Raw genomic sequence first — 288,358 nt, 5'->3', positions numbered from 1 at the left:
ACCTTCACATTGACGATGAAACACAGAAACTACTTCGCGGTTGAGTACTACAGGCACCTTGGCAACATATTTGAAGGAGAGTAACATATGAAGCACTCACAGCTTTGCACCTTTCCTGGGAGCCCAGTAACAATATCCGACGCACAGTGGCAGTTTTATTGCATCCCTTGGACCTTCACATTGAGGATGATACTTAGAAACTACTTCGCGATTGAGTACTACAGGCACCTTGGCGACATATTTGAAGGAGAGTAACATATGAAGCAGTCACTGCTTTGCATCTTTCCTGGGAGCCCAGTAACAATATCCGGCACACAGGGGCAGTTTTATTGCATCCCTTGGACCTTCACATTGACCATGAAACAGAGAAACTACTTCGCGGTTGAGTACTACAGGCACCATGGCGACATATTTCAGGGAGAGTAACATATTAAACAGTCAATGCTTTGCACCTTTCCTGGGAGCCCAGTAACAATATCCGGCGCACAGTGGCAGTCTTATTGCATCCCTTGGACCTTCACATTGAGGATGAAACTTAGAAACTACTTCGCGATTGAGTACTATTGGTACCTAGGCGACATATTTGCAGGAGAGTAACATATGAAGCAGTCACTGCTTTGCTCCTTTCCTGGGAGCCCAGTAACAATATCCGGCGCACAGTGGCAGTTTTATTGCATCCGTCGGACCTTCACATTGACAATGGAACACAGAAACTACTTCGCGGTTGAGTACTACAGGCACCTTGGCGACATATTTCAAGGAGAGTAACATATTAAACAGTCACTGCTTTGCACCTTTCCTGGGAGCCCAGTAACAATATCCGGCGCACAGTGGCAGTTTTATTCCATCCCTTGGAACTTCACATTGAGGATGAAACTTAGAAACTACTTCGCGATTGAGTACTACAGGCACCTTGGCGACATATATCAAGGAGAGTAACATATTAAACAGTCACTGCTTTGCACCTTTCCTGGGAGCCCAGTAACAGTATCCGGCGCACAGTGGCTGATTTATTCCATCCCTTGGACCTTCGCATTGACGATGAAACACAGAAACTACTTCTCGGTTGAGTACTACAGGCACCTTGGCGACATATTTCAAGGAGAGTAACATATTAAACAGTCACTGCTTTGCACCTTTCCTGGGAGCCCAGTAACAATATCCGGCGCACAGTTGCAGTTTTATTGCATCCCTTGGACCTTCACATTGACGATGAAACACAGAAACTACTTCGCGGTTGAGTACTACAGGCACTTTGGCGACATATTTCAAGGAGAGTAACATATTAAACAGTCACTGCTTTGCACCTTTCCTGGGAGCCCAGTAACAATATCCGGCGCACAGTGGCAGTTTTATTACATCCCTTGGACCTTCACATTGACGATGAAACACAGAAACTACTTCGCGGTTGAGTACTACAGGCACCTTGGCGACATGTTTGAAGGAGAGTAACATATGAAGCAGTCACTGCATTGCACCTTTCCTGGGAGCCCAGTAACAATATCCGGCGCACAGTGGCAGTTTTATTGCATCCCTTGGACCTTCACATTGACGATGAAACACAGAAACTACTTTGCGGTTGAATACTACAGGCACCTTGGCGACATATCTCAAGGAGAGTAACATATTAAACAGTCACTGCTTTGCACCTTTCCTGGGAGCCCAGTAACAATATCCGGCGCACAGGGGCAGTTTTATTGCATCCCTTGGACCTTCACATTGACGATGAAACAGAGAAACTACTCCGCGGTTGAGTACTACAGGCACCTTTGCGACATATTTCAAGGAGAGTAACATATTAAACAGTCACTGGTTTGCACCTTTCCTGGGAGCCCAGTAACAATATCCGGCGCACAGTGGCAGTTTTATTGCATCCCTTGGACCTTCACATTGAGGATGAAACTTAGAAACTACTTCGCGATTGAGTACTATAGGTACCTTGGCGACATATTTCAAGGAGAGTAACATATTAAACAGTCACTGCTTTGCACCTTTCCTGGGAGCCCAGTAACAATATCCGGCGCACAGTGGCAGTTTTATTGCATCCCTCGGACCTTCACATTGACGATGGAACACAGAAACTACTTTGCGGTTGAGTACTACAGGCACCTTGGCGACATATTTCAAGGAGAGTAACATATTAAACAGTCACTGATTTGCACCTTTCCTGGGAGCCCAGTAACAATATCCGGCGCACAGTGGCAGTTTTATTCCATCCCTTGGAACTTCACATTGAGGATGAAACTTAGAAACTACTTCGCGATTGAGTACTACAGGCACCTTGGCGGCATATTTCAAGGAGAGTAACATATTAAACAGTCACTGCTTTGCACCTTTCCTGGGAGCCCAGTAACAATATCCGGCGCACAGTGGCAGTTTTATTGCATCCCTTGGACCTTCACATTGACGATGAAACACAGAAACTACTTCGCGGTTGAATACTACAGGCATCTTGGCGACATATTTCAAGGAGAGTAACATATTACACAGTCACTGCTTTGCACCTTTCCTGGGAGCCCAGTAACAATATCCGGCGCACAGTGGCAGTTTTATTCCATCCCTTGGAACTTCACATTGAGGATGAAACTTAGAAACTACTTCGCGATTGAGTACTACAGGCACCTTGGCGACATATTTCAAGGAAAGTAACATATTAAACAGTCACTGATTTGCACCTTTCCTGGGAGCCCAGTAACAATATCCGGCGCACAGTGGCAGTTTTATTGCATCCCTTGGACCTTCACATTGACGATGCAACACAGAAACTAATTCGCGGTTGAGTACTACAGGCACCTTGGCGATATATTTCAAGGAGAGCAACATATTAAACAGTCACTGCTTTGCACCTTTCCTGGGAGCCCAGTAACAATATCCGGCGCACAGTGGCAGTTTTATTGCATCCCTTGGACCTTCACATTGAGGATGAAACACAGAAACTACTTTGCGGTTGAGTACTACAGGCACCTTGGCGACATATTTCAAGGAGAGTAACATATTAAACAGTCACTGATTTGCACCTTTCCTGGGAGCCCAGTAACAATATCCGGCGCACAGTGGCAGTTTTATTGCATCCCTTGGACCTTCACATTGACGATGCAACACAGAAACTAATTCGCGGTTGAGTACTACAGGCACCTTGGCGATATATTTCAAGGAAAGCAACATATTAAACAGTCACTGCTTTGCACCTTTCCTGGGAGCCCAGTAACAATATCCGGCGCACAGTGGCAGTTTTATTGCATCCCTTGGACCTTCACATTGAGGATGAAACACAGAAACTACTTCGCGATTGAGTACTACAGGAACATTGGCGACATATTTGAAGGAGAGTAACATATGAAGCAGTCACTGCTTTGCACCTTTCCTGGGATCCAAGTAACAATACCCGGCGCACAGTGGCAGTTTTATTGCATCCCTTGGACCTTCACATTGACGATGAAACACAGAAACTACTTCGCGATTGAGTACTACAGGCACCTTGGCGACATATTTCAAGGAGAGTAACATATTAAACAGTCACTGCTTTGCACCTTTCCTGGGAGCCCAGTAACAATATCCGGCGCACAGTGGCAGTTTTATTGCATCCCTCGGACCTTCACATTGAGGATGATACTTGGAAACTACTTCGCGGTTGAGTACTACAGGCACCCTGACGACATATTTCAAGGAGAGTAACATATTAAACAGTCACTGCTTTGCACCTTTCCTGGGAGCCCAGTAACCACATCCGGCGCACAGTGGCAGTTTTATTGCATCCCTTGGACCTTCACATTGACGATGAAACACAGAAACTACTTCGCGGTTGAGTACTACAGGCACTTTGGCGACATATTTCAAGGAGAGTAACATATTAAACAGTCACTGCTTTGCACCTTTCCTGGGAGCCCAGTAACAATATCCAGCGCACAGTGGCAGTTTTATTGCATCCCTTGGACCTTCACATTGACGATGAAACACAGAAACTAATTCGCGGTTGAGTACTACAGGCACCTTGGCGACATATTTGAAGGAGAGTAACATATGAAGCAGTCACTGCTTTGCACCTTTCCTGGGAGCCCAGTAACAATATCCGACGCACAGTTGCAGTTTTATTGCATCCCTTGGACCTTCACATTGAGGATGAAACTTAGAAACTACTTCGCGATTGAGTACTACAGGCACCTTGGCGACATATTTGAAGGAGAGTAACATATGAAGCAGTCACTGCTTTGCACCTTTCCTGGGAGCCCAGTAACAATATCCGACGCACAGTGGGAGTTTTATTGCATCCCTCGGACCTTCACATTGAGGATGATACTTAGAAACTACTTCGCGATTGAGTACTACAGGCACCTTGGCGACATATTTGAAGGAGAGTAACATATGAAGCAGTCACTGCTTTGCACCTTTCCTGGGAGCCCAGTAACAATATCCGGCGCACAGTGGCAGTTTTATTGCATCCCTTGGACCTTCACATTGACGATGAAACACAGAAACTACTTTGCGGTTGAGTACTACAGGCACCTTGGCGACATATTTCAAGGAGAGTAACATATTAAACAGTCACTGCTTTGCACCTTTCCTGGGAGCCCAGTAACAATATCCGGCGCACAGGGGCAGTTTTATTGCATCCCTTGGACCTTCACATTGACGATGAAACAGAGAAACTACTTCGCGGTTGAGTACTACAGGCACCTTGGCGACATATTTCAAGGAGAGTAACATATTAAACAGTCACTGCTTTGCACCTTTCCTGGGAGCCCAGGAACAATATCCGGCGCACAGTGGCAGTTTTATTGCATCCCTCGGACCTTCACATTGAGGATGATACCTAGAAACTACTTCGCGGTTGAGTACTACAGGCACCTTGGCGACATATTTCAAGGAGAGTAACATATTAAACAGTCACTGCTTTGATCCTTTCCTGGGAGCCCAGTAACAATATCCGGCGCACAGTGGCAGTTTTATTGCATCCCTTGGACCTTCACATTGACGATGAAACACAGAAACTACTTCGCGGTTGAGTACTACAGGCACCTTGGCGACATATTTCAAGGAGAGTAACGTATTAAACAGTCACTGCTTTGCACCTTTCCTGGGAGCCCAGTAACAACATCCGGCGCACAGTGGCAGTTTTATTGCATCCCTTGGACCTTCACATTGACGATGAAACACAGAAACTACTTCGCGGTTGAGTACTAGAGACCCCTTGGCGACATATTTCAAGGAGAGTAACATATTAAACAGTCACTGCTTTGCACCTTTCCTGGGAGCCCAGTAACAATATCCGGCGCACAGTGGCAGTTTTATTGCATCCCTTGGACCTTCACATTGACGATGAAACACACAAACTACTTCGCGGTTGACTACTACAGGCACTTTGGCGACATATTTCAAGGAGAGTAACATATTAAACAGTCACTGCTTTGCACCTTTCCTGGGAGCCCAGTAACAATATCCGGCGCACAGTGGCAGTTTTATTGCATTCCTTGGACCTTCACATTGACGATGAAACACAGAAACTACTTCGCGGTTGAGTACTACAGGCACCTTGGCGACATATTTGAAGGAGAGTAACATATGAAGCAGTCACTGCTTTGCACCTTTCCTGGGAGCCCAGTGACAATATCCGACGCACAGTGGCAGTTTTATCGCATCCCTTGGACCTTCACATTGAGGATGATACTTAGAAACCACATCGCAATTGAGTACTACAGGCACCTTGGCGACATATTTGAAGGAGAGTAACATATGAAGCAGTCACTGCTTTGCACCTTTCCTGGGAGCCCAGTAACAATATCCGGCGCACAGTGGCAGTTTTATTGCATCCCTTGGACCTTCACATTGACGATGAAACAGAGAAACTACTTTGCGGTTGAGTACTACAGGCACCTTGGCGACATATCTCAAGGAGAGTAACATATTAAACAGTCACTGCTTTGCACCTTTCCTGGGAGGCCAATAACAATATCCGGCGCACAGTGGCAGCTTTATTGCATCCCTTGGACCTTCACATTGAGGATGAAACTTAGAAACTACTTCGCGATTGAGTACTATAGGTACCTTGGCGACATATTTGCAGGAGAGTAACATATGAAGCAGTCACTGCTTTGCACCTTTCCTGGGAGCCCAGTAACAATATCCGGCGCACAGTGGCAGTTTTATTGCATCCCTCGGACCTTCACATTGACGATGGAACACAGAAACTACTTCGCGGTTGAGTACTACAGGCACCTTGGCGACATATTTCAAGGAGAGTAACATATTACACAGTCACTGCTTTGCACCTTTCCTGGGAGCCCAGTAACAATATCCGGCGCACAGTGGCAGTTTTATTCCATCCCTTGGAACTTCACATTGAGGATGAAACTTAGAAACTACTTCGCGATTGAGTACTACAGGCACCTTGGCGACATATTTCAAGGAAAGTAACATATTAAACAGTCACTGCTTTGCACCTTTCCTGGGAGCCCAGTAACAATATCCGGCGCACAGTGGCAGTTTTATTGCATCCCTTGGACCTTCACATTGAGGATGAAACACAGAAACTACTTCGCGATTGAGTACTACAGGCACATTGGCGACATATTTGAAGGAGAGTAACAAATGAAGCAGTCACTGATTTGCACCTTTCCTGGGAGGCAAGTTACAATACCCGGCGCACAGTGGCAGTTTTATTGCATCCCTTGGACCTTCACATTGACGATCAAACACAGAAACTACTTCGCGATTGAGTACTACAGGCACCTTGGCGACATATTTCAAGGAGAGTAACATATTAGACAGTCACTGCTTTGCACCTTTCCTGGGAGCCCTGTAACAATATCCGGCGCACAGTGGCAGTTTTATTGCATCCCTCGGACCTTCACATTGAGGATGATACTTAGAAACTACTTCGCGGTTGAGTACTACAGGCACCTTGGCGACATATTTCAAGGAGAGTAACACATTAAATAGTCACTGCTTTGCACCTTTCCTGGGAGCCCAGTAACAATATCCGGCGCACAGTGGCAGTTTTATTGCATCCCTTGGACCTTCACATTGACGATGAAACACAGAAACTACTTCGCGGTTGAATACTACAGGCACTTTGGCGACGTATTTCAAGGAGAGTAACATATTAAACAGTCACTGCTTTGCACCTTTCCTGGGAGCCCAGTAACAATATCCGGCGCACAGTGGCAGTTTTATTGCATCCCTTGGACCTTCACATTGACGATGAAACACAGAAACTACTTCGCGGTTGAGTACTACAGGCACCTTGGCGACATATTTGAAGGAGAGTAACATATGAAGCAGTCACTGCTTTGCACCTTTCCTGGGAGCCCAGTAACAATATCCGACGCACAGTGGCAGTTTTATTGCATCCCTTGGACCTTTACATTGAGGATGAAACTTAGAAACTACTTCGCGATTGAGTACTACAGGCACCTTGGCGACATATTTGAAGGAGTGTAACATATGAAGCAGTCACTGCTTTGCACCTTTCCTGGGAGCTTAGTAACAATATCCGACGCACAGTGGGAGTTTTATTGCATCCCTTGGACCTTCACATTGAGGATGATACTTAGAAACTACTTCGCGATTGAGTACTAAAGGCACCTTGGCGACATATTTGAAGGAGAGTAACATATGAAGCTGTCACTGCTTTGCACCTTTCCTGCGAGCCCAGTAACAATATCCGGCGCACAGTGGCAGTTTTATTGCATCCCTTGGACCTTCACATTGACGATGAAACACAGAAACTACATTGCGGTTGAGTGCTACAGGCACCTTGGCGACATATTTCAAGGAGAGTAACATATTAAACAGTCACTGCTTTGCACCTTTCCTGGGAGCCCAGTAACAATATCCGGCGCACAGGGGCAGTTTTATTGCATCCCTTGGACCTTCACATTGACGATGAAACAGAGAAACTACTTCGCAGTTGAGTACTACAGGCACCTTGGCGACATATTTCAAGGAGAGTAACATATTAAAGTCACTGCTTTGCACCTTTCCTGGGAGCCCAGTAACAATATCCGGCGCACAGTGGCAGTTTTATTGCATCCCTCGGACCTTCACATTGAGGATGATACTTAGAAACTACTTCGCTGTTGAGTACTACAGGCACCTTGGCGACATATTTCAAGGTGAGTAACATATTAAACAGTCACTGCTTTGCACCTTTCCTGGGAGCCCAGTAACAATATCCGGCGCACAGTGGCAGTTTTATTGCATCCCTTGGACCTTCACATTGACGATGAAACACAGAAACTACTTCGCGGTTGAATACTACAGGCATCTTGGCGACATATTTCAAGGAGAGTAACATATTACACAGTCACTGCTTTGCACCTTTCCTGGGAGCCCAGTAACAATATCCGGCGCACAGTGGCAGTTTTATTCCATCCCTTGGAACTTCACATTGAGGATGAAACTTAGAAACTACTTCGCGATTGAGTACTACAGGCACCTTGGCGACATATTTCAAGGAAAGTAACATATTAAACAGTCACTGCTTTGCACCTTTCCTGGGAGCCCAGTAACAATATCCGGCGCACAGTGGCAGTTTTATTGCATCCCTTGGACCTTCACATTGAGGATGAAACACAGAAACTACTTCGCGATTGAGTACTACAGGCACATTGGCGACATATTTGAAGGAGAGTAACAAATGAAGCAGTCACTGATTTGCACCTTTCCTGGGAGGCAAGTTACAATACCCGGCGCACAGTGGCAGTTTTATTGCATCCCTTGGACCTTCACATTGACGATCAAACACAGAAACTACTTCGCGATTGAGTACTACAGGCACCTTGGCGACATATTTCAAGGAGAGTAACATATTAGACAGTCACTGCTTTGCACCTTTCCTGGGAGCCCTGTAACAATATCCGGCGCACAGTGGCAGTTTTATTGCATCCCTCGGACCTTCACATTGAGGATGATACTTAGAAACTACTTCGCGGTTGAGTACTACAGGCACCTTGGCGACATATTTCAAGGAGAGTAACACATTAAATAGTCACTGCTTTGCACCTTTCCTGGGAGCCCAGTAACAATATCCGGCGCACAGTGGCAGTTTTATTGCATCCCTTGGACCTTCACATTGACGATGAAACACAGAAACTACTTCGCGGTTGAATACTACAGGCACTTTGGCGACGTATTTCAAGGAGAGTAACATATTAAACAGTCACTGCTTTGCATCTTTCCTGGGAGCCCAGTAACAATATCCGGCGCACAGTTGCAGTTTTATTGCATCCCTTGGACCTTCACATTGACGATGAAACACAGAAACTACTTCGCGGTTGAGTACTACAGGCACCTTGGCGACATATTTGAAGGAGAGTAACATATGAAGCAGTCACTGCTTTGCACCTTTCCTGGGAGCCCAGTAACAATATCCGACGCACAGTGGCAGTTTTATTGCATCCCTTGGACCTTTACATTGAGGATGAAACTTAGAAACTACTTCGCGATTGAGTACTACAGGCACCTTGGCGACATATTTGAAGGAGTGTAACATATGAAGCAGTCACTGCTTTGCACCTTTCCTGGGAGCTTAGTAACAATATCCGACGCACAGTGGGAGTTTTATTGCATCCCTTGGACCTTCACATTGAGGATGATACTTAGAAACTACTTCGCGATTGGGTACTAAAGGCACCTTGGCGACATATTTGAAGGAGAGTAACATATGAAGCTGTCACTGCTTTGCACCTTTCCTGCGAGCCCAGTAACAATATCCGGCGCACAGTGGCAGTTTTATTGCATCCCTTGGACCTTCACATTGACGATGAAACACAGAAACTACATTGCGGTTGAGTGCTACAGGCACCTTGGCGACATATTTCAAGGAGAGTAACATATTAAACAGTCACTGCTTTGCACCTTTCCTGGGAGCCCAGTAACAATATCCGGCGCACAGGGGCAGTTTTATTGCATCCCTTGGACCTTCACATTGACGATGAAACAGAGAAACTACTTCGCAGTTGAGTACTACAGGCACCTTGGCGACATATTTCAAGGAGAGTAACATATTAAACAGTCACTGCTTTGCACCTTTCCTGGGAGCCCAGTAACAATATCCGGCGCACAGTGGCAGTTTTATTGCATCCCTCGGACCTTCACATTGAGGATGATACTTAGAAACTTCTTCGCTGTTGAGTACTACAGGCACCTTGGCGACATATTTCAAGGTGAGTAACATATTAAACAGTCACTGCTTTGCACCTTTCCTGGGAGCCCAGTAACAATATCCGGCGCACAGTGCCAGTTTTATTGCATCCCTTGGACCTTCACATTGACGATGAAACAGAGAAACTACTTCGCAGTTGAGTACTACAGGCACCTTGGCGACATATTTCAAGGAGAGTAACATATTAAACAGTCACTGCTTTGCACCTTTCCTGGGAGCCCAGTAACAATATCCGGCGCACAGTGGCAGTTTTATTGCATCCCTTGGACCTTCACATTGACGATGAAACACAGAAACTACTTCGCGGTTGACTACTACAGGCACCTTGGCGACATATTTCAAGGAGAGTAACATATTAAACAGTCACTGCTTTGCACCTTTCCTGGGAGCCCAGTAACAATATCCGGCGCACATTGGCAGTTTTATTGCATCCCTTGGACCTTCACATTGACGATGAAACACAGAAACTACATTGCGGTTGAGTGCTACAGGCACCTTGGCGACATATTTCAAGGAGAGTAACATATTAAACAGTCACTGCTTTGCACCTTTCCTGGGAGCCCAGTAACAATATCCGGCGCACAGGGGCAGTTTTATTGCATCCCTTGGACCTTCACATTGACGATGAAACAGAGAAACTACTTCGCAGTTGAGTACTACAGGCACCTTGGCGACATATTTCAAGGAGAGTAACATATTAAACAGTCACTGCTTTGCACCTTTCCTGGGAGCCCAGTAACAATATCCGGCGCACAGGGGCAGTTTTATTGCATCCCTTGGACCTTCACATTGACGATGAAACAGAGAAACTACATTGCGGTTGACTACTACAGGCACCTTGGCGACATATTTCAAGGAGAGTAACATATTAAACAGTCACTGCTTTGCACCTTTCCTGGGAGCCCAGTAACAATATCCGGCGCACAGTGGCAGTTTTATTGCATCCCTCGGACCTTCACATTGAGGATGATACTTAGAAACTTCTTCGCTGTTGAGTACTACAGGCACCTTGGCGACATATTTCAAGGTGAGTAACATATTAAACAGTCACTGCTTTGCACCTTTCCTGGGAGCCCAGTAACAATATCCGGCGCACAGTGCCAGTTTTATTGCATCCCTTGGACCTTCACATTGACGATGAAACACAGAAACTACATTGCGGTTGAGTGCTACAGGCACCTTGGCGACATATTTCAAGGAGAGTAACATATTAAACAGTCACTGCTTTGCACCTTTCCTGGGAGCCCAGTAACAATATCCGGCGCACAGGGGCAGTTTTATTGCATCCCTTGGACCTTCACATTGACGATGAAACAGAGAAACTACTTCGCAGTTGAGTACTACAGGCACCTTGGCGACATATTTCAAGGAGAGTAACATATTAAACAGTCACTGCTTTGCACCTTTCCTGGGAGCCCAGTAACAATATCCGGCGCACAGTGGCAGTTTTATTGCATCCCTCGGACCTTCACATTGAGGATGATACTTAGAAACTTCTTCGCTGTTGAGTACTACAGGCACCTTGGCGACATATTTCAAGGTGAGTAACATATTAAACAGTCACTGCTTTGCACCTTTCCTGGGAGCCCAGTAACAATATCCGGCGCACAGTGCCAGTTTTATTGCATCCCTTGGACCTTCACATTGACGATGAAACAGAGAAACTACTTCGCAGTTGAGTACTACAGGCACCTTGGCGACATATTTCAAGGAGAGTAACATATTAAACAGTCACTGCTTTGCACCTTTCCTGGGAGCCCAGTAACAATATCCGGCGCACAGTGGCAGTTTTATTGCATCCCTTGGACCTTCACATTGACGATGAAACACAGAAACTACTTCGCGGTTGACTACTACAGGCACCTTGGCGACATATTTCAAGGAGAGTAACATATTAAACAGTCACTGCTTTGCACCTTTCCTGGGAGCCCAGTAACAATATCCGGCGCACATTGGCAGTTTTATTGCATCCCTTGGACCTTCACATTGACGATGAAACACAGAAACTACATTGCGGTTGAGTGCTACAGGCACCTTGGCGACATATTTCAAGGAGAGTAACATATTAAACAGTCACTGCTTTGCACCTTTCCTGGGAGCCCAGTAACAATATCCGGCGCACAGGGGCAGTTTTATTGCATCCCTTGGACCTTCACATTGACGATGAAACAGAGAAACTACTTCGCGATTGAGTACTACAGGCACCTTGGCGACATATTTCAAGGAGAGTAACATATTAGACAGTCACTGCTTTGCACCTTTCCTGGGAGCCCTGTAACAATATCCGGCGCACAGTGGCAGTTTTATTGCATCCCTCGGACCTTCACATTGAGGATGATACTTAGAAACTACTTCGCGGTTGAGTACTACAGGCACCTTGGCGACATATTTCAAGGAGAGTAACACATTAAATAGTCACTGCTTTGCACCTTTCCTGGGAGCCCAGTAACAATATCCGGCGCACAGTGGCAGTTTTATTGCATCCCTTGGACCTTCACATTGACGATGAAACACAGAAACTACTTCGCGGTTGAATACTACAGGCACTTTGGCGACGTATTTCAAGGAGAGTAACATATTAAACAGTCACTGCTTTGCATCTTTCCTGGGAGCCCAGTAACAATATCCGGCGCACAGTTGCAGTTTTATTGCATCCCTTGGACCTTCACATTGACGATGAAACACAGAAACTACTTCGCGGTTGAGTACTACAGGCACCTTGGCGACATATTTGAAGGAGAGTAACATATGAAGCAGTCACTGCTTTGCACCTTTCCTGGGAGCCCAGTAACAATATCCGACGCACAGTGGCAGTTTTATTGCATCCCTTGGACCTTTACATTGAGGATGAAACTTAGAAACTACTTCGCGATTGAGTACTACAGGCACCTTGGCGACATATTTGAAGGAGTGTAACATATGAAGCAGTCACTGCTTTGCACCTTTCCTGGGAGCTTAGTAACAATATCCGACGCACAGTGGGAGTTTTATTGCATCCCTTGGACCTTCACATTGAGGATGATACTTAGAAACTACTTCGCGATTGGGTACTAAAGGCACCTTGGCGACATATTTGAAGGAGAGTAACATATGAAGCTGTCACTGCTTTGCACCTTTCCTGCGAGCCCAGTAACAATATCCGGCGCACAGTGGCAGTTTTATTGCATCCCTTGGACCTTCACATTGACGATGAAACACAGAAACTACATTGCGGTTGAGTGCTACAGGCACCTTGGCGACATATTTCAAGGAGAGTAACATATTAAACAGTCACTGCTTTGCACCTTTCCTGGGAGCCCAGTAACAATATCCGGCGCACAGGGGCAGTTTTATTGCATCCCTTGGACCTTCACATTGACGATGAAACAGAGAAACTACTTCGCAGTTGAGTACTACAGGCACCTTGGCGACATATTTCAAGGAGAGTAACATATTAAACAGTCACTGCTTTGCACCTTTCCTGGGAGCCCAGTAACAATATCCGGCGCACAGTGGCAGTTTTATTGCATCCCTCGGACCTTCACATTGAGGATGATACTTAGAAACTTCTTCGCTGTTGAGTACTACAGGCACCTTGGCGACATATTTCAAGGTGAGTAACATATTAAACAGTCACTGCTTTGCACCTTTCCTGGGAGCCCAGTAACAATATCCGGCGCACAGTGCCAGTTTTATTGCATCCCTTGGACCTTCACATTGACGATGAAACAGAGAAACTACTTCGCAGTTGAGTACTACAGGCACCTTGGCGACATATTTCAAGGAGAGTAACATATTAAACAGTCACTGCTTTGCACCTTTCCTGGGAGCCCAGTAACAATATCCGGCGCACAGTGGCAGTTTTATTGCATCCCTTGGACCTTCACATTGACGATGAAACACAGAAACTACTTCGCGGTTGACTACTACAGGCACCTTGGCGACATATTTCAAGGAGAGTAACATATTAAACAGTCACTGCTTTGCACCTTTCCTGGGAGCCCAGTAACAATATCCGGCGCACATTGGCAGTTTTATTGCATCCCTTGGACCTTCACATTGACGATGAAACACAGAAACTACATTGCGGTTGAGTGCTACAGGCACCTTGGCGACATATTTCAAGGAGAGTAACATATTAAACAGTCACTGCTTTGCACCTTTCCTGGGAGCCCAGTAACAATATCCGGCGCACAGGGGCAGTTTTATTGCATCCCTTGGACCTTCACATTGACGATGAAACAGAGAAACTACTTCGCAGTTGAGTACTACAGGCACCTTGGCGACATATTTCAAGGAGAGTAACATATTAAACAGTCACTGCTTTGCACCTTTCCTGGGAGCCCAGTAACAATATCCGGCGCACAGGGGCAGTTTTATTGCATCCCTTGGACCTTCACATTGACGATGAAACAGAGAAACTACATTGCGGTTGACTACTACAGGCACCTTGGCGACATATTTCAAGGAGAGTAACATATTAAACAGTCACTGCTTTGCACCTTTCCTGGGAGCCCAGTAACAATATCCGGCGCACAGTGGCAGTTTTATTGCATCCCTCGGACCTTCACATTGAGGATGATACTTAGAAACTTCTTCGCTGTTGAGTACTACAGGCACCTTGGCGACATATTTCAAGGTGAGTAACATATTAAACAGTCACTGCTTTGCACCTTTCCTGGGAGCCCAGTAACAATATCCGGCGCACAGTGGCAGTTTTATTGCATCCCTTGGACCTTCACATTGACGATGAAACAGAGAAACTACTTCGCAGTTGAGTACTACAGGCACCTTGGCGACATATTTCAAGGAGAGTAACATATTAAACAGTCACTGCTTTGCACCTTTCCTGGGAGCCCAGTAACAATATCCGGCGCACAGTGGCAGTTTTATTGCATCCCTTGGACCTTCACATTGACGATGAAACACAGAAACTACTTCGCGGTTGACTACTACAGGCACCTTGGCGACATATTTCAAGGAGAGTAACATATTAAACAGTCACTGCTTTGCACCTTTCCTGGGAGCCCAGTAACAATATCCGGCGCACATTGGCAGTTTTATTGCATCCCTTGGACCTTCACATTGACGATGAAACACAGAAACTACATTGCGGTTGAGTGCTACAGGCACCTTGGCGACATATTTCAAGGAGAGTAACATATTAAACAGTCACTGCTTTGCACCTTTCCTGGGAGCCCAGTAACAATATCCGGCGCACAGGGGCAGTTTTATTGCATCCCTTGGACCTTCACATTGACGATGAAACAGAGAAACTACTTCGCAGTTGAGTACTACAGGCACCTTGGCGACATATTTCAAGGAGAGTAACATATTAAACAGTCACTGCTTTGCACCTTTCGTGGGAGCCCAGTAACAATATCCGGCGCACAGTGGCAGTTTTATTGCATCCCTTGGACCTTCACATTGACGATGAAACACAGAAACTACTTCGCGGTTGACTACTACAGGCACCTTGGCGACATATTTCAAGGAGAGTAACATATTAAACAGTCACTGCTTTGCACCTTTCCTGGGAGCCCAGTAACAATATCCGGCGCACATTGGCAGTTTTATTGCATCCCTTGGACCTTCACATTGACGATGAAACACAGAAACTACATTGCGGTTGAGTGCTACAGGCACCTTGGCGACATATTTCAAGGAGAGTAACATATTAAACAGTCACTGCTTTGCATCTTTCCTGGGAGCCCAGTAACAATATCCGGCGCACAGGGGCAGTTTTATTGCATCCCTTGGACCTTCACATTGACGATGAAACAGAGAAACTACTTCGCAGTTGAGTACTACAGGCACCTTGGCGACATATTTCAAGGAGAGTAACATATTAAACAGTCACTGCTTTGCACCTTTCCTGGGAGCCCAGTAACAATATCCGGCGCACAGTGGCAGTTTTATTGCATCCCTTGGACCTTCACATTGACGATGAAACACAGAAACTACTTCGCGGTTGACTACTACAGGCACCTTGGCGACATATTTCAAGGAGAGTAACATATTAAACAGTCACTGCTTTGCACCTTTCCTGGGAGCCCAGTAACAATATCCGGCGCACATTGGCAGTTTTATTGCATCCCTTGGACCTTCACATTGACGATGAAACACAGAAACTACATTGCGGTTGAGTGCTACAGGCACCTTGGCGACATATTTCAAGGAGAGTAACATATTAAACAGTCACTGCTTTGCACCTTTCCTGGGAGCCCAGTAACAATATCCGGCGCACAGGGGCAGTTTTATTGCATCCCTTGGACCTTCACATTGACGATGAAACAGAGAAACTACTTCGCAGTTGAGTACTACAGGCACCTTGGCGACATATTTCAAGGAGAGTAACATATTAAACAGTCACTGCTTTGCACCTTTCCTGGGAGCCCAGTAACAATATCCGGCGCACAGGGGCAGTTTTATTGCATCCCTTGGACCTTCACATTGACGATGAAACAGAGAAACTACATTGCGGTTGAGTGCTACAGGCACCTTGGCGACATATTTCAAGGAGAGTAACATATTAAACAGTCACTGCTTTGCACCTTTCCTGGGAGCCCAGTAACAATATCCGGCGCACAGTGGCAGTTTTATTGCATCCCTCGGACCTTCACATTGAGGATGATACTTAGAAACTTCTTCGCTGTTGAGTACTACAGGCACCTTGGCGACATATTTCAAGGTGAGTAACATATTAAACAGTCACTGCTTTGCACCTTTCCTGGGAGCCCAGTAACAATATCCGGCGCACAGTGGCAGTTTTATTGCATCCCTTGGACCTTCACATTGACGATGAAACACAGAAACTACTTCGCGGTTGAATACTACAGGCATCTTGGCGACATATTTCAAGGAGAGTAACATATTAAACAGTCACTGCTTTGCACCTTTCCTGGGAGCCCAGTAACAATATCCGGCGCACAGTGGCAGTTTTATTGCATCCCTTGGACCTTCACATTGACGATGAAACACAGAAACTACTTCGCGGTTGACTACTACAGGCACCTTGGCGACATATTTCAAGGAGAGTAACATATTAAACAGTCACTGCTTTGCACCTTTCCTGGGAGCCCAGTAACAATATCCGGCGCACATTGGCAGTTTTATTGCATCCCTTGGACCTTCACATTGACGATGAAACACAGAAACTACTTCGCGGTTGAGTACTACAGGCACTTTGGCGACATATTTCAAGGAGAGTAACATATTAAACAGTCACTGCTTTGCACCTTTCCTGGGAGCCCAGTAACAATATCCGGCGCACAGTGGCAGTTTTATTGCATCCCTCGGACCTTCACATTGACGATGAAACACAGAAACTACTTCGCGGTTCAGTACTACAGGCACCTTGGCGACATATTTCAAGGAGAGTAACATATGAAGGAGTCACTGCTTTGCACCTTTCCTGGGAGCCCAGTAACAATATCCGACGCACAGTGGCAGTTTTATTGCATCCCTTGGACCTTCACATTGAGGATGATACTTAGAAACTACTTCGCGATTGAGTACTACAGGCACCTTGGCGACATATTTGAAGGAGAGTAACATATGAAGCAGTCACCGCTTTGCACCTTTCCTGGGAGCCCAGTAACAATATCCGGCGCACAGTGGCAGTTTTATTGCATCCCTTGGACCTTCACATTGACGATGAAACACAGAAATAACTTTGCGGTTGAGTACTACAGGCACCTTGGCGACATATCTCAAGGAGAGTAACATATTAAACAGTCACTGCTTTGCACCTTTCCTGGGAGCCTAGTAACAATATCCGGCGCACAGGGGCAGTTTTATTGCATCCCTTGGACCTTCACATTGACGATGAAACAGAGAAACTACTTCTCGGTTGAGTACTACAGGCACCTTGGCGACATATTTCAAGGATAGTAACATATTAAACAGTCACTGCTTTGCACCTTTCCTGGGAGCCCAGTAACAATATCCGGCGCACAGTGGCAGTTTTATTGCATCCCTTGGATCTTCACATTGAGGATGAAACTTAGAAACTACTTCGCGATTGAGTACTATAGGTACCTTGGCGACATATTTGCAGGAGAGTAACATATGAAGCAGTCACTGCTTTGCACCTTTCCTGGGAGAACAGTAACAATATCCGGCGCACAGTGGCAGTTTTATCGCATCCCTCGGACCTTCACATTGACGATGGAACACAGAAACTACTTCGCGGTTGAGTACTACAGGCACCTTGGCGACATATTTCAAGGAGAGTAACATATTAAACAGTCACTGCTTTCCATCTTTCCTGGGAGCCCAGTAACAATATCCAGCGCACAGTGGCAGTTTTATTCCATCCCTTGGAACTTCACATTGAGGATGAAACTTAGAAACTACTTCGCGATTGAGTACTACAGGCACCTTGGCGACATATTTCAAGGAGAGTAACATATTAAACAGTCACTGCTTTGCACCTTTCCTGGGAGCCCAGTAACAATATCCGGCGCACAGTGGCAGATTTATTCCATCCCTTGGACCTTCGCATTGACGATGAAACACAGAAACTATTTCTCGGTTGAGTACTACAGGCACCTTGGCGACATATTTCAAGGAGAGTAACATATTAAACAGTCACTGCTTTGCACCTTTCCTGGGAGCCCAGTAACAATATCCGGCGCACAGTGGCAGTTTTATTGCATCCCTTGGACCTTCACATTGACGATGAAACACAGAAACTACTTTGCGGTTGAGTACTACATGCACCTTGGCGACATATCTCAAGGAGAGTAACATATTAAACAATCACTGCTCTGCACCTTTCCTGGGAGCCCAGTAACAATATCCGACGCACAGTGGCAGTTTTATTGCATCCCTTGGACCTTCACATTGAGGATGATACGTAGAAACTACTTCGCGATTGAGTACTACAGGCAACTTGGCGACATATTTGAAGGAGAGTAACATATGAAGCAGTCACTGCTTTGCACCTTTCCTGGGAGCCCAGTAACAATATCCGGCGCACAGTGGCAGTTTTATTGCATCCCTTGGACCTTCACATTGACGATGAAACACAGAAACTACTTTGCGGTTGAGTACTACAGGCACCTTGGCGTCATATCTCAAGGAGAGTAACATATTAAACAGTCACTGCTTTGCACCTTTCCTGGGAGCCCAGTAACAATATCCGGCGCACAGTGGCAGTTTTATTGCATCCCTTGGAACTTCACATTGACGATGAAACAGAGTAACTACTTCGCGGTTGAGTACTACAGGCACCTTGGCGACATATTTCAAGGAGAGTAACATATTAAACAGTCACTGCTTTGCACCTTTCCTGGGAGCCCAGTAACAATATCCGGCGCACAGTGGCAGTTTTATTGCATCCCTTGGACCTTCACATTGACGATGAAACACAGAAACTACTTTGCGGTTGAGTACTACAGGCACCTTGGCGACATATCTCAAGGAGAGTAACATATTAAACAATCACTGCTTTGCACCATTCCTGGGAGCCCAGTAACGATATCCGACGCACAGTGGCAGTTTTATTGCAAACCTTGGACCTTCACATTGAGGATGATACGTAGAAACTACTTCGCGATTGAGTACTACAGGCACCTTGGCGACATATTTGAAGGAGAGTGACATATGAAGCAGTCACTGCTTTGCACCTTTCCTGGGAGCCCAGTAACAATATCCGGCGCACAGTGGCAGTTTTATTGCATCCCTTGGACCTTCACATTGACGATGAAACACAGAAACTACTTTGCGGTTGAGTACTACAGGCACCTTGGCGACATATCTCAAGGAGAGTAACATATTAAACAGTCACTGCTTTGCACCTTTCCTGGGAGCCCAGTAACAATATCCGGCGCACAGTGGCAGTTTTATTGCATCCCTTGGACCTTCACATTGACGATGAAACACAGAAACTATTTCTCGGTTGAGTACTACAGGCACCTTGGCGACATATTTCAAGGAGAGTAACATATTAAACAGTCACTGCTTTGCACCTTTCCTGGGAGCCCAGTAACAATATCCGGCGCACAGTGGCAGTTTTATTGCATCCCTTGGACCTTCACATTGACGATGAAACACAGAAACTACTTTGCGGTTGAGTACTACATGCACCTTGGCGACATATCTCAAGGAGAGTAACATATTAAACAATCACTGCTCTGCACCTTTCCTGGGAGCCCAGTAACAATATCCGACGCACAGTGGCAGTTTTATTGCATCCCTTGGACCTTCACATTGAGGATGATACGTAGAAACTACTTCGCGATTGAGTACTACAGGCAACTTGGCGACATATTTGAAGGAGAGTAACATATGAAGCAGTCACTGCTTTGCACCTTTCCTGGGAGCCCAGTAACAATATCCGGCGCACAGTGGCAGTTTTATTGCATCCCTTGGACCTTCACATTGACGATGAAACACAGAAACTACTTTGCGGTTGAGTACTACAGGCACCTTGGCGTCATATCTCAAGGAGAGTAACATATTAAACAGTCACTGCTTTGCACCTTTCCTGGGAGCCCAGTAACAATATCCGGCGCACAGTGGCAGTTTTATTGCATCCCTTGGAACTTCACATTGACGATGAAACAGAGTAACTACTTCGCGGTTGAGTACTACAGGCACCTTGGCGACATATTTCAAGGAGAGTAACATATTAAACAGTCACTGCTTTGCACCTTTCCTGGGAGCCCAGTAACAATATCCGGCGCACAGTGGCAGTTTTATTGCATCCCTTGGACCTTCACATTGACGATGAAACACAGAAACTACTTTGCGGTTGAGTACTACAGGCACCTTGGCGACATATCTCAAGGAGAGTAACATATTAAACAATCACTGCTTTGCACCATTCCTGGGAGCCCAGTAACAATATCCGACGCACAGTGGCAGTATTATTGCAAACCTTGGACCTTCACATTGAGGATGATACGTAGAAACTACTTCGCGATTGAGTACTACAGGCACCTTGGCGACATATTTCAAGGAGAGTAACATATGAAGCAGTCACTGCTTTGCACCTTTCCTGGGAGCCCAGTAACAATATCCGGCGCACAGTGGCAGTTTTATTGCATCCCTTGGACCTTCACATTGACGATGAAACACAGAAACTACTTTGCGGTTGAGTACTACAGGCACCTTGGCGACATATCTCAAGGAGAGTAACATATTAAACAGTCACTGCTTTGCACCTTTCCTGGGAGCCCAGTAACAATATCCGGCGCACAGTGGCAGTTTTATTGCATCCCTTGGAACTTCACATTGACGATGAAACAGAGAAACTATTTCGCGGTTGAGTACTACAGGCACCTTGGCGACATATTTCAAGGAGAGTAACATATTAAACAGTCACTGCTTTGCACCTTTCCTGGGAGCCCAGTAACAATATCCGGCGCACAGTGGCAGTTTTATTGCATCCCTTGGACCTTCACATTGAGGATGAAACTTAGAAACTACTTCGCGATTGAGTACTATAGGTACCTTGGCGACATATTTGCAGGAGAGTAACATATGAAGCAGTCACTGCTTTGCACCTTTCCTGGGAACCCAGTAACAATATCCGGCGCACAGTGGCAGTTTTATTGCATCCCTTGGACCTTCACATTGACGATGAAACATAGAATCTACTTCGCGGTTGAGTACTACAGGCACTTTGGCGACATATTTCAAGGAGAGTAACATATTAAACAGTCACTGCTTTGCACCTTTCCTGGGAGCCCAGTAACAATATCCGGCGCACAGTGGCAGTTTTATTGCATCCCTTGGACCTTCACATTGACGATGAAACACAGAAACTACTTCGCGGTTGAGTACTACAGGCTCCTTGGCGACATATTTGAGGGAGAGTAACATATGAAGCAGTTACTGCTTTGCACCTTTCCTGGGAGCCCAGTAACAATATCCGGCGCACAGTGGCAGTTTTATTCCATCCCTTGGAACGTCACATTGAGGATGAAACTTAGAAACTACTTCGCGATTGAGTACTACAGGTACCTTGGCAACATATTTCAAGGAGAGTAACATATTAAACAGTCACTGCTTTGCACCTTTCCTGGGAGCCCAGTAACAGTATCCGGCGCACAGTGGCAGTTTTATTGCATCCCTCGGACCTTCACATTGAGGATGATACTTAGAAACTACTTCGCGGTTGAGTACTACAGGCACCTTGGCGACATATTTCAAGGAGAGTAACATATTAAACAGTCACTGCTTTGCACCTTTCCTGGGAGCCCAGTAACAATATCCGGCGCACAGTGGCAGTTTTATTGCATCCCTTGGACCTGCACATTGACGATGAATTACAGAAACTACTTCACGGTTGAGTACTACAGGCACCTTGGCGACATATTTCAAGGAGAGTAACATATTAAACAGTCACTGCTTTGCACCTTTCCTGGGAGCCCAGTAACAATATCCGGCGCACAGTGGCAGTTTTATTGCATCCCTTGGACCTTCACATTGAGGATGAAACTTAGAAACTACTTCGCGATTGAGTACTATAGGTACCTTGGCGACATATTTGCAGGAGAGTAACATATGAAGCAGTCACTGCTTTGCACCTTTCCTGGGAGCCCAGTAACAATATCCGGCGCACAGTGGCAGTTTTATTGCATCCCTCGGACCTTCACATTGACGATGGAACACAGAAACTACTTCGCGGTTGAGTACTACAGGCACCTTGGCGACATATTTCAAGGAGAGTAACATATTAAACAGTCACTGCTTTGCAACTTTCCTGGGAGCCCAGTAACAGTATCCGGCGCACAGTGGCAGTTTTATTCCATCCCTTGGAACTTCACATTGAGGATGAAACTTAGAAACTACTTCGCGATTGAGTACTACAGGCACCTTGGCGACATATTTCAAGGAGAGTAACATATTAAACAGTCACTGCTTTGCACCTTTCCTGGGAGCCCAGTAACAATATCCGGCGCACAGTGGCAGATTTATTCCATCCCTTGGAGCTTCGCATTGACGATGAAACAATGAACCTACTTCTCGGTTGAGTACTACAGGCACCTCGGCGACATATTTCAAGGAGAGTAACATATTAAACAGTCACTGCTTTGCACCTTTCCTGGGAGCCCAGTAACAATATCCGGCGCACAGTGGCAGTTTTATTGCATCCCTTGGACCTTCACATTGACGATCCAACACAGAAACTAATTCGCGGTTGACTACTACAGGCACCTTGGCGACATATTTCAAGGAGAGCAACATATTAAACAGTCACTGATTTGCACCTTTCCTGGGGGCCCAGTAACAATATCCGGCGCTCAGTGGCAGTTTTATTGCATCCCTTGGACCTTCACATTGAGGATGAAACACAGAAACTACTTCGCGATTGAGTACTACAGGCACATTGGCGACATATTTGAAGGAGAGTAACATATGAAGCAGTCACTGCTTTGCACCTTTCCTGGGAGCCAAGTAACAATACCCGGCGCACAGTGGCAGTTTTATTGCATCCCTTGGAGCTTCACATTGACGATGAAACACAGAAACTACTTCGCGATTGAGTACTACAGGCACCTTGGCGACATATTTCAAGGAGAGTAACATATTAAACAGTCACTGCTTTGCACCTTTCCTGGGAGCCCAGTAACAGTATCCGGCGCACAGTGGCAGTTTTATTGCATCCCTCGGACCTTCACATTGAGGATGATACTTAGAAACTACTTCGCGGTTGAGTACTACAGGCACCTTGGCGACATATTTCAAGGAGAGTAACATATTAAACAGTCACTGCTTTGCACCTTTCCTGGGAGCCCAGTAACAATATCCGGCGCACAGTGGCAGTTTTATTGCATCCCTTGGACCTGCACATTGACGATGAATTACAGAAACTACTTCGCGGTTGAGTACTACAGGCACTTTGGCGACATATTTCAAGGAGAGTAACATATTAAACAGTCACTGCTTTGCACCTTTCCTGGGAGCCCAGTAACAATATCCGACGCACAGTGGCAGCTTTATTGCATCCCTTGGACCTTCACATTGAGGATGAAACTTAGAAACTACTTCGCGATTGAGTACTACAGGCACCTTGGCGACATATTTGAAGGAGAGTAACATATGAAGCAGTCACTGCTTTGCACCTTTCCTGGGAGCCCAGTAACAATATCCGACGCACAGTGGGAGTTTTATTGCATCCCTTGGACCTTCACATTGAGGATGATACTTAGAAACTACTTCGCGATTGAGTACTACAGGCACCTTGGCGACATATTTGAAGGAGAGTAACATATGAAGCAGTCTCTGCTTTGCACCTTTCCTGGGAGCCCACTAACAATATCCGGCGCACAGTGGCAGTTTTATTGCATCCCTTGGACCTTCACATTGACGATGAAACACAGAAACTATTTTGCGGTTGAGTACTACAGGCACCTTGGCGGCATATTTCAAGGAGATAAACATATTAAACAGTCACTGCTTTGCACCTTTCCTGGGAGCCCAGTAACAATATCCGGCGCACAGGGGCAGTTTTATTGCATCCCTTGGACCTTCACATTGACGATGAAACAGAGAAACTACTTCGCGGTTGAGTACTACAGGCACCTTGGCGACATATTTCAAGGAGAGTAACATATTAAACAGTCACTGCTCTGCACCCTTCCTGGGAGCCCAGTAACAATATCCGGCGCACAGCGGCAGTTTTATTGCATACCTCGGACCTTCTCATTGAGGATGATACTTAGAAACTACTTCGCGGATGAGTACTACAGGCACCTTGGCGACATATTTCAAGGAGAGTAACATATTAAACAGTCACTGCTTTGCACCTTCCTGGGAGCCCAGTAACAATATCCGGCGCACAGTGGCAGTTTTATTGCATCCCTTGGACCTTCACATTGACGATGAAACACAGAAACTTCTTCGCGGTTGAGTACTACAGGCACCTTGGCGACATATTTCAAGGAGAGTAACATATTAAACAGTCACTGCTTTGATCCTTTCCTGGGAGCCCAGTATCAATATCCGGCGCACAGTGGCAGTTTTATTGCATCCCTTGGACCTTCACATTGACGATGAAACACAGAAACTACTTCGCGGTTGAGTACTACAGGCACCTTGGCGACATATTTCAAGGAGAGCAACGTATTAAACAGTCACTGCTTTGCACCTTTCCTGGGAGCCCAGTAACAATATCCGGCGCACAGTGGCAGTTTTATAGCATCCCTTGGACCTTCACATTGAGGATGAAACTTAGAAACTACTTCGCGATTGAGTACTACAGGCACCTTGGCGACATATTTGAAGGAGAGTAACATATGAAGCAGTCACCGCTTTGCACCTTTCCTGGGAGCCCAGTAACAATATCCGACGCACAGTGGGAGTTTTATTGCATCCCTTGGACCTTCACATTGAGGATGATACTTAGAAACTACTTCGCGATTGAGTACTACAGGCACCTTGGCGACATATTTGAAGGAGAGTAACATATGAAGCAGTCTCTGCTTTGCACCTTTCCTGGGAGCCCACTAACAATATCCGGCGCACAGTGGCAGTTTTATTGCATCCCTTGGACCTTCACATTGACGATGAAACACAGAAACTATTTTGCGGTTGAGTACTACAGGCATCTTGGCGGCATATTTCAAGGAGATAAACATATTAAACAGTCACTGCTTTGCACCTTTCCTGGGAGCCCAGTAACAATATCCGGCGCACAGGGGCAGTTTTATTGCATCCCTTGGACCTTCACATTGACGATGAAACAGAGAAACTACTTCGCGGTTGAGTACTACAGGCACCTAGGCGACATATTTCAAGGAGAGTAACATATTAAACAGTCACTGCTCTGCACCCTTCCTGGGAGCCCAGTAACAATATCCGGCGCACAGCGGCAGTTTTATTGCATACCTCGGACCTTCACATTGAGGATGATACTTAGAAACTACTTCGCGATTGAGTACTACAGGCACCTTGGCGACATATTTGAAGGAGAGTAACATATGAAGCAGTCTCTGCTTTGCACCTTTCCTGGGAGCCCACTAACAATATCCGGCGCACAGTGGCAGTTTTATTGCATCCCTTGGACCTTCACATTGACGATGAAACACAGAAACTATTTTGCGGTTGAGTACTACAGGCACCTTGGCGGCATATTTCAAGGAGATAAACATATTAAACAGTCACTGCTTTGCACCTTTCCTGGGAGCCCAGTAACAATATCCGGCGCACAGGGGCAGTTTTATTGCATCCCTTGGACCTTCACATTGACGATGAAACAGAGAAACCACTTCGCGGTTGAGTACTACAGGCACCTTGGCGACATATTTCAAGGAGAGTAACATATTAAACAGTCACTGCTCTGCACCCTTCCTGGGAGCCCAGTAACAATATCCGGCGCACAGCGGCAGTTTTATTGCATACCTCGGACCTTCACATTGAGGATGATACTTAGAAACTACTTCGCGGTTGAGTACTACAGGCACCTTGGCGACATATTTCAAGGAGAGTAACATATGAAGCAGTCTCTGCTTTGCACCTTTCCTGGGAGCCCACTAACAATATCCGGCGCACAGTGGCAGTTTTATTGCATCCCTTGGACCTTCACATTGACGATGAAACACAGAAACTATTTTGCGGTTGAGTACTACAGGCACCTTGGCGGCATATTTCAAGGAGATAAACATATTAAACAGTCACTGCTTTGCACCTTTCCTGGGAGCCCAGTAACAATATCCGGCGCACAGGGGCAGTTTTATTGCATCCCTTGGACCTTCACATTGACGATGAAACAGAGAAACCACTTCGCGGTTGAGTACTACAGGCACCTTGGCGACATATTTCAAGGAGAGTAACATATTAAACAGTCACTGCTCTGCACCCTTCCTGGGAGCCCAGTAACAATATCCGGCGCACAGCGGCAGTTTTATTGCATACCTCGGACCTTCACATTGAGGATGATACTTAGAAACTACTTCGCGGTTGAGTACTACAGGCACCTTGGCGACATATTTCAAGGAGAGTAACATATTAAACAGTCACTGCTTTGCACCTTCCTGGGAGCCCAGTAACAATATCCGGCGCACAGTGGCAGTTTTATTGCATCCCTTGGACCTTCACATTGACGATGAAACACAGAAACTACTTCGCGGTTGAGTACTACAGGCACCTTGGCGACATATTTCAAGGAGAGTAACATATTAAACAGTCACTGCTTTGCACCTTTCCTGGGAGCCCAGTAACAGTATCCGGCGCACAGTGGCAGTTTTATTGCATCCCTCGGACCTTCACATTGAGGATGATACTTAGAAACTACTTCGCGGTTGAGTACTACAGGCACCTTGGCGACATATTTCAAGGAAAGTAACATATTAAACAGTCACTGCTTTGCACCTTTCCTGGGAGCCCAGTAACAATATCCGGCGCACAGTGGCAGTTTTATTGCATCCCTTGGACCTTCACATTGAGGATGAAACACAGAAACTACTTCGCGATTGAGAACTACAGGCACATTGGCGACATATTTGTAGGAGAGTAACAAATGAAGCAGTCACTGATTTGCACCTTTCCTGGGAGGCAAGTTACAATACCCGGCGCACAGTGGCAGTTTTATTGCATCCCTTGGACCTTCACATTGACGATCAAACACAGAAACTACTTCGCGATTGAGTACTACAGGCACCTTGGCGACATATTTCAAGGAGAGTAACATATGGAGCAGTCACTGCTTTGCACCTTTCCTGGGAGCCCAGTAACAATATCCGACGCACAGTGGGAGTTTTATTGCATCCCTTGGACCTTCACATTGAGGATGATACTTAGAAACTACTTCGCGATTGAGTACTACAGGCACCTTGGCGACATATTTGAAGGAGAGTAACATATGAAGCAGTCTCTGCTTTGCACCTTTCCTGGGAGCCCACTAACAATATCCGGCGCACAGTGGCAGTTTTATTGCATCCCTTGGACCTTCACATTGACGATGAAACACAGAAACTATTTTGCGGTTGAGTACTACAGGCACCTTGGCGGCATATTTCAAGGAGATAAACATATTAAACAGTCACTGCTTTGCACCTTTCCTGGGAGCCCAGTAACAATATTCGGCGCACAGGGGCAGTTTTATTGCATCCCTTGGACCTTCACATTGACGATGAAACAGAGAAACTACTTCGCGGTTGAGTACTACAGGCACCTTGGCGACATATTTCAAGGAGAGTAACATATTAAACAGTCACTGCTCTGCACCCTTCCTGGGAGCCCAGTAACAATATCCGGCGCACAGCGGCAGTTTTATTGCATACCTCGGACCTTCACATTGAGGATGATACTTAGAAACTACTTCGCGGTTGAGTACTACAGGCACCTTGGCGACATATTTCAAGGAGAGTAACATATTAAACAGTCACTGCTTTGCACCTTCCTGGGAGCCCAGTAACAATATCCGGCGCACAGTGGCAGTTTTATTGCATCCCTTGGTCCTTCACATTGACGATGAAACACAGAAACTACTTCGCGGTTGAATACTACAGGCACCTTGGCGACATAATTTAAGGAGAGTAACATATTAAACAGTCACTGCTTTGCACCTTTCCTGGGAGCCCAGTAACAATATCCGGCGCACAGTGGCAGCTTTATTGCATCCCTTGGACCTTCACATTGACGATGAAACACAGAAACTACTTCGCGTTTGTGTACTACAGGTACCTTGGCGACATATTTCAAGGAGAGTAACATATTAAACAGTCACTGCTTTGATCCTTTCCTGGGAGCCCAGTATCAATATCCGGCGCACAGTGGCAGTTTTATTGCATCCCTTGGACCTTCACATTGACGATGAAACACAGAAACTACTTCGCGGTTGAGTACTACAGGCACCTTGGCGACATATTTCAAGGAGAGCAACGTATTAAACAGTCACTGCTTTGCACCTTTCCTGGGAGCCCAGTAACAATATCCGGCACACAGTGGCAGTTTTATTGCATCCCTTGGACCTTCACATTGACGATGAAACACAGAAACTACTTCGCGGTTGAGTACTACAGTCACCTTGGCGACATATTTCAAGGAGAGTAACATATTAAACAGTCACTGCTTTGCACCTTTCCTGGGAGCCCAGTAACAATATCCGACGCACAGTGGCAGTTTTATTGCATCCCTTGGACCTTCACATTTACGATGAAACACAGAAACTACTTCGCGGTTGAGTACTACAGGCACCTTCGCGACATATTTGAAGGAGAGTAACATATGAAGCAGTCACTGCTTTGCACCGTTCCTGGGAGCCCAGTAACAATATCCGGCGCACAGTGGCAGTTTTATTGCATCCCTTGGACTTTCACATTGAGGATGAAACTTAGAAACTACTTCGCGATTGAGTACTATAGGTACCTTGGCGACATATTTGCAGGAGAGTAACATATGAAGCAGTCACTGCTTTGCACCTTTCCTGGGAACCCAGTAACAATATCCGGCGCACAGTGGCAGTTTTATTGCATCCCTTGGACCTTCACATTGACGATGAAACACAGAAACTACTTCGCGGTTGAGTACTACAGGCACTTTGGCGACATATTTCAAGGAGAGTAACATATTAAACAGTCACTGCTTTGCACCTTTCCTGGGAGCCCAGTAACAATATCCGGCGCACAGTGGCAGTTTTATTGCATCCCTTGGACCTTCACATTGACGATGAAACACAGAAACTACTTCGCGGTTGAGTACTACAGGCTCCTTGGCGACATATTTGAGGGAGAGTAACATATGAAGCAGTCACTGCTTTGCACCTTTCCTGGGAGCCCAGTAACAATATCCGGCGCACAGTGGCAGTTTTATTCCATCCCTTGGAACGTCACATTGAGGATGAAACTTAGAAACTACTTCGCGATTGAGTACTACAGGTACCTTGGCGACATATTTGAAGGAGAGTAACATATGAAGCAGTCACTGCTGTGCACCTTTCCTGGGAGCCCAGTAACAATATCCGGCGCACAGGGGCAGTTTTATTGCATCCCTTGGACCTTCACATTGACGATGAAACAGAGAAACTACTTCACGGTTGAGTACTACAGGCACCTTGGCGACATATCTCAAGGAGAGTAACATATTAAACAGTCACTGCTTTGCACCTTTCCTGGGAGCCCAGTAACAATATCCGGCGCACAGTGGCAGTTTTATTGCATCCCTTGGACCTTCACATTGAGGATGAAACTTAGAAACTACTTCGCGATTGAGTACTATAGGTACCTTGGCGACATATTTGCAGGAGAGTAACATATGAAGCAGTCACTGCTTTGCACCTTTCCTGGGAGCCCAGTAACAATATCCGGCGCACAGTGGCAGTTTTATTGCATCCCTTGGACCTTCACATTGACGATGGAACACAGAAACTACTTCGCGGTTGAGTACTACAGGCACCTTGGCGACATATTTCAAGGAGAGTAACATATTAAACAGTCACTGCTTTGCAACTTTCCTGGGAGCCCAGTAACAATATCCGGCGCACAGTGGCAGTTTTATTCCATCCCTTGGAACTTCACATTGAGGATGAAACTTAGAAACTACTTCGCGATTGAGTACTACAGGCACCTTGGCGACATATTTCAAGGAGAGTAACATATTAAACAGTCACTGCTTTGCACCTTTCCTGGGAGCCCAGTAACAATATCCGGCGCACAGTGGCAGATTTATTCCATCCCTTGGAGCTTCGCATTGACGATGAAACAATGAAACTACTTCTCGGTTGAGTACTACAGGCACCTTGGCGACATATTTCAAGGAGAGTAACATATTAAACAGTCACTGCTTTGCACCTTTCCTGGGAGCCCAGTAACAATATCCGGCGCACAGTGGCAGTTTTATTGCATCCCTTGGACCTTCACATTGTCGATGCAACACAGAAACTAATTCGCGGTTGAGTACTACAGCCACCTTGGCGACATATTTCAAGGAGAGCAACATATTAAACAGTCACTGATTTGCACCTTTCCTGGGGGCCCAGTAACAATATCCGGCGCTCAGTGGCAGTTTTATTGCAGCCCTTGGACCTTCACATTGAGGATGAAACACAGAAACTACTTCGCGATTGAGTACTACAGGCACATTGGCGACATATTTGAAGGAGAGTAACATATGAAGCAGTCACTGCTTTGCACCTTTCCTGGGAGCCAAGTAACAATACCCGGCGCACAGTGGCAGTTTTATTGCATCCCTTGGAGCTTCACATTGACGATGAAACACAGAAACTACTTCGCGATTGAGTACTACAGGCACCTTGGCGACATATTTCAAGGAGAGTAACATATTAAACAGTCACTGCTTTGCACCTTTCCTGGGAGCCCAATAACAGTATCCGGCGCACAGTGGCAGTTTTATTGCATCCCTCGGACCTTCACATTGAGGATGATACTTAGAAACTACTTCGCGGTTGAGTACTACAGGCACCTTGGCGACATATTTCAAGGAGAGTAACATATTAAACAGTCACTGCTTTGCACCTTCCTGGGATCCCAGTAACAATATCCGGCGCACAGTGGCAGTTTTATTGCATCCCTTGGACCTTCACATTGACGATGAAACACAGAAACTACTTCGCGGTTGAATACTACAGGCACCTTGGCGACATAATTCAAGGAGAGTAACATATTAAACAGTCACTGCTTTGCACCTTTCCTGGGAGCCCAGTAACAATATCCGGCGCACAGTGGCAGTTTTATTGCATCCCTTGGACCTTCACATTGACGATGAAACACAGAAACTACTTGGCGGTTGAGTACTACAGGCACCTTGGCGACATATTTCAAGGAGAGTAACATATTAAACAGTCACTGCTTTGATCCTTTCCTGGGAGCCCAGTATCAATATCCAGCGCACAGTGGCAGTTTTATTGCATCCCTTGGACCTTCACATTGACGATGAAACACAGAAACTACTTCGCGGTTGAGTACTACAGGCACCTTGGCGACATATTTCAAGGAGAGCAACGTATTAAACAGTCACTGCTTTGCACCTTTCCTGGGAGCCCAGTAACAATATCCGGCACACAGTGGCAGTTTTATTGCATCCCTTGGACCTTCACATTGACGATGAATCACAGAAACTACTTCGCGGTCTAGTACTACAGTCACCTTGGCGACGTATTTCAGGGAGAGTAACATATTAAACAGTCACTGCTTTGCACCTTTCCTGGGAGCCCAGTAACAATATCCGACGCACAGTGGCAGTTTTATTGCATCCCTTGGACCTTCACATTGACGATGAAACAGAGAAACTACTTCGCGGTTGAGTACTACAGGCACCTTGGCGACATATTTGAAGGAGAGCAACATATGAAGCAGTCACTGCTTTGCACCTTTCCTGGGAGCCCAGTAACAATATCCGGCGCACAGTGGCAGTTTTATTGCATCCCTTGGACCTTCACATTGACGATGAAACACAGAAACTACTTTGCGGTTGAGTACTACAGGCACCTTGGCGACATATTTCAAGGAGAGTAACATATTAAACTGTCACTGCTTTGCACCTTTCCTTTGAGCCAAGTAACAATATCCGGCGCACAGGGGCAGTTTTATTGCATCCCTCGGACCTTCACATTGACGATGAAACAGAGAAACTACTTCGCGTTTGAGTACTACAGGCACCTTGGCGACATATTTCAATTAGAGTAACATATTAAACAGTCACTGCTTTGCACCTTTCCTGGGAGCCCAGTAACAATATCCGGCGCACAGTGGCAGTTTTATTGCATCCCTTGGACCTTCACATCGAGGATGAAACTTAGAAACTACTTCGCGATTGAGTACTATAGGTACCTTGGCGACATATTTGCAGGAGAGTAACATATGAAGCAGTCACTGCTTTGCACCTTTCCTGGGAGCCCAGTAACAATATCCGGCGCACAGTGGCCGATTTATTCCATCCCTTGGACCTTCGCATTGACGATGAAACACAGAAACTACATCTCGGTTGAGTACTACAGGCACCTTGGCGACATATTTCCAAGAGGGTAACATATTAAACAGTCACTGCTTTGCACCTTTCCTGGGAGCCCAGTAACAATATCCGGCGCACAGTGGCAGTTTTATTGCATCCCTTGGACCTTCACATTGACGATGCAACACAGAAACTAATTCGCGGTTGAGTACTACAGGCACCTTGGCGACATATTTCAGGGAGAGCAACATATTAATTAGTCACTGCTTTGCACCTTTCCTGGGAGCCCAGTATTAATATCCGGCGCACAGTGGCAGTTTTATTGCATCCCTTGGACCTTCACATTGAGGATGAAACACAGAAACTACTTCGCGATTGAGTACTACAGGCACATTGGCGACATATTTGAAGGAGAGTAACATATGAAGCAGTCACTGCTTTGCACCTTTCCTGGGAGCCAAGTAACAATACCCGGCGCACAGTGGCAGTTTTATTGCATCCCTTGGACCTTCACATTGACGATGAAACACAGAAACTACTTCGCGATTCAGTACTACAGGCACCTTGGCGACATATTTCAAGGAGAGTAACATATTAAACAGTCACTGCTTTGCACCTTTCCTGGGAGCCCAGTAACAATATCCGGCGCACAGTGGTAGTTTTATTGCATCCCTCGGACCTTCACCTTGAGGATGATACTTAGAAACTACTTCGCGATTGAGTACTATAGGTACCTTGGCGACATATTTGCAGGAGAGTAACACATGAAGCAGTCACTGCTTTGCACCTTTCCTGGGAGCCCAGTAACAATATCCGGCGCACAGTGGCAGTTCTATTGCATCCCTCGGACCTTCACACTGACGATGGAACACAGAAACTACTTCGCGGTTGAGTACTACAGGCACCTTGGCGACATATTTCAAGGAGAGTAACATATTAAACAGTCACTGCTTTGCACCTTTCCTGGGAGCCCAGTAACAATATCCGGCGTGCAGTGGCAGTTTTATTCCATCCCTTGGAACTTCACATTGAGGATGAAACTTAGAAACTACTTCGCGATTGAGTACTACAGGCACCTTGGCGACATATTTCAAGGAGAGTAACATATTAAACAGTCACTGCTTTGCACCTTTCCTGGGAGCCCAGTAACACTATCCGGCGCACAGTGGCAGATTCATTCCATCCCTTGGACCTTCGCATTGCCGATGAAACACAGAAACTACTTCTCGGTTGAGTACTACAGGCACCTTGGCGACATATTTCAAGGAGAGTAACATATTAAACAGTCACTGCTTTGCACCTTTCCTGGGAGCCAAGTAACAATACCCGGCGCACAGTGGCAGTTTTATTGCATCCCTTCGACCTTCACATTGACAATGAAACACAGAAACTACTTCGCGATTGAGTACTACAGGCACCTTGGAGACATATTTCAAGGAGAGTAACATATTTAACAGTAACTGCTTTGCACCTTTCCTGGGAGCCCAGTAACAATATCCGGCGCACAGTGGCAGTTTTATTGCATCCCTCGGACCTCCACATTGAGGATGATCCTTAGAAACTACTTCGCGGTTGAGTACTACAGGCACCTTAGCGACATATTTCAAGGAGAGTAACATATTAAACAGTCACTGCTTTGCACCTTTCCTGGGAGCCCAGTAACAATATCCGGCGCACAGTGGCAGTTTTATTGCATCCCTTGGACCTTCACGTTGACGATGAAACACAGAAACTACTTCGCGGTTGAGTACTACAGGCACTTTGGCGACATATTTCAAGGAGAGTAACATATTAAACAGTCACTGCTTTGCACCTTTCCTGGGAGCCCAGTAACAATATCCGGCGCACAGTGGCAGTTTCATTGCATCCCTTGGACCTTCACATTTACGATGAAACACAGAAACTACTTCGCGGTTGAGTACTACAGGCACCTTGGCGACATATTTGAAGGAGAGTAACATATGAAGCAGTCACTGCTTTGCACCTTTCCTGGGAGCCCAGTAACAATATCCGACGCACAGTGGCAGTTTTATTGCATCCCTTGGACCTTCACATTGAGGATGAAACTTAGAAACTACTTCGCGATTGAGTACTACAGGCACCTTGGCGACATATTTGAAGGAGAGTAACATATGAAGCAGTCACTGCTTAGCACCTTTCCTGGGAGCCCAGTAACAATATCCGACGCACAGTGGCAGTTTTATTGCATCCCTTGGACCTTCACATTGAGGATGATACTTAGAAACTACTTCGCGATTGAGTACTACAGGCACCTTGGCGACATATTTGAAGGAGAGTAACATATGAAGCAGTCACTGCTTTGCACCTTTCCTGGGAGCCCAGTAACAATATCCGGCGCACAGTGGCAGTTTTATTGCATCCCTTGGACCTTCACATTGACGATGAAACACAGAAACTACTTTGCGGTTGAGTACTACAGGCACCTTGGCGACATATCTCAACGAGAGTAACATATTAAACAGTCACTGCTATGCACCTTTCCTGGGAGCCCAGTAACAATATCCGGCGCACAGGGGCAGACTTATTGCATCCCTTGGACCTTCACATTGACGATGAAACAGAGAAACTACTTCGCGGTTGAGTACTACAGGCACCTTGGCGACATATTTCAAGGAGAGTAACATATTAAACAGTCACTGCTTTGCACCTTTCCTGAAAGCCCAGTAACAATATCCGGCGCACAGTGGCAGTTTTATTGCATCCCTCGGACCTTCACATTGACGATGGAACACAGAAACTACTTCGCGGTTGAGTACTACAGGCACCTTGGCGACATATTTCAAGGAGAGTAACATATTAAACAGTCACAGCTTTGCACCTTTCCTGGGAGCCCAGTAACAATATCCGGCGCACAGTGGCAGTTTTATTGCATCCCATGGACCTTCACATTGAGGATGAAACTTAGAAACTACTTCGCGATTGAGTACTACAGGCACCTTGGCGACATATTTGAAGGAGAGTAACATATGAAGCAGTCACTGCTTAGCACCTTTCCTGGGAGCCCAGTAACAATATCCGACGCACAGTGGCAGTTTTATTGCATCCCTTGGACCTTCACATTGAGGATGATACTTAGAAACTACTTCGCGATTGAGTACTACAGGCACCTTGGCGACATATTTGAAGGAGAGTAACATATGAAGCAGTCACTGCTTTGCACCTTTCCTGGGAGCCCAGTAACAATATCCGGCGCACAGTGGCAGTTTTATTGCATCCCTTGGACCTTCACATTGAGGATGAAACTTAGAAACTACTTCGCGATTGAGTACTATAGGTACCTTGGCGACATATTTGCAGGAGAGTAACATATGAAGCAGTCACTGCTTTGCACCTTTCCTGGGAACCCAGTAACAATATCCGGCGCACAGTGGCAGTTTTATTGCATCCCTTGGACCTTCACATTGACGATGAAACATAGAATCTACTTCGCGGTTGAGTACTACAGGCACTTTGGCGACATATTTCAAGGAGAGTAACATATTAAACAGTCACTGCTTTGCACCTTTCCTGGGAGCCCAGTAACAATATCCGGCGCACAGTGGCAGTTTTATTGCATCCCTTGGACCTTCACATTGACGATGAAACACAAAAACTACTTCGCGGTTGAGTACTACAGGCTCCTTGGCGACATATTTGAGGGAGAGTAACATATGAAGCAGTTACTGCTTTGCACCTTTCCTGGGAGCCCAGTAACAATATCCGGCGCACAGTGGCAGTTTTATTCCATCCCTTGGAACGTCACATTGAGGATGAAACTTAGAAACTACTTCGCGATTGAGTACTACAGGTACCTTGGCAACATATTTCAAGGAGAGTAACATATTAAACAGTCACTGCTTTGCACCTTTCCTGGGAGCCCAGTAACAGTATCCGGCGCACAGTGGCAGTTTTATTGCATCCCTCGGACCTTCACATTGAGGATGATACTTAGAAACTACTTCGCGGTTGAGTACTACAGGCACCTTGGCGACATATTTCAAGGAGAGTAACATATTAAACAGTCACTGCTTTGCACCTTTCCTGGGAGCCCAGTAACAATATCCGGCGCACAGTGGCAGTTTTATTGCATCCCTTGGACCTGCACATTGACGATGAATTACAGAAACTACTTCACGGTTGAGTACTACAGGCACCTTGGCGACATATTTCAAGGAGAGTAACATATTAAACAGTCACTGCTTTGCACCTTTCCTGGGAGCCCAGTAACAATATCCGGCGCACAGTGGCAGTTTTATTGCATCCCTTGGACCTTCACATTGAGGATGAAACTTAGAAACTACTTCGCGATTGAGTACTATAGGTACCTTGGCGACATATTTGCAGGAGAGTAACATATGAAGCAGTCACTGCTTTGCACCTTTCCTGGGAGCCCAGTAACAATATCCGGCGCACAGTGGCAGTTTTATTGCATCCCTCGGACCTTCACATTGACGATGGAACACAGAAACTACTTCGCGGTTGAGTACTACAGGCACCTTGGTGACATATTTCAAGGAGAGTAACATATTAAACAGTCACTGCTTTGCAACTTTCCTGGGAGCCCAGTAACAGTATCCGGCGCACAGTGGCAGTTTTATTCCATCCCTTGGAACTTCACATTGAGGATGAAACTTAGAAACTACTTCGCGATTGAGTACTACAGGCACCTTGGCGACATATTTCAAGGAGAGTAACATATTAAACAGTCACTGCTTTGCACCTTTCCTGGGAGCCCAGTAACAATATCCGGCGCACAGTGGCAGATTTATTCCATCCCTGGGACCTTCACATTGACGATCCAACACAGAAACTAATTCGCGGTTGACTACTACAGGCACCTTGGCGACATATTTCAAGGAGAGCAACATATTAAACAGTCACTGATTTGCACCTTTCCTGGGGGCCCAGTAACAATATCCGGCGCTCAGTGGCAGTTTTATTGCATCCCTTGGACCTTCACATTGAGGATGAAACACAGAAACTACTTCGCGATTGAGTACTACAGGCACATTGGCGACATATTTGAAGGAGAGTAACATATGAAGCAGTCACTGCTTTGCACCTTTCCTGGGAGCCAAGTAACAATACCCGGCGCACAGTGGCAGTTTTATTGCATCCCTTGGAGCTTCACATTGACGATGAAACACAGAAACTACTTCGCGATTGAGTACTACAGGCACCTTGGCGACATATTTCAAGGAGAGTAACATATTAAACAGTCACTGCTTTGCACCTTTCCTGGGAGCCCAGTAACAGTATCCGGCGCACAGTGGCAGTTTTATTGCATCCCTCGGACCTTCACATTGAGGATGATACTTAGAAACTACTTCGCGGTTGAGTACTACAGGCACCTTGGCGACATATTTCAAGGAGAGTAACATATTAAACAGTCACTGCTTTGCACCTTTCCTGGGAGCCCAGTAACAATATCCGGCGCACAGTGGCAGTTTTATTGCATCCCTTGGACCTGCACATTGACGATGAATTACAGAAACTACTTCGCGGTTGAGTACTACAGGCACTTTGGCGACATATTTCAAGGAGAGTAACATATTAAACAGTCACTGCTTTGCACCTTTCCTGGGAGCCCAGTAACAATATCCGACGCACAGTGGCAGCTTTATTGCATCCCTTGGACCTTCACATTGAGGATGAAACTTAGAAACTACTTCGCGATTGAGTACTACAGGCACCTTGGCGACATATTTGAAGGAGAGTAACATATGAAGCAGTCACTGCTTTGCACCTTTCCTGGGAGCCCAGTAACAATATCCGACGCACAGTGGGAGTTTTATTGCATCCCTTGGACCTTCACATTGAGGATGATACTTAGAAACTACTTCGCGATTGAGTACTACAGGCACCTTGGCGACATATTTGAAGGAGAGTAACATATGAAGCAGTCTCTGCTTTGCACCTTTCCTGGGAGCCCACTAACAATATCCGGCGCACAGTGGCAGTTTTATTGCATCCCTTGGACCTTCACATTGACAATGAAACACAGAAACTATTTTGCGGTTGAGTACTACAGGCACCTTGGCGGCATATTTCAAGGAGATAAACATATTAAACAGTCACTGCTTTGCACCTTTCCTGGGAGCCCAGTAACAATATCCGGCGCACAGGGGCAGTTTTATTGCATCCCTTGGACCTTCACATTGACGATGAAACAGAGAAACTACTTCGCGGTTGAGTACTACAGGCACCTTGGCGACATATTTCAAGGAGAGTAACATATTAAACAGTCACTGCTCTGCACCCTTCCTGGGAGCCCAGTAACAATATCCGGCGCACAGCGGCAGTTTTATTGCATACCTCGGACCTTCTCATTGAGGATGATACTTAGAAACTACTTCGCGGTTGAGTACTACAGGCACCTTGGCGACATATTTCAAGGAGAGTAACATATTAAACAGTCACTGCTTTGCACCTTCCTGGGAGCCCAGTAACAATATCCGGCGCACAGTGGCAGTTTTATTGCATCCCTTGGACCTTCACATTGACGATGAAACACAGAAACTACTTCGCGGTTGAGTACTACAGGCACCTTGGCGACATATTTCAAGGAGAGTAACATATTAAACAGTCACTGCTTTGATCCTTTCCTGGGAGCCCAGTATCAATATCCGGCGCACAGTGGCAGTTTTATTGCATCCCTTGGACCTTCACATTGACGATGAAACACAGAAACTACTTCGCGGTTGAGTACTACAGGCACCTTGGCGACATATTTCAAGGAGAGCAACGTATTAAACAGTCACTGCTTTGCACCTTTCCTGGGAGCCCAGTAACAATATCCGGCGCACAGTGGCAGTTTTATAGCATCCCTTGGACCTTCACATTGAGGATGAAACTTAGAAACTACTTCGCGATTGAGTACTACAGGCACCTTGGCGACATATTTGAAGGAGAGTAACATATGAAGCAGTCACCGCTTTGCACCTTTCCTGGGAGCCCAGTAACAATATCCGACGCACAGTGGGAGTTTTATTGCATCCCTTGGACCTTCACATTGAGGATGATACTTAGAAACTACTTCGCGATTGAGTACTACAGGCACCTTGGCGACATATTTGAAGGAGAGTAACATATGAAGCAGTCTCTGCTTTGCACCTTTCCTGGGAGCCCACTAACAATATCCGGCGCACAGTGGCAGTTTTATTGCATCCCTTGGACCTTCACATTGACGATGAAACACAGAAACTATTTTGCGGTTGAGTACTACAGGCATCTTGGCGGCATATTTCAAGGAGATAAACATATTAAACAGTCACTGCTTTGCACCTTTCCTGGGAGCCCAGTAACAATATCCGGCGCACAGGGGCAGTTTTATTGCATCCCTTGGACCTTCACATTGACGATGAAACAGAGAAACTACTTCGCGGTTGAGTACTACAGGCACCTTGGCGACATATTTCAAGGAGAGTAACATATTAAACAGTCACTGCTCTGCACCCTTCCTGGGAGCCCAGTAACAATATCCGGCGCACAGCGGCAGTTTTATTGCATACCTCGGACCTTCACATTGAGGATGATACTTAGAAACTACTTCGCGATTGAGTACTACAGGCACCTTGGCGACATATTTGAAGGAGAGTAACATATGAAGCAGTCTCTGCTTTGCACCTTTCCTGGGAGCCCACTAACAATATCCGGCGCACAGTGGCAGTTTTATTGCATCCCTTGGACCTTCACATTGACGATGAAACACAGAAACTATTTTGCGGTTGAGTACTACAGGCACCTTGGCGGCATATTTCAAGGAGATAAACATATTAAACAGTCACTGCTTTGCACCTTTCCTGGGAGCCCAGTAACAATATCCGGCGCACAGGGGCAGTTTTATTGCATCCCTTGGACCTTCACATTGACGATGAAACAGAGAAACCACTTCGCGGTTGAGTACTACAGGCACCTTGGCGACATATTTCAAGGAGAGTAACATATTAAACAGTCACTGCTCTGCACCCTTCCTGGGAGCCCAGTAACAATATCCGGCGCACAGCGGCAGTTTTATTGCATACCTCGGACCTTCACATTGAGGATGATACTTAGAAACTACTTCGCGGTTGAGTACTACAGGCACCTTGGCGACATATTTCAAGGAGAGTAACATATTAAACAGTCACTGCTTTGCACCTTCCTGGGAGCCCAGTAACAATATCCGGCGCACAGTGGCAGTTTTATTGCATCCCTTGGACCTTCACATTGACGATGAAACACAGAAACTACTTCGCGGTTGAGTACTACAGGCACCTTGGCGACATATTTCAAGGAGAGTAACATATTAAACAGTCACTGCTTTGCACCTTTCCTGGGAGCCCAGTAACAGTATCCGGCGCACAGTGGCAGTTTTATTGCATCCCTCGGACCTTCACATTGAGGATGATACTTAGAAACTACTTCGCGGTTGAGTACTACAGGCACCTTGGCGACATATTTCAAGGAAAGTAACATATTAAACAGTCACTGCTTTGCACCTTTCCTGGGAGCCCAGTAACAATATCCGGCGCACAGTGGCAGTTTTATTGCATCCCTTGGACCTTCACATTGAGGATGAAACACAGAAACTACTTCGCGATTGAGTACTACAGGCACATTGGCGACATATTTGAAGGAGAGTAACAAATGAAGCAGTCACTGATTTGCACCTTTCCTGGGAGGCAAGTTACAATACCCGGCGCACAGTGGCAGTTTTATTGCATCCCTTGGACCTTCACATTGACGATCAAACACAGAAACTACTTCGCGATTGAGTACTACAGGCACCTTGGCGACATATTTCAAGGAGAGTAACATATGGAGCAGTCACTGCTTTGCACCTTTCCTGGGAGCCCAGTAACAATATCCGACGCACAGTGGCAGTTTTATTGCATCCCTTGGACCTTCACATTGACGATGAAACACAGAAACTATTTTGCGGTTGAGTACTACAGGCACCTTGGCGGCATATTTCAAGGAGATAAACATATTAAACAGTCACTGCTTTGCACCTTTCCTGGGAGCCCAGTAACAATATTCGGCGCACAGGGGCAGTTTTATTGCATCCCTTGGACCTTCACATTGACGATGAAACAGAGAAACTACTTCGCGGTTGAGTACTACAGGCACCTTGGCGACATATTTCAAGGAGAGTAACATATTAAACAGTCACTGCTCTGCACCTTTCCTGGGAGCCCAGTAACAATATCCGGCGCACAACGTCAGTTTTATTGCATACCTCGGACCTTCACGTTGAGGATGATACTTAGAAACTACTTCGCGGTTGAGTACTACAGGCACCTTGGCGACATATTTCAAGGAGAGTAACATATTAAACAGTCACTGCTTTGCACCTTCCTGGGAGCCCAGTAACAATATCCGGCGCACAGTGGCAGTTTTATTGCATCCCTTGGTCCTTCACATTGACGATGAAACACAGAAACTACTTCGCGGTTGAATACTACAGGCACCTTGGCGACATAATTCAAGGAGAGTAACATATTAAACAGTCACTGCTTTGCACCTTTCCTGGGAGCCCAGTAACAATATCCGGCGCACAGTGGCAGCTTTATTGCATCCCTTGGACCTTCACATTGACGATGAAACACAGAAACTACTTCGCGTTTGTGTACTACAGGTACCTTGGCGACATATTTCAAGGAGAGTAACATATTAAACAGTCACTGCTTTGATCCTTTCCTGGGAGCCCAGTATCAATATCCGGCGCACAGTGGCAGTTTTATTGCATCCCTTGGACCTTCACATTGACGATGAAACACAGAAACTACTTCGCGGTTGAGTACTACAGGCACCTTGGCGACATATTTCAAGGAGAGCAACGTATTAAACAGTCACTGCTTTGCACCTTTCCTGGGAGCCCAGTAACAATATCCGGCACACAGTGGCAGTTTTATTGCATCCCTTGGACCTTCACATTGACGATGAAACACAGAAACTACTTCGCGGTTGAGTACTACAGTCACCTTGGCGACATATTTCAAGGAGAGTAACATATTAAACAGTCACTGCTTTGCACCTTTCCTGGGAGCCCAGTAACAATATCCGACGCACAGTGGCAGTTTTATTGCATCCCTTGGACCTTCACATTTACGATGAAACACAGAAACTACTTCGCGGTTGAGTACTACAGGCACCTTCGCGACATATTTGAAGGAGAGTAACATATGAAGCAGTCACTGCTTTGCACCTTTCCTGGGAGCCCAGTAACAATATCCGGCGCACAGTGGCAGTTTTATTGCATCCCTTGGACTTTCACATTGAGGATGAAACTTAGAAACTACTTCGCGATTGAGTACTATAGGTACCTTGGCGACATATTTGCAGGAGAGTAACATATGAAGCAGTCACTGCTTTGCACCTTTCCTGGGAACCCAGTAACAATATCCGGCGCACAGTGGCAGTTTTATTGCATCCCTTGGACCTTCACATTGACGATGAAACACAGAAACTACTTCGCGGTTGAGTACTACAGGCACTTTGGCGACATATTTCAAGGAGAGTAACATATTAAACAGTCACTGCTTTGCACCTTTCCTGGGAGCCCAGTAACAATATCCGGCGCACAGTGGCAGTTTTATTGCATCCCTTGGACCTTCACATTGACGATGAAACACAGAAACTACTTCGCGGTTGAGTACTACAGGCTCCTTGGCGACATATTTGAGGGAGAGTAACATATGAAGCAGTCACTGCTTTGCACCTTTCCTGGGAGCCCAGTAACAATATCCGGCGCACAGTGGCAGTTTTATTCCATCCCTTGGAACGTCACATTGAGGATGAAACTTAGAAACTACTTCGCGATTGAGTACTACAGGTACCTTGGCGACATATTTGAAGGAGAGTAACATATGAAGCAGTCACTGCTGTGCACCTTTCCTGGGAGCCCAGTAACAATATCCGGCGCACAGGGGCAGTTTTATTGCATCCCTTGGACCTTCACATTGACGATGAAACAGAGAAACTACTTCACGGTTGAGTACTACAGGCACCTTGGCGACATATTTCAAGGAGAGTAACATATTAAACAGTCACTGCTTTGCACCTTTCCTGGGAGCCCAGTAACAATATCCGGCGCACAGTGGCAGTTTTATTGCATCCCTTGGACCTTCACATTGAGGATGAAACTTAGAAACTACTTCGCGATTGAGTACTATAGGTACCTTGGCGACATATTTGCAGGAGAGTAACATATGAAGCAGTCACTGCTTTGCACCTTTCCTGGGAGCCCAGTAACAATATCCGGCGCACAGTGGCAGTTTTATTGCATCCCTTGGACCTTCACATTGACGATGGAACACAGAAACTACTTCGCGGTTGAGTACTACAGGCACCTTGGCGACATATTTCAAGGAGAGTAACATATTAAACAGTCACTGCTTTGCAACTTTCCTGGGAGCCCAGTAACAATATCCGGCGCACAGTGGCAGTTTTATTCCATCCCTTGGAACTTCACATTGAGGATGAAACTTAGAAACTACTTCGCGATTGAGTACTACAGGCACCTTGGCGACATATTTCAAGGAGAGTAACATAGTAAACAGTCACTGCTTTGCACCTTTCCTGGGAGCCCAGTAACAATATCCTGCGCACAGTGGCAGATTTATTCCATCCCTTGGAGCTTCGCATTGACGATGAAACAATGAAACTACTTCTCGGTTGAGTACTACAGGCACCTTGGCGACATATTTCAAGGAGAGTAACATATTAAACAGTCACTGCTTTGCACCTTTCCTGGGAGCCCAGTAACAATATCCGGCGCACAGTGGCAGTTTTATTGCATCCCTTGGACCTTCACATTGTCGATGCAACACAGAAACTAATTCGCGGTTGAGTACTACAGCCACCTTGGCGACATATTTCAAGGAGAGCAACATATTAAACAGTCACTGATTTGCACCTTTCCTGGGGGCCCAGTAACAATATCCGGCGCTCAGTGGCAGTTTTATTGCAGCCCTTGGACCTTCACATTGAGGATGAAACACAGAAACTACTTCGCGATTGAGTACTACAGGCACATTGGCGACATATTTGAAGGAGAGTAACATATGAAGCAGTCACTGCTTTGCACCTTTCCTGGGAGCCAAGTAACAATACCCGGCGCACAGTGGCAGTTTTATTGCATCCCTTGGAGCTTCACATTGACGATGAAACACAGAAACTACTTCGCGATTGAGTACTACAGGCACCTTGGCGACATATTTCAAGGAGAGTAACATATTAAACAGTCACTGCTTTGCACCTTTCCTGGGAGCCCAATAACAGTATCCGGCGCACAGTGGCAGTTTTATTGCATCCCTCGGACCTTCACATTGAGGATGATACTTAGAAACTACTTCGCGGTTGAGTACTACAGGCACCTTGGCGACATATTTCAAGGAGAGTAACATATTAAACAGTCACTGCTTTGCACCTTCCTGGGGGCCCAGTAACAATATCCGGCGCACAGTGGCAGTTTTATTGCATCCCTTGGACCTTCACATTGACGATGAAACACAGAAACTACTTCGCGGTTGAATACTACAGGCACCTTGGCGACATAATTCAAGGAGAGTAACATATTAAACAGTCACTGCTTTGCACCTTTCCTGGGAGCCCAGTAACAATATCCGGCGCACAGTGGCAGTTTTATTGCATCCCTTGGACCTTCACATTGACGATGAAACACAGAAACTACTTGGCGGTTGAGTACTACAGGCACCTTGGCGACATATTTCAAGGAGAGTAACATATTAAACAGTCACTGCTTTGATCCTTTCCTGGGAGCCCAGTATCAATATCCAGCGCACAGTGGCAGTTTTATTGCATCCCTTGGACCTTCACATTGACGATGAAACACAGAAACTACTTCGCGGTTGAGTACTACAGGCACCTTGGCGACATATTTCAAGGAGAGCAACGTATTAAACAGTCACTGCTTTGCACCTTTCCTGGGAGCCCAGTAACAATATCCGGCACACAGTGGCAGTTTTATTGCATCCCTTGGACCTTCACATTGACGATGAAACACAGAAACTACTTCGCGGTCTAGTACTACAGTCACCTTGGCGACGTATTTCAGGGAGAGTAACATATTAAACAGTCACTGCTTTGCACCTTTCCTGGGAGCCCAGTAACAATATCCGACGCACAGTGGCAGTTTTATTGCATCCCTTGGACCTTCACATTGACGATGAAACAGAGAAACTACTTCGCGGTTGAGTACTACAGGCACCTTGGCGACATATTTGAAGGAGAGTAACATATGAAGCAGTCACTGCTTTGCACCTTTCCTGGGAGCCCAGTAACAATATCCGGCGCACAGTGGCAGTTTTATTGCATCCCTTGGACCTTCACATTGACGATGAAACACAGAAACTACTTTGCGGTTGAGTACTACAGGCACCTTGGCGACATATTTCAAGGAGAGTAACATATTAAACTGTCACTGCTTTGCACCTTTCCTTTGAGCCAAGTAACAATATCCGGCGCACAGGGGCAGTTTTATTGCATCCCTCGGACCTTCACATTGACGATGAAACAGAGAAACTACTTCGCGTTTGAGTACTACAGGCACCTTGGCGACATATTTCAATTAGAGTAACATATTGAACAGTCACTGCTTTGCACCTTTCCTGGGAGCCCAGTAACAATATCCGGCGCACAGTGGCAGTTTTATTGCATCCCTTGGACCTTCACATCGAGGATGAAACTTAGAAACTACTTCGCGATTGAGTACTATAGGTACCTTGGCGACATATTTGCAGGAGAGTAACATATGAAGCAGTCACTGCTTTGCACCTTTCCTGGGAGCCCAGTAACAATATCCGGCGCACAGTGGCCGATTTATTCCATCCCTTGGACCTTCTCATTGACGATGAAACACAGAAACTACATCTCGGTTGAGTACTACAGGCACCTTGGCGACATATTTCCAAGAGGGTAACATATTAAACAGGCACTGCTTTGCACCTTTCCTGGGAGCCCAGTAACAATATCCGGCGCACAGTGGCAGTTTTATTGCATCCCTTGGACCTTCACATTGACGATGCAACACAGAAACTAATTCGCGGTTGAGTACTACAGGCACCTTGGCGACATATTTCAGGGAGAGCAACATATTAATTAGTCACTGCTTTGCACCTTTCCTGGGAGCCCAGTATTAATATCCGGCGCACAGTGGCAGTTTTATTGCATCCCTTGGACCTTCACATTGAGGATGAAACACAGAAACTACTTCGCGATTGAGTACTACAGGCACATTGGCGACATATTTGAAGGAGAGTAACATATGAAGCAGTCACTGCTTTGCACCTTTCCTGGGAGCCAAGTAACAATACCCGGCGCACAGTGGCAGTTTTATTGCATCCCTTGGACCTTCACATTGACGATGAAACACAGAAACTACTTCGCGATTCAGTACTACAGGCACCTTGGCGACATATTTCAAGGAGAGTAACATATTAAACAGTCACTGCTTTGCACCTTTCCTGGGAGCCCAGTAACAATATCCGGCGCACAGTGGTAGTTTTATTGCATCCCTCGGACCTTCACCTTGAGGATGATACTTAGAAACTACTTCGCGATTGAGTACTATAGGTACCTTGGCGACATATTTGCAGGAGAGTAACACATGAAGCAGTCACTGCTTTGCACCTTTCCTGGGAGCCCAGTAACAATATCCGGCGCACAGTGGCAGTTCTATTGCATCCCTCGGACCTTCACATTGACGATGGAACACAGAAACTACTTCGCGGTTGAGTACTACAGGCACCTTGGCGACATATTTCAAGGAGAGTAACATATTAAACAGTCACTGCTTTGCACCTTTCCTGGGAGCCCAGTAACAATATCCGGCGTGCAGTGGCAGTTTTATTCCATCCCTTGGAACTTCACATTGAGGATGAAACTTAGAAACTACTTCGCGATTGAGTACTACAGGCACCTTGGCGACATATTTCAAGGAGAGTAACATATTAAACACTCACTGCTTTGCACCTTTCCTGGGAGCCCAGTAACACTATCCGGCGCACAGTGGCAGATTCATTCCATCCCTTGGACCTTCGCATTGACGATGAAACACAGAAACTACTTCTCGGTTGAGTACTACAGGCACCTTGGCGACATATTTCAAGGAGAGTAACATATTAAACAGTCACTGCTTTGCACCTTTCCTGGGAGCCAAGTAACAATACCCGGCGCACAGTGGCAGTTTTATTGCATCCCTTCGACCTTCACATTGACGATGAAACACAGAAACTACTTCGCGATTGAGTACTACAGGCACCTTGGAGACATATTTCAAGGAGAGTAACATATTTAACAGTAACTGCTTTGCACCTTTCCTGGGAGCCCAGTAACAATATCCGGCGCACAGTGGCAGTTTTATTGCATCCCTCGGACCTCCACATTGAGGATGATCCTTAGAAACTACTTCGCGGTTGAGTACTACAGGCACCTTGGCGACATATTTCAAGGAGAGTAACATATTAAACAGTCACTGCTTTGCACCTTTCCTGGGAGCCCAGTAACAATATCCGGCGCACAGTGGCAGTTTTATTGCATCCCTTGGACCTTCACGTTGACGATGAAACACAGAAACTACTTCGCGGTTGAGTACTACAGGCACTTTGGCGACATATTTCAAGGAGAGTAACATATTAAACAGTCACTCCTTTGCACCTTTCCTGGGAGCCCAGTAACAATATCCGGCGCACAGTGGCAGTTTCATTGCATCCCTTGGACCTTCACATTTACGATGAAACACAGAAACTACTTCGCGGTTGAGTACTACAGGCACCTTGGCGACATATTTCAAGGAGAGTAACATATTAAACAGTCACTGCTTTGCACCTTTCCTGGGAGCCCAGTAACAATATCCGGCGCACAGTGGCAGATTTATTCCATCCCTTGGAGCTTCGCATTGACGATGAAACAATGAAACTACTTCTCGGTTGAGTACTACAGGCACCTTGGCGACATATTTCAAGGAGAGTAACATATTAAACAGTCACTGCTTTGCACCTTTCCTGGGAGCCCAGTAACAATATCCGGCGCACAGTGGCAGTTTTATTGCATCCCTTGGACCTTCACATTGTCGATGCAACACAGAAACTAATTCGCGGTTGAGTACTACAGCCACCTTGGCGACATATTTCAAGGAGAGCAACATATTAAACAGTCACTGATTTGCACCTTTCCTGGGGGCCCAGTAACAATATCCGGCGCTCAGTGGCAGTTTTATTGCAGCCCTTGGACCTTCACATTGAGGATGAAACACAGAAACTACTTCGCGATTGAGTACTACAGGCACATTGGCGACATATTTGAAGGAGAGTAACATATGAAGCAGTCACTGCTTTGCACCTTTCCTGGGAGCCAAGTAACAATACCCGGCGCACAGTGGCAGTTTTATTGCATCCCTTGGAGCTTCACATTGACGATGAAACACAGAAACTACTTCGCGATTGAGTACTACAGGCACCTTGGCGACATATTTCAAGGAGAGTAACATATTAAACAGTCACTGCTTTGCACCTTTCCTGGGAGCCCAATAACAGTATCCGGCGCACAGTGGCAGTTTTATTGCATCCCTCGGACCTTCACATTGAGGATGATACTTAGAAACTACTTCGCGGTTGAGTACTACAGGCACCTTGGCGACATATTTCAAGGAGAGTAACATATTAAACAGTCACTGCTTTGCACCTTCCTGGGGGCCCAGTAACAATATCCGGCGCACAGTGGCAGTTTTATTGCATCCCTTGGACCTTCACATTGACGATGAAACACAGAAACTACTTCGCGGTTGAATACTACAGGCACCTTGGCGACATAATTCAAGGAGAGTAACATATTAAACAGTCACTGCTTTGCACCTTTCCTGGGAGCCCAGTAACAATATCCGGCGCACAGTGGCAGTTTTATTGCATCCCTTGGACCTTCACATTGACGATGAAACACAGAAACTACTTGGCGGTTGAGTACTACAGGCACCTTGGCGACATATTTCAAGGAGAGTAACATATTAAACAGTCACTGCTTTGATCCTTTCCTGGGAGCCCAGTATCAATATCCAGCGCACAGTGGCAGTTTTATTGCATCCCTTGGACCTTCACATTGACGATGAAACACAGAAACTACTTCGCGGTTGAGTACTACAGGCACCTTGGCGACATATTTCAAGGAGAGCAACGTATTAAACAGTCACTGCTTTGCACCTTTCCTGGGAGCCCATTAACAATATCCGGCACACAGTGGCAGTTTTATTGCATCCCTTGGACCTTCACATTGACGATGAAACACAGAAACTACTTCGCGGTCTAGTACTACAGTCACCTTGGCGACGTATTTCAGGGAGAGTAACATATTAAACAGTCACTGCTTTGCACCTTTCCTGGGAGCCCAGTAAAAATATCCGACGCACAGTGGCAGTTTTATTGCATCCCTTGGACCTTCACATTGACGATGAAACAGAGAAACTACTTCGCGGTTGAGTACTACAGGCACCTTGGCGACATATTTGAAGGAGAGTAACATATGAAGCAGTCACTGCTTTGCACCTTTCCTGGGAGCCCAGTAACAATATCCGGCGCACAGTGGCAGTTTTATTGCATCCCTTGGACCTTCACATTGACGATGAAACACAGAAACTACTTTGCGGTTGAGTACTACAGGCACCTTGGCGACATATTTCAAGGAGAGTAACATATTAAACTGTCACTGCTTTGCACCTTTCCTTTGAGCCAAGTAACAATATCCGGCGCACAGGGGCAGTTTTATTGCATCCCTCGGACCTTCACATTGACGATGAAACAGAGAAACTACTTCGCGTTTGAGTACTACAGGCACCTTGGCGACATATTTCAATTAGAGTAACATATTAAACAGTCACTGCTTTGCACCTTTCCTGGGAGCCCAGTAACAATATCCGGCGCACAGTGGCAGTTTTATTGCATCCCTTGGACCTTCACATCGAGGATGAAACTTAGAAACTACTTCGCGATTGAGTACTATAGGTACCTTGGCGACATATTTGCAGGAGAGTAACATATGAAGCAGTCACTGCTTTGCACCTTTCCTGGGAGCCCAGTAACAATATCCGGCGCACAGTGGCCGATTTATTCCATCCCTTGGACCTTCGCATTGACGATGAAACACAGAAACTACATCTCGGTTGAGTACTACAGGCACCTTGGCGACATATTTCCAAGAGGGTAACATATTAAACAGGCACTGCTTTGCACCTTTCCTGGGAGCCCAGTAACAATATCCGGCGCACAGTGGCAGTTTTATTGCATCCCTTGGACCTTCACATTGACGATGCAACACAGAAACTAATTCGCGGTTGAGTACTACAGGCACCTTGGCGACATATTTCAGGGAGAGCAACATATTAATTAGTCACTGCTTTGCACCTTTCCTGGGAGCCCAGTATTAATATCCGGCGCACAGTGGCAGTTTTATTGCATCCCTTGGACCTTCACATTGAGGATGAAACACAGAAACTACTTCGCGATTGAGTACTACAGGCACATTGGCGACATATTTGAAGGAGAGTAACATATGAAGCAGTCACTGCTTTGCACCTTTCCTGGGAGCCAAGTAACAATACCCGGCGCACAGTGGCAGTTTTATTGCATCCCTTGGACCTTCACATTGACGATGAAACACAGAAACTACTTCGCGATTCAGTACTACAGGCACCTTGGCGACATATTTCAAGGAGAGTAACATATTAAACAGTCACTGCTTTGCACCTTTCCTGGGAGCCCAGTAACAATATCCGGCGCACAGTGGTAGTTTTATTGCATCCCTCGGACCTTCACCTTGAGGATGATACTTAGAAACTACTTCGCGATTGAGTACTATAGGTACCTTGGCGACATATTTGCAGGAGAGTAACACATGAAGCAGTCACTGCTTTGCACCTTTCCTGGGAGCCCAGTAACAATATCCGGCGCACAGTGGCAGTTCTATTGCATCCCTCGGACCTTCACATTGACGATGGAACACAGAAACTACTTCGCGGTTGAGTACTACAGGCACCTTGGCGACATATTTCTAGGAGAGTAACATATTAAACAGTCACTGCTTTGCACCTTTCCTGGGAGCCCAGTAACAATATCCGGCGTGCAGTGGCAGTTTTATTCCATCCCTTGGAACTTCACATTGAGGATGAAACTTAGAAACTACTTCGCGATTGAGTACTACAGGCACCTTGGCGACATATTTCAAGGAGAGTAACATATTAAACAGTCACTGCTTTGCACCTTTCCTGGGAGCCCAGTAACACTATCCGGCGCACAGTGGCAGATTCATTCCATCCCTTGGACCTTCGCATTGACGATGAAACACAGAAACTACTTCTCGGTTGAGTACTACAGGCACCTTGGCGACATATTTCAAGGAGAGTAACATATTAAACAGTCACTGCTTTGCACCTTTCCTGGGAGCCAAGTAACAATACCCGGCGCACAGTGGCAGTTTTATTGCATCCCTTCGACCTTCACATTGACGATGAAACACAGAAACTACTTCGCGATTGAGTACTACAGGCACCTTGGAGACATATTTCAAGGAGAGTAACATATTTAACAGTAACTGCTTTGCACCTTTCCTGGGAGCCCAGTAACAATATCCGGCGCACAGTGGCAGTTTTATTGCATCCCTCGGACCTCCACATTGAGGATGATCCTTAGAAACTACTTCGCGGTTGAGTACTACAGGCACCTTGGCGACATATTTCAAGGAGAGTAACATATTAAACAGTCACTGCTTTGCACCTTTCCTGGGAGCCCAGTAACAATATCCGGCGCACAGTGGCAGTTTTATTGCATCCCTTGGACCTTCACGTTGACGATGAAACACAGAAACTACTTCGCGGTTGAGTACTACAGGCACTTTGGCGACATATTTCAAGGAGAGTAACATATTAAACAGTCACTGCTTTGCACCTTTCCTGGGAGCCCAGTAACAATATCCGGCGCACAGTGGCAGTTTCATTGCATCCCTTGGACCTTCACATTTACGATGAAACACAGAAACTACTTCGCGGTTGAGTACTACAGGCACCTTGGCGACATATTTGAAGGAGAGTAACATATGAAGCAGTCACTGCTTTGCACCTTTCCTGGGAGCCCAGTAACAATATCCGACGCACAGTGGCAGTTTTATTGCATCCCTTGGACCTTCACATTGAGGATGAAACTTAGAAACTACTTCGCGATTGAGTACTACAGGCACCTTGGCGACATATTTGAAGGAGAGTAACATATGAAGCAGTCACTGCTTAGCACCTTTCCTGGGAGCCCAGTAACAATATCCGACGCACAGTGGCAGTTTTATTGCATCCCTTGGACCTTCACATTGAGGATGATACTTAGAAACTACTTCGCGATTGAGTACTACAGGCACCTTGGCGACATATTTGAAGGAGAGTAACATATGAAGCAGTCACTGCTTTGCACCTTTCCTGGGAGCCCAGTAACAATATCCGGCGCACAGTGGCAGTTTTATTGCATCCCTTGGACCTTCACATTGACGATGAAACACAGAAACTACTTTGCGGTTGAGTACTACAGGCACCTTGGCGACATATCTCAACGAGAGTAACATATTAAACAGTCACTGCTATGCACCTTTCCTGGGAGCCCAGTAACAATATCCGGCGCACAGGGGCAGACTTATTGCATCCCTTGGACCTTCACATTGACGATGAAACAGAGAAACTACTTCGCGGTTGAGTACTACAGGCACCTTGGCGACATATTTCAAGGAGAGTAACATATTAAACAGTCACTGCTTTGCACCTTTCCTGAAAGCCCAGTAACAATATCCGGCGCACAGTGGCAGTTTTATTGCATCCCTCGGACCTTCACATTGACGATGGAACACAGAAACTACTTCGCGGTTGAGTACTACAGGCACCTTGGCGACATATTTCAAGGAGAGTAACATATTAAACAGTCACAGCTTTGCACCTTTCCTGGGAGCCCAGTAACAATATCCGGCGCACAGTGGCAGTTTTATTGCATCCCATGGACCTTCACATTGAGGATGAAACTTAGAAACTACTTCGCGATTGAGTACTATAGGTACCTTGGCGGCATATTTGCAGGAGAGTAACATATGAAGCAGTCACTGCTTTGCACCTTTCCTGAGAGCCCAGTAACAATATCCGGCGCACAGTGGCAGTTCTATTGCATCCCTCGGACCTTCACATTGACGATGGAACACAGAAACTACTTCGCGGTTGTGTACTACAGGCACCTTGGCGACATATTTCAAGGAGAGTAACATATTAAACAGTCACTGCTTTGCACCTTTCCTGGGAGCCCAGTAACAATATCCGGCGCACAGTGGCAGTTTTATTGCATCCCTTGGACCTTCACATTGAGGATGAAACTTAGAAACTACTTCGCGATTGAGTACTATAGGTACCTTGTCGACATATTTGCAGGAGAGTAACATATGAAGCAGTCACTGCTTTGCACCTTTCCTGGGAGCCCAGTAACAATATCCGGCGCACAGTGGCAGTTCTATTGCATCCCTCGGACCTTCACATTGACGATGGAACACAGAAACTACTTCGCGGTTGAGTACTACAGGCACCTTGGCGACATATTTCAAGGAGAGTAACATATTAAACAGTCACTGCTTTGCACCTTTCCTGGGAGCCCAGTAACAATATCCGGCGCGCAGTGGCAGTTTTATTCCATCCCTTGGAACTTCACATTGAGGATGAAACTTAGAAACTACTTCGCGATTGAGTACTACAGGCACCTTGGCGACATATTTCAAGGAGAATAACATATTAAACAGTCACTGCTTTGCACCTTTCCTGGGAGCCCAGTAACACTATCCGGCGCACAGTGGCAGATTCATTCCATCCCTTGGACCTTCGCATTGACGATGAAACACAGAAACTACTTCTCGGTTGAGTACTACAGGCACCTTGGCGACATGTTTCAAGGAGAGTAACATATTAAACAGTCACAGCTTTGCACCTTTCCTGGGAGCCCAGTAACAATATCCGGCGCACAGTGGCAGTTTTATTGCATCCCTTGGACCTTCACGTTGACGATGAAACACAGAAACTACTTCGCGGTTGAGTACTACAGGCACTTTGGCGACATATTTCAAGGAGAGTAACATATTAAACAGTCACTGCTTTGCACCTTTCCTGGGAGCCCAGTAACAATATCCGGCGCACAGTGGCAGTTTCATTGCATCCCTTCGACCTTCACATTGACGATGAAACACAGAAACTACTTCGCGATTGAGTACTACAGGCACCTTGGCGACATATTTCAAGGAGAGTAACATATTAAACAGTCACTGCTTTGCACCTTTCCTGGGAGCCCAGTAACAATATCCGGCGCACAGTGGCAGTTTTATTGCATCCCTTGGACCTTCACGTTGACGATGAAACACAGAAACTACTTCGCGGTTGAGTACTACAGGCACTTTGGCGACATATTTCAAGGAGAGTAACATATTAAACAGTCACTGCTTTGCACCTTTCCTGGGAGCCCAGTAACAATATCCGGCGCACAGTGGCAGTTTCATTGCATCCCTTGGACCTTCACATTTACGATGAAACACAGAAACTACTTCGCGGTTGAGTACTACAGGCACCTTGGCGACATATTTGAAGGAGAGTAACATATGAAGCAATCACTGCTTTGCACCTTTCCTGGGAGCCCAGTAACAATATCCGACGCACAGTGGCAGTTTTATTGCATCCCTTGGACCTTCACATTGAGGATGAAACTTAGAAACTACTTCGTGATTGAGTACTACAGGCACCTTGGCGACATATTTGAAGGAGAGTAACATATGAAGCAGTCACTGCTTAGCACCTTTCCTGGGAGCCCAGTAACAATATCCGACGCACAGTGGCAGTTTTATTGCATCCCTTGGACCTTCACATTGAGGATGATACTTAGAAACTATTTCGCGATTGAGTACTACAGGCACCTTGGCGACATATTTGAAGGAGAGTAACATATGAAGCAGTCACTGCTTTGCACCTTTCCTGGGAGCCCAGTAACAATATCCGTCGCACAGTGGCAGTTTTGTTGCATCCCTTGGACCTTCACATTGACGATGAAACACAGAAACTACTTTGCGGTTGAGTACTACAGGCACCTTGGCGACATATCTCAAGGAGAGTAACATATTAAACAGTCACTGCTTTGCACCTTTCCTGGGAGCCCAGTAACAATATCCGGCGCACAGGGGCAGATTTATTGCATCCCTTGGACCTTCACATTGACGATGAAACAGAGAAACTACTTCGCGGTTGAGTACTACAGGCACCTTGGCGACATATTTCAAGGAGAGTAACATATTAAACAGTCACTGCTTTGCACCTTTCCTGAAAGCCCAGTAACAATATCCGGCGCACAGTGGCAGTTTTATTGCATCCCTCGGACCTTCACATTGACGATGGAACACAGAAACTACTTCGCGGTTGAGTACTACAGGCACCTTGGCGACATATTTCAAGGAGAGTAACATATTAAACAGTCTCTGCTTTGCACCTTTCCTGGGAGCCCATGAACAATATCCGGCGCACAGTGGCAGTTTTATTCCATCCCTTGGAACTTCACATTGAGGATGAAACTTAGAAACTACTTCGCGATTGAGTACTACAGGCACCTTGGCGACATATTTCAAGGAGAGTAACATATTAAACAGTCACTGATTTGCACCTTTCCTGGGAGCCCACTAACAATATCCGGCGCACAGTGGCAGATTTATTCCATCCCTTGGACCTTCGCATTGACGATGAAACACAGAAACTACTTCACGGTTGAGTACTACAGGCACCTTGGCGACATATTTCAAGGACAGTAACATATTAAACAGTCACTGCTTTGCACCTTTCCTGGGAGCCCAGTAACAATATCCGGCGCACAGTGGCAGTTTTATTGCATCCCTTGGACCTTCACATTGACGATGCAACACAGAAACTAATTCGCGGTTGAGTACTACAGGCACCTTGGCGACATATTTGAAGGAGAGTAACATATGAAGCTGTCACTGCTTTGATCCTTTCCTGGGAGCCCAGTAACAATATCCGGCGCACAGTGGCAGTTTTATTGCATCCCTTGGACCTTCACATTGACGATGAAACACAGAAACCACTTCGCGGTTGAGTACTACAGGCACCTTGGCGACATATTTCAAGGAGAGTAACATATGAAGCTGTCACTGCTTTGCACCTTTCCTGGGAGCCCAGTAACAATATCCGGCGCAAAGTGGCAGTTTTATTGCATCCCTTGGACCTTCACATTGACGTTGAAACACAGAAACCACTACGCGGTTGAGTACTACAGGCACCTTGGCGACATATTTCAAGGAGAGTAACATATTAAACAGTCACTGCTTTGCACCTTTCCTGGGAGCCTAGTAACAATATCCGGCGCACAGTGGCAGTTTTATTGCATCCCTTGGACCTTCACATTGAGGATGAAACTTAGAAACTACTTCGCGATTGAGTACTACAGGCACCTTGGCGACATATTTGAAGGAGAGTAACATATGAAGCAGTCACTGCTTTGCACCTATCCTGGGAGCCCAGTAACAATATCCGACGCACAGTGGCAGTTTTGTTGCATCCCTTGGACCTTCACATTGAGGATGATACTTAGAAACTACTTCGCAATTGGGTACTACAGGCACCTTAGCGACATATTTCAAGGAGAGTAACATATGAAGCAGTCACTGCTTTGCACCTTTCCTGGGAGCCCAGTAACAAAATCCGGCGCACGGTGGCAGTTTTATTGCATCCCTTGGACCTTCACATTGACGATGAAACACAGAAACTACTTTGCGGTTGAGTACTACAGGCACCTTGGCGACATATCTCAAGGAGAGTAACATATTAAACAGTCACTGCTTTGCACCTTTCCTGGGAGCCCAGTAACAATATCCGGCGCACAGGGGCAGATTTATTGCATCCCTTGGACCTTCACATTGACGATGAAACAGAGAAACTACTTCGCGGTTGAGTACTACAGGCACCTTGGCGACATATTTCAAGGAGAGTAACATATTAAACAGTCACTGCTTTGCACCTTTCCTGAAAGCCCAGTAACAATATCCGGCGCACAGTGGCAGTTTTATTGCATCCCTCGGACCTTCACATTGACGATGGAACACAGAAACTACTTCGCGGTTGAGTACTACAGGCACCTTGGCGACATATTTCAAGGAGAGTAACATATTAAACAGTCACTGCTTTGCACCTTTCCTGGGAGCCCAGTAACAATATCCGGCGCACAGTGGCAGTTTTATTCCATCCCTTGGAACTTCACATTGAGGATGAAACTTAGAAACTACTTCGCGATTGAGTACTACAGGCACCTTGGCGACATATTTCAAGGAGAGTAACATATTAAACAGTCACTGCTTTGCACCTTTCCTGGGAGCCCAGTAACAATATCCGGCGCACAGTGGCAGATTTATTCCATCCCTTGGACCTTCGCATTGACGATGAAACACAGAAACTACTTCACGGTTGAGTACTACAGGCACCTTGGCGACATATTTCAAGGAGAGTAACATATTAAACAGTCACTGCTTTGCACCTTTCCTGGGAGCCCAGTAACAATATCCGGCGCACAGTGGCAGTTTTATTGCATCCTTTGGACCTTCACATTGACGATGCAACACAGAAACTAATTCGCGGTTGAGTACTACAGGCAGCTTGGCGACATATTTCAAGGAGAGCAACATATTAAACAGTCACTGCTTTGCACCTTTCCTGGGAGCCCAGTCACAATATCCGGCGCACAGTGGCAGTTTTATTGCATCCCTTGGACCTTCACATTGAGGATGAAACACAGAAACTACTTCGCGATTGAGTACTACAGGCACATTGGCGACATATTTGAAGGAGAGTAACATATGAAGCAGTCACTGCTTTGCACCTTTCCTGGGAGCCAAGTAACAATACCCAACGCACAGTGGCATTTTTATTGCATCCCTTGGACCTTCACATTGACGATGAAACACAGTAACTACTTCGCGATTGAGTACTACAGGCACCTTGGCGACATATTTGAAGGAGAGTAACATATGAAGCTGTCACTGCTTTGCACCTTTCCTGGGAGCCCAGTAACAATATCCGGCGCACAGTGGCAGTTTTATTGCATCCCTTGGACCTTCACATTGACGATGAAACACAGAAACTACTTCGTGGTTGAGTACTACAGGCACCTTGACGACATATTTCAAGGAGAGTAACATATTAAACAGTCACTGCTTTGCACCTTTCCTGGGAGCCCAGTAACAATATCCGGCGCGCAGTGGCAGTTTTATTGCATCCCTTGGACCTTCACATTGAGGATGAAACTTAGAAACTACTTCGCGATTGAGTACTACAGGCACCTTGGCGACATATTTCAAGGAGAGTAACATATTAAACAGTCACTGCTTTGCACCTTTCCTGGGAGCCCAGTAACAATATCCGGCGCACAGTGGCAGTTTTATTGCATCCCTTGGAACTTCACATTGAGGATGAAACACAGAAACTACTTCGCGATTGAGTACTACAGGCACCTTGGCGACATATTTGAAGGAGAGTAACATATGAAGCTGTCACTGCTTTGCACCTTTCCTGGGAGCCCAGTAACAATATCCGGCGCACAGTGGCAGTTTTATTGCATCCCTTGGAACTTCACATTGAGGATGAAACTTAGAAACTACTTCGCGATTGAGTACTACAGGCACCTTGGCGACATATTTCAAGGAGAGTAACATATGAAGCAGTCACTGCTTTGCACCTTTCCTGGGAGCCCAGTAACAATATCCGGCGCACAGTGGCAGTTTTATTGCATCCGTTGGACCTTCACTTTGACGTTGAAACACAGAAACCACTACGCGGTTGAGTACTACAGGCACCTGGGCGACATATTTCAAGGAGAGTAACATATTAAACAGTCACTGCTTTGCACCTTTCCTGGGAGCCCAGTACCAATATCCCGCGCACAGTGGCAGTTTTATTGCATCCCTTGGACCTTCACATTGACGATGAAACACAGAAACTACTTCGCGGTTGAGTACTACAGGCACCTTGGCGACATATTTCAAGGAGAGTAACATATTAAATAGTCACTGCTTTGCACCTTTCTTGGGAGCCCAGTAACAATATCCGGCGCACAGTGGCAGTTTTATTGCATCCCTTGGACCTTCACATTGACGATGAAACACAGAAACTACTTCGTGGTTGAGTACTACAGGCACCTTGGCGACATATTTCAAGGAGAGTAACATATGAAGCAGTCACTGCTTTGCACCTTTCCTGGGAGCCCAGTAACATTATCCGGCGCACAGCGGCAGTTTTATTGCATCCCTTGGACCTTCAGATTGACGATGAGACACAGAAACTACTTCGCGGTTGAGCACTACAGGCACCTTGGCGACATGTTTCAAGGAGAGTAACATATTAAACAGTCGCTGCTTTGCACCTTTCCTGGGAGCCCAGTAACAATATCCGATGCACGGTGGCAGCTTTATTGCATCCCTTGGACCTTCACATTGACGATGAAACACAGAAACTACTTCGCGGTTGAGTGCTACAGGCACCTTGGCGACATATTTCAAGGAGAGTAGCATATGAAACAGTCACTGCTTTGCACCTTTCCTGGGAGCCCAGTAACAATATCCGACGCACAGTGGTAGTTTTATTGCATCTCTTGGACCTTCACATTGACGATGAAACACAGAAACTACTTTGCGGTTGAGTACTACAGGTACCTTGGCGACATATTTCAAGGAGAGTAACATATGAAGCAGTCACTGCTTTGTACCTTTCCTGAGAGCCCAGTAACAATATCCGACACACAGTGGCAGTTTTATTGCATCCCTTGGACCTTCACATTGAGGATGAAACTTAGAAACTACTTCGCGATTGAGTACTACAGGCACCTTGGCGACATATTTGAAGGAGAGTAACATATGAAGCGGTCACTGCTTTGCACCTGTCCTGGGAGCCCAGTAACAATATCCGACGCACAGTGGCAGTTTTATTGCATCCCTTGGACCTTCACATTGAGAATAAAACTTAGAAACTACTTCGCGATTGAGTACTACAGGCACCTTGGCGACATATTTGAAGGAAAGTAACATATGAAGCAGTCACTGCTTTGCACCTTTCCTGAGAGACCAGTAACAATATCCGACGCACAGTGGCAGTTTTATTGCACCCCTTGGACCTTCACATTGAGGATGAAACTTAGAAACTACTTCGCGATTGAGTACTACAGGCACCTTGGCGACATATTTGAAGGAGAGTAACATATGAAGCAGTCACTGCTTTGCACCTTTCCTGGGAGCCCAGTAACAATATCCGACGCACAGTGGCAGTTTTATTGCATCCCTTGGACCTTCACATTGAGGATGAAACTTAGAAACTACTTCGCGATTGAGTACTACAGGCACCTTGGCGACATATTTGAAGGAGAGTGACATATGAAGCAGTCATTGCTTTGCACCTGTCCTGGGAGCCCAGTAACAATATCCGACGCACAGTGGCAGTTTTATTGCATCCCTTGGACCTTCACATTGAGGATAAAACTTAGAAACTACTTCGCGATTGAGTACTACAGGCACCTTGGCGACATATTTCAAGGAGAGTAACATATGAAGCAGTCACTGCTTTGCACCTTTCCTGAGAGCCCAGTAACAATATCCGACGCACAGTGGCAGTGTTATTGTATCCCTTGGACCTTCACATTGAGGATGAAACTTAGAAACTACTTCGCGATTGAGTACTACAGGCACCTTGGCGACATATTTGAAGGAGAGGAACATATGAAGCAGTCACTGCTTTGCACCTTTCCTGGGAGCCCAGTAACAATATCCGACGCACAGTGGCAGTTCTATTGCATCCCTTGGACCTTCACATTGAGGATGAAATTTAGAAACTACTTCGCGATTGAGTACTACAGGCACCTTGGCGACATATTTGAAGGAGAGTAACATATGAAGCAGTCACTGCTTTGCACCTTTCCTGGGAGCCCAGTAACAATATCCGACGCACAGTGGCAGTTTTATTGCATCCCTTGGACCTTCACATTGAGGATGAAACTTAGAAACTACGAGGGTCAGTCAAAAAGTAATGCCTCCTATTTTTTTTTCTACGTTTAATTGTCAGGAAATTTAAATGCAATTACATAGGTTGAAAACCACAACATTGAGGATCATTTTGTCATTTTTCGATGTAATCTCCGCCCATCTCTACAGTTTTGGTCCATCTTTGAACAAGGGCATGTATCCCAGCACGGTAAAAATCACAGCTCTGCTTCCTAAGCCATTGACGCACGGATGTTTTGACGGCCTCCTCATCTTCAAAATGAATCCCACGATGAGCTTCTTATAGTGGCCCGAACAGATGGAAGTCTGATGGTGCCAGGTCAGGGCTGTATGGGGGATGAGGCAAAACTTCCCATCCAATTTTGACAATCTCGTCAGAGGTGTGACGACTGGTGTGTGGTCTTGCATTGTCATGCAAAAGAAGAACATCTGCCATTGATTTTGTTGGGCGAACTCGCTGAAGACGTGCATTAAGTTTGTTGAGGGTTGTGACGTATTGAACAGAATTTATTGTGCATCCCTGCTCCAAAAAATCAACCAGAATCACACCCTCTGTATCCCAGAAAACCTGTTGCCATAACTTTCCCTGCCGATCGCACAGTTTTGAATTTTTTCTTCCTCGGCGAGCTTGTGTGACGCCACTCCATTGACTGCCTCTTTGATTCGGGTTCAAAAAAATGCACCCATGTTTCGTCCCCGGTCACAATTTTTTTCAGAAACTCATCTCCCTCCAAACGGAAGCGCTGCAAGTGTTGGGAGGCTATTGTTTTCCTTGCCTCTTTATTCTGATCGGTTAACATTCTTGGAACCCACCGTGCACAAACTTTTGAGTACCCCAATTGTTTAATAATCGTGATCACACTGCCTTTACTAAGAGAAATAATGCGACACACTTCATCTGCAGTCACCCGACGGTCACCACGAATGATGTCATCAACTTGCTGAATGTTGTGTGGAGTCACTGCACTCACCGGCCTGCCGCTCCGCTTTTCGTCAGTCAACGGTGTTTGCCCTTCAGCTTCCTTACAACGACGAACCCATCGTCTAACAGTGCTGACATCCACTGTCACAACACCATACACCTTCTTCAGTCTTTCATGAATACGTATGGGCGTTTCACCTTCTGCATTCAAGAATTCAATCACACAACGCTGTCTCAAACGAACATCGATGTCGGCCATCTCACAAACTTCTATTGTGCTGCCACCTGTTGACACAGAAAGTTACTACTGCAGTGGATTGCAGAAGAAGGTTTGAGGAATGGCGCCAAAATCAAATTTTTCACTTAATTTATTTAAGTAGAAAAAAAAGGGAGGCATTACTTTTTGACCGACCCTCGTACTTCGCGATTGAGTACTACAGGCACCTAGGCGACATATTTGAAGGAGAGTAACATATGAAGCAGTCACTGCTTTGCACCTTTCCTGGGAGCCCAATAACAATATCCGACGCACAGTGGCAGTTTTATTGCATCCCTTGGACCTTCACATTGAGGATGAAACACAGAAACTACTTCGCGATTGAGTATTACAGGCACCTTGGCGACATATTTGAAGGAGAGTAACATATGAAGCAGTCACTGCTTTGCACCTTCCTCGGAGCCCAGGAACAATATCCGACGCACAGTGGCAGTTTATTGCATTTCTTGGACCTTCACATTGAGGATGAAACTTAGAAACTACTTCGCGATTGAGTACTACAGGCACCTTGGCGACATATTTGAAGGAGAATAACATATGAAGCAGTCACTGCTTTGCACCTTTCCTGGGAGCCCAGTAACAATATCCGGCGCACAGTGGCAAATTTATTGCATCCCTTGGACCATCACATTGAGGATGAAACTTAGAAACTACTTTGCGATTGAGTACTACTGGCAACTTAACGACATATTTGAAGGAGAGTAACATATGAAGCAGTCACTGCTTTGCACCTTTCCTGGGAGCCCAGTAACAATATCCGGCGCACAGTGGCAGTTTTATTGCATCCCTTTGACCTTCACATTGAGGATGAAACTTAGAAACTACTTCGCGATTGAGTACTACTGGCACCTTGGCGACATATTTGAAGGAGAGTAACATATGAAGCAGTCACTGCTTTGAACCTTTCCTGGGAGCCCAGTAACAATATCCGGCGCACAGTGGCAGTTTTATTGCATCCCTTGGACCTTCACATTGATGATGAAACACAGAAACTACTTCGCGGTTGAGTACTACAGGCACCTTGGCGACATATTTCAAGGAGAGTAACATATTAAACAGTCACTGCTTTGCACCTTTCCTGGGAGCCCAGTAACAATATCCGGCGCACAGTGGCAGTTTTATTGCATCCCTTGGACCTTCACATTGAGGATGAAACTTAGAAACTACTTCGCGATTGAGTACTACAGGCACCTTGGCGACATATTTGAAGGAGAGTAACATATAAAGCAGTCACTGCTTTGCACCTTTCCTGGGAGCCCAGTAACAATATCCGACGCACAGTGGCAGTTTTTTTGCATCCCTTGGACCTTCACATTGAGGATGAAACTTAGAAACTACTTCGCGATTGAGTACTACAGGCACCTTGGCGACATATTTGAAGGAGAGTAACATATGAAGCAGTCACTGCTTTGCACCTTTCCTGGGAGCCCAGTAACAATATCCGACGCACAGTGGCAGTTTTATTGCATCCCTTGGACCTTCACATTGAGGATGAAACTTAGAAACTACTTCGCGATTGAGTACTACAGGCACCTTGGCGACATATTTGAAGGAGGGTAACATATGAAGCAGTCACTGCTTTACACCTTTGCTGGGAGCCCAGTAACAATATACGACGCACAGTGGCGGTTTTATTGCATCCCTCGGTTCTTCACATTGAGGATGAAACTTAGAAACTACTTCGCGATTGAGTACTACAGGCACCTTGGCGACATATTTGAAGGAGAGTAACATATTAAACAGTCACTGCTTTGCACCTTTTCCGGGAGCCCAGTAACAATATCCGGCGCACAGTGGCAGTTTTATTGCATCCCTTGGACCTTCACATTGAGGATGAAACTTAGAAACTACTAGGCGATTGAGTACTACAGGCACCTTGGCGACATATTTGAAGGAGAGTAACATATGAAGCAGTCACTGCTTTGCACCTTTTCCGGGAGCCCAGTAACAATATCCGGCGCACAGTGGCAGTTTTATTGCATCCCTTGGACCTTCACATTGACAATGAAACACAGCAACTACTTCGCGATTGAATACTACAGCCACCTTGGCGACATATTTCCAAGAGGGTAACATATTAAACAGTCACTGTTTGCACCTTTCCTGGGAGCCCAGTAACAATATCCGATACACAGCGGCAGTTTTATTGCATGCCTTGGACCTTCACATTGAGGATGAAACTTAGAAACTGCTTCGCGATTGAGTACTACAGGCACCTTGGCGACATATTTGAAGGAGAGTAACATATGAAGGAGTCACTGCTTTGCACCTATCCTGGGAGCCCAGTAACAGTATCCGGCGCACAGTGGCAGTTTTATTGCATCCCTTGGACCTTCACATTGAGGATGAATCTTAGAAACAACTTCGCAATTGAGTACTACAGGCACCTTGGCGACATATTTGAAGGAGAGTAACATATGAAGCAGTCACTGCTTTGCACCTTTCCTGGGAGCCCAGTAACAATATCCGACGCACAGTGGCAGTTTTATTGCATCCCTTGGACCTTCACATTGAGGATGAAACTTAGAAACTACTTCGCGATTGAGTACTACAGTCACCTTGGCGACATATTTGAAGGAGAGTAAAATATGAAGCAGTCACTGCTTTGCACCTTTCCTGGGAGCCCAGAAACAATGTCCGACACACAGTGGCAGTTTTATTGCATCCCTTGGACCTTCACGTTCAGGATGAAACTGAGAAACTACTTCGCGATTGAGTACTACAGGCACCTTGGCGACATATTTGAAGGAGAGTAAGATATGAAGCAGTCACTGGTATGAACCTTTCCTGGGAGCCCAGTAACAATATCCGGCGCACAGTGGCAGTTTTATAGCAACCCTTGGACCTTCACATTGAGGATTAAACTTAGAAACTACTTCGCGATTGAGTACTACAGGCACTTTGGCGACATATTTGAAGGAGAGTAACATATGAAGCAGTCACTGCTTTGCACCTTTCCTGCGAGCCCAGTAACAATATCCGACGCACAGTGGCAGTTTTATTGCATCCCTTGGACCTTCACATTGAGGATGAAACTTAGAAACTACTTCGCGATTGAGTACTACAGGCACCTTGGCGACATATTTGAAGGAGAGTAACATATGAAGCACTCACTGCTTTGCACCTTTCCTGGGAGTCCAGTAACAATAACCGGCGCACAGTGGCAGTTTTATTGCATCCCTTGGACCTTCACATTGACAATGAAACACAGCAACTACTTCGCGATTGAATACTACAGCCACGTTGCCGACATATTTCAAAGAGGGTAACATAATAAACAGTCACTGTTTGCACCTTTCCTGGGGCCCAGTAACAATATCCGACACACAGCGGCAGTTTTATTGCATGCCTTGGACCTTCACATTGAGGATGAAACTTAGAAACTGCTTCGCGATTGAGTACTACAGGCACCTTGGCGACATATTTGAAGGAGAGTAACATATGAAGCAGTCACTGCTTTGCATCTTTCCTGGGAGCCCAGTAACAATATCCGGCGCACAGTGGCAGTTTTATTGCATCCCTTGGACCTTCGCATTGAGGATGAAACTTAGAAACTACTTCGCGATTGAGTACTACAGGCACCTTGGCGACATATTTGAAGGAGAGTAACATATGAAGCAGTCACTGCTTTGCATCTTTCCTGGGAGCCCAGTAACAATATCCGGCGCACAGTGGCAGTTTTATTGCATCCCTTGGACCTTCGCATTGAGGATGAAACTTAGAAACTACTTCGCGATTGAGTACTACAGGCACCTTGGCGACATATTTGAAGGAGAGTAACATATGAAGCAGTCACTGCTTTGCACCTTTCCTGGGAGCCCAGTAACAATATCCGATGCACAGTGGCAGTTTTATTGCATCCCTTGGCCCTTCACATTGAAGATGAAACTTAGAAACTACTTCCCGATTGAGTACTACAGGCACCTTGGCGACATATTTGAAGGAGAGTAACATATGAAGCAGTCACTGCTTTGCACCTTTCCTGGGAGCCCAGTAACAATATCCGACGCACAGTGGCAGTTTTATTGCATCCCTTGGACCTTCACATTGAGGATGAAACTTAGAAACTACTTCGCGATTGAGTACTACAGGCACCTTGGCGACATATTTGAATTAGAGTAACATATGAAGCAGTCAATGCTTTGCACCTTTCCTGGGAGCCCAGTAACAATATCCGACGCACAGTGGCAGTTTTATTGCATCCCTTGGACCTTCACATTGAGGATGAAACGTAGAAACTATTTCGCAATTGAGTACTACAGGCACCTTGGCGACATATTTGAAGGAGAGTAACATATGAAGCAGTCATTGCTTTGCACGTTTCCTGGGAGCCCAGTAACAATATCCGACGCACAGTATCAGTTTTATTGCATCCCTTGGACCTTCACATTGAGGATGAAACTTAGAAACTACTTCCCGATTGAGTACTACAGGCACCTTGGCGACATATTTGAAGGAGAGTAACATATGAAGCAGTCACCGCTTTGCACCTTTCCTGGGAGTCCAGTAGCAATATCCGACGCACAGTGGCAGTTTTATTGCATCCCTTGGACCTTCACATTGAGGATGAAACTTAGAAACTACTTGGCGATTGAGTACTACAGGCACCTTAGCGACATATTTGAAGGAGAGTAACATATGAAGCAGTCACTGCTTTGCACCTATCCTGGGAGCCCAGTAACAATATCCGACGCACAGTGGCAGTTTTATTGCATCCCTTGGACCTTCACATTGACAATGAAACACAGCAACTACTTCGCGATTGAATACTACAGCCACCTTGGCGACATATTTCCAAGAGGGTAACATATTAAACAGTCACTGTTTGCACCTTTCCTGGGAGCCCAGTAACAATATCCGATACACAGCGGCAGTTTTATTGCATGATTTGGACCTTCACATTGAGGATGAAACTTAGAAACTGCTTCGCGATTGAGTACTACAGGCACCTTGGCGACATATTTGAAGGAGAGTAACATATGAAGCAGTCACTGCTTTGCCCCTTTCCTGGGAGCCCAGTAACAATATCCGACGCACAGTGGCAGTTTTATTGCATCCCTTGGACCTTCACATTGGGGATTAAACTTAGAAACTACTTCGCGGTTGAGTACTACAGGCACCTTGGCGACATATTTGAAGGAGAGTAACATATGAAGCAGTCACTGCTTTGCACCTATCCTGGGAGCCCAGTAACAATATCCGGCGCACAGTGGCAGTTTTATTGCATCCCTTGGACCTTCACATTGAGGATGAAACTTAGAAACAACTTCGCAATTGAGTACTACAGGCACCTTGGCGACATATTTGAAGGAGAGTAACATATGAAGCAGTCACTGCTTTGCACCTTTCCTGGGAGCCCAGTAACAATATCCGACGCACAGTGGCAGTTTTATTGCATCCCTTGGACCTTCACATTGAGGATGAAACTTAGAAACTACTTCGCGATTGAGTACTACAGTCACCTTGGAGACATATTTGAAGGAGAGTAAAATATGAAGCAGTCACTGCTTTGCACCTTTCCTGGGAGCCCAGAAACAATGTCCGACACACAGTGGCAGTTTTATTGCATCCCTTGGACCTTCACATTCAGGATGAAACTTAGAAACTACTTCGCGATTGAGTACTACAGGCACCTTGGCGACATATTTGAAGGAGAGTAAGATATGAAGCAGTCACTGCTATGAACCTTTCCTGGGAGCCCAGTAACAATATCCGGCGCACAGTGGCAGTTTTATAGCATCCCTTGGACCTTCACATTGAGGATTAAACTTAGAAACTACTTCGCGATTGAGTACTACAGACACCTTGGCGACATATTTGAAGGAGAGTAACATATGAAGCAGTCACTGCTTTGAACCTTTCCTGGGAGCCCAGTAACAATATCCGACGCACAGTGGCAATTTTATTTCATCCCTTGGATCTTCAAATTGAGGATGAAACTTAGAAAGTACTTCACAATTGAGTACTACGGGCTTCTTGGCGACATATTTGAAGGAGAGTAACATATGAAGCAGTCATTGCTTTGAACCTTTCCTGGGAGCTCAGTAACAATATCCGGCGCACAGTGGCAGCTTTATTGCATGCCTTGGACCTTCACATTGAGGATGAAACTTAGAAACTACTTTGCCATTGAGTACTACAGGCACCTTGGCGACATATTTGAAGGAGAGTAACATATGAAGCAGTCACTGCTTTGCACCTTTCCTGGGAGCCCAGTAACAATATCCGACACACAGCGGCAGTTTTATTGCATGCCTTGGACCTTCAGACTGACGATGAAACACAGAAACCACTTTGCGATTGAGTACTACAGGCACCTTGGGAACATATTTCAAGGAGAGTAACATATTAAACAGTCACTGCTTTGGACCTTTCCTGGGAGCCCAGTAACAATATCCGACGCACAACGGCAGTTTTATTGCATCCCTTGGACCTTCACATTGAGGATGAAACACAGAAACTACTTCGCGATTGAGTACTACAGGCACCTTGGCGACATATTTGAAGGAGAGTAACAGATGAAGCAGTCACTGCTTTGCACCTTTCCTGGGAGCCCAGTAAGAATAGCCGACGCACAGTGGCAGTTTTATTGCATCCCTTGGCCCTTTCATTGAGGATGAAACTTAGAAACTACTTCGCGATTGAGTACTACAGGCACCTTGGCGACATATTTGAAGGAGAGTAACATATGAAGCAGTCACTGCTGTGCACCTTTCCTGGGAGCCCAGTAACAATATCCGACGCACAGTGAGAGTTTTATTGCATCCCTTGGACCTTCACATTGAGGATGAAAATTAGAAACTACTTCGCGATTGAGTACTACAGGCACCTTGGCGACATATTTGAAGGGTAGTAACATATGAAGCAGTCACTGCTTTGCACCTTTCCTTGGAGCCCAGTAACAATATCCGGCGCACAGTGGCAGATTTATTGCATCCCTTGGACCTTCACATTGAGGATGAAACTTAGAAACTACTTTGTGATTGAGTACTACAGGCACCTTGGCGACATATTGGAAGGAGAGTAACATATGCAGCAGTCACTGCTTTGCACCTTTCCTGGGAGCCCATTAACAATATCCGACGCAGAGTGGCTGTTTTATTGCATCCCTTGGACCTTCACATTGAGGATGAAACTTAGAAACTACTTCGCGATTGAGTACTACAGGCACCTTGGCGACATATTTGAAGGAGAGTAACATATGAAGCAGTCACTGCTTTGCACCTTTCCTGGGAGCCCAGTAACAATATCCGACGCACAGTGTCAGTTTTATTGCATTCCTTGGACCTTCACATTGAGGATTAAACTTAGAAACTACTTCGCGATTGAGTACTACAGGCACCTTGGCGACATATTTGAAGGAGAGTAACATATGAAGCAGTCACTGCTTTGCACCTTTCCTGGGAGCCCAGTAACAATATCCGACGCACAAAGGCAGTTTTATTGCATCCCTTGGACCTTCACATTGACAATGAAACACAGCAACTACTTCGCGATTGAATACTACAGCCACCTTGGCGACATATTTCAAAGAGGGTAACATATTAAACAGTCACTGCTATGCACCTTTCCTGTGAGCCCAGTAACAATGTCCGACACACAGCGGCAGTTTTATTGCATGCCTTGGACCTTCAGATTGACGATGAAACACAGAAACTAATTTGCGATTGAACACTACAGGCACCTTGGCAACATATTTCAAGGAGAGTAACATATTAAACAGTCACTGCTTTGGACCTTTCCTGGGAGCCCAGTAACATAATCCGACGCACAACGGCAGTTTTATTGCATCCCTTGTACCTTCACATTGAGGATGAAACTTAGAAACTACTTCGCGATTGAGTACTACAGGCACCTTGGCGACATATTTGAAGGAGAGTAACATATGAAGCAGTCACTGCTTTGCACCTTTCCTGGGAGCCCAGTAACAATATCCGACGCACAGTGGCAGTTTTATTGCATCCCTTGGACCTTCACATTGAGGATGAAACTTAGAAACTACTTCGCGATTGAGTACTACAGGCACCTTGGCGACATATTTGAAGGAGAGTAACATATGAAGCAGTCACTGCTTTGCACCTTTCCTGGGAGCCCAGTAACAATATCCGACGCACAGTGGCAGTTTTATTGCATCCCTTGGACCTTCACATTGAGGATGAAACTTAGAAACTACTTCGCGATTGAGTACTACAGGCACCTTGGCGACATATTTGAAGGAGAGTAACATATGAAGCAGTCACTGCTTTGCACCTTTCCTGGGAGCCCAGTAACAATATCCGACGCACAGTGGCAGTTTTATTGCATCCCTTGGACCTTCACATTGACAATGAAACACAGCAACTACTTCGCGATTGAATACTACAGCCACCTTGGCGACATATTTCAACTCGGGTAACATATTAAACTATCACTGCTTTGCACCTTTCCTGGGAGCCCAGTAACAATATCCGACGCACAGTGGCAGTTTTATTGCATCCCTTGGACCTTCACATTGAGGATGAAACTTAGAAACTACTTCGCGATTGAGTACTACAGGCACCTTGGCGACATATTTGAAGGAGAGTAACATATGAAGCAGTGAGTGCTTTGCACCTTTCCTGGGAGCCCAGTAACAATATCCGGCGCACAGTGGTAGTTTTATTGCATCCCTTGGACCTTCACATTGAGGATGAAACGTAGAAACCACTTCGCGATTGAGTACTACAGGCACCTTGGCGACATATTTGAAGGAGAGTAACATATGGAGCAGTCACTGCTTTGCACCTTTCCTGGGAGCCCAGTAACAATATCCGACGCACAGTGGCAGTTTTATTGCATCCCTTGGACCTTCACATTGAGGATGAAACTTAGAAACTACTTCGCGATTTAGTACTACAGGCACCTTGGCGACATATTTCAAGGAGAGTAACATATGAAGCAGTCACTGCTTTGCACCTTTCCTGGGAGCCCAGTAACAATACCCGACGCACAGTGGCAGTTTTATTGCATCCCTTGGACCTTCATATTGAGGATGAAACTTAGAAACTACTTCGCGATTGAGTACTACAGGCATATTGGCGACATATTTGAAGGAGAGTAACATATGAAGCAGTCACTGCTTTGCACCTTTCCTGGGAGCCCAGTAACAATATCCGGCGCACAGTGGCAGTTTTATTGCATCCCTTGGACCTTCACATTGAGGATGAAAATTAGAAACTACTTCGCGATTGAGTACTACAGGCACCTTGGCGACATATTTGAAGGGTAGTAACATATGAAGCAGTCATTGCTTTGCACCTTTCCTTGGAGCCCAGTAACAATATCCGGCGCACAGTGGCAGATTTATTGCATCCCTTGGACCTTCACATTGAGGATGAAACTTAGAAACTACTTTGCGATTGAGTACTACAGGCACCTTGGCGACAAATTGGAAGGAGAGTAACATATGCAGCAGTCACTGCTTTGCACCATTCCTGGGAGCCCAGTAACAATATCCGACGCAGAGTGGCAGTTTTATTGCATCCGTTGGACCTTCACATTGAGGATGAAACTTAGAAACTACTTCGCGATTGAGTACTACAGGCACCTTGGCGACATATTTGAAGGAGAGTAACAGATGAAGCAGTCACTGCTTTGCACCTTTCCTGGGAGCCCAGTAACAATATCCGTCGCACAACGGCAGTTTTACTGCATTCCTTGGACCTTCACATTGACAATGAAACACAGCAACTACTTCGCGATTGAATACTACAGCCACCTTGGCGACATATTTCAAAGAGGGTAACATATTAAACAGTCACTGCTATGCACCTTTCCTGGGAGCCCAGTAACAATATCCGACACACAGCGGCAGTTTTATTGCATGCCTTGGACCTTCAGATTGACGATGAAACACAGAAACTACTTTGCGATTGAACACTACAGGCACCTTGGCAACATATTTCAAGGAGAGTAACATATTAAACAGTCACTGCTTTGGACCTTTCCTGGGAGCCCAGTAACATAATCCGACGCACAACGGCAGTTTTATTGCATCCCTTGGACCTTCACATTGAGGATGAAACTTAGAGACTACTTTGCGATTGAACACTACAGGCACCTTGGCAACATATTTCAAGGAGAGTAACATGTTAAACAGTCACTGCTTTGTACCTTTCCTGGGAGCCAAGTAACAATATCCGACGCACAACGGCAGTTTTATTGCATCCCTTGGACCTTCACATTGAGGATGAAACTTAAAAACTACTTCGCGATTGAGTACTACAGGCACCTAGGCGACATATTTGAAGGAGAGTAACATATGAAGCAGTCACTGCTTTGAACCTTTCCTGGGACCCCAGTAACAATATCCGGCGCACAGTGGCAGTTTTATTGCATCCCTTGGACCTTCACATTGAGGATGAAACTTAGAAACTATTTCGCGATTGAGTACTACATGCACCTTGGCGACATATTTAAAGGAGAGTAACATATGAAGCAGTCACTGCTATGAACCTTTCCTGGGAGCCCAGTAACAATATCCGGCGCACAGTGGCAGTTTTATTCCATCCCTTGGACCTTCACATTGAGGATTAAACTTAGAAACTACTTCGCGATTGAGTACTACAGGCACCTTGGCGACATATTTGAAGGAGAGTAACATATGAAGCAGTCACTGCTTTGCACCTTTCCTGGGAGCCCAGTAACAATATCCGGCGCACAGTGGCAGTTTTATTGCATCCCTTAGACCTTCACATTGAGGATGATACTTAGAAACTACTTCGCGATTGAATACTACAGCCACCTTGGCGACATATTTCAAAGAGGGTAACATATTAAACAGTTACAGCTTTGCACCTTTCCTGGGAGCCCAGTAACAACATCCGACACACAGCGGCAGTTTTATTGCATGCCTTGGACATTCAGATTGACGATGAAACACAGAAACTACTTTGCGATTGAACACTACAGGCACCTTGGCAACATATTTCAAGGAGAGTAACATATTAAACAGTCACTGCTTTGGACCTTTCCTGGGAGCCCAGTAACATAATCCGACGCACAACGGCAGTTTTATTGCATCCCTTGGACCTTCACATTGAGGATGAAACTTAGAGACTACTTTGCGATTGAACACTACAGGCACCTTGGCAACATATTTCAAGGAGAGTAACATGTTAAACAGTCACTGCTTTGTACCTTTCCTGGGAGCCAAGTAACAATATCCGACGCACAACGGCAGTTTTATTGCATCCCTTGGACCTTCACATTGAGGATGAAACTTAAAAACTACTTCGCGATTGAGTACTACAGGCACCTAGGCGACATATTTGAAGGAGAGTAACATATGAAGCAGTCACTGCTTTGAACCTTTCCTGGGACCCCAGTAACAATATCCGGCGCACAGTGGCAGTTTTATTGCATCCCTTGGACCTTCACATTGAGGATGAAACTTAGAAACTATTTCGCGATTGAGTACTACATGCACCTTGGCGACATATTTAAAGGAGAGTAACATATGAAGCAGTCACTGCTATGAACCTTTCCTGGGAGCCCAGTAACAATATCCGGCGCACAGTGGCAGTTTTATTCCATCCCTTGGACCTTCACATTGAGGATTAAACTTAGAAACTACTTCGCGATTGAGTACTACAGGCACCTTGGCGACATATTTGAAGGAGAGTAACATATGAAGCAGTCACTGCTTTGCACCTTTCCTGGGAGCCCAGTAACAATATCCGGCGCACAGTGGCAGTTTTATTGCATCCCTTAGACCTTCACATTGAGGATGATACTTAGAAACTACTTCGCGATTGAATACTACAGCCACCTTGGCGACATATTTCAAAGAGGGTAACATATTAAACAGTTACAGCTTTGCACCTTTCCTGGGAGCCCAGTAACAACATCCGACACACAGCGGCAGTTTTATTGCATGCCTTGGACATTCAGATTGACGATGAAACACAGAAACTACTTTGCGATTGAACACTACAGGCACCTTGGCAACATATTTCAAGGAGAGTAACATATTAAACAGTCACTGCTTTGTACCTTTCCTGGGAGCCCAGTAACAATATCCGACGCACAACGGCAGTTTTATTGCATGCCTTGGACCTTCACATTGAGGATGAAACTTAGAAACTACTTCGCGATTGAGTACTACAGGCACCTAGGCGACATATTTGAAGGAGAGTAACATATGAAGCAGTCAGTGCTTTGCACCTTTCCTGGGAGCGCAGTAACAATATCTGACGCACAACAGCAGTTTTATTGCATCCCTTGGACCTTCACATTGAAAATGAAACACAGCAACTACTTCGCGATTGAATACTACAGCAACCTTGGCGACATATTTCAAAGAGGGTAACATATTAAACAGTCACTGCTTTGCACCTTCCCTGGGAGCCCAGTAACAATATCCGACACACAGCGGCAGTTTTATTGCATGCCTAGGACCTTCACATTAAGGATTAAACTTAGAAACTACTTCGCGATTGAGTACTACAGGCACCTTGGCGACATATTTGAAGGAGAGTAACATATGAAGCAGTTACTGCTTTGCACCTTTCCTGGGAGCCCAGTAACAATTCCGACGCACAACGGCAGTTTTATTGCATCCCTGGGACCTTCACATTGAAAATGAAACACAGCAACTACTTCGCGATTGAATACTACAGCCACCTTGGCGACATATTTCAAAGTGGGTAACATATTAAACAGTCACTGCTTTGCACCTTCCCTGAGAGCCCAGTAACAATATCCGGCGCACAGTGGCAGTTTTATTGCATCCCTTGGACCTTCACATTGAGGATTAAACTTAGAAACTACTTCGCGATTGAGTACTACAGGCACCTTGGCGACATATTTGAAGGAGAGTAACATATGAAGCAGTCACTGCTTTGCACCTTTCCTGGGAGCCCAGTTACAATATCCGGCGCACAGTGGCAGTTTTATTGCATCCCTTGGACCTTCACATGGAGGATGGAACTTAGAAACTACTTCGCGATTGAGTACTACATGCACCTTGGCGACATATTTGAAGGAGAGTAACATATGAAGCAGTCACTGCTTTGCACCTTTCCTGGGAGCCCAGTAACAATATCCGACGCACAGTGGCAGTTTTATTGCATCCCTTGGACCTTCACATTGAGGATGAAACTTAGAAACTACTTCGCGATTGAGTACTACAGGCACCTTGGCGACATATTTGAAGGAGAGTAACATATGAAGCAGTCACTGCTTTGCAGCTTTCCTGGGAGCGCAGTAACAATATCTGACGCACAACGGCAGTTTTATTGCATCCCATGGACCTTCACATTGAAAATGAAACACAGCAACTACTTCGCGATTGAATACTACAGCAACCTTGGCGACATATTTCAAAGAGGGTAACATATTAAACAGTCACTGCTTTGCACCTTTCCTGGGAGCCCAGTAACAATATCCGACACACAGTGGCAGTTTTATTCCATGCCTTGGACCTTCACATTGAGGATGAAACTTAGAAACTACTTCGCGATTCAGTACTACAGGCACCTTGGCGACATATTTGATGGAGAGTAACATATCAAGCAGTCACTGCTTTGAACCTTTCCTGGGAGCCCAGTAACAATATCCGGCGCACAGTGGCAGTTTTATTGCATCCCTTGGACCTTCACATTGAGGATTAAACTTAGAAACTACTTCGCGATTGAGAACTATAGGCACCTTGGCGACATATTTGAAGGAGAGTAACAAATGAAGCAGTCACTGCTTTGAACGTTTCCTGGGAGCCCAGTAACAATATCCAGCGCACAGTGGCAGTTTTATTGCATCCCTTGGACCTTCACATTGAGGATTAAACTTAGAAACTACTTCGCGATTGAGTACTACAGGCACCTTGGCGACATATTTGAAGGAGAGTAACATATGAAGCAGTCACTGCTTTGAACCTTTCCTGGGACCCCAGTAACAATATCCGGCGCACAGTGGCAGTTTTATTGCATCCCTTGGACCTTCACATTGAGGATGAAACTTAGAAACTATTTCGCGATTGAGTACTACATGCACCTTGGCGACATATTTAAAGGAGAGTAACATATGAAGCAGTCACTGCTATTAACCTTTCCTGGGAGCCCAGTAACAATATCCGGCGCACAGTGGCAGTTTTATTCCATCCCTTGGACCTTCACATTGAGGATTAAACTTAGAAACTACTTCGCGATTGAGTACTACAGGCACCTTGGCGACATATTTGATGGAGAGTAACATATGAAGCAGTCACTGCTTTGAACCTTTCCTGGGAGCCCAGTAACAATATCCGGCGCACAGTGGCAGTTTTATTGCATCCCTTGGACCTTCACATTGAGGATGAAACTTAGAAACTACTTCGCGATTGAGTACTACAGGCACCTTGGCGACATATTTGATGGAGAGTAACATATGAAGCAGTCACTGCTTTGAACCTTTCCTGGGAGCCCAGTAACAATTTCCGGCGCACAGTGGCAGTTCTATTGCAACCCTTGGACCTTCACATTGAGGATTAAATTTAGAAACTACTTCGCGATTGAGAACTACAGGCACCTTGGCGACATATTTGAAGGAGAGTAACATATGAAGCAGTCACTGCTTTGAACCTTTCCTGGGAGCCCAGTAACAATATCCGGCGCACAGTAGCAGTTTTATTGCATCCCTTTGACCTTCACATTGAGGATTAAACTTAGAAACTTCTTCGCGATTGAATACTACAGGCACCTTGGCGACATATTTCAAGGAGAGTAACGTATGAAGCAGTCACTGCTTTGAACCTTTCCTGGGAGCCCAGTAACTATATCCGGCGCACAGTGGCAGTTTTATTGCATCCCTTGGATCTTCACATTGAGGATTAAACTTAGAAACTACTTCGCGATTGAGTACTACAGGCACCTTGGCGACAAATTTGAAGGAGAGTAACATATGAAGCAGTCACTGCTTTGCACCTTTCCTGGGAGCCCAGTAACAATATCCGACGCACAACGGCAGTTTTATTGCATCCCTTGGCCCTCCACATTGAAAATGAAACACAGCAACTACTTCGCGATTGAATACTACAGCCACCTTGGCGACATATTTCAAAGTGGGTAACATATTAAACAGTCACTGCTTTGCACCTTTCCTGGGAGCCCAGTAACAATATCCGACACACAGCGGCAGTTTTATTGCATGCCTTGGAACTTCAGATTGACGATGAAACACAGAAACTACTTTGCGATTGAACACTACAGGCACCTTGGCAACATATTTAAAAGGAGAGTAACATATTAAACAGTCACTGCTTTGCACCTTTCCTGGGAGCCCAGTAACAATATCCGGCGCACAGTGGCAGTTTTATTGCATCCCTTGGACCTTCACATTGAGGATTAAACTTAGAAACTACTTCGCGATTGAGTACTACAGGCACCTTGGCGACATATTTGAAGGAGAGTAACATATGAAGCAGTCACTGCTTCGCACCTTTCCTGGGAGCCCAGTAACTATATCCGGCGCACAGTGGCAGTTTTGTTGCATCCCTTGGACCTTCACATGGAGGATGGAACTTAGAAACTACTTCGCGATTGAGTACTACATGCACCTTGGCGACATATTTGAAGGAGAGTAACATATGAAGCAGTCACTGCCTTGCACCTTTCTGGGAGCCCAGTAACAATATCCGACGCACAGTGGCAGTTTTATTGCATTCCTTGGACCTTCACATTGAGGATGAAACTTAGAAACTACTTCGCGATTGAGTACTACAGGCACCTTGGCGACATATTTGAAGGAGAGTAACATATGAAGCAGTCACTGCTTTGCACCTTTCCTGGGAGCGCAGTAAATATATCTGACGCACAACGGCAGTTTTATTACTTCCCTTGGACCTTCACATTGAAAATGAAACACAGCAACTACTTTGCGATTGAATACTACAGCAACCTTGGCGACATATTTCAAAGAGGGTAACATATTAAACAGTCACTGCTTTGCACCTTTCCTGGGAGCCCAGTAACAATATCCGACACACAGCGGCAGTTTTATTGCATGCCTTGGACCTTCACATTGAGGATTAAACTTAGAAACTACTTCGCGATTGAGAACTACAGGCACCTTGGCGACATATTTGAAGGAGAGTAACATATGAAGCAGTCACTCCTTTGAACCCTTCCTGGGAGCCCAGTAACAATATCCGGCACACAGTGGCAGTTCTATTGCATCCCTTGGACCTTCACATTGAGGATTAAACTTCGAAACTACTTCGCGATTGAGAACTACAGGCACCTTGGCGACATATTTGAAGGAGAGTAACATATGAAGCAGTCACTCCTTTGAACCCTTCCTGGGAGCCCAGTAACAATATCCGGCACACAGTGGCAGTTTTATTGCATCCCTTGGACCTTCACATTGAGGATTAAACTTAGAAACTACTTCGCGATTGAGTACTACAGGCACCTTGGCGACATATTTCAAGGAGAGTAACGTATGAAGCAGTCACTGCTTTGAACCTTTCCTGGGAGCCCAGTAACAATATCCGGCGCACAGTGGCAGTTTTATTGCATCCCTTGGACCTTCACATTGAGAATGAAACTTAGAAACTACTTCGCGATTGAGTACTGCAGGCACCTTGGCGACATATTTGATGGAGAGTAACATATGAAGCAGTCACTGCTTTGCACGTTTCCTGGGAGCCCAGTAACGATATCCGACGCACAACGGCAGTTTTATTGCATCCCTTGGACCTTCACATTGAAAATGAAACATAGCAACTACTTCGCGAATGAATACTACAGCCACCTTGGCGACATATTTCAAAGAGGGTAACATATTAAACAGTTACTGCTTTGCACCTTTCCTGGGAGCCCAGCAACAATATCCGACACACAGTGGCAGTTTTATTGCATGCCTTGGACCTTCAGATTGACGATGAAACACAGAAACTACATTGCGATTGAACACTACAGGCACCTTGGCAACATATTTCAAGGAGAGTAACATTTTAAACAGTCACTGCTTTGCACCTTTCCTGGGAGCCCAGTAACAATATCCGGCGCACAGTGGCAGTTTTATTGCATCCCTTGGACATTAACATTGACGATTAAACTTAGAAAGTACTTCGCGATAGAGTACTACAGGCACCTTGGCGACATATTTGAAGGAGAGTAACATATGAAGCAGTCACTGCTTTGCACCTTTCCTGGGAGCCCAGTAACAATATCCGGCGCACAGTGGCAGTTTTATTGCATCCCTTGGACCTTCACATTGACGATGAAACACAGAAACTACTTTGCGATTGAACACTACAGGCACCTTGGCAACATATTTCAAGGAGAGTAACATATTAAACAGTCACTGCTTTGCACCTTTCCTGGGAGCCCAGTAACAATATCCGGCGCACAGTGGCAGTTTTATTGCATCCCTTGGACCTTCATATGGAGGGTGGAACTTAGAAACTACTTCGCGATTGAGTACTACAGTCACCTTGGCGACATATTTGAAGCAGAGTAACATATGAAGCAGTCACTGCTATGAACCTTTCCTGGGAGCCAGTATTAATATCCGGCGCACAATGGCAGTTTTATTGCATCCGTTGGACCTTCACATTGAGGATTAAACTTAGAAACTACTTCGCGATTGAGTACTACAGGCACCTTGGCGACATATTTGATGGAGAGTAATATATGAAGCAGTCACTGCTTTGAACCTTTCCTGGGAGCCCAGTAACAATATCCGGCGCACAGTGGCAGTTCTATTGCATCCCTTGGACCTTCACATTGAGGATGAAACTTAGAAACTACTTCGCGATTGAGTACTACAGGCACCTTGGCGACATATTTGATGGAGAGTAACATGTGAAGCAGTCACTGCTTTGAACCTTTCCTGGGAGCCCAGTAACAATATCCGGCGCACAGTGGCAGTTTTATTGCATCCCTTGGACCTTCACATTGAGGATTAAACTTAGAAACTACTTCGCGATTGAGAACTACAGGCACCTTGGCGACATATTTGAAGGAGAGTAACATATGAAGCAGTCACTGCTTTGAACCTTTCCTGGGAGCCCAGTAACAATATCCGGCGCACAGTGGCAGTTTTATTGCATCCCTTGGACCTTGACATTGATGATTAAACTTAGAAACTACTTTGCGATTGAGTACTACAGGCACCTTGGCGACATATTTCAAGGAGAGTAACGTATGAAGCAGTCACTGCTTTGAACCTTTCCTGGGAGCCCAGTAACAATATCCGGCGCACAGTGGCAGTTTTATTGCATCCCTTGGACCTTCACATTGAGGATTAAACTTAGAAACTACTTCGGGATTGAATACTACAGGCACCTTGGGGACATATTTGAAGGAGAGTAACATATGAAGCAGTCACTGCTTTGAACCTTTCCTGGGAGCCCAGTAACAAAATCCGGCGCACAGTGGCAGTTTTATTGCATCCCTTGGACCTTCACATTGAGTATTAAACTTAGAAACTACTTCGCGATTGAGTACTACAGGCACCTTGGCGACATATTTGATGGAGAGTAACATATGAAGCAGTCACTGCTTTGCACCTTTCCTGGGAGCCCAGTAGCAATATCCGACACACAGCGGCAGTTTTATTGCATGCCTTGGACCTTCACATTGAGGATGAAACTTAGAAACTACTTCGCGAGTGAGTACTACAGGCACCTTTGCGACATATTTGAAGGAGAGTAACATATGAAGCAGTCACTGCTTTGCACATTTCCTGGGAGACCAGTAACAATATCCGACGCACAGTGGCAGTTTTATTGCATCCCTTGGACCTTCACATTGAAGATGAAACTCAAAAAACTACTTCGCGATTGAGTACTACAGGCACCTTGGCGACATATTTGAAGGAGAGTAACATATGAGGCAGTCACTGCTTTGAACCATTCCTGGGAGCCCAGTAACAATATCCGGCGCACAGTGGCGGTTTTATTGCATCCCATGGTCCTTTACATCGAGGATGAAACTTAGAAACTACTTCGCGATTGAGTACTACAGGCACCCTTGCGACATATTTGATGGAGAGTAACATATGAGGCAGTCACTGAATTTGCACCTTTCCTGGGAGCCCAGTAACAATATCCGACACACAGCGGCAGTTTTATTGCATGCCTTGGACCTTCACGTTGAGGATGAAACTTAGAAACTACTTCGCGATTGATTACTACAGGCACCTTGGCGACATATTTGAAGGAGAGTAACATATGAAAGAGTCACTGCTTTGAACCTTTCCTGGGAGCCCAGTAACAATATCCGGCGCACAGTGGCAGTTTTATTGCATCCCTTGGACCTTCACATTGAGGATAAAACTTAGAAACTACTTCGCGATTGAGTACTACAGGCACATTGGCGACATATTTGAAGGAGAGTAACATATGAAGCAGTCACTGCTTTGAACCTTTCCTGGGAGCCCAGTAACAATATCCGGCGCACAGTGGCAGTTCTATTGCATCCCTTGGACCACCACATTGAGGATGAAACTTAGAAACTACTTCGCGATTGAGTACTACAGGCGCCTTGGCGACATATTTGAAGGAGAGTAACATATGAAGCAGTCACTGCTTTGCACCTTTCCTGGGAGCCCAGTAACAATATCCGACGCACAACGGCAGTTTTATTGCATCCCTTGGACCTTCACATTGAAAATGAAACACAGCAACTACTTCGCGATTGAATACTACAGCCACCTTGGCGACATATTTCAGAGAGGGTAACATACTAAACAGTCACTGCTTTGCACCTTCCCAGGGAGCCCAGTAACAATATCCGACACACAGCGGCAGTTTTATTGCATGCCTTGGAACTTTAGATTGACGATGAAACACAGAAACTACTTTGCGATTGAACACTACAGGCACCTTGGCAACATATTTCAAGGAGAGTAACATATTAAACAGTCACTGCTTTGCACCTTTCCTGGGAGCCCAGTAACAATATCCGGCGCACAGTGGCAGTTTTATTGCATCCCTTGGACCTTCACATTGAGGATTAAACTTAGAAACTACTTCGCGATTGGGTACTACAGGCAGCTTGGCGACATATTTGAAGGAGAGTAACATATGAAGCAGTCACTGCTTTGCACCTTTCCTGGGAGCCCAGTAACAATATCCGACGCACAACGGCAGTTTTATTGCATCCCTTGGACCTTCACATTGAAAATGAAACACAGCAACTACTCCGTGATTGAATACTACAGCCACCTTGGCGACATATTTCAAAGAGGGTAACATATTAGACAGTCACTGCTTTGCACCTTCCCTGGGAGCCCAGTAACAATATCCGACACACAGCGGCAGTTTTATTGCATGCCTTGGACCTTCAGATTGACGATGAAACACAGAAACTACTTTGCGATTGAACACTACAGGCACCTTGGCAACATATTTCAAGGAGAGTAACATATTAAACAGTCACTGCTTTGCACCTTTCCTGGGAGCCCAGTAACAATATCCGGCGCACAGTGGCGGTTTTATTGCATCCCATGGTCCTTTACATTGAGGATGAAACTTAGAAACTACTTCGCGATTGAGTACTACAGGCACCCTTGCGACATATTTGATGGAGAGTAACATATGAAGCAGTCACTGAATTTGCACCTTTCCTGGGAGCCCAGTAACAATATCCGACACACAGCGGCAGTTTTTTTGCATGCCTTGGACCTTCACGTTGAGGATGAAACTTAGAAACTACTTCGCGATTGATTACTACAGGCACCTTGGCGACATATTTGAAGGAGAGTAACATATGAAAGAGTCACTGCTTTGAACCTTTCCTGGGAGCCCAGTTACAATATCCGTGGCACAGTGGCAGTTTTATTGCATCCCTTGGACCTTCACATTGAGGATTAGACTTAGAAACTATTTCGCGATTGAGTACTACAGGCACCTTGGCGACAATTTTTGAAGGAGAGTAACATATGAAGCAGTCACTGCTTTGCACCTTTCCTGGGAGCCCAGTAACAATATCCGACACACAGCGGCAGTTTTATTGCATGCTTTTGACTTTCACATTGAGGATGAAACTTAGAAACTACTTCGCGATTGAGTACTACAGGCACCTTGGCGACATATTTGAAGGAGAGTAACATATGAAGCAGTCACTGCTTTGAACCTTTCCTGGGAGCCCAGTAACAATATCCGGCGCACAGTGGCAGTTTTATTGCATCCCTTGGACCTTCAGATTGAGGATTAAACTTAGAAACTACTTCGCGATTGAGTACTACAGGCACCTTGGCGACATATTTCAAAGAGGGTAACATATTAAACAGTCACTGCTTTGCACCTTTCCTGGGAGCCCAGTAACAATATCCGACGCACAACGGCAGTTTTATTGCATCCCTTGGACCTTCACATTGAAAATGAAACACAGCAACTACTCCGCGATTGAATACTACAGCCACCTTGGCGACATATTTCAAAGAGGGTAACATATTAAACAGTCACTGCTTTGCACCTTCCCTGGGAGCCCAGTAACAATATCCGACACACAGCGGCAGTTTTATTGCATGCCTTGGACCTTCAGATTGACGATGAAACACAGAAACTACTTTGCGATTGAACACTACAGGCACCTTGGCAACATATTTCAAGGAGAGTAACATATTAAACAGTCACTGCTTTGCACCTTTCCTGGGAGCCCAGTAACAATATCCGGCGCACAATGGCAGTTTTATTGCATCCCTTGGACCTTCACATGGAGGGTGGAACTTAGAAACTACTTCGCGATTGAGTACTACAGGCACCTTGGCGACATATTTGAAGGAGAGTAACATATGAAGCAGTCACTGCTATGAACCTTTCCTGGGAGCCAGTATTAATATCCAACGCACAATGGCAGTTTTATTGCATCCCTTGGACCTTCACATTGCGGATTAAACTTAGAAACTACTTCGCGATTGAGTACTACAGGCACCTTGGCGACATATTTGATGGAGAGTAACATATGAAGCAGTCAGTGCTTTGAACCTTTCCTTGGAGCCCAGTAACAATATCCGGCGCACAGTGGCAGTTTTATTGCATCCCTTGGACCGTCACATTGAGGATGAAACTTAGAAACTACTTCGCGATTGAGTACTACAGGCACCTTAGCGACATATTTGATGGAGAGTAACATATGAAGCAGTCACTGCTTTGAACCTTTCCTGGGAGCCCAGTAACAATATCCGTCGCACAGTGGCAGTTTTATTGCATCCCTTGGACTTTCACATTGAGGATTAAACTTAGAAACTACTTCGCGATTGAGAACTACAGGCACCTTAACGACACATTTGAAGGAGAGTAACATATCAAGCAGTCACTGCTTTGAACCTTTCCTGGGAGCCCAGTAACAATATCCGGCGCACAGTGGCAGTTTTATTGCATCCCTTGGACCTTCACATTGAGGATTAAACTTAGAAACTTCTTTGCGATTGAGTACTTTAGGCACCTTGGCGACATATTTCAAGGAGAGTAACGTATGAAGCAGTCACTGCTTTGAACCTTTCCTGGGAGCCCAGTAACTATATCCGGCGCACAGTGGCAGTTTTATTGCATCCCTTGGACCTTCACATTGAGGATTAAACTTAGAAACTACTTCGCGATTGAGTACTACAGGCACCTTGGCGACATATTTGAAGGAGAGTAACATATGAAGCAGTCACTGCTTTGAACCTTTCCTGGGAGCCCAGTAACAATATCCGGCGCACATCGGCAGTTTTATTGCATCCCTTGGACCTTCACATTGAGGATTAAACTTAGAAACTACTTCGCGATTGAGTACTACAGGCACCTTGGCGACATATTTGATGGAGAGTAACATATGAAGCAGTCACTGCTTTGCACCTTTCCTGGGAGCCCAGTAACAATATCCGACACACAGCGCCAGTTTTATTGCATGCCTTGGACGTTCACATTGAGGATGAAACTTAGAAACTACTTCGCGATTGAGTACTACAGGCACCTTGGCGACATATTTGATGGAGAGTAACATATGAAGCAGTCACTGCTTTGAACCTTTCCTCGGAGCCCAGTAACAATATCCGGCGCACAGTGGCAGTTTTATTGCATCCCTTGGACCTTCACATTGAGCATTAAACTTAGAAACTACCTCGTGATTGAGTATAGAGGCACCTTGGCGACATATTTGAAGGAGAGTAACATATGAAGCAGTCACTGCTTTGCACATTTCCTGGGAGACCAGTAACCATATCCGACGCACAGTGGCAGTTTTATTGCATCCCTTGGACCTTCACATTGAAGATGAAAGTTAGAAACTACTTCGCGATTGAGTACTACAGGCACCTTGGCGACATATTTGAAGGAGAGTAACATATGAGGCAGTCACTGCTTTGAACCTTTCCTGGGAGCAAAGTAACAATATCCGGCGCACAGTGGCGGTTTTATTGCATCCCATGGTCCTTTACATTGAGGATGAAACTTAGAAACTACTTCGCGATTGAGTACTACAGGCACCCTTGCGACATATTTGATGGAGAGTAACATATGAAGCAGTCACTGCTTTGCACCTTTCCTGGGAGCCCAGTAACAATATCCGACACACAGCGGCAGTTTTATTGCATGCCTTGGACGTTCACATTGAGGATGAAACTTAGAAACTACTTCGCGATTGAGTACTACAGGCACCTTGGCGACATATTTGAAGGAGAGTAACATATGAAAGAGTCACTGCTTTGAACCTTTCCTGGGAGCCCAGTAACAATATCCGGCGCACAGTGGCAGTTTTATTGCATCCCTTGGACCTTCACATTGAGGATAAAACTTAGAAACTACTTCGCGATTGAGTACTACAGGCACATTGGCGACATATTTGAAGGAGAGTAACATATGAAGCAGTCACTGCTTTGAACCTTTCCTGGGAGCCCAGTAACAATATCCGGCGCACAGTGGCAGTTTTATTGCATCCCTTGGACCTTCAGATTGAGGATTAAACTTAGAAACTACTTCGCGATTGAGTACTACAGGCACATTGGCGACATATTTGATGGAGAGTAACATATGAAGCAGTCACTGCTTTGAACCTTTCCTGGGAGCCCAGTAACAATATCCGGCGCACAGTGGCAGTTCTATTGCATCCCTTGGGCCACCACATTGAGGATGAAACTTAGAAACTACTTCGCGATTGAGTACTACAGGCGCCTTGGCGACATATTTGAAGGAGAGTAACATATGAAGCAGTCACTGCTTTGCACCTTTCCTGGGAGCCCAGTAACAATATCCGACGCACAACGGCAGTTTTATTGCATCCCTTGGAACTTCACATTGAAAATGAAACACAGCAACTACTTCGCGATTGAATACTACAGCCACCTTGGCGACATATTTCAGAGAGGGTAACATACTAAACACTCACTGCTTTGCACCTTCCCAGGGAGCCCAGTAACAATATCCGACACACAGCGGCAGTTTTATTGCATGCCTTGGACCTTTAGATTGACGATGAAACACAGAAACTACTTTGCGATTGAACACTACAGGCACCTTGGCAACATATTTCAAGGAGAGTAACATATTAAACAGTCACTGCTTTGCACCTTTCCTGGGAGCCCAGTAACAATATCCGGCGCACAGTGGCAGTTTTATTGCATCCCTTGGACCTTCACATTGAGGATTAAACTTAGAAACTACTTCGCAATTGGGTACTACAGGCAGCTTGGCGACATATTTGAAGGAGAGTAACATATGAAGCAGTCACTGCTTTGCACCTTTCCTGGGAGCCCAGTAACAATATCCGACGCACAACGGCAGTTTTATTGCATCCTTTGGACCTTCACATTGAAAATGAAACACAGCAACTACTCCGCGATTGAATACTACAGCCACCTTGGCGACATATTTCAAAGAGGGTAACATATTAAACAGTCACTGCTTTGCACCTTCCCTGGGAGCCCAGTAACAATATCCGACACACAGCGGCAGTTTTATTGCATGCCTTGGACCTTCAGATTGACGATGAAACACAGAAACTACTTTGCGATTGAACACTACAGGCACCTTGGCAACATATTTCAAGGAGAGTAACATATTAAACAGTCTCTGCTTTGCACCTTTCCTGGGAGCCCAGTAACAATATCCGGCGCACAATGGCAGTTTTATTGCATCCCTTGGACCTTCACATTGAAGATGAAACTCAAAAAACTACTACGCGATTGAGTACTACAGGCACCTTGGCGACATATTTGAAGGAGAGTAACATATGAGGCAGTCACTGCTTTGAACCTTTCCTGGGAGCCCAGTAACAATATCCGGCGCACAGTGGCGGTTTTATTGCATCCCATGGTCCTTTACATTGAGGATGAAACTTAGAAACTACTTCGCGATTGAGTACTACAGGCACCCTTGCGACATATTTGATGGAGAGTAACATATGAAGCAGTCACTGAATTTGCACCTTTCCTGGGAGCCCAGTAACAATATCCGACACACAGCGGCAGTTTTATTGCATGCCTTGGACCTTCACGTTGAGGATGAAACTTAGAAACTACTTCGCGATTGATTACTACAGGCACCTTGGCGACATATTTGAAGGAGAGTAACATATGAAAGAGTCACTGCTTTGAACCTTTCCTGGGAGCCCAGTAACAATATCCGTGGCACAGTGGCAGTTTTATTGCATCCCTTGGACCTTCACATTGAGGATTAGACTTAGAAACTATTTCGCGATTGAGTACTACAGGCACCTTGGCGACAATTTTTGAAGGAGAGTAACATATGAAGCAGTCACTGCTTTGCACCTTTCCTGGGAGCCCAGTAACAATATCCGACACACAGCGGCAGTTTTATTGCATGCTTTTGACTTTCACATTGAGGATGAAACTTAGAAACTACTTCGCGATTGAGTACTACAGGCACCTTGGCGACATATTTAATGGAGAGTAACATATGAAGCAGTCACTGCTTTGAACCTTTCCTGGGAGCCCAGTAACAATATCCGGCGCACAGTGGCAGTTTTATTGCATCCCTTGGACCTTCACATTGAGGATAAAACTTAGAAACTACTTCGCGATTGAGTACTACAGGCACATTGGCGACATATTTGAAGGAGAGTAACATATGAAGCAGTCACTGCTTTGAACCTTTCCTGGGAGCCCAGTAACAATATCCGGCGCACAGTGGCAGTTTTATTGCATCCCTTGGACCTTCAGATTGAGGATTAAACTTAGAAACTACTTCGCGATTGAGTACTACAGGCACCTTGGCGACATATTTCAAAGAGGGTAACATATTAAACAGTCACTGCTTTGCACCTTTCCTGGGAGCCCAGTAACAATATCCGACGCACAACGGCAGTTTTATTGCATCCCTTGGACCTTCACATTGAAAATGAAACACAGCAACTACTCCGCGATTGAATACTACAGCCACCTTGGCGACATATTTCAAAGAGGGTAACATATTAAACAGTCACTGCTTTGCACCTTCCCTGGGAGCCCAGTAACAATATCCGACACACAGCGGCAGTTTTATTGCATGCCTTGGACCTTCAGATTGACGATGAAACACAGAAACTACTTTGCGATTGAACACTACAGGCACCTTGGCAACATATTTCAAGGAGAGTAACATATTAAACAGTCACTGCTTTGCACCTTTCCTGGGAGCCCAGTAACAATATCCGGCGCACAATGGCAGTTTTATTGCATCCCTTGGACCTTCACATGGAGGGTGGAACTTAGAAACTACTTCGCGATTGAGTACTACAGGCACCTTGGCGACATATTTGAAGGAGAGTAACATATGAAGCAGTCACTGCTATGAACCTTTCCTGGGAGCCAGTATTAATAACCGGCGCACAATGGCAGTTTTATTGCATCCCTTGGACCTTCACATTGCGGATTAAACTTAGAAACTACTTCGCGATTGAGTACTACAGGCACCTTGGCGACATATTTGATGGAGAGTAACATATGAAGCAGTCAGTGCTTTGAACCTTTCCTTGGAGCCCAGTAACAATATCCGGCGCACAGTGGCAGTTTTATTGCATCCCTTGGACCGTCACATTGAGGATGAAACTTAGAAACTACTTCGCGATTGAGTACTACAGGCACCTTGGCGACATATTTGATGGAGAGTAACATATGAAGCAGTCACTGCTTTGAACCTTTCCTGGGAGCCCAGTAACAATATCCGTCGCACAGTGGCAGTTTTATTGCATCCCTTGGACTTTCACATTGAGGATTAAACTTAGAAACTACTTCGCGATTGAGAACTACAGGCACCTTAACGACATATTTGAAGGAGAGTAACATATCAAGCAGTCACTGCTTTGAACCTTTCCTGGGAGCCCAGTAACAATATCCGGCGCACAGTGGCAGTTTTATTGCATCCCTTGGACCTTCACATTGAGGATTAAACTTAGAAACTACTTTGCGATTGAGTACTTTAGGCACCTTGGCGACATATTTCAAGGAGAGTAACGTATGAAGCAGTCACTGCTTTGAACCTTTCCTGGGAGCCCAGTAACTATATCCGGCGCACAGTGGCAGTTTTATTGCATGCCTTGGACGTTCACATTGAGGATGAAACTTAGAAACTACTTCGCGATTGAGTACTACAGGCACCTTGGCGACATATTTGATGGAGAGTAACATATGAAGCAGTCACTGCTTTGAACCTTTCCTCGGAGCCCAGTAACAATATCCGGCGCACAGTGGCAGTTTTATTGCATCCCTTGGACCTTCACATTGAGCATTAAACTTAGAAACTACTTCGTGATTGAGTATAGAGGCACCTTGGCGACATATTTGAAGGAGAGTAACATATGAAGCAGTCACTGCTTTGCACATTTCCTGGGAGACCAGTAACCATATCCGACGCACAGTGGCAGTTTTATTGCATCCCTTGGACCTTCACATTGAAGATGAAAATTAGAAACTACTTCGCGATTGAGTACTACAGGCACCTTGGCGACATATTTGAAGGAGAGTAACATATGAGGCAGTCACTGCTTTGAACCTTTCCTGGGAGCAAAGTAACAATATCCGGCGCACAGTGGCGGTTTTATTGCATCCCATGGTCCTTTACATTGAGGATGAAGCTTAGAAACTACTTCGCGATTGAGTACTACAGGCACCCTTGCGACATATTTGATGGAGAGTAACATATGAAGCAGTCACTGCTTTGCACCTTTCCTGGGAGCCCAGTAACAATATCCGACACACAGCGGCAGTTTTATTGCATGCCTTGGACGTTCACATTGAGGATGAAACTTAGAAACTACTTCGCGATTGAGTACTACAGGCACCTTGGCGACATATTTGATGGAGAGTAACATATGAAGCAGTCACTGCTTTGAACCTTTCCTGGGAGCCCAGTAACAATATCCGGCGCACAGTGGCAGTACTATTGCATCCCTTGGACCTTCACACTGAGCATTAAACTTAGAAACTACTTCGTGATTGAGTACTAGAGGCACCTTGGCGACATATTTGAAGGAGAGTAACATATGAAGCAGTCACTGCTTTGCACATTTCCTGGGAGACCAGTAACAATATCCGACGCACAGTGGCAGTTCTATTGCATCCCTTGGACCTTCACATTGAAGATGAAACTTAGAAACTACTTCGCGATTGAGTACTACAGGCACCTTGGCGACATATTTGAAGGAGAGTAACATATGAGGCAGTCACTGCTTTGAACCTTTCCTGGGAGCAAAGTAACAATATCCGGCGCACAGTGGCGGTTTTATTGCATCCCATGGTCCTTTACATTGAGGATGAAACTTAGAAACTACTTCGCGATTGAGTACTACAGGCACCCTTGCGACATATTTGATGGAGAGTAACATATGAAGCAGTCACTGCTTTGCACCTTTCCTGGGAGCCCAGTAACAATATCCGACACACAGCGCCAGTTTTATTGCATGCCTTGGACCTTCACATTGAGGATGAAACTTAGAAACTACTTCGCGATTGATTACTACAGGCATCTTGGCGACATATTTGAAGGAGAGTAACATATGAAAGAGTCACTGCTTTGAACCTTTCCTGGGAGCCCAGTAACAATATCCGTGGCACAGTGGCAGTTTTATTGCATCCCTTGGACCTTCACATTGAAAATTAGACTTAGAAACTATTTCGCGATTGAGTACTACAGGCACCTTGGCGACATATTTGAAGGAGAGTAACATCTGAAGCAGTCACTGCTTTGCACCTTTCCTGGGAGCCCAGTAACAATATCCGACACACAGTGGCAGTTTTATTGCATGCCTTGGACTTTCACATTGAGGATGAAACTTAGAAACTACTTCGCGATTGAGTACTACAGGCACCTTGGCGACATATTTGATGGAGAGTAACATATGAAGCAGTCACTGCTTTGAACCTTTCCTGGGACCCCAGTAACAATATCCGGCGCACAGTGGCAGTTTTATTGCATCCCTTGGACCTTCACATTGAGGATAAAACTTAGAAACTACTTCGCGATTGAGTACTACAGGCACATTGGCGACATATTTGAAGGAGAGTAACATATGAAGCAGTAACTGCTTTGAACCTTTCCTGGGAGCCCAGTAACAATATCCGGCGCACAGTGGCAGTTTTATTGCATCCCATGGACCTTCACATTGAGGATTAAACTTAGAAACTACTTCGCGATTGAGTACTACAGGCACCTTGGCGACATATTTGATGGAGAGTAACATATGAAGCAGTCACTGCTTTGAACCTATCCTGGGAGCCCAGTAACAATATCCGGCGCACAGTGGCAGTTTTATTGCATCCCTTGGACTTTCACATTGAGGATTAAACTTAGAAAGTACTTCGCGATTGAGAACTACAGGCACCTTGGCGACATATTTGAAGGAGAGTAACATAGGAAGCAGTCACTGCTTTGAACCTTTCCTGGGAGCCCAGTAACAATATCCGGCGCACAGGGGCAGTTTTATTGCATCCCTTGGACCTTCACATTGAGGATTAAACTTAGAAACTACTTTGCGATTGAGTACTACAGGCACCTAGGCGACATACTTCAAGGAGAGTAACGTATGAAGCAGTCACTGCTTTGAACCTTTCCTGGGAGCCCAGTAACAATATCCGGCGCACAGTGGCAAATATATTGCATCCCTTGGACCTTCACATTGAGGAATAAACTTACAAACTACTTCGCGATTGAGTACTACAGGCAACTTGGCGACATATTTGAAGGAGAGTAACATATGAAGCAGTCACTGCTTTGAACCTTTCCTGGGGGCCCAGTAACAATATCCGGCGCACAGTGGCAGTTTTATTGCATCCCTTGGACCTTCGCATTGAGGATTAAACTTAGAAACTACTTCGCGATTGAGTACTATAGGCACGTTGGCGACATATTTGAAGGAGAGTAACATATGAAGCAGTCACTGCTTTGCACTTTTCCTGGGAGACCAGTAACAATATCCGACGCACAGTGGCAGTTTTATTGCATCCCTTAGACCTTCACATTGAGGATGAAACTTAGAAACTACTTCGCGATTGAGTACTACAGGCACCTTGGCGACATATTTGAAGGAGAGTAACATATGAAGCAGTCACTGCTTTGCACCTTTCCTGGGAGCCCAGTAACAATATCCGGCGCACAGTGGCAGTTTTATTGCATCCCTTGGACCTTCACATTGAGGATTAAACTTAGAAACTACTTCGCGATTGAGTACTACAGGCTACTTGGCGACATATTTCAAGGAGAGTAACATATGAAGCAGTCACTGCTTTCAACCTTTCCTGGGAGCCCAGTAACAATATCCGGCGCACAGTTGCAGTTTTATTGCATCCCTTGGACCTTCACATTGAGGATGAAACTTTGAAACTACTTCGCGATTGAGTACTACAGGCACCTTGGCGACATATTTGAAGGAGAGTAACATATGAAGCAGTCACTGCTTTGAACCTTTCCTGGGAGCCCAGTAACAATATCCGGCGCACAGTGGCAGTTTTATTGCATCCCTTGGACCTTCACATTGAGGATTAAACATAGAAACTACTTCGCGATTGAGTACTACAGGCACCATGGCGACATATTTGATGGAGAGTAACATATGAAGCAGTCACTGCTTTGAACCTTTCCTGGGAGCCCAGTAACAATATCCGGCGCACAGTGGCAGTTTTATTGCATCCCTTGGACCTTCACATTGAGGATTAAACTTAGAAACTAATTCGCGATTGAGTACTACAGGCACCTTGGCGACATATTTCAAGGAGAGTAACATATGAAGCAGTCACTGCTTTGCACGTTTCCTGGGAGCCCAGTAAAAAATCCGACGCACAGTGGCAGTTTTATTGCATCCCTTGGACCTTCACATTGAGGATGAAACTTAGACACTACTTCGCGATTGAGTACTACAGGCACCTTGGCGACATATTTGAAGGAGAGTAACATATGGAGCAGTCACTGCTTTGAACCTTTCCTGGGGGCCCAGTAACAATATCCGGCGCACAGTGGCAGTTTTATTGCATCCCTTGGACCTTCGCATTGAGGATTAAACTTAGAAACTACTTCGCGATTGAGTACTATAGGCACGTTGGCGACATATTTGAAGGAGAGTAACATATGAAGCAGTCACTGCTTTGCACATTTCCTGGGAGACCAGTAACAATATCCGACGCACAGTGGCAGTTTTATTGCATCCCTTAGACCTTCACATTGAGGATGAAACTTAGAAACTACTTCGCGATTGAGTACTACAGGCACCTTGGCGACATATTTGAAGGAGAGTAACATATGAAGCAGTCACTGCTTTGCACCTTTCCTGGGAGCCCAGTAACAATATCCGGCGCACAGTGGCAGTTTTATTGCATCCCTTGGACCTTCACATTGAGGATTAAACTTAGAAACTACTTCGCGATTGAGTACTACAGGCACCTTGGCGACATATTTGAAGGAGAGTAACATATGAAGCAGTCACTGCTTTGAACCTTTCCTGGGAGCCCAGTAACAATATCCGGCGCACAGTGACAGTTTTATTGCATCCCTTGGACCTTCACATTGAGGATTAAACATAGGAACTACTTCGCGATTGAGTACTACAGGCACCATGGCGACATATTTGATGGAGAGTAACATATGAAGCAGTCACTGCTTTGAACCTTTCCTGGGAGCCCAGTAACAATATCCGGCGCACAGTGGCAGTTTTATTGCATCCCTTGGACCTTCACATTGAGGATTAAACTTAGAAACTACTTCGCGATTGAGTACTACAGGCACCTTGGCGACATATTTCAAGGAGAGTAACATATGAAGCAGTCACAGCTTTCAACCTTTCCTGGGAGCCCAGTAACAATATCCGGCGCACAGTTGCAGTTTTATTGCATCCCTTGGACCTTCACATTGAGGATGAAACTTTGAAACTACTTCGCGATTGAGTACTACAGGCACCTTGGCGACATATTTGAAGGAGAGTAACATATGAAGCAGTCACTGCTTTGAACCTTTCCTGGGAGCCCAGTAACAATATCCGGCGCACAGTGGCAGTTTTATTGCATCCCTTGGACCTTCACATTGAGGATTAAACATAGAAACTACTTCGCGATTGAGTACTACAGGCACCATGGCGACATATTTAATGGAGAGTAACATATGAAGCAGTCACTGCTTTGAACCTTTCCTGGGAGCCCAGTAACAATATCCGGCGCACAGTGGCAGTTTTATTGCATCCCTTGGACCTTCACATTGAGGATTAAACTTAGAAACTACTTCGCGATTGAGTACTACAGGCACCTTGGCGACATATTTCAAGGAGAGTAACATATGAAGCAGTCACTGCTTTGCACGTTTCCTGGGAGCCCAGTAAAAAATCCGACGCACAGTGGCAGTTTTATTGCATCCCTTGGACCTTCACATTGAGGATGAAACTTAGACACTACTTCGCGATTGAGTACTACAGGCACCTTGGCGACATATTTGAAGGAGAGTAACATATGGAGCAGTCACTGCTTTGAACCTTTCCTGGGAGCCCAGTAACAATATCCGGCGCACAGTGGCAGTTTTATTGCATCCCTTGGACCTTCACATTGAGGATTAAACTTAGAAACTACTTCGCGATTGAGTACTACAGGCACCTTTACGACATATTTGAAGGAGAGTAACATATGAAGCAGTCACTGCTTTGAACCTTTCCTGGGAGCCCAGTAACAATATCCGTGGCACAGTGGCAGTTTTATTGCATCCCTTGGACCTTCACATTGTGGATTAGACTTAGAAACTATTTCGCGATTGAGTACTACAGGCACCTTGGCGACATATTTGAAGGAGAGTAACATATGAAGCAGTCACTGCTTTGCATCTTTCCTGGGAGCCCAGTAACAATATCTGACACACAGCGGCAGTTTTATTGCATGCCTTGGACCTTCACATTGAAGATGAAACTTAGAAACTACTTCGCGATTGTGTACTACAGGCACCTTGGCGACATATTTGATGGAGAGTAACATATGAAGCAGTCACTGCTTTGAACCTCTCCTGGGAGCCCAGTAACAATATCCGGCGCACAGTGGCAGTTTTATTGCATCCCTTGGACCTTCACATTGAGGATTAAACTTAGAAACTACTTCGCGATTGAGTACTACAGGCACCTTGGCGACATATTTGAAGGAGAGTAACATATGAAGCAGTCACTGCATTGAACCTTTCCTGGGAGCCCAGTAACAATATCCGGCGCACAGTGGCAGTTTTATTGCATCCCTTGGACCTTCACATTGAGGATGAAACTTAGAAACTACTTCGCGATTGAGTACTACAGGCACCTTGGCGACATATTTGATGGAGAGTAACATATGAAGCAGTCACTGCTTTGAACCTTTCCTGGGAGCCCAGTAACAATATCCGGCGCACAGTGGCAGTTTTATTGCATCCCTTGGACCTTCACATTGAGGATTAAACTTAGAAACTCCTTCGCGATTGAGAACTACAGGCACCTTGGCGACATATTTGAAGGAGAGTAACATATGAAGCAGTCACTGCTTTGAACCTTTTCTGGGAGCCCAGTAACAATATCCGGCGCACAGTGGCAGTTATATTGCATCCCTTGGACCTTCACATTGAGGATTAAACTTAGAAACTACTTTGCGATTGAGTACTACTGGCACCGTGGCGACATATTTCAAGGAGAGTAACGTATGAAGCAGTCACTGCTATGAACCTTTCCATGGAGCCCAGTAACAATATCCGGCGAACAGTGGAAGTTTTATTGCATCCCTTGGACCTTCACATTGAGGATTAAACTTAGAAACTACTTCGCGATTGAGTACTACAGGCACCTTGGCGACATATTTCAAGTAGAATAACATATGAAGCAGTCACTGCTTTGCACGTTTCCTGGGAGCCCAGTAAAAAATCCGACGCACAGTGGCAGTTTTATTGCATCCCTTGGACCTTCACATTGAGGATGAAACTTAGACACTACTTCGCGATTGAGTACTACAGGCACCTTGGCGACATATTTGAAGGAGAGTAACATATGGAGCAGTCACTGCATTGAACCTTTCCTGGGAGCCCAGTAACAATATCCGGCGCACAGTGGCAGTTTTATTGCATGCCTTGGACCTTCACATTGAGGATGAAACTTAGAAACTACTTCGCGATTGAGTACTACAGGCACCTTGGCGACATATTTGAAGGAGAGTAACATATGAAGCAGTCACTGCTTTGCACATTTCCTGGGAGCCCAGTAACAATATCCGGCGCACAGTGGCAGTTTTATTGCATCCCTTGGACCTTCACATTGAGGATGAAACTTAGAAACTACTTCGCGATTGAGTACTACAGGCACCTTGGCGACATATTTGAAGGAGAGTAACATATGAAGCAGTCACTGCTTTGAACCTTTCCTGGGAGCCCAGTAACAATATCCGGCGCACAGTGGCAGTTTTATTGCATCCCTTGGACCTTCACATTGAGGATTAAACTTAGAAACTACTTCGCGATTGAGTACTACAGGCACCTTTACGACATATTTGAAGGAGAGTAACATATGAAGCAGTCACTGCTTTGAACCTTTCCTGGGAGCCCAGTAACAATATCCGTGGCACAGTGGCAGTTTTATTGCATCCCTTGGACCTTCACATTGTGGATTAGACTTAGAAACTATTTCGCGATTGAGTACTACAGGCACCTTGGCGACATATTTGAAGGAGAGTAACATATGAATCAGTCACTGCTTTGCACCTTTCCTGGGAGCCCAGTAACAATATATGACACACAGCGGCAGTTTTATTGCATGCCTTGGACCTTCACATTGAGGATGAAACTTAGAAACTACTTCGCGATTGAGTACTACAGGCACCTTGGCGACATATTTGACGGAGAGTAACATATGAAGCAGTCACTGCTTTGAACCTTTCCTGGGAGCCCAGTAACTATATCCGGCGCACAGTGGCAGTTTTATTGCATCCCTTGGACCTTCACATTGAGGATTAAACTTAGAAACTACTTCGCGATTGAGAACTACAGGCCTCTTGGCGACATATTTGAAGGAGAGTAACATATGAAGCAGTCACTGCTTTGAACCTTTCCTGGGAGCCCAGTAACAATATCCGGCGCACAGTGGCAGTTATATTGCATCCCTTGGACCTTCACATTGAGGATTAAACTTAGAAACTACTTTGCGATTGAGTACTACTGGCACCGTGGCGACATATTTCAAGGAGAGTAACGTATGAAGCAGTCACTGCTTTGAACCTTTCCTGGGAGCCCAGTAACAATATCCGGCGAACAGTGGCAGTTTTATTGCATCCCTTGGACCTTCACATTGAGGATTAAACTTAGAAACTACTTCGCGATTGAGTACTACAGGCACCTTGGCGACATATTTGAAGGAGAGTAACATATGAAGCAGTCACTGCTTTGAACCTTTCCTGGGAGCCCAGTAACAATATCCGGCGCACAGTGGCAGTTTTATTGCATCCCTTGGACCTTCACATTGAGGATGAAACTTAGAAACTACTTCGCGATTGAGTACTACAGGCACCTTGGCGACATATTTGACGGAGAGTAACATATGAAGCAGTCACTGCTTTGAACCTTTCCTGGGAGCCCAGTAACTATATCCGGCGCACAGTGGCAGTTTTATTGCATCCCTTGGACCTTCACATTGAGGATTAAACTTAGAAACTACTTCGCGATTGAGAACTACAGGCCTCTTGGCGACATATTTGAAGGAGAGTAACATATGAAGCAGTCACTGCTTTGAACCTTTCCTGGGAGCCCAGTAACAATATCCGGCGCACAGTGGCAGTTATATTGCATCCCTTGGACCTTCACATTGAGGATTAAACTTAGAAACTACTTTGCGATTGAGTACTACTGGCACCGTGGCGACATATTTCAAGGAGAGTAACGTATGAAGCAGTCACTGCTTTGAACCTTTCCTGGGAGCCCAGTAACAATATCCGGCGAACAGTGGCAGTTTTATTGCATCCCTTGGACCTTCACATTGAGGATTAAACTTAGAAACTACTTCGCGATTGAGTACTACAGGCACCTTGGCGACATATTTGAAGGAGAGTAACATATGAAGCAGTCACTGCTTTGAACCTTTCCTGGGAGCCCAGTAACAATATCCGGCGCACAGTGGCAGTTTTATTGCATCCCTTGGACCTTCACATTGAGGATTAAACTTAGAAACTACTTCGCGATTGAGTACTACAGGCACCTTGGCGACATATTTAATGGAGAGTAACATATGAAGCAGTCACTGCTTTGCACCTTTCCTGGGAGCCCAGTAACAATATCAGACACACAGCGGCAGTTTTATTGCATGCCTTGGACCTTCACATTGAGGATGAAACTTAGAAACTACTTCGCGATTGAGTACTACAGGCACCTTGGCGACATATTTGATGGAGAGTAACATATGAAGCAGTCACTGCTTTGAACCTTTCCTGGGAGCCCAGTAACAATATCCGGCGCACAGCGGCAGTTTTATTGCATCCCTTGGACCTTCATATTGAGGATTAAACTTAGAAACTACTTCGCGATTGGGTACTACAGGCACCTTGGCGACATATTTGAAGGAGAGTAACATATGAAGCAGTCACTTCTTTGAACCTTTTCTGGGAGCCCAGTAACAATATCCGGCGCACAGTGGCAGTTTTATTGCATCCCTTGGACCTTCACATTGAGGATGAAACTTAGAAACTACTTCGCGATTGAGTACTACAGGCACCTTGGCGACATATTTGATGGAGAGTAACATATGAAGCAGTCACTGCTTTGCACCTTTCCTGGGAGCCCATTAACAATATCCGACACACAGCGGCAGTTTTATTGCATGCCTTGGACCTTCACATTGAGGATGAAACTTAGAAACTACTTCGCTATTGATTACTACAGGCACCTTGGCGACATATTTGAAGGAGAGTAACATATGAAGCAGTCACTGCTTTGAACCTTTCCTGGGAGCCCAGTAACAATATCCGGCGCACAGTGGCAGTTTTATTGCATCCCTTGGACCTTCACATTGAGGATTAGACTTAGAAACTATTTCGCGATTGAGTACTACTGGCACCTTGGCGACATATTTGAAGGAGAGTAACATATGAAGCAGTCACTGCTTTGCACCTTTCCTGGGAGCCCAGTAACAATATCCGACACACAGCGGCAGTTTTATTGCATGCCTTGGACCTTCATATTGAGGATGAAACTTAGAAACTACTTCACGATTGAGTACTACAGGCACCTTGGCGACATATTTGATGGACAGTAACATATGAAGCAGTCACTGCTTTGAACCTTTCCTGGGAGCCCAGTATCTATATCCGGCGCACAGTGGCAGTTTTATTGCATCCCTTGGACCTTCACATTGAGGATTAAACTTAGAAACTACTTCGCGATTGAGTACTGCAGGCACCTTGGCGACATATTTGAAGGAGAGTAACATATGAAGCAGTCACTGCTTTGCACATTTCCTGGGAGCCCAGTAGCAATATCCGACACACAGTGGCAGTTTTATTGCATGTCTTGGACCTTCACATTGAGGATGAATCTTAGAAACTACTTCGCGATTGAGTACTAAAGGATCCTTGGCGACATATTTGATGGAGAGTAACATATGAAGCAGTCACTGCTTTGACACTTTCCTGGGAACCCAGTAACAATATCCGGCGCACAGTGGCTGTTTTATTGCATCCCTTGGACCTTCACATTGAGGATTAAACTTAAAAACAACTCCGCGATTGAGTACTACAGGCACCTTGGCGACATATTTGATGGAGAGTAACATATGAAGCAGTCACTGCTTTGCACCTTTCCTGACAGCCCAGTAACAATATCCGACACACAGCGGCAGTTTTATTGCATGCCTTGGACCTTCACATTGAGAATGAAACTTAGAAACTACTTCGCGATTGAGTACTGCAGCCACCTGGGCGTCATATTTGATGGAGAGTAACATATGAAGCAGTCACTGCTTTGAACCTTTCCTGCGAGCCCAGTAACAATATCCGGCGCACAGTGGCAGTTTTATTGCATCCCTTGGACCTTCACATTGAGGATGAAACTTAGAAACTACTTCGCGATTGAGTACTACAGGCACCTTGGCGACATATTTGATGGAGAGTAACATATGAAGCAGTCACTGCTTTGCACCTTTCCTGGGAGCCCATTAACAATATCCGACACACAGTGGCAGTTTTATTGCATGCCTTGGACCTTCACATTGAGGATGAAACTTAGAAACTACTTCGCTATTGATTACTACAGGCACCTTGGCGACATATCTGAAGGAGAGTAACATATGAAGCAGTCACTGCTTTGAACCTTTCCTGGGAGCCCAGTAACAATATCCGGCGCACAGTGGCAGTTTTATTGCATCCCTTGGACCTTCACATTGAGGATTAGACTTAGAAACTATTTCGCGATTGAGTACTACAGGCACCTTGGCGACATATTTGAAGGAGAGTAACATATGAAGCAGTCACTGCTTTGCACCTTTCCTGGGAGCCCAGTAACAATATCCGACACACAGCGGCAGTTTTATTGCATGCCTTGGACCTTCACATTGAGGATTAAACTTAGAAACTACTTCGCGACTGAGTACTACAGGCACCTTGGCGACATGTTTGAAGGAGAGTAACATATGAAGCAGTCACTGCTTTAAACCTTTCCTGGGAGCCCAGTAACAATATCCGGCGCACAGTGGCAGTTTTATTGCATCCCTTGGACCTTCACATTGAGGATTAAACTTAGAAACAACTCCGCGATTGAGTACTACAGGCACCTTGGCGACATATTTGATGGAGAGTAACATATGAAGCAGTCACTGCTTTGCACCTTTCCTGACAGCCCAGTAACAATATCCGACACACAGCGGCAGTTTTATTGCATGCCTTGGACCTTCACATTGAGGATGAATCTTAGAAACTACTTCGCGATTGAGTACTACAGGATCCTTGGCGACATATTTGATGGAGAGTAACATATGAAGCAGTCACTGCTTTGACACTTTCCTGGGAACCCAGTAACAATATCCGGCGCACAGTGGCTGTTTTATTGCATCCCTTGGACCTTCACATTGAGGATTAAACTTAGAAACAACTCCGCGATTGAGTACTACAGGCACCTTGGCGACATATTTGATGGAGGGTAACATATGAAGCAGTCACTGCTTTGCACCTTTCCTGACAGCCCAGTAACAATATCCGACACACAGCGGCAGTTTTATTGCATGCCTTGGACCTTCACATTGAGAATGAAACTTAGAAACTACTTCGCGATTGAGTACTGCAGCCACCTTGGCGTCATATTTGATGGAGAGTAACATATGAAGCAGTCACTGCTTTGAACCTTTCCTGGGAGCCCAGTAACAATATCCGGCGCACAGTGGCAGTTTTATTGCATCCCTTGGACCTTCACATTGCGGATGAAACTTAGAAACTACTTCGCGATTGAGTACTACAGGCACCTTAGCGACATATTTGAAGGAGAGTAACATATGAAGCAGTCACTGCTTTGAACCTTTCCTGGGAGCCCAGTAACAATATCCGGCGCACAGTGGCAGTTTTATTGCATCCCTTGGACCTTCACATTGAGCATTAAACTTAGAAACTACTTCGCGATTGAGTAATACAGGCACCTGGGCGACATACTTGAAGGAGAGTAACATATGAAGCAGTCACTGCTTTGAACCTTTCCTGGGAGCCCAGTAAGAATATCCGGCGCACAGTGGCAGTTTTATTGCATCCCTTGGACCTTCAAATTGAGGATGAAGCTTAGAAACTACTTCGCGATTGAGTACTACAGGCGCCTTGGCGACATATTTGAAGGAGAGTAACATATGAAGCAGTCACTGCTTTGAACCTTTCCTGGGAGCCCAGTAACAATATCCGGCACACAGTGGCAGTTCTATTGCATCCCTTAGGCCTTCACATTGAGGATTAAACTTAGAAACTACTTCGCGATTGAGTACTACAGGCACCTTGGCGACATATTTGATGGAGAGTAACAAATGAAGCAGTCACTGTTTTGCACCTTTCCTGGGAGCCCAGTAACAATATCCGACACACAGCGGCAGTTTTGTTGCATGCCTTGGACCTTCACATTGAGGATGAAACTTAGAAACTACTTCGCGATTGAGTACTACAGGCACCTTGGCGACATATTTGAAGGAGAGTAAGATATGAAGCAGTCACTGCTTTAAAACTTTCCTGGGAGCCCAGTAACAATATCCGGCGCACATCGGCAGTTTTATTGCATCCCTTGGACCTTCACATTGAGGATTAAACTTAGAAACTACTTCGTGATTGAGTACTACAGGCACCTTGGCGACATATTTCAAGGAGAGTAACATATGAAGCAGTCAGTGTTTTGCACCTTTCCTGGGAGCCCAGTAACAATATCCGACGCACAGTGGCAGTTTTATTGCATCCCTTGGACCTTCACAGTGAGGATTAAACTTAGAAACTGCTTCGCGATTGAGTACTACAGGCACCTTGGCGACATGTTTGAAGGAGAGTAACATATGAAGCAGTCACTGCTTTGAACCTTTCCTGGGAGCCCAGTAACAATATCCGGCGCACAGTGGCAGTTTTATTGCATCCCTTGGACCTTCACATTGAGGATTAAACTTAGAAACTACTTCGCCATTGAGTACTACAGGCACCTTGGCGTCATATTTGAAGGAGAGTAACATATGAAGCAGTCACTGCTTTGCACATTTCCTGGGAGCCCAGTAACAATATCCGACACACAGCGGCAGTTTTATTGCATGCCTTGGACCTTCACATTGAGGATGAATCTTAGAAACTACTTCGCGATTGAGTACCACAGGCACCTTGGCGACATATTTGATGGAGAGTAACATATGAAGCAGTCACTGCTTTGACACTTTCCTGGGAACCCAGTAACAATATCCGGCGCACAGTGGCTGTTTTATTGCATCCCTTGGACCTTCACATTGAGGATTAGACTTAGAAACTACTTCGCGATTGAGTACTACAGGCACCTTGGCGACATATTTGAAGGAGTGTAACATATGGAGCAGTCACTGCTTTGAACCTTTCCTGGGAGCCCAGTAACAATATCCGGCGCACAGTGGCAGTTTTATTGCATCCCTTGGACCTTCACATTGAGGATTAAACTTAGAAACTACTTCGCCATTGAGTACTACTGGCACCTTGGCGACATATTTGAAGGAGAGTAACACATGAAGCAGTCACTGCTTTGCACATTTCCTGGGAGCCCAGTAACAATATCCGACACACAGCGGCAGTTTTATTGCATGCCTTGGACCTTCACATTGAGGATAAAACTTAGAAACTACTTCGCGATTGAGTACTACAGGCACCTTGGCGACATATTTGATGGAGAGTAACATATGAAGCAGTCACTGCTTTGAAACTTTCCTGGGAACCCAGTAACAATATCCGGCGCACAGTGGCTGTTTTATTGCATCCCTTGGACCTTCACATAGAGGATTAAACTTAGAAACTAATTCGCGATTGAGTACTACAGGCACCTTGGCGACATATTTGAAGGAGAGTAACATATGAAGCAGTCACTGCTTTGAACCTTTCCTGGGAGCCCAGTAACAATATCCGGCGCACAGTGGCAGTTTTATTGCATCCCTTGGACCTTCACTTTGAGGATTAAACTTAGAAACTACTTCGCGATTGAGTACTACAGGCACCATGGCGACATATTTCAAGGAGAGTAACATATGAAGCAGTCACTGCTTTGCACCTTTCCTGGGACCCCAGTAACAATATCCGACGCACAGTGGCAGTTTTATTGCATCCCTTGGCCTTAACATTGAGGATGAAACTTAGAAACTACTTCGCGATTGAGTACTACAGGCACCTTGGCGACATATTTGAAGGAGAGTAACATATGAAGCAGTCACTGCTTTGAAATTTTCCTGGGAGCCCAGTAAAAATATCCGGCGCACAGTGGCAGTTTTATTGCATCCCTTGGACCTTCACATTGAGGATCAAACTTAGAAACTACTTCGCGATTGAGTACTACAGGCACCTTGGCGACATACTTGAAGGAGAGTAACATATGAAGCAGTCACTGCTTTGAACATTTCCTGGGAGCCCAGTAACAATATCCGGCGCACAGTGGCAGTTTTATTGCATCCCTTGGACCTTCACATTGAGGATTAAACTTAGAAACTACTTCGCTATTGAGTACTACAGGCACCTTGGCGACATATTTGAAGGAGAGTAACATATGAAGCAGTCACTGCTTTGAACCTTTCCTGGGAGCCCAGTAACAATATCCGGCGCACAGTGGCAGTTTTATTGCATCCCTTGGACCTTCACATTGAGGATGAAACTTAGAAACTACTTCGCGATTGAGTACTACAGGCACCTTGGCGACGTATTTGAAGGAGAGTAACATATGAAGCAGTCACTGCTTTGAACCTTTCCTGGGAGCCCAGTAACAATATCCGACGCACAGTGGCAGTTTTATTGCATCCCTTGGACCTTCACATTGAGGATTAAACTTAGAAACTACTTCGCGATTGAGTACTACAGGCACCTTGGCGACATGTTTGAAGTAGAGTAACATATGAAGCAGTCACTGCTTTGAACCTCTCCTGGGAGCCCAGTAACAATATCCGGCGCACAGTGGCAGTTTTATTGCATCCCTTGGACCTTCACATTGAGGATTAAACTTAGAAACTACTTCGCCATTGAGTACCACAGGCACCTTGGCGACATATTTGAAGGAGAGCAACATATGAAGCAGTCACTGCTTTGCACATTTCCTGGGAGCCCAGTAACAGTATCCGGCGCACAGTGGCAGTTTTATTGCATCCCTTGGACCTTCACATTGAGGATGAAACTTAGAAACTACTTCGCCATTGAGTACTACAGGCACCTTGGCGACATATTTGAAGGAGAGTAACATATGAAGCAGTCACTGCTTTGCACCTTCCCTGGGAGCCCAGTAACAATATCCGACACACAGCGGCAGTTTTATTGCATGCCTTGGACCTTCACATTGAGGATGAAACTTAGAAACTACTTCGCGATTGAGTACTACAGGCACCTTGGCGACATATTTGATGGAGAGTAACATATGAAGCAGTCACTGCTTTGAAACTTTCCTGGGAGCCCAGTAACAATATCCGGCGCTCAGTGGCTGTTTTATTGCATCCCTTGGACCTTCACATTGAGGATTAAACTTAGAAACTACTTCGCGAATGAGTACTACAGGCACCTTGGCGACATATTTGAAGGAGAGTAACATATGAAGCAGTCACTGCTTTGAACCTTTCCTGGGAGCCCAGTAACAATATCCGGCGCACAGTGGTTGTTTTATTGCATGCCTTGGACCTTCACATTGAGGATTAAACTTAGAAACTACTTCGCGATTGAGTACTACAGGCACCCTGGCGACATATTTGAAGGAGAGTAACATATGAAGCAGTCACTGCTTTGAACCTTTCCTGGGAGCCCAGTAACAATATCCGGCGCACAGTGGCAGTTTTATTGCATCCCTTGGACCTTCACATTGAGGATGAAACTTAGAAACTACTTCGCGATTGAGTACTACAGGCACCTTGGCGACATATTTCAAGGAGAGTAACATATGAAGCAGTCACTGCTTTGCACCTTTCCTGGGAGCCCAGTAACAATATCCGACGCACAGTGGCAGTTTTATTGCATCCCTTGGCCTTCACATTGAGGATGAAACTTAGAAACTACTTCGCGATTGAGTACTACAGGCACCTTGGCGACATATTTGAAGGAGAGTAACATATGAAGCAGTCACTGCTTTGAACCTTTCCTGGGAGCCCAGTAACAATATCCGGCGCACAGTGGCAGTTTTATTGCATCCCTTGGACCTTCACATTGAGTATGAAACTTAGAAACTACTTCGCGATTGAGTACTACAGGCACCTTGGCGACATATTTGAAGGAGAGTAACATATGAAGCAGTCACTGCTTTGAACCTTTCCTGGGAGCCCAGTAACAATATCCGGCGCACAGTGGCAGTTTTCTTGCATCCCTTGGACCTTCACATTGAGGATGAAACTTAGAAACTACTTCGCGGTTGAGTACTACAGGCACCTTGGCGACATATTTGAAGGAGAGTAACATATGAAGCAGTCACTGATTTGCACCTTTCCTGGGAGCCCAGTAACAATATCCGACGCACAGTGGCAGTTTTATTGCATCCCTTGGACCTTCACATTGATAATGAAACTTAGAAACTACTTCGCGATTGGGTACTACAGGCACCTTGGCGACATATTTGAAGGAGAGTGACATATGAAGCAGTCACTGCTTTGAGCCTTTCCTGGGAGCCCAGTAACAATATCCGGCGCACAGTGGCAGTTTCATTGCATCCCTTGGACCTTCACATTGAGGATGAAACTTAGAAACTACTTCGCGATTGTGTACTACAGGCACCTTGGCGACATATTTGAAAGAGAGTAACATATGAAGCAGTCACTGCTTTGAACCTTTCCTGGGAGCCCAGTAACAGTATCCGGCGCACAGTGGCAGTTTTATTGCATCCCTTGGACCTTCACATTGAGGATGAAACTTAGAAACTACTTCGCGATTGAGTACTACAGGCACCTTGGCGACATATTTGAAGGAGAGTAACATATGAAGCAGTCACTGCTTTGAACCTTTCCTGGGAGCCCAGTAACAATAACCGGCGCACAGTGGCAGTTTTATTGCATCCCTGGGACCTTCACATTGAGGATGAATTTTAGAAACTACTTTGCGATTGAGTACTACAGGTACCTTGGCGACATATTTGAAGGAGAGTAACATATGAAGCAGTCACTGCTTTGAACCTTTCCTGGGAGCCCAGTAACAATATCCGGCGCACAGTGGCAGTTTTATTGCATCCCTTGGACCTTCACATTGAGGATGAAACTTAGAAACTACTTCGCGATTGAGTACTACAGGCACCTTGGCGACATATTTGAAGGAGAGTAACATATGAAGCAGTCACTGCTTTGAACCTTTCCTGGGAGCCCAGTAACAATATCCGACGCACAGTGGCAGTTTTATTGCATCCCTTGGACCTTCACATTGAGGGTGAAACTTAGAAACTACCTCGCGATTGAGTACTACAGGCACCTTGGCGACATATTTGAAGGAGAGTAAAGTATAAAGCAGTCACTGCTTTGAACCTTTCCTGGGAGCCCAGTAACAATATCCGGCGCACAGTGGCAGTTTTATTGCATCCCTTGGACCTTTACATTGAGGATTAAACTTAGAAACTACTTCGCGATTGAGTACTACAGGCACCTTGGCGACATATTTGAAGGAGAGTAACATATGAAGCAGTCTTTGCTTTGAACATTTCCGGGGAACCCAGTAACAATATCCGGCGCACAGTGGCAGTTTTATTGCATCACTTGGACCTTCACATTGAGGATGAAACTTAGAAACTACTTCGCGATTGAGTACTACAGACACCTTGGCGACATATTTGAAGGAGAGTAACATATGAAGCTGTCACTGTTTTGAACCTTTCCTGGGAGCCCAGTAACAATATCCGGCGCACAGTGGCAGTTTTATTGCATCCCTTAGACCTTCACATTGAGGATTAAACTTAGAAACTACTTCGCGATTGAGTACTACAGGCACCTTGGCGACATATTTGAAAGAGAGTAACATATGAAGCAGTCACTGCTTTGAACCTTTCCTGGGAGCCCAGTAACAATATCCGGCGCACAGTGGCAGTTTTATTGCATCCCTTGGACTTTCACATTGAGGATGAAACTTAGAAACTACTTCGCGATTGAGTACTACAGGCACCTTGGCGACATATTTCAAGGAGAGTAACATATGAAGCAGTCACTGCATTGAACCTTTCCTGGGAGCCCAGTAACAATATCCGGTGCACAGTGGCAGTATTATTGCATCCCTTGGACCTTCACATTGGGGATTGAACTTAGAAACTACTTCGTGATTGAGTACTACAGGCACCTTGGCGACATATTTGAAGGAGAGTAACATATGAAGCAGTCACTGCTTTGAACCGTTCCTGGGAGCCCAGTAACAATATCCGGCGCACAGTGGCAGTTTTATTGCATCCCTTGGACCTTCACATTGAGGATGAAACTTAGAAACTACTTCGCGATTGAGTACTACAGGCACCTTGGCGACATATTTGAAGGAGAGTAACATATGAAGCAGTCACTGCTTTGAACCTTTCCTGAGAGCCCAGTAACAATATCCGGCGCACAGTGGCAGTTTTATTGCATCCCTTGGACCTTCACATTGAGGATGAATTTTAGAAACTACTTCGCGATTGAGTACTACAGGTACCTTGGCGACATATTTGAAGGAGAGTAACATATGAAGCAGTCACTGCTTTGAACCTTTCCTGGGAGCCCAGTAACAATATCCGGCGCACAGTGGCAGTTTTATTGCATCCCTTGGACCTTCACATTGAGGATGAATTTTAGAAACCACTTCGCGATTGAGTACTACAGGTACCTTGGCGACATATTTGAAGGAGAGGAGCATATGAAGCAGTCACTGCTTTGAAACTTTCCTGGGAGCCCAGTAACAATCTCCGGCGCACAGTGGCAGTTTTATTGCATCCCTTGGACCTGCACATTGAGGATTAAACTTAGAAACTACTTCCCGATTGAGTACTACAGGCACCTTGGCGACATATTTGAAGGAGAGTAACATATGAAGCAGTCACTGCTTTGAACCTTTCCTGGGAGCCCAGTAACAATATCCGGCGCACAGTGGCAGTTTTATTGCATCCCTTGGACCTTCACATTGAGGATTAAACTTAGAAACTACTTCGCGATTGAGTACTACAGGCACCTTGGCGACATATTTGAAGGAGAGTAACATATGAAGCAGTCACTGCTTTGAACCTTTCCTGGGAGCCCAGTAACAATATCCGGCGCACAGTGGCAGTTTTATTGCATCCCTTGGACCTTCACATTGAGGATGAATTTTAGAAACTACTTCGCGATTGAGTACTACAGGTACCTTGGCGACATATTTGAAGGAGAGGAGCATATGAAGCAGTCACTGCTTTGAACCTTTCCTGGGAGCCCAGTAACAATATCCGGCGCACAGTGGCAGTTTTATTGCATCCCTTGGACCTGCACATTGAGGATTAAACTTAGAAACTACTTCCCGATTGAGTACTACAGGCACCTTGGCGACATATTTGAAGGAGAGTAACATATGAAGCAGTCACTGCTTTGAACCTTTCCTGGGAGCCCAGTAACAATATCCGGCGCACAGTGGCAGTTTTATTGCATCCCTTGGACCTGCACATTGAGGATGAAACTTAGAAACTACTTCGCGATTGAGTACTACAGGCACCTTGGCGACATATTTGAAGGAGAGTAACATATGAAGCAGTCACCGCTTTGAACCTTTCCTGGGAGCCCAGTAACAATATCCGGCGCACAGTGGCAGTTTTATTGCATCCCTTGGACCTTCACATTGAGGATGAAACTTAGAAACTACTTCGCGATAGAGTACTACAGGCACCTTAGCGACATATTTGAAGGAGAGTAACATATGAAGCAGTCACTGCTTTGAACCTTTCCTGGGAGCCCAGTAACAATATCCGGCGCACAGTGGCAGTTTTATTGCATCCCTTGGACCTTCACATTGAGGATGAAACTTAGAAACTACTTCGCGATTGAGTACTACAGGCACCTTGGCGACATATTTGAAGGAGAGTAACATATGAAGCAGTCACTGCTTTGAACCTTTCCTGGGAGCCCAGTAACAATATCCGACGCACAGTGGCAGTTTTATTGCATCCCTTGGACCTTCACATTGAGGGTGAAACTTAGAAACTACCTCGCGATTGAGTACTACAGGCACCTTGGCGACATATTTGAAGGAGAGTAAAGTATAAAGCAGTCACTGCTTTGAACCTTTCCTGGGAGCCCAGTAACAATATCCGGCGCACAGTGGCAGTTTTATTGCATCCCTTGGACCTTTACATTGAGGATTAAACTTAGAAACTACTTCGCGATTGAGTACTACAGGCACCTTGGCGACATATTTGAAGGAGAGTAACATATGAAGCAGTCTTTGCTTTGAACATTTCCTGGGAACCCAGTAACAATATCCGGCGCACAGTGGCAGTTTTATTGCATCACTTGGACCTTCACATTGAGGATGAAACTTAGAAACTACTTCGCGATTGAGTACTACAGACACCTTGGCGACATATTTGAAGGAGAGTAACATATGAAGCTGTCACTGCTTTGAACCTTTCCTGGGAGCCCAGTAACAATATCCGGCGCACAGTGGCAGTTTTATTGCATCCCTTAGACCTTCACATTGAGGATTAAACTTAGAAACTACTTCGCGATTGAGTACTACAGGCACCTTGGCGACATATTTGAAAGAGAGTAACATATGAAGCAGTCACTGCTTTGAACCTTTCCTGGGAGCCCAGTAACAATATCCGGCGCACAGTGGCAGTTTCATTGCATCCCTTGGACTTTCACATTGAGGATGAAACTTAGAAACTACTTCGCGATTGAGTACTACAGGCACCTTGGCGACATATTTCAAGGAGAGTAACATATGAAGCAGTCACTGCATTGAACCTTTCCTGGGAGCCCAGTAACAATATCCGGTGCACAGTGGCAGTATTATTGCATCCCTTGGACCTTCACATTGGGGATTGAACTTAGAAACTACTTCGTGATTGAGTACTACAGGCACCTTGGCGACATATTTGAAGGAGAGTAACATATGAAGCAGTCACTGCTTTGAACCTTTCCTGGGAGCCCAGTAACAATATCCGGCGCACAGTGGCAGTTTTATTGCATCCCTTGGACCTTCACATTGAGGATGAAACTTAGAAACTACTTCGCGATTGAGTACTACAGGCACCTTGGCGACATATTTGAAGGAGAGTAACATATGAAGCAGTCACTGCTTTGAACCTTTCCTGAGAGCCCAGTAACAATATCCGGCGCACAGTGGCAGTTTTATTGCATCCCTTGGACCTTCACATTGAGGATGAATTTTAGAAACTACTTCGCGATTGAGTACTACAGGTACCTTGGCGACATATTTGAAGGAGAGTAACATATGAAGCAGTCACTGCTTTGAACCTTTCCTGGGAGCCCAGTAACAATATCCGGCGCACAGTGGCAGTTTTATTGCATCCCTTGGACCTTCACATTGAGGATGAATTTTAGAAACTACTTCGCGATTGAGTACTACAGGTACCTTGGCGACATATTTGAAGGAGAGGAGCATATGAAGCAGTCACTGCTTTGAAACCTTCCTGGGAGCCCAGTAACAATATCCGGCGCACAGTGGCAGTTTTATTGCATCCCTTGGACCTGCACATTGAGGATTAAACTTAGAAACTACTTCCCGATTGAGTACTACAGGCACCTTGGCGACATATTTGAAGGAGAGTAACATATGAAGCAGTCACTGCTTTGAACCTTTCCTGGGAGCCCAGTAACAATATCCGGCGCACAGTGGCAGTTTTATTGCATCCCTTGGACCTTCACATTGAGGATTAAACTTAGAAACTACTTCGCGATTGAGTACTACAGGCACCTTGGCGACATATTTGAAGGAGAGTAACATATGAAGCAGTCACTGCTTTGAACCTTTCCTGGGAGCCCAGTAACAATATCCGGCGCACAGTGGCAGTTTTATTGCATCCCTTGGACCTTCACATTGAGGATGAAATTTAGAAACTACTTCGCGATTGAGTACTACAGGTACCTTGGCGACATATTTGAAGGAGAGGAGCATATGAAGCAGTCACTGCTTTGAACCTTTCCTGGGAGCCCAGTAACAATATCCGGCGCACAGTGGCAGTTTTATTGCATCCCTTGGACCTGCACATTGAGGATTAAACTTAGAAACTACTTCCCGATTGAGTACTACAGGCACCTTGCCGACATATTTGAAGGAGAGTAACATATGAAGCAGTCACTGCTTTGAACCTTTCCTGGGAGCCCAGTAACAATATCCGGCGCACAGTGGCAGTATTATTGCATCCCTTGGACCTTCACATTGAGGATGAATTTTAGAAACTACTTCGCGATTGAGTACTACAGGCACCTTGGCGACATATTTGAAGGAGGGTAACATATGAAGCAGTCACTGCTTTGAACCTTTCCTGGGAGCCTAGTAACAATATCCGGCGCACAGTGGCAGTTTTATTGCATCCCTTGGACCTTCACATTGAGGATGAATTTTAGAAACTACTTCGCGAATGAGTACTACAGGTACCTTGGCGACATATCTGAAGGAGAGGAGCATATGAAGCAGTCACTGCTTTGAACCTTTCCTGGGAGCCCAGTAACAATATCCGGCGCACAGTGGCAGTTTTATTGCATCCCTTGGACCTGCACATTGAGGATTAAACTTAGGAACTACTTCCCGATTGAGTACTACAGGCACCTTGGCGACATATTTGAAGGAGAGTAACATATGAAGCAGTCACTGTTTTGAACCTTTCCTGGGAGCCCAGTAACAATATCCGTCGCACAGTGGCAGTTTTATTGCATCCCTTGGACCTTCACATTGAGGATGAAACTTAGAAACTACTTCGCGATTGAGTACTACAGGCACCTTGGCGACATATTTGAAGTAGAGTAACATATGAAGCAGTCACTGCTTTGAACCTTTCCTGGGAGCCCAGTAACAATATCCGGCGCACAGTGGCAGTTTTATTGCATCCCTTGGACCTTCACATTGAGGATGAAACTTAGAAACTACTTCGCGATTGAGTACTACAGACACCTTGGCGACATATTTGAAGGAGAGTAACATATGAAGCAGTCACTGCTTTGAACCTTTCCTGGGAGCCCAGTAACAATATCCGACGCACAGTGGCAGTTTTATTGCATCCCTTGGACTTTCACATTGAGGATGAAACTTAGAAACTACCTCGCGATTGAGTTCTACAGGCACCTTGGCGACATATTTGGAGGAGAGTAACATATGAAGCAGTCACTGCTTTGAACCTTTCCTGGGAGCCCAGTAACAATATCCGGCGCACAGTGGCAGTTTTATTGCATCCCTTGGACCTTCACATTGAGGATTAAACTTAGAAACTACTTCGTGATTGAGTACTACAGGCACCTTATCGACATATTTGAAGGAGAGTAACATATGAAGCAGTCTTTGCTTTGAACCTTTCCTGGGAGCCCAGTAACAATATCCGGCGCACAGTGGCAGTTTTATTGCATCCCTTGGACCTTCACATTGAGGATTAAACTTAGAAACTACTTCGCGATTGAGTACTACAGGCACCTTGGCGACATATTTGAAGGAGAGTGACATATGAAGCAGTCACTGCTTTGAACCTTTCCTGGGAGCCCAGTAACAATATCCGGCGCACAGTGGCAGTTTTATTGCATCCCTTGGACCTTCACATTGAGGATTAAACTTAGAAACTACCTCGCGATTGAGTACTACAGGCACCTTGGCGACATATTTGAAGGAGAGTAACATATGAAGCAGTCACTGCTTTGAACCTTTCCTGGGAGCCCAGTAACAATATCCGGCGCACAGTGGCAGTTTTATTGCATCCCTTGGACCTTCACATTGAGGATTAAACTTAGAAACTACCTCGCGATTGAGTACTACAGGCACCTTGGCGACATATTTGAAGGAGAGTAACATATGAAGCAGTCACTGCTTTGAACCTTTCCTGGGAGCCCAGTAACAATATCCGGCGCACAGTGGCAGTTTTATTGCATCCCTTGGACCTTCACATTGAGGATGAATTTTAGAAACTACTTCGCGATTGAGTACTACAGGTACCTTGGCGACATATTTGAAGGAGAGGAGCATATGAAGCAGTCACTGCTTTGAACCTTTCCTGGGAGCCCAGTAACAATATCCGGCGCACAGTGGCAGTTTTATTGCATCCCTTGGACCTGCACATTGAGGATTAAACTTAGAAACTACTTCCCGATTGAGTACTACAGGCACCTTGGCGACATATTTGAAGGAGAGTAACATATGAAGCAGTCACTGCTTTGAACCTTTCCTGGGAGCCCAGTAACAATATCCGGCGCACAGTGGCAGTATTATTGCATCCCTTGGACCTTCACATTGAGGATGAATTTTAGAAACTACTTCGCGATTGAGTACTACAGGCACCTTGGCGACATATTTGAAGGAGGGTAACATATGAAGCAGTCACTGCTTAGAACCTTTCCTGGGAGCCCAGTAACAATATCCGGCGCACAGTGGCAGTTTTATTGCATCCCTTGGACCTTCACATTGAGGATGAATTTTAGAAACTACTTCGCGAATGAGTACTACAGGTACCTTGGCGACATATCTGAAGGAGAGGAGCATATGATGCAGTCACTGCTTTGAACCTTTCCTGGGAGCCCAGTAACAATATCCGGCGCACAGTGGCAGTTTTATTGCATCCCTTGGACCTGCACATTGAGGATTAAACTTAGAAACTACTTCCCGATTGAGTACTACAGGCACCTTGGCGACATATTTGAAGGAGAGTAACATATGAAGCAGTCACTGTTTTGAACCTTTCCTGGGAGCCCAGTAACAATATCCGGCGCACAGTGGCAGTTTTATTGCATCCCTTGGACCTTCACATTGAGGATGAAACTTAGAAACTACTTCGCGATTGAGTACTACAGGCACCTTGGCGACATATTTGAAGTAGAGTAACATATGAAGCAGTCACTGCTTTGAACCTTTCCTGGGAGCCCAGTAACAATATCCGGCGCACAGTGGCAGTTTTATTGCATCCCTTGGACCTTCACATTGAGGATGAAACTTAGAAACTACTTCGCGATTTAGTACTACAGACACCTTGGCGACATATTTGAAGGAGAGTAACATATGAAGCAGTCACTGCTTTGAACCTTTCCTGGGAGCCCAGTAACAATATCCGACGCACAGTGGCAGTTTTATTGCATCCCTTGGACTTTCACATTGAGGATGAAACTTAGAAACTACCTCGCGATTGAGTTCTACAGGCACCTTGGCGACATATTTGAAGGAGAGTAAGATATGAAGCAGTCACTGCTTTGAACCTATCCTGGGAGCCCAGTAACAATATCCGGCGCACAGTGGCAGTTTTATTGCATCCCTTGGACGTTCACATTGGGGATTAAACTTAGAAACTACTTCGCAAATGACTACTACAGGCACCTTGGCGGCATATTTGAAGGAGAGTAACATATGAAGCAGTCACTGCTTTGAACCTTTTCTGGGAGCCCAGTAACAATATCCGGCGCACAGTGGCAGTTTTATTGCATCCCTTGGACCTTCACATTGAGGATGAAACTTAGAAACTACTTCGCGATTGAGTACTACAGGCACCTTGGCGACATATTTGAAGGAGAGTAACATATGAAGCAGTCACTGTTTTGCACCTTTCCTAGGAGCCCAGTAACAATATCCGGCGCACAGTGGCAGTTTTATTGCATCCCTTGGACCTTCACATTGAGGATTAAACTTAGAAACTACTTCGCGATTAAGTACTACAGGCACCTTGGCGACATATTTGAAAGAGAGTAACATATGAAGCAGTCACTGCTTGGCACCTTTCCTGGGAGCCCAGTAACAATATCTGACGCACAGTGGCAGTTTTATTGCATCCCTTGGACCTTCACATTGAGGATGAAACTTAGAAACTACTTCGCGATTGAGTACTACAGGCACCCTGGCGACATATTTGAAGGAGAGTAACATATGAAGCAGTCATTGCTTTGAACCACCCCTGGGAGCCCAGTAACAATATCCGGCGCACAGTGGCAGTTTTATTGCATCAATTGGACCTTCACATTGAGGATGAAACTTAGAAACTACTTCGCGATTGAGTACTACAGGCACCTTGGCGACATATTTCAAGGAGAGTAACATATGAAGCAGTCATTGCTTTGAACCTTTCCTGGAAGCCCAGTAACAATATCCGGCGCACAGTGGCAGTTTTATTGCATCCCTTGGACCTTCACATTGAGGATTAATTTTAGAAACTACTTCGCGATTGAGTACTACAGGCACCTTGGCGACATATTTGAAGGAGAGTAACACATGAAGCAGTCATTGCTTTGAACCTTTCCTGGGAGCCCAGTAACAATATCCGGCGCACAGTGGCCGTTTTATTGCATCCCTTGGACCTTCACATTGAGGATTAAACTTAGAAACTACTTCGCGATTGAGTACTACAGGCACCTTGGTGACATATTTGAAAGAGAGTAACATATGAAGCAGTCACTGTTTTGCACCTTTCCTGGGAGCCCAGTAACAATATCCGGCGCACAGTGGCAGATATATTGCATCCCTTGGACCTTCAGATTGAGGATGAAACTTAGAAACTACTTCGCGATTGAGTACTACAGGCACCTTGGCGACATATTTGAAGGAGAGTAACATATGAAGCAGTCACTGCTCTGAACCTTTCCTGGGAGCCCAGTAACAATATCCGGCGCACAGTGGCAGTTTTATTGCATCCCTTGGACCTTCACATTGAGGATTAATTTTAGAAACTACTTCGCGATTGAGTACTACAGGCACCTTGGCGACATATTTGAAGGAGAGTAACACATGAAGCAGTCATTGCTTTGAACCTTTCCTGGGAGCCCAGTAACAATATCCGGCGCACAGTGGCCGTTTTATTGCATCCCTTGGACCTTCACATTGAGGATTAAACTTAGAAACTACTTCGCGATTGAGTACTACAGGCACCTTGGTGACATATTTGAAAGAGAGTAACATATGAAGCAGTCACTGTTTTGCACCTTTCCTGGGAGCCCAGTAACAATATCCGACGCACAGTGGCAGTTTTATTGCATCCCTTGGACTTTCACATTGAGGATGAAACTTAGAAACTACCTCGCGATTGAGTTCTACAGGCACCTTGGCGACATATTTGGAGGAGAGTAACATATGAAGCAGTCACTGCTTTGAACCTTTCCTGGGAGCCCAGTAACAATATCCGGCGCACAGTGGCAGTTTTATTGCATCCCTTGGACCTTCACATTGAGGATTAAACTTAGAAACTACTTCGTGATTGAGTACTACAGGCACCTTATCGACATATTTGAAGGAGAGTAACATATGAAGCAGTCTTTGCTTTGAACCTTTCCTGGGAGCCCAGTAACAATATCCGGCGCACAGTGGCAGTTTTATTGCATCCCTTGGACCTTCACATTGAGGATTAAACTTAGAAACTACTTCGCGATTGAGTACTACAGGCACCTTGGCGACATATTTGAAGGAGAGTGACATATGAAGCAGTCACTGCTTTGAACCTTTCCTGGGAGCCCAGTAACAATATCCGGCGCACAGTGGCAGTTTTATTGCATCCCTTGGACCTTCACATTGAGGATTAAACTTAGAAACTACCTCGCGATTGAGTACTACAGGCACCTTGGCGACATATTTGAAGGAGAGTAACATATGAAGCAGTCACTGCTTTGAACCTTTCCTGGGAGCCCAGTAACAATATCCGGCGCACAGTGGCAGTTTTATTGCATCCCTTGGACCTTCACATTGAGGATTAAACTTAGAAACTACCTCGCGATTGAGTACTACAGGCACCTTGGCGACATATTTGAAGGAGAGTAACATATGAAGCAGTCACTGCTTTGAACCTTTCCTGGGAGCCCAGTAACAATATCCGGCGCACAGTGGCAGTTTTATTGCATCCCTTGGACCTTCACATTGAGGATGAATTTTAGAAACTACTTCGCGATTGAGTACTACAGGTACCTTGGCGACATATTTGAAGGAGAGGAGCATATGAAGCAGTCACTGCTTTGAACCTTTCCTGGGAGCCCAGTAACAATATCCGGCGCACAGTGGCAGTTTTATTGCATCCCTTGGACCTGCACATTGAGGATTAAACTTAGAAACTACTTCCCGATTGAGTACTACAGGCACCTTGGCGACATATTTGAAGGAGAGTAACATATGAAGCAGTCACTGCTTTGAACCTTTCCTGGGAGCCCAGTAACAATATCCGGCGCACAGTGGCAGTATTATTGCATCCCTTGGACCTTCACATTGAGGATGAATTTTAGAAACTACTTCGCGATTGAGTACTACAGGCACCTTGGCGACATATTTGAAGGAGGGTAACATATGAAGCAGTCACTGCTTTGAACCTTTCCTGGGAGCCCAGTAACAATATCCGGCGCACAGTGGCAGTTTTATTGCATCCCTTGGACCTTCACATTGAGGATGAATTTTAGAAACTACTTCGCGAATGAGTACTACAGGTACCTTGGCGACATATCTGAAGGAGAGGAGCATATGATGCAGTCACTGCTTTGAACCTTTCCTGGGAGCCCAGTAACAATATCCGGCGCACAGTGGCAGTTTTATTGCATCCCTTGGACCTGCACATTGAGGATTAAACTTAGAAACTACTTCCCGATTGAGTACTACAGGCACCTTGGCGACATATTTGAAGGAGAGTAACATATGAAGCAGTCACTGTTTTGAACCTTTCCTGGGAGCCCAGTAACAATATCCGGCGCACAGTGGCAGTTTTATTGCATCCCTTGGACCTTCACATTGAGGATGAAACTTAGAAACTACTTCGCGATTGAGTACTACAGGCACCTTGGCGACATATTTGAAGTAGAGTAACATATGAAGCAGTCACTGCTTTGAACCTTTCCTGGGAGCCCAGTAACAATATCCGGCGCACAGTGGCAGTTTTATTGCATCCCTTGGACCTTCACATTGAGGATGAAACTTAGAAACTACTTCGCGATTTAGTACTACAGACACCTTGGCGACATATTTGAAGGAGAGTAACATATGAAGCAGTCACTGCTTTGAACCTTTCCTGGGAGCCCAGTAACAATATCCGACGCACAGTGGCAGTTTTATTGCATCCCTTGGACTTTCACATTGAGGATGAAACTTAGAAACTACCTCGCGATTGAGTTCTACAGGCACCTTGGCGACATATTTGAAGGAGAGTAAGATATGAAGCAGTCACTGCTTTGAACCTATCCTGGGAGCCCAGTAACAATATCCGGCGCACAGTGGCAGTTTTATTGCATCCCTTGGACGTTCACATTGGGGATTAAACTTAGAAACTACTTCGCAAATGACTACTACAGGCACCTTGGCGGCATATTTGAAGGAGAGTAACATATGAAGCAGTCACTGCTTTGAACCTTTTCTGGGAGCCCAGTAACAATATCCGGCGCACAGTGGCAGTTTTATTGCATCCCTTGGACCTTCACATTGAGGATGAAACTTAGAAACTACTTCGCGATTGAGTACTACAGGCACCTTGGCGACATATTTGAAGGAGAGTAACATATGAAGCAGTCACTGTTTTGCACCTTTCCTAGGAGCCCAGTAACAATATCCGGCGCACAGTGGCAGTTTTATTGCATCCCTTGGACCTTCACATTGAGGATTAAACTTAGAAACTACTTCGCGATTAAGTACTACAGGCACCTTGGCGACATATTTGAAAGAGAGTAACATATGAAGCAGTCACTGCTTGGCACCTTTCCTGGGAGCCCAGTAACAATATCTGACGCACAGTGGCAGTTTTATTGCATCCCTTGGACCTTCACATTGAGGATGAAACTTAGAAACTACTTCGCGATTGAGTACTACAGGCACCCTGGCGACATATTTGAAGGAGAGTAACATATGAAGCAGTCATTGCTTTGAACCACCCCTGGGAGCCCAGTAACAATATCCGGCGCACAGTGGCAGTTTTATTGCATCAATTGGACCTTCACATTGAGGATGAAACTTAGAAACTACTTCGCGATTGAGTACTACAGGCACCTTGGCGACATATTTCAAGGAGAGTAACATATGAAGCAGTCATTGCTTTGAACCTTTCCTGGAAGCCCAGTAACAATATCCGGCGCACAGTGGCAGTTTTATTGCATCCCTTGGACCTTCACATTGAGGATTAATTTTAGAAACTACTTCGCGATTGAGTACTACAGGCACCTTGGCGACATATTTGAAGGAGAGTAACACATGAAGCAGTCATTGCTTTGAACCTTTCCTGGGAGCCCAGTAACAATATCCGGCGCACAGTGGCCGTTTTATTGCATCCCTTGGACCTTCACATTGAGGATTAAACTTAGAAACTACTTCGCGATTGAGTACTACAGGCACCTTGGTGACATATTTGAAAGAGAGTAACATATGAAGCAGTCACTGTTTTGCACCTTTCCTGGGAGCCCAGTAACAATATCCGGCGCACAGTGGCAGTTATATTGCATCCCTTGGACCTTCAGATTGAGGATGAAACTTAGAAACTACTTCGCGATTGAGTACTACAGGCACCTTGGCGACATATTTGAAGGAGAGTAACATATGAAGCAGTCACTGCTCTGAACCTTTCCTGGGAGCCCAGTAACAATATCCGGCGCACAATGGCAGTTTTATTGCATCCCTTGGACCTTCACATTGAGGATGAAACTTAGAAACTACTCGCGATTGAGTACTACAGGCACCTTGGCGACATATTTGAAGGAGAGTAACATATGAAGCAGTCACTGCTTTGCACCTTTCCTGGGGGCCCAGTAACAATATCCGGCGCACAGTGGCAGTTTTATTGCATCCCTTGGACCTTCACATTGAGGATTAAACTTAGAAACTACTTCGCGATTGAGTAGTACAGGCACCTTGGCGACATATTTGAAGTAGAGTAACATATGAAGCAGTCACTGCTTTGAACCTTTCCTGGGAGCCCAGTAACAATATCCGGCGCACAGTGGCAGTTTTATTGCATCCCTTGGACCTTCACATTGAGGATGAAACTTAGAAACTACTTCCCGATTGAGTACTACAGGCACCTTGGCGACATATTTGAAGGAGAGTAACATATGAAGCAGTCACTGCTTTGCACCTTTCCTGGGAGCCCAGTAACAATATCCGGCGCACAGTGGCAGTTTTATTGCATCCCTTGGACCTTCACATCGAGGATGAAACTTAGAAACTACTTCGCGATTGAGTACTACAGGCACCTTGGCGACATATTTGAAGGAGAGTAACATATGAAGCAGTCACTGCTTTGAACCTTTCCTGGGAGCCCAGTAACAATATCCGGCGCACAGTGGCAGTTTTATTGCATCCCTTGGACCTTCACATTGAGGATGAAACTTAGAAACTACTTCGCGATTGAGTACTACAGGCACCTTGGCGACATATTTGAAGGAGAGTAACATATGAAGCAGTCACTGCTTTGAACCTTTCCTGGGAGCCCAGTAACAATATCCGGCGCACAGTGGCAGTTTTATTGCATCCCTTGGACCTTAACATCGGGGATGAAACTTAGAAACTACTTCGCGATTGAGTACTACAGGCACCATGGCGACATATTTGAAGGAGAGTAATATATGAAGCAGTCACTGCTTTGAACCTTTCCTGGGAGCCCAGTAACAATATCCGGCGCACAGTAGCAGTTTTATTGCATCCCTTGGACCTTCACATTGAGGATGAATTTTAGAAACTACTTCGCGAATGAGTACTACAGGTACCTTGGCGACATATCTGAAGGAGAGGAGCATATGATGCAGTCACTGCTTTGAACCTTTCCTGGGAGCCCAGTAACAATATCCGGCGCACAGTGGCAGTTTTATTGCATCCCTTGGACCTGCACATTGAGGATTAAACTTAGAAACTACTTCCCGATTGAGTACTACAGGCACCTTGGCGACATATTTGAAGGAGAGTAACATATGAAGCAGTCACTGCTTTGAACCTTTCCTGGGAGCCCAGTAACAATATCCGGCGCACAGTGGCAGTATTATTGCATCCCTTGGACCTTCACATTGAGGATGAATTTTAGAAACTACTTCGCGATTGAGTACTACAGGCACCTTGGCGACATATTTGAAGGAGGGTAACATATGAAGCAGTCACTGCTTTGAACCTTTCCTGGGAGCCCAGTAACAATATCCGGCGCACAGTGGCAGTTTTATTGCATCCCTTGGACCTTCACATTGAGGATGAATTTTAGAAACTACTTCGCGAATGAGTACTACAGGTACCTTGGCGACATATCTGAAGGAGAGGAGCATATGATGCAGTCACTGCTTTGAACCTTTCCTGGGAGCCCAGTAACAATATCCGGCGCACAGTGGCAGTTTTATTGCATCCCTTGGACCTGCACATTGAGGATTAAACTTAGAAACTACTTCCCGATTGAGTACTACAGGCACCTTGCCGACATATTTGAAGGAGAGTAACATATGAAGCAGTCACTGTTTTGAACCTTTCCTGGGAGCCCAGTAACAATATCCGGCGCACAGTGGCAGTTTTATTGCATCCCTTGGACCTTCACATTGAGGATGAAACTTAGAAACTACTTCGCGATTGAGTACTACAGGCACCTTGGCGACATATTTGAAGTAGAGTAACATATGAAGCAGTCACTGCTTTGAACCTTTCCTGGGAGCCCAGTAACAATATCCGGCGCACAGTGGCAGTTTTATTGCATCCCTTGGACCTTCACATTGAGGATGAAACTTAGAAACTACTTCGCGATTTAGTACTACAGACACCTTGGCGACATATTTGAAGGAGAGTAAGATATGAAGCAGTCACTGCTTTGAACCTTTCCTGGGAGCCCAGTAACAATATCCGACGCTCAGTGGCAGTTTTATTGCATCCCTTGGACTTTCACATTGGGGATTAAACTTAGAAACTACTTCGCAAATGACTACTACAGGCACCTTGGCGGCATATTTGAAGGAGAGTAACATATGAAGCAGTCACTGCTTTGAACCTTTTCTGGGAGCCCAGTAACAATATCCGGCGCACAGTGGCAGTTTTATTGCATCCCTTGGACCTTCACATTGAGGATGAAACTTAGAAACTACTTCGCGATTGAGTACTACAGGCACCTTGGCGACATATTTGAAGGAGAGTAACATATGAAGCAGTCACTGTTTTGCACCTTTCCTAGGAGCCCAGTAACAATATCCGGCGCACAGTGGCAGTTTTATTGCATCCCTTGGACCTTCACATTGAGGATTAAACTTAGAAACTACTTCGCGATTAAGTACTACAGGCACCTTGGCGACATATTTGAAAGAGAGTAACATATCAAGCAGTCACTGCTTGGCACCTTTCCTGGGAGCCCAGTAACAATATCTGACGCACAGTGGCAGTTTTATTGCATCCCTTGGACCTTAACATTGTGGATGAAACTTAGAAACTACTTCGCGATTGAGTACTACAGGCACCCTGGCGACATATTTGAAGGAGAGTAACATATGAAGCAGTCATTGCTTTGAACCACTCCTGGGAGCCCAGTAACAATATCCGGCGCACAGTGGCAGTTTTATTGCATCAATTGGACCTCCACATTGAGGATGAAACTTAGAAACTACTTCGCGATTGAGTACTACAGGCACCTTGGCGACATATTTCAAGGAGAGTAACATATGAAGCAGTCATTGCTTTGAACCTTTCCTGGAAGCCCAGTAACAATATCCGGCGCACAGTGGCAGTTTTATTGCATCCCTTGGACCTTCACATTGAGGATTAATTTTAGAAACTACTTCGCGATTGAGTACTACAGGCACCTTGGCGACATATTTGAAGGAGAGTAACACATGAAGCAGTCATTGCTTTGAACCTTTCCTGGGAGCCCAGTAACAATATCCGGCGCACAGTGGCCGTTTTATTGCATCCCTTGGACCTTCACATTGAGGATTAAACTTAGAAACTACTTCGCGATTGAGTACTACAGGCACCTTGGTGACATATTTGAAAGAGAGTAACATATGAAGCAGTCACTGTTTTGCACCTTTCCTGGGAGCCCAGTAACAATATCCGGCGCACAGTGGCAGTTATATTGCATCCCTTGGACCTTCAGATTGAGGATGAAACTTAGAAACTACTTCGCGATTGAGTACTACAGGCACCTTGGCGACATATTTGAAGGAGAGTAACATATGAAGCAGTCACTGCTCTGAACCTTTCCTGGGAGCCCAGTAACAATATCCGGCGCACAGTGGCAGTTTTATTGCATCCCTTGGACCTTCACATTGAGGATGAAACTTAGAAACTACTCGCGATTGAGTACTACAGGCACCTTGGCGACATATTTGAAGGAGAGTAACATATGAAGCAGTCACTGCTTTGCACCTTTCCTGGGGGCCCAGTAACAATATCCGGCGCACAGTGGCAGTTTTATTGCATCCCTTGGACCTTCACATTGAGGATTAAACTTAGAAACTACTTCGCGATTGAGTAGTACAGGCACCTTGGCGACATATTTGAAGTAGAGTAACATATGAAGCAGTCACTGCTTTGAACCTTTCCTGGGAGCCCAGTAACAATATCCGGCGCACAGTGGCAGTTTTATTGCATCCCTTGGACCTTCACATTGAGGATGAAACTTAGAAACTACTTCCCGATTGAGTACTACAGGCACCTTGGCGACATATTTGAAGGAGAGTAACATATGAAGCAGTCACTGCTTTGCACCTTTCCTGGGAGCCCAGTAACAATATCCGGCGCACAGTGGCAGTTTTATTGCATCCCTTGGACCTTCACATCGAGGATGAAACTTAGAAACTACTTCGCGATTGAGTACTACAGGCACCTTGGCGACATATTTGAAGGAGAGTAACATATGAAGCAGTCACTGCTTTGAACCTTTCCTGGGAGCCCAGTAACAATATCCGGCGCACAGTGGCAGTTTTATTGCATCCCTTGGACCTTCACATTGAGGATGAAACTTAGAAACTACTTCGCGATTGAGTACTACAGGCACCTTGGCGACATATTTGAAGGAGAGTAACATATGAAGCAGTCACTGCTTTGAAACTTTCCTGGGAGCCCAGTAACAATATCCGGCGCACAGTGGCAGTTTTATTGCATCTCTTGGACCTTAACATCGGGGATGAAACTTAGAAACTACTTCGCGATTGAGTACTACAGGCACCATGGCGACATATTTGAAGGAGAGTAATATATGAAGCAGTCACTGCTTTGAACCTTTCCTGGGAGCCCAGTAACAATATCCGGCGCACAGTGGCAGTTTTATTGCATCCCTTGGACCTTCACTTTGAGGATGAAACTTAGAAACTACTTCGCGATTGAGTACTACAGGCACCTTGGCGACATATTTGAAGGAGAGTAACATATGAAGCAGTCACTGCTTTGAACCTTTCCTGGGAGCCCAGTAACAATATCCGGCGCACAGTGGCAGTTTTATTGCATCCCTTGGACCTTCACATTGAGGATGAAACTTAGAAACTACTTCGCGATGGAGTACTACAGGCACCTTGGCGACATATTTGAAGGAGAGTAACATATGAAGCAGTCACTGCTTTGAACCTTTCCTGGGAGCCCAGTAACAATATCCGGCGCACAGTGGCAGTTTTATTGCATCCCTTGGACCTTCACATTGAGGATGAAACTTAGAAACTACTTCGCGATTGAGTGCTACAGGCACCTTGGCGACATATTTGAAGGAGAGTAACATATGAAGCAGTCACTGCTTGCACCTTTCCTGGGGGCCCAGTAACAATATCCGGTGCACAGTGGCAGTATTATTGCATCCCTTGGACCTTCACATTGAGGATTAAACTTAGAAACTACTTCGCGATTGAGTACTACAGGCACCTTGGCGACATATTTGAAGGAGAGTAACATATGAAGCAGTCACTGCTTTGAACCTTTCCTGGGAGCCCAGTAACAATATCCGGCGCACAGTGGCAGTTTTATTGCATCCCTTGGACCTTCACATTGAGGATTAAACTTAGAAACTACTTCGCAATTGAGTACTACAGGCACCTTGGCGACATATTTGAAGGAGAGTAACATATGAAGCAGTCACTGCTTTGAACATTTTCTGGGAGCCCAGTAACAATATCCGGCGCACAGTGGCAGTTTTATTGCATCCCTTGGACCTTCGCATTGAGGATGAAACTTAGAAACTACTTCCCGATTGAGTACTACAGGCACCTTGGCGACATATTTGAAGGAGAGTAAGATATGAAGCAGTCACTGTTTTGAACCTATCCTGGGAGCCCAGTAACAATATCCGGCGCACAGTGGCAGTTTTATTGCATCCCTTGGACCTTCACACTGAGGATTAAACTTAGAAACTACTTCGCGATTGAGTACTACAGGCACCTTGGCGACATATTTGAAGGAGAGCACCATATGAAGCAGTCACTGCTTTGAACCTTATCTGGGAGCCCAGTAACAATATCCGGCGCACAGTGGCCGTTTTATTGCATCCCTTGGACCTTCACATCGAGGATGAAACTTAGAAACTACTTCGCGATTGAGTACTACAGGCACCTAGGCGACATATTTGAAGGAGAGTAACATATGAAGCACACACTGCTTTGAACCTTTCCTGGGAGCCCAGTAACAATATCCGGCGCACAGTGGCAGTTTTATTGCATCCCTTGGACCTTCACATTGAGGATGAAACTTAGAAACTACTTCCCGATTGAGTACTACAGGCACCTTGGCGACATATTTGATGGAGAGTAACATATGAAGCTGTCACTGCTTTGCACCTTTCCTGGGAGCCCAGTAACAATATCCGGCGCACAGTGGCAGTTTTATTGTATCCCTTGGACCTTAGCATCGAGGATGAAACTTAGAAACTACTTCGCGATTGAGTACTACAGGCACCTTGGCGAAATATTTGAAGGAGAGTAAGATATGAAGCAGTCACTGCTTTGCACCTTTCCTGGGAGCCCATTAAGAATATCCGGCGCGCAGTGGCAGTTTTATTGCATCTCTTGGACCTTCACATTGAGGATGAAACTTAGAAAGTACTTCGCGATTGAGTACTGCAGGCACCATGGCAACATATTTGCAGGGGAGAGTAAAATATGAAGCAGTCACTGCTTTGAACCTTCCCTGGGAGCCCAGTAGCCATAACCGGCGCACAGTGGCAGTTTTATTGCATCCCTTGGACCTTCACATTGAGGATTAAACTTAGAATCTACTTCGCGATTGAGTACTGCAGGCACCATGGCAACATATTTGCAGCGGAGAGTAACATATGAAGCAGTCACTGCTTTGAACCTTTCCTGGGAGCCCAGTAACAATATCCGGCGCACAGTGGCAGTTTTATTGCATCCCTTGGACCTCCACATTGGGGATTAAACTTAGAAACTACTTCGCGATTGAGTACTACAGGCACCTTGGCGACATATTTGAAGGAGAGTAACATATGAAGCAGTCACTGCTTTGAACCTTTCCTGGGAGCCCATTAAGAATATCCGGCGCGCAGTGGCAGTTTTATTGCATCCCTTGGACCTTCACATTGAGGATGAAACTTAGAAACTACTTCGCGATTGAGTACTACAGGCACCTTGGCGACATATTTGAAGGAGAGTAACATATGAAGCAGTCACTGCTTTGAACCTTTCCTGGGAGCCCAGTAACAATATCCGGCGCACAGTGGCAGTTTTATTGCATCCCTTGGACCTTCACACTGAGGATTAAACTTAGAAACTACTTCGCGATTGAGTACTACAGGCACCTTGGCGACATATTTGAAGGAGAGTAACATATGAAGTAGTCACTGCTTTGAACCTTTCCTGGGAGCCCATTAAGAATATCCGGCGCGCAGTGGCAGTTTTATTGCATCCCTTGGACCTTCACATTGAGGATGAAACTTAGAAACTACTTCGCGATTGAGTACTACAGGCACCTTGGCGACATATTTGAAGGAGAGTAACATATGAAGCAGTCACTGCTTTGAACCTTTCCTGGGAGCCCAGCAACAATATCCGGCGCACAGTGGCAGTTTTATTGCATCCCTTGGACCTTCACACTGAGGATTAAACTTAGAAACTACTTCGCGATTGAGTACTACAGGCACCTTGGCGACATATTTGAAGGAGAGTACCATATGAAGCAGTCACTGCTTTGAACCTTATCTGGGAGCCCAGTAACAATATCCGGCGCACTGTGGCAGTTTTATTGCATCCCTTGGCCCTTCACATTGAGGATGAAACTTAGAAACTACTTCCCGATTGAGTACTACAGGCACCTTGGCGACATATTTGAAGGAGAGTAACATATGAAGCAGTCACTGCTTTGAACCTTTCCTGGGAGCCCAGTAACAATATCCGGCGCACAGTGGCAGTTTCATTGCATCCCTTGGACCTTCAGATTGAGGATGAAACTTAGAAACTACTTCGCGATTGAGTACTACAGGCACCTTGGCGACATATTTGAAGGAGAGTAACATATGAAGCAGTCACTGCTTTGAACCTTATCTGGGAGCCCAGTAACAATATCCGGCGCACAGTGGCAGTTTTATTGCATCCCTTGGACCTTCACATCGAGGATGAAACTTAGAAACTACTTCGCGATTGAGTACTACAGGCACCTAGGCGACATATTTGAAGGAGAGTAACATATGAAGCAGTCACTGCTTTGAACCTTTCCTGGGAGCCCAGTAACAATATCCGGCGCACAGTGGCAGTTTTATTGCATCCCTTGGACCTTCACATCGAGGATGAAACTTAGAAACTTCTTCGCGATTGAGTACTACAGGCACCTAGGCGACATATTTGAAGGAGAGTAACATATGAAGCAGTCACTGCTTTGAACCTTTCCTGGGAGCCCAGTAACAATATCCGGCGCACAGTGGCAGTTTTATTGCATCCCTTGGACCTTCACATTGAGGATGAAACTTAGAAACTACTTCGCGATTGAGTACTACAGGCACCTTGGCGACATATTTGAAGGAGAGTAACATATGAAGCAGTCACTGCTTTGAACCTTTCCTGGGAGCCCAGTAACTATATCCGGCGCACAGTGGCAGTTTTATTGCATCCCTTGGACCTTCACACTGAGGATTACACTAAGAAACTACTTCGCGATTGAGTACTACAGGCACCTTGGCGACATATTTGAAGGAGAGTACCATATGAAGCAGTCACTGCTTTGAACCTTATCTGGGAGCCCAGTAACAATATCCGGCGCACAGTGGCAGTTTTATTGCATCCCTTGGACCTTCACATCGAGGATGAAACTTAGAAACTACTTCGCGATTGAGTACTACAGGCACCTAGGCGACATATTTGAAGGAGAGTAACATATGAAGCAGTCACTGCTTTGAACCTTTCCTGGGAGCCCAGTAACAATATCCGGCGCACAGTGGCAGTTTTATTGCATCCCTTGGACCTTCACATTGAGGATGTAACTTAGAAACTACTTCGCGATTGAGTACTACAGGCACCTTGGCGACATATTTGAAGGAGAGTAACATATGAAGCAGTCACTGCTTTGCACCTTTCCTGGGAGCCCAGTAACAATATCCGGCGCACAGTGGCAGTTTTATTGCATCCCTTGGACCTTCACATCGAGGATGAAACTTAGAAACTACTTCGCGATTGAGTACTACAGGCACCTAGGCGACATATTTGAAGGAGAGTAACATATGAAGCAGTCACTGCTTTGAACCTTTCCTGGGAGCCCAGTAACAATATCCGGCGCACAGTGGCAGTTTTATTGCATCCCTTGGACCTTCACATTGAGGATGAAACTTAGAAACTACTTCGCGATTGAGTACTACAGGCACCTTGGCGACATATTTGAAGGAGAGTAACATATGAAGCAGTCACTGCTTTGCACCTTTCCTGGGAGCCCAGTAACAACATCCGGCGCACAGTGGAAGTTTTATTGCATCCCTTTGACCTTCACATTGAGGATTAAACTTAGAAACTACTTCGCGATTGAGTACTGCAGGCACCATGGCAACATATTTGCAGGGGAGAGTAACATATGAAGCAGTCACTGCTTTGAACCTTTCCTGGGAGCCCAGTAACAATATCCGGCGCACAGTGGCGGTTTTATTGCATCCCTTGGACCTTCACATTGAGGATTAAACTTAGAAACTACTTCGCGTGAGTACTACAGGCACCTTGGCGACATATTTGAAGGAGAGTAACATATGAAGCAGTCACTGCTTTGAACCTTTCCTGGGAGCCCAGTAACAATATCCGGCGCACAGTGGCAGTTTTATTGCATCCCTTGGACCTTCACATTGAGGATTAAACTTAGAAACTACTTCGCAATTGAGTACTACAGGCACCTTGGCGACATATTTGAAGGAGAGTAACATATGAAGCAGTCACTGCTTTGAACCTTTCCTGGGAGCCCAGTAACAATATCCGGCGCACAGTGGCAGTTTTATTGCATCCCTTGGACCTTCGCATTGAGGATGAAACTTAGAAACTACTTCCCGATTGAGTACTACAGGCACCTTGGCGACATATTTGAAGGAGAGTAAGATATGAAGCAGTCACTGTTTTGAACCTATCCTGGGAGCCCAGTAACAATATCCGGCGCACAGTGGCAGTTTTATTGCATCCCTTGGACCTTCACACTGAGGATTAAACTTAGAAACTACTTCGCGATTGAGTACTACAGGCACCTTGGCGACATATTTGAAGGAGAGTACCATATGAAGCAGTCACTGCTTTGAACCTTATCTGGGAGCCCAGTAACAATATCCGGCGCACAGTGGCCGTTTTATTGCATCCCATGGACCTTCACATCGAGGATGAAACTTAGAAACTACTTCGCGATTGAGTACTACAGGCACCTAGGCGACATATTTGAAGGAGAGTAACATATGAAGCAGTCACTGCTTTGAACCTTTCCTGGGAGCCCAGTAACAATATCCGGCGCACAGTGGCAGTTTTATTGCATCCCTTGGACCTTCACATTGAGGATGAAACTTAGAAACTACTTCGCGATTGAGTACTACAGGCACCTTGGCGACATATTTGAAGGAGAGTAACATATGAAGCTGTCACTGCTTTGCACCTTTCCTGGGAGCCCAGTAACAATATCCGGCGCACAGTGGCAGTTTTATTGCATCCCTTGGACCTTAGCATCGAGGATGAAACTTAGAAACTACTTCGCGATTGAGTACTACAGGCACCTTGGCGACATATTTGAAGGAGAGTAAGATATGAAGCAGTCACTGCTTTGCACCTTTCCTGGGAGCCCATTAAGAATATCCGGCGCGCAGTGGCAGTTTTATTGCATCCCTTGGACCTTCACATTGAGGATGAAACTTAGAAACTACTTCGCGTTTGAGTACTGCAGGCACCATGGCAACATATTTGCAGGGGAGAGTAAAATATGAAGCAGTCACTGCTTTGAACCTTCCCTGGGAGCCCAGTAGCCATAACCGGCGCACAGGTGCAGTTTTATTGCATCCCTTGGACCTTCACATTGAGGATTAAACTTAGAATCTACTTCGCGATTGAGTACTGCAGGCACCATGGCAACATATTTGCAGGGGAGAGTAACATATGAAGCAGTCACTGCTTTGAACCTTTCCTGGGAGCCCAGTAACAATATCCGGCGCACAGTGGCAGTTTTATTGCATCCCTTGGACCTCCACATTGGGGATTAAACTTAGAAACTACTTCGCGATTGAGTACTACAGGCACCTTGGCGACATATTTGAAGGAGAGTAACATATGAAGCAGTCACTGCTTTGAACCTTTCCTGGGAGCCCATTAAGAATATCCGGCGCGCAGTGGCAGTTTTATTGCATCCCTTGGACCTTCACATTGAGGATGAAACTTAGAAACTACTTCGCGATTGAGTACTACAGGCACCTTGGCGACATATTTGAAGGAGAGTAACATATGAAGCAGTCACTGCTTTGAACCTTTCCTGGGAGCCCAGTAACAATATCCGGCGCACAGTGGCAGTTTTATTGCATCCCTTGGACCTTCACACTGAGGATTAAACTTAGAAACTACTTCGCGATTGAGTACTACAGGCACCTTGGCGACATATTTGAAGGAGAGTAACATATGAAGCAGTCACTGCTTTGAACCTTTCCTGGGAGCCCATTAAGAATATCCGGCGCGCAGTGGCAGTTTTATTGCATCCCTTGGACCTTCACATTGAGGATGAAACTTAGAAACTACTTCGCGATTGAGTACTACAGGCACCTTGGCGACATATTTGAAGGAGAGTAACATATGAAGCAGTCACTGCTTTGAACCTTTCCTGGGAGCCCAGTAACAATATCCGGCGCACAGTGGCAGTTTTATTGCATCCCTTGGACCTTCACACTGAGGATTAAACTTAGAAACTACTTCGCGATTGAGTACTACAGGCACCTTGGCGACATATTTGAAGGAGAGTACCATATGAAGCAGTCACTGCTTTGAACCTTATCTGGGAGCCCAGTAACAATATCCGGCGCACTGTGGCAGTTTTATTGCATCCCTTGGCCCTTCACATTGAGGATGAAACATAGAAACTACTTCCCGATTGAGTACTACAGGCACCTTGGCGACATATTTGAAGGAGAGTAACATATGAAGCAGTCACTGCTTTGAACCTTTCCTGGGAGCCCAGTAACAATATCCGGCGCACAGTGGCAGTTTCATTGCATCCCTTGGACCTTCAGATTGAGGATGAAACTTAGAAACTACTTCGCGATTGAGTACTACAGGCACCTTGGCGACATATTTGAAGGAGAGTAACATATGAAGCAGTCACTGCTTTGAACCTTATCTGGGAGCCCAGTAACAATATCCGGCGCACAGTGGCAGTTTTATTGCATCCCTTGGACCTTCACATCGAGGATGAAACTTAGAAACTACTTCGCGATTGAGTACTACAGGCACCTAGGCGACATATTTGAAGGAGAGTAACATATGAAGCAGTCACTGCTTTGAACCTTTCCTGGGAGCCCAGTAACAATATCCGGCGCACAGTGGCAGTTTTATTGCATCCCTTGGACCTTCACATCGAGGATGAAACTTAGAAACTACTTCGCGATTGAGTACTACAGGCACCTAGGCGACATATTTGAAGGAGAGTAACATATGAAGCAGTCACTGCTTTGAACCTTTCCTGGGAGCCCAGTAACAATATCCGGCGCACAGTGGCAGTTTTATTGCATCCCTTGGACCTTCACATTGAGGATGAAACTTAGAAACTACTTCGCGATTGAGTACTACAGGCACCTTGGCGACATATTTGAAGGAGAGTAACATATGAAGCAGTCACTGCTTTGAACCTTTCCTGGGAGCCCAGTAACTATATCCGGCGCACAGTGGCAGTTTTGTTGCATCCCTTGGACCTTCACACTGAGGATTAAACTTAGAAACTACTTCGCGATTAAGTACTACAGGCACCTTGGCGACATATTTGAAGGAGAGTACCATATGAAGCAGTCACTGCTTTGAACCTTATCTGGGAGCCCAGTAACAATATCCGGCGCACAGTGGCAGTTTTATTGCATCCCTTGGACCTTCACATCGAGGATGAAACTTAGAAACTACTTCGCGATTGAGTACTACAGGCACCTAGGCGACATATTTGAAGGAGAGTAACATATGAAGCAGTCACTGCTTTGAACCTTTCCTGGGAGCCCAGTAACAATATCCGGCGCACAGTGGCAGTTTTATTGCATCCCTTGGACCTCCACATTGGGGATTAAACTTAGAAACTACTTCGCGATTGAGTACTACAGGCACCTTGGCGACATATTTGAAGGAGAGTAACATATGAAGCAGTCACTGCTTTGAACCTTTCCTGGGAGCCCATTAAGAATATCCGGCGCGCAGTGGCAGTTTTATTGCATCCCTTGGACCTTCACATTGAGGATGAAACTTAGAAACTACTTCGCGATTGAGTACTACAGGCACCTTGGCGACATATTTGAAGGAGAGTAACATATGAAGCAGTCACTGCTTTGAACCTTTCCTGGGAGCCCAGTAACAATATCCGGCGCACAGTGGCAGTTTTATTGCATCCCTTGGACCTTCACACTGAGGATTAAACTTAGAAACTACTTCGCGATTGAGTACTACAGGCACCTTGGCGACATATTTGAAGGAGAGTAACATATGAAGCAGTCACTGCTTTGAACCTTTCCTGGGAGCCCATTAAGAATATCCGGCGCGCAGTGGCAGTTTTATTGCATCCCTTGGACCTTCACATTGAGGATGAAACTTAGAAACTACTTCGCGATTGAGTACTACAGGCACCTTGGCGACATATTTGAAGGAGAGTAACATATGAAGCAGTCACTGCTTTGAACCTTTCCTGGGAGCCCAGCAACAATATCCGGCGCACAGTGGCAGTTTTATTGCATCCCTTGGACCTTCACACTGAGGATTAAACTTAGAAACTACTTCGCGATTGAGTACTACAGGCACCTTGGCGACATATTTGAAGGAGAGTACCATATGAAGCAGTCACTGCTTTGAACCTTATCTGGGAGCCCAGTAACAATATCCGGCGCACTGTGGCAGTTTTATTGCATCCCTTGGCCCTTCACATTGAGGATGAAACTTAGAAACTACTTCCCGATTGAGTACTACAGGCACCTTGGCGACATATTTGAAGGAGAGTAACATATGAAGCAGTCACTGCTTTGAACCTTTCCTGGGAGCCCAGTAACAATATCCGGCGCACAGTGGCAGTTTCATTGCATCCCTTGGACCTTCAGATTGAGGATGAAACTTAGAAACTACTTCGCGATTGAGTACTACAGGCACCTTGGCGACATATTTGAAGGAGAGTAACATATGAAGCAGTCACTGCTTTGAACCTTATCTGGGAGCCCAGTAACAATATCCGGCGCACAGTGGCAGTTTTATTGCATCCCTTGGACCTTCACATCGAGGATGAAACTTAGAAACTACTTCGCGATTGAGTACTACAGGCACCTAGGCGACATATTTGAAGGAGAGTAACATATGAAGCAGTCACTGCTTTGAACCTTTCCTGGGAGCCCAGTAACAATATCCGGCGCACAGTGGCAGTTTTATTGCATCCCTTGGACCTTCACATCGAGGATGAAACTTAGAAACTACTTCGCGATTGAGTACTACAGGCACCTAGGCGACATATTTGAAGGAGAGTAACATATGAAGCAGTCACTGCTTTGAACCTTTCCTGGGAGCCCAGTAACAATATCCGGCGCACAGTGGCAGTTTTATTGCATCCCTTGGACCTTCACATTGAGGATGAAACTTAGAAACTACTTCGCGATTGAGTACTACAGGCACCTTGGCGACATATTTGAAGGAGAGTAACATATGAAGCAGTCACTGCTTTGAACCTTTCCTGGGAGCCCAGTAACTATATCCGGCGCACAGTGGCAGTTTTATTGCATCCCTTGGACCTTCACACTGAGGATTAAACTAAGAAACTACTTCGCGATTGAGTACTACAGGCACCTTGGCGACATATTTGAAGGAGAGTACCATATGAAGCAGTCACTGCTTTGAACCTTATCTGGGAGCCCAGTAACAATATCCGGCGCACAGTGGCAGTTTTATTGCATCCCTTGGACCTTCACATCGAGGATGAAACTTAGAAACTACTTCGCGATTGAGTACTACAGGCACCTAGGCGACATATTTGAAGGAGAGTAACATATGAAGCAGTCACTGCTTTGAACCTTTCCTGGGAGCCCAGTAACAATATCCGGCGCACAGTGGCAGTTTTATTGCATCCCTTGGACCTTCACATTGAGGATGAAACTTAGAAACTACTTCGCGATTGAGTACTACAGGCACCTTGGCGACATATTTGAAGGAGAGTAACATATGAAGCAGTCACCGCTTTGCACCTTTCCTGGGAGCCCAGTAACAATATCCGGCGCACAGTGGCAGTTTTATTGCATCCCTTGGACCTTCACATCGAGGATGAAACTTAGAAACTACTTCGCGATTGAGTACTACAGGCACCTAGGCGACATATTTGAAGGAGAGTAACATATGAAGCAGTCACTGCTTTGAACCTTTCCTGGGAGCCCAGTAACAATATCCGGCGCACAGTGGCAGTTTTATTGCATCCCTTGGACCTTCACATTGAGGATGAAACTTAGAAACTACTTCGCGATTGAGTACTACAGGCACCTTGGCGACATATTTGAAGGAGAGTAACATATGAAGCAGTCACTGCTTTGCACCTTTCCTGGGAGCCCAGTAACAACATCCGGCGCACAGTGGAAGTTTTATTGCATCCCTTTGACCTTCACATTGAGGATTAAACTTAGAAACTACTTCGCGATTGAGTACTGCAGGCACCATGGCAACATATTTGCAGGGGAGAGTAACATATGAAGCAGTCACTGCTTTGAACCTTTCCTGGGAGCCCAGTAACAATATCCGGCGCACAGTGGCGGTTTTATTGCATCCCTTGGACCTTCACATTGAGGATTAAACTTAGAAACTACTTCGCGTGAGTACTACAGGCACCTTGGCGACATATTTGAAGGAGAGTAACATATGAAGCAGTCACTGCTTTGAACCTTTCCTGGGAGCCCAGTAACAATATCCGGCGCACAGTGGCAGTTTTATTGCATCCCTTGGACCTTCACATTGAGGATTAAACTTAGAAACTACTTCGCAATTGAGTACTACAGGCACCTTGGCGACATATTTGAAGGAGAGTAACATATGAAGCAGTCACTGCTTTGAACCTTTCCTGGGAGCCCAGTAACAATATCCGGCGCACAGTGGCAGTTTTATTGCATCCCTTGGACCTTCGCATTGAGGATGAAACTTAGAAACTACTTCCCGATTGAGTACTACAGGCACCTTGGCGACATATTTGAAGGAGAGTAAGATATGAAGCAGTCACTGTTTTGAACCTATCCTGGGAGCCCAGTAACAATATCCGGCGCACAGTGGCAGTTTTATTGCATCCCTTGGACCTTCACACTGAGGATTAAACTTAGAAACTACTTCGCGATTGAGTACTACAGGCACCTTGGCGACATATTTGAAGGAGAGTACCATATGAAGCAGTCACTGCTTTGAACCTTATCTGGGAGCCCAGTAACAATATCCGGCGCACAGTGGCCGTTTTATTGCATCCCTTGGACCTTCACATCGAGGATGAAACTTAGAAACTACTTCGCGATTGAGTACTACAGGCACCTAGGCGACATATTTGAAGGAGAGTAACATATGAAGCAGTCACTGCTTTGAACCTTTCCTGGGAGCCCAGTAACAATATCCGGCGCACAGTGGCAGTTTTATTGCATCCCTTGGACCTTCACATTGAGGATGAAACTTAGAAACTACTTCGCGATTGAGTACTACAGGCACCTTGGCGACATATTTGAAGGAGAGTAACATATGAAGCTGTCACTGCTTTGCACCTTTCCTGGGAGCCCAGTAACAATATCCGGCGCACAGTGGCAGTTTTATTGCATCCCTTGGACCTTAGCATCGAGGATGAAACTTAGAAACTACTTCGCGATTGAGTACTACAGGCACCTTGGCGACATATTTGAAGGAGAGTAAGATATGAAGCAGTCACTGCTTTGCACCTTTCCTGGGAGCCCATTAAGAATATCCGGCGCGCAGTGGCAGTTTTATTGCATCCCTTGGACCTTCACATTGAGGATGAAACTTAGAAACTACTTCGCGTTTGAGTACTGCAGGCACCATGGCAACATATTTGCAGGGGAGAGTAAAATATGAAGCAGTCACTGCTTTGAACCTTCCCTGGGAGCCCAGTAGCCATAACCGGCGCACAGGTGCAGTTTTATTGCATCCCTTGGACCTTCACATTGAGGATTAAACTTAGAATCTACTTCGCGATTGAGTACTGCAGGCACCATGGCAACATATTTGCAGGGGAGAGTAACATATGAAGCAGTCACTGCTTTGAACCTTTCCTGGGAGCCCAGTAACAATATCCGGCGCACAGTGGCAGTTTTATTGCATCCCTTGGACCTCCACATTGGGGATTAAACTTAGAAACTACTTCGCGATTGAGTACTACAGGCACCTTGGCGACATATTTGAAGGAGAGTAACATATGAAGCAGTCACTGCTTTGAACCTTTCCTGGGAGCCCATTAAGAATATCCGGCGCGCAGTGGCAGTTTTATTGCATCCCTTGGACCTTCACATTGAGGATGAAACTTAGAAACTACTTCGCGATTGAGTACTACAGGCACCTTGGCGACATATTTGAAGGAGAGTAACATATGAAGCAGTCACTGCTTTGAACCTTTCCTGGGAGCCCAGTAACAATATCCGGCGCACAGTGGCAGTTTTATTGCATCCCTTGGACCTTCACACTGAGGATTAAACTTAGAAACTACTTCGCGATTGAGTACTACAGGCACCTTGGCGACATATTTGAAGGAGAGTAACATATGAAGCAGTCACTGCTTTGAACCTTTCCTGGGAGCCCATTAAGAATATCCGGCGCGCAGTGGCAGTTTTATTGCATCCCTTGGACCTTCACATTGAGGATGAAACTTAGAAACTACTTCGCGATTGAGTACTACAGGCACCTTGGCGACATATTTGAAGGAGAGTAACATATGAAGCAGTCACTGCTTTGAACCTTTCCTGGGAGCCCAGTAACAATATCCGGCGCACAGTGGCAGTTTTATTGCATCCCTTGGACCTTCACACTGAGGATTAAACTTAGAAACTACTTCGCGATTGAGTACTACAGGCACCTTGGCGACATATTTGAAGGAGAGTACCATATGAAGCAGTCACTGCTTTGAACCTTATCTGGGAGCCCAGTAACAATATCCGGCGCACTGTGGCAGTTTTATTGCATCCCTTGGCCCTTCACATTGAGGATGAAACTTAGAAACTACTTCCCGATTGAGTACTACAGGCACCTTGGCGACATATTTGAAGGAGAGTAACATATGAAGCAGTCACTGCTTTGAACCTTTCCTGGGAGCCCAGTAACAATATCCGGCGCACAGTGGCAGTTTCATTGCATCCCTTGGACCTTCAGATTGAGGATGAAACTTAGAAACTACTTCGCGATTGAGTACTACAGGCACCTTGGCGACATATTTGAAGGAGAGTAACATATGAAGCAGTCACTGCTTTGAACCTTATCTGGGAGCCCAGTAACAATATCCGGCGCACAGTGGCAGTTTTATTGCATCCCTTGGACCTTCACATCGAGGATGAAACTTAGAAACTACTTCGCGATTGAGTACTACAGGCACCTAGGCGACATATTTGAAGGAGAGTAACATATGAAGCAGTCACTGCTTTGAACCTTTCCTGGGAGCCCAGTAACAATATCCGGCGCACAGTGGCAGTTTTATTGCATCCCTTGGACCTTCACATCGAGGATGAAACTTAGAAACTACTTCGCGATTGAGTACTACAGGCACCTAGGCGACATATTTGAAGGAGAGTAACATATGAAGCAGTCACTGCTTTGAACCTTTCCTGGGAGCCCAGTAACAATATCCGGCGCACAGTGGCAGTTTTATTGCATCCCTTGGACCTTCACATTGAGGATGAAACTTAGAAACTACTTCGCGATTGAGTACTACAGGCACCTTGGCGACATATTTGAAGGAGAGTAACATATGACGCAGTCACTGCTTTGAACCTTTCCTGGGAGCCCAGTAACTATATCCGGCGCACAGTGGCAGTTTTGTTGCATCCCTTGGACCTTCACACTGAGGATTAAACTTAGAAACTACTTCGCGATTAAGTACTACAGGCACCTTGGCGACATATTTGAAGGAGAGTACCATATGAAGCAGCCACTGCTTTGAACCTTATCTGGGAGCCCAGTAACAATATCCGGCGCACAGTGGCAGTTTTATTGCATCCCTTGGACCTTCACATCGAGGATGAAACTTAGAAACTACTTCGCGATTGAGTACTACAGGCACCTAGGCGACATATTTGAAGGAGAGTAACATATGAAGCAGTCACTGCTTTGAACCTTTCCTGGGAGCCCAGTAACAATATCCGGCGCACAGTGGCAGTTTTATTGCATCCCTTGGACCTCCACATTGAGGATGAAACTTAGAAACTACTTCGCGATTGAGTACTACAGGCACCTTGGCGACATATTTGAAGGAGAGTAACATATGAAGCAGTCACTGCTTTGCACCTTTCCTGGGAGCCCAGTAACAATATCCGGCGCACAGTGGCAGTTTTATTGCATCCCTTGGACCTTCACATTGAGGATGAAACTTAGAAACTACTTCGCGATTGAGTACTACAGGCACCTTGGCGACATATTTGAAGGAGAGTAACATATGAAGCAGTCACTGCTTTGAACCTTTCCTGGGAGCCCAGTAACAATATCCGACGCACAGTGGCTGTTTTATTGCATCCCTTGGACCTTCACATTGAGGATGAAACTTAGAAACTACTTCGCGATTGAGTTCTACAGGCACCTTGGCGACATATATGAAGGAGAGTAACATATGAAGCAGTCACTGCTTGGACCTTTCCTGGGAGCCCAGTAACAATATCCGGCGCACAGTGGCAGTTTTATTGCATCCCTTGGACCTTCACATTGAGGATTAAACTTAGAAACTACTTCGCGATTGAGTACTGCAGGCACCTTGGCAACATATTTGCAGGGGAGAGTAACATATGAAGCAGTCACAGCTTTGAACCTTACCTGAGAGCCCAGTAACAATATCCGGCGCACAGTGGCAGTTTTATTGCATCCCTTGGACCTTCACATTGAGGATTAAACTTAGAAACTACTTCGCGATTGAGTACTACAGACACCTTGGCGACATATTTCAAGGAGAGTAACATATGAAGCAGTCATTGCTTTGAACCTTTCCTGGGAGCCCAGTAACAATATCCGGCGCACAGTGGCAGTTTTATTGCATCCCTTGGACCTTCACATTGAGGATTAAACTTAGAAACTACTTCGCGATTGAGTACTACAGGCACCTTGGCGACATATTTGAAGGAGAGTAACATATGAAGCAGTCACTGCTTTGAACCTTTCCTGGGAGCCCAGTAACAATATCCGGCGCACAGTGGCAGTATTATTGCATCCCTTGGACCTTCACATTGAGGATGAAACTTAGAAACTACTTCCCGATTGAGTACTACAGGCACCTTGGCGACATATTTGAAGGAGAGTAACATATGAAGCAGTCACTGCTTTGAACCTTTCCTGGGAGCCCAGTAACAATATCCGGCGCACAGTGGCAGTTTCATTGCATCCCTTGGACCTTCAGATTGAGGATGAAACTTAGAAACTACTTCGCGATTGAGTACTACAGGCACCTTGCCGACATATTTGAAGGAGAGTAACATATGAAGCAGTCACTGTTTTGAACCTATCCTGGGAGCCCAGTAAGAATATCCGGCACACAGTGGCAGTTTTATTGCATCCCTTGGACCTTCACACTGAGGATTAAACTTAGAAACTACTTCGCGATTGAGTACTGCAGGCACGTTGGCGACATATTTGAAGGAGAGTAACATATGAAGCAGTCACTGCTTTGAACCTTTTCTGGGAGCCCAGTAACAATATCCGGCGCACAGTGGCAGTTTTATTGCATCCCTTTTACCTTCACACTGAGGATGAAACTTAGAAACTACTTCGCGATTGAGTACTACAGGCACCTTGGCGACATATTTGAAGGAGAGTAAGATATGAAGCAGTCACTGCTTTGAACCTTTCCTGGGAGCCCAGTAACAATATCCGGCGCACAGTGGCAGTTTTATTGCATCCCTTGGACCTTCACACTGAGGATTAAACTTAGAAACTACTTCGCGATTGAGTACTGCAGGCACGTTGGCGACATATTTGAAGGAGAGTAAGATATGAAGCAGTCACTGCTTTGAACCTTTCCTGGGAGCCCAGTAACAATATCCGGCGCACAGTGGCAGTTTTATTGCATCCCTTGGACCTTCACATTGAGGATGAAACTTAGAAACTACTTCGCGATTGAGTACTACAGGCACCTTGGCGACATATTTCAAGGAGAGTAACATATGAAGCAGTCACTGCTTTGCACCTTTCCTGGGAGCCCAGTAACAATATCCGGCGCACAGTGGCAGTTTTATTGCATCCCTTGGACCTTCACATCGAGGATGAAACTTAGAAACTACTTCGCGATTGAGTACTACAGGCCCCTTGGCGACATACATGAAGGAGAGTAACATATGAAGCAGTCACTGCTTTGAACCTTTCCTGGGAGCCCAGTAACAATATCCGGCGCACAGTGGCTGTTTTATTGCATCCCTTGGACCTTCTCATTGAGGATGAAACTTAGAAACTACTTCGCGATTGAGTACTACAGGCACCTTGGCGACATATTTCAAGGAGAGTAACATATGAAGCAGTCACTGCTTTGAACCTTTCCTGGGAGCCCAGTAACAATATCCGGCGCACAGTGGCTGTTTTATTGCATCCCTTGGACCTTCACATCGAGGATGAAACTTAGAAACTACTTCGCGATTGAGTACTACAGGCCCCTTGGCGACATACTTGAAGGAGAGTAACATATGAAGCAGTCACTGCTTTGAACCTTTCCTGGGAGCCCAGTAACAATATCCGGCGCACAGTGGCTGTTTTATTGCATCCCTTGGACCTTCACATTGAGGATTAAACTTAGAAACTACTTCGCGATTGAGTACTACAGGCACCTTGGCGACATATTTCAAGGAGAGTAACATATGAAGCAGTCACTGCTTTGAACCTTTCCTGGGAGCCCAGTAACAATATCCGGCGCACAGTGGCTGTTTTATTGCATCCCTTGGACCTTCACATTGAGGATTAAACTTAGAAACTACTTCGCGATTGAGTACTACAGGCACCTTGGCGACACATTTCAAGGAGAGTAACATATGAAGCAGTCACTGCTTTGAACCTTTCCTGGGAGCCCAGTAACAATATCCGGCGCACAGTGGCAGTTTTATAGCATCCCTTGGACCTTCACATTGAGGATTAAACATAGAAACTACTTCGCGATTGAGTACTGCAGGCACCTTGGCAACATATTTGCAGGGGAGAATAACATATGAAGCAGTCACTGCTTTGAACCTTTCCTGGGAGCCCAGTAACAATATCCGGCGCACAGTGGCTGTTTTATTGCATCCCTTGGACCTTCACATTGAGGATTAAACTTAGAAACTACTTCGCGATTGAGTACTACAGGCACCTTGGCGACATATTTCAAGGAGAGTAACATATGAAGCAGTCACTGCTTTGAACCTTTCCTGGGAGCCCAGTAACAATATCCGGCGCACAGTGGCTGTTTTATTGCATCCCTTGGACCTTCACATTGAGGATTAAACTTAGAAACTACTTCGCGATTGAGTACTACAGGCACCTTGGCGACATATTTCAAGGAGAGTAACATATGAAGCAGTCACTGCTTTGAACCTTTCCTGGGAGCCCAGTAACAATATCCGGCGCACAGTGGCAGTTTTATAGCATCCCTTGGACCTTCACATTGAGGATTAAACATAGAAACTACTTCGCGATTGAGTACTGCAGGCACCTTGGCAACATATTTGCAGGGGAGAGTAACATATGAAGCAGTCACTGCTTTGAACCTTTCCTGGGAGCCCAGTAACAATATCCGGCGCACAGTGGCAGTTTTATTGCATCCCTTGGACCTTCACATTGAGGATGAAACTTAGAAACTACTTCGTGATTGAATACTACAGGCACCTTGGCGACATATTTGAAGGAGAGTAACATATGAAGCAGTCACTGCTTTGAACCTTTCCTGGGAGCCCAGTAACAATATCCGGCGCACAGTGGCTGTTTTATTGCATCCCTTGGACCTTCACATTGAGGATTAAACTTAGAAACTACTTCGCGATTGAGTACTACAGGCACCTTGGCGACATATTTCAAGGAGAGTAACATATGAAGCAGTCACTGCTTTGCACCTTTCCTGGGAGCCCAGTAACAATATCCGGCGCACAGTGGCAGTTTTATTGCATCCCTTGGACCTTCACATCGAGGATGAAACTTAGAAACTACTTCGCGATTGAGTACTACAGGCCCCTTGGCGACATACTTGAAGGAGAGTAACATATGAAGCAGTCACTGCTTTGAACCTTTCCTGGGAGCCCAGTAACAATATCCGGCGCACAGTGGCCGTTTTATTGCATCCCTTGGACCTTCACATTGAGGATTAAACTTAGAAACTACTTCGCGATTGAGTACTACAGGCACCTTGGCGACATATTTCAAGGAGAGTAACATATGAAGCAGTCACTGCTTTGAACCTTTCCTGGGAGCCCAGTAACAATATCCGGCGCACAGTGGCTGTTTTATTGCATCCCTTGGACCTTCACATTGAGGATTAAACTTAGAAACTACTTCGCGATTGAGTACTACAGGCACCTTGGCGACATATTTCAAGGAGAGTAACATATGAAGCAGTCACTGCTTTGAACCTTTCCTGGGAGCCCAGTAACAATATCCGGCGCACAGTGGCAGTTTTATAGCATCCCTTGGACCTTCACATTGAGGATTAAACATAGAAACTACTTCGCGATTGAGTACTGCAGGCACCTTGGCAACATATTTGCAGGGGAGAGTAACATATGAAGCAGTCACTGCTTTGAACCTTTCCTGGGAGCCCAGTAACAATATCCGGCGCACAGTGGCAGTTTCATTGCATCCCTTGGACCTTCACATTGAGGATGAAACTTAGAAACTACTTCGTGATTGAATACTACAGGCACCTTGGCGACATATTTGAAGGAGAGTAACATATGAAGCAGTCACTGCTTTGAACCTTTCCTGGGAGCCCAGTAACAATATCCGGCGCACAGTGTCAGTTTTGTTGCATCTCTTGGACCTTCACATTGAGGATTAAACTTAGAAACTACTTCGCGATTGAGTACTACAGGCACCTTGGCGACATATTTCAAGGAGAGTAACATATGAAGCAGTCACTGCTTTGCACCTTTCCTGGGAGCCCAGTAACAATACCCGGCGCACAGTGGCAGTTTTATTGCATCCCTTGGACCTTCACATCGAGGATGAAACTTAGAAACTACTTCGCGATTGAGTACTACAGGCCCCTTGGCGACATACTTGAAGGAGAGTAACATATGAAGCAGTCACTGCTTTGAACCTTTCCTGGGAGCCCAGTAACAATATCCGGCGCACAGTGGCTGTTTTATTGCATCTTTTGGACCTTCACATTGAGGATGAAACTTAGAAACTACTTCGCGATTGAGTACTACAGGCACCTTGGCGACATATTTGATGGAGAGTAACATATGAAGCAGTCACTGCTTTGCACCTTTCCTGGGAGCCCAGTAACAATATCCGGCGAACAGTGGCAGTTTTATTGCATCCTTTGGACCTTCACATCGAGGATGAAACTTAGAAACTACTTCGCGATCGAGTACTACAGGCACCTTGGCGACATATTTGAAGGAGAGTAACATATGAAGCAGTCACTGCTTTGAACCTTTCCTGGGAGCCCAGTAACAATATCCGGCGCACAGTGTCAGTTTTATTGCATCCCTTGGACCTTCACATTGAGGATTAAACTTAGAAACTACTTCGCGATTGAGTACTACAGGCACCTTGGCGACATATTTGAAGGAGAGTAACATATGAAGCAGTCACTGCTTTGAACCTTTTCTGGGAGCCCAGTAACAATATCCGGCGCACAGTGGCAGTTTTATTGCATCCCTTGGACCTTCACATTGAGGATGAAACTTAGAAACTACTTCCCGATTGAGTACTACAGGCACCTTGGCGACATATTTGAAGGAGAGTAAGATATGAAGCAGTCACTGTTTTGAACCTATCCTGGGAGCTCAGTAACAATATCCGGCGCACAGTGGCAGTTTTATTGCATCCCTTGGACCTTCACACTGAGGATTAAACTTAGAAACTACTTCGCGATTGAGTACTACAGGCACCTTGGCGACATATTTGAAGGAGAGTACCATATGAAGCAGTCACTGCATTGAACCTTATCTGGGAGCACAGTAACAATATCCGGCGCACAGTGGCCGATTTATTGCATCCCTTGGACCTTCACATTGAGGATGAAACCTAGAAACTACTTCGCGATTGAGTACTACAGGCACCTTGCCGACATATTTGAAGGAGAGTAACATATGAAGCAGTCACTGCTTTGAACCTCTCCTGGGAGCCCAGTTACAATATCCGGCGCACAGTGGCAGTTTTATTGCATCCCTTGGACCTTCACATTGAGGATGAAACTTAGAAACTACTTCGCGATTGAGTACTACAGGCACCTTGGCGACATATTTGAAGGAGAGTAACATATGAAGCAGTCACTGCTTTGCACCTTTCCTGGGAGCCCAGTAACAATATCCGGCGCACAGTGGCAGTTTTATTGCATCCCTTGGACCTTAACATCGAGGATGAAACTTAGAAACTACATCGCGATTGAGTACTACAGGCACCTTGGCGACATATTTGAAGGAGAGTAACATATGAAGCAGTCACTGCTTTGAACCTTGGCGACATATTTGAAGTAGAGTAACATATGAAGCAGTCACTGCTTTGAACCTTTCCTGGGAGCCCAGTAACAATATCCGGCGCACAGTGGCAGTTTTATTGCATCCCTTGGACCTTCACATTGAGGATTAAACTTAGAAACTACTTCGCGATTGAGTACTACAGGCACCTTGGCGACATATTTGAAGGAGAGTAACATATGAAGCAGTCACTGCTTTGAACCTTTCCTGGGAGCCCAGTAACAACATCCGGCGCACAGTGGCAGTTTTATTGCATCCCTTGGACCTTCACATTGAGGTTTAAACTTAGAAACTACTTCGCGATTGAGTACTACAGGCACCTTGGCGACATATTTGAAGGAGAGTAACATATGAAGCAGTCACTGCTTTGAACCTTGGCGACATATTTGAAGTAGAGTAACATATGAAGCAGTCACTGCTTTGAACCTTTTCTGGGAGCTCAGTAACAACATCCGGCGCACAGTGGCAGTTTTATTGCATCCCTTGGACCTTCACATTGAGGATTAAACTTAGAAACTACTTCGCGATTGAGTACTGAAGGCACCATGGCAACATATTTGCAGGGGAGAGTACTACAATCACCTTGGCGACATATTTGAAGGAGAGTAACATATGAAGCAGTCACTGCTTTGAACCTTTCCTGGGAGCCCAGTAACAATATCCGACGCACAGTGGCAGTTTTATAGCATCCCTTGGACCTTCACATTGAGGATTAAACATAGAAACTACTTCGCGATTGAGTACTGCAGGCACCTTGGCGACATATTTGAAGGAGAGTAACATATGAAGCAGTCACTGCTTTGAACCTTTTCTGGGAGCCCAGTAACAACATCCGGCGCACAGTGGCAGTTTTATTGCATCCCTTGGACCTTCACATTGAGGATTAAACTTAGAAACTACATCGCGATTGAGTACTACAGGCACCTTGGCGACATATTTGAAGGAGAGTAACATATGAAGCAGTCACTGCTTTCCACCTTTCCTGGGAGCCCAGTAACAACATCCGGCGCACAGTGGCAGTTTTATTGCATCCCTTGGACCTTCACATTGAGGTTTAAACTTAGAAACTACTTCGCGATTGAGTACTACAGGCACCTTGGCGACATATTTGAAGGAGAGTAACATATGAAGCAGTCACTGCTTTGAACCTTTCCTGGGAGCCCAGTAACAATATCCGGCGCACAGTGGCAGTTTTATTGCATCCCTTGGACCTTCACATTGAGGATTAAACTTAGAAACTACATCGCCATTGAGTACTACAGGCACCTTGGCGACATATTTGAAGGAGAGTAACATATGAAGCAGTCACTGCTTTGAACCTTGGCGACATATTTGAAGTAGAGTAACATATGAAGCAGTCACTGCTTTGAACCTTTTCTGGGAGCTCAGTAACAACATCCGGCGCACAGTGGCAGTTTTATTGCATCCCTTGGACCTTCACATTGAGGATTAAACTTAGAAACTACTTCGCGATTGAGTACTGAAGGCACCATGGCAACATATTTGCAGGGGAGAGTACTACAATCACCTTGGCGACATATTTGAAGGAGAGTAACATATGAAGCAGTCACTGCTTTGAACCTTTCCTGGGAGCCCAGTAACAATATCCGACGCACAGTGGCAGTTTTATAGCATCCCTTGGACCTTCACATTGAGGATTAAACATAGAAACTACTTCGCGATTGAGTACTGCAGGCACCTTGGCAACATATTTGCAGGGGAGAGCAACATTTGAAGCAGTCACTGCTTTGAACCTTTCCTGGGAGCCCAGTAACAATATCCGGCGCACAGTGGCAGTTTTATTGCATCCCTTGGACCTTCACATTGAGGATTAAACTTAGAAACTACTTCGCGATTGAGTACTACAGGCACCTTGGCGACATATTTGAAGGAGAGTAACATATGAAGCAGTCACTGCTTTGAACCTTTCCTGGGAGCCCAGTAACAATATCCGGCGCACAGTGGCAGTTTTATTGCATCCCTTGGACCTTCACATTGAGGATTAAACTTAGAAACTACATCGCCATTGAGTACTACAGGCACCTTGGCGACATATTTGAAGGAGAGTAACATATGAAGCAGTCACTGCTTTGAACCTTGGCGACATATTTGAAGTAGAGTAACATATGAAGCAGTCACTGCTTTGAACCTCTCCTGGGAGCCCAGTAACAACATCCGGCGCACAGTGGCAGTTTTATTGCATCCCTTGGACCTTCACATTGAGGATTAAACTTAGAAACTACTTCGCGATTGAGTACTACAGGCACCTTGGCGACATATTTGAAGGAGAGTAACATATGAAGCAGTCACTGCTTTGAACCTTTCCTGGGAGCCCAGTAACAATATCCGACGCACAGTGGCAGTTTTATTGCATCCCTTGGACCTTCACATTGAGGATGAAACTTAGAAACTACTTCGCGATTGAGTACTACAGGCACCTTGGCGACATATTTGAAGGAGAGTAACATATGAAGCAGTCACTGCTTGGACCTTTCTTGGGAGCCCAGTAACAATATCCGGCGCACAGTGGCAGTTTTATTGCATCCCTTGGACCTTCACATTGAGGATTAAACTTAGAAACTACTTCGCGATTGAGTACTACAGGCACCTTGGCGACATATTTGAAGGAGAGTAACGTATGAAGCAGTCACTGCTTTGAACCTTTCCTGGGAGCCCATTAACAATATCCGGCGCACAGTGGCAGTTTTATTGCATCCCTTGGACCTTCACAAGGAGGATGAAACTTAGAAACTACTTCGCGATTGAGTACTACAATCACCTTGGCGACATATTTGAAGGAGAGTAACATATGAAGCAGTCACTGCTTTGAACCTTTCCTGGGAGCCCAGTAACAATATCCGACGCACAGTGGCAGTTTTATTGCATCCCTTGGACCTTCACATTGAGGATGAAACTTAGAAATTACTTTGCGATTGAGTTCTACAGGCACCTTGGCGACATATTTGAAGGAGAGTAACATATGAAGCAGTCACTGCTTGGACCTTTCTTGGGAGCCCATTAACAATATCCGGCGCACAGTGGCAGTTTTATTGCATCCCTTGGACCTTCACAAGGAGGATGAAACTTAGAAACTACTTCGCGATTGAGTACTACAATCACCTTGGCGACATATTTGAAGGAGAGTAACATATGAAGCAGTCACTGCTTTGAACCTTTCCTGGGAGCCCAGTAACAATATCCGACGCACAGTGGCAGTTTTATTGCATCCCTTGGACCTTCACATTGAGGATGAAACTTAGAAATTACTTTGCGATTGAGTTCTACAGGCACCTTGGCGACATATATGAAGGAGAGTAACATATGAAGCAGTCACTGCTTGGACCTTTCTTGGGAGCCCAGTAACAATATCCGGCGCACAGTGGCAGTTTTATTGCATCCCTTGGACCTTCACATTGAGGATTAAACTTAGAAACTACTTCGCGATTGAGTACTGCAGGCACCTTGGCAACATATTTGCAGGGGAGAGTAACATATGAAGCAGTCACTGCTTTGAACCTTTCCTGGGAGCCCAGTAACAATATCCGGCGCACAGTGGCAGTTTTATTGCATCCCTTGGACCTTCACATTGAGGATTAAACTTAGAAACTACTTCGCGATTGAGTACTACAGGCACCTTGGCGACATATTTCAAGGAGAGTAACATATGAAGCAGTCATTGCTTTGAACCTTTCCTGGGAGCCCAGTAACAATATCCGGCGCACAGTGGCAGTTTTATTGCATCCCTTATACCTTCACATTGAGGATTAAACTTAGAAACTACTTCGCGATTGAGTACTACAGGCACCTTGGCGACATATTTGAAGGAGAGTAACATATGAAGCAGTCACTGCTTTGAACCTTTCCTGGGAGCCCAGTAACAATATCCGGCGCACAGTGGCAGTATTATTGCATCCCTTGGACCTTCACATTGAGGATGAAACTTAGAAACTACTTCCCGATTGAGTACTACAGGCACCTTGGCGACATATTTGAAGGAGAGTAACATATGAAGCAGTCACTGCTTTGAACCTTTCCTGGGAGTCCAGTAACAATATCCGGCGCACAGTGGCAGTTTCATTGCATCCCTTGGACCTTCAGATTGAGGATGAAACTTAGAAACTACTTCGCGATTGAGTATTACAGGCACCTTGCCGACATATTTGAAGGAGAGTAACATATGAAGCAGTCACTGTTTTGAACCTATCCTGGGAGCCCAGTAAGAATATCCGGCGCACAGTGGCAGTTTTATTGCATCCCTTGGACCTTCACACTGAGGATTAAACTTAGAAACTACTTCCCGATTGAGTACTGCAGGCACGTTGGCGACATATTTGAAGGAGAGTAACATATGAAGCAGTCACTGCTTTGAACCTTTCCTGGGAGCCCAGTAACAATATCCGGCGCACAGTGGCAGTTTCATTGCATCCCTTGGACCTTCACATTGAGGATGAAACTTAGAAACTACTTCGTGATTGAATACTACAGGCACCTTGGCGACATATTTGAAGGAGAGTAACATATGAAGCCGTCACTGCTTTGAACCTTTCCTGGGAGCCCAGTAACAATATCCGGCGCACAGTGGCAGTTTTATTGCATCCCTTGGACCTTCACATTGAGGATTAAACTTAGAAACTACTTCGCGATTGAGTACTACAGGCACCTTGGCGACATATTTGAAGGAGAGTAACATATGAAGCAGTCACTGCTTTGAACCTTTCCTGGGAGCCCAGTAACAATATCCGGCGCACAGTGGCAGTTTTATTGCATCCCTTGGACCTTCACATTCAGGATGAAACTTAGAAACTACTTCGCGATTGAGTACTACAGGCACCTTGCCGACATATTTGAAGGAGAGTAAGATATGAAGCAGTCACTGCTTTGAACCTCTCCTGGGAGCCCAGTAGCCATAACCGGCGCACAGTGGCAGTTTTATAGCATCCCTTGGACCTTCACATTGAGGATTAAACATAGAAACTACTTCGCGATTGAGTACTGCAGGCACCTTGGCAACATATTTGCAGGGGAGAGCAACATTTGAAGCAGTCACTGCTTTGAACCTTTCCTGGGAGCCCAGTAACAATATCCGGCGCACAGTGGCAGTTTCATTGCATCCCTTGGACCTTCACATTGAGGATGAAACTTAGAAACTACTTCGTGATTGAATACTACAGGCACCTTGGCGACATATTTGAAGGAGAGTAACATATGAAGCAGTCACTGCTTTGAACCTTTCCTGGGAGCCCAGTAACAATATCCGGCGCACAGTGGCAGTTTTATTGCATCCCTTGGACCTTCACATTGAGGATTAAACTTAGAAACTACTTCGCGATTGAGTACTACAGGCACCTTGGCGACATATTTCAAGGAGAGTAACATATGAAGCAGTCACTGCTTTGCACCTTTCCTGGGAGCCCAGTAACAATATCAGGCGCACAGTGGCAGTTTTATTGCATCCCTTGGACCTTCACATTGAGGATGAAACTTAGAAACTACTTCGCGATTGATTACTACAGGCACCTTGGCGACATATTTGATGGAGAGTAACATATGAAGCAGTCACTGCTTTGCACCTTTCCTGGGAGCCCAGTAACGATATCCGACGCACAGTTTCAGTTTTATTGCATCCTTTGGACCTTCACATCGAGGATGAAACTTAGAAACTACTTCGCGATTGAGTACTACAGGCACCTTGGCGACATATTTGAAGGAGAGTAACATATGAAGCAGTCACTGCTTTGAACCTTTCCCGGGAGCCCAGTAACAATATCCGGCGCACAGTTGCAGTTTTATTGCATCCCTTGGACCTTCACATTGAGGATTAAACTTAGAAACTACTTCGCGATTGAGTACTACAGGCACCTTGGCGACATATTTGAAGGAGAGTAACATATGAAGCAGTCACTGCTTTGAACCTTCCCTGGGAGCCCAGTAACAATATCCGGCGCACAGTGGCAGTTTTATTGCATCCCTTGGACCTTCACATTGAGGATTAAACTTAGAAACTACTTCGCGATTGAGTACTACAGGCACCTTTTCGACATATTTCAAGGAGAGTAACATATGAAGCAGTCACTGCTTTGCACCTTTCCTGGGAGCCCAGTAACAATATCCGGCGCACAGTGGCAGTTATATTGCATCCCTTGGACCTTCACATTGAGGATGAAACCTAGAAACTACTTCGCAATTGAGTACTACAGGCACCTTGCCGACATATTTCAAGGAGAGTAAGATATGAAGCAGTCACTGCTTTGCACCTTTCCTGGGAGCCCAGTAACAATATCCGGCGCACAGTGGCAGTTTTATTGCATCCCTTGGACCTTCACATTGAGGATTAAACTTAGAAACTACTTTGCGATTGAGTACTACAGGCACCTTGGCGACATATTTGAACGAGAGCAACATATGAAGCAGTCACTGCTTTGCACCTTTCCTGGGAGCCCAGTAACAACTACCGGCGCACAGTGGCAGTTTTATTGCATCCCTTGGACCTTCACATTGAGGATGAAACTTAGAAACTACTTCGCGGTTGAGTACTACAAGCACCTTGGCGACATATTTGAAGGAGAGTAACATATGAAGCAGTCACTGCTTTGAACCTTTCCTGGGAGCCCAGTAACAACATCCGGCGCACAGTGGCAGTTTTATTGCATCCCTTGGACCTTCACATCGAGGATGAAACTTAGAAACTACTTCGCGGTTGAGTACTACAGGCACCTTGGCGACATATTTGATGGAGAGTAACATATGAAGCAGTCACTGCTTTGAACCTTTCCTGGGAGCCCAGTAACAATATCCGGCGCACAGTGGCAGTTTTATTGCATCCCTCGGACCTTCACATTGAGGATTAAACTTAGAAACTACTTCGCGATTGAGTACTACAGGCACCTTGGCGACATATTTGAAGGAGAGTAACATATGAAGCAGTCACTGCTTTGAACCTTTCCTGGGAGCCCAGTAACAATTTCCGGCGCACAGTGGCAGTTTTATTGCATCCCTTGGACCTTCACATTGAGTATTAAACTTAGAAACTACTTCGCGATTGAGTACTACAGGCAGCTTTTCGACATATTTCAAGGAGAGTAACATATGAAGCCGTCACTGCTTTGCACCTTTCCTGGGAGCCCAGTAACAATATCCGGCGCACAATGGCAGTTATATTGCTTCCCTTGGACCTTCACATTGAGGATTAAACTTAGAAACTACTTTGCGATTGAGTACTACAGGCACCTTGGCGACATATTTGAAGGAGAGTAACATATGAAGCAGTCACTGCTTTGAACCTTTCCTGGGAGCCCAGTAACAATATCCGGCGCACAGTGGCAGTTTTATTGCATCCCTTGGACCTTCACATTGAGGATGAAACTTAGAAACTACTTCTCGATTGAGTACTACAGGCATCTTGGCGACATATTTGAAGGAGAGTAACATATGAAGCAGTCACTGCTTTGCACCTTTCCTGGGGGCCCAGTAACAATATCCGGCGCACAGTGGCAGTTTTATTGCATCCCTTGTACCTTCACATTGAGGATTAAACTTAGAAACTACTTCGCGATTGAGTACTACAGGCACCTTGGCGACGTATTTGAAGGAGAGTAACATATGAAGCAGTCACTGCTTTGAACCTTTCCTGGGAGCCCAGTAACAATATCCGGCGCACAGTGGCAGTTTTATTGCATCCCTTGGACCTTCACATTGAGGACTAAACTTAGAAACTACTTCGCGATTGAGTAGTACAGGCACCTTGGCGACATATTTGAAGGAGAGTAACATATGAAGCAGTCACTGCTTTGCACCTTTCCTGGGGGCCCAGTAACAATATCCGGCGCACAGTGGCAGTTTTATTGCATCCCTTGGACCTTCACATTCAGGATGAAACTTAGAAACTACTTCGCGATTGAGTACCACAGGCACCTTGGCGACATATTTGATGGAGAGTAACATATGAAGCAGTCACTGCTTTGCACCTTTCCTGGGAGCCCAGTAACAATATCCGGCGCACAGTGGCAGTTTTATTGCATCCCTTGGACCTTCACATCGAGGATGAAACTTAGAAACTACTTCACGATTGAGTACTACAGGCACCTTGGCGACATATTTGAAGGAGAGTAACATATGAAGCAGTCACTGCTTTGAACCTTTCTGGGAGCCCAGTAACAATATCCGGCGCACAGTGGCAGTTTTATTGCATCCCTTGGACATTCACATTGAGGATTAAACTTAGAAACTACTTCGCGAATGAGTACTACAGGCACCTTGGCGACATATTTGAAGGAGAGTAACATATGAAGCAGTCACTGCTTTGAACCTTTCCTGGGAGCCCAGTAACAATATCCGGCGCACAGTGGCATTTTTATTGCATCCCTTGAATCTTCACATTGAGGATTAAAGTTAGAAACTACTTCGCGATTGAGTACTACAGGCACCTTTTCGACATATTTGAAATAGAGTAACATATGAAGCAGTCACTGCTTTGCACCTTTCCTGGGAGCCCAGTAACAATATCCGGCGCACAGTGGCAGTTATATTGCATCCCTTGGTTCTTCACATTGAGGATGCAACTTAGAAACTACTTCGCGATTGAGTACTACAGGCATCTTGGCAACATATTTTAAGGAGAGTAACATATGAAGCAGTCACTGCTTTGAACCTTTCCTGGGAGCCCAGTAACAATATCCGGCGCACAATGGCAGTTGTATTGCATCCCTTGGACCTTCACATTGAGGATGAAACTTAGAAACTACTTCGCGATTGAGTACTACAGGCACCTTGGCGACATATTTGAAGGAGAGTAACATATTAAGCAGTCACTGCTTTGAACCTTTCCTGGGGGCCCAGTAACAATATCCGGCGCACAGTGGCAGTTTTATTGCATCCCTTGGACCTTCACATTGAGGATTAAACTTAGAAACTACTTCGCGATTGAGTACTACAGGCACCTTGGCGACATATTTGAAGGAGAGTAACATATGAAGCAGTCACTGGTTTGAGCCTTTCCTGGGAGCCCAGTAACAATATCCGGCGCACAGTGGCAGTTTTATTGCATCCCTTGGACCTTCACATTGAGGATGAAACTTAGAAACTACTTCGCGATTGAGTACTACAGGCACCTTGGCGACATATTTGAAGGAGAGTAAGATATGAAGCAGTCACTGCTTTGAACCTTTCCTGGGAGCCCAGTAGCCATAACCGGCGCAAAGTGGCAGTTTTATAGCATCCCTTGGACCTTCACATTGAGGATGAAGCTTAGAAACTACTTCGCGATTGAGTACTACAGGCACCTTGGCGACATATTTGAAGGAGAGTAACATATTAAGCAGTCACTGCTTTGCACCTTTCCTGGGGGCCCAGTAACAATATCCGGTGCACAGTGGCAGTTTTATTGCATCCCTTGGACCTTCACATTGAGGATTCAACTTAGAAACTACTTCGCGATTGAGTATTACAGGCACCTTGGCGACATATTTGAAGGAGAGTAACATATGAAGCAGTCACTGGTTTGAGCCTTTCCTGGGAGCCCAGTAACAATATCCGGCGCACAGTGGCAGTTTTATTGCATCCCTTGGACCTTCACATTGAGGATGAAACTTAGAAACTACTTCGCGATTGAGTACTACGGGCACCTTGGCGACATATTTGAAGGAGAGTAACATATGAAGCAGTCACTGCTTTGCACCTTTCCTGGGGGCCCAGTAACAATATCCGGCGCACAGTGGCAGTTTTATTGCATCCCTTGGACCTTCACATTCAGGATGAAACTTAGAAACTACTTCGCGATTGAGTACCACAGGCACCTTGGCGACATATTTGATGGAGAGTAACATATGAAGCAGTCACTGCTTTGCACCTTTCCTGGGAGCCCAGTAACAATATCCGGCGCACAGTGGCAGTTTTATTGCATCCCTTGGACCTTCACATCGAGGATGAAACTTAGAAACTACTTCACGATTGAGTACTACAGGCACCTTGGCGACATATTTGAAGGAGAGTAACATATGAAGCAGTCACTGCTTTGAACCTTTCTGGGAGCCCAGTAACAATATCCGGCGCACAGTGGCAGTTTTATTGCATCCCTTGGACATTCACATTGAGGATTAAACTTAGAAACTACTTCGCGAATGAGTACTACAGGCACCTTGGCGACATATTTGAAGGAGAGTAACATATGAAGCAGTCACTGCTTTGAACCTTTCCTGGGAGCCCAGTAACAATATCCGGCGCACAGTGGCATTTTTATTGCATCCCTTGAATCTTCACATTGAGGATTAAACTTAGAAACTACTTCGCGATTGAGTACTACAGGCACCTTTTCGACATATTTGAAGGAGAGTAACATATGAAGCAGTCACTGCTTTGCACCTTTCCTGGGAGCCCAGTAACAATATCCGGCGCACAGTGGCAGTTATATTGCATCCCTTGGACCTTCACATTGAGGATGCAACTTAGAAACTACTTCGCGATTGAGTACTACAGGCATCTTGGCAACATATTTTAAGGAGAGTAACATATGAAGCAGTCACTGCTTTGAACCTTTCCTGGGAGCCCAGTAACAATATCCGGCGCACAATGGCAGTTGTATTGCATCCCTTGGACCTTCACATTGAGGATGAAACTTAGAAACTACTTCGCGATTGAGTACTACAGGCACCTTGGCGACATATTTGAAGGAGAGTAACATATTAAGCAGTCACTGCTTTGAACCTTTCCTGGGGGCCCAGTAACAATATCCGGCGCACAGTGGCAGTTTTATTGCATCCCTTGGACCTTCACATTGAGGATTAAACTTAGAAACTACTTCGCGATTGAGTACTACAGGCACCTTGGCGACATATTTGAAGGAGAGTAACATATGAAGCAGTCACTGGTTTGAGCCTTTCCTGGGAGCCCAGTAACAATATCCGGCGCACAGTGGCAGTTTTATTGCATGCCTTGGACCTTCACATTGAGGATGAAACTTAGAAACTACTTCGCGATTGAGTACTACAGGCACCTTCGCGACATATTTGAAGGAGAGTAAGATATGAAGCAGTCACTGCTTTGAACCTTTCCTGGGAGCCCAGTAGCCATAACCGGCGCAAAGTGGCAGTTTTATAGCATCCCTTGGACCTTCACATTGAGGATGAAGCTTAGAAACTACTTCGCGATTGAGTACTACAGGCACCTTGGCGACATATTTGAAGGAGAGTAACATATTAAGCAGTCACTGCTTTGCACCTTTCCTGGGGGCCCAGTAACAATATCCGGTGCACAGTGGCAGTTTTATTGCATCCCTTGGACCTTCACATTGAGGATTCAACTTAGAAACTACTTCGCGATTGAGTATTACAGGCACCTTGGCGACATATTTGAAGGAGAGTAACATATGAAGCAGTCACTGGTTTGAGCCTTTCCTGGGAGCCCAGTAACAATATCCGGCGCACAGTGGCAGTTTTATTGCATCCCTTGGACCTTCACATTGAGGATTAAACTTAGAAACTACTTCGCGATTGAGTACTACAGGCACCTTGGCGACATATTTGAAGGAGAGTAACATATGAAGCAGTCACTGCTTTGAACCTTTCCTGGGAGCCCAGTAACAATATCCGGCGCACAGTGGCAGTTTTATTGCATGCCTTGGACCTTCACATTGAGAATTAAACTTAGAAACTACTTCGCGATTGAGTACTACAGGCACCTTGGCGACATATTTCAAGGAGAGTAAGATATGAAGCAGTCACTGCTTTGAACCTTTCCTGGGAGCCCAGTAACAATATCCGGCGCACAGTGGCAGTTTTATTGCATCCCTTGGACCTTCACATTGAGGATTAAACTTAGAAACTACTTCGCGATTGAGTACTACAGGCACCTTTTCGACATATTTCAAGGAGAGTAACATATGAAGCAGTCACTGCTTTGCACCTTTCCTGGGAGCCCAGTAACAATATCCGGCGTACAATGGCAGTTATATTGCTTCCCTTGGACCTTCACATTGAGGATTAAACTTAGAAACTACTTCGCGATTGAGTACTACAGGCACCTTGGCGACATATTTGAAGGAGAGTAACATATGAAGCAGTCACTGCTTTGAACCTTTCCTGGGAGCCCAGTAACAATATCCGGCGCACAGTGGCAGTTTTATTGCATCCCTTGGACCTTCACATTGAGGATGAAACTTAGAAACTACTTCTCGATTGAGTACTACAGGCACCTTGGCGACATATTTGAAGGAGAGTAACATATGAAGCAGTCACTGCTTTGCACCTTTCCTGGGGGCCCAGTAACAATATCCGGCGCACAGTGGCAGTTTTATTGCATCCCTTGGACCTTCACATTCAGGATGAAACTTAGAAACTACTTCGTGATTGAGTACTACAGGCACCTTGGCGACATATTTGAAGGAGAGTAACATATGAAGCAGTCACTGCTTTGAACCTTTCCTGGGAGCCCAGTAACAATATCCGGCGCACAGTGGCAGTTTTATTGCATCCCTTGGACCTTCACATTGAGGATTAAACTTAGAAACTACTTCGCGATTGAGTACTACAGGCACCTTGGCGACATATTTGAAGGAGAGTAACATATGAAGCAGTCACTGCTTTGCACCTTTACTGGGAGCCCAGTAACAATATCCGGTGCACAGTGGCAGTTTTATTGCATCCCTTGGACCTTCACATCGAGGATGAAACTTAGAAACTACTTCGCGATTGAGTACTACTGGCACCTTGGCGACATATTTGAAGGAGAGTAACATATGAAGCAGTCACTGCTTTGAACCTTTCCTGGGAGCCCAGTAACAATATCCGGCGCACAGTGGCAGTTTTATTGCATCCCTTGGACCTTCACATTGCGGATGAAACTTAGAAACCACTTCGCGATTGAGTACCACAGGCACCTTGGCGACATATTTGATGGAGAGTAACATATTAAGCAGTCACTGCTTTGCACCTTTCCTGGGAGCCCAGTAACAATATCCGGCGCACAGTGGCAGTTTTATTGCATCCCTTGGACCTTCACATCGAGGATTAAACTTAGAAACTACTTCGCCATTGAGTACTACAGGCACCTTGGCGACATATTTGAAGGAGAGTAACATATGAAGCAGTCACTGCTTTGAACCTTTCCTGGGAGCCCAGTAACAATATCCGGCGCACAGTGGCAGTTTTATTGCATCCCTCGGACCTTCACATTGAGGATTAAACTTAGAAACTACTTCGCGATTGAGTACTACAGGCACCTTGGCGACATATTTGAAGGAGAGTAACATATGAAGCAGTCACTGCTTTGAACCTTTCCTGGGAACCCAGTAACAATATCCGGCGCACAGTGGCATTTTTATTGCATCCCTTGGACCTTCACATTGAGGATGAAACTTAGAAACTACTTCGCGATTGAGTACTACAGGCTCCTTGGCGTTATATTTGAAGGAGAGTAACATATTAAGCAGTCACTGCTTTGCACCTTTCCTGGGGGCCCAGTAACAATATCCGGCGCACAGTGGCAGTTTTATTGCATCCCTTGGACCTTCACATTGAGGATTAAACTTAGAAACTACTTCGCGATTGAGTACTACAGGCACCTTGGCGACATATTTGAAGGAGAGTAACATATGAAGCATTCACTGGTTTGAGCCTTTCCTGGGAGCCCAGTAACAATATCCGGCGCACAGTGGCAGTTTTATTGCATCCCTTGGACCTTCACATTGAGGATGAAACTTAGAAACTACTTCGCGATTGAGTACTACAGGCACCTTGGCGACATATTTGAAGGAGAGTAAAATATGAAGCAGTCACTGCTTTGAACCTTCCCTGGGAGCCCAGTAGCCATAACCGGCGCACAGTGGCAGTTTTATAGCATCCCTTGGACCTTCACATTGAGGATTAAACTTAGAAACTACTTCGCGATTGAGTACTGCGGGCACCTTGGCAACATATTTGCAGGGGAGAGTAACATATGAAGCAGTCACTGCTTTGAACTTTTCCTGGGAGCCCAGTAACAATATCCGGCGCACAGTGGCAGTTTTATTGCATCCCTTGGACCTTCACATTGAGGATGAAACTTAGAAACTACTTCGTGATTGAGTACTACAGGCACCTTGGCGACATATTTGAAGGAGAGTAACATATGAAGCAGTCACTGCTTTGAACCTTTCCTGGGAGCCCAGTAACAATATCCGGCGCACAGTGGCAGTTTTATTGCATCCCTTGGACCTTCACATTGAGGATTAAACTTAGAAACTACTTCGCGAATGAGTACTACAGGCACCTTGGCGACATATTTCAAGGAGAGTAACATATGAAGCAGTCACTGCTTTGCACCTTTCCTGGGAGCCCAGTAACAATATCCGGCGCACAGTGGCAGTTCTATTGCATCCCTTGGACCTTCACATCGAGGATGAAACTTAGAAACTACTTCGCGATTGAGTACCACAGGCACCTTGACGACATATTTGAAGGAGAGTAACATATGAAGCAGTCACTGCTTTGAACCTTTCCTGGGAGCCCAGTAACAATATCCGGCGCACAGTGGCAGTTTTATTGCATCCCTTGGACCTTCACATTGAGGATGAAACTTAGAAACTACTTCGCGATTGAGTACTACACGCACCTTGGCGACATATTTGAAGGAGAGTAACATATGAAGCAGTCACTGCTTTGCACCTTTCCTGGGAGCCCAGTAATAATATCCGGCGCACAGTGGCAGTTTTATTACATCCCTTGGACCTTCACATCGAGGATGAAACTTAGAAACTACTTCGCGATTGAGTACTACAGGCACCTTGGCGACATATTTGAAGGAGAGTAACATATGAAGCAGTCACTGCTTTGAACCTTTCCTGGGAGCCCAGTAACAATATCCGGCGCACAGTGGCAGTTATATTGCATCCCTTGGACCTTCACATTGAGGATGAAACTTAGAAACTACTTCGCGATTGAGTACTACAGGCATCTTGGCAACATATTTTAAGGAGAGTAACATATGAAGCAGTCACTGCTTTGAACCTTTCCTGGGAGCCCAGTAACAATATCCGGCGCACAATGGCAGTTGTATTGCATCCCTCGGACCTTCACATTGAGGATGAAACTTAGAAACTACTTCGCGATTGAGTACTACAGGCTCCTTGGCGTTATATTTGAAGGAGAGTAACATATTAAGCAGTCACTGCTTTGCACCTTTCCTGGGGGCCCAGTAACAATATCCGGCGCACAGTGGCAGTTTTATTGCATCCCTTGGACCTTCACATTGAGGATTAAACTTAGAAACTACTTCGCGATTGAGTACTACAGGCACCTTGGCGACATATTTGAAGGAGAGTAACATATGAAGCATTCACTGGTTTGAGCCTTTCCTGGGAGCCCAGTAACAATATCCGGCGCACAGTGGCAGTTTTATTGCATCCCTTGGACCTTCACATTGAGGATGAAACTTAGAAACTACTTCGCGATTGAGTACTACAGGCACCTTGGCGACATATTTGAAGGAGAGTAAAATATGAAGCAGTCACTGCTTTGAACCTTCCCTGGGAGCCCAGTAGCCATAACCGGCGCACAGTGGCAGTTTTATAGCATCCCTTGGACCTTCACATTGAGGATTAAACTTAGAAACTACTTCGCGATTGAGTACTGCGGGCACCTTGGCAACATATTTGCAGGGGAGAGTAACATATGAAGCAGTCACTGCTTTGAACTTTTCCTGGGAGCCCAGTAACAATATCCGGCGCACAGTGGCAGTTTTATTGCATCCCTTGGACCTTCACATTGAGGATGAAACTTAGAAACTACTTCGTGATTGAGTACTACAGGCACCTTGGCGACATATTTGAAGGAGAGTAACATATGAAGCAGTCACTGCTTTGAACCTTTCCTGGGAGCCTAGTAACAATATCCGGCGCACAGTGGCAGTTTTATTGCATCCCTTGGACCTTCACATTGATGATTAAACTTAGAAACTACTTCGCGATTGAGTACTACAGGCACCTTGGCGACATATTTCAAGGAGAGAAACATATGAAGCAGTCACTGCTTTGCACCTTTCCTGGGAGCCCAGTAACAATATCCGGCGCACAGTGGCAGTTCTATTGCATCCCTTGGACCTTCACATCGAGGATGAAACTTAGAAACTACTTCGCGATTGAGTACCACAGGCACCTTGGCGACATATTTGAAGGAGAGTAACATATGAAGCAGTCACTGCTTTGAACCTTTCCTGGGAGCCCAGTAACAATATCCGGCGCACAGTGGCAGTTTTATTGCATCCCTTGGACCTTCACATTGAGGATGAAACTTAGAAACTACTTCGCGATTGAGTACTACACGCACCTTGGCGACATATTTGAAGGAGAGTAACATATGAAGCAGTCACTGCTTTGCACCTTTCCTGGGAGCCCAGTAATAATATCCGGCGCACAGTGGCAGTTTTATTGCATCCCTTGGACCTTCACATCGAGGATGAAACTTAGAAACTACTTCGCGATTGAGTACTACAGGCACCTTGGCGACATATTTGAAGGAGAGTAACATATGAAGCAGTCACTGCTTTGAACCTTTCCTGGGAGCCCAGTAACAATATCCGGCGCACAGTGGCAGTTTTATTGCATCCCTTGGACCTTCACATTGAGGATTAAACTTAGAAACTACTTCGCGATTGAGTACTACAGGCACCTTGGCGACATATTTGAAGGAGAGTAACATATGAAGCAGACACTGCTTTGAACCTTTCCTGGGAGCCCAGTAACAATATCCGGCGCACAGTGGCAGTTTTATTGCATCCCTTGGACCTTCACATTGAGGATTAAACTTAGAAACTACTTCGCGATTGAGTACTACAGGCACCTTTTCGACATATTTCAAGGAGAGTAACATATGAAGCAGTCACTGCTTTGCACCTTTCCTGGGAGCCCAGTAACAATATCCGGCGCACAGTGGCAGTTATATTGCATCCCTTGGACCTTCACATTGAAGATGAAACTTAGAAACTACTTCGCGATTGAGTACTACAGGCACCTTGGCGACATATTTGAAGGAGAGTAACATATGAAGCAGTCACTGCTTTGAACCTTTCCTGGGAGCCCAGTAACAATATCCGGCGCACAGTGGCAGTTTTATTGCATCCCTTGGACCTTCACATTGAGGATGAAACTTAGAAACTACTTCGCGATTGAGTACTACAGGCACCTTGGCGACATATTTGAAGGAGAGTAACATATGAAGCAGTCACTGCTTTTCACCTTTCCTGGGGGCCAAGTAACAATATCCGGCGCACAGTGGCAGTTTTATTCCATCCCTTGGACCTTCACATTGAGGATTAAACTTAGAAACTACTTCGCGATTGAGTACTACAGGCACCTTGGCGACATATTTGAAGGAGAGTAACATATGAAGCAGTCACTGCTTTGAACCTTTCCTGGGAGCCCAGTAACAATATCCGGCGCACAGTGGCAGTTTTATTGCATCCCTTGGACGTTCACATTGAGGATTAAACTAAGAAACTACTTCGCCATTGAGTACTACAGGCACCTTGGCGACATATTTCAAGGAGAGTAACAAATGAAGCAGTCACTGCTTTGCACCTTTCCTGGGAGCCCAGTAACAATATCCGGCGCACAGTGGCAGTTGTATTGCATCCCTTGGACCTTCACATTGAGGATTAAACTTAGAACCTACTTCGCGATTGAGTACTACAGGCACCTTGGCGACATATTTGAAGGAGAGTAAGATATGAAGCAGTCACTGCTTTGAACCTTTCCTGGGAGCCCAGTAACAATATCCGGCGCACAGTGGCAGTTTTATTGCATCCCTTGGACCTTCACATTGAGGATGATACTTAGAAACTACCTCGCGATTGAGTACTACAGGCACCTTGCCGACATATTTGAAGGAGAGTAAGATATGAAGCAGTCACTAATTTGAACCTATCCTGGGAGCCCAGTAACAATATCCGGCGCACAGTGGCAGTTTTATTGCATCCCTTGGACCTTCACACTGAGGATTAAACTTAGAAACTACTTCGCGATTGAGTACTACAGGCAACTTGGCGACATATTTGAAGGAGAGTAACATATGAAGCAGTCACTGCTTTGCACCTTTCCTGGGAGCCCAGTAACAATATCCGGCGCACAGTGGCAGTTTTATTGCATCCCTTGGACCTTCACATTGAGGATGAAACTTAGAAACTACTTCGCGATTGAGTACTACAGGCACCTTGGCGACATATTTGAAGGAGAGTAACATATGAAGCAGTCACTGCTTTGAACCTTTCCTGGGAGCCCAGTAGCCATAACCGGAGCACAGTGGCAGTTTTATAGCATTCCTTGGACCTTCACATTGAGGATTAAACTTAGAAACTACTTCGCGATTGAGTACTGCAGGCACCTTGGCAACATATTTGAAGGAGAGTAACATATGAAGCAGTCACTGCTTTGAACCTTTCCTGGGAGCCCAGTAACAATATCCGGCGCACAGTGGCAGTTTTATTGCATCCCTTGGACCTTCACATTGAGGATGAAACTTAGAAACTACTTCGTGATTGAGTTCTACAGGCACCTTGGCGACATATTTGAAGGAGAGTAACATATGAAGCAGTCACTGCTTTGAACCTTTCCTGGGAGCCCAGTAACAATATACGGCGCACAGTGGCAGTTTTATTGCAGCCCTTGGACCTTCACATTGTGGATTAAACTTAGAAACTCCTTCACGATTGAGTACTACAGGCACCTTGGCGACATACTTCAAGGACAGTAACATATGAAGCAGTCACTGCTTTGCACCTTTCCTGGGAGCCCAGTAACAATATCCGGCGCACAGTGGCAGTTTTATTGCATCCCTTGGACCTTCACATCGAGGATGAAACTTATAAACTACTTCGCGATTGAGTACTACAGGCACCTTGGCGACATATTTCAAGGAGAGTAACATATGAAGCAGTCATTGCTTTGAACCTTTCCTGGGAGCCCAGTAACAATATCCGGCGCACAGTGGCAGTTTTATTGCATCCCTTGGACCTTCACATTGAGGATGAAACTTAGAAACTACTTCCCGATTGAGTACTACAGGCACCTTGGCAACATATTTGAAGGAGAGTACCATATGAAGCAGTCACTGCTTTGAACCTTTCCTGGGAGCCCAGTAACAATATCCGGCGCACAGTGGCAGTTTTATTTCATCCCTTGGACCTTCACATTGAGGATGAAACTTAGAAACTACTTCCCGATTGAGTACTACAGGCACCTTGGCGACATATTTCAAGGAGAGTAACATATGAAGCAGTCATTGCTTTGAACCTTTCCTGGGAGCCCAGTAACAATATCCGGCGCACAGTGGCAGTTTTATTGCATCCCTTGGACCTCCACATTGAGGATGAAACTTAGGAACTACTTCGCGATTGAGTACTACAGGCACCTTGGCGACATATTTGAAGGAGAGTAACATATGAAGCAGTCACTGCTTTGAACCTTTCCTGGGAGCCCAGTAACAATATCCGGCGCACAGTGGCAGTTTTATTGCATCCCTTGGACCTTCTCATTGAGGATTAAACTTAGAAACTACTTCGCCATTGAGTACTACAGGCACCTTAGCGACATATTTGAAGGAGAGTAACATATGAAGCAGTCACTGCTTTGCACCTTTCCTGGGAGCCCAGTAACAATATCCGGCGCACAGTGGCAGTTTTATTGCATCCCTTGGACCTTCACATCGAGGATGAAACTTAGAAACTGCTTCGCGATTGAGTACTACAGGCACCTTGGCGACATATTTGAAGGAGAGTAACATATGAAGCAGTCACTGCTTTGAACCTTTCCTGGGAGCCCAGTAGCAATATCCGGCGCACAGTGGCAGTTTTATTGCATCCCTTGGACCTTCACATTGAGGATGAAACTTAGAAACTACTTCGCGATTGAGTACTACAGGCACCATGGCGACATATTTGAAGGAGAGTAACATATGAAGCAGTCACTGCTTTGCACCTTTCCTGGGGGCCCAGTAACAATATCCGGCGCACAGTGGCCTTTTTATTGCATCCCTTGGACCTTCACATTGAGGATTAAACTTAGAAACTACTTCGCGATTGAGTACTACAGGCACCTTGGCGACATATTTGAAGGAGAGTAACATATGAAGCAGTCACTGCTTTGAACCTTTCCTGGGAGCCCAGTAACAATATCCGGCGCACAGTGGCAGTTTTATTGCATCCCTTGGACCTTCACATTGAGGATTAAACTTAGAAACTACTTCCCGATTGAGTACTACAGGCACCTTGGCGACATATTTGAAGGAGAGTAACATATGAAGCAGTCACTGCTTTGCACCTTTCCTGGGAGCCCAGTAACAATATCCGGCGCACAGTGGCAGTTTTATTGCATCCCTTGGACCTTCACATTGAGGATTAAACTTAGAAACTACTTCGCGATTGAGTACTACAGGCACCTTAGCGACATATTTGAAGGAGAGTAACATATGAAGCAATCACTGCTTTGAACCTTTCCTGGGAGCCCAGTAACAATATCCGGCGCACAGTGGCAGTTTTATTGCATCCCTTGGACCTTCACACTGAGGATGAAACTTAGAAACTACTTCACGATTGAGTACTACAGGCACCTTGGCGACATATTTGAAGGAGAGTAACATATGAAGCAGACACTGCTTTGAACCTTTCCTGGGAGCCCAGTAACAATATCCGGCGCACAGTGGCAGTTTTATTGCATCCCTTGGACCTTCACATTGAGGATTAAACTTAGAAACTACTTGGCGATTGAGTACTAAAGGCACCTTGGCGACATATTTGAAGTAGAGTAAGATATGAAGCAGTCACTGCTTTGAACCTTTCCTGGGAGCCCAGTAACAATATCCGGCGCACAGTGGCAGTTTTATTGCATCCCTTGGACCTTCACATTGAGGATTAAACTTAGAAACTACTTCGCGATTGAGTACTAGAGGCACCTTGGCGACATATTTGAAGGAGAGTAACATACGAAGCAGTCACTGCTTTGAAACTTTCCTGGGAGCCCAGTAACAATATCCGGCGCACAGTGGCAGTTTTATTGCATCCCTTGGACCTTCACATTGAGGATTAAACTTAGAAACTACTTCGCGATTGAGTACTACAGGCACCTTGGCGACATATTTGAAGGAGAGTAAGATATGAAGCAGTCACTGCTTTGAACCTTTCCTGGGAGCCCAGTAGCCATAACCGGCGCACAGTGGCAGTTTTATAGCATTCCTTGGACCTTCACATTGAGGATTAAACTTAGAAACTACTTCGCGATTGAGTACTGCAGGCACCTTGGCAACATATTTGATGGAGAGTAACATATGAAGCAGTCACTGCTTTGAACCTTTCCTGGGAGCCCAGTAACAATATCCAGCGCACAGTGGCAGTTTTGTTGCATCCCTTGGACCTTCACATTGAGGATGAAACTTAGAAACTACTTCGTGATTGAGTACTACAGGCACCTTGGCGACATATTTGAAGGAGAGTAACATATGAAGCAGTCACTGCTTTGAACCTTTCCTGGGAGCCCAGTAACAATATCCGGCGCACAGTGGCAGTTTTATTGCATCCCTTGGACCTTCACATTGAGGATTAAACTTAGCAACTACTTCGCGATTGAGTACTACAGGCACCTTGGCGACATATTTCAAGGAGAGTAACATATGAAGCAGTCATTGCTTTGAACCTTTCCTGGGAGCCCAGTAAATATATCCGGCGCACAGTGGCAGTTTTATTGCATCCCTTGGACCTTCACATTGAGGATTAAACTTAGAAACTACTTCGCGATTGAGTACTACAGGCACCTTGGCGACATATTTGAAGGAGAGTAACATATGAAGCAGTCACTGCTTTGAACCTTTCCTGGGAGCCCAGTAACAATATCCGGCGCACAGTGGCAGTTTTATTGCATCCCTTGGACCTTCACATTGAGGATTAAACTTAGAAACTACTTCCCGATTGAGTACTACAGGCACCTTGGCGACATATTTGAAGGACAGTAACATATGAAGCAGTCACTGCTTTCAACCTTTCCTGGGAGCCCAGTAACAATATCCGGCGCACAGTGGCAGTTTTATTGCATCCCTTGGACCTTCACATTGAGGATTAAACTTAGAAACTACTTCGCGATTGAGTACTACAGGCACCTTGGCGACATATTTCAAGGAGAGTAACATATGAAGCAGTCACTGCTTTGCACCTTTCCTGGGGCCCAGTAACAATATCCGGCGCACAGTGGCAGTTTTATTGCATCCCTTGGACCTTCACATTGAGGATGAAACTTAGAAACTCCTTCGCGATTGAGTACTACAGGCACCTTGGCGACATATTTGAAGGTGAGTAACATATGAAGCAGTCACTGCTTTGAACCTTTCCTGGGAGCCCAGTGACAATATCCGGCGCACAGTGGCAGTTTTATTGCATCCCTTGGACCGTCACATTGAGGATGAAACTTAGAAACTACCTCGCGATTGTGTACTACAGGCACCTTGCCGACATATTTGAAGGAGAGTAACATATGAAGCAGTCACTGTTTTGAACCTATCCTGGGAGCCCAGTAACAATATCCGGCGCACAGTGGCAGTTTTATTGCATCCCTTGGACCTTCACACTGAGGATTAAACTTAGAAACTACTTCGCGATTGAGTACTACAGGCACCTTGGCGACATATTTGAAGGAGAGTAACATATGAAGCAGTCACTGCTTTGAACCTTTTCTGGGAGCCCAGTAACAATATCCGGCGCACAGTGGCAGTTTTATTGCATCCCTTGGACCTTCACATTGAGGATGAAACTTAGAAACTACTTCGCGATTGAGTACTACAGGCACCTTGGCGACATATTTGAAGGAGAGTAACTTATGAAGCAGTCACTGCTTTGAACCTTTCCTGGGAGCCCAGTAACAATATCCGGCGCACAGTGGCAGTTTTATTGCATCCCTTAGACCTTCACATTGAGGATTAAACTTAGAAACTACTTCGCGATTGAGTGCTTCAGGCACCTTGGCGACATATTTGAAGGAGAGTAAGATATGAAGCAGTCACTGCTTTGAACCTTTCCTGGGAGCCCAGTAACAATATCCGGCGCACAGTGGCAGTTTTATTGCATCCCTTGGACCTTCACATTGAGGATGAAACTTAGAAACTACTTCCCGATTGAGTACTACAGGCACCTTGGCGACATATTTCAAGGAGAGTAACATATGAAGCAGTCATTGCTTTGAACCTTTCCTGGGAGCCCAGTAACAATATCCGGCGCACAGTGGCAGTTTTATTGCATCCCTTGGACCTCCACATTGAGGATGAAACTTAGGAACTACTTCGCGATTGAGTACTACAGGCACCTTGGCGACATATTTGAAGGAGAGTAACATATGAAGCAGTCACTGCTTTGAACCTTTCCTGGGAGCCCAGTAACAATATCCGGCGCACAGTGGCAGTTTTATTGCATCCCTTGGACCTTCACATTGAGGATGAAACTTAGAAACTACTTCCCGATTGAGTACTACAGGCACCTTGGCAACATATTTGAAGGAGAGTAACATATGAAGCAGTCACTGCTTTGAACCTTTCCTGGGAGCCCAGTAACAATATCCGGCGCACAGTGGCAGTTTTATTTCATCCCTTGGACCTTCACATTGAGGATGAAACTTAGAAACTACTTCCCGATTGAGTACTACAGGCACCTTGGCGACATATTTCAAGGAGAGTAACATATGAAGCAGTCATTGTTTTGAACCTTTCCTGGGAGCCCAGTAACAATATCCGGCGCACAGTGGCAGTTTTATTGCATCCCTTGGACCTCCACATTGAGGATGAAACTTAGGAACTACTTCGCGATTGAGTACTACAGGCACCTTGGCGACATATTTGAAGGAGAGTAACATATGAAGCAGTCACTGCTTTGAACCTTTCCTGGGAGCCCAGTAACAATATCCGGCGCACAGTGGCAGTTTTATTGCATCCCTTGGACCTTCTCATTGAGGATTAAACTTAGAAACTACTTCGCCATTGAGTACTACAGGCACCTTAGCGACATATTTGAAGGAGAGTAACATATGAAGCAGTCACTGCTTTGCACCCTTCCTGGGAGCCCAGTAACAATATCCGGCGCACAGTGGCAGTTGTATTGCATCCCTTGGACCTTCACATTGAGGATTAAACTTAGAAACTACTTCGCGATTAAGTACTACAGGCACCTTGGCGACATATTTGAAGGAGAGTAACATATGAAGCAGTCACTGCTTTGAACCTTTCCTGGGAGCCCAGTAACAATATCCGGCGCACAGTGGCAGTTTTATTGCATCCCTTGGACCTTCACATCGAGGATGAAACTTAGAAACTACTTAGCGATTGAGTACTACAGGCACCTTGGCGACATATTTCAAGGAGAGTAACATATGAAGCAGTCATTGCTTTGAACCTTTCCTAGGAGCCCAATAACAATATCCGGCGCACAGTGGCAGTTTTATTGCATCCCTTGGACCTTCACATTGAGGATTAAACTTAGCAACTACTTCACGATTGAGTACTACAGGCACCTTGGCGACATATTTCAAGGAGAGTAACATATGAAGCAGTCATTGCTTTGAAACTTTCCTGGGAGCCCAGTAAATATATCCGGCGCACAGTGGCAGTTTTATTGCATCCCTTGGACCTTCACATTGAGGATTAAACTTAGAAACTACTTCGCGATTAAGTACTACAGGCACCTTGGCGACATATTTGAAGGAGAGTAACATATGAAGCAGTCACTGCTTTGAACCTTTCCTGGGAGCCCAGTAACAATATCCGGCGCACAGTGGCAGTTTTATTGCATCCCTTGGACCTTCACATTGAGGATTAAACTTAGAAACTACTTCCCGATTGAGTACTACAGGCACCTTGGCGACATATTTGAAGGAGAGTAACATATGAAGCAGTCACTGCTTTCAACCTTTCCTGGGAGCCCAGTAACAATATCCGGCGCACAGTTTCAGTTTTATTGCATCCCTTGGACCTTCACATTGAGGATTAAACTTAGAAACTACTTCGCGATTGAGTACTACAGGCACCTTGGCGACATATTTCAAGGAGAGTAACATATGAAGCAGTCACTGCTTTGCACCTTTCCTGGGGCCCAGTAACAATATCCGGCGCACAGTGGCAGTTTTATTGCATCCCTTGGACCTTCACATTGAGGATGAAACTTAGAAACTCCTTCGCGATTGAGTACTACAGGCACCTTGGCGACATATTTGAAGGTGAGTAACATATGAAGCAGTCACTGCTTTGCACCTTTCCTGGGAGCCCAGTAACAATATCCGGCGCACAGTGGCAGTTTTATTGCATCCCTTGGACCTTCACATTGAGGATGAAACTTAGAAACTACTTCGCGATTGAGTACTACAGGCACCTTGCCGACATATTTGAAGGAGAGTAACATATGAAGCAGTCACTGTTTTGAACCTATCCTGGGAGCCCAGTAACAATATCCGGCGCACAGTGGCAGTTTTATTGCATCCCTTGGACCTTCACACTGAGGATTAAACTTAGAAACTACTTCGCGATTGAGTACTACAGGCACCTTGGCGACATATTTGAAGAAGAGTAACATATGAAGCAGTCACTGCTTTGAACCTTTTCTGGGAGCCCAGTAACAATTTCCGGCGCACAGTGGCAGTTTTATTGCATCCCTTGGACCTTCATATTGAGGATGAAACTTAGAAACTACTTCGCGATTGAGTACTACAGGCACCTTGGCGACATATTTGAAGGAGAGTAACATATGAAGCAGTCACTGCTTTGAACCTTTCCTGGGAGCCCAGTAACAATATCCGGCGCCCAGTGGTAGTTTTATTGCATCCCTTGGACCTTCACATTGAGGATGAAACTTAGAAACTACTTCGCGATTGAGTGCTACAGGCACCTTGGCGACATATTTGAAGGAGAGTAACATATGAAGCAGTCACTGCTTTGAACCTTTCCTGGGAGCCCAGTAACAATATCCGGCGCACAGTGGCAGTTTTATTGCATCCCTTGGACCTTCACATTGAGGATGAAACTTAGAAACTACTTCCCGATTTTTTACTACAGGCACCTTGGCGACATATTTCAAGGAGAGTAACATATGAAGCAGTCATTGCTTTGAACCTTTCCTGGGAGCCCAGTAACAATATCCGGCGCACAGTGGCAGTTTTATTGCATCCCTTGGACCTCCACATTGAGGATGAAACTTAGGAACTACTTCGCGATTGAGTACTACAGGCACCTTGGCGACATATTTGAAGGAGAGTAACATATGAAGCAGTCACTGTTTTGAACCTTTCCTGGGAGCCCAGTAACAATATCCGGCGCACAGTGGCAGTTTTATTGCATCCCTTGGACCTTCACACTGAGGATTAAACTTAGTAACTACTTCGCGATTGAGTACTACAGGCACCTTGGCGACATATTTCAAGGAGAGTAACATATGAAGCAGTCACTGCTTTGAACCTTTCCTGGGAGCCCAGTAACAATATCCGGCGCACAGTGGCAGTTTTATTGCATCCCTTGGACCTTCACATTGAGGATGAAGCTTAGAAACTACTTCCCGATTGAGTACTACAGGCACCTTGGCGACATATTTGAAGGAGAGTAACATATGAAGCAGTCACTGCTTTGAACCTTTTCTGGGAGCCCAGTAACAATATCCGGCGCACAGTGGCAGTTTTATTGCATCCCTTGGACCTTCACATTGAGGATGAAACTTAGAAACTACTTCGCGATTGAGTACTACAGGCACCTTGGCGACATATATGAAGGAGAGTAACATATGAAGCAGTCACTGCTTTGAACCTTTCCTGGGAGCCCAGTAACAATATCCGGCGCACAGTGGCAGTTTTATTGCATCCCTTGGACCTTCACATTGAGGATGAAACTTAGAAACTACTTCGCGATTGAGTACTACAGGCACCTTGGCGACATATTTGAAGGAGAGTAAGATATGAAGCAGTCACTGGTTTGAACCTTTCCTGGGAGCCCAGTAACAATATCCGGCGCACAGTGGCAGTTTTATTGCATCCCTTGGACCTTCACATTGAGGATGAAACTTAGAAACTACTTCGCGATTGAGTACTACAGGCACCTTGGCGACATATTTGAAGGAGAGTAAGATATGACGCAGTCACTGTTTTGAACCTTTCCTGGGAGCCCAGTAGCCATAACCGGCGCACAGTGGCAGTTTTATAGCATCCCTTGGACCTTCATATTGAGGATGAAACTTAGAAACTACTTCGCGATTGAGTACTACAGGCACCTTGGCGACATATTTGAAGGAGAGTAACATATGAAGCAGTCACTGCTTTGAACCTTTCCTGGGAGCCCAGTAACAATATCCGGCGCCCAGTGGTAGTTTTATTGCATCCCTTGGACCTTCACATTGAGGATGAAACTTAGAAACTACTTCGCGATTGAGTGCTACAGGCACCTTGGCGACATATTTGAAGGAGAGTAACATATGAAGCAGTCACTGCTTTGAACCTTTCCTGGGAGCCCAGTAACAATATCCGGCGCACAGTGGCAGTTTTATTGCATCCCTTGGACCTTCACATTGAGGATGAAACTTAGAAACTACTTCCCGATTTTTTACTACAGGCACCTTGGCGACATATTTCAAGGAGAGTAACATATGAAGCAGTCATTGCTTTGAACCTTTCCTGGGAGCCCAGTAACAATATCCGGCGCACAGTGGCAGTTTTATTGCATCCCTTGGACCTCCACATTGAGGATGAAACTTAGGAACTACTTCGCGATTGAGTACTACAGGCACCTTGGCGACATATTTGAAGGAGAGTAACATATGAAGCAGTCACTGTTTTGAACCTTTCCTGGGAGCCCAGTAACAATATCCGGCGCACAGTGGCAGTTTTATTGCATCCCTTGGACCTTCACACTGAGGATTAAACTTAGTAACTACTTCGCGATTGAGTACTACAGGCACCTTGGCGACATATTTCAAGGAGAGTAACATATGAAGCAGTCACTGCTTTGAACCTTTCCTGGGAGCCCAGTAACAATATCCGGCGCACAGTGGCAGTTTTATTGCATCCCTTGGACCTTCACATTGAGGATGAAGCTTAGAAACTACTTCCCGATTGAGTACTACAGGCACCTTGGCGACATATTTGAAGGAGAGTAACATATGAAGCAGTCACTGCTTTGAACCTTTTCTGGGAGCCCAGTAACAATATCCGGCGCACAGTGGCAGTTTTATTGCATCCCTTGGACCTTCACATTGAGGATGAAACTTAGAAACTACTTCGCGATTGAGTACTACAGGCACCTTGGCGACATATATGAAGGAGAGTAACATATGAAGCAGTCACTGCTTTGAACCTTTCCTGGGAGCCCAGTAACAATATCCGGCGCACAGTGGCAGTTTTATTGCATCCCTTGGACCTTCACATTGAGGATGAAACTTAGAAACTACTTCGCGATTGAGTACTACAGGCACCTTGGCGACATATTTGAAGGAGAGTAAGATATGAAGCAGTCACTGGTTTGAACCTTTCCTGGGAGCCCAGTAACAATATCCGGCGCACAGTGGCAGTTTTATTGCATCCCTTGGACCTTCACATTGAGGATGAAACTTAGAAACTACTTCGCGATTGAGTACTACAGGCACCTTGGCGACATATTTGAAGGAGAGTAAGATATGACGCAGTCACTGTTTTGAACCTTTCCTGGGAGCCCAGTAGCCATAACCGGCGCACAGTGGCAGTTTTATAGCATCCCTTGGACCTTCACATTGAGGATTAAACTTAGAAACTACTTCGCGATAGAGTACTGCAGGCACCTTGGCAACATATTTGCAGGGGAGAGTAACATATGAAGCAGTCACTGCTTTGAACCTTTCCTGGGAGCCCAGTAACAATATCCGGCGCACAGTGGCAGTTTTATTGCATCCCTTGGACCTTCACATTGAGGATGAAACTTAGAAACTACTTCGTGATTGAGTACTACAGGCACCTTGGTGACATATTTGAAGGAGAGTAACATATGAAGCAGTCATTGCTTTGAACCTTTCCTGGGAGCCCAGTAACAATATCCGGCGCACAGTGGCAGTTTTATTGCATCCCTTGGACCTTCACATTGAGGATTAAACTTAGAAACTACTTCGCGATTGAGTACTACAGGCACCTTGGCGACATATTTCAAGGAGAGTAACATATGAAGCAGTCACTGCTTTGCACCTTTCCTGGGAGCCCAGTAACAATATCCGGCGCACAGTGCCAGTTTTATTGCATCCCTTGGACCTTCACATCGAGGATGAAACTTAGAAACTACTTCGCGATTGAGTACTACAGGCACCTTGGCGACATATTTGAAGGAGAGTAACATATGAAGCAGTCACTGCTTTGCACCTTTCCTGGGAGCCCAGTAACAATATCCGGCGCACAGTGGCAGTTTTATTGCTTCCCTTGGACCTTCACATCGAGGATGAAACTTAGAAATTACTTCGCGATTGAGTACTACATTCACCTTGGCGACATATTTCAAGGAGAGAAACATATGAAGCAGTCACTGATTTGCACCTTTCCTGGGAGCCCAGTAACAATATCCGGCGCACAGTGGCAGTTATATTGCATCCCTAGGACCTACATATTGAGGATGAAACTTAGAAACTACTTCCCGATTGAGTACTACAGGCACCTTGGCGACATATTTGAAGGAGAGTAACATATGAAGCAGTCACTGCTTTGAACCTTTCCTGGGAGCCCAGTAATAAAATCCGGCGCACAGTGGCAGTTTTATTGCATCCCTTGGACCTTCAGATTGAGGATGAAACTTATAAACTACTTCGCGATTGAGTACTACAGGCACCTTGCCGACATATTTGAAGGAGAGTAAGATATGAAGCAGTCACTGCTTTGAACCTTTCCTGGGAGCCCAGTAACAATATCCGGCGCACAGTGGCAGTTTTATTGCATCCCTTGGACCTTCACACTGAGGATTAAACTTAGAAACTACTTCGCGATTGAGTACTACAGGCACCTTGGCGACATATTTGAAGGAGAGTAACATATGAAGCAGTCACTGCTTTGAACCTTTCCTGGGAGCCCAGTAACAATATCCGGCGCACAGTGGCAGTTATATTGCATCCCTTGGACCTTCACATTGAGGATGAAACTTAGAAACTACTTCGCGGTTGAGTACTACAGGCACCTTGGCGACATATTTGATGGAGAGTAACATATGAAGCAGGCACTGGTTTGAACCTTTCCTGGGAGCCCAGTAACAATATCCGGCGCACAGTGGCAGTTTTATTGCATCCCATGGACCTTCACATTGAGGATGAAACTTAGAAACTACTTCGCGATTGAGTACTACAGGCACCTTGGCGACATATTTGAAGGAGAGTAACATATGAAGCAGTCACTGCTTTGAACCTTTCCTGGGAGCCCAGTAACAATATCCGGCGCACAGTGGCAGTTATATTGCATCCCTTGGACCTTCACATTGAGGATGAAACTTAGAAACTACTTCGCGGTTGAGTACTACAGGCACCTTGGCGACATATTTGAAGGAGAGTAACATATGAAGCAGTCACTGCTTTGAACCTTTCCTGGGAGCCCAGTAACAATATCCGGCGCACAGTGGCAGTCTTATTGCATCCCTTGGACCTTCACATTGAGGATGAAACTTAGAAACTACTTGGCGATTGAGTACTACAGGCACCTTGGCGACATATTTGAAGGAGAGTAAGATATGACGCAGTCACTGTTTTGAACCTTTCCTGGGAGCCCAGTAGCCATAACCGGCGCACAGTGGCAGTTTTATAGCATCCCTTGGACCTTCACATTGAGGATTAAACTTAGAAACTACTTCGCGATAGAGTACTGCAGGCACCTTGGCAACATATTTGCAGGGGAGAGTAACATATGAAGCAGTCACTGCTTTGAACCTTTCCTGGGAGCCCAGTAACAATTTCCGGCGCACAGTGGCAGTTTTATTGCATCCCTTGGACCTTCACATTGAGGATGAAACTTAGAAACTACTTCGTGATTGAGTACTACAGGCACCTTGGTGACATATTTGAAGGAGAGTAACATATGAAGCAGTCATTGCTTTGAACCTTTCCTGGGAGCCCAGTAACAATATCCGGCGCACAGTGGCAGTTTTATTGCATCCCTTGGACCTTCACATTGAGGATTAAACTTAGAAACTACTTCGCGATTGAGTACTACAGGCACCTTGGCGACATATTTCAAGGAGAGTAACATATGAAGCAGTCACTGCTTTGCACCTTTCCTGGGAGCCCAGTAACAATATCCGGCGCACAGTGCCAGTTTTATTGCATCCCTTGGACCTTCACATCGAGGATGAAACTTAGAAACTACTTCGCGATTGAGTACTACAGGCACCTTGGCAACATATTTGAAGGAGAGTAACATATGAAGCAGTCACTGCTTTGCACCTTTCCTGGGAGCCCAGTAACAATATCCGGCGCACAGTGGCAGTTTTATTGCATCCCTTGGACCTTCACATCGAGGATGAAACTTAGAAATTACTTCGCGATTGAGTACTACATTCACCTTGGCGACATATTTCAAGGAGAGAAACATATGAAGCAGTCACTGATTTGCACCTTTCCTGGGAGCCCAGTAACAATATCTGGCGCACAGTGGCAGTTATATTGCATCCCTTGGACCTACATATTGAGGATGAAACTTAGAAACTACTTCCCGATTGAGTACTACAGGCACCTTGGCGACATATTTGAAGGAGAGTAACATATGAAGCAGTCACTGCTTTGAACCTTTCCTGGGAGCCCAGTAATAAAATCCGGCGCACAGTGGCAGTTTTATTGCATCCCTTGGACCTTCAGATTGAGGATGAAACTTATAAACTACTTCGCGATTGAGTACTACAGGCACCTTGCCGACATATTTGAAGGAGAGTAAGATATGAAGCAGTCACTGCTTTGAACCTTTCCTGGGAGCCCAGTAACAATATCCGGCGCACAGTGGCAGTTTTATTGCATCCCTTGGACCTTCACACTGAGGATTAAACTTAGAAACTACTTCGCGATTGAGTACTACAGGCACCTTGGCGACATATTTGAAGGAGAGTAACATATGAAGCAGTCACTGCTTTGAACCTTTCCTGGGAGCCCAGTAACAATATCCGACGCACAGTGGCAGTTATATTGCATCCCTTGGACCTTCACATTGAGGATGAAACTTAGAAACTACTTCGCGGTTGAGTACTACAGGCACCTTGGCGACATATTTGAAGGAGAGTAACATATGAAGCAGTCACTGGTTTGAACCTTTCCTGGGAGCCCAGTAACAATATCCGGCGCACAGTGGCAGTTTTATTGCATCCCTTGGACCTTCACATTGAGGATGAAACTTAGAAACTACTTCGCGATTGAGTACTACAGGCACCTTGGCGACATATTTCAAGGAGAGTAAGATATGACGCAGTCACTGCTTTGAACCTTTCCTGGGAGCCCAGTAGCCATAACCGGCGCACAGTGGCAGTTTTATTGCATCCCTTGGACCTTCACATTGAGGATGAAACTTAGAAACTACTTCGTGATTGAGTACTACAGGCACCTTGGCGACATATTTGAAGGAGAGTAACATATGAAGCAGTCACTGGTTTGAACCTTTCCTGGGAGCCCAGTAACAATATCCGGCGCACAGTGGCAGTTTTATTGCATCCCTTGGACCTTCACATTGAGGATTAAACTTAGAAACTACTTCGCGATTGAGTACTGCAGACACCTTGGCAACATATTTGCAGGGGAGAGTAACATATGAAGCAGTCACTGCTTTGAACCTTTCCTGGGAGCCCAGTAACAATATCCGGCGCACAGTGGCAGTTTTATTGCATCCCTTGGACCTTCACATTGAGGATGAAACTTAGAAACTACTTCGCGATTGAGTACTACAGGCACCTTGGCGACATATTTGAAGGAGAGTAACATATGAAGCAGTCACTGGATTGAACCTTTCCTGGGAGCCCAGTAACAATATCCGGCGCACAGTGGCAGTTTTATTGCATCCCTTGGACCTTCACATTGAGGATTAAACTTAGAAACTACTTCGCGATTGAGTACTGCAGGCACCTTGGCAACATATTTGCAGGGGAGAGTAACATATGAAGCAGTCACTGCTTTGAACCTTTCCTGGGAGCCCAGTAACAATATCCGGCGCACAGTGGCAGTTTTATTGCATCCCTTGGACCTTCACATTGAGGATGAAACTTAGAAACTACTTCGTGATTGAGTACTACAGGCACCTTGGCGACATATTTGAAGGAGAGTAACATATGAAGCAGTCACTGCTTTGAACCTTTCCTGGGAGCCCAGTAACAATATCCGGCGCACAGTGGCAGTTTTATTGCATCCCTTGGACCTTCAGATTGAGGATGAAACTTATAAACTACTTCGCGATTGAGTACTACAGGCACCTTGGCGACATATTTCAAGGAGAGTAACATATGAAGCAGTCACTGCTTTGCACCTTTCCTGGGAGCCCAGTAACAATATCCGGCGCACAGTGCCAGTTTTATTGCATCCCTTGGACCTTCACATCGAGGATGGAACTTAGAAACTACTTCGCGATTGAGTACTACAGGCACCTTGGCGACATATTTGAAGGAGAGTAACATATGAAGCAGTCACTGCTTTGCACCTTTCCTGGGAGCCCAGTAACAATATCCGGCGCACAGTGGCAGTTTTATTGCATCCCTTGGACCTTCACATCGAGGATGAAACTTAGAAACTACTTCGCGATTGAGTACTACAGGCACCTTGGCGTCATATTTCAAGGACAGTAACATATGAAGCAGTCATTGCTTTGAACCTTTCCTGGGAGCCCAGTAACAATATCCGGCGCACAGTGGCAGTTTTATTGCATCCCTTGGACCTTCACATTGAGGATGAAACTTAGAAACTACTTCGTGATTGAGTACTACAGGCACCTTGGCGACATATTTGAAGGAGAGTAACATATGAAGCAGTCACTGCTTTGAACCTTTCCTGGGAGCCCAGTAACAATACCCGGCGCACAGTGGCAGTTTTATTGCATCCCTTGGACCTTCACATTGAGGATTAAACTTAGAAACTACTTTGCGATTGAGTACTACAGGCACCTTGGCGACATATTTGAAGGAGAGTAACATATGAAGCAGTCACTGCTTTGAACATTTCCTGGGAGCCCAGTAACAATATCCGGCGCACAGTGCCAGTTTTATTGCATCCCTTGGACCTTCACATCGAGGATGAAACTTAGAAACTACTTCGCGATTGAGTACTACTGGCACCTTGGCGACATATTTGAAGGAGAGTAACATATGAAGCAGTCACTGCTTTGCACCTTTCCTGGGAGCCCAGTAACAATATCCGGCGCACAGTGGCAGTTTTATTGCATCCCTTGGACCTTCACATCGAGGATGAAACTTAGAAACTACTTCGCGATTGAGTACTACAGGCACCTTGGCGTCATATTTCAAGGACAGTAACATATGAAGCAGTCACTGCTTTGAACCTTTCCTGGGAGCCCAGTAACAATATCCGGCGCACAGTGGCAGTTTTATTGCATCCCTTGGACCTTCACATTGAGGATGAAACTTAGAAACTACTTCGTGATTGAGTACTACAGGCACCTTGGCGACATATTTGAAGGAGAGTAACATATGAAGCAGTCACTGCTTTGAACCTTTCCTGGGAGCCCAGTAACAATATCCGGCGCACAGTGGCAGTTTTATTGCATCCCTTGGACCTTCACATTGAGGATTAAACTTAGAAACTACTTCGCGATTGAGTACTACAGGCACCTTGGCGACATATTTCAAGGAGAGTAACATATGAAGCAGTCACTGCTTTGCACCTTTCCTGGGAGCCCAGTAACAATATCCGGCGCACAGTGCCAGTTTTATTGCATCCCTTGGACCTTCACATCGAGGATGAAACTTAGAAACTACTTCGCGATTGAGTACTACAGGCACCTTGGCGACATATTTGACGGAGAGTAACATATGAAGCAGTCACTGCTTTGCACCTTTCCTGGGAGCCCAGTAACAATATCCGGCGCACAGTGGCAGTTTTATTGCATCCCTTGGACCTTCACATCGAGGATGAAACTTAGAAACTACTTCGCGATTGAGTACTACAGGCACCTTGGCGTCATATTTCAAGGACAGTAACATATGAAGCAGTCACTGATTTGCACCTTTCCTGGGAGCCCAGTAACAATATCCGGCGCACAGTGGTAGTTATATTGCATCCCTTGGACCTTCATATTGAGGATGAAACTTAGAAACTACTTCCCGATTGAGTACTACAGGCACCTTGGCGACATATTTGAAGGAGAGTAACATATGAAGCAGTCACTGCTTTGAACCTTTCCTGGGAGCCCAGTAACAAAATCCGGCGCACAGTGGCAGTTTTATTGCATCCCTTGGACCTTCAGATTGAGGATGAAACTTATAAACTACTTCGCGATTGAGTACTACAGGCACCTTGCCGACATATTTGAAGGAGAGTAAGATATGAAGCAGTCACTGTTTTGAACATATCCTGGGAGCCCAGTAACAATATCCGGCGCACAGTGGCAGTTTTATTGCATCCCTTGGACCTTCACACTGAGGATTAAACTTAGAAACTACTTCGCGATTGAGTACTACAGGCACCTTGGCGACATATTTGAAGGAGAGTAAGATATGAAGCAGTCACTGCTTTGAACCTTTCCTGGGAGCCCAGTAGCCATAACCGGCGCACAGTGGCAGTTTTATAGCATCCCTTGGACCTTCACATTGAGGATTAAACTTAGAAACTACTTCGCGATTGAGTACTACAGGCACCTTGGCGACATATTTCAAGGAGAGTAACATATGAAGCAGTCACTGCTTTGCACCTTTCCTGGGAGCCCAGTAACAATATCCGGCGCACAGTGGCAGTTATATTGCATCCCTTGGACCTTCACATTGAGGATGAAACTTAGAAACTACTTCGCGATTGAGTACTACAGGCACCTTGGCGACATATTTGAAGGAGAGTAACATATGAAGCAGTCACTGCTTTGCACCTTTCCTGGGAGCCCAGTAACAATATCCGGCGCACAGTGGCAGTTTTATTGCATCCCTTGGACCTTCACATTGAGGATGAAACTTAGAAACTACTTCGCGATTGAGTACTACAGGCACCTTGGCGACATATTTCAAGGAGAGTAACATATGAAGCAGTCACTGCTTTGAACCTTTCCTGGGAGCCCAGTAACAATATCCGGCGCACAGTGGCAGTTTTTATGCATCCCTTGGACCTTCACATTGAGGATGAAACTTAGAAACTACCTCGCGATTGAGTACTACAGGCATCTTGCCGACATAATTGAAGGAGAGTAAGATATGAAGCAGTCACTGTTTTGAACTTATCCTGGGAGCCCAGTTACAATATCCGGCGCACAGTGGCAGTTTTATTGCATCAATTGGACCTTCACACTGAGGATTAAACTTAGAAACTACTTCGCGATTGAGTACTACAGGCACCTTGGCGACATATTTGAAGGAGAGTAACATATGAAGCAGTCACTGCTTTGAACCTTTCCTGGGAGCCCAGTAACAATATCCGGCGCACAGTGGCAGTTTTATTGCATCCCTTGGACCTTCACATTGAGGATGAAACTTAGAAACTACTTCCCGATTGAGTACTACAGGCACCTTGTCGACATATTTCAAGGAGAGTAACATATGAAGCAGTCATTGCTTTGAACCTTTCCTGGGAGCCCAGTAACAGTATCCGGCGCACAGTGGCAGTTTTATTGCATCCCTTGGACCTTCACATTGAGGATTAAACTTAGAAACTACTTCGCGATTGAGTACTACAGGCACCTTGGCGACATATTTGAAGGAGAGTAACATATGAAGCAGTCACTGCTTTGAACCTTTCCTGGGAGCCCAGTAACAATATCCGGCGCACAGTGGCAGTTTTATTGCATCCCTTGGACCTTCACATTGAGGATGAAACTTAGAAACTACTTCCCGATTGAGTACTACAGGCACCTTGGCGACATATTTGAAGGAGAGTAACATATGAAGCAGTCACTGCTTTGAACCTTTCCTGGGAGCCCAGTAACAATATCCGGCGCACAGTGGCAGTTTTATTGCATCCCTTGGACAGTCAGATTGAGGATGAAACTTAGACACTACTTCGCGATTGAGTACTACAGGCACCTTGCTGACATATTTGAAGGAGAGTAAGATATGAAGCAGTCACTGCTTTGAACCTTTCCTGGGAGCCCAGTAACAATATCCGGCGCACAGTGGCAGTTTTATTGCATCCCTTGGACATTCAGATTGAGGATGAAACTTAGACACTACTTCGTGATTGAGTACTACAGGCACCTTGGCGACATATTTGAAGGAGAGTAACATATGAAGCAGTCACTGCTTTGCACCTTTCCTGGGAGCCCAGTAACAACATCCGGCGCACAGTGGCAGTTTTATTGCATCCCTTGGACCTTCACATTGAGGATGAAACTTAGAAACTACTTCGCGGTTGAGTACTACAGGCACCTTGGCGACATATTTGAAGGAGAGTAACATATGAAGCAGTCACTGCTTTGAACCTTTCCTGGGAGCCCAGTAACAACATCCGGCGCACAGTGGCAGTTTTATTGCATCCCTTGGACCTTCACATCGAGGATGAAACTTAGAAACTACTTCGCGGTTGAGTACTACAGGCACCTTGGCGACATATTTGATGGAGAGTAACATATGAAGCAGTCACTGCTTTGAACCTTTCCTGGGAGCCCAGTAACAATATCCGGCGCACAGTGGCAGTTTTATTGCATCCCTTGGACCTTCACATTAAGGATGAAACTTAGAAACTACTTCCCGATTGAGTACTACATTCACCTTGGCGACTTATTTCAAGGAGAGTAACATATGAAGCAGTCACTGCTTTGCACCTTTCTTGGTAGCCCAGTAACAACATCCGGCGCACAGTGGCAGTTTTATTGCATCCCTTGGACCTTCACATCGAGGATGAAACTTAGAAACTACTTCGCGATTGAGTACTACAGGCACCTTGGCGACATATTTGAAGGAGAGTAACATATGAAGCAGTCACTGCTATGAACCTTTCCTGGGAGCCCAGTAACAATATCTGGCGCACAGTGGCAGTTTTATTGCATCCCTTGGACCTTCACATTGAGGATTAAACTTGGAAACTACTTTGCGATTGAGTACTACAGGCACCTTGGCGACATATTTGAAGGAGAGTAACATATGAAGCAGTCACTGCTTTGCACCTTTCCTGGGAGCCCAGTAACAACATCCGGCGCACAGTGGCAGTTTTATTGCATCCCTTGGACCTTCACATTGAGGATGAAACTTAGAAACTACTTCGCGGTTGAGTACTACAGGCACCTTGGCGACATATTTGAAGGAGAGTAACATATGAAGCAGTCACTGCTTTGAACCTTTCCTGGGAGCCCAGTAACAACATCCGGCGCACAGTGGCAGTTTTATTGCATCCCTTGGACCTTCACATCGAGGATGAAACTTAGAAACTACTTCGCGGTTGAGTACTACAGGCACCTTGGCGACATATTTGATGGAGAGTAACATATGAAGCAGTCACTGCTTTGAACCTTTCCTGGGAGCCCAGTAACAATATCCGGCGCACAGTGGCAGTTTTATTGCATCCCTTGGACCTTCACATTGAGGATTAAACTTAGAAACTACTTCGCGATTGAGTACTACAGGCACCTTGGCGACATATTTGAAGGAGAGTAACATATGAAGCAGTCACTGCTTTGAACCTTTTCTGGGAGCCCAGTAACAATATCCGGCGCACAGTGGCAGTTTTGTTGCATCCCTTGGACCTTCACATTGAGGATGAATCTTAGAAACTACTTCGCGATTGAGTACTACAGGCACCTTGGCGACATATTTGAAGGAGAGTAACATATGAAGCAGTCACTGCTTTGAACCTTTCCTGGGAGCCCAGTAACAATATCCGGCGCACAGTGGCAGTTTTATTGCATCCCTTGGACCTTCACATTGAGGATTAAACTTAGAAACTACTTCGCGATTGAGTACTACAGGCACCTTGGCGACATATTTGAAGGAGAGTAACATATGAAGCAGTCACTGCTTTGAACCTTTCCTGGGAGCCCAGTAACAATATCCGGCGCACCGTGGCAGTTTTATTGCATCCCTTGGACCTTCACATTGAGGATGAAACTTAGAAACTACTTCGCAATTGAGTACTACAGGCACCTTGGCGACGTATTTGAAGGAGAGTAACATATGAAGCAGTCACTGCTTTGAACCTTTCCTGGGAGCCCAGTAACAATATCCGGCGCACAGTGGCAGTTTTATTGCATCCCTTGGACTTTCAAATTGAGGATTAAACTTAGAAACTACTTCGCGATTGAGTACTGCAGGCACCTTGGCAACATATTTGCAGGGGAGAGTAACATATGAAGCAGTCACTGCTTTGAACCTTTCCTGGGAGCCCAGTAACAACATCCGGCGCACAGTGGCAGTTTTATTGCATCCCTTGGACCATCACATCGAGGATGAAACTTAGAAACTACTTCGCGGTTGAGTACTACAGGCACCTTGGCGACATATTTGATGGAGAGTAACATATGAAGCAGTCACTGCTTTGAACCTTTCCTGGGAGCCCAGTAACAATATCCGGCGCACAGTGGCAGTTTTATTGCATCCCTTGGACCTTCACATTGAGGATTAAACTTAGAAACTACTTCGCGATTGAGTACTACAGGCACCTTGGCGACGTATTTGAAGGAGAGTAACATATGAAGCAGTCACTGCTTTGAACCTTTTCTGGGAGCCCAGTAACAATATCCGGCGCACAGTGGCAGTTTTATTGCATCCCTTGGACCTTCACATTGAGGATGAAACTTAGAAACTACTTCGCGATTGAGTACTACAGGCACCTTGGCGACATATTTGAAGGAGAGTAACATATGAAGCAGTCACTGCTTTGAACCTTTCCTGGGAGCCCAGTAACAATATCCGGCGCACAGTGGCAGTTTTATTGCATCCCTTGGACCTTCACATTGAGGATGAATTTTAGAAACTACTTCGCAATTGAGTACTACAGGCACCTTGGCGACATATTTGAAGGAGAGTAAGATATGAAGCAGTCACTGCTTTGAACCTTTCCTGGGAGCCCAGTAGCCATAACCGGCGCACAGTGGCAGTTTTATAGCATCCCTTGGACTTTCACATTGAGGATTAAACTTAGAAACTACTTCGCGATTGAGTACTGCAGGCACCTTGGCAACATATTTGCAGGGGAGAGTAACATATGAAGCAGTCACTGCTTTGAACCTTTCCTGGGAGCCCAGTAACAGTATCCGGCGCACAGTGGCAGTTTTATTGCATCCCTTGGACCTTCACATTGAGGATGAAACTTAGAAACTACTTCGCGATTGAATACTACAGGCACCTTGGCGACATATTTGAAGGAGAGTAACATATGAAGCAGTCACTGCTTTCCACCTTTCTTGGGAGCCCAGTAACAATATCCGGCGCACAGTGGCAGTTTTATTGCATCCCTTGGACCTTCACATTGAGGATTAAACTTAGAAACTACTTCGCGATTGAGTACTACAGGCACCTTTTCGACATATTTCAAGGAGAGTAACATATGAAGCAGTCACTGCTTTGCACCTTTCCTGGGAGCCCAGTAACAATATCCGGCGCACAGTGGCAGTTTTATTGCATCCCTTGGACCTTCACATTGAGGATTAAACTTAGAAACTACTTTGCGATTGAGTACTACAGGCACCTTGGCGACATATTTGAAGGAGAGTAACATATGAAGCAGTCACTGCTTTGCACCTTTCCTGGGAGCCCAGTAACAACATCCGGCGCACAGTGGCAGTTTTATTGCATCCCCTGGACCTTCACATTGAGGATAAAACTTAGAAACTACTTCGCGGTTGAGTACTACAGGCACCTTGGCGACATATTTGAAGGAGAGTAACATATGAAGCAGTCACTGCTTTGAACCTTTCCTGGGAGCCCAGTAACAACATCCGGCGCACAGTGGCAGTTTTATTGCATCCCTTGGACCTTCACATCGAGGATGAAACTTAGAAACTACTTCGCGGTTGAGTACTACAGGCACCTTGGCGACATATTTGATGGAGAGTAACATATGAAGCAGTCACTGCTTTGAACCTTTCCTGGGAGCCCAGTAGCAATATCCGGCGCACAGTGGCAGTTTTATTGCATCCCTTGGACCTTCACATTGAGGATGAAACTTAGAAACTACTTCGCGATTGAGTACTACAGGCACCTTGGCGACATATTTGAAGGAGAGTAACATATGAAGCAGTCACTGCTTTGAACCTTTTCTGGGAGCCCAGTAACAATATCCGGCGCACAGTGGCAGTTTTATTGCATCCCTTGGACCTTCACATTGAGGATGAATCTTAGAAACTACTTCGCGATTGAGTACTACAGGCACCTTGGCGACATATTTGAAGGAGAGTAACATATGAAGCAGTCACTGCTTTGAACCTTTCCTGGGAGCCCAGTAACAATATCCGGCGCACAGTGGCAGTTTTATTGCATCCCTTGGACCTTCACATTGAGGATTAAACTTAGAAACTACTTTGCGATTGAGTACTACAGGCACCTTGGCGACATATTTGAAGGAGAGTAACATATGAAGCAGTCACTGCTTTGAACCTTTCCTGGGAGCCCAGTAACAATATCCGGCGCACAGTGGCAGTTTTATTGCATCCCTTGGACCTTCACATTGAGGATGAAACTTAGAAACTACTTCGCGATTGAGTACTACAGGCACCTTGGCGACGTATTTGAAGGAGAGTAACATATGAAGCAGTCACTGCTTTGAACCTTTCCTGGGAGCCCAGTAACAATATCCGGCGCACAGTGGCAGTTTTATTGCATCCCTTGGACCTTCACATTGAGGATGAAACTTAGAAACTACTTCGCGATTTAGTACTACAGGCACCTTGGCGACATATTTGAAGGAGAGTAACATATGAAGCAGTCACTGCTTTGAACCTTTCCTGGGAGCCCAGTAACAATATCCGGCGCACAGTGGCAGTTTTATTGCATCCCTTGGACCTTCACATTGAGGATGAAACTTAGAAACTACTTCGCAATTGAGTACTACAGGCACCTTGGCGACGTATTTGAAGGAGAGTAACATATGAAGCAGTCACTGCTTTGAACCTTTCCTGGGAGCCCAGTAACAATATCCGGCGCACAGTGGCAGTTTTATTGCATCCCTTGGACCTTCACATTGAGGATTAAACTTAGAAACTACTTCGCGATTGAGTACTACAGGCACCTTGGCGACATATTTGAAGGAGAGTAACATATGAAGCAGTCACTGGATTGAACCTTTCCTGGGAGCCCAGTAACAATATCCGGCGCACAGTGGCAGTTTTATTGCATCCCTTGGACCTTCACATTGAGGATTAAACTTAGAAACTACTTCGCGATTGAGTACTGCAGGCACCTTGGCAACATATTTGCAGGGGAGAGTAACATATGAAGCAGTCACTGCTTTGAACCTTTCCTGGGAGCCCAGTAGCCATAACCGGCGCACAGTGGCAGTTTTATAGCATCCCTTGGACCTTCAAATTGAGGATTAAACTTAGAAACTACTTCGCGATTGAGTACTGCAGGCACCTTGGCAACATATTTTCAGGGGAGAGTAACATATGAAGCAGTCACTGCTTTGAACCTTTCCTGGGAGCCCAGTAACAACATCCGGCACACAGTGGCAGTTTTATTGCATCCCTTGGACCATCACATCGAGGATGAAACTTAGAAACTACTTCGCGGTTGAGTACTACAGGCACCTTGGCGACATATTTGATGGAGAGTAACATATGAAGCAGTCACTGCTTTGAACCTTTCCTGGGAGCCCAGTAACAATATCCGGCGCACAGTGGCAGTTTTATTGCATCCCTTGGACCTTCACATTGAGGATTAAACTTAGAAACTACTTCGCGATTGAGTACTACAGGCACCTTGGCGACGTATTTGAAGGAGAGTAACATATGAAGCAGTCACTGCTTTGAACCTTTTCTGGGAGCCCAGTAACAATATCCGGCGCACAGTGGCAGTTTTATTGCATCCCTTGGACCTTCACATTGAGGATGAAACTTAGAAACTACTTCGCGATTGAGTACTACAGGCACCTTGGCGACATATTTGAAGGAGAGTAACATATGAAGCAGTCACTGCTTTGAACCTTTCCTGGGAGCCCAGTAACAATATCCGGCGCACAGTGGCAGTTTTATTGCATCCCTTGGACCTTCACATTGAGGATGAATTTTAGAAACTACTTCGCAATTGAGTACTACAGGCACCTTGGCGACATATATGAAGGAGAGTAACATATGAAGCAGTCACTGCTTTGAACCTTTCCTGGGAGCCCAGTAGAAATAACCTGCGCACAGTGGCAGTTTTATAGCATCCCTTGGACTTTCACATTGAGGATTAAACTTAGAAACTACTTCGCGATTGAGTACTGCAGGCACCTTGGCAACATATTTGCAGGGGAGAGTAACATACGAAGCAGTCACTGCTTTGAACCCTTCCTGGGAGCCCAGTAACAGTATCCGGCGCACAGTGGCAGTTTTATTGCATCCCTTGGACCTTCACATTGAGGATGAAACTTAGAAACTACTTCGCGATTGAGTACTACAGGCACCTTGGCGACATATTTGAAGGAGAGTAACATATGAAGCAGTCACTGCTTTGCACCTTTCTTGGGTGCCCAGTAACAACATCCGGCGCACAGTGGCAGTTTTATTGCATCCCTTGGACCTTCACATCGAGGATGAAACTTAGAAACTACTTCGCGATTGAGTACTACTGGCACCTTGGCGACATATTTGAAGGAGAGTAACATATGAAGCAATCACTGCTAAGAACCTTTCCTGGGAGCCCAGTAACAATATCTGGCGCACAGTGGCAGTTTTATTGCATCCCTTGGACCTTCGCATTGAGGATTAAACCTAGAAACAACTTCGCGATTGAGTACTACAGGCACCTTGGCGACATATTTGAAGGAGAGTAACATATGAAGCAGTCACTGCTTTGAACCTTTCCTGGGAGCCCAGTAACAATATCCGGCGCACAGTGGCAGTTTTATTGCATCCCTTGGACCTTCACATTGAGGATTAAACTTAGACACTACTTCGCGATTGAGTACTACAGGCACCTTTTCGACATATTTCAAGGAGAGTAACATATGAAGCAGTCACTGCTTTGCACCTTTCCTGGGAGCCCAGTAACAATATCCGGCGCACAGTGGCAGTTTTATTGCATCCCTTGGACCTTCACATTGAGGATTAAACTTAGAAACTACTTTGCGATTGAGTACTACAGGCACCTTGGCGACATATTTGAAGGAGAGTAACATATGAAGCAGTCACTGCTTTGCACCTTTCCTGGGAGCCCAGTAACAACATCCGGCGCACAGTGGCAGTTTTATTGCATCCCTTGGACCTTCACATTGAGGATGAAACTTAGAAACTACTTCGCGGTTGAGTACTACAGGCACCTTGGCGACATATTTGAAGGAGAGTAACATATGAAGCAGTCACTGCTTTGAACCTTTCCTGGGAGCCCAGTAACATCATCCGGCGCACAGTGGCAGTTTTATTGCATCCCTTGGACCTTCACATCGAGGATGAAACTTAGAAACTACTTCGCGGTTGAGTACTACAGGCACCTTGGCGACATATTTGATGGAGAGTAACATATGAAGCAGTCACTGGTTTGAACCTTTCCTGGGAGCCCAGTAACAATATCCGTTGCACAGTGGCAGTTTTATTGCATCCCTTGGACCTTCACATTGAGGATGAAACTTAGAAACTACTTCGCGATTGAGTACTACAGGCACCTTGGCGACATATTTGAAGGAGAGTAACATATGAAGCAGTCACTGCTTTGAACCTTTTCTGAGAGCCCAGTAACAATATCCGGCGCACAGTGGCAGTTTTATTGCATCCCTTGGACCTTCACATTGAGGATTAAACTTAGACACTACTTCGCGATTGAGTACTACAGGCACCTTTTCGACATATTTCAAGGAGAGTAACATATGAAGCAGTCACTGCTTTGCACCTTTCCTGGGAGCCCAGTAACAATATCCGGCGCACAGTGGCAGTTTTATTGCATCCCTTGGACCTTCACATTGAGGATTAAACTTAGAAACTACTTTGCGATTGAGTACTACAGGCACCTTGGCGACATATTTGAAGGAGAGTAACATATGAAGCAGTCACTGCTTTGCACCTTTCCTGGGAGCCCAGTAACAACATCCGGCGCACAGTGGCAGTTTTATTGCATCCCTTGGACCTTCACATTGAGGATGAAACTTAGAAACTACTTCGCGGTTGAGTACTACAGGCACCTTGGCGACATATTTGAAGGAGAGTAACATATGAAGCAGTCACTGCTTTGAACCTTTCCTGGGAGCCCAGTAACATCATCCGGCGCACAGTGGCAGTTTTATTGCATCCCTTGGACCTTCACATCGAGGATGAAACTTAGAAACTACTTCGCGGTTGAGTACTACAGGCACCTTGGCGACATATTTGATGGAGAGTAACATATGAAGCAGTCACTGGTTTGAACCTTTCCTGGGAGCCCAGTAACAATATCCGGCGCACAGTGGCAGTTTTATTGCATCCCTTGGACCTTCACATTGAGGATGAAACTTAGAAACTACTTCGCGATTGAGTACTACAGGCACCTTGGCGACATATTTGAAGGAGAGTAACATATGAAGCAGTCACTGCTTTGAACCTTTTCTGAGAGCCCAGTAACAATATCCGGCGCACAGTGGCAGTATTATTGCATCCCTTGGACCTTCACATTGAGGATGAAATTTAGAAACTACTACGCGATTGAGTACTACAGGCACCTTGGCGACATATTTGAAGGAGAGTAACATATGAAGCAGTCACTGCTTTGAACCTTTCCTGGGAGCCCAGTAACAATATCCGGCGCACAGTGGATGTTTTTATGCATCCCTTGGACCTTCACATTGAGGATGAAACTTAGAAACTACTTCGCGATTGAGTACTACAGGCACCTTGGCGACATATTTGAAGGAGAGTAACATATGAAGCAGTCACTGCTTTGAACCTTTCCTGGGAGCCCAGTAACAATATCCGGCGCACAGTGGCAGTTTTATTGCATCCCTTGGACCTTCACATTGAGGATGAAACTTAGAAACTACTTCGGAATTGAGTACTACAGGCACCTTGGCGACATATTTGAAGGAGAGTAACATATGAAGCAGTCACTGCTTTGCACCTTTCCTGGGAGCCCAGTAGCCATAACCGGCGCACAGTGGCAGTTTTATAGCATGCCTTGGACCTTCACATTGAGGATGAAACTTAGAAACTACTTCGCGATTGAGTACTACAGGCACCTTGGCGACATATTTGAAGGAGAGTAACATATGAAGCAGTCACTGCTTTGAACCTTTTCTGAGAGCCCAGTAACAGTATCCGGCGCACAGTGGCAGTTTTATTGCATCCCTTGGACCTTCACATTGAGGATGAAACTTAGAAACTACTTCGCGATTGAGTACTACAGGCACCTTGGCGACATATTTGAAGGAGAGTAACATATGAAGCAGTCACTGCTTTGAACCTTTCCTGGGAGCCCAGTAACAATATCCGGCGCACAGTGGCAGTTTTATTGCATCCCTTGGACCTTCACAATGAGGATGAAACTTAGAAACTACTTCGCGATTGAGTACTACAGGAACCTTGGCGACATATTTGAAGGAGAGTAACATATGAAGCAGTCACTGCTTTAGACCTTTCCTGGGAGCCCAGTAACAATATCCGGCGCACAGTGGCAGTTTTATTGCATCCCTTGGACCTTCACATTGAGGATGAATTTTAGAAACTACTTCGCAATTGAGTACTACAGGCACCTTGGCGACATATTTGAAGGAGAGTAAGATATGAAGCAGTCACTGCTTTGAACCTTTCCTGGGAGCCCAGGAGCCATAACCGGCGCACAGTGGCAGTTTTATAGCATCCCTTGGACCTTCACATTGAGGATGAAACTTAGAAACTACTTCGCGATTGAGTACTACAGGCACCTTGGCGACATATTTGAAGGAGAGTAACATATGAAGCAGTCACTGCTTTGAACCTTTCCTGGGAGCCCAGTAACAATATCCGGCGCACAGTGGCAGTTTTATTGCATCCCTTGGACCTTCACATAGAGGATGAATTTTAGAAACTACTTCGCAATTGAGTACTACAGGCACCTTGGCGACATAGTTGAAGGAGAGTAACATATGAAGCAGTCACTGCTTTGAACCGTTCCTGGGAGCCCAGTAACAATATCCGGCGCACAGTGGCAGTTTTATTGCATCCCTTGGACCTTCACATTGAGGATGAAACTTAGAAATTACTTCGCGATTGAGTACTACAGGCACCTTGGCGACATATTTCAAGGAGAGTAACATATGAAGCAGTCACTGCTTTGCACCTTTCCTGGGAGCCCAGTAACAATATCCGGCGCACAGTGGCAGTTTTATTGCATCTCTTGGACCTTCACATCGAGGATAAAACTTATAAACTACTTCGCGATTGAGTACTACAGGCACCTTGGCGACATATTTGAAGGAGAGTAACATATGAAGCAGTCACTGCTTTGAACCTTTCCTGGGAGCCCAGTTACAATATCCGGCGCACAGTGGCAGTTTTATTGCATCCCTTGGACCTTCACATTGAGGATGAAACTTAGAAACTGCTTCGCGATTGAGTACTACAGACACCTTGGCGACATAATCGAAGGAGAGTAACATATGAAGCAGTCACTGCTTTGCACCTTTCCTGGGAGCCCAGTAACAACTTCCGGCGCACAGTGGCAGTTTTATTGCATCCCTTGGACCTTCACATCGAGGATGAAACTTAGAAACTACTTCGCGATTGAGTTCTACAGGCACCTTGGCGACATATTTGAAGGAGAGTAACATATGAAGCAGTCACTGCTGTGAACCTTTCCTGGGAGCCCAGTAACAATATCTGGCGCACAGTGGCAGTTTTATTGCATCCCTTGGACCTTCACATTGCGGATTAGACTTAGAAACTACTTCGCGATTGAGTACTACAGGCACCTTGGCGACATATTTGAAGGAGAGTAACATATGAAGCAGTCACTGCTTTGAACCTTTCCTGGGAGCCCAGTAACAATATCCGGCGCACAGTGGCAGTTTTATTGCATCCCTTGGACCTTCACATTGAGGATTAAACTTAGAAACTACTTCGCGATTGAGTACTACAGGCACCTTTTCGACATATGTCAAGGAGAGTAACATATGAAGCAGTCACTGCTTTGCACCTTTCGTGGGAGCCCAGTAACAATATCCGGAGCACAGTGGCAGTTATATTGCATCCCTTGGACCTTCACATTGAGAATGAAACTTAGAAACTACTTCGCGATTGAGTACTACAGGCACCTTGGCGACATATTTGAAGGAGAGTAACATATGAAGCAGTCACTGCTTTGAACCTTTCCTGGGAGCCCAGCAACAATATCCGGCGCACAGTGGCAGTTTTATTGCATCCCTTGGACCTTCACATTGAGGATGAAACTTAGAAACTACTTCGCGATTGAGTACTACAGGCACCTTGGCGACATATTTGAAGGAGAGTAACATATGAAGCAGTCACTGCTTTGCACCGTTCCTGGGAGCCCAGTAACAATATCCGGCGCACAGTGGCAGTTTTATTGCATCCCTTGGACCTTCACATCGAGGATGAAACTTAGAAACTACATCTCGATTGAGTACTACAGGCACCTTGGCGACATATTTGATGGAGAGTAACATATGAAGCAGTCACTGCTTTGAACCTTTCCTGGGAGCCCAGTAACAATATCCGGCGCACAGTGGCAGTTTTATTGCATCCCTTGGACCTTCACATTGAGGATTAAACTTAGAAACTACTTCGCGATTGAGTACTACAGGCACCTTGGCGACATATTTGAAGGAGAGTAACATATGAAGCAGTCACTGCTTTGAACCTTTCCTGGGAGCCCAGTAACAATATCCGGCGCACAGTGGCAGTTTTATTGCATCCCTTGGACCTTCACATTGAGGATGAAACTTAGAAACTACTTCGCGATTGAGTACTACAGGCACCTTGGCGACATATTTGAAGGAGAGTAACATATGAAGCAGTCACTGCTTTGAACCTTTCCTGGGAGCCCAGTAACAATATCCGGCGCACAGTGGCAGTTTTATTGCATCCCTTGGACCTTCACATTGAGGATGAAACTTAGAAACTACTTCGCAATTGAGTACTACAGGCACCTTGGCGACATATTTGAAGGAGAGTAACATATGAAGCAGTCACTGCTTTGCACCTTTCCTGGGGGCCCAGTAACAATATCCGGCGCACAGTGGCAGTTTTTATTGCATCCCTTGGACCTTCACATTGAGGCTTAAACTTAGAAACTACTTCGCGATTGAGTACTACAGGCACCTTGGCGACATATTTGAAGGAGAGTAACATATGAAGCAGTCACTGCTTTGAACCTTTCCTGGGAGCCCAGTAACAATATCCGGCGCACAGTGGCAGTTTTATTGCATCCCTTGGACTTTCACATTGAGGATTAAACTTAGAAACTACTTCGCGATTGAGTACTACAGGCACCTTGGCGACATATTTCAAGGAGGGTAACTTATGAAGCAGTCACTGCTTTGCACCTTTCCTGGGAGCCCAGTAACAATATCCGGCGCACAGTGGCAGTTTTATTGCATCCCTTGGACCTTCACATTGAGGATGAAACTTAGAAACTACTTCGCGATTGAGTACTACAGGCACCTTGGCGACATATTTGAAGGAGAGTAGCATATGAAGCAGTCACTGCTTTGAACCTTTCCTGGGAGCCCAGTAACAATATCCGGCGCACAGTGGCAGTTTTATTGCATCCCTTGGACCTTCACATTGAGGATGAAACTCAGAAACTACCTCGCGATTGAATACTACAGGCACCTTGCCGACATATTTGAAGGAGAGTAAGATATGAAGCAGTCACTGTTTTGAACCTATCCTGGGAACCCAGTAACAATATCCGGCGCACAGTGGCAGTTTTATTGCATCCCTTGGACCTTCACACTGAGGATTAAACTTAGAAACTACTTCGCGATTGAGTACTACAGGCACCTTGGCGACATATTTGAAGGAGAGTAACAAATGAAGCAGTCACTGCTTTGAACCTTTCCTGGGAGCCCAGTAACAATATCCGGCGCACTGTGGCAGTTTTATTGCATCCCTTGGACCTTCACATTGAGGATGAAACTTAGAAACTACTTCGCGATTGAGTACTACAGGCACCTTGGCGACATATTTGAAGGAGAGCAACATATGAAGCAGTCACTGCTTTGAACCTTTTCTGGGAGCCCAGTAACAGTATCCGGCGCACAGTGGCAGTTTTATTGCATCCCTTGGACCTTCACACTGAGGATTAAACTTAGAAACTACTTCGCGATTGAGTACTACAGGCACCTTGGCGACATATTTGAAGGAGAGTAGCATATGAAGCAGTCACTGCTTTGAACCTTTCCTGGGAGCCCAGTAACAATATCCGGCGCACAGTGGCAGTTTTATTGCATCCCTTGGACCTTCACATTGAGGATGAATTTTAGAAACTACTTCGCAATTGAGTACTACAGGCACCTTGGCGACATATTTGAAGGAGAGTAACATATGAAGCAGTCACTGCTTTGAACCTTTCCTGGGAGCCCAGTAACAATATCCGGCGCACAGTGGCAGTTTTATTGCATCCCTTGGACCTTCACATTGAGGATGAATTTTAGAAACTACTTCGCAATTGAGTACTACAGGCACCTTGGCGACATATTTGAAGGAGAGTAACATATGAAGCAGTCACTGCTTTGAACCTTTCCTGGGAGCCCAGTAACAATATCCGGCGCACAGTGGCAGTTTTATTGCATCCCTTGGACCTTCACATTGAGGATTAAACTTAGAAACTACTTCGCGATTGAGTACTACAGGCACCTTTTCGACATATTTCAAGGAGAGTAACATATGAAGCAGTCACTCCTTTGCACCTTTCGTGGGAGCCCAGTAACAATATCCGGCGCACAGTGGCAGTTATATTGCATCCCTTGGACCTTCACATTGAGAATGAAACTTAGAAACTACTTCGCGATTGAGTACTACAGGCACCTTGGCGACATATTTGTAGGAGAGTAACATATGAAGCAGTCACTGCTTTGAACCTTTCCTGGGAGCCCAGCAACAATATCCGGCGCACAGTGGCAGTTTTATTGCATCCCTTGGACCTTCACATTGAGGATTAAACTTAGAAACTACTTCGCGATTGAGTACTACAGGCACCTTGGCGACATATTTCAAGGAGGGTAACTTATGAAGCAGTCACTGCTTTGCACCTTTCCTGGGAGCCAAGTAACAATATCCGGCGCACAGTGGCAGTTTTATTGCATCCCTTGGACCTTCACATTGAGGATGAAACTTAGAAACTACTTCGCGATTGAGTACTACAGGCACCTTGGCGACATATTTGAAGGAGAGTAGCATATGAAGCAGTCACTGCTTTGAACCTTTCCTGGGAGCCCAGTAACAATATCCGGCGCACAGTGGCAGTTTTATTGCATCCCTTGGACCTTCACATTGAGGATGAAACTTAGAAACTACCTCGCGATTGAATACTACAGGCACCTTGCCGACATATTTGAAGGAGAGTAAGATATGAAGCAGTCACTGTTTTGAACCTATCCTGGGAACCCAGTAACAATATCCGGCGCACAGTGGCAGTTTTATTGCATCCCTTGGACCTTCACACTGAGGATTAAACTTAGAAACTACTTCGCGATTGAGTACTACAGGCACCTTGGCGACATATTTGAAGGAGAGTAACATATGAAGCAGTCACTGCTTTGAACCTTTCCTGGGAGCCCAGTAACAATATCCGGCGCACTGTGGCAGTTTTATTGCATCCCTTGGACCTTCACATTGAGGATGAAACTTAGAAACTACTTCGCGATTGAGTACTACAGGCACCTTGGCGACATATTTGAAGGAGAGTAACATATGAAGCAGTCACTGCTTTGCACCTTTCCTGGGAGCCCAGTAACAACATACGGCGCACAGTGGCAGTTTTATTGCATCCCTTGGACCTTCACATCGAGGATGAAATATAGAAACTACTTCGCGATTGAGTACTACAGGCACCTTGGCGACATATTTGAAGGAGAGTAACATATGAAGCAGTCACTGCTATGAACCTTTCCTGGGAGCCCAGTAACAATATCTGGCGCACAGTGGCAGTTTTATTGCATCCCTTGGACCTTCACATTGAGGATTAAACTTAGAAACTACTTCGCGATTGAGTACTACAGGCACCTTGGCGACATATTTGAAGGAGAGTAACATATGAAGCAGTCGCTGCTTTCAACCTTTCCTGGGAGCCCAGTAACAATATCCGGCGCACAGTGGCAGTTTTATTGCATCCCTTGGACCTTCACATTGAGGATTAAACTTAGAAACTAGTTCGCGATTGAGTACTACAGGCACCTTTTCGACATATTTCAAGGAAAGTAACATATGAAGCAGTCACTGCTTTGCACCTTTCCTGGGAGCCCAGTAACAATATCTGGCGCACAGTGGCAGTTATATTGCATCCCTTGGACCTTCACATTGAGGATGAAACTTAGAAACTACTTCGCGATTAAGTACTACAGGCACCTTGGCGACATATTTGAAGGAGAGTAAAATATGAAGCAGTCACTGCTTTGAACCTTTTCTGGGAGCCCAGTAACAATATCCGGCGCACAGTGGCAGTTTTATTGCATCCCTTGCACCTTCACATTCAGGATGAAACTTAGAAACTACTTCGCGATTGAGTACTACAGGCACCTTGGCGACATATTTGAAGGAGAGTAACATATGAAGCAGTCACTGCTTTGAACCTTTCCTGGGAGCCCAGTAACAATATCCGGCGCACAGTGGCAGTTTTATTGCATCCCTTGGACCTTCACATTGAGGATGAAACTTAGAAACTACTCCGCGATTGAGTACTACAGGCACCTTGGCGACATATTTGAAGGAGAGTAACATATGAAGCAGTCACTGCTTTGAACCTTTCCTGGGAGCCCAGTAACAATATCCGGCGCACAGTGGCAGTTTTATTGCATCCCTTGGACCTTCACATTGAGGATTAAACTTAGAAACTACTTCGCGATTGAGTACTACAGGGACCTTGGCGACATATTTGTAGGAGAGTAAGATATGAAGCAGTCACTGCTTTGAACCTTTCCTGGGAGCCCAGTAACAATATCCGGCGCACAGTGGCAGTTTTATTGCATCTCTTGGACCTTCACATCGAGGATAAAACTTAGAAACTACTTCGCGATTGAGTACTACAGGCACCTTGGCGACATATTTGAAGGAGAGTAACATATGAAGCAGTCACTGCTTTGAACCTTTCCTGGGAGCCCAGTAACAATATCCGGCGCACAGTGGCAGTTTTATTGCATCCCTTGGACCTTCACATTGAGGATTAAACTTAGAAACTGCTTCGCGATTGAGTGCTACAGGCACCTTGGCGACATATTTGATGGAGAGTAACATATGAAGCAGTCACTGCTTTTCACCTTTCCTGGGAGCCCAGTAACAACATCCGGCGCACAGTGGCAGTTTTATTGCATCCCTTGGACCTTCACATCGAGGATGAAACTTAGAAACTACTTCGTGATTGAGTACTACAGGCACCTTGGCGACATATTTGAAGGAGAGTAACATATGAAGCAGTCACTGCTATGAACCTTTCCTGGGAGCCCAGTAACAATATCTGGCGCACAGTGGCAGTTTTATTGCATCCCTTGGACCTTCACATTGCGGATTAAACTTAGAAACTACTTCGCGATTGAGTACTACAGGCACCTTGGCGACATATTTGAAGGAGAGTAAGATATGAAGCAGTCACTGTTTTGAACCTATCCTGGGAACCCGGTAACAATATCCGGCGCACAGTGGCAGTTTTATTGCATCCCTTGGACCTTCACACTGAGGATTAAACTTAGAAACTACTTCACGATTGAGTACTACAGGCACCTTGGCGACATATTTGAAGGAGAGTAACATATGAAGCAGTCACTGCTTTGAACCTTTCCTGGGAGCCCAGTAACAATATCCGGCGCACAGTGGCAGTTTTATTGCATCCCTTGGACCTTCACATTGAGGATTAAACTTAGAAACTACTTCGCGATTGAGTACTACAGGCACCTTGGCGACATATTTGAAGGAGAGTAACATATGAAGCAGTCACTGCTTTGAACCTTTCCTGGGAGCCCAGTAACAATATCCGGCGCACAGTGGCAGTTTTATTGCGTCCCTTGGACCTTCACATTGAGGATTAAACTCAGAAACTACTTCGCGATTGAGTACTACAGGCACCTTGGCGACATATTTGAAGGAGAGTAACATATGAAGCAGTCACTGCTATGAACCTTTCCTGGGAGCCCAGTAACAATATCTGGCGCACAGTGGCAGTTTTATTGCATCCCTTGGACCTTCACATTGCGGATTAAACTTAGAAACTACTTCGCGATTGAGTACTACAGGCACCTTGGCGACATATTTGAAGGAGAGTAACATATGAAGCAGTCACTGCTCTGAACCTTTCCTGGGAGCCCAGTAACAATATCCGGCGCACAGTGGCAGTTTTATTGCATGCCTTGGACCTTCACATTGAGGATTAAACTTAGAAACTACTTCGCGATTGAGTACTACAGGCACCTTTTCGACATACTTCAAGGAGAGTAACATATGAAGCAGTCACTGCTTTGCACCTTTCCTGGGAGCCCAGTAACAATATCCGGCGCACAGTGGCAGTTATATTGCATCCCTTGGACCTTCACATTGAGGATGAAACTTAGAAACTACTTCGCGATTGAGTACTACAGGCACCTTGGCGACATATTTGAAGGAGAGTAACATATGAAGCAGTCACTGCTTTGAACCTTTCCTGGACGCCCAGTAACAATATCCGGCGCACAGTGGCAGTTTTATTGCATCCCTTGGACCTTCACATTGAGGATTAAACTTAGAAACTACTTCGCGATTGAGTACTACAGGCACCTTTTCGACATATTTGAAGGAGAGTGACATATGAAGCAGTCACTGCTTTGCACCTTTCCTGGGAGCCCAGTAACAACATACGGCGCACAGTGGCAGTTTTATTGCATCCCTTGGACCTTCACATCGAGGATGAAATATAGAAACTACTTCGCGATTGAGTACTACAGGCACCTTGGCGACATATTTGAAGGAGAGTAACATATGAAGCAGTCACTGCTATGAACCTTTCCTGGGAGCCCAGTAACAATATCTGGCGCACAGTGGCAGTTTTATTGCATCCCTTGGACCTTCACATTGAGGATTAAACTTAGAAACTACTTCGCGATTGAGTACTACAGGCACCTTGGCGACATATTTGAAGGAGAGTAACATATGAAGCAGTCGCTGCTTTCAACCTTTCCTGGGAGCCCAGTAACAATATCCGGCGCACAGTGGCAGTTTTATTGCATCCCTTGGACCTTCACATTGAGGATTAAACTTAGAAACTAGTTCGCGATTGAGTACTACAGGCACCTTTTCGACATATTTCAAGGAAAGTAACATATGAAGCAGTCACTGCTTTGCACCTTTCCTGGGAGCCCAGTAACAATATCTGGCGCACAGTGGCAGTTATATTGCATCCCTTGGACCTTCACATTGAGGATGAAACTTAGAAACTACTTCGCGATTGAGTACTACAGGCACCTTGGCGACATATTTGAAGGAGAGTAAAATATGAAGCAGTCACTGCTTTGAACCTTTCCTGGGAGCCCAGTAACAATATCCGGCGCACAGTGGCAGTTTTATTGCATCCCTTGCACCTTCACATTCAGGATGAAACTTAGAAACTACTTCGCGATTGAGTACTACAGGCACCTTGGCGACATATTTGAAGGAGAGTAACATATGAAGCAGTCACTGCTTTGAACCTTTCCTGGGAGCCCAGTAACAATATCCGGCGCACAGTGGCAGTTTTATTGCATCCCTTGGACCTTCACATTGAGGATGAAACTTAGAAACTACTCCGCGATTGAGTACTACAGGCACCTTGGCGACATATTTGAAGGAGAGTAACATATGAAGCAGTCACTGCTTTGAACCTTTCCTGGGAGCCCAGTAACAATATCCGGCGCACAGTGGCAGTTTTATTGCATCCCTTGGACCTTCACATTGAGGATGAAACTTAGAAACTACTTCGCGATTGAGTACTACAGGGACCTTGGCGACATATTTGTAGGAGAGTAAGATATGAAGCAGTCACTGCTTTGAACCTTTCCTGGGAGCCCAGTAACAATATCCGGCGCACAGTGGCAGTTTTATTGCATCTCTTGGACCTTCACATCGAGGATAAAACTTAGAAACTACTTCGCGATTGAGTACTACAGGCACCTTGGCGACATATTTGAAGGAGAGTAACATATGAAGCAGTCACTGCTTTGAACCTTTCCTGGGAGCCCAGTAACAATATCCGGCGCACAGTGGCAGTTTTATTGCATCCCTTGGACCTTCACATTGAGGATTAAACTTAGAAACTGCTTCGCGATTGAGTGCTACAGGCACCTTGGCGACATATTTGATGGAGAGTAACATATGAAGCAGTCACTGCTTTTCACCTTTCCTGGGAGCCCAGTAACAACATCCGGCGCACAGTGGCAGTTTTATTGCATCCCTTGGACCTTCACATCGAGGATGAAACTTAGAAACTACTTCGTGATTGAGTACTACAGGCACCTTGGCGACATATTTGAAGGAGAGTAACATATGAAGCAGTCACTGCTATGAACCTTTCCTGGGAGCCCAGTAACAATATCTGGCGCACAGTGGCAGTTTTATTGCATCCCTTGGACCTTCTCATTGCGGATTAAACTTAGAAACTACTTCGCGATTGAGTACTACAGGCACCTTGGCGACATATTTGAAGGAGAGTAAGATATGAAGCAGTCACTGTTTTGAACCTATCCTGGGAACCCGGTAACAATATCCGGCGCACAGTGGCAGTTTTATTGCATCCCTTGGACCTTCACACTGAGGATTAAACTTAGAAACTACTTCACGATTGAGTACTACAGGCACCTTGGCGACATATTTGAAGGAGAGTAACATATGAAGCAGTCACTGCTTTGAACCTTTCCTAGCAGCCCAGTAACAATATCCGGCGCACAGTGGCAGTTTTATTGCATCCCTTGGACCTTCACATTGAGGATTAAACTTAGAAACTACTTCGCGATTGAGTACTACAGGCACCTTGGCGACATATTTGAAGGAGAGTAACATATGAAGCAGTCACTGCTTTGAACCTTTCCTGGGAGCCCAGTAACAATATCCGGCGCACAGTGGCAGTTTTATTGCATCCCTTGGACCTTCACATTGAGGATTAAACTCAGAAACTACTTCGCGATTGAGTACTACAGGCACCTTGGCGACATATTTGAAGGAGAGTAACATATGAAGCAGTCACTGCTATGAACCTTTCCTGGGAGCCCAGTAACAATATCTGGCGCACAGTGGCAGTTTTATTGCATCCCTTGGACCTTCACATTGCGGATTAAACTTAGAAACTACTTCGCGATTGAGTACTACAGGCACCTTGGCGACATATTTGAAGGAGAGTAACATATGAAGCAGTCACTGCTCTGAACCTTTCCTGGGAGCCCAGTAACAATATCCGGCGCACAGTGGCAGTTTTATTGCATGCCTTGGACCTTCACATTGAGGATTAAACATAGAAACTACTTCGCGATTGAGTACTACAGGCACCTTTTCGACATACTTCAAGGAGAGTAACATATGAAGCAGTCACTGCTTTGCACCTTTCCTGGGAGCCCAGTAACAATATCCGGCGCACAGTGGCAGTTATATTGCATCCCTTGGACCTTCACATTGAGGATGAAACTTAGAAACTACTTCGCGATTGAGTACTACAGGCACCTTGGCGACATATTTGAAGGAGAGTAACATATGAAGCAGTCACTGCTTTGAACCTTTCCTGGACGCCCAGTAACAATATCCGGCGCACAGTGGCAGTTTTATTGCATCCCTTGGACCTTCACATTGAGGATTAAACTTAGAAACTACTTCGCGATTGAGTACTACAGGCACCTTTTCGACATATTTGAAGGAGAGTGACATATGAAGCAGTCACTGCTTTGCACCTTTCCTGGGAGCCCAGTAACAATATCCGGCGCACAGTGGCAGTTATATTGCATCCCTTGGTCCTTCACATTGAGGATAAAACTTAGAAACTACTTCGCGATTGAGTACTACAGGCACCTTGGCGACATATTTGAAGGAGAGTAACATATGAAGCAGTCACTGCTTTGAACCTTTCCTGGGAGCCCAGGAACAATATCCGGCGCACAGTGGCAGTTTTATTGCATCCCTTGGACCTTCACATTGAGGATTAAAATTAGAAACTACTTCGCGATTGAGTACTACAGGCACCTTGGCGACATATTTCAAGGAGAGTAACTTATGAAGCAGTCACTGCTTTGCACCTTTCCTGGGAGCCCAGTAGCAATATCCGGCGCACAGTGGCAGTTTTATTGCATCCCTTGGACCTTCACATTGAGGATTAAACTTAGAAACTACTTCGCGATTGAGTACTACAGGCACCTTGGCGACATATTTGAAGGAGAGTAACATATGAAGCAGTCACTGCTTTGAACCTTTCCTGGGAGCCCAGTAACAATATCCAGCGCACAGTGGCAGTTTTATTGCATCCCTTGGACCTTCACATTGAGGATGAAACTTAGAAACTACCTCGCGATTGAATACTACAGGCACCTTGCCGACATATTTGAAGGAGAGTAAGATATGAAGCAGTCACTGTTTTGAACCTATCCTGGGAACCCGGTAACAATATCCGGCGCACAGTGGCAGTTTTATTGCATCCCTTGGACCTTCACACTGAGGATTAAACTTAGAAACTACTTCGCGATTGAGTACTACAGGCACCTTGGCGACATATTTGAAGGAGAGTAACATATGAAGCAGTCACTGCTTTCAACCTTTTCTGGGAGCCCAGTAACAATATCCGGCGCACAGTGGCAGTTTTATTGCATCCCTTGGACCTTCACATTGAGGATGAAGCTTAGAAACTACTTCGCGATTGAGTACTACAGGCACCTTGGCGACATATTTGAGGGAGAGTAACATATGAAGCAGTCACTGCTTTGAACCTTTCCTGGGAGCCCAGTAACAATATCCGGCGCACAGTGGCAGTTTTATTGCATCCCTTGGACCTTCACATTGAGGATTAAACGTAGAAACTACTTCGCGATTGAGTACTGCAGGCACCTTGGCAACATATTTGAAGGAGAGTAACATATGAAGCAGTCACTGCTTTGAACCTTTCCTGGGAGCCCAGTAACAATATCCGGCGCACAGTGGCAGTTTTATTGCATCCCTTGGACCTTCACATTGAGGATGAAACTTAGAAACTACTTCGCGATTGAGTACTACGGGCACCTTGGCGACATATTTGAAGAAGAGTAACATATGAAGCAGTCATTGCTTTGAACCTTTCCTGGGAGCCCAGTAACAATATCCGGCGCACAGTGGCAGTTTTATTGCATCCCTTGGACCTTCACATTGAGGATTAAGCTTAGAATCTACTTCGCGATTGAGTACTACAGGCACCTTGGCGACATATTTCAAGGAGAGTAACATATGAAGCAGTCACTGTTTTGAACCTTTCCTGGGAGCCCAGTAACAATATCCGGCGCACAGTGGCAGTTTTATAGCATCCCTTGGACCTTTACATTGAGGATTAAACTTAGAAACTACTTCGCGATTGAGTGCTTCAGGCACCTTGGCGACATATTTGAAGGAGAGTAGCATATGAAGCAGTCACTGCTTTGAACCTTTCCTGGGAGCCCAGTAACAATATCCGGCGCACAGTGGCAGTTTTATTGCATCCCTTAGACCTTCACATTGAGGATGAAACTTAGAAACTACTTCGCCATTGAGTACTACAGGCACCTTGGCGACATATTTGAAGGAGAGTAACATATGAAGCAGTCACTGCTTTGCACCTTTCCTGGGAGCCCAGTAACAATATCCGGCGCACAGTGGCAGTTTTATTGCATCCCTTGGACCTTCACATTGAGGATGAAACTTAGAAACTACTTCGCGATTGAGTACTACAGGCACCTTGGCGACATATTTGAAGGAGAGTAACATACGAAGCAGTCACTGCTTTGAACCTTTCCTGGGAGCCCAGTAACAATATCCGGCGCACAGTGGCAGTTTTATTGCATCCCTTGGACCTTCACATTGAGGATTAAACTTAGAAACTACTTCGCGATTGAGTACTACAGGCACCTTGGCGTCATATTTGAAGGAGAGTAACATATGAAGCAGTCATTGCTTAAAACCTTTCCTGGGAGCCCAGTAACAATATCCGGCGCACAGTGGCAGTTTTATTGCATCCCTTGGACCTTCACATTGAGGATGAAACTTAGAAACTACTTCGCGATTGAGTACTACGGGCACCTTGGCGACATATTTGAAGAAGAGTAACATATGAAGCAGTCATTGCTTTGAACCTTTCCTGGGAGCCCAGTAACAATATCCGGCGCACAGTGGCAGTTTTATTGCATCCCTTGGACCTTCACATTGAGGATTAAACTTAGAAATTACTTCCCGATTGAGTACTACAGGCACCTTGGCGACATATTTGAAGGAGAGTAACATATGAAGCAGTCACTGCTTTCAACTTTTCCTGGGAGCCCAGTAACAATATCCGGCGCACAGTGGCAGTTTTATTGCATCCCTTGGACCTTCACATTGAGGATTAAACTTAGAAACTACTTCGCAATTGAGTACTACAGGCACCTTGGCGACATATTTGAAAGAGAGTAACATATGAAGCAGTCACTGCTTTGCACCTTTCCTGGGGGCCCAGTAACAATATCCGGCGCACAGTGGCAGTTTTATTGCATCCCTTGGACCTTCACATTGAGGATCAAACTTAGAAACTACTTCGCGATTGAGTACTACAGGCACCTTGGCGACATATTTGAAGGAGAGTAACATATGAAGCAGTCACTGCTTTGAACCTTTCCTGGGAGCCCAGTAACAATATCCGGCGCACAGTGGCAGTTTTATTGCATCCCTTGGACCTTCACATTGAGGATTAAAATTAGAAACTACTTCGCGATTGAGTACTACAGGCACCTTGGCGACATATTTCAAGGAGAGTAACTTATGAAGCAGTCACTGCTTTGCACCTTTCCTGGGAGCCCAGTAACAATTTCCGGCGCACAGTGGCAGTTTTATAGAATTCCTTGGACCTTCACGTTGAGGATTAAACGTAGTAACTACTTCGCGATTGAGTACTGCAGGCACCTTGGCAACATATTTGAAGGAGAGTAACATATGAAGCAGTCACTGCTTTGAACCTTTCCTGGGAGCCCAGTAACAATATCCGGCGCACAGTGGCAGTTTTATAGCATCCCTTGGACCTTTACATTGAGGATTGAACTTAGAAACTACTTCGCGATTGAGTACTTCAGGCACCTTGGCGACATATTTGAAGGAGAGTAACATATGAAGCAGTCACTGCTTTGCACCTTTCCTGGGAGCCCAGTAACAATTTCCGGCGCACAGTGGCAGTTTTATTGCATCCCTTGGACCTTCACATTGAGGATGAAACTAAGAAACTACTTCGCGATTGAGTACTACAGGCACCTTGGCGACATATTTGAAGGAGAGTAACATATGAAGCAGTCACTGCTTTGAACCTTTCCTGGGAGCCCAGTAACAATATCCGGCGCACAGTGGCAGTTTTATTGCATCCCTTGGACCTTCACATTGAGGATTAAACTTAGAAACTACTTCGCGATTGAGTATTACAGGCACCTTGGCGACATATTTGAAGGAGAGTAACATATGAAGCAGTCATTGCTTAGAACCTCTCCTGGGAGCCCAGTAACAATATCCGGCGCACAGTGGCAGTTTTATTGCATCCCTTGGACCTTCACATTGAGGATGAAACTTAGAAACTACTTCGCGATTGAGTACTACAGGCACCTTGGCGACATATTTGAAGGAGAGTTACATATGAAGCAGTCACTGCTTTGAACCTTTCCTGGGAGCCCAGTAACAATATCCGGCGCACAGTGGCAGTTTTAATGCATCCCTTGGACCTTCACATTGAGGATGAAACTTAGAAACTACTTCGCGATTGAGTACTACGGCCACCTTGGCGACATATTTGAAGAAGAGTAACATATGAAGCAGTCATTGCTTTGAAACTTTCCTGGGAGCCCAGTAACAATATCCGGCGCACAGTGGCAGTTTTATTGCATCCCTTGGACCTTCACATTGAGGATTAAACTTAGAATCTACTTCGCGATTGAGTATTACAGGCACCTTGGCGACATATTTCAAGGAGAGTAACATATGAAGCAGTCACTGTTTTAAACCTTTCCTGGGAGCCCAGTAACAATATCCGGCGCACAGTGGCAGTTTTATAGCATCCCTTGGACCTTTACATTGAGGATTAAACTTAGAAACTACTTCGCGATTGAGTACTTCAGGCACCTTGGCGACATATTTGAAGGAGAGTAACATATGAAGCAGTCACTGCTTTGAACCTTTCCTGGGAGCCCAGTAACAATATCCGGCGCACAGTGGCAGTTTTATTGCATCCCTTGGACCTTCACATTGAGGATGAAACCTAGAAACTACTTCCCGATTGAGTACTACAGGCACCTTGGCGACATATTTCAAGGAGAGTAACATATGAAGCAGTCATTGATTTGAATTTTTCCTGGGAGCCCAGTAACAATATCCGGCGCACAGTGGCAGTTTTATTGCATCCCTTGGACCTTCATATTGAGGATTAAACTTAGAAACTACTTCGCGATTGTGTACTACAGGCACCTTGGCGACATATTTGAAGGAGAGTAACATATGAAGCAGTCATTGCTTTGAACCTTTCCTGGGAGCCCAGTAACAATATCCGGCGCACAGTGGCAGTTTTATTGCATCCCTTGGACCTTCACATTGAGGATTAAACTTAGAAATTACTTCCCGATTGAGTACTACAGGCACCTTGGTGACATATTTGAAGGAGAGTAACATATGAAGCAGTCATTGATTTGAATCTTTCCTGGGAGCCCAGTAACAATATCCGGCGCACAGTGGCAGTTTTATTGCATCCCTTGGACCTTCACATTGAGGATTAAACTTAGAAACTACTTCGCGATTGAGTACTACAGGCACCTTGGCGACATATTTGAAGGAGAGTAACATATGAAGCAGTCATTGCTTTGAACCTTTCCTGGGAGCCCAGTAACAATATCCGGCGCACAGTGGTAGTTTTATTGCATCCCTTGGACCTTCACATTGAGGATTAAACTTAGAAACTACTTCGCCATTGAGTACTACAGGCACCTTGGCGACATATTTGAAGGAGAGTAACATATGAAGCAGTCACTGCTTTGAACCTTTCCTGGGAGCCCAGTAACAATATCCGGCGCACAGTGGCAGTTTTATTGCATCCCTTGGACCTTCACATTGAGGATTAAACTTAGAAACTACTTCCCGATTGAGTACTACAGGCACCTTGGCGACATATTTGAAGGAGAGTAACATATGAAGCAGTCACTGCTTTGAACCTTTCCTGGGAGCCCAGTAACAATATCCGGCGCACAGTGGCAGTTATATTGCATCCCTTGGACCTTCAGATTGAGGATGAAACTTAGAAACTACTTCGCGATTGAGTACTACAGGCACTTTGCCGACATATTTGAAGGAGAGTAAGATATGAAGCAGTCACTGTTTTGAACCTATCCTGGGAGCCCAGTAACAATATCCGGCGCACAGTGGCAGTTTTATTGCATCCCTTGGACCTTCACACTGAGGATTAAACTTAGAAACTACTTCGCAATTGAGTACTACAGGCACCTTGGCGACATATTTGAAGGAGAGTAACATATGAAGCAGTCACTGCTTTGAACCTTTTCTGGGAGCCCAGTAACAATATCCGGCGCACAGTGGCAGTTTTATTGCATCCCTTGGACCTTCACATTGAGGATGAAACTTAGAAACCACTTCGCGATTGAGTACTACAGGCACCTTGGCGACATATTTGAAGGAGAGTAACATATGAAGCAGTCACTGCTTTGAACCTTTCCTGGGAACCCAGTAACAATATCCGGCGCACAGTGGCAGTTTTATTGCATCCCTTGGACCTTCACATTGAGGATGAAACTTAGAAACTACTTCCCGATTGAGTACTACAGGCACCTTGGCGACATATTTCAAGGAGAGTAACATATGAAGCAGTCATTGATTTGAATCTTTCCTGGGAGCCCAGTAACAATATCCGGCGCACAGTGGCAGTTTTATTGCATCCCTTGGACCTTCACATTGAGGATTAAACTTAGAAACTACTTCGCGATTGAGTACTACAGGCACCTTGGCGACATATTTGAAGGAGAGTAACATATGAAGCAGTCATTGCTTTGAACCTTCCTGGGAGCCCAGTAACAATATCCGGCGCACAGTGGCAGTTTTATTGCATCCCTTGGACCTTCACATTGAGGATTAAACTTAGAAACTACTTCGCGATTGAGTACTACAGGCACCTTGGCGACATATTTGAAGGAGAGTAACATATGAAGCAGTCACTGCTTTGAACCTTTCCTGGGAGCCCAGTAGCCATAACCGGCGCACAGTGGCAGTTTTATAGCATCCCTTGGACTTTCACATTGAGGATTAAACTTAGAAACTACTTCGCGATTGAGTACTACAGGCACCTTGGCGACATATTTCAAGGAGAGTAACATATGAAGCAGTCACTGCTTTGCACCTTTCCTGGGAGCCCAGTAACAATATCCGGCGCACAGTGGCAGTTTTATTGCATCCCTTGGACCTTCACATCGAGGATGAAACTTAGAAACTACTTCGCGATTGAGTACTACAGGCACCTTGGCGACATATTTCAAGGAGAGTAACATATGAAGCAGTCACTGCTTTGAACCTTTCCTGGGAGCCCAGTAACAATATCCGGCGCACAGTGGCAGTTTTATTGCATCCCATGGACCTTCACATTGAGGATGAAACATAAAAACTACTTCGCGATTGAGTACTACAGGCACCTTGGCGACATATTTGAAGGAGAGTAACATATGAAGCAGTCACTGCTTTGCACCTTTCCTGGGAGCCCAGTAACAATATCCGGCGCACAGTGGCAGTTTTATTGCATCCCTTGGACCTTCACATTGAGGATTAAACTTAGAAACTACTTCGCGATTGAGTACTACAGGCACCTTGGCGACATATTTCAAGGAGAGTAACATATGAAGCAGTCACTTCTTTGCATCTTTCCTGGGAGCCCAGTAACAATATCCGGCGCACAGTGGCAGTTTTATTGCATCCCTTGGACCTTCACATTGAGGATTAAACTTAGAAACTACTTCGTGATTGAGTACTACAGGCACCTTGGCGACATATTTGAAGGAGAGTAACATACGAAGCAGTCACTGCTTTGAACCTTTCCTGGGAGCCCAGTAACAATATCCGGCGCACAGTGGCAGTTTTATTGCATCCCTTGGACCTTCACATTGAGGATGAAACTTAGAAACTACTTCGCGATTGAGAACTACAGGCACCTTGGCGACATATTTGAAGGAGAGTAACATATGAAGCAGTCACTGCTTTGAACCTTTCCTGGGAGCCCAGTAACAATATCCGGCGCACAGTGGCAGTTTTATTGCATCCCTTGGACCTTCACATTGAGGATGAAACTTAGAAACTACTTCCCGATTGAGTACTACAGGCACCTTGGCGACAAATTTCAAGGAGAGTAACATATGAAGCAGTCATTGCTTTGAACCTTTCCTGGGAGCCCAGTAACAATATCCGGCGCACAGTGGCAGTTTTATTGCATCGCTTGGACCTTCACATTGAGGATTAAACTTAGAAACTACTTCGCGATTGAGTACTACGGGCACCTTGGCGACATATTTGAAGGAGAGTAACATATGAAGCAGTCACTGCTTTGAACCTTTCCTGGGAGCCCAGTAACAATATCCGGCGCACAGTGGCAGTTTTATTGCATCCCTTGGACCTTCACATTGAGGATTAAACTTAGAAACTACTTCGCGATTGAGTACTACAGGCACCTTGGCGACATATTTGAAGGAGAGTAACATATGAAGCATTCACTGCTTTGAACCTTTTTTGGGAGCCCAGTAACAATATCCGGCGCACAGTGGCAGTTTTATTGCATCCCTTGGACTTTCACATTGAGGATTAAACTTATAAACTACTTCGCGATTGAGTATTACAGGCACCTTGGCGACATATTTCAAGGAGAGTAACATATGAAGCAGTCACTGCTTTGAACCTTTCCTGGGAGCCCAGTAACAATATCCGGCGCACAGTGGCAGTTTTATTGCATCCCTTGGACCTTCACATTGAGGATTAAACTTAGAAACTACTTCGCGATTGAGTACTACAGGCACCTTGGCGACATATTTGAAGGAGAGTAACATATGAAGCAGTCACTGCTTTGAACCTTTCCTGGGAGCCCAGTAGCCATAACCGGCGCAAAGTGGCAGTTTTATAGCATCCCTTGGACTTTCACATTGAGGATTAAACTTAGAAACTACTTCGCGATTGAGTACTACAGGCACCTTGGCGACATATTTCAAGGAGAGTAACATATGAAGCAGTCACTGCTTTGCACCTTTCCTGGGAGCCCAGTAACAATATCCGGCGCACAGTGGCAGTTTTATTGCATCCCTTGGACCTTCACATCGAGGATGAAACTTAGAAACTACTTCGCGATTGAGTACTACAGGCACCTTGGCGACATATTTCAAGGAGAGTAACATATGAAGCAGTCACTGCTTTGAACCTTTCCTGGGAGCCCAGTAACAATATCCGGCGCACAGTGGCAGTTTTATTGCATCCCATGGACCTTCACATTGAGGATGAAACATAAAAACTACTTCGCGATTGAGTACTACAGGCACCTTGGCGACATATTTGAAGGAGAGTAACATATGAAGCAGTCACTGCTTTGCACCTTTCCTGGGAGCCCAGTAACAATATCCGGCGCACAGTGGCAGTTTTATTGCATCCCTTGGACCTTCACATTGAGGATTAAACTTAGAAACTACTTCGCGATTGAGTACTACAGGCACCTTGGCGACATATTTCAAGGAGAGTAACATATGAAGCAGTCACTTCTTTGCATCTTTCCTGGGAGCCCAGTAACAATATCCGGCGCACAGTGGCAGTTTTATTGCATCCCTTGGACCTTCACATTGAGGATTAAACTTAGAAACTACTTCGTGATTGAGTACTACAGGCACCTTGGCGACATATTTGAAGGAGAGTAACATACGAAGCAGTCACTGCTTTGAACCTTTCCTGGGAGCCCAGTAACAATATCCGGCGCACAGTGGCAGTTTTATTGCATCCCTTGGACCTTCACATTGAGGATGAAACTTAGAAACTACTTCGCGATTGAGAACTACAGGCACCTTGGCGACATATTTGAAGGAGAGTAACATATGAAGCAGTCACTGCTTTGAACCTTTCCTGGGAGCCCAGTAACAATATCCGGCGCACAGTGGCAGTTTTATTGCATCCCTTGGACCTTCACATTGAGGATGAAACTTAGAAACTACTTCCCGATTGAGTACTACAGGCACCTTGGCGACAAATTTCAAGGAGAGTAACATATGAAGCAGTCATCGCTTTGAACCTTTCCTGGGAGCCCAGTAACAATATCCGGCGCACAGTGGCAGTTTTATTGCATCGCTTGGACCTTCACATTGAGGATTAAACTTAGAAACTACTTCGCGATTGAGTACTACGGGCACCTTGGCGACATATTTGAAGGAGAGTAACATATGAAGCAGTCACTGCTTTGAACCTTTCCTGGGAGCCCAGTAACAATATCCGGCGCACAGTGGCAGTTTTATTGCATCCCTTGGACCTTCACATTGAGGATTAAACTTAGAAACTACTTCGCGATTGAGTACTACAGGCACCTTGGCGACATATTTGAAGGAGAGTAACATATGAAGCATTCACTGCTTTGAACCTTTTTTGGGAGCCCAGTAACAATATCCGGCGCACAGTGGCAGTTTTATTGCATCCCTTGGACTTTCACATTGAGGATTAAACTTATAAACTACTTCGCGATTGAGTATTACAGGCACCTTGGCGACATATTTCAAGGAGAGTAACATATGAAGCAGTCACTGCTTTGAACCTTTCCTGGGAGCCCAGTAACAATATCCGGCGCACAGTGGCAGTTCTATTGCATCCCTTGGACCTTCAGATTGAGGATGAAACTTAGAAACTACTTCGCGATTGAGTACTACAGGCACCTTGCCGACATATTTGAAGGAGAGTAAGATATGAAGCAGTCACTGTTTTGAACCTATCATGGGAGCCCAGTAACAATATCCGGCGCACAGTGGCAGTTTTATTGCATCCCTTGGACCTTCACACTGAGGATTAAACTTAGAAACTACTTCGCGATTGAGTACTACAGGCACCTTGGCGACATATTTGAAGGAGAGTAACATATGAAGCAGTCACTGCTTTGAACCTTTTCTGGGAGCCCAGTAGCAATATCCGGTGCACAGTGGCCGTTTTATTGCATCCCTTGGACCTTCACATTGAGGATGAAACTTAGAAACTACTTCGCGATTGAGTACTACAGGCACCTTGGCGACATATTTGAAGGAGAGTAACATATGAAGCAGTCACTGCTATGAACCTTTCCTGGGAGCCCAGCAACAATATCCGGCGCACAGTGGCAGTTTTATTACATCCCTTGGACCTTCACATTGAGGATGAAAATTAGAAACTACTTCGCGATTGAGTACTACAGGCACCTTAACGACATATTTGAAGGAGAGTAAGATATGAAGCAGTCACTGCTTTGAACCTTTCCTGGGAGCCCAGTAACAATATCCGGCGCACAGTGGCAGTTTTATTGCATCCCTTGGACCTTCACACTGAGGATTAAACTTAGAAACTACTTCGCGATTGAGTACTACAGGCACCTTGGCGACATATTTGAAGGAGAGTAACATATGAAGCAGTCACTGCTTTGAACCTTTTCTGGGAGCCCAGTAGCAATATCCGGTGCACAGTGGCAGTTTTATTGCATCCCTTGGACCTTCACATTGAGGATGAAACTTAGAAACTACTTCGCGATTGAGTACTACAGGCACCTTGGCGACATATTTGAAGGAGAGTAACATATGAAGCAGTCACTGCTTTGAACCTTTTCTGGGAGCCCAGTAGCAATATCCGGTGCACAGTGGCAGTTTTATTGCATCCCTTGGACCTTCACATTGAGGATGAAAATTAGAAACTACTTCGCGATTGAGTACTACAGGCACCTTAACGACATATTTGAAGGAGAGTAAGATATGAAGCAGTCACTGCTTTGAACCTTTCCTGGGAGCCCAGTAACAATATCCGGCGCACAGTGGCAGTTTTATTGCATCCTTTGGACCTTCACATTGAATATTAAACTTAGAAACTACTTCGCGATTGAGTACTGCAGGCACCTTGGCAACATATTTGCAGGGGAGAGTAACATATGAAGCAGCCACTGCTTTGAACCTTTCCTGGGAGCCCAGTAACAATATCCGGCGTACAGTGGCAGTTTTATTACATCCCTTGGACCTTCACATCGAGGATGAAACTTAGAAACTACTTCGTGGTTGAGTACTACAGGCACCTTGGCGACATATTTCAAGGAGAGTAACATATGTAGCAGTCACTGCTTTGAACCTTTCCTGGGAGCCCAGTAACAATATCCGGCGCACAGTGGCAGTTTTATTGCATCCCTTAGACCTTCACATTGAGGATGAAACTTAGAAACTACTTCGCCATTGAGTACTACAGGCACCTTGGCGACATATTTGAAGGAGAGTAACATATGAAGCAGTCACTGCTTTGAACCTTTCCTGGGAGCCCAGTAACAATATCCGGCGCACAGTGGCAGTTTTATTGCATCCCTTGGACCTTCACATTGAGGATTAAACTTAGAAACTACTTCGCGATTGAGTATTACAGGCACCTTGGCGACATATTTGAAGGAGAGTAACATATGAAGCAGTCATTGCTTAGAACCTCTCCTGGGAGCCCAGTAACAATATCCGGCGCACAGTGGCAGTTTTATTGCATCCCTTGGACCTTCACATTGAGGATGAAACTTAGAAACTACTTCGCGATTGAGTACTACAGGCACCTTGGCGACATATTTGAAGGAGAGTTACATATGAAGCAGTCACTGCTTTGAACCTTTCCTGGGAGCCCAGTAACAATATCCGGCGCACAGTGGCAGTTTTAATGCATCCCTTGGACCTTCACATTGAGGATGAAACTTAGAAACTACTTCGCGATTGAGTACTACGGCCACCTTGGCGACATATTTGAAGAAGAGTAACATATGAAGCAGTCATTGCTTTGAAACTTTCCTGGGAGCCCAGTAACAATATCCGGCGCACAGTGGCAGTTTTATTGCATCCCTTGGACCTTCACATTGAGGATTAAACTTAGAATCTACTTCGCGATTGAGTATTACAGGCACCTTGGCGACATATTTCAAGGAGAGTAACATATGAAGCAGTCACTGTTTTAAACCTTTCCTGGGAGCCCAGTAACAATATCCGGCGCACAGTGGCAGTTTTATAGCATCCCTTGGACCTTTACATTGAGGATTAAACTTAGAAACTACTTCGCGATTGAGTACTTCAGGCACCTTGGCGACATATTTGAAGGAGAGTAACATATGAAGCAGTCACTGCTTTGAACCTTTCCTGGGAGCCCAGTAACAATATCCGGCGCACAGTGGCAGTTTTATTGCATCCCTTGGACCTTCACATTGAGGATGAAACTTAGAAACTACTTCCCGATTGAGTACTACAGGCACCTTGGCGACATATTTCAAGGAGAGTAACATATGAAGCAGTCATTGATTTGAATTTTTCCTGGGAGCCCAGTAACAATATCCGGCGCACAGTGGCAGTTTTATTGCATCCCTTGGACCTTCATATTGAGGATTAAACTTAGAAACTACTTCGCGATTGTGTACTACAGGCACCTTGGCGACATATTTGAAGGAGAGTAACATATGAAGCAGTCATTGCTTTGAACCTTTCCTGGGAGCCCAGTAACAATATCCGGCGCACAGTGGCAGTTTTATTGCATCCCTTGGACCTTCACATTGAGGATTAAACTTAGAAATTACTTCCCGATTGAGTACTACAGGCACCTTGGTGACATATTTGAAGGAGAGTAACATATGAAGCAGTCATTGATTTGAATCTTTCCTGGGAGCCCAGTAACAATATCCGGCGCACAGTGGCAGTTTTATTGCATCCCTTGGACCTTCACATTGAGGATTAAACTTAGAAACTACTTCGCGATTGAGTACTACAGGCACCTTGGCGACATATTTGAAGGAGAGTAACATATGAAGCAGTCATTGCTTTGAACCTTTCCTGGGAGCCCAGTAACAATATCCGGCGCACAGTGGTAGTTTTATTGCATCCCTTGGACCTTCACATTGAGGATTAAACTTAGAAACTACTTCGCCATTGAGTACTACAGGCACCTTGGCGACATATTTGAAGGAGAGTAACATATGAAGCAGTCACTGCTTTGAACCTTTCCTGGGAGCCCAGTAACAATATCCGGCGCACAGTGGCAGTTTTATTGCATCCCTTGGACCTTCACATTGAGGATTAAACTTAGAAACTACTTCCCGATTGAGTACTACAGGCACCTTGGCGACATATTTGAAGGAGAGTAACATATGAAGCAGTCACTGCTTTGAACCTTTCCTGGGAGCCCAGTAACAATATCCGGCGCACAGTGGCAGTTATATTGCATCCCTTGGACCTTCAGATTGAGGATGAAACTTAGAAACTACTTCGCGATTGAGTACTACAGGCACTTTGCCGACATATTTGAAGGAGAGTAAGATATGAAGCAGTCACTGTTTTGAACCTATCCTGGGAGCCCAGTAACAATATCCGGCGCACAGTGGCAGTTTTATTGCATCCCTTGGACCTTCACACTGAGGATTAAACTTAGAAACTACTTCGCAATTGAGTACTACAGGCACCTTGGCGACATATTTGAAGGAGAGTAACATATGAAGCAGTCACTGCTTTGAACCTTTTCTGGGAGCCCAGTAACAATATCCGGCGCACAGTGGCAGTTTTATTGCATCCCTTGGACCTTCACATTGAGGATGAAACTTAGAAACCACTTCGCGATTGAGTACTACAGGCACCTTGGCGACATATTTGAAGGAGAGTAACATATGAAGCAGTCACTGCTTTGAACCTTTCCTGGGAACCCAGTAACAATATCCGGCGCACAGTGGCAGTTTTATTGCATCCCTTGGACCTTCACATTGAGGATGAAACTTAGAAACTACTTCCCGATTGAGTACTACAGGCACCTTGGCGACATATTTCAAGGAGAGTAACATATGAAGCAGTCATTGATTTGAATCTTTCCTGGGAGCCCAGTAACAATATCCGGCGCACAGTGGCAGTTTTATTGCATCCCTTGGACCTTCACATTGTGGATTAAACTTAGAAACTACTTCGCGATTGAGTACTACAGGCACCTTGGCGACATATTTGAAGGAGAGTAACATATGAAGCAGTCATTGCTTTGAACCTTTCCTGGGAGCCCAGTAACAATATCCGGCGCACAGTGGCAGTTTTATTGCATCCCTTGGACCTTCACATTGAGGATTAAACTTAGAAACTACTTCGCGATTGAGTACTACAGGCACCTTGGCGACATATTTGAAGGAGAGTAACATATGAAGCAGTCACTGCTTTGAACCTTTCCTGGGAGCCCAGTAGCCATAACCGGCGCACAGTGGCAGTTTTATAGCATCCCTTGGACTTTCACATTGAGGATTAAACTTAGAAACTACTTCGCGATTGAGTACTACAGGCACCTTGGCGACATATTTCAAGGAGAGTAACATATGAAGCAGTCACTGCTTTGCACCTTTCCTGGGAGCCCAGTAACAATATCCGGCGCACAGTGGCAGTTTTATTGCATCCCTTGGACCTTCACATCGAGGATGAAACTTAGAAACTACTTCGCGATTGAGTACTACAGGCACCTTGGCGACATATTTGAAGGAGAGTAGCATATGAAGCAGTCACTGCTTTGAACCTTTCCTGGGAGCCCAGTAACAATATCCGGCGCACAGTGGCAGTTTTATTGCAACCCATGGACCTTCACATTGAGGATGAAACATAAAAACTACTTCGCGATTGAGTACTACAGGCACCTTGGCGACATATTTGAAGGAGAGTAACATATGAAGCAGTCACTGCTTTGCACCTTTCCTGGGAGCCCAGTAACAATATCCGGCGCACAGTGGCAGTTTTATTGCATCCCTTGGACCTTCACATTGAGGATTAAACTTAGAAACTACTTCGCGATTGAGTACTACAGGCACCTTGGCGACATATTTCAAGGAGAGTAACATATGAAGCAGTCACTTCTTTGCATCTTTCCTGGGAGCCCAGTAACAATATCCGGCGCACAGTGGCAGTTTTATTGCATCCCTTGGACCTTCACATTGAGGATTAAACTTAGAAACTACTTCGTGATTGAGTACTACAGGCACCTTGGCGACATATTTGAAGGAGAGTAACATACGAAGCAGTCACTGCTTTGAACCTTTCCTGGGAGCCCAGTAACAATATCCGGCGCACAGTGGCAGTTTTATTGCATCCCTTGGACCTTCACATTGAGGATGAAACTTAGAAACTACTTCGCGATTGAGAACTACAGGCACCTTGGCGACATATTTGAAGGAGAGTAACATATGAAGCAGTCACTGCTTTGAACCTTTCCTGGGAGCCCAGTAACAATATCCGGCGCACAGTGGCAGTTTTATTGCATCCCTTGGACCTTCACATTGAGGATGAAACTTAGAAACTACTTCCCGATTGAGTACTACAGGCACCTTGGCGACAAATTTCAAGGAGAGTAACATATGAAGCAGTCATTGCTTTGAACCTTTCCTGGGAGCCCAGTAACAATATCCGGCGCACAGTGGCAGTTTTATTGCATCGCTTGGACCTTCACATTGAGGATTAAACTTAGAAACTACTTCGCGATTGAGTACTACGGGCACCTTGGCGACATATTTGAAGGAGAGTAACATATGAAGCAGTCACTGCTTTGAACCTTTCCTGGGAGCCCAGTAACAATATCCGGCGCACAGTGGCAGTTTTATTGCATCCCTTGGACCTTCACATTGAGGATTAAACTTAGAAACTACTTCGCGATTGAGTACTACAGGCACCTTGGCGACATATTTGAAGGAGAGTAACATATGAAGCATTCACTGCTTTGAACCTTTTTTGGGAGCCCAGTAACAATATCCGGCGCACAGTGGCAGTTTTATTGCATCCCTTGGACTTTCACATTGAGGATTAAACTTATAAACTACTTCGCGATTGAGTACTACAGGCACCTTGGCGACATATTTCAAGGAGAGTAACATATGAAGCAGTCACTGCTTTGAACCTTTCCTGGGAGCCCAGTAACAATATCCGGCGCACAGTGGCAGTTCTATTGCATCCCTTGGACCTTCAGATTGAGGATGAAACTTAGAAACTACTTCGCGATTGAGTACTACAGGCACCTTGCCGACATATTTGAAGGAGAGTAAGATATGAAGCAGTCACTGTTTTGAACCTATCATGGGAGCCCAGTAACAATATCCGGCGCACAGTGGCAGTTTTATTGCATCCCTTGGACCTTCACACTGAGGATTAAACTTAGAAACTACTTCGCGATTGAGTACTACAGGCACCTTGGCGACATATTTGAAGGAGAGTAACATATGAAGCAGTCACTGCTTTGAACCTTTTCTGGGAGCCCAGTAGCAATATCCGGTGCACAGTGGCAGTTTTATTGCATCCCTTGGACCTTCACATTGAGGATGAAACTTAGAAACTACTTCGCGATTGAGTACTACAGGCACCTTGGCGACATATTTGAAGGAGAGTAACATATGAAGCAGTCACTGCTATGAACCTTTCCTGGGAGCCCAGCAACAATATCCGGCGCACAGTGGCAGTTTTATTACATCCCTTGGACCTTCACATTGAGGATGAAAATTAGAAACTACTTCGCGATTGAGTACTACAGGCACCTTAACGACATATTTCAAGGAGAGTAACATATGAAGCAGTCACTGCTTTGAACCTTTCCTGGGAGCCCAGTAACAATATCCGGCGCACAGTGGCAGTTTTATTGCATCCCTTGGACCTTCACACTGAGGATTAAACTTAGAAACTACTTCGCGATTGAGTACTACAGGCACCTTGGCGACATATTTGAAGGAGAGTAACATATGAAGCAGTCACTGCTTTGAACCTTTTCTGGGAGCCCAGTAGCAATATCCGGTGCACAGTGGCAGTTTTATTGCATCCCTTGGACCTTCACATTGAGGATGAAACTTAGAAACTACTTCGCGATTGAGTACTACAGGCACCTTGGCGACATATTTGAAGGAGAGTAACATATGAAGCAGTCACTGCTTTGAACCTTTTCTGGGAGCCCAGTAGCAATATCCGGCGCACAGTGGCAGTTTTATTGCATCCCTTGGACCTTCACATTGAGGATGAAAATTAGAAACTACTTCGCGATTGAGTACTACAGGCACCTTAACGACATATTTGAAGGAGAGTAAGATATGAAGCAGTCACTGCTTTGAACCTTTCCTGGGAGCCCAGTAACAATATCCGGCGCACAGTGGCAGTTTTATTGCATCCTTTGGACCTTCACATTGAATATTAAACTTAGAAACTACTTCGCGATTGAGTACTGCAGGCACCTTGGCAACATATTTGCATCGGAGAGTAACATATGAAGCAGCCACTGCTTTGAACCTTTCCTGGGAGCCCAGTAACAATATCCGGCGTACAGTGGCAGTTTTATTACATCCCTTGGACCTTCACATCGAGGATGAAACTTAGAAACTACTTCGTGGTTGAGTACTACAGGCACCTTGGCGACATATTTCAAGGAGAGTAACATATGTAGCAGTCACTGCTTTGCACCTTTCCTGGGAGCCCAGTAACAATATCCGGCGCACAGTGGCAGTTTTATTGCATCCCTTGGACCTTCACATTGAGGATTAAACTTAGAAACTACTTCGCGATTGAGTACTACAGGCACCTTGGCGACATATTTGAAGGAGAGTAACATATGAAGCAGTCACTGCTTTGAACCTTTCCTGGGAGCCCAGTAACAATATCCGGCGCACAGTGGCAGTTTTATTGCATCCCTTGGTTCTTCACATTGAGGATGAAACTTAGAAACTACTTCGTGATTGAGTACTACAGGCACCTTGGCGACATATTTCAAGGAGAGTAACATATGTAGCAGTCACTGCTTTGCACCTTTCCTGGGAGCCCAGTAACAATATCCGGCGCACAGTGGCAGTTTTATTGCATCCCTTGGACCTTCACATTGAGGATGAAACTTAGAAACTACTTCGCGATTGAGTACTACAGGCACCTTGGCGACATATTTGAAGGAGAGTAACATATGTAGCAGTCACTGCTTTGCACCTTTCCTGGGAGCCCAGTAACAATATCCGGCGCACAGTGGCAGTTTTATTGCATCCCTTGGTTCTTCACATTGAGGATGAAACTTAGAAACTACTTCGTGATTGAGTACTACAGGCACCTTGGCGACATATTTCAAGGAGAGTAACATATGTAGCAGTCACTGCTTTGCACCTTTCCTGGGAGCCCAGTAACAATATCCGGCGCACAGTGGCAGTTTTATTGCATCCCTTGGACCTTCACATTGAGGATGAAAATTAGAAACTACTTCGCGATTGAGTACTACAGGCACCTTAACGACATATTTGAAGGAGAGTAAGATATGAAGCAGTCACTGCTTTGAACCTTTCCTGGGAGCCCAGTAACAATATCCGGCGCACAGTGGCAGTTTTATTGCATCCTTTGGACCTTCACATTGAATATTAAACTTAGAAACTACTTCGCGATTGAGTACTGCAGGCACCTTGGCAACATATTTGCAGGGGAGAGTAACATATGAAGCAGCCACTGCTTTGAACCTTTCCTGGGAGCCCAGTAACAATATCCGGCGTACAGTGGCAGTTTTATTACATCCCTTGGACCTTCACATCGAGGATGAAACTTAGAAACTACTTCGTGGTTGAGTACTACAGGCACCTTGGCGACATATTTCAAGGAGAGTAACATATGTAGCAGTCACTGCTTTGCACCTTTCCTGGGAGCCCAGTAACAATATCCGGCGCACAGTGGCAGTTTTATTGCATCCCTTGGACCTTCACATTGAGGATTAAACTTAGAAACTACTTCGCGATTGAGTACTACAGGCACCTTGGCGACATATTTGAAGGAGAGTAACATATGAAGCAGTCACTGCTTTGAACCTTTCCTGGGAGCCCAGTAACAATATCCGGCGCACAGTGGCAGTTTTATTGCATCCCTTGGTTCTTCACATTGAGGATGAAACTTAGAAACTACTTCGTGATTGAGTACTACAGGCACCTTGGCGACATATTTCAAGGAGAGTAACATATGTAGCAGTCACTGCTTTGCACCTTTCCTGGGAGCCCAGTAACAATATCCGGCGCACAGTGGCAGTTTTATTGCATCCCTTGGACCTTCACATTGAGGATGAAACTTAGAAACTACTTCGCGATTGAGTACTACAGGCACCTTGGCGACATATTTGAAGGAGAGTAACATATGAAGCAGTCACTGCTTTGAACCTTTCCTGGGAGCCCAGTAACAATATCCGGCGCACAGTGGCAGTTTTATTACATCCCTTGGACCTTCACGTTGAGGATGAAACTTAGAAACTACTTCGTGATTGAGTACTACAGGCACCTTGGCGACATATTTGAAGGAGAGTAACATATGAAGCAGTCACTGCTTTGAACCTTTCCTGGGAGCCCAGTAACAATATCCGGCGCACAGTGGCAGTTTTATTGCATCCCTTGGACCTTCACATTGAGGATTAAACTTAGAAACTACTCCGCGATTGAGTACTACAGGCACCTTGGCGACATATTTCAAGGAGAGTAACATATGAAGCAGTCACTGCTTTGCACCTTTCCTGGGAGCCCAGTGACAATATCCGGCGCACAGTGGCAGTTTTATTGCATCCCTTGGACCTTCACATTGTGGGTTAAACTTAGAAACTTCTTCGCGATTGAGTACTACAGGCACCTTGGCGACATATTTGAAAAAGAGTAACATATGAAGCAGTCACTGCTTTGAACCTTTCCTGGGAGCCCAGTAACAATATCCGGCGCACAGTGGCAGTTTTATTGCATCCCTTGGACCTTCACATTGAGGATGAAACTTAGAAACTACCTCGCGATTGAGTACTACAGGCACCTTGCCGACATATTTGAAGGAGAGTAACATATGAAGCAGTCACTGCTTCGAACCTTTCCTGGGAGCCCAGTAACAACATCCGGCGCACAGTGGCAGTTTTATTGCATCCCTTGGACCTTCACATCGAGGATGAATCTTAGAAACTACTTCGCGGTTGAGTACTACAGGCACCTTTGCGACATATTTGATGGAGAGTAACATATGAAGCAGTCACTGCTTTGAACCTTTCCTGGGAGCCCAGTAACAATATCCGGCGCACAGTGGCAGTTTTATTGCATCCCTTGGACATTCACATTGAGGATTAAACTTAGAAACTACTTTGCGATTGAGTACTACGGGCACCTTGGCGACATATTTTAAGGAGAGTAACATATGAAGCAGTCACTGCTTTGCACCTTTCCTGGGAGCCCAGTAACAATATCCGGCGCACAGTGGCAGTTTTATTGCATCCCTTGGACCTTCACATTGAGGATGAAACTTAGAAACTACTTCGCGATTGAGTACTACAGGCACCTTGGCGACATATTTGAAGGAGAGTAACATATGAAGCAGTCACTGCTTTGAACCTTTCCTGGGAGCCCAGTAACAATATCCGGCGCACAGTGGCAGTTTTATTGCATCCCTTGGACCTTCACATTGAGGATGAAACTTAGAAACTACTTCGCGATTGAGTACTACAGGCACCTTGGCGACATATTTGAAGGAGAGTAACATATGAAGCAGTCACTGCTTTGAACCTTTCCTGGGAGCCCAGTAACAATATCCGGCGCACAGTGGCAGTTTTATTGCATCCCTTGGACCTTCACATTGAGGATGAAACTTAGAAACTACTTCGCGATTGAGTACTACAGGCACCTTGGCGACATATTTGAAGGAGAGTAACATATGAAGCAGTCACTGCTTTGAACCTTTCCTTGGAGCCTAGTAGCCATAACCGGCGCACAGTGCCAGTTTTATAGCATCCCTTGGACTTTCACATTGAGGATTAAACTTAGAAACTACTTCGCGATTGAGTACTGCAGGCACCTTGGCAACATATTTGCAGGGGAGAGTAACATATGAAGCAGTCACTGCTTTGAACCTTTCCTGGGAGCCCAGTAACAATATCCGGCGCACAGTGGCAGTTTTATTGCATCCCTTGGACCTTCACATTGAGGATGAATTTTAGAAACTACTTCGCAATTGAGTACTACAGGCACCTTGGCGACATATTGGAAGGAGAGTAACATATGAAGCAGTCACTGCTTTGAACCTTTCCTGGGAGCCCAGTAACAATATCCGGCGCACAGTGGCAGTTTTATTGCATCCCTTGGACCTTCACATTGAGGATGAAACTTAGAAACTACTTCGCGATTGAGTACTACAGGCACCTTGGCGACATATTTGAAGGAGAGTAACATATGAAGCAGTCACTGCTTTGAACCTTTCCTGGGAGCCCAGTAACAATATCCGGCGCACAGTGGCAGTTTTATTGCATTCCTTGGACCTTCACATTGAGGATGAAACTTAGAAACTACTTCGCGATTGAGTACTACAGGCACCTTGGCGACATATTTGAAGGAGAGTAACATATGAAGCAGTCACTGCTTTGAACCTTTCCTGGGAGCCCAGTAACAATATCCGGCGCACAGTGGCAGTTTTATTGCATCCCTTGGACCTTCACATTGAGGATGAAACTTAGAAACTACTTCGCGATTGAGTACTACAGGCACCTTGGCGACATATTTGAAGGAGAGTAACATATGAAGCAGTCACTGCTTTGAACCTTTCCTGGGAGCCCAGTAACAATATCCGGCGCACAGTGGCAGTTTTATTGCATCCCTTGGACCTTCACATTGAGGATGAATTTTAGAAACTACTTCGCAATTGAGTACTACAGGCACCTTGGCGACATATTGGAAGGAGAGTAACATATGAAGCAGTCACTGCTTTGAACCTTTCCTGGGAGAACAGTAACAATATCCGGCGCACAGTGGCAGTTTTATTGCATCCCTTGGACCTTCACATTGAGGATGAAACTTAGAAACTACTTCGCGATTGAGTACTACAGGCACCTTGGCGACATATTTGAAGGAGAGTAACATATGAAGCAGTCACTGCTTTGAACCTTTCCTGGGAGCCCAGTAACAATATCCGGCGCACAGTGGCAGTTTTATTGCATCCCTTGGACCTTCACATTGAGGATGAAACTTAGAAACTACTTCGCGATTGAGTACTACAGGCACCTTGGCGACATATTTGAAGGAGAGTAACATATGAAGCAGTCACTGCTTTGAACCTTTCCTGGGAGCCCAGTAACAATATCCGGCGCACAGTGGCAGTTTTATTGCATCCCTTGGACCTTCACATTGAGGATGAAACTTAGAAACTACTTCGCGATTGAGTACTACAGGCACCTTGGCGACATATTTGAAGGAGAGTAACATATGAAGCAGTCACTGCTTTGAACCTTTCCTTGGAGCCTAGTAGCCATAACCGGCGCACAGTGCCAGTTTTATAGCATCCCTTGGACTTTCACATTGAGGATTAAACTTAGAAACTACTTCGCGATTGAGTACTGCAGGCACCTTGGCAACATATTTGCAGGGGAGAGTAACATATGAAGCAGTCACTGCTTTGAACCTTTCCTGGGAGCCCAGTAACAATATCCGGCGCACAGTGGCAGTTTTATTGCATCCCTTGGACCTTCACATTGAGGATGAATTTTAGAAACTACTTCGCAATTGAGTACTACAGGCACCTTGGCGACATATTGGAAGGAGAGTAACATATGAAGCAGTCACTGCTTTGAACCTTTCCTGGGAGCCCAGTAACAATATCCGGCGCACAGTGGCAGTTTTATTGCATCCCTTGGACCTTCACATTGAGGATGAAACTTAGAAACTACTTCGCGATTGAGTACTACAGGCACCTTGGCGACATATTTGAAGGTGAGTAACATATGAAGCAGTCACTGCTTTGAACCTTTCCTGGGAGCCCAGTAACAATATCCGGCGCACAGTGGCAGTTTTATTGCATTCCTTGGACCTTCACATTGAGGATGAAACTTAGAAACTACTTCGCGATTGAGTACTACAGGCACCTTGGCGACATATTTGAAGGAGAGTAACATATGAAGCAGTCACTGCTTTGAACCTTTCCTGGGAGCCCAGTAACAATATCCGGCGCACAGTGGCAGTTTTATTGCATCCCTTGGACCTTCACATTGAGGATGAAACTTAGAAACTACTTCGCGATTGAGTACTACAGGCACCTTGGCGACATATTTGAAGGAGAGTAACATATGAAGCAGTCACTGCTTTGAACCTTTCCTGGGAGCCCAGTAACAATATCCGGCGCACAGTGGCAGTTTTATTGCATCCCTTGGACCTTCACATTGAGGATGAATTTTAGAAACTACTTCGCAATTGAGTACTACAGGCACCTTGGCGACATATTGGAAGGAGAGTAACATATGAAGCAGTCACTGCTTTGAACCTTTCCTGGGAGCCCAGTAACAATATCCGGCGCACAGTGGCAGTTTTATTGCATCCCTTGGACCTTCACATTGAGGATTAAACTTAGAAACTACTTTGCGATTGAGTACTACGGGCACCTTGGCGACATATTTCAAGGAGAGTAACATATGAAGCAGTCACTGCTTTGCACCTTTCCTGGGAGCCCAGTAACAATATCCGGCGCACAGTGGCAGTTTTATTGCATTCCTTGGACCTTCACATTGAGGATTAAACTTAGAAACTACTTCGCGCTTGAGTACTGCAGGCACCTTGGCAAAATTTTTGAAGGAGGGTAACATATGAAGCAGTCACTGCTTTGAACCTTTCCTGGGAGCCCAGTTACAATATCCGGCGCTCAGTGGCAGTTTTATTGCATCCCTTGGACCTTCACATTGAGGATTAAACTTAGAAACTACTTTGCGATTGAGTACTACGGGCACCTTGGCGACATATTTTAAGGAGAGTAACATATGAAGCAGTCACTGCTTTGCACCTTTCCTGGGAGCCCAGTAACAATATCCGGCGCACAGTGGCAGTTTTATTGCATCCCTTGGACCTTCACATCGAGGATGAAACTTAGAAACTACTTCGCGATTGAGTACTACAGGCACCTTCGCGACATATTTGAAGGAGAGTAACATATGAAGCAGTCACTGCTTTGAACCTTTCCTGGGAGCCCAGTAACAATATCCGGCGCACAGTGGCAGTTTTATTGCATCCCTTGGACCTTCACATTGAGGATGAAACTTAGAAACTACTTCGCGATTGAGTACTACAGGCACCTTGGCGACATATTTGAAGGAGAGTAACATATGAAGCAGTCACTGCTTTGCACCTTTCCTGGGAGCCCAGTAGCAATATCCGGCGCACAGTGGCAGATTTATTGCATCCCTTGGACCTTCACATTGAGGATTAAACTTAGAAACTACTTCGCGATTGAGTACTACAGGCACCTTGGCGACATATTTGAAGGAGAGTAACATATGAAGCAGTCACTGCTTCGAACCTTTCCTGGGAGCCCAGTAACAATATCCGGCGCACAGTGGCAGTTTTATTGCATCCCTTGGACCTTCACATTGAGGATTAAACTTAGAAACTACTTCGCGATTGAGTACTACAGGCACCTTGGCGACATATTTCAAGGAGAGTAACATATGAAGCAGTCACTGCTTTGCACCTTTCGCGGGAGCCCAGTAACAATATCCGGCGCACAGTGGCAGTTTTATTGCATCCCTTGGACCTTCACATTGAGGATTAAACTTAGAAACTACTTCACGATTGAGTACTACAAGCACCTTGGCGACATATTTGAAGGAGAGTAACATACGAAGCAGTCACTGCTTTGAACCTTTCCTGGGAGCCCAGTAACAATATCCGGCGCACAGTGGCAGTTTTATTGCATCCCTTGGACCTTCACATTGAGGATGAAACTTAGAAACTACTTCGCGATTGAGTACTACGGGCACCTTGGCGACATATTTGAAGGAGAGTAAGATATGAAGCAGTCACTGTTTTGAACCTATCCTGGGAGCCCAGTAACAATATCCGGCGCACAGTGGCAGTTTTATTGCATCCCTTGGACTTTCACATTGAGGATTAAACTTAGAAACTACTTCACGATTGAGTACTACTGGCACCTTGGCGACAGATTTGAAGGAGAGTAACATATGAAGCAGTCACTGCTTTGAACCTTTTCTGGGAGCCCAGTGACAATATCCGGCGCACAGTGGCAGTTTTATTGCATCCCTTGGACCTTCACATTGAGGATGAAACTTAGAAACTACTTCGCGATTGAGTACTACAGGCACCTTGGCGACATATTTGAAGGAGAGTAACATAAGAAGGAGTCACTGCTTTGAACCTTTCCTGGGAGCCCAGTAACAATATCCGGCGCACAGTGGCAGTTTTATTGCATCCCTTGGACCTTCACATTGAGGATTAAACTTAGAAACTACTTCGCGATTGAGTACTAAAGGCACCTTGGCGACATATTTCAAGGAGAGTAACATATGAAGCAGTCACTGCTTTGCACCTTTCCTGGGAGCCCAGTAACAATATCCTTCGCACAGTAGCGGTTTTATTGCATCCCTTGGACCTTCACATTGAGGATGAAACCTAGAAACTACTTCGCGATTGAGTACTACAGCCACCTTGGCGACATGTTTGAAGGAGAGTAACATATGAAGCAGTCACTGCTTTGAACCTTTCCTGGGAGCCCAGTAACAACATCCGGAGCACAGTGGCAGTTTTATTGCATCCCTTGGACCTTCACATCGAGGATGAATCTTAGAAACTACTTCGCGGTTGAGTACTACAGGCACCTTTGCGACATATTTGATGGAGAGTAACATATGAAGCAGTCACTGCTTTGAACCTTTCCTGGGAAACCAGTAACAATATCCGGCGCACAGTGGCAGTTTTATTGCATCCCTTGGACATTCACATTGAGGATTAAACTTAGAAACTACTTCGCGATTGAGTACTACAGGCACCTTGGCGACATATTTGAAGGAGAGTAACATATGAAATAGTCACTGCTTTGAACCTTTTCTGGGAGCCCAGTAACAATATCCGGCGCACAGTGGCAGTTTTATTGCATCCCTTGGACCTTCACATTGAGGATGAAACTTAGAAACTACTTCGCGATTGAGTACTACAGGCACCTTGGCGACATATTTGAAGGAGAGTAACATATGAAGCAGTCACTGCTTTGAACCTTTCCTGGGAGCCCAGTAACAATATCCGGCGCACAGTGGCAGTTTTATTGCATCCCTTGGACCTTCACATTGAGGATGAAACTTAGAAACTACTTCGCGATTGAGTACTACAGGCACCTTGGCGACATATTTGAAGGAGAGTAACATATGAAGCAGTCACTGCTTTGAACCTTTCCAGGGAGCCCAGTAACAATATCCGGCGCACAGTGGCAGTTTTATTGCATCCCTTGGACCTTCACATTGAGGATGAAACTTAGAAACTACTTCGCGATTGAGTACTACAGGCACCTTGGCGACATATTTGAAGGAGAGTAACATATGAAGCAGTCACTGCTTTGAACCTTTCCTTGGAGCCTAGTAGCCATAACCGGCGCACAATGGCAGTTTTATAGCATCCCTTGGACTTTCACATTGAGGATTAAACTTAGAAACTACTTCGCGATTGAGTACTGCAGGCACCTTGGCAACATATTTGCAGGGGAGAGTAACATATGAAGCAGTCACTGCTTTGAACCTTTCCTGGGAGCCCAGTAACAATATCCGGCGCACAGTGGCAGTTTTATTGCATCCCTTGGACCTTCACATTGAGGATGAATTTTAGAAACTACTTCGCAATTGAGTACTACAGGCACCTTGGCGACATATTGGAAGGAGAGTAACATATGAAGCAGTCACTGCTTTGAACCTTTCCTGGGAGCCCAGTAACAATATCCGGCGCACAGTGGCAGTTTTATTGCATCCCTTGGACCTTCACATTGAGGATGAAACTTAGAAACTACTTCGCGATTGAGTACTACAGGCACCTTGGCGACATATTTGAAGGAGAGTAACATATGAAGCAGTCACTGCTTTGAACCTTTCCTGGGAGCCCAGTAACAATATCCGGCGCACAGTGGCAGTTTTATTGCATTCCTTGGACCTTCACATTGAGGATTGAACTTAGAAACTACTTCGCGCTTGAGTACTGCAGGCACCTTGGCAAAATTTTTGAAGGAGAGTAACATATGAAGCAGTCACTGCTTTGAACCTTTCCTGGGAGCCCAGTAACAATATCCGGCGCACAGTGGCAGTTTTATTGCATCCCTTGGACCTTCACATTGAGGATGAATTTTAGAAACTACTTCGCAATTGAGTACTACAGGCACCTTGGCGACATATTGGAAGGAGAGTAACATATGAAGCAGTCACTGCTTTGAACCTTTCCTGGGAGCCCAGTAAAATATCCGGCGCACAGTGGCAGTTTTATTGCATCCCTTGGACCTTCACATTGAGGATGAAACTTAGAAACTACTTCGCGATTGAGTACTACAGGCACCTTGGCGACATATTTGAAGGAGAGTAACATATGAAGCAGTCACTGCTTTGAACCTTTCCTGGGAGCCCAGTAACAATATCCGGCGCACAGTGGCAGTTTTATTGCATCCCTTGGACCTTCACATTGAGGATGAAACTTAGAAACTACTTCGCGATTGAGTACTACAGGCACCTTGGCGACATATTTGAAGGAGAGTAACATATGAAGCAGTCACTGCTTTGAACCTTTCCTGGGAGCCCAGTAACAATATCCGGCGCACAGTGGCAGTTTTATTGCATCCCTTGGACCTTCACATTGAGGATGAAACTTCGAAACTACTTCGCGATTGAGTACTACAGGCACCTTGGCGACATATTTGAAGGAGAGTAACATATGAAGCAGTCACTGCTTTGAACCTTTCCTGGGAGCCCAGTAACAATATCCGGCGCACAGTGGCAGTTTTATTGCATCCCTTGGACCTTCACATTGAGGATGAATTTTAGAAACTACTTCGCAATTGAGTACTACAGGCACCTTGGCGACATATTGGAAGGAGAGTAACATATGAAGCAGTCACTGCTTTGAACCTTTCCTGGGAGAACAGTAACAATATCCGGCGCACAGTGGCAGTTTTATTGCATCCCTTGGACCTTCACATTGAGGATGAAACTTAGAAACTACTTCGCGATTGAGTACTACAGGCACCTTGGCGACATATTTGAAGGAGAGTAACATATGAAGCAGTCACTGCTTTGAACCTTTCCTGGGAGCCCAGTAACAATATCCGGCGCACAGTGGCAGTTTTATTGCATCCCTTGGACCTTCACATTGAGGATGAAACTTAGAAACTACTTCGCGATTGAGTACTACAGGCACCTTGGCGACATATTTGAAGGAGAGTAACATATGAAGCAGTCACTGCTTTGAACCTTTCCTTGGAGCCTAGTAGCCATAACCGGCGCACAGTGGCAGTTTTATAGCATCCCTTGGACTTTCACATTGAGGATTAAACTTAGAAACTACTTCGCGATTGAGTACTGCAGGCACCTTGGCAACATATTTGCAGGGGAGAGTAACATATGAAGCAGTCACTGCTTTGAACCTTTCCTGGGAGCCCAGTAACAATATCCGGCGCACAGTGGCAGTTTTATTGCATCCCTTGGACCTTCACATTGAGGATGAATTTTAGAAACTACTTCGCAATTGAGTACTACAGGCACCTTGGCGACATATTGGAAGGAGAGTAACATATGAAGCAGTCACTGCTATGAACCTTTCCTGGGAGCCCAGTAACAATATCCGGCGCACAGTGGCAATTTTATTGCATCCCTTGGACCTTCACATTGAGGATGAAACTTAGAAACTACTTCGCGATTGAGTACTACAGGCACCTTGGCGACATATTTGAAGGAGAGTAACATATGAAGCAGTCACTGCTTTGAACCTTTCCTGGGAGCCCAGTAACAATATCCGGCGCACAGTGGCAGTTTTATTGCATTCCTTGGACCTTCACATTGAGGATTGAACTTAGAAACTACTTCGCGCTTGAGTACTGCAGGCACCTTGGCAAAATTTTTGCAGGAGAGTAACATATGAAGCAGTCACTGCTTTGAACCTTTCCTGTTAGCCCAGTAACAATATCCGGCGCACAGTGGCAGTTTTATTGCATCCCTTGGACCTTCACATTGAGGATGAATTTTAGAAACTACTTCGCAATTGAGTACTACAGGCACCTTGGCGACATATTGGAAGGAGAGTAACATATGAAGCAGTCACTGCTTTGAACCTTTCCTGGGAGCCCAGTAAAATATCCGGCGCACAGTGGCAGTTTTATTGCATCCCTTGGACCTTCACATTGAGGATGAAACTTAGAAACTACTTCGCGATTGAGTACTACAGGCACCTTGGCGACATATTTGAAGGAGAGTAACATATGAAGCAGTCACTGCTTTGAACCTTTCCTGGGAGCCCAGTAACAATATCCGGCGCACAGTGGCAGTTTTATTGCATCCCTTGGACCTTCACATTGAGGATGAAACTTAGAAACTACTTCGCGATTGAGTACTACAGGCACCTTGGCGACATATTTGAAGGAGAGTAACATATGAAGCAGTCACTGCTTTGAACCTTTCCTGGGAGCCCAGTAACAATATCCGGCGCACAGTGGCAGTTTTATTGCATCCCTTGGACCTTCACATTGAGGATGAAACTTAGAAACTACTTCGCGATTGGGTACTACAGGCACCTTGGCGACATATTTGAAGGAGAGTAACATATGAAGCAGTCACTGCTTTGAACCTTTCCTGGGAGCCCAGTAACAATATCCGGCGCACAGTGGCAGTTTTATTGCATCCCTTGGACCTTCACATTGAGGATGAATTTTAGAAACTACTTCGCAATTGAGTACTACAGGCACCTTGGCGACATATTGGAAGGAGAGTAACATATGAAGCAGTCACTGCTTTGAACCTTTCCTGGGAGCCCAGTAACAATATCCGGCGCACAGTGGCAGTTTTATTGCATCCCTTGGACCTTCACATTGAGGATTAAACTTAGAAACTACTTTGCGATTGAGTACTACGGGCACCTTGGCGACATATTTCAAGGAGAGTAACATATGAAGCAGTCACTGCTTTGCACCTTTCCTGGGAGCCCAGTAACAATATCCGGCGCACAGTGGCAGTTTTATTGCATTCCTTGGACCTTCACATTGAGGATTAAACTTAGAAACTACTTCGCGCTTGAGTACTGCAGGCACCTTGGCAAAATTTTTGAAGGAGAGTAACATATGAAGCAGTCACTGCTTTGAACCTTTCCTGGGAGCCCAGTTACAATATCCGGCGCTCAGTGGCAGTTTTATTGCATCCCTTGGACCTTCACATTGAGGATTAAACTTAGAAACTACTTTGCGATTGAGTACTACGGGCACCTTGGCGACATATTTTAAGGAGAGTAACATATGAAGCAGTCACTGCTTTGCACCTTTCCTGGGAGCCCAGTAACAATATCCGGCGCACAGTGGCAGTTTTATTGCATCCCTTGGACCTTCACATCGAGGATGAAACTTAGAAACTACTTCGCGATTGAGTACTACAGGCACCTTCGCGACATATTTGAAGGAGAGTAACATATGAAGCAGTCACTGCTTTGAACCTTTCCTGGGAGCCCAGTAACAATATCCGGCGCACAGTGGCAGTTTTATTGCATCCCTTGGACCTTCACATTGAGGATGAAACTTAGAAACTACTTCGCGATTGAGTACTACAGGCACCGTGGCGACATATTTGAAGGAGAGTAACATATGAAGCAGTCACTGCTTTGCACCTTTCCTGGGAGCCCAGTAGCAATATCCGGCGCACAGTGGCAGATTTATTGCATCCCTTGGACCTTCACATTGAGGATTAAACTTAGAAACTACTTCGCGATTGAGTACTACAGGCACCTTGGCGACATATTTGAAGGAGAGTAACATATGAAGCAGTCACTGCTTCGAACCTTTCCTGGGAGCCCAGTAACAATATCCGGCGCACAGTGGCAGTTTTATTGCATCCCTTGGACCTTCACATTGAGGATTAAACTTAGAAACTACTTCGCGATTGAGTACTACAGGCACCTTGGCGACATATTTCAAGGAGAGTAACATATGAAGCAGTCACTGCTTTGCACCTTTCCTGGGAGCCCAGTAACAATATCCGGCGCACAGTGGCAGTTTTATTGCATCCCTTGGACCTTCACATTGAGGATTAAACTTAGAAACTACTTCACGATTGAGTACTACAAGCACCTTGGCGACATATTTGAAGGAGAGTAACATACGAAGCAGTCACTGCTTTGAACCTTTCCTGGGAGCCCAGTAACAATATCCGGCGCACAGTGGCAGTTTTATTGCATCCCTTGGACCTTCACATTGAGGATGAAACTTAGAAACTACTTCGCGATTGAGTACTACGGGCACCTTGGCGACATATTTGAAGGAGAGTAAGATATGAAGCAGTCACTGTTTTGAACCTATCCTGGGAGCCCAGTAACAATATCCGGCGCACAGTGGCAGTTTTATTGCATCCCTTGGACTTTCACATTGAGGATTAAACTTAGAAACTACTTCACGATTGAGTACTACTGGCACCTTGGCGACAGATTTGAAGGAGAGTAACATATGAAGCAGTCACTGCTTTGAACCTTTTCTGGGAGCCCAGTGACAATATCCGGCGCACAGTGGCAGTTTTATTGCATCCCTTGGACCTTCACATTGAGGATGAAACTTAGAAACTACTTCGCGATTGAGTACTACAGGCACCTTGGCGACATATTTGAAGGAGAGTAACATAAGAAGGAGTCACTGCTTTGAACCTTTCCTGGGAGCCCAGTAACAATATCCGGCGCACAGTGGCAGTTTTATTGCATCCCTTGGACCTTCACATTGAGGATTAAACTTAGAAACTACTTCGCGATTGAGTACTAAAGGCACCTTGGCGACATATTTCAAGGAGAGTAACATATGAAGCAGTCACTGCTTTGCACCTTTCCTGGGAGCCCAGTAACAATATCCTTCGCACAGTAGCGGTTTTATTGCATCCCTTGGACCTTCACATTGAGGATGAAACCTAGAAACTACTTCGCGATTGAGTACTACAGCCACCTTGGCGACATGTTTGAAGGAGAGTAACATATGAAGCAGTCACTGCTTTGAACCTTTCCTGGGAGCCCAGTAACAATATCCGGCGCACAGTGGCAGTTTTATTGCATCCCTTGGACCTTCACATTGAGGATGAAACTTAGAAACTACTTCGCGATTGAGTACTACAGGCACCTTTGCGACATATTTGAAGGAGAGTAACATATGAAGCAGTCACTGCTTTGAACCTTTCCTGGGAGCCCAGTAACAAAATCCGGCGCACAGCGGCAGTTTTATTGCATCCCTTGGAGCTTCACATTGAGGATGAAACTTAGAAACTACTTCGCGATTGAGTACTACAGGCACCTTGGCGACATATTTGAAGGAGAGTAACATATGAAGCAGTCACTGCTTTGCACCTTTCCTGGGAGCCCAGTAACATTATCCGGCGCACAGTGGCAGTTTTATTGCATCCCTTGGACCTTCACATTGAGGATTAAACTTAGAAACTACTTCGCAATTAAGTACTACAGGCACCTTGGCGACATATTTGAAGGAGAGTAACATATGAAGCAGTCACTGCTTTGCACCTTTCCTGGGAGCCCAGTAACAATATCCGACGCACAGTGGCAGGTTTATTGCATCCCTTGGACCTTCACATTGAGGATGAAACTTAGAAACTACTTCGCGATTGAGTACTACAGGCACCCTGGCGACATATTTGAAGGAGAGTAACATATGAAGCAGTCATTGCTTTGAACCTTTCCTGGGAGCCCAGTAACAATATCCGGCGCACAGTGGCAGTTTTATTGCATCCCTTGGACCTTCACATTGAGGATGAAACTTAGAAACTACTCCGCGATTGAGTACTACAGGCACCTTGGCGACATATTTCAAGGAGAGTAACATATGAAGCAGTCATTTCTTTGAACCTTTCCTGGGAGCCCAGTAACAATATCCGGCGCACAGTGGCAGTTTTATTGCATCCCTTGGACCTTCACATTGAGGATTAAACTTAGAAACTACTTCGCGATTGATTACTACAGGCACCTTGGCGACATATTTGAAGGAGAGTAACATATGAAACAGTGATTGCTTTGAACCTTTCCTGGGAGCCCAGTAACAATACCGGCGCACAGTGGCAGTTTTATTGCATCCCTTGGACCTTCACATTGAGGATTAAACTTAGAAACTACTTCGCGATTGAGTACTACAGGCACTTTGGCGACATATTTGAAGGAGAGTAACATACGAAGCAGTCATTGCTTTGAACCTTTCCTGGGAGCCCAGTAACAATATCCTGCGCACAGTGGCTGTTTTATTGCATCCCTTGGACCTTCACATTGAGGATGAAACTTAGAAACTACTTCGCGATTGAGTACTACAGGCACCTTGGCGACATATTTCAAGGAGAGTAACATATGAAGCAGTCACTGCTTTGAACCTTTCCTGGGAGCCCAGTAACAATATCCGGCGCACAGTGGCAGTTTTATTGCATCCCTTGGACCTTCACACTGAGGATTAAACTTAGAAACTACTTCGCGATTGAGTACTACAGGCACCGTGGCGACTTATTTGAAGGAGAGTAACATATGAAGCAGTCACTGCTTTGAACCATTTCTGGGAGCCCAGTAACAATATCTGGCGCACAGTGGCAGTTTTATTGCATCCCTTGGACCTTCACATTGAGGATGAAACTTAGAAACTACTTCGCGATAGAGTACTACAGGCACCTTGGCGACATATTTGAAGGAGAGTAACATATGAAACAGTGATTGCTTTGAACCTTTCCTGGGAGCCCAGTAACAATATCCGGCGCACAGTGGCAGTTTTATTGCATCCCTTGGACCTTCACATTGAGGATTAAACTTAGAAACTACTTCGCGATTGAGTACTACAGGCACCTTGGCGACATATTTGAAGGAGTGTAACATATGAAGCAGTCATTGCTTTGAACCTTTCCTGGGAGCCCAGTAACAATATCCGGCGCACAGTGGCAGTTTTATTGCATCCCTTGGACCTTCACACTGAGGATTAAACTTAGAAACTACTTCGCGATTGAGTACTACAGGCACCTTGGCGACGTATTTGAAGGAGAGTAACATATGAAGCAGTCACTGTTTTGAACCTATCCTGGGAGCCCAGTAACAATATCCGGCGCACAGTGGCAGTTTTATTGCATCCCTTGGACCTTCACATTGAGGATTAAACTTAGAAACTACTCCGCGATTGAGTACTACAGGCACCTTGGCGACATATTTCAAGGACAGTAACATATGAAGCAGTCACTGCTTTGAACCTTTTCTGGGAGCCCAGTGACAATATCCGGCGCACAGTGGCAGTTTTATTGCATCCCTTGGACCTTCACACTGAGGATGAAACGTAGAAACTACTTCGCGATTGAGTACTACAGCCACCTTGGCGACATATTTGAATGAGAGTAACATAAGAAGGAGTCACTGCTTTGAACCTTTCCTGGGAGCCCAGTAACAATATCCGGCGCACAGTGGCAGTTTTATTGCATCCCTTGGACCTTCACATTGAGGATTAAACTTAGAAACTACTTCGCAATTAAGTACTACAGGCACCTTGGCGACATATTTGAAGAAGAGTAACATATGAAGCAGTCACTGCTTTGCACCTTTCCTGGGAGCCCAGTAACAATATCCGACGCACAGTGGCAGGTTTATTGCATCCCTTGGACCTTCACATTGAGGATGAAACTTAGAAACTACTCCGCGATTGAGTACTACAGGCACCTTGGCGACATATTTGAAGGAGAGTAACATATGAAACAGTGATTGCTTTGAACCTTTTCTGGGAGCCCAGTAACAATATCCGGCGCACAGTGGCAGTTTTATTGCATCCCTTGGACCTTCACATTGAGGATTAAACTTAGAAACTACTTCGCGATTCAGTACTACAGGCACCTTGGCGACATATTTGAAGGAGTGTAACATATGAAGCAGTCATTGCTTTGAACCTTTCCTGGGAGCCCAGTAACAATATCCGGCGCACAGTGGCAGTTTTATTGCATCCCTTGGACCTTCACATTGAGGATTAAACTTATAAACTACTTCACGATTGAGTACTACTGGCACCTTGGCGACATATTTGAAGGAGAGTAACATATGAAGCAGTCACTGCTTTGAACCTTTTCTGGGAGCCCAGTGACAATATCCGGCGCACAGTGGCAGTTTTATTGCATCCCTTGGACCTTCACACTGAGGATGAAACGTAGAAACTACTTCGCGATTGAGTACTACAGGCACCTTGGCGACATATTTGAATGAGAGTAACATAAGAAGGAGTCACTGCTTTGAACCTTTCCTGGGAGCCCAGTAACAATATCCGGCGCACAGTGGCAGTTTTATTGCATCCCTTGGACCTTCACATTGAGGATTAAACTTAGAAACTATTTCGCGATTGAGTACTACAGGCACCTTGGCGACATATTTCAAGGAGAGTAACATATGAAGCAGTCACTGCTTTGCACCTTTCCTGGGAGCCCAGTAACAATATCCTTCGCACAGTAGCAGCTTTATTGCATCCCTTGGACCTTCACATTGAGGATGAAACTTAGAAACTACTTCGCGATTGAGTACTACAGCCACCTTGGCGACATATTTGAAGGAGAGTAACATATGAAGCAGTCACTGATTTGCACCATTCCTGGGAGCCCAGTAACAATATCCGGCGCACAGTGGCAGTTTTATTGCATCCCTTGGACCTTCACATTGAGGATTAAACTTAGAAACTACTTCGCAATTAAGTACTACAGGCACCTTGGCGACATATTTGAAGGAGAGTAACATATGAAGCAGTCACTGCTTTGCACCTTTCCTGGGAGCCCAGTAACAATATCCGACGCACAGTGGCAGGTTTATTGCATCCCTTGGACCTTCACATTGAGGATGAAACTTAGAAACTACTTCGCGATTGAGTACTACAGGCACCTTGGCGACATATTTGAAGGAGAGTAACATATGATGCAGTCATTGCTTTGAACCTTTCCTGGGAGCCCAGTAACAATATCCGGCGCACAGTGGCAGTTTTATTGCATCCCTTGGACCTTCACACTGAGGATTAAACTTAGAAACTACTTCGCGATTGAGTACTACAGGCACCTTGGCGACATATTTGAAGGAGAGTAACATATGAAGCAGTCACTGCTTTGAACCATTTCTGGGAGCCCAGTAACAATATCCGGCGCACAGTGGCAGTTTTGTTGCATCCCTTGGACCTTCACATTGAGGACGAAACTTAGAAACTACTTCGCGATTGAGTACTACAGGCACCTTGGCGACATATTTGAAGGAGAGTAATATATGAAGCAGTCACTGCTTTGAACCTTTCCTGGGAGCCCAGTAACAATATCCGGCGCACAGTGGCAGTTTTATTGCATCCCTTGGACCTTCACATTGAGGATTAAACTTAGAAACTACTTCGCAATTAAGTACTACAGGCACCTTGGCGACATATTTGAAGGAGAGTAACATATGAAGCAGTCACTGCTTTGCACCTTTCCTGGGAGCCCAGTAACAATATCCGACGCACAGTGGCAGGTTTATTGCATCCCTTGGACCTTCACATTGAGGATGAAACTTAGAAACTACTTCGCGATTGAGTACTACAGGCACCCTGGCGACATATTTGAAGGAGAGTAACATATGATGCAGTCATTGCTTTGAACCTTTCCTGGGAGCCCAGTAACAATATCCGGCGCACAGTGGTAGTTTTATTGCATCCCTTGGACCTTCACACTGAGGATTAAACTTAGAAACTACTTCGCGATTGAGTACTACAGGCACCTTGGCGACATATTTGAAGGAGAGTAACATATGAAGCAGTCACTGCTTTGAACCATTTCTGGGAGCCCAGTAACAATATCCGGCGCACAGTGGCAGTTTTATTGCATCCCTTGGACCTTCACATTGAGGATTAAACTTAGAAACTACTTCGCGATTGAGTACTACAGGCACCTTGGCGACATATTTGAAGGAGAGTAACATATGAAGCAGTCATTGCTTTGAACCTTTCCTGGGAGCCCAGTAACAATATCCGGCGCACAGTGGCAGTTTTATTGCATCCCTTGGACCTTCACACTGAGGATGAAACTTAGAAACTACTTCGCGATTGAGTACTACAGGCACCTTGGCGACATATTTGAAGGAGAGTAACATATGAAGCAGTAACTGCTTTGAACCATTTCTGGGAGCCCAGTAACAATATCCGGCGCACAGTGGCAGTTTTATTGCATCCCTTGGACCTTCACATTGAGGATGAAACTTAGAAACTACTTCGCGATTGAGTACTACAGGCACCTTGGCGACATATTTGAAGGAGAGTAACATATGAAGCAGTCACTGCTTTGAACCTTTCCTGGGAGCCCAGTAACAATATCCGACGCACAGTGGCAGTTTTATTGCATCCCTTGGACCTTCCCATTGAGGATGAAACTTAGAAATTACTTCGCGATTGAGTACTACAGGCACCTTGGCGACATATTGGAAGGAGAGTAACATATGAAGCAGTCACTGCTTTGAACCTTTCCTGGGAGCCCAGTAACAATATCCGGCGCACAGTGGCAGTTTTATTGCATCCCTTGGACCTTCACATTGAGGATTAAACTTAGAAACTACTTTGCGATTGAGTACTACATTCACCTTGGCGACATATTTGAAGGAGAGTAACATATGAAGCAGTCACTGCTTTGAACATTTCGTGGGAGCCCAGTAACAATATCCGGCGCACAGTGGCAGTTTTATTGCATCCCTTGGACCTTCACATTGAGGATGAAACTTAGAAACTACTTCGCGATTGAGTACTACAGGCACCTTGGCGACATATTTGAAGGACAGTAAGATATGAAGCAGCCACTGCTTTGAACATTTCCTGGGAGCCCAGTAGCCATAACCGGCGCACAGTGGCAGTTTTATAGCATTCCTTGGACCTTCACATTGAGGATTAAACTTAGAAACTACTTCGCGCTTGAGTACTGCAGGCACCTTGGCAAAATTTTTGAAGGAGAGTAACATATGAAGCAGTCACTGCTTTGAACCTTTCCTGGGAGCCCAGTTACAATATCCTTCGCACAGTAGCAGTTTTATTGCATCCCTTGGACCTTCACATTGAGGATGAAACTTAGAAACTACTTCGCGATTGAGTACTACAGCCACCTCGGCGACATATTTGAAGGAGAGTAACATATGAAGCAGTCACTGCTTTGAACCTTTCCTGGGAGCCCAGTAACAATATCCGGCGCACAGTGGCAGTTTTATTGCATCCCTTGGACCTTCACATTGAGGATTAAACTTATAAACTACTTCACGATTGAGTACTACTGGCACCTTGGCGACATATTTGAAGGAGAGTAACATATGAAGCAGTCACTGCTTTGAACCTTTTCTGGGAGCCCAGTGACAATATCCGGCGCACAGTGGCTGTTTTATTGCATCCCTTGGACCTTCACACTGAGGATGAAACGTAGAAACTACTTCGCGATTGAGTACTACAGGCACCTTGGCGACATATTTGAATGAGAGTAACATAAGAAGGAGTCAATGCTTTGAACCTTTCCTGGGAGCCCAGTAACAATATCCGGCGCACAGTGGCAGTTTTATTGCATCCCTTGGACCTTCACATTGAGGATTAAACTTAGAAACTATTTCGCGATTGAGTACTACAGGCACCTTGGCGACATATTTCAAGGAGAGTAACATATGAAGCAGTCACTGCTTTGCACCTTTCCTGGGAGCCCAGTAACAATATCCTTCGCACAGTAGCAGTTTTATTGCATCCCTTGGACCTTCACATTGAGGATGAAACTTAGAAACTACTTCGCGATTGAGTACTACAGCCACCTTGGCGACATATTTGAAGGAGAGTAACATATGAAGCAGTCACTGATTTGCACCTTTCCTGGGAGCCCAGTAACAATATCCGGCGCACAGTGGCAGTTTTATTGCATCCCTTGGACCTTCACATTGAGGATGAAACTTAGAAACTACTTTGCGATTGAGTACTACAGGCACCTTTGGGACATATTTGAATGAGAGTAACATATGAAGCAGTCACTGATTTGAACCTTTCCTGGGAGCCCAGTAACAAAATCCGGCGCACAGTGGCAGTTTTATTGCATCCCTTGGACCTTCGCATTGAGGATTAAACTTAGAAACTACTTCGCAATTAAGTACTACAGGCACCTTGGCGACATATTTGAAGGAGAGTAACATATGAAGCAGTCACTGCTTTGCACCTTTCCTGGGAGCCCAGTAACAATATCCGACGCACAGTGGCAGGTTTATTGCATCCCTTGGACCTTCACATTGAGGATGAAACTTAGAAACTACTTCGCGATTGAGTACTACAGGCACCTTGGCGACATATTTGAAGGAGAGTAACATATGAAGCAGTCACTGCTTTGAACCATTTCTGGGAGCCCAGTAACAATATCCGGCGCACAGTGGCAGTTTTGTTGCATCCCTTGGACCTTCACATTGAGGACGAAACTTAGAAACTACTTCGCGATTGAGTACTACAGGCACCTTGGCGACATATTTGAAGGAGAGTAATATATGAAGCAGTCACTGCTTTGAACCTTTCCTGGGAGCCCAGTAACAATATCCGGCGCACAGTGGCAGTTTTATTGCATCCCTTGGACCTTCACATTGAGGATTAAACTTAGAAACTACTTCGCAATTAAGTACTACAGGCACCTTGGCGACATATTTGAAGGAGAGTAACATATGAAGCAGTCACTGCTTTGCACCTTTCCTGGGAGCCCAGTAACAATATCCGACGCACAGTGGCAGGTTTATTGCATCCCTTGGACCTTCACATTGAGGATGAAACTTAGAAACTACTTCGCGATTGAGTACTACAGGCACCCTGGCGACATATTTGAAGGAGAGTAACATATGATGCAGTCATTGCTTTGAACCTTTCCTGGGAGCCCAGTAACAATATCCGGCGCACAGTGGCAGTTTTATTGCATCCCTTGGACCTTCACACTGAGGATTAAACTTAGAAACTACTTCGCGATTGAGTACTACAGGCACCTTGGCGACATATTTGAAGGAGAGTAACATATGAAGCAGTCACTGCTTTGAACCATTTCTGGGAGCCCAGTAACAATATCCGGCGCACAGTGGCAGTTTTGTTGCATCCCTTGGACCTTCACATTGAGGACGAAACTTAGAAACTACTTCGCGATTGAGTACTACAGGCACCTTGGCGACATATTTGAAGGAGAGTAATATATGAAGCAGTCACTGCTTTGAACCTTTCCTGGGAGCCCAGTAACAATATCCGGCGCACAGTGGCAGTTTTATTGCATCCCTTGGACCTTCACATTGAGGATTAAACTTAGAAACTACTTCGCAATTAAGTACTACAGGCACCTTGGCGACATATTTGAAGGAGAGTAACATATGAAGCAGTCACTGCTTTGCACCTTTCCTGGGAGCCCAGTAACAATATCCGACGCACAGTGGCAGGTTTATTGCATCCCTTGGACCTTCACATTGAGGATGAAACTTAGAAACTACTTCGCGATTGAGTACTACAGGCACCCTGGCGACATATTTGAAGGAGAGTAACATATGATGCAGTCATTGCTTTGAACCTTTCCTGGGAGCCCAGTAACAATATCCGGCGCACAGTGGCAGTTTTATTGCATCCCTTGGACCTTCACACTGAGGATTAAACTTAGAAACTACTTCGCGATTGAGTACTACAGGCACCTTGGCGACATATTTGAAGGAGAGTAACATATGAAGCAGTCACTGCTTTGAACCATTTCTGGGAGCCCAGTAACAATATCCGGCGCACAGTGGCAGTTTTATTGCATCCCTTGGACCTTCACATTGAGGATTAAACTTAGAAACTACTTCGCGATTGAGTACTACAGGCACCTTGGCGACATATTTGAAGGAGAGTAACATATGAAGCAGTCATTGCTTTGAACCTTTCCTGGGAGCCCAGTAACAATATCCGGCGCACAGTGGCAGTTTTATTGCATCCCTTGGACCTTCACACTGAGGATTAAACTTAGAAACTACTTCGCGATTGAGTACTACAGGCACCTTGGCGACATATTTGAAGGAGAGTAACATATGAAGCAGTAACTGCTTTGAACCATTTCTGGGAGCCCAGTAACAATATCCGGCGCACAGTGGCAGTTTTATTGCATCCCTTGGACCTTCACATTGAGGATGAAACTTAGAAACTACTTCGCGATTGAGTACTACAGGCACCTTGGCGACATATTTGAAGGAGAGTAACATATGAAGCAGTCACTGCTTTGAACCTTTCCTGGGAGCCCAGTAACAATATCCGACGCACAGTGGCAGTTTTATTGCATCCCTTGGACCTTCACATTGAGGATGAAACTTAGAAATTACTTCGCGATTGAGTACTACAGGCACCTTGGCGACATATTGGAAGGAGAGTAACATATGAAGCAGTCACTGCTTTGAACCTTTCCTGGGAGCCCAGTAACAATATCCGGCGCACAGTGGCAGTTTTATTGCATCCCTTGGACCTTCACATTGAGGATTAAACTTAGAAACTACTTTGCGATTGAGTACTACATTCACCTTGGCGACATATTTGAAGGAGTGTATTATATGAAGCAGTCACTGCTTTGAACATTTCGTGGGAGCCCAGTAACAATATCCGGCGCACAGTGGCAGTTTTATTGCATCCCTTGGACCTTCACATTGAGGATGAAACTTAGAAACTACTTCGCGATTGAGTACTACAGGCACCTTGGCGACATATTTGAAGGACAGTAAGATATGAAGCAGCCACTGCTTTGAACCTTTCCTGGGAGCCCAGTAGCCATAACCGGCGCACAGTGGCAGTTTTATAGCATTCCTTGGACCTTCACATTGAGGATTAAACTTAGAAACTACTTCACGCTTGAGTACTGCAGGCACCTTGGCAAAATTTTTGAAGGAGAGTAACATATGAAGCAGTCACTGCTTTGAACCTTTCCTGGGAGCCCAGTTACAATATCCTTCGCACAGTGGCAGTTTTATTGCATCCCTTGGACCTTCACATTGAGGATGAAAGTTAGAAACTACTTCGCGATTGAGTACTACAGCCACCTCGGCGACATATTTGAAGGAGAGTAACATATGAAGCAGTCACTGCTTTGAACCTTTCCTGGGAGCCCAGTAACAATATCCGGCGCACAGTGGCAGTTTTATTGCATCCCTTGGACCTTCACATTGAGGATGAAACTTAGAAACTACTTCGCGATTGAGTACTACAGGCACCTTTGCGACATATTTGAAGGAGAGTAACATATGAAGCAGTCACTGCTTTGCACCTTTCCTGGGAGCCCAGTAACAAAATCCGGCGCACAGTGGCAGTTTTATTGCATCCCTTGGACCTTCACATTGAGGATGAAACTTAGAAACTACTTCGCGATTGAGCACTACAGGCACCTTGGCGACATATTTGAAGGAGAGTAACATATGAAGCAGTCACTGCTTGGCACCTTTCCTGGGAGCCCAGTAACAATATCCGGCGCACAGTGGCTGTTTTATTGCATCCCTTGGACCTTCACATTGAGGTTTAAACTTAGAAACTACTTCCCAATTAAGTACTACAGGCACCTTGGCGACATATTTGAAGGAGAGTAACATATGAAGCAGTCACTGCTTTGCACCTTTCCTGGGAGCCCAGTAACAATATCCGACGCACAGTGTTAGGTTTATTGCATCCCTTGGACCTTCACATTGAGGATGAAACTTAGAAACTACTTCGCGATTGAGCACTACAGGCACCTTGGCGACATATTTTAAGGAGAGTAGCATATGAAGCAGTCATTGCTTTGACCCTTTCCTGGGAGCCCAGTAACAATATCCGGCGCACAGTGGCAGTTTTATTGCATCCCTTGGACCTTCACATTGAGGATGAAACTTAGAAACTACTTCGCGATTGAGTACTACAGGCACCTTTGCGACATATTTGAAGGAGAGTAACATATAAAGCAGTCACTGCTTTGAACCTTTCCTGGGAGCCCAGTAACAATATCCGGCGCACAGTGGCAGTTTTATTGCATCCCTTGGACCTTCACATTGAGGATTGAACTTAGAAACTACTTCGCGATTGAGTACTACAGGCACCTTGGCGACATATTTGAAGGAGAGTAACATATGAAGCAGTCACTGCTTGGCACCTTTCCTGGGAGCCCAGTAACAATATCCGGCGCACAGTGGCAGTTTTATTGCATCCCTTGGACCTTCACATTGAGGTTTAAACTTAGAAACTACTTCCGAATTAAGTACTACAGGCACCTTGGCGACATATTTGGAGGAGAGTAACATATGAAGCAGTCACTGCTTTGTACCTTTCCTGGGAGCCCAGTAACAATATCCGACGCACAGTGTTAGGTTTATTGCATCCCTTGGACCTTCACATTGAGGATGAAACTTAGAAACTACTTCGCGATTGAGTACTACAGGCACCTTGGCGACATATTTGAAGGAGAGTAACATATGAAGCAGTCATTGCTTTGACCCTTTCCTGGGAGCCCAGTAACAATATCCGGCGCACAGTGGCAGTTTTATTGCATCCCTTGGACCTTCACATTGAGGATGAAACTTAGAAACTACTTCGCGATTGAGCACTACAGGCACCTTGGCGACATATTTGAAGGAGAGTAACATATGAAGCAGTCATTGCTTTGACCCTTTCCTGGGAGCCCAGTAACAATATCCGGCGCACAGTGGCAGTTTTATTGCATCCCTTGGACCTTCACATTGAGGATGAAACTTAGAAACTACTTCGCGATTGAGTACTACAGGCACCTTTGCGACATATTTGAAGGAGAGTAACATATGAAGCAGTCACTGCTTTGAACCTTTCCTGGGAGCCCAGTAACAAAATCCGGCGCACAGTGGCAGTTTTATTGCATCCCTTGGACCTTCACATTGAGGATGAAACTTAGAAACTACTTCGCGATTGAGCACTACAGGCACCTTGGCGACATATTTGAAGGAGAGTAACATATGAAGCAGTCACTGCTTGGCACCTTTCCTGGGAGCCCAGTAACAATATCCGGCGCACAGTGGCAGTTTTATTGCATCCCTTGGACCTTCACATTGAGGTTTAAACTTAGAAACTACTTCCCAATTAAGTACTACAGGCACCTTGGCGACATATTTGAAGGAGAGTAACATATGAAGCAGTCACTGCTTTGCACCTTTCCTGGGAGCCCATTAACAATATCCGACGCACAGTGTTAGGTTTATTGCATCCGTTGGACCTTCACATTGACGATGAAACTTAGAGACTACTTCGCGATTGAGTACTACAGGCACCCTGGCGACATATTTGAAGGAGAGTAACATATGAAGCAGTCATTGCTTTGACCCTTTCCTGGGAGCCCAGTAACAATATCCGGCGCACAGTGGCAGTTTTATTGCATCCCTTGGACCTTCACATTGAGGATGAAACTTAGAAACTACTCCGCGATTGAGTACTACAGGCACCTTGGCGACATATTTCAAGGAGAGTAACATATGAAGCAGTCATTGCTTTGAACCTTTCCTGGGAGCCCAGTAACAATATCCGGCGCACAGTGGCAGTTTTATTGCATCCCTTGGACCTTCACATTGAGGATTCAACTTAGAAACTACTTCGCGATTGAGTACTACAGGCACCTTGGCGACATATTTGAAGGAGAGTAACATATGAAACAGTGATTGCTTTGAACCTTTCCTGGGAGCCCAGTAACAATATCCGGCGCACAGTGGCAGTTTTATTGCATCCCTTGGACCTTCACATTGAGGATTAAACTTAGAAACTACTTCGCGATTGAGTACTACAGGCACCTTGGCGACATATTTGAAGGAGAGTAACATATGAAGCAGTCATTGCTTTGAACCTTTCCTGGGAGCCCAGTAACAATATCCGGCGCACAGTGGCAGTTTTATTGCATCCCTTGGACCTTCACATTGAGGATGAAACTAAGAAACTACTTCGCGATTGAGTACTACAGGCACCTTGGCGACATATTTCAAGGAGAGTAACATATGAAGCAGTCACTGCTTTGAACCTTTCCTGGGAGCCCAGTAACAATATCCGGCGCACAGTGGCAGTTTTATTGCATCCCTTGGACCTTCACATTGAGGATTAAACTTAGAAACTACTTCGCAATTAAGTACTACAGGCACCTTGGCGACATATTTGAAGGAGAGTAACATATGAAGCAGTCACTGCTTTGCACCTTTCCTGGGAGCCCAGTAACAATATCCGACGCACAGTGGCAGGTTTATTGCATCCCATGGACCTTCACATTGAGGATGAAACTTAGAAACTACTTCGCGATTGAGTACTACAGGCACCCTGGCGACATATTTGAAGGAGAGTAACATATGATGCAGTCATTGCTTTGAACCTTTCCTGGGAGCCCAGTAACAATATCCGGCGCACAGTGGCAGTTTTATTGCATCCCTTGGACCTTCACACTGAGGATTAAACTTAGAAACTACTTCGCGATTGAGTACTACAGGCACCTTGGCGACATATTTGAAGGAGAGTAACATATGAAGCAGTCACTGCTTTGAACCATTTCTGGGAGCCCAGTAACAATATCCGGCGCACAGTGGCAGTTTTATTGCATCCCTTGGACCTTCACATTGAGGATTAAACTTAGAAACTACTTCGCGATTGAGTACTACAGGCACCTTGGCGACATATTTGAAGGAGAGTAACATATGAAGCAGTCATTGCTTTGAACCTTTCCTGGGAGCCCAGTAACAATATCCGGCGCACAGTGGCAGTTTTATTGCATCCCTTGGACCTTCACACTGAGGATTAAACTTAGAAACTACTTCGCGATTGAGTACTACAGGCACCTTGGCGACATATTTGAAGGAGAGTAACATATGAAGCAGTAACTGCTTTGAACCATTTCTGGGAGCCCAGTAACAATATCCGGCGCACAGTGGCAGTTTTATTGCATCCCTTGGACCTTCACATTGAGGATGAAACTTAGAAACTACTTCGCGATTGAGTACTACAGGCACCTTGGCGACATATTTGAAGGAGAGTAACATATGAAGCAGTCACTGCTTTGAACCTTTCCTGGGAGCCCAGTAACAATATCCGACGCACAGTGGCAGTTTTATTGCATCCCTTGGACCTTCACATTGAGGATGAAACTTAGAAATTACTTCGCGATTGAGTACTACAGGCACCTTGGCGACATATTGGAAGGAGAGTAACATATGAAGCAGTCACTGCTTTGAACCTTTCCTGGGAGCCCAGTAACAATATCCGGCGCACAGTGGCAGTTTTATTGCATCCCTTGGACCTTCACATTGAGGATTAAACTTAGAAACTACTTTGCGATTGAGTACTACATTCACCTTGGCGACATATTTGAAGGAGTGTATTATATGAAGCAGTCACTGCTTTGAACATTTCGTGGGAGCCCAGTAACAATATCCGGCGCACAGTGGCAGTTTTATTGCATCCCTTGGACCTTCACATTGAGGATGAAACTTAGAAACTACTTCGCGATTGAGTACTACAGGCACCTTGGCGACATATTTGAAGGACAGTAAGATATGAAGCAGCCACTGCTTTGAACCTTTCCTGGGAGCCCAGTAGCCATAACCGGCGCACAGTGGCAGTTTTATAGCATTCCTTGGACCTTCACATTGAGGATTAAACTTAGAAACTACTTCGCGCTTGAGTACTGCAGGCACCTTGGCAAAATTTTTGAAGGAGAGTAACATATGAAGCAGTCACTGCTTTGAACCTTTCCTGGGAGCCCAGTTACAATATCCTTCGCACAGTAGCAGTTTTATTGCATCCCTTGGACCTTCACATTGAGGATGAAAGTTAGAAACTACTTCGCGATTGAGTACTACAGCCACCTCGGCGACATATTTGAAGGAGAGTAACATATGAAGCAGTCACTGCTTTGAACCTTTCCTGGGAGCCCAGTAACAATATCCGGCGCACAGTGGCAGTTTTATTGCATCCCTTGGACCTTCACATTGAGGATGAAACTTAGAAACTACTTCGCGATTGAGTACTACAGGCACCTTTGCGACATATTTGAAGGAGAGTAACATATGAAGCAGTCACTGCTTTGAACCTTTCCTGGGAGCCCAGTAACAAAATCCGGCGCACAGTGGCAGTTTTATTGCATCCCTTGGACCTTCACATTGAGGATGAAACTTAGAAACTACTTCGCGATTGAGCACTACAGGCACCTTGGCGACATATTTGAAGGAGAGTAACATATGAAGCAGTCACTGCTTGGCACCTTTCCTGGGAGCCCAGTAACAATATCCGGCGCACAGTGGCTGTTTTATTGCATCCCTTGGACCTTCACATTGAGGTTTAAACTTAGAAACTACTTCCCAATTAAGTACTACAGGCACCTTGGCGACATATTTGAAGGAGAGTAACATATGAAGCAGTCACTGCTTTGCACCTTTCCTGGGAGCCCAGTAACAATATCCGACGCACAGTGTTAGGTTTATTGCATCCCTTGGACCTTCACATTGAGGATGAAACTTAGAAACTACTTCGCGATTGAGCACTACAGGCACCTTGGCGACATATTTTAAGGAGAGTAGCATATGAAGCAGTCATTGCTTTGACCCTTTCCTGGGAGCCCAGTAACAATATCCGGCGCACAGTGGCAGTTTTATTGCATCCCTTGGACCTTCACATTGAGGATGAAACTTAGAAACTACTTCGCGATTGAGTACTACAGGCACCTTTGCGACATATTTGAAGGAGAGTAACATATAAAGCAGTCACTGCTTTGAACCTTTCCTGGGAGCCCAGTAACAATATCCGGCGCACAGTGGCAGTTTTATTGCATCCCTTGGACCTTCACATTGAGGATTGAACTTAGAAACTACTTCGCGATTGAGTACTACAGGCACCTTGGCGACATATTTGAAGGAGAGTAACATATGAAGCAGTCACTGCTTGGCACCTTTCCTGGGAGCCCAGTAACAATATCCGGCGCACAGTGGCAGTTTTATTGCATCCCTTGGACCTTCACATTGAGGTTTAAACTTAGAAACTACTTCCGAATTAAGTACTACAGGCACCTTGGCGACATATTTGGAGGAGAGTAACATATGAAGCAGTCACTGCTTTGTACCTTTCCTGGGAGCCCAGTAACAATATCCGACGCACAGTGTTAGGTTTATTGCATCCCTTGGACCTTCACATTGAGGATGAAACTTAGAAACTACTTCGCGATTGAGTACTACAGGCACCTTGGCGACATATTTGAAGGAGAGTAACATATGAAGCAGTCATTGCTTTGACCCTTTCCTGGGAGCCCAGTAACAATATCCGGCGCACAGTGGCAGTTTTATTGCATCCCTTGGACCTTCACATTGAGGATGAAACTTAGAAACTACTTCGCGATTGAGCACTACAGGCACCTTGGCGACATATTTGAAGGAGAGTAACATATGAAGCAGTCATTGCTTTGACCCTTTCCTGGGAGCCCAGTAACAATATCCGGCGCACAGTGGCAGTTTTATTGCATCCCTTGGACCTTCACATTGACGATGAAACACAGAAACTACTTTGCGGTTGAGTACTACAGGCACCTTGGCGACATATTTCAAGGAGAGTAACATATTAAACTGTCACTGCTTTGCACCTTTCCTTTGAGCCAAGTAACAATATCCGGCGCACAGGGGCAGTTTTATTGCATCCCTCGGACCTTCACATTGACGATGAAACAGAGAAACTACTTCGCGTTTGAGTACTACAGGCACCTTGGCGACATATTTCAATTAGAGTAACATATTGAACAGTCACTGCTTTGCACCTTTCCTGGGAGCCCAGTAACAATATCCGGCGCACAGTGGCAGTTTTATTGCATCCCTTGGACCTTCACATCGAGGATGAAACTTAGAAACTACTTCGCGATTGAGTACTATAGGTACCTTGGCGACATATTTGCAGGAGAGTAACATATGAAGCAGTCACTGCTTTGCACCTTTCCTGGGAGCCCAGTAACAATATCCGGCGCACAGTGGCCGATTTATTCCATCCCTTGGACCTTCTCATTGACGATGAAACACAGAAACTACATCTCGGTTGAGTACTACAGGCACCTTGGCGACATATTTCCAAGAGGGTAACATATTAAACAGGCACTGCTTTGCACCTTTCCTGGGAGCCCAGTAACAATATCCGGCGCACAGTGGCAGTTATATTGCATCCCTTGGACCTTCACATTGAGGATGAAACTTAGAAACTACTTCGCGATTGAGTACTACAGGCACCTTTGCGACATATTTGAAGGAGAGTAACATATGAAGCAGTCACTGCTTTGAACCTTTCCTGGGAGCCCAGTAACAAAATCCGGCGCACAGTGGCAGTTTTATTGCATCCCTTGGACCTTCACATTGAGGATGAAACTTAGAAACTACTTCGCGATTGAGCACTACAGGCACCTTGGCGACATATTTGAAGGAGAGTAACATATGAAGCAGTCACTGCTTGGCACCTTTCCTGGGAGCCCAGTAACAATATCCGGCGCACAGTGGCAGTTTTATTGCATCCCTTGGACCTTCACATTGAGGTTTAAACTTAGAAACTACTTCCCAATTAAGTACTACAGGCACCTTGGCGACATATTTGAAGGAGAGTAACATATGAAGCAGTCACTGCTTTGCACCTTTCCTGGGAGCCCATTAACAATATCCGACGCACAGTGTTAGGTTTATTGCATCCGTTGGACCTTCACATTGACGATGAAACTTAGAGACTACTTCGCGATTGAGTACTACAGGCACCCTGGCGACATATTTGAAGGAGAGTAACATATGAAGCAGTCATTGCTTTGACCCTTTCCTGGGAGCCCAGTAACAATATCCGGCGCACAGTGGCAGTTTTATTGCATCCCTTGGACCTTCACATTGAGGATGAAACTTAGAAACTACTCCGCGATTGAGTACTACAGGCACCTTGGCGACATATTTCAAGGAGAGTAACATATGAAGCAGTCATTGCTTTGAACCTTTCCTGGGAGCCCAGTAACAATATCCGGCGCACAGTGGCAGTTTTATTGCATCCCTTGGACCTTCACATTGAGGATTCAACTTAGAAACTACTTCGCGATTGAGTACTACAGGCACCTTGGCGACATATTTGAAGGAGAGTAACATATGAAACAGTGATTGCTTTGAACCTTTCCTGGGAGCCCAGTAACAATATCCGGCGCACAGTGGCAGTTTTATTGCATCCCTTGGACCTTCACATTGAGGATTAAACTTAGAAACTACTTCGCGATTGTGTACTACAGGCACCTTGGCGACATATTTGAAGGAGAGTAACATATGAAGCAGTCATTGCTTTGAACCTTTCCTGGGAGCCCAGTAACAATATCCGGCGCACAGTGGCAGTTTTATTGCATCCCTTGGACCTTCACATTGAGGATGAAACTAAGAAACTACTTCGCGATTGAGTACTACAGGCACCTTGGCGACATATTTCAAGGAGAGTAACATATGAAGCAGTCACTGCTTTGAACCTTTCCTGGGAGCCCAGTAACAATATCCGGCGCACAGTGGCAGTTTTATTGCATCCCTTGGACCTTCACACTGAGGATTAAACTTAGAAACTACTTCGCGATTGAGTACTACAGGCACCTTGGCGACATATTTGAAGGAGAGTAACATATGAAGCAGTCACTGCTTTGAACCATTTCTGGGAGCCCAGTAACAATATCCGGCGCACAGTGGCAGTTTTATTGCATCCCTTGGACCTTCACATTGAGGATGAAACTTAGAAACTACTTCGCGATTGAGTACTACAGGCACCTTGGCGACATATTTGAAGGAGAGTAACATATGAAGCAGTCACTGCTTTGAACCTTTCCTGGGAGCCCAGTAACAATATCCAGCGCACAGTGGCAGTTTTATTGCATCCCTTGGACCTTCACATTGAGGATGAAACTTAGAAACTACTTCGCGATTGAGTACTACAGGCACCTTGGCGACATATTTGAAGGAGAGTAACATATGAAGCAGTCACTGCTTTGCACCTTTCCTGGGAGCCCAGTAGCCATAACCGGCGCACAGTGGCAGTTTTATAGCATTCCGTGGACCTTCACATTGAGGATTAAACTTAGAAACTACTTCGCAATTGAGTACTGCAGGCACCTTGGCAAAATTTTTGAAGGAGAGTAACATATGAAGCAGTCACTGCTTTGAACCTTTCCTGGGAGCCCAGTTACAATATCCGGCGCACAGTGGCAGTTTTATTGCATCCCTTGGACCTTCACATTGAGGATTAAACTTAAAAACTACTTTGCGATTGAGTACTACAGGCACCTTGGCGACATATTTGAAGGAGAGTAACATATGAAGCAGTCACTGCTCTGCACCTTTCCTGGGAGCCCAGTAACAATATCCGGCGCACAGTGGCAGTTTTATTGCATCCCTTGGACCTTCACATCGAGGATGAAACTTAGAAACTACTTCGCGATTGAATACTACAGGCACCTTCGCGACATATTTGAAGGAGAGTAACATATGAAGCAGTCACTGCTTTGAACCTTTCCTGGGAGCCCACTAACAATATCCGGCGCACAGTGGCAGTTTAATTGCATCCCTTGGACCTTCACATTGAGGATGAAACTTAGAAACTACTTCGCGATTGAGTACTACAGGCACCTTGGCGACATATTTGAAGGAGAGTAACATATGAAGCAGTCACTGCTTTGCACCTCTCCTGGGAGCCCAGTAACAATATCCGGCGCACAGTGGCAGTTTTATTGCATCCCTTGGACCTTCACATTGAGGATTAAACTTAGAAACTACTTCACGATTGAGTACTACAGGCACCTTGGCGACATATTTGAAGGAGAGTAACATACGAAGCAGTCACTGCTTTGAACCTTTCCTGGGAGCCCAGTAACAATATCCGGCGCACAGTGGCAGTTTTATTGCATCCCTTGGACCTTCACATTGAGGATGAAACTTAGAAACTACTTCGCGATTGAGTACTACGGGCACCTTGGCGACATATTTGTAGGAGAGTAAGATATGAAGCAGTCACTGTTTTGAACCTATCCTGGGAGCCCAGTAACAATATCCGGCGCACAGTGGCAGTTTTATTGCATCCCTTGGACCTTCACATTGAGGATGAAACTTAGAAACTACTTCGCGATTGAGTACTACAGGCACCTTGGCGACATATTTGAATGAGAGTAACATAAGAAGCAGTCACTGCTTTGAACCTTTCCTGGGAGCCCAGTAACAATATCCGGCGCACAGTGGCAGTTTTATTGTATCCCTTGGACCTTCACATTGAGGATTAAACTTAGAAACTACTTCGCGATTGAGTACTACAGGCACCTTGGCGACATATTTCAAGGAGAGTAACATATGAAGCAGTCACTGCTTTGCACCTTTCCTGGGAGCCCAGTAACAATATCCTTCGCACAGTAGCAGTTTTATTGCATCCCTTGGACCTTCACATTGAGGATGAAACTTAGAAACTACTTCGCCATTGAGTACTACAGCCACCTTGGCGACATATTTGAAGGAGAGTAACATATGAAGCAGTCACTGCTTTGCACCTTTCCTGGGAGCCCAGTAACAATATCCGGCGCACAGTGGCAGTTTTATTGCATCCCTTGGACCTTCACATTGAGGATTAAACTTAGAAACTACTTCACGATTGAGTACTACTGGCACCTTGGCGACATATTTGAAGGAGAGTAACATATGAAATAGTCACTGCTTTGAACCTTTTCTGGGAGCCCAGTGACAATATCCGGCGCACAGTGGCAGTTTTATTGCATCCCTTGGACCTTCACATTGAGGATGAAACTTAGAAACTACTTCGCCATTGAGTACTACAGCCACCTTGGCGACATATTTGAAGGAGAGTAACATATGAAGCAGTCACTGCTTTGCACCTTTCCTGGGAGCCCAGTAACAATATCCGGCGCACAGTGGCAGTTTTATTGCATCCCTTGGACCTTCACATTGAGGATTAAACTTAGAAACTACTTCGCAATTAAGTACTACAGGCACCTTGGCGACATATTTGAAGGAGAGTAACATATGAAGCAGTCACTGCTTTGCACCTTTCCTGGGAGCCCAGTAACAATATCCGACGCACAGTGGCAGGTTTATTGCATCCCTTGGACCTTCATATTGAGGATGAAACTTAGAAACTACTTCGCGATTGAGTACTACAGGCACCCTGGCGACATGTTTGAAGGAGAGTAACATATGAAGCAGTCATTGCTTTGAACCTTTCCTGGGAGCCCAGTAACAATATCCGGGGCACAGTGGCAGTTTTATTGCATCCCTTGGACCTTCACATTGAGGATGAAATTTAGAAACTACTTCGCGATTGAGTACTACAGGCACCTTGGCGACATATTTGAAGGAGAGTAACATATGAAGCAGTCACTGCTTTGCACCTTTCCTGGGAGCCCAGTAACAATATCCGGCGCACAGTGGCAGTTTTATTGCATCCCTTGGACCTTCACATTGAGGATTAAACTTAGAAACTACTTCGCGATTGAGTACTACAGGCACCTTGGCGACATATTTGAAGGAGAGTAACATATGGAGCAGTCATTGCTTTGAACCTTTCCTGGGAGCCCGGTAACAATATACGGCGCACAGTGGCAGTTTTATTGCATCCCTTGGATCTTCACATTGAGGAAGAAACGTAGAAACTACTTCGGGATTGAGTACTACAGGCACTTTGGCGACATATTTGTAGGAGAGTAACATATGAAGCAGTCACTGCTTTGAACCTTTCCTGGGAGCCCAGTAACAATATCCGGCGCACAGTGGCAGTTTTATTGCATCCCTTGGACCTTCACATTGAGGATGAAACTTAGAAACTACTTCGTGATTGAGTACTACAGGCACCTTGGCGACATATTTGAAGGAGAGTAACATATGAAGCAGTCACTGCTTTGCACCTTTCCTGGGAGCCCAGTAACAATATCCGGCGCACAGTGGCAGTTTTATTGCATCCCTTGGCCTTCACATTGAAGATTAAACTTAGAAACTACTTCGCAATTAAGTACTACAGGCACCTTGGCGACATATTTGAAGGAGAGTAACATATGAAGCAGTCACTGCTTTGCACCTTTCCTGGGAGCCCAGTAACAATATCCGACGCACAGTGGCAGGTTTATTGCATCCCTTGGACCTTCACATTGAGGATGAAACTTAGAAACTACTTCGCGATTGAGTACTACAGGCACCCTGGCGACATATTTGAAGGAGAGTAACATATGAAGCAGTCATTGCTTTGAACCTTTCCTGGGAGCCCAGTTACATTATCCGGCGCACAGTGGCAGTTTTATTGCATCCGTTGGACCTTCACATTGAGGATGATACTTAGAAACTACTCCGCGATTGAGTACTACAGGCACCTTGGCGACATATTTCAAGGAGAGTAACATATGAAGCAGTCATTGCTTTCAACCTTTCCTGGGAGCCCAGTAACAATATCCGGCGCACAGTGGCAGTTTTATTGCATCCCTTGGACCTTCACATTGAGGATTAAACTTAGAAACTACTTCGCGATTGAGTACTACAGCCACCTTGGCGACATATTTGTAGGAGAGTAACATATGAAGCAGTCACTGCTATGAACCTTTCCTGGGGGCCCAGTAACAATATCCGGCGCACAGTGGCAGTTTTATTGCATCCCTTGGACCTTCACATTGAGGATGAAACTTAGAAACTACTTCGCGATTGAGTACTACAGGCACCTTGGCGACATATTTGAGGGAGAGTAACATATGAAGCAGTCATTGCTTTCAACCTCTCCTGGGAGCCCAGTAACAATATCCGGCGCACAGTGGCAGTTTTATTGCATCCCTTGGACCTTCACATTGAGGATGAAACTTAGAAACTACTTCGCGATTGATTACTACGGGCACCTTGGCGACATATTTGAAGAAGAGTAACATATGAAGCAGTCATTGCTTTGAACCTTTCCTGGGAGCCCAGTAACAATATCCGGCGCACAGTGGCAGTTTTATAGCATCCCTTGGACCTTCACATTGAGGATTAAACTTGGAAACTACTTCGCGATTGAGTACTGCAGGCACCTTGGCGACATATTTGAAGGAGAGTAACATATGAAGCAGTCACTGCTTTGAACCTTTCCTGGGAGCCCAGTAACAATATCCGGCGCACAGTGGCAGTTTTATTGCATCCCTTGGACCTTCACATTGAGGATGAAACTTAGAAACTACTTCGCGATTGAGTACTACAGGCACCTTGGCGACATATTTGAAGGAGGGTAACATATGAAGCAGTCACTGCTTTGAACCTTACCTGGGAGCCCAGTAACAATATCCGGCGCACAGTGGCAGTTTTATTGCATCCCTTGGACCTTCACATTGAGGATTAAACTTAGAAACTACTTCGCGATTGAGTACTACAGGCACCTTGGCGACTTATTTCAAGGAGAGTAACATATGAAGCAGTCACTGCTTTGCACTTTTCCTGGGAGCCCAGTAACAATATCCGGCGCACAGTGGCAGTTTTATTGCATCCCATGGACCTTCACATTGAGGATGAAACTTAGAAACTGCTTCACGATTGAGTACTACAGGCACCTTGGCGACATATTTGAAGGAGAGTAACATATGAAGCAGTCACTGCTTTGCACCTTCCCTTGGAGCCCAGTAACAATATCCGGCGCACAGTGGCAGTTTTATTGCATCCCTTGGACCTTCACATTGAGGATTAAACTTAGAAACTACTTCGCAATTGAGTACTACAGGCACCTTGGCGACATATTTGAAGGAGAGTAACATATGAAGCAGTCACTGCTTTGCACAATTCCTGGGAGCCCAGTAAATATATCCGGCGCACAGTGGCAGTTTTATTGCATCCCTTGGACCTTCACATTGAGGATTAAACTTAGAGACTACTTCACGATTGAGTACTACAGGCACCTTGGCGACATATTTGAAAAAGAGTAACATATGAAGCAGTCACTGCTTTGAACCTTTCCTGGGAGCCCAGTAACAATATCCGGCGCACAGTGGCAGTTTTATTGCATCCCTTGGACCTTCACATTGAGGATGAAACTTAGAAACTACTTCGCAATTGAGTACAACGGGCACCCTGGCGACATATTTGAAGGAGAGTAAGATATGAAGCAGTCACTGTTTTGAACCTAACCTGGGAGCCCAGTAACAATATCCGGCGCACAGTGGCAGTTTTATTGCATCCCTTGGACCTTCACATTGAGGATGAAACTTAGAAACTACTTCCCGATTGAGTACTACAGGCACCTTGGCGACATATTTGAAGGAGAGTAACATATGAAGCAGTCACTGCTTTGAACCTTTTCTGTGAGCCTAGTGACAATATCCGGCGTACAGTGGCAGTTTCATTGCAATCCTTGGACCTTCACATTGAGGATGAAACTTAGGAACTATTTCGCGATTAAGTACTACAGGCACCTTGGCGACATATTTGAATGAGAGTAACATAACAAGCAGTCACTGCTTTGAACCTTTCCTGGGTGCCCAGTAACAATATCCGGCGCACAGTGGCAGTTTTATTGCATCCCTTGGACCTTCACATTGAGGATTAAACTTAGAAACTACTTCGCGATTGAGTACTACAGGCACCTTGGCGACATATTTCAAGGAGAGTAACATATGAAGCAGTCACTGCTTTGCACCTTTCCTGGGAGCCCAGTAACAATATCCGGCGCAGAGTAGCAGTTTTATTGCATCCCTTGGACCTTCACACTGAGGATTAAACTTAGAAACTACTTCGCGATTGAGTACTACAGGCACCTTGGCGACATATTTGAAGGAGAGTAACATATGAAGCAGTCACTGCTTGGCACCTTTCCTGGGAGCCCAGTAACAATATCCGGCGCACAGTGGCAGTTTTATTGCATCCCTTGGACCTTCACATTGAGGTTTAAACTTAGAAACTACTTCGCGATTGAGTACTACAGGCACCTTGGCGACATATTTGAAGGAGAGTAACATATGAAGCAGTCACTGCTTTGAACCTTTCCTGGGAGCCTAGTAACAATATCCAGCGCACAGTGGCAGTTTTATTGCATCCCTTGGACCTTCACATTGAGGATGAAACTTAGAAACTACTTCGCGATTGGGTACTACAGGCACCTTGGCGACATATTTGAAGGCGAGTAACATATGAAGCAGTCACTGCTTTGCACCTTTCCTGGGAGCCCAGTAACAATATCCGGCGCACAGTGGCAGTTTTATTGCATCCCTTGGACCTTCACATTGAGGATTAAACTTAGAAACTACATCGCAATTAAGTACTACAGGCACCTTGGCGACATATTTGAAGGAGAGTAACATATGATGCAGTCACTGCTTTGCACCTTTCCTGGGAGCCCAGTAACAATATCCTACGCACAGTGGCAGGTTTATTGCATCCCTTGGACCTTCACATTGAGGATGAAACTTAGAAACTACTTCGCGATTGAGTACTACAGGCACCGTGGCGACATATTTGAAGGAGAGTAACATATGAAGCAGTCATTGCTTTGAACCTTTCCTGGGAGCCCAGTAACAATATCCGGCGCACAGTGGCAGTTTTATTGCATCCCTTAGACCTTCACATTGAGGATGAAACTTAGAAACTACTTCCAGATTGAGTACTACAGGCACCTTGGCGACATATTTCAAGGAGAGTAACATATGAAGCAGTCATTGCTTTGAACCTTTCCTGGGAGCCCAGTAACAAAATCCGGCGCACAGTGGCAGTTTTGTTGCATCCCTTGGACCTTCACATTGAGGATTAAACTTAGAAACTACTTCGCGATTGAGTACTACAGTCACCTTGGCGACATATTTGAAGGAGAGTAACATATGAAGCAGTCATTGCTTTGAACCTTTCCTGGGAGCCCAGTAACAATATCCGGCGCACAGTGGCAGTTTTATTGCATCCCTTGGACCTTCACATTGAATATTAAACTTAGAAACTACTTCGCGATTGAGTACTACAGGCACCTTGGCGACATATTTGAAGGAGAGTAACATATGAAGCAGTCATTGCTTTGAACCTTTCCTGGGAGCCCAGTAACAATATCCGGCGCAAAGTGGCAGTTTTATTGCATCCCTTGGACCTTCACATTGAGGATGAAACTTAGAAACTACTTCGCGATTGATTACTACGGGCACCTTGGCGACATATTTGAAGAAGAGTAACATATGAAGCAGTCATTGCTTTGAACCTTTCCTGGGAGCCCAGTAACAATATCCGGCGCACAGTGGCATTTTTATTGCGTCCCTTGGACCTTCACATTGAGGATTAAACTTAGATACTACTTCGCGATTGAGTACTACTTTCACCTTGGCGACATATTTCAAGGAGAGTAACATATGAAGCAGTCATTGCTTTGAACCTTTCCTGGGAGCCCAGTAACAATATCCGGCGCACAGTGGCAGTTTTATTGCATCCCTTGGACCTTCACATTGAGGATGAAACTTAGAAACTACTTCCCGATTGAGTACTACAGGCACCTTGGCGACATATTTCAAGGAGAGTAACATATGAAGCAGTCACTGCTTTGCACCTTTCCTGGGAGCCCAGTAACAATACCCGGCGCACAGTGGCAGTTTTATTGCATCCCTTGGACCTTCACATTGAGGATGAAACTTAGAAACTACTTCCCGATTGAGTACTATAGGCACCTTGGCGACATATTTCAAGGAGAGTAACATATGAAGCAATCACTGCTTTGCACCTTTCCTGGGAGCCCAGTAACAATATCCGGCGCACAGTGGCAGTTTTATTGCATCCCTTGGACCTTCACATTGAGGATGAAACTTAGAAACTACTTCGCGATTGAGTACTACAGGCACCTTGGCGACATATTTGAAGGAGAGTAACATATGAAGCAGTCACTGCTTTGAACCTTTTCTGGGAGCCCAGTAACAATATCCGGCGCACAGTGGCAGTTTTGTTGCATCCCTTGGACCTTCTCATTGAGGATGAAACTTAGAAACTACTTCGCGATTGAGTACTACAGGCACCTTGGCGACATATTTGAATGAGAGTAACATATGAAGCAGTCACTGCTTTCAACCTTTCCTGGGAGCCCAGTAACAATATCCGGCGCACAGTGGCAGTTTTATTGCATCCCTTAGACCTTCACATTTAGGATTAAACTTAGAAACTACTTCGCGATTGAGTACTACAGGCACCTTGGCGACATATTTCAAGGAGAGTAACATATGAAGCAGTCACTGCTTTGCACCTTTCCTGGGAGCCCAGTAACAATATCCGGCGCACAGTGGCAGTTTTATTGCATGCCTTGGACCTTCACATTGAGGATGAAACTTAGAAACTACTTCCCGATTGGGTACTACAGGCACCTTGGCGACATATTTCAAGGAGAGTAACATATGAAGCAGTCATTGCTATGAACCTTTCCTGGGAGCCCAGTAACAATACCCGGCGCACAGTGGCAGTTTTATTGCATCCCTTGGACCTTCACATTGAGGATGAAACTTAGAAACTACTTCCCGATTGAGTACTACAGGCACCTTGGCGACATATTTCAAGGAGAGTAACATATGAAGCAGTCACGGCTTTGCACCTTTCCTGGGAGACCAGTAACAATATCCGACGCACAGTGGCAGTTTTATTGCATCCCTTGGACCTTCAAATTGAGGATGAAACTTAGAAACTACTTCGCGATTGAGTACTACAGGCACCCTGGCGACATATTTGAGCGAGAGTAACTTATGAAGCAGTCATTGCTTTGAACCTTTCCTGGGAGCCCAGTAACAATATCCGGCGCACAGTGGCAGTTTTATTGCATCCCTTGGACCTTCACATTGAGGATTAAACTTAGAAACCACTTCGCGATTGAGTACTACAGGCACCTTGGCGACATATTTGAAGGAGAGTAACATATGAAGCAGTCATTACTTTGAACCTTTCCTGGGAGCCCAGTAACAATATCCGGCGCACAGTGGCAGTTTTATTGCATCGCTTGGACCCTCACATTGAGGATGAAACTTAGAAACTACTTCGCGATTGAGTACTACAGGCACCTTGGCGACATATTTGAACTAGAGTAACATATGAAGCTGTCACTGCTTTGCACCTTTCCTGGGAGCCCAGTAACAATATCCGGCGCACAGTGGCAGTTTTATTGCATCCCTTGGACCTTCACATTGAGGATTAAACTTAGAAACTACTTCGCGATTAAGTACTACAGGCACCTTGGCGACATATTTGAAGGAGAGTAACATATGAAGCAGTCACTGCTTTGCACCTTTCCTGGGAGCCCAGTAACAATATCCGAAGCACAGTGGCAGTTTTATTGCATCCCTTGGACCTTCACATTGAGGATGAAACTTAGAAACTACTTCGCGATTGAGTACTACATGCACCTTGGCGTCATATTTGAAGGATAGTAACATATGAAGCAGTCACTGCTTTGCACCTTTCCTGGGAGACCAGTAACAATATCCGGCGCACGGTGACAGTTTTATTGCATCCCTTGGACCTTCAACTTGAGGATTAAACTTAGAAACTACTTCGCGATTGAGTACTACAGGCACCTTGGCGACATATTTGAAGGAGAGTAACATATGAAGTATATGAAGTAGTCACTGCTTTGCACCTTTCCTGGGAGCCCAGTAACAATATCCGACGCATAGTGGCAGTTTTATTGCATCCCTTGGACCTTCAAATTGAGGATGAAACTTAGAAACTACTTCCTGATTGAGTACTACAGGCACCTTGGCGACATATTTGAAGTAGAGTAACATATGAAGCGGTCATTGCTTTGAACCTTTCCTGGGAGCCCAGTAACAATATCCGGCGCATAGTGGCAGTTTTATTGCATCCCTTGGACCTTCACATTGAGGATGAAACTTAGAAACTACTTCCTGATTGAGTACTACAGTCACCTTGGCGACATATTTCAAGGAGAGTAACATATGAAGCAGTCACTGCTTTGCACCTTTCCTGGGAGCCCAGTAACAATATCCGGCGCACAGTGGCAGTTTTATTGCATCCCTTGGACCTTCACATTGAGGATGAAACTTAGAAACTACTTCGCGATTGAGAAGTACAGGCACCTTGGCGACATATTTGAAGGAGAGTAACATAGGAAGCAGTCACTGCTTTGCACCTTTCCTGGGAGCCCAGTAATAATATCCGGCGCACAGTGGCAGTTTTATTGCATCCCTTGGACCTTCACATTGAGGATTAAACTTAGAAACCACTTCGCGATTGAGTACTACAGGCACCTTGGCGACATATTTGAAGGAGAGTAACATATGAAGCAGTCATTACTTTGAACCTTTCCTGGGAGCCCAGTAACAATATCCGGCGCACAGTGGCAGTTTTATTGCATCGCTTGGACCCTCAAATTGAGGATGAAACTTAGAAACTACTTCGCGATTGAGTACTACAGGCACCTTGGCGACATATTTGAACTAGAGTAACATATGAAGCTGTCACTGCTTTGCACCTTTCCTGGGAGCCCAGTAACAATATCCGGCGCACAGTGGCAGTTTTATTGCATCCCTTGGACCTTTCACATTGAGGATTAAACTTAGAAACTACTTCGCGATTAAGTACTACAGGCACCTTGGCGACATATTTGAAGGAGAGTAACATATGAAGCAGTCACTGCTTTGCACCTTTCCTGGGAGCCCAGTAACAATATCCGACGCACAGTGGCAGTTTTATTGCATCCCTTGGACCTTCACATTGAGGATGAAACTTAGAAACTACTTCGCGATTGAGTACTACAGGCACCTTGGCGTCATATTTGAAGGATAGTAACATATGAAGCAGTCACTGCTTTGCACCTTTCCTGGGAGACCAGTAACAATATCCGGCGCACAGTGACAGTTTTATTGCATCCCTTGGACCTTCAACTTGAGGATTAAACTTAGAAACTACTTCGCGATTGAGTACTACAGGCACCTTGGCGACATATTTGAAGGAGAGTAACATATGAAGTATATGAAGTAGTCACTGCTTTGCACCTTTCCTGGGAGCCCAGTAACAATATCCGACGCATAGTGGCAGTTTTATTGCATCCCTTGGACCTTCACATTGAGGATGAAACTTAGAAACTACTTCCCGATTGAGTACTACAGGCACCTTGGCGACATATTTGAAGGAGAGTAACATATGAAGCGGTCATTGCTTTGAACCTTTCCTGGGAGCCCAGTAACAATATCCGGCGCACAGTGGCAGTTTTATTGCATCCATTGGACCTTCACATTGAGGATTAAACTTAGAAACTACTTCGCGATTGAGTACTACAGGCACCTTGGCGACATATTTGAAGGAGAGTAACATATGAAGCAGTCACTGCTTTGCACCTTTCCTGGGAGCCCAGTAACAATATCCGACGCACAGTGGCAGTTTAATTGCATCCCTTGGACCTTCACATTGAGGATGAAACTTAGAAACCACTTTGCGATTGAGTACTACAGGCACCTTGGCGACATATTTGAAGGAGAGTAACATAGGAAGCAGTCATTGCTTTGAACCTTTCCTGGGAGCCCAGTAACAATATCCGGCGCACAGTGGCAGTTTTATTGCATCCCTTGGACCTTCACATTGAGGATTAAACTTAGAAACTACTTCGCGATTGAGTACTACAGGCACCTTGGCGACATATTTGAAGGAGAGTAACATATGAAGCAGTTATTGCTTTGAACCTTTCCTGGGAGCCCAGTAACAATATCCGGCGCACAGTGGCAGTTTTATTGCATCCCTTGGACCTTCACATTGAGGATGTAACTTAGAAACTACTTCCCGATTGAGTACTACAGTCACCTTGGCGACATATTTCAAGGAGAGTAACATATGAAGCAGTCACTGCTTTGCACCTTTCCTGGGAGCCCAGAAACAATATCCGGCGCACAGTGGCAGTTTTATTGCATCCCTTGGACCTTCACATTGAGGATTAAACTTAGAAACTACTTCGCGATTGAGTACTACAGGCACCTTGGCGACATATTTGAAGGAGAGTAACATACGAAGCAGTCACTGCTTTGCACCTTTCCTGGGAGCCCAGTAACAGCATCCGACGCACAGTGGCAGTTTTATTGCATCCCTTGGACATTCACATTGAGGATGAAACATAGAAACCACTTCGCGATTGAGTACTACGGGCACCTTGGCGACATATTTGAAGGAGAGTAACATATGAAGCAGTCACTGCCTTGCACCTTTCCTGGGAGCCCAGTAACAATATCCAGCGCACAGTGGCAGTTTTATTGCATCCCTTGGACCTTCACATTGAGGACTAAACTTAGAAACTACTTCGCGATTGAGTATTACAGGCACCTTGGCGACATATTTGAAGGAGAGTAGCATATGAAGCAGTCATTGCTTTGAACCTTTCCTGGAAGCCCAGTAACAATATCCGGCGCACAGTGGCAGTTTTATTGCATCCCTTGGACCTTCACATTGAGGATTAAACTTAGAAACTACTTCCCGATTGAGTACTACAGGCATCATTTCGACATATTTCAAGGAGAGTAACATATGAAGCAGTCACTGCTTTGCACCTTTCCTGGGAGCCCAGTAACAATATCCGGCGCACAGTGGCAGTTTTATTGCATCCCTTGGACCTTCACATTGAGGATTAAACTTAGAAACTACTTCACGATTGAGTACTACAGGCACCTTGGCGACATATTTGAAGGAGAGTAACATATGAAGCAGTCACTGTTTTGCACCTTTCCTGGGAGCCCAGTAACAATATCCGACGCACAGTGGCAGTTTTATTGCATCCCTTGGACCTTCACATTGAGGATTAAACTTAGAAACTACTTCGCGATTGAGTACTACAGGCACCTTGGCAACATATTTGAAGGAGAGTAACATATGAAGCAGTCACTGCTTTGCACCTTTCCTGGGAGCCCAGTAACAATATCCGACGCACAGTGGCAGTTTAATTGCATCCCTTGGACCTTCACATTGAGGATGAAACTTAGAAACCACTTCGCGATTGAGTACTACAGGCACCTTGGCGACATATTTGAAGGAGAGTAACATAGGAAGCAGTCATTGCTTTGAACCTTTCCTGGGAGCCCAGTAACAATATCCGGCGCACAGTGGCAGTTTTATTGCATCCCTTGGACCTTCACATTGAGGATTAAACTTAGAAACTACTTCGCGATTGAGTACTACAGGCACCTTGGCGACATATTTGAAGGAGAGTAACATATGAAGCAGTTATTGCTTTGAACCTTTCCTGGGAGCCCAGTAACAATATCCGGCGCACAGTGGCAGTTTTATTGCATCCCTTGGACCTTCACATTGAGGATGAAACTTAGAAACTACTTCCTGATTGAGTACTACAGTCACCTTGGCGACATATTTCAAGGAGAGTAACATATGAAGCAGTCACTGCTTTGCACCTTTCCTGGGAGCCCAGTAACAATATCCGGCGCACAGTGGCAGTTTTATTGCATCCCTTGGACCTTCACATTGAGGATTAAACTTAGAAACTACTTCGCGATTGAGTACTACAGGCACCTTGGAGACATATTTGAAGGAGAGTAACATATGAAGCAGTCACTGCTTTGCACCTTTCCTGGGAGCCCAGTAACAGCATCCGACGCACAGTGGCAGTTTTATTGCATCCCTTGGACCTTCACATTGAGGATGAAACATAGAAACCACTTCGCGATTGAGTACTACGGGCACCTTGGCAACATATTTGAAGGAGAGTAACATATGAAGCAGTCACTGCTTTGAACCTTTCCTGTTAGCCCAGTAACAATATCCAGCGCACAGTGGCAGTTTTATTGCATCCCTTGGACCTTGACATTGAGGATTAAACTTAGAAACTACTTCGCGATTGAGTATTACAGGCACCTTGGCGACGTATTTGAAGGAGAGTAGCATATGAAGCAGTCATTGCTTTGAACCTTTCCTGGAGGCCCAGTAACAATATCCGGCGCACAGTGGCAGTTTTATTGCATCCCTTGGACCTTCACATTGAGGATGAAACTTAGAAACTACCTCCCGATTGAGTACTACAGGCATCATTTCGACATATTTCAAGGAGAGTAACATATGAAGCAGTCACTGCTTTGCACCTTTCCTGGGAGCCCAGTAACAATATCCGGCGCACAGTGGCAGTTTTATTGCATCCCTTGGACCTTCACATTGAGGATTAAACTTAGAAACTACTTCACGATTGAGTACTACAGGCACCTTGGCGACATATTTGAAGGAGAGTAACATATGAAGCAGTCACTGCTTTGCACCGTTCCTGGGAGCCCAGTAACAATATCCGGCGCACAGTGGCAGTTTTATTGCATCCCTTGGACCTTCACATTGAGGATTAAACTTAGAAACTACTTCGTGATTGAGTACTACAGGCACCTTGGCGACATATTTGAAGGAGAGTAACATATGAAACAGTCACTGCTTTGCACCTTTCCTGGGAGCCCAGTAACAATATCCGGCGCACAGTGGCAGTTTTATTGCATCCGTTGGACCTTCACATTGAGGATGAAACTTAGAAACTACTTCGCGATTGAGTACTACAGGCACCTTGGCGACATATTTGAAGGAGAGTGACATATGAAGCAGTCACTGCTTTGCACCTTTCCTAGGAGCCCAGTAACAATATCCGACGCACAGTGGCAGTTTTATTGCATTCCTTGGACCTTCATATTGAGGATGAAACTTAGAAACTACTTCGCGATTGAGTACTACAGGCACCTTGGCGACACATTTGAAGGAGAGTAACATATGAAGCAGTCACTGCTTTGCACCTTTCCTGGGAGCCCAGTAACAATATCCGACGCACAGTGGCAGTTTTATTGCATCCCTTGGACCTTCACATTGAGGATGAAACTTAGAAACTACTTCGCGATTGAGTTCTACAGGCACATTGGCGACATATTTGAAGGAGAGTAACATATGAAGCAGTCACTGCTTTGCACCTTTCCTGGGAGCCCAATAACAATATCCGGCGCACAGTGGCAGTTTTATTGCATCCCTTGGACCTTCACATTGAGGATGAATTTTAGAAACTACTTCGCGATTGAGTACTACAGGAACCTTGGCGACATATCTGAAGGAGAGTAACATATGAAGCAGTCACTGCTTTGCACCTTTCCTGGGAGCCCAGTAACAATATCCGACGCACAGTGGCAGTTTTATTGCATCCCTTGGACCTTCACATTGAGGATGAAACTTAGAAACTACTTCGCGATTGCTACTACAGGCACCTTGGCGACATACTTGAAGGAGAGTAACATATGAAGCAGTCACTGCTTTGAACCTTTCCTGGGAGCCCAGTAACAATATCCGGCGCACAGTGGCAGTTTTATTGCATCCCTTGGACCTTCACATTGAGGATAGATCTTAGAAACTACTTCGCGATTGAGTACTACAGGCACCTTGGCGACATATTTGAAGGAGAGTAACATATGAAGCAGTCACTGTTTTGCACCTTTCCTGGGAGCCCAGTAACAATATTCGACGCTCAGTGGCAGTTTTATTGCATCCCTTGGACCTTCACATTGAGGTTTAAACTTAGAAACTACTTCGCGATTGAGTACTACAGGCACCTTGGTGACATATTTGAATGAGAGTAACATATGAAGCAGTCACTGCTTTGAACGTTTCCTAGAAGCCCAGTAACAATATCCGGCGCACAGTGGCAGTTTTATTGCATCCCTTAGACCTTCACACTGAGGATTAAACTTAGAAACTACTTCGCGATTGAGTACTACAGGCACCTTGGCGACATGTTTCAAGGAGAGTAACATATGAAGCAGTCACTGCTTTGCACCTTTCCTGGGAGCCCAGTAACAATATCCGGCGCACAGTGGCAGTTTTATTGCATCCCTTGGACCTTCACATTGAGGATTAAACTTAGAAACTACTTCGCGATTGAGTACTACAGGCACCTTGGCGACATATTTGAAGGAGAGTAACATATGAAGCAGTCATTACTTTGAACCTTTCCTGGGAGCCCAGTAACAATATCCGGCGCACAGTGACAGTTTTATTGCATCCCTTGGACCTTCACATTGAGGATTAAACTTAGAAACTACTTCGCGATTGAGTACTACAGGCACCTTGGCGACATATTTGAAGGAGAGTAACATATGAAGCAGTCACTGCTTTGCACCTTTCCTGGGAGCCCAGTAACAATATCCGACGCACAGTGGCAGTTTTATTGCATGCCTTGGACCTTCACATTGAGGATGGAACTTATAAACTATTTCGCGAATGAGTACTACAGGCACCTTGGCGACATATTTGAAGGAGAGTAACATATGAAGCGGTCATTGCTTTGAACCTTTCCTGGGAGCCCAGTAACAATATCCGGCGCACAGTGGCAGTTTTATTGCATCCCTTGGACCTTCACATTGAGGATTGAACTTAGAAACTACTTCGCGATTGAGTACTACTGGCACCTTGACGACATATTTGAAGGAGAGTAACATATGAAGCAGTCACTGCTTTGCACCTTTCCTGGGAGCCCAGTAACAATGTCCGTCGCACAGTGACAGTTTTATTGCATCCCTTGGACCTTCACATTGAGGATTAAACTTAGAAACTACTTCGCGATTGAGTACTACAGGCACCTTGGCGACATATTTGAAGGAGAGTAACATATGAAGCAGTCACTGCTTTGCACCTTTCCTAGGAGCCCACTAACAGTATCCGACGCACAATGGCAGTTTTATTGCATCCCTTGGACCTTCACATTGAGGATGAAACTTAGAAACTACTTCGCGATTGAGTACTACAGGCACCTTGGCGACATATTTGAAGGAGAGTAACATATGAAGCAGTCACTGTTTTGCACCTTTCCTGGGAGCCCAGTAACAATATTCGACGCACAGTGGCAGTTTTATTGCATCCCTTGGACCTTCACATTGAGGTTTAAACTTAGAAACTACTTCGCGATTGAGTACTACAGGCACCTTGGTGACATATTTGAATGAGAGTAACATATGAAGCAGTCACTGCTCTGAACGTTTCCTAGAAGCCCAGTAACAATATCCGGCGCACAGTGGCAGTTTTATTGCATCCCTTAGACCTTCACATTGAGGATTAAACTTAGAAACTACTTCGCGATTGAGTACTACAGGCACCTTGGCGACATGTTTCAAGGAGAGTAACATACGAAGCAGTCACTGCTTTGCACCTTTCCTGGGAGCCCAGTAACAATATCCGGCGCACAGTGGCAGTTTTATTGCATCCCTTGGACCTTCACATTGAGGATGAAACTTAGAAACTACTTCGCGATTGAGAACTACAGGCACCTTGGCGACATATTTGAAGGAGAGTAACATATGAAGCAGTCGCTGCTTTGCACCTTTCCTGGGAGACCAGTAACAATATCCAACGCACAGTGGCAGTTTTATTGCATCCCTTGGACCTCCACATTGAGGATGAAACTTAGAAACTACTTCGCAATTGAGTACTACAGGCACCCTGGCGACATATTTGAGCGAGAGTAACATATGAAGCAGTCATTGCTTTGAACCTTTCCTGGGAGCCCAGTAACAATATCCGGCGCACAGTGGCAGTTTTATTGCATCCCTTGGACCTTCACATTGAGGATTAAACTTAGAAACTACTTCGCGATTGAGTACTACAGGCACCTTGGCGACATATTTCAAGGAGAGTAACATATGAAGCAGTCACTGCTTTGCACCTTTCCTGGGAGCCCAGTAACAATATCCGGCGCACAGTGGCAGTTTTATTGCATCCCTTGGACCTTCACATTGAGGATGAAACTTAGAAACTACTTCGCGATTGAGAACTACAGGCACCTTGGCGACATATTTGAAGGAGAGTAACATATGAAGCAGTCGCTGCTTTGCACCTTTCCTGGGAGACCAGTAACAATATCCGACGCACAGTGGCAGTTTTATTGCATGCCTTGGACCTTCACATTGAGGATGGAACTTAGAAACTATTTCGCGATTGAGTACTACAGGCACCTTGGCGACATATTTGAAGGACAGTAACATATGAAGCGGTCATTGCTTTGAACCTTTCCTGGGAGCCCAGTAACAATATCCGGCGCACAGTGGCAGTTTTATTGCATCCCTTGGACCTTCACATTGAGGATTGAACTTAGAAACTACTTCGCGATTGAGTACTACTGGCACCTTGACGACATATTTGAAGGAGAGTAACATATGAAGCAGTCACTGCTTTGCACCTTTCCTGGGAGACCAGTAACAATATCCGGCGCACAGTGGCAGTTTTATTGCATCCCTTGGACCTTCACATTGAGGATGAAACTTAGAAACTACTTCGCGATTGAGAACTACAGGCACCTTGGCGACATATTTGAAGGAGAGTAACATATGAAGCAGTCGCTGCTTTGCACCTTTCCTGGGAGCCCAGTAACAATATCCGACGCACAGTGGCAGTTTTATTGCATCCCTTGGACCTTCACATTGAGGATTAAACTTAGAAACTACTTCGCGATTGAGTACTACAGGCACCTTGGCGACATATTTCAAGGAGAGTAACATATGAAGCAGTCACTGCTTTGCACCTTTCCTGGGAGCCCAGTAACAATATCCGGCGCACAGTGGCAGTTTTATTGCATCCCTTGGACCTTCACATTGAGGATGAAACTTAGAAACTACTTCGCGATTGAGAACTACAGGCACCTTGGCGACATATTTGAAGGAGAGTAACATATGAAGCAGTCGCTGCTTTGCACCTTTCCTGGGAGACCAGTAACAATATCCGACGCACAGTGGCAGTTTTATTGCATGCCTTGGACCTTCACATTGAGGATGGAACTTAGAAACTATTTCGCGATTGAGTACTACAGGCACCTTGGCGACATATTTGAAGGAGAGTAACATATGAAGCGGTCAATGCTTTGAACCTTTCCTGGGAGCCCAGTAACAATATCCGGCGCACAGTGGCAGTTTTATTGCATCCCTTGGACCTTCACATTGAGGATGAAACTTAGAAACTACTTCGCGATTGAGAACTACAGGCACCTTGGCGACATATTTGAAGGAGAGTAACATACGAAGCAGTCGCTGCTTTGCACCTTTCCTGGGAGACCAGTAACAATATCCGACGCACAGTGGCAGTTTTATTGCATGCCTTGGACCTTCACATTGAGGATGGAACTTAGAAACTATTTCGCGATTGAGTACTACAGGCACCTTGGCGACATATTTGAAGGAGAGTAACATATGAAGCAGTCACTGCTTTGCACCTTTCCTGGGAGCCCAGTAACAATATCCGACGCACAGTGGCAGTTTTATTGCATGCCTTGGACCTTCACATTGAGGATGGAACTTAGAAACTATTTCGCGATTGAGTACTACAGGCACCTTGGCGACATATTTGAAGGAGAGTAACATATGAAGCGGTCATTGCTTTGAACCTTTCCTGGGAGCCCAGTAACAATATCCGGCGCACAGTGGCAGTTTTATTGCATCCCTTGGACCTTCACATTGAGGATTGAACTTAGAAACTACTTCGCGATTGAGTACTACTGGCACTTTGACGACATATTTGAAGGAGAGTAACATATGAAGCAGTCACTGCTTTGCACCTTTCCTGGGAGCCCAGTAACAATGTCCGGCGCACAGTGACAGTTTTATTGCATCCCTTGGACCTTCACATTGAGGATTAAACTTAGAAACTACTTCGCGATTGAGTACTACAGGCACCTTGGCGACATATTTGAAGGAGAGTAACATATGAAGCAGTCACTGCTTTGCACCTTTCCTAGGAGCCCACTAACAGTATCCGACGCACAATGGCAGTTTTATTGCATCCCTTGGACCTTCACATTGAGGATGAAACTTAGAAACTACTTCGCGATTGAGTACTACAGGCACCTTGGCGACATATTTGAAGGAGAGTAACATATGAAGCAGTCATTGCTTTGAATCTTTCCTGGGAGCCCAGTAACAATATCCGGCGCACAGTGGCAGTTTTATTGCATGCCTTGGACCTTCACATTGAGGATGAAACTTAGAAACTACTTCCCGATTGAGTACTACAGGCACCTTGGCGACATATTTCAAGGAGAGTAACATATGAAGCAGTCATTGCTTTGAACCTTTCCTGGGAGCCCAGTAACAACATCCGGCGCACAGTGGCAGTTTTATTGCATCCCCTGGACCTTCACATTGAGGATTAAACTTAGAAACTACTTCGCGATTGAGTACTACAGGCACCGTGGCGACATATTTGAAGGAGAGTAACATATGAAGCAGTCACTGCTTTGCACCTTTCCTGGGAGCCCAGTAACAATATCCGGCGCACAGTGGCAGTTTTATTGCATCAATTGGACCTTCACATTGAGGATGAAACTTAGAAACTACTTCGCGATTGAGTACTACAGGCGCCTTGGCGACATATTTGAAGGAGAGTAACATATGAAGCAGTCACTGCTCTGCACCTTTCCTAGGAGCCCAGTAACAATATCCGACGCACAGTGGCAGTTTTATTGCATTCCTTGGACCTTCACATTGAGGATGAAACTTAGAAACTACTTCGCGATTGAGTACTACAGGCACCTTGGCGACACATTTGAAGGAGAGTAGCATATGAAGCAGTCACTGCTTTGCACCTTTCCTGGGAGCCCAGTAACAATATCCGACGCACAGTGGCAGTTCTATTGCATCCCTTGGACCTTCACATTGAGGATGAAACTTAGAAATTACTTCGCGATTGAGTACTACAGGCACCTTGGCAACATATTTGAAGGAGAGTAACATATGAAGCAGTCATTGCTTTGAACCTTTCCTGGGAGCCCAGTAACAATATCCGGCGCACAGTGGCAGTTTTATTGCATCCCTTGGACCTTCGCATTGAGGATTAAACTTAGAAACTACTTCGCGATTGAGTACTACAGGCTCCTTAGCGACATATTTGAAGGAGAGTAACATATGAAGCAGTCATTGCTTTGAACCTTTCCTGGAAGCCCAGTAACAATATCCGGCGCACAGTGGCAGTTTTATTGCATCCCTTGGACCTTCACATTGAGGATGAAACTTAGAAACTACTTCGCGATTGAGTACTACAGGCACCTTGGCGACATATTTGAAGGAGAGTAACATATGAAGCAGTCACTGCTTTGCACCTTTCCTGGGAGCCCAGTAACAATATCCGGCGCACAGTGGCAGTTTTATTGCATCCCTTGGACCTTCAGATTGAGGATGAAACTTAGAAACTACTTCGCGATTGAGTACTACAGGCACCTTGGCGACATATTTGAAGGAGAGTAACATATGAAGCAGTCACTGCTTTGCACCTTTCCTAGGAGCCCAGTAAACAATATCCGACGCACAGTGGCAATTTTATTGCATTCCTTGGACCTTCACATTGAGGACGAAACTTAGAAACTACTTCAGGATTGAGTACTACAGGCACCTTGGCGACACATTTGAAGGAGAGTAACATATGAAGCAGTCACTGCTTTGCACCTTTCCTGGGAGCCCAGTAACAATATCCGGCGCACAGTGGCAGTTTTATTGCATCAATTGGACCTTCACATTGAGGATGAAACTTAGAAACTACTTCGCGATTGAGTACTACAGGCACCTTGGCGAAATATTTGAAGGAGAGTAACATATGAAGCAGTCATTGCTTTGAACCTTTCCTGGGAGCCCAGTAACAATATCCGGCGCACAGTGGCAGTTTTATTGCATCCCTTGGACCTTCGCATTGAGGATTAAACTTAGAAACTACTTCGCGATTGAGTACTACAGGCTCCTTAGCGACATATTTGAAGGAGAGTAACATATGAAGCAGTCATTGCTTTGAACCTTTCCTGGAAGCCCAGTACCAATATCCGGCGCACAGTGGCAGGTTTATTGCATCCCTTGGACCTTCACATTGAGGATGAAACTTAGAAACTACTTCCCGATTGAGTACTACAGGCATCTTTTCGACATATTTCAAGGGGAGTAACATATGAAGCAGTCACTGCTTTGCACCTTTCCTGGGAGCCCAGTAACAATATCAGGCGCACAGTGGCAGTTTTATTGCATCCCTTGGACCTTCACATTGAGGATTAATCTTAGAAACTATTTCACGATTGAGTACTACAGGCACCTTGGCGACATATTTCAAGGAGAGTAACATATGAAGCAGTAACTGCTTTGCACCTTTCCTGGAAGCCCAGTAACAATATCCGACGCACAGTGGCAGTTTTATTGCATCCCTTGGACCTTCACATTGAGGATTAAACTTAGAAACTACTTCGCGATTGAGTACTACAGGCACCTTACCGACATATTTGAAGGAGAGTAACATATGAAGCAGTCACTGCTTTGCACCTTTCCTGGGAGCCCAGTAACAATATCCGGCGCACAGTGGCAGTTTTATTGCATCCCTTGGACCTTCAGATTGAGGATGAAACTTAGAAACTACTTCGCGATTGAGTATTACAGGCACCTTGGCGACATATTTGAAGGAGAGTAACATATGAAGCAGTCACTGCTTTGCACCTTTCCTGGGAGCCCAGTAACAATATCCGGCGCTCAGTGGCAGTTTTATTGCATCAATTGGACCTTCACATTGAGGATGAAACTTAGAAACTACTTCGCGATTGAGTACTACAGGCACCTTGGCGACATATTTGAAGGAGAGTAACATATGAAGCAGTCACTGCTTTGCACCTTTCCTAGGAGCCCAGTAACAATATCCGACGCACAGTGGCAGTTTTATTGCATTCCTTGGTCCTTCACATTGAGGATGAAACTTAGAAACTACTTCGCGATTGAGTACTACAGGCACCTTGGCGACACATTTGAAGGAGGGTAACATATGAAGCAGTCACTGCTTTGCACCTTTCCTGGGAGCCCAGTAACAATATCCGACGCACAGTGGCAGTTTTATTGCATCCCTTGGACCTTCAGATTGAGGATGAAACTTAGAAACTACTTCGCGATTGAGTACTACAGGCACCTTGGCGACATATTTGAAGGAGAGTAACATATGAAGCAGTCACTGCTTTGCACCTTTCCTGGGAGCCCAATAACAATATCCGGCGCACAGTGGCAGTTTTATTGCATCCCTTGGACCTTCACATTGAGGATGAATTTTAGAAACTACTTCGCGATTGAGTACTACAGGCACCTTGGCGACATATTTGAAGGAGAGTAACATATGAAGCAGTCACTGCTTCGCACCTTTCCTCGGAGCCCAGTAACAATATCCGACGCACAGTGGCAGTTTTATTGCATCCCTTGGACCTTCACATTGAGGATTAAACTTAGAAACTACTTCGGGATTGCTACTACAGGCACCTTGGCGACATACTTGAAGGAGAGTAACATATGAAGCAGTCACTGATTTGAACCTTTCCTGGGAGCCCAGTAACAATATCCGGCGCACAGTGGCAATTTTATTGCATCCCTTGGACCTTCAGATTGAGGATAGAACTTAGAAACTACTTCGCGATTGAGTACTACAGGCACCTTGGCGACATATTTGAAGGAGAGTAACATATGAAGCAGTCACTGTTTTGCACCTTTCCTGGGAGCCCAGTAACAATATTCGACGCACAGTGGCAGTTTCATTGCATCCCTTGGACCTTCACATTGAGGATGAAACTTAGAAACTACTTCGCGATTGAGTACTACAGGCACCCTGGCGACATATTTGAGCGAGAGTAACATATGAAGCAGTCATTGCTTTGAACCTTTCCTGGGAGCCCAGTAACAATATCCGGCGCACAGTGGCAGTTTTATTGCATGCCTTGGACCTTCACATTGAGGATGGAACTTAGAAACTATTTCGCGATTGAGTACTACAGGCACCTTGGCGACATATTTGAAGGAGAGTAACATACGAAGCGGTCATTGCTTTGAACCTTTCTTGGGAGCCCAGTAACAATATCCGGCGCACAGTGGCAGTTTTATTGCATCCCTTGGACCTTCACATTGAGGATTGAACTTAGAAACTACTTCGCTGTTGAGTACTACAGGCACCTTGACGACATATTTGAAGGAGAGTAACATATGAAGCAGTCACTGCTTTGCACCTTTCCTGGGAGCCCAGTAACAATGTCCGGCGCACAGTGACAGTTTTATTGCATCCCTTGGACCTTCACATTGAGGATTAATTTTAGAAACTACTTCGCGATTGAGTACTACAGGCACCTTGGCGACATATTTGAAGGAGAGTAACATATGAAGCAGTCATTGCTTTGAATCTTTCCTGGGAGACCAGTAACAATATCCGGCGCACAGTGGCAGTTTTATTGCATGCCTTGGACCTACACATTGAGGATGAAACTTAGAAACTACTTCCCGATTGAGTACAACAGGCACCTTGGCGACATATTTCAAGGAGAGTAACATATGAAGCAGTCATTGCTTTGAACCTTTCCTGGGAGCCCAGTAACAACATCCGGCGCACACTGGCAGTTTTATTGCATCCCTTGGACCTTCACATTGAGGATTAAACTTAGAAACTACTTCGCGATTGAGTACTACAGGCACCTTGGCGACATATTTGAAGGAGTGTAACATATGAAGCAGTCACTGCTTTGCACCTTTCGTGGGAGCCCAGTAACAATATCCGACGCACAGTGGCAGTTTAATTGCATCCCTTGGATTTTCACATTGAGGATGAAACTTAGAAACCACTTCGCGATTGAATACTACAGGCACCTTGGCGACTTATTTGAAGGAGAGTAACATATGAAGCAGTTATTGCTTTGAACCTTTCCTGGGAGCCCAGTAACAACATCCGGCGCACAGTGGCAGTTTTATTGCATCCCTTGGACCTTCACATTGAGGATTAAACTTAGAAACTACTTCGCGATTGAGTACTACAGGCACCTTGGCGACATATTTGAAGGAGAGTAACATATGAAGCAGTCACTGCTTTGCACCTTTCCTGGGAGCCCAGTAACAATATCCGACGCACAGTGGCAGTTTAATTGCATCCCTTGGATTTTCACATTGAGGATGAAACTTAGAAACCACTTCGCGATTGAGTACTACAGGCACCTTGGCGACATATTTGAAGGAGAGTAACATATGAAGCAGTCACTGCTTTGCACCTTTCCTGGGAGCCCAGTAACAATATCCGACGCACAGTGGCAGTTTAATTGCATCCCTTTGATTTTCACATTGAGGATGAAACTTAGAAACCACTTCGCGATTGAGTACTACAGGCACCTTGGCGACATATTTGAAGGAGAGTAACATATGAAGCAGTCACTGCTTTGCACCTTTCCTGGGAGCCCAGTAACAATATCCGACGCACAGTGGCAGTTTAATTGCATCCCTTGGATTTTCACATTGAGGATTAAACTTAGAAACTACTTCGCGATTGAGTACTACAGGCACCTTGGCGACATATTTGAAGGAGAGTAACATATGAAGCAGTCACTGCTTTGCACCTTTCCTGGGAGCCCAGTAACAATATCCGGCGCACAGTGGCAGTTTTATTGCATCCCTTGGACCTTCACATTGAGGATTAAACTTAGAAACTACTTCGCGATTGAGTACTACAGGCACCTTGGCAACATATTTGAAGGAGAGTAACATATGAAGCAGTTATTGCTTTGAACCTTTCCTGGGAGCCCAGTAACAATATCCGGCGCACAGTGGCAGTTTTATTGCATCCCTTGGACCTTCACATTGAGGATGAAACTTAGAAACTACTTCCCTATTGAGTACTACAGGCACCTTGGCGACATATTTCAAGGAGAGTAACATATGAAGCAGTCACTGCTTTGCACCTTTCCTGGGAGCCCAGTAACAATATCCGGCGCACAGTGGCAGTTTTATTGCATCCCTTGGACCTTCACATTGAGGATTAAACTTAGAAACTACTTGGCGATTGAGTACTACAGGCACCTTGGAGACATATTTGAAGGAGAGTAACATATGAAGCAGTCATTGCTTTGCACCTTTCCTGGGAGCCCAGTAACAACATCCGACCCACAGTGGCAGTTTTATTGCATCCCTTGGACCTTCACTATGAGGATGAAACTTAGAAACCACTTCGCGATTGAGTACTACAGGCACCTTGGCGACATATTTGAAGGAGAGTAACATATGAAGCAGTCTCTGCTTTGCACCTTTCCTGGGAGCCCAGTAACAATATCCGGCGCACACTGGCAGTTTTATTGCATCCCTTGGACCTTCACATTGAGGATTAAACTTAGAAACTACTTCGCGATTGAGTAATACAGGCTCCTTGGCGACATATTTGAAGGAGAGTAACATATGAAGCAGTCATTGCTTTGAACCTTTCCTGGAAGCACAGGAACAATATCCGGCGCAGAGTGGCAGTTTTATTGCATCCCTTGGACCTTCACATTGAGGATGAAACTTAGAAACTACTTCCCGATTGAGTACTACAGGCATCTTTTCGACATATTTCAAGGAGAGTAACATATGAAGCAGTCACTGCTTTGCACCTTTCCTGGGAGCCCAGTAACAATATCCGGCGCACAGTGGCAGTTTTATTGCATCCCTTGGACCTTCACATTGAGGATTAAACTTAGAAACTACTTCACGATTGAGTACTACAGGCACCTTGGCGACATATTTGAAGGAGAGCAACATATGAAGCAGTCACTGCTTTGCACCTTTCCTGGAAGCAAAGTAACAATATCCGACGCACAGTGGCAGTTTTATTGCATCCCTTGGACCTTCACATTGAGGATTAAACTTAGAAACTACTTCGCGATTGAGTACTACAGGCACCTTGGCGACATATTTGAAGGAGAGTAACATATGAAGCAGTCACTGCTTTGCACCTTTCCTGGGAGCCCAGTAACAATATCCGGCGCACAGTGGCAGTTTTATTGCATCCCTTGGACCTTCAGATTGAGGATGAAACTTAGAAACTACTTCGCGATTGAGTACTACAGGCACCTTGGCGACATATTTCAAGGAGAGTAACATATGAAGCAGTCACTGCTTTGCACCTTTCCTAGGAGCCCAGTAACAATATCCGACGCACAGTGGCAGTTTTATTGCATTCCTTGGACCTTCACATTGAGGATGAAACTTAGAAACTACTTCGCGATTGAGTACTACAGGCACCTTGGCGACACATTTGAAGGAGAGTAACATATGAAGCAGTCACTGCTTTGCACCTTTCCTGGGAGCCCAGTAACAATATCCGACGCACAGTGGCAGTTTTATTGCATCCCTTGGACCTTCACATTGAGGATGAAACTTAGAAACTACTTCGCGATTGAGTACTATAGGCACCTTGGCGACATATTTGAAGGAGAGTAACATATGAAGCAGTCACTGCTTTGCACCTTTCCTGGGAGCCCAATAACAATATCCGGCGCACAGTGGCAGTTTTATTGCATCCCTTGGACCTTCACATTGAGGATGAATTTTAGAAACTACTTCGCGATTGAGTACTACAGGCACCTTGGCGACATATTTGAAGGAGAGTAACATATGAAGCAGTTATTGCTTTGAACCTTTCCTGGGAGCCCAGTAACAACATCCGGCGCACAGTGGCAGTTTTATTGCATCCCTTGGACCTTCACATTGAGGATTAAACTTAGAAACTACTTCGCGATTGAGTACTACAGGCACCTTGGCGACATATTTGAAGGAGAGTAACATATGAAGCAGTCACTGCTTTGCACCTTTCGTGGGAGCCCAGTAACAATATCCGACGCACAGTGGCAGTTTAATTGCATCCCTTGGATTTTCACATTGAGGATGAAACTTAGAAACCACTTCGCGATTGAATACTACAGGCACCTTGGCGACTTATTTGAAGGAGAGTAACATATGAAGCAGTTATTGCTTTGAACCTTTCCTGGGAGCCCAGTAACAACATCCGGCGCACAGTGGCAGTTTTATTGCATCCCTTGGACCTTCACATTGAGGATTAAACTTAGAAACTACTTCGCGATTGAGTACTACAGGCACCTTGGCGACATATTTGAAGGAGAGTAACATATGAAGCAGTCACTGCTTTGCACCTTTCCTGGGAGCCCAGTAACAATATCCGACGCACAGTGGCAGTTTAATTGCATCCCTTGGATTTTCACATTGAGGATGAAACTTAGAAACCACTTCGCGATTTAGTACTACAGGCACCTTGGCGACATATTTGAAGGAGAGTAACATATGAAGCAGTCACTGCTTTGCACCTTTCCTGGGAGCCCAGTAACAATATCCGACGCACAGTGGCAGTTTAATTGCATCCCTTTGATTTTCACATTGAGGATGAAACTTAGAAACCACTTCGCGATTGAGTACTACAGGCACCTTGGCGACATATTTGAAGGAGAGTAACATATGAAGCAGTCACTGCTTTGCACCTTTCCTGGGAGCCCAGTAACAATATCCGACGCACAGTGGCAGTTTAATTGCATCCCTTGGATTTTCACATTGAGGATTAAACTTAGAAACTACTTCGCGATTGAGTACTACAGGCACCTTGGCGACATATTTGAAGGAGAGTAACATATGAAGCAGTCACTGCTTTGCACCTTTCCTGGGAGCCCAGTAACAATATCCGGCGCACAGTGGCAGTTTTATTGCATCCCTTGGACCTTCACATTGAGGATTAAACTTAGAAACTACTTCGCGATTGAGTACTACAGGCACCTTGGCAACATATTTGAAGGAGAGTAACATATGAAGCAGTTATTGCTTTGAACCTTTCCTGGGAGCCCAGTAACAATATCCGGCGCACAGTGGCAGTTTTATTGCATCCCTTGGACCTTCACATTGAGGATGAAACTTAGAAACTACTTCCCTATTGAGTACTACAGGCACCTTGGCGACATATTTCAAGGAGAGTAACATATGAAGCAGTCACTGCTTTGCACCTTTCCTGGGAGCCCAGTAACAATATCCGGCGCACAGTGGCAGTTTTATTGCATCCCTTGGACCTTCACATTGAGGATTAAACTTAGAAACTACTTGGCGATTGAGTACTACAGGCACCTTGGAGACATATTTGAAGGAGAGTAACATATGAAGCAGTCATTGCTTTGCACCTTTCCTGGGAGCCCAGTAACAACATCCGACCCACAGTGGCAGTTTTATTGCATCCCTTGGACCTTCACTATGAGGATGAAACTTAGAAACCACTTCGCGATTGAGTACTACAGGCACCTTGGCGACATATTTGAAGGAGAGTAACATATGAAGCAGTCTCTGCTTTGCACCTTTCCTGGGAGCCCAGTAACAATATCCGGCGCACACTGGCAGTTTTATTGCATCCCTTGGACCTTCACATTGAGGATTAAACTTAGAAACTACTTCGCGATTGAGTAATACAGGCTCCTTGGCGACATATTTGAAGGAGAGTAACATATGAAGCAGTCATTGCTTTGAACCTTTAATGGAAGCACAGGAACAATATCCGGCGCAGAGTGGCAGTTTTATTGCATCCCTTGGACCTTCACATTGAGGATGAAACTTAGAAACTACTTCCCGATTGAGTACTACAGGCATCTTTTCGACATATTTCAAGGAGAGTAACATATGAAGCAGTCACTGCTTTGCACCTTTCCTGGGAGCCCAGTAACAATATCCGGCGCACAGTGGCAGTTTTATTGCATCCCTTGGACCTTCACATTGAGGATTAAACTTAGAAACTACTTCACGATTGAGTACTACAGGCACCTTGGCGACATATTTGAAGGAGAGCAACATATGAAGCAGTCACTGCTTTGCACCTTTCCTGGAAGCAAAGTAACAATATCCGACGCACAGTGGCAGTTTTATTGCATCCCTTGGACCTTCACATTGAGGATTAAACTTAGAAACTACTTCGCGATTGAGTACTACAGGCACCTTGGCGACATATTTGAAGGAGAGTAACATATGAAGCAGTCACTGCTTTGCACCTTTCCTGGGAGCCCAGTAACAATATCCGGCGCACAGTGGCAGTTTTATTGCATCCCTTGGACCTTCAGATTGAGGATGAAACTTAGAAACTACTTCGCGATTGAGTACTACAGGCACCTTGGCGACATATTTCAAGGAGAGTAACATATGAAGCAGTCACTGCTTTGCACCTTTCCTAGGAGCCCAGTAACAATATCCGACGCACAGTGGCAGTTTTATTGCATTCCTTGGACCTTCACATTGAGGATGAAACTTAGAAACTACTTCGCGATTGAGTACTACAGGCACCTTGGCGACACATTTGAAGGAGAGTAACATATGAAGCAGTCACTGCTTTGCACCTTTCCTGGGAGCCCAGTAACAATATCCGACGCACAGTGGCAGTTTTATTGCATCCCTTGGACCTTCTTATTGAGGATGAAACTTAGAAACTACTTCGCGATTGAGTACTATAGGCACCTTGGCGACATATTTGAAGGAGAGTAACATATGAAGCAGTCACTGCTTTGCACCTTTCCTGGGAGCCCAATAACAATATCCGGCGCACAGTGGCAGTTTTATTGCATCCCTTGGACCTTCACATTGAGGATGAATTTTAGAAACTACTTCGCGATTGAGTACTACAGGCACCTTGGCGACATATTTGAAGGAGAGTAACATATGAAGCAGTCACTGCTTTGCACCTTTCCTGGGAGCCCAATAACAATATCCGACGCACAGTGGCAGTTTTATTGCATCCCTTGGACCTTCACATTGAGGATGAAAATTAGAAACTACTTCGCGATTGACTACTACAGGCACCTTGGCGACATACTTGAAGGAGAGTAACATATGAAGCAGTCACTGCTTTGAACCTTTCCTGGGAGCCCAGTAACAATATCCGGCGCACAGTGGCAGTTTTATTGCATCCCTTGGACCTTCAGATTGAGGATAAAACTTAGAAACTACTTCGCGATTGAGTACTACAGGCACCTTGGCGACATATTTGAAGGAGAGTAACATATGAAGCA

The sequence above is a fragment of the Schistocerca americana genome, chromosome 3 (assembly GCF_021461395.2).
Source record: "Schistocerca americana isolate TAMUIC-IGC-003095 chromosome 3, iqSchAmer2.1, whole genome shotgun sequence".
NCBI classification, from domain to species: Eukaryota; Metazoa; Arthropoda; class Insecta; order Orthoptera; family Acrididae; genus Schistocerca; species Schistocerca americana.
This window is presented reverse-complemented; position numbering follows the sequence as displayed.